Source organism: Lepidothrix coronata, unplaced genomic scaffold (assembly GCF_001604755.1).
Source record: "Lepidothrix coronata isolate B3197 unplaced genomic scaffold, Lepidothrix_coronata-1.0 Scaffold11, whole genome shotgun sequence".
NCBI classification, from domain to species: domain Eukaryota; kingdom Metazoa; phylum Chordata; class Aves; order Passeriformes; family Pipridae; genus Lepidothrix; species Lepidothrix coronata.
Window position 1 is genome coordinate 4,842,707 of NW_016690191.1, and position 212,648 is coordinate 5,055,354.

Below are 212,648 nucleotides of genomic sequence, written 5' to 3' on the forward strand. Positions count from 1 at the left end.
ATTTTTATTCAGGAATTACGTGAAAGGGCAACAGTTCTCCATGACAGTAGGGATGGATGAATAGGTAGGTTTGGATGAAGGCAGTTTGTTCAAGTGAACTTCAAAGACATCAGCACACAAGTATACACACTCAGTGTGGTGGGAATAAAAGGTTATTTAAGTTCTTCCACTAAAAAATATCAATTTTTTTAGCATGTGTAAGGTGTTTAAGCCCATATTAATATCCTTTAAATCTCCCTTTCAAACACACTACAAAGCCTTTCAACGAAGGACTCATTTTAATGGACTTAGAGGTAATCTTGTTTTTTACCAAATAAAATAAAGGTTTCACTAATTAAAAATGTTACAACATTTAGACTGCTCTTTTCTTTCCACTTCTTTAATTAAAAGGCATCTTGGGGGAAGATTTCGAGAGCTGTATCCAAGTTTAATTTAATATTCCTAATACCGAGGCCAAAAAGGAACAAGTTGTTCTTGAAAGAATTTCATCCAGGAGATGGAGAGGGTGGGAAAGGCTTGGCTTAGCTATGAGCAACTAGTTCAGGTGGTTGGATCTGAGCAAACCCTTCACAAGAAGAACAAGGGGGTACGTGAAGCAGAGACGGCATTGCTTCGTCTCTGTTGCCATGGAGAGCAGGGTTAAAATAGACACACTTTTGAGTTCAAGGATGAGGAATACACTTCTTGGGTCCCTGAAGAGCAACCATAGTGACGGCAACTCTAGCCCCATGTTCTTGGTTACACATCCCACCAGCTATCCATCACCTCTGCAGAACATCATCTCACACAAGGGCTGCATCCCTCCCAGCTGGCCAACAGAAGGATGCGAGAGCTCGCTTTGTGCACTCATTTGACCACCCACACCACCCTGGCAGGCAGCTCAGGTACAAGCTGAGGAGCAGGGTTGAGATTTGGTGATTCCTGTGTATTTGCTGAGAAAAGGCAGGTTACCTGTTACTCAGTCTTGGTGGTAAGCAGGTATGGTTTCTTTGGTGGAAAACCAGACAGGAGAGGTTCTACTCCGTCCTCTTTCCTGTCCTCACTCAAACTCCTGTTGATGAGCACCTCCTCTGTGCTTAAAATCAGTGAAATTACCAAGGTTCATAAGAAAGCTTGTGTTTGTTCTCAAGGGCTGTTTTTAAACACAGATCCCTGACTCAGACACGAGTTGGCACAGTGGAGCAGGGTGGCCAGCTGCCTCACTGCAGAGAGGAACGAGTGGCTGGAAGCTTGAAGGATGTGAACTTCAACTGGCTTTGCCTCTAGGAAAGTTGCTGTAGTACCACACCCTGCACCTTCTTCTCCTCCTAACTGTGCTTGAACAAAGACCAAATCTCAGCCTGGTTTGCAGTGGACACCCTATTGCACAGTGCCACTCTCTGATTGACTCCAAATCCCACTACCTTGGCTTTGAGATGATGCAAGGCATTGGGTCAGAGCTAAAGGGTAGGGAGACAAAGAGGTCCTGGTATCCATATAGTGCACAAGCTTATGAGAAATGGCATCCTAAGGGCTCTAGCTGTTGTCCCTTTCAGGGAATGGGAAAGGGCCAGGAGCTTGCTTTTCCCCACGGAAGGAAGGAAGTTGGGCTAGAGGATCATCATACGTCCCTTCCAACTGAAATTATTCTATTCTATTCTATTCTATTCTATTCTATTCTATTCTATTCTATTCTATTCTATTCTATTCATCATCTAAGCCTGTTTCCTTTGGCCAGTGAAGAGAGAGATGAAGTTCTGGCTCCTGCCTTGTTCCAATGAGCCGGAATAGGTGAAGCCAGGTGATGAAGAGGAAGACTTCTCTGGCTTGATCTAAACAGACACCCACAGCACTGATCATGGGAGAGGGCCTGCTCTTCCACCTCTCAGCACAGAATGTCTCTTCCACTTCTGGGTGGAGGAGCCCTGAAAAACTCTTTTGGTCTTGTGATTGTTTTACAACCTTCATCTCACTCAGCACCTGAGTTGTGAAAACAAAGGATGAGATGGTGGGGGTTCGAACCTCAGATTCAGCAGGGCACCTTGTCACTAATTAGCATAGAAGGTCTCTAAGTTCACCTACTCATCCTTCCTGGACTATAAAAGCTATTTTCAAAGCCTGGCCTCGTGTCTTTATAGGTGTTGAGCAACGACACCCTTCCGGCTCAGTCGCTTGTGTCTTTCCCACACATCTGTTAAAGGACCAGCAACTACTGTTAAAGGGAGCATGAGACATCAGTCACTTCTGGAAAATGTTAGCATTTTCCTGCCTGATATGCTCAGCTAGCCTGGAATTATTTAAAAAAAAAAAAAAAAAAAAAAGGACTTTTCCACAAAGATTTCTGGGAGGGGTCTACAAAAAGGAACTTGTTGTCAGCCACAGCTCATGACTAATGTAATATAAAAAGCATCTGTTTGGCAGAATTTTAAGCAATGGACTGTTTCAGGAATGAGGGTATTATTTTATGTGCAAGGCTATATTTAGAATTTGTGGACTGCAGAGTCGCAAGAAAATAATTGCATCAAGGAAATCTGGTGGAATCACAAACCATGAGAATGCAAAGCCTGAATCATCTGAGCCCTCAGGAGCCTGGGATTTATTCCACCAGTGCTCACAGCAGCTCATCCATTTGTTGGTGTTTGAGGAATTTCCTTAGCTTTAAAGCAGTTTATGTTTCCCTGTTGATGTATTTACTAAGGCAATAATTGCAGCATGTGAGAATGACTGAAGCTGTAAAATGGTCTCTAGACCCTTAGAGAATAGACTTCAAACTCTCTTGTTTTGAACTATCCCTCCTCCTTCTGGCATGGGTGCATCTGAAAGCTCTGAAAATAGGAATCCTCAGATCCTGTTGTTCAGATGTGGCTTTTCACGTGGTGATTCACATCCTCCTCACTTGGGCACCCTGGCATCTCCTCCTCCCAAGAACTGGTCTAGAATAGAAGATGCCCCAAGATGAGATGACACTGCATTAGGCTGTGACACCCTCGTCCTCTGCACACCACGAGATCCTCTTGTACCAGCAAAAATCCCCCCAAAGGGCTGTGGGCTCCTAGATGATGCATTGCTTACATATATATGGTTGGAGGTGGGAGGGTTGCACAAAGTGACTCTTGTGTCCCCATATGGCAGGACAACAGATGTATGAGCTGATTGTTTTGAAATGGGGGGAGAGTTTTCAGCTCAGCTGTGACAGGAGCATGCAACAAACTCTCTGACCCTTACCTCCCCCTGTCAGTGCCAGACCCCTTCTCCCCACATCTCCCCCTACATGTGCACAGTGCTTCCCCTCCACCTTGTGGGGCAGATGGCCAAGGACTCCTCATTCCAATTCAGAAAGTCTCACCACGGCTTTTTTCAGCCAGGGTGGCATCCCTATCCCAGCTTAGCCCTCCCCAGAAACATTCAGCTTCACAGCTCTTGGCAGTAGGCTGTAGTGATCTTTTTGGACTCATATAAAATTCGACTATATCTGCAAAGCAGTGTCGATAGTAGAGGCCACAAGGAAAGCTGAGAGATATTTCCTTCCAAACTCTTGTGCTGGATCTCAAAAATGATCTGGTGGTTTCATGTGTAGTCTTCAAGTCACTTCAACAGTTTGCAGTTGGCTAAGCTGATGGCTGGTTTTGTTTTTAAATTAAATAGGTATTTTTATTGAGGTTTCACTTTGGTTGCACAGTGATGGGTCAGGTAGGATCCTGACAGTCACTGATCTTGCCTTTTCTGGCAATAAAAGCATGTGTTTATCCCAGGGAAGCAGGACACATGAAGGGTGCCAAGGGCTGGCTCAGGTAAATTTGCCTTGCAAAAAAAACCCATAATACCTCCTCTTCACTTCAGCAACTGAGACGAAGAGCATAATGGGTTTCAGTTACTTTTATTTGGGCAGGGAAGACAAGACTCTTGTCACAGCATCTCAAGGGACAGATGAACACAAACTGTCCATAGCTCCCAACCTCCCTCCGGCTGAAGGGCACGTATGGCACCTAAGAAAAGCCTCTTTCTTCACAAGTCAGTACACTGCCATAGTGTCCTCAGTGAGCAGGAAGGAGGGATGGGGCAAAAGAGGATTTCAGAGAAAGAGATGAGAGTGGTGGTGACATTTATTTCAAGAGCTTCATGATGAAAGGTTCCCCACGCTGTGAGGACTCATTCATGCCATTTCAGAGCTGGCATTCAACCAGGGCTTAATCCAGTGCAGAATGAAATCAGGCATTATGAAGAGATGGATGGTTGTAATTGAAATAATAACATAAATATAATTGAAATATAAATATATGTATACACACACATACACACACTGTATAAAACCCCTGTGGAAACAACAATAACCTTTTAGCTCTGCAAGCCAACAAACCTATTCCTGTAACCGCCTCTAATCTGTATGTTTGCACCTGGGATTCTTTAAGGAAATGCAGAGTTGTAATTAACTGGGGGTGTGGAGAAGCCAGATGAGTGGGATATTCACACTATGAGACCAGAGTGTGAATATGCACTGGTCACAAGGATAAAGAGCCGGCGTGGCAGCTTTGTCCCAAGAGAACGTTTTACGTGCTCTCCTTCATCAAATAGCCCCACATTGCAACTCACAAATTTCCTCCAGTGACCATAAAGATTTTCAAAAAACTTTATTTCTGAGTTAGTCATTTAAAAAGTGACTCTGTGACATTAAAAAAGGCCCTTAGATTTCATTAGGCTCCTGCACAGCTTTAGCAGCCCTGAAGCTGGTACCAAGCTGCCATGTGAAGTTACAGTGCCTACATTGTTGGTGGGAACCTTAGGGAAAGAGGTTTCTGGACATGCCCTAGCGTCCACTTTCAGGTGATAACTTCTTGGCTAATAAACACATTTAAAACACAAAATATGAATTTCCCTTATTGCTTATGACGGAGTGGCTGCCAAGCATTGGCAATTAGGATTATGTCTGGAGAGGGAAGGGGCTTAGCCAGTGCCTTTGGATGTTCAGTGCAGGAGACTTGGCTCACAGCTGAGACCGCTCCCACATCTGGCTAGAAGAGCTGGCTTGCTGTCACACTTAGGTGAAGCTTTAAACTGGGCCTAGGTCTGACTAGGTGAGGCACAGCTTGCCCCAAGTTCCCATGGCCCAATCCCTGGGCAAGCAGTTCCTTCTTTTTCCCTCTTGACATTACTGTTTCTTGCCTGGTTTTATCTTGGGACCGAAAATTGTCTGCAGGGTCTCCAGATGCAAACCAGCAGCGTCAAAAGTGTTCAGGAGGTTCTATAAGCAAAAAAAAAAAGGAGTTTATAAATCCAACTCTCCAATCAATCTAACAGCCCACAATGGGTTCTTGCCTGTTCCTGTCCTGGACACTGCAGCCCACAAAGAGACTTTTGGAAGGAGATGATATTTGTGTTGTTTGTGAGAAGGATGCTCTGTAAACAACTGAGACATACATAGCTATATCAAGTTAACACCATGGTGTGACTAGTGGGGCAAACAGAGAATCTGACAGAGCGAACACTGGAGCTGAGAGTAACATGGAGGCTTCATTTTGTCAAGGCAGATGTTGCCATTGGGTGGAGTGTCTGGTGTGTGTTCTTGTCAGTGACAAGTCTGAAAAATGCCAAAAAATTGTCATCGGTGATTAAACTCCCTCACGCAGGGAGGCTTTGGGAATAGTAGTCAATGGCTTTATAATTAGCAAAAATTACTGAGAAAAGTGTAATCTGAATGCTTCTTTTCTCTCGTCAAAGACTTTCTGTCTCTAAGTCCCCTTCTGAGCTGGTCTGTCTCCCAGCCCAGCTTTCCTGTGATGACAAGGGACAACAGACCGCCTCAGATCACACAAGGCAGGATGGATTCACGCTTGCCAATGTGTGAATCATATAATGACCAAAGAAACTCTGCTGGAGTCTTCGAATGCCAGTCAGCATTTGCATTGCACCTGATCCTGTCTGGGTGGTCAGTCCCAGGCACGGGGTTCCCTGCTGGGACTCACCTCTGCCAGCTAAAGCAGTGGATCATTCAATAGACTTGGAGCTGGCTAACAGAGTTATAAGCCTGTGCTCTTGAAACTCTCTGATCCCCCCAGCCTGCAACCCAAAGATCCAAACTTTAGAACTAGGACTACACCAGGACCTCCAGCTCTGAGCTGGTCCTGCTGTACTGAGCACAGCTTCTGCACCTGGCACCATTAAATCCTCTTTTCTAGCAGGATCACACATGTGTGGCCGGAGGAACAGGATCCTGGCAATGTTGAAGGAGGGTTGCTGACGTTTTAGGCACAAATTAGACTCAGGAAATGTATCTGGTGTGGTTTTGCTCCCCGTCATACGTGTATGAAGGCTTGGCCAGCACATCCTGGCTGATGTGCAGAGCGTGCAGAAGCCTGAACTTTTCCTGTTGATGAGCCCGAATGAGCCCCAGGGAACTGTGACAGATTCACACCCATGCTGGATGAGGCCCCAAGAGGATGCGTAACACCCCTTCTACAGGCAGATTGCATACATTAGTGTAGGAATTTCTCAGGAAACCCATTCTTAGAGAGAGCTGGCTTCTATTTAGCAAATGCCACATGAAACAAGCTGTCATGAGACTGCTGTTTTCCATAGTGTGACGAAACCCTTTTTTTTTGAAGGAGTCTTCTTGAATATACAGATTTTATCTTCTCCCCCTCCTCAAAAAGAAATCCACCATGCTTGTATCTGAGGCTATATTCACCTTCCCAGATGGATGGACATACCTGAGCCTGCTCCCACTCATATGAACCCAGGGAGTGTCACCAAAAACCAGTGTCATGAGGGTATGAGTGAACAGGTACAAGGGAGCTGGTGGTACTGTGATTGTGTGTTGGCCTCAGGCAATACAGTGACAGTCAACAGCGTGATGTGTCACTTCTCAAGTATATAAAGCATGTGCACAAACACCCACAGGTTGCTCCTGACCCCTTGGATGTGACTCCATTGATTGCAAGGGAAATGCAATGGATAGGGGAGCAAAGAAGCCTCGGGAGAGGGACACAACACCAAGTGGAAGTGGCAGGTATTGCTCCTGCTGCATTCAACAGCTGGCCCTGTAAAACATACCACCAAACCCAGCAAATATCTGGATAGCAGAAGCCCCTGCTCACTGCTCCAGGAGAGGTCCCCAGAGGCTTCAGTGGAGGCTGGGGTTCCCACCGGAGCCGGTGCTCAGCCTCCCCAAGTCCCGCAGCCTCCGGTGAGCCTTGAGCAGCATCCTGCCCACTGACTGGAGCTTCTTAAGCCTCAAAGACTGGAGGTGTTGTTCCAGGCATAAGGCAGCAGTGTTTTAAGCTGCTGTTCCCCAGGGCTTTCTCTCACAAGCTCTGTGATTACATCATGTCTCCAGTGAGGTCAGTGCTCAGATGGCTGTAGATGGAGTTTCAAACTGCTCCTGGCTTGCTGGCGTGCTCTTGCTGTGCAGGATGTGGCCAAGCCAACACCAGGAGGGTGCAATGGGATTGTCCCTCCTCAGTAGCCCTTTCTTTGGGGGCTGGCTTCCCACTGCACACCCATGCGAGTCCCGTGGTGGGAAGAAAGGGGCACTTGTTTCTTGCCTACTGTTAATAGAAAGGGTTGGAAGTGTAACCAGAAATGACAACTTGAGTGAAATGTGATGCCTCTGGAGGGGCCCAGAAGGCAGCAAAGTGGTGCCTTCCAGCCATGCCAAAGACCCTTTTCTCCCCCTCTCCAAAGAAGCAGTCAGCTTGGGAAATCTTGTTTTCACAAACGTATATTTTTCCCTGTAAAAACAATAAATGGTGTTATTGATGGGCAAAGCTGAGGTCCAATGTGGCCACACACTGTGAGGCTTGGCTGGCTTCCTCTGCTGTCGGTAGGCTCTTCGTTTCCCAAGGAGACTTTGGATACTTCCTTCTGCTGCAAGGGCCACACATAGAGACAGAACAATCCATTGAAGGATGCTGTATACCCCATCCAGTCCCATCCAGGACCTAGGAGGTGCAGAGGGGGCCGGGAGGATGAGACACTGTAATTGGTGCCTCTAACTCCTTCTGTCACTGCTGATCTGCAAGAGCAGAGCCTGCCTGAAGCCTAAAGGTCCAGTCCAAGCTGACCAGCCCATTTCTCAATAATGAATTTCAGAGGACAAGGCTGTAAATTCATATACACACAGAAATTACCATCCTCAGGTGGAGAAACAGCTGTGAGCAATGGCTGCTCTTTCAGTCCCACATACCCCATGGGCAGGCCTGACTTAGACTCATCATTATCTCTCAGGTACAAGTGATTTGGGAGTTTTGTTGAGCACAGATGCTCAGGCAAAGGTCCAACCTCATTTGGATAAGGTCTAAGCAAGGAAGAAAACATTGCTTAGTCTTTGGTTTGGACAACGTGTAATTCTCAAGAGCTGCCTTCATAATTTTCCCCCAACATAGTCTTTGACCAGTATTTGCCAAAAGAAAAAAAAAAAAGGTCAAGCCCTACACAGATGTTAGAAAAGAAAAGTTAGAGCAAATAAATAGTATCTGGCTTCATACCAGGAATCCAAACTATGAACAAAACCCAATGGCCAGTCACCATTAAAGCAAACATAGCAGAAGAAACCAGAAACTGGCCAAGATTTGATCTCTTCCCCACACATCTGCAATACCAAGCTGCTTCACTGCTTTACATCCCCTCCTGTCTCTCTGCGTTCCACGCATCACATCCCTTTCACAAGCTGACCCCCACGCGAGCACAGGCACACTCACACATGCCCACACACACACTCACCCTCACACACACCTTTTCCTCCTTTCCACCCAGCCCACTCCACTCATTCCGGTCGGTGCCCTGGCTGCCATGGCAGGGATGCTGCTGATTCACATGTCGTCACTGGCAGCTCCTCTCCCACATCCCTTGGATCTGCTGCGCCGCACGTCGCTGGCACATGGCGGGGCCGGGAGCATTCACCGCCGTGAAGTAGGGTACTGGGGCAAATGCCCACGGCATACCAATGAGGGGAGAGCTGCCCGTGAGCAGACACGGAGCAAAGGTTCCCTATTCTCTTTTCTTGGCTGCCGGCACATGTGGGGCAGCGGAGATGTGGGAGAGCAGGGAAGGAGCAGTGTGAGCCAGAGACAGCAGTAGGAGCTCTGTCGCACTTTGGGATGAATGCTAAGCAGACCCCACCGGGCGGGAGCGCCCAGATGAATGGGATCCTTTCACATCAGCCTGACAGAGGAGGGATTTCATAGTTCTCCGAGCAGCACAGAGCTGCCTTAATCCAGGAGATACAATGCCCTGCTCATACGGCTCAGGAAACAAAATAAATATGTTCTTGCAAAGACATCACAATGAAGCTTTTAAGGACTCAACGTGAGAAGGCTCTACCTGGTTCTTGGGTCTCCTTGCATGTGCAGCAGCTAAGAGCCAAGCTTTTTATTTTCTCTGCTTTTCTCAATATTTGCCCCCATTGCTGAACCTGGCTCTGGGGTGGAGGAGGAAAAGAACATTTCCATGTCGGCTCTCCTCTAAAAATAAGCAGAAACAGGAACCCCCAGGTTCATTCTAAAGAAAACAATCACAGATAGTTCTGGAAAAAAACCCCAACAACCAAGTAGAAATACAATTTACTTTGCAGATCAAGTAAAAATAAGCAAAAAAGACAAGAAGAGCTGGGGGAACAGTGTCCTGGCAGGACAGAGATGATGTCTGTTCCCCATGTCTACCATCTTTGGCATCTCTACCAAACAGCCATGACAGTAGCAGCAGGATGCAGTAGCTGTGACCACAGAATAACCATGGAGTGAAGCTCAACATTGAGGACCAGTGACCACTCTTTCCAGCTTCCCATTAATCCCACATGCAGGGATTCAGCAAAACAGCCCCACAGGGTAGTGATACCAAAGGCAGTCTATGTCAAAAATCAGCTGTCGATCTGGAGATGAGCCCTTTGCACCATGGCTTAATCCTCCATCAGGTGCCCTGGCCTGCAGGACTGCATGCTGCCCCAGCTCAGCAGAATCTGGTACCCAGCAAGCTCCAGACGGCTTTGAGACTTTCTCCACCTTCATCCAGCCATGGATGGAGAGGAGTCTTTAGCACTAGTGACTAACCCAGCTGCTCTGCCCTGGCCACATGCGTCAGTTTTGGTATTTGCCTTTTGTTCTGTGATGCTGCTGCAGCAAAGAGCGTTTACTCCACTGTACAAGAATAATACAATATGGGGCATCTATGGCACAGTTGCTGTGCTCATGGGGTTGTTTATGCTGCTGCCGTTAGGTGTGCTTGGATTCATCCCTCCTTCCTAAGACGGCTCTTTCCCAGGTGGCATGCAGCCTTGAGAACGGGCTGGGTGACTTCAACCCACTTAAGGTATATGTGGTTCATTTCTTATTTCTTTGATGGTTTGGGTTCCCAGCTGAAGGTGACCCCTGTCGTGCTGGGAGGGGATGTATTGATACCTCTGCTAGGTGGTAATGGAGGCTCTTTCAAACACTGCAGCTGAAATGTCCCCTGTGAATGGCTCCCAGGAGAAGGGCTTGTAATACCCAGAGGTTACAACAGAATTACACCATGTATATGGGACATGTGACTGCCTTATTTTGCCTTATGTGCTGTCCCAGTTGTGGGGACTAAGTAAGTGGGGTTACTTGGGCAGCTTTTGGTTAGGGTTAGGGTTGGAACAAATTTCAGCCTGCAGGACTCTGCTGTCACACATCAGCTCAGGAAGCTGCCACACAGCAGTATAAAACTGTCAAATCCACCCCTGAGATAAAGAGCTTTTGTCAAGCTGATCAAAGCATGAAGACATGAGGAATGCGCAGAGACAAAGGTTTTATGACCAGAACTGGTGGCTTCTCCACCAGACCTTCCTTCCCTCACTCAGGCCATAAAACATCAGCTGACAGCAGAAGAAGTTGTCCCTCCTATCAATGAGCAGAGATGTACTTTTTGCAGACAAAGGTCTGCCTCCCACAACCCTAGCAGCCTGCTGTTCCACTACAAAACTTCCACATTTTGCTTTCCCCAAGTGTTAAGCTCTGTAAAGAACCCAGCGCCGGTGCCCATCATTGAAACGGAAAAGCGCCTTCCAAAAATTAGCCTAACTGTGGCCCTCGCTCTTGGATGGGTGTTCGCTCCCAAGCTCTGCAGCTTGTCTGGATGCAGAATAAAATGCCCACTTTTCTGCCAGCTTCCCCTGCCACTCCATGTGTGAGGACTGACATTCCCGTGCCAGAGCTGCCGAGGTGAGGCGGTGGGTTGGCTGGGAGAGCGGCAGCTCTGCAATTCCCCGGGCCCATGAGCTACCAGAACTGCCAGACTGTGTCAAGCAATGTGTGAGTCACCACTCAGCTTCTGCTTAGCAGTGAAGCAAAAATCCACAATTCTGGCAAAATTTAGGCCCTTTTATTATTCTTTCTAGCAGCCGTACCAAGCAGGCTCTTTTAGCTTCCCAAACCGAAGTTGAATAGAGCTGCCAAGGGCTGTCATTCCAAGTTTCTGTTTCTAATTTCCTTGCAGTGGAGATGCTGAGATGGCTGAGAATATTTCATTTTACCACCTGGCCGCCAAAAAGCTAGGTCTGCATTTTGGGTGATGTCACATTTCCTGAGCTTTGGAGAATGATTGTCTCTCCTTTCTCTTTTGGTGCAAAATGAGCTCAATCATTTAAAAAAAGAAATCCCTCATGAGCTGCCAAGGAAATACCAATGAGAGAGACAGGAACAAAAGCACAACTGTAAAATCAGGGGAGACAAAAGGATTCAATAAATCTGATTTTTTTCCCCACACAGACTGTAGCATCCATGTCAGCTAATGACAAGAATTATTTGGTGACACTGGAAGAATTTGGAACAAATCTGTTCTTCTTTAACAGCCCTGTGTCTAAGCCACCCATCCCAGTGGGTTTGTGGTTAATCTGGCTAAGGTCTATGGCCTCTTTGACAAAAGCTGTAGCTCCCATACAGCCCTTCCTAGCAGGATTCATCTCAGAGATGTTGGGAAGATGAATATATGATGATGAATATGCTCTCAAGCTCAGTGGCTTAATTCATTTGTGTGGCCAAAAACCCCATTAATAGTCTGTACACACAATACATATAGTTACTTTTTAAATACAGAGGCATTGTCCAAAGGTATTTCCATTAGCCCTGTTTACTCCCAAACCACTTGAGCTTAGACATTCTTGACGTCCTGAACCTAAATGTGGATGAAGTGTGAGGCAGCTCTCCAAAGGGTGAGACAGAAGGGAAATCACTGTGCCAAGCAGCTTTAATGGAAAAAACATTTGAAATTGCCACAGTTCACTATTTCCCTTTTTTTTTTTTTTATCCTGGGTAACCCAAAAAGTGCAATGACTGGGTTAGAGCAGAGATAAGGATTAGGTGCTCATGAAGAAAGAAAAGATGTCAGTTGGGAGGGGAAGGCCAGATTTGGTTATAGGAGTATCTCACTACTGGAAAAGTTTGAAAACTGATTTTCTGGAAATTCCCACAGGAGCAGCAGTCTCCTCTTTGTCTGGTTATTTGCCTTTTCTCCAGTTTGCTAGTGAAGTGACCCCAGATTCTGTGAGAATGCTTACTACCCCAAAACACCTACAAAAGAACCCCTCTTCAGTGATTTTTGGGTTAAGAACTATCCGATGGCTCTTTCCAGTTTGCTCCTTATGCTCTGCCACACAAGAGGTGAATTGTACCAAGTTTCGACTTTGGTTTGGGTTTGGTTTTGTTCTTGACTGTGTTGACTTCAGTTTTTTCCCCTTTCCGAAGTTTAAAAGAGCAACAGCAAAAAATAGGACCTCTATGGCAAGGCCATGTGAGCAGATGACCAGTAAGGCTTAAAGGGTACAGGGATTTGCAAATATTTTCACCCAGGAACAATGTTCCACCACCTGTAAATAGCAGCAATTCAAACAGAGAGCTCAAGTTCAGAAATAAATACGTGAATCACTGTTTTTATTCCTTAGTCACATTAGTTATTAAATCCTCAGAAACACCAGTTCTTCCACTCTCCTAGTTGAGCTGGGAAAAGCAAAAGTGTAAGGCCAAATGCTGACTCAGAGCAGCAAAGTAAAGCATATATGTCACAGAAGGGATTTTGAGAGCCATTCTCCATTTTTTGTTCCTCCTAGAGCTCTTCTGAGGCTCTCATTGAGGACTCACAGCTTTAGAAATGTGTTTTGGTTTGATCAAAATCAAAATAAAACTTTCCAGCTGAAGGAGAGCCTGAGGGTCTATGGGTGTGGGGTGGTTCTGCTGACTGGTGTGGAATGCAGTGGGGATCTGATCCCAGCCACAGCTGGCCATGGGACTTGGCTCTTCTGTGTTGCCACCACTGTCTTAGACCTGCAGATCCTTGGAGCTATGCAGTGCAGGAGCTGGGAACAGTTCTTCTGCTGGCTGCAAAGGCAGCTAGTCTGGGTTCCAGTGCACCAAGCAAGCTTCTGGAGCATCTCCCAACATGCCAGGGATGGCAGCCACCACACAAGCTTTTATTCCCACATTTAGCCCCATAGAGAAACAGTGTTGGTGGGTTTTGGCAACAATGAAAACACATCACAAAAGAAAATGCTTGGGAGAGGAAATGGGGAGAAATGAAGAGACTGAGACTGCATCTCTGTCACCTAAGGAACAAAGAGAAATAGGCGCTGCTAATTAATGGTTGTTTTTCAACATTATGTAAAATGCTTAATGAAGTCTCATTTGAACAGGAGCTGCCCTGATGTGCCAAGGGATGTTTGAGCCCTTTCAGTCCTCAGCTGGCTCGCTCACACCTCGGCCCTGACGAGCCCGCCCGGCTGCTCCTGCAGAAGCAGGGCATTCATGTTCCCGGAGTGTTAATGATTTCACCCTCCATAAACCCGACCACTCAACCGCGCTCAGCGGACACACACTGAGATGAAATGCTCTCTTTGAAGGCCAGAAGGAGGTGACAGGACTGAAGTTTCTTCCTGGGACAGTTTCATCTGCATCACAGGCAAGGTCTCCATGGAAGGACTGTCTCATTCCCATCTCCTGTGGAAGAATCTAACCCCCTTAGCCTCACTGGTATTGATAAATTTTAGCATAATGAGCCATCCCTTGGGCTCATGGAAGTTGTTAGTGGCTGACCTACAGTATTTTCTTGGCTCCTGCTTTGACAAAGGGGCAGAGGACTCCATACATCCTGCAGCTGTGCCAGCTTTCAGGGGCAGAAGACCTTCTCATTGCTGAGCTCTCCAGCCCAGGCACACATAGTTAATTTCTTCCCCAAGCACTCAGTTGACAAATTTTACAGGAGGCTGGGAAAGTAATGAAAATAGTCTGCACTGCATGTTTATTTGAAAAATGCTATAAAACCCTCTGAATCATTTTCACACTGAGGTGATCTGACCAGCCCAACAGGGAATACTTAAGGTAACAGGCCTGGGCCTGCCTGCGTCACCCAGCTGGGCATGATGCTCTATATTGCTGTTAGGTGCTCCAGCACCTGGGGGTGAGTGGGAGTCTGCTGCTATCTCTGGGCTACTCACATTTGCATCCAGCTGTGGGATCCCCTGGAGCACAGGACACAGGGAATAAACCTGAACCAGGGATGCTCCTGCGCTGGAAGTTCTCAGGTGGTGACTTAGGGTAGCACAGCATCATCCCGATCCAAGGTAAGGGGAAAGGAGGCAGCAAGTTAAAAATAGGATTTTCCTTCTGTTTTCAAGGAAAGAAAATGATTCAACCATTCAGATGAGGTGAATTAAATGTGATCCTATCTCACAACCAAAGCACTATGGGGAGCCATCCCTTTAGATGAAACTTCATAGATTTGTCTCCCTGAAGTTTGGACCTTTGCAGCTCAAAGGAACTACAGATTCCAATGTGACACAGTCTCTCTCCTTCTGAAAGGTCTAAGGGAATTGTGGGTACTACTGGATTAAAATGTTTTCACTAGTAAGGCTCAACGCCAGTACAGATGTTTCTGTAGCTTTTATCCTTGCTCCATGCACTTGGCTCTAGGGCTCAGTATTTCCCCCTGTGACATATTAATACTTTTTGCATAGGTGTTCATGGCAGAAAGATCCAAACCTGCCAGCTCCACTGGGTGAAGCAGCTTTACATACTCTCACACGATGGTAACATCCACTGAGAAAAGCCAAAGGAGCCTCCTGCTCCCAGCTGTCACTGTCCTGATGTCTTGGGGGGAAAACCTCTGGTAACCAGCTCAAGGGATCACACAAGAGGGTGATGGGGCAGAAAAAGATGCAAATAAATGGGTTTACTCTGAGTAGAGCTGTCAAAGCTTGTTTTGACGAGATGTTGTCTGATTTCCGTGCTGGGCAAGTTCAGCCGTCCATCTCAGGAGCAGGTGGGGTGGTTCCCTACCAGCAGGTCCATCACGGATGTGCTGGGGCAGTGAGGGGTGGAACTGAGAACTGGTGGAGGGTAAGGGTTTTCTCAAAGTAGGGAATGGGGGCACAGAAAGTCTTCACTTTCTGGAAGACCTGTGGTCCAGAGCAGATGGAAAACCAGGAGAGGAGCAACAGATTCTCCATAAAACTACATGGTGCTTTTGGAGGGAGGAAGGCATTTCTTTCATGGGGTAGCTGAGCTCAGAATTTGGACCAGTGTGTGAGACAACAACTCAAGCTGTGCTTCAAGAGGACCCAACAATGCTTTTCCCAGCGACCAGAGCTCTTTCTCCCTCTTCTGCATCAAGAAATGCTCTGCCTTCCTGTGTCAGGACCTCTGTCCCCCAGAGAGGTGAGGAGCAGCTTCAGGAGGACAGGTGAAATTCCTTAGCTGCTGGCATCGTGAACAGGACATGTCACATCAGTGCAGGAAGATAGGAAGGGGACACACACTGCAGACTTCCTGAGCAAACAGGGAACTCCATCCTGTCCCTGACATAGCCCCTCCAGCCACCTTTGCATGAGCCACACGCTCCCCTCCACGAGACTGACCATCTGCCAGCCTTCCTGCCTGTCCCTCCCATCCCCTCCTTCCTGCCTGCCCAGATAGTCTTTCCTGCTAAGGGAAAGCAAACAGCTTCTGTTTATTCCCTTTCCTCCATCTGCTAGTGTGTAATAGGAGCCTGTTCCACCATTTCCCCCCTTCTTTTCTCCCTTTGCCTTGCTGAAGGAGCCGTTCTCCATCGAGGCAAGAGACAGCCACCTGCACTGCCCCACTGCAGATGTCCACCCTGAGACACAGTGCTTGGTCCAAAGGAGAAGACTGAGAAACAAACAAAATCTTCCATTTGCCTTGACATCTTTGAATATTTGTCACAGGAAGACAAACCCAAAACATGACTTTATGTGGAAAATGTCTCTTCTATTTTTGACCTCCCAAGGCTTTTTTTAAAATTGTAGTTGTCACCCCTAATGAATTAAGAACGGACCTTTCCACAGGGAGAAAGTTAAAAAAAACACATTCTAATATCACTCCTTCCTGTTCTACTCAAATGTGCAGGATAGCCCACAGACACTGAAAAGCTCTGTGGGATTTGGGGTCTGGGATGCAGTGGAAACATCACAGCTCACTTGCACAGCTCCTCCACCACACAACACCACTGTTATGGACTCATAACAGGACACTCATGGTGTTTGCCCTGTTCCTGCACACTTCCGTGTGACTTTCTGTGGAGCTTAAGCATGAAAAATCCTGCATAAATACATAAACAAGATTATTTTCTAACTAAGCACCGTGCTTGTAATTTTTCTAATAAGAAATGGCTACAGAATAGCCAGGGGGACAGGTAGGGGGGGTTGAAGGTTCATTCTTTTTTCTTTCTTTCTCTCTATCCACCCAAGTCATATTCTCTGCATGTGACATCACATTAAGCTGTCCCCTGGCAAGACTAGAGCAGGTCCCCGACAGGGACTTGCAGCAAAGCCACACTCAGCATGACAGCATTTCTGTGACAGCATGTCAGCTCCCTGGCTGGATGTTCTTCCTACCCTGTACGTGAGTCCCACATCATATATTTCATTAATACTCCCCGGCAGCCTCACCCATGGGAAGCTGGGACTGTGTTTGTCACATCAAGAGATGGCAAAACCCACCCCAGTGTCTGGAAGCAAAAGGAGCTGCTGGCAGCTTTTCTGAGTTGTACCTCTGCACTGCACAGGCAGTTCCCAACACCCAGCAAATACCCAAAACGTCCTAAAACTAATTTATTATTTTTTTTTAGTAGTGGGTGGAGATGGGAGGGGCTCTCCCACCCCCGCTGAGAGTTATCCAAGGTGAGTCTCAACTATGTTGGTCTGCTTCCAAATAAAAAACATCATTGCTTACACATAGTATTTATATGTTCCTCCACCCTGGTTTTGGCTCCTTCCCACTTTTCTTCACAAACTGCAGGCTGAAAAGGGCCATTCAAGGAGGCTCAGAAACACGAACACGGCTCCAGCCCCTCTGCCAGCTCCCTGCTCCAGAGTGAGAACAACAGATTTCAGCAGGAGAAAAAGATTTCTTGGCCCCTGTTAACATTTTCACTTCTCACACTCAGACTGTGTTCCCTTGGGCTTTTCTTTTTTCTCCTTTCCTCTTTTGATGCTAATTGTTGCAATAGAGACCTTAGCAGCAGAGCTGCAGACCGTGTAAACTCCAGCTGAATTTTATATTTCTACATAAGCCTGGGGAAGCAGCATATTCATCCCACAACCTCCCTTCTGAGATAACACTAAACCAATGTAGGTGGCCCTTGGTTTCCGCTCCTGAAATCTGATTCACTACCAATAAGTGCAAAATGGAAAATAAACACAGATATGCATTTCCCCATTGTGGATTTGGGCATACAATTTGTTTGTGGGGTTTTTTTCCCCTTGTTGGAAGCTGATTTTCTTGCTTTCTGTAGTTTATTAAGTGTGTCCTAGTAATCAGATCTTCAGTGAGGACAAACCAGTGTGACTCCACTTAGTCGCTGGAGCATGGCTGATTTGCATTTCACAACCTCTTCACATCTCAGTTCCAGCGACCTATAGGCATGTATGAACACACTTCCAGTGTCTCCATTAGTGCTATGAAGCCAATTTTGAGAGGAAATTCGAAATCTCTTCACCGTATATCAACTCACTGATGACATTCTTAAATTCTTGGACTGATAAACATGAATTAGATGCCCTCTACTTATCAGTGCAGGTGAAATCTGGGCAGAAGCGGGGCAGAAGCTTCTCATCAATGGGAAGTGTCTATGAAGCCCATCATTATTGTCCTGTTTTTGAAAACAAAACCAGAGGGCTGGGCTCTGGTAGACAACCACCAAATGCAGATGCCAAGTGAACAAAGGCTGTGGCACAGAGATGACCCATGGGCTGGCTGGAATAACTCAGAAGCTCCTTAAAAACATGTAGGAGAAAATTCTGGGGACCTGTTCCCATGCTAGGGTTTGTGGTGGGGGTGGCAGGATGCTGAGCAGCTACTCCCATCAACTCCATCCCAAATGGCATCTCCTCTTCAGGTAGACAGAGATAAAGAAACTGGGAGAAGCCAGAGGCTGAAGCTGGAGTTGTGCAAGACTTTGTGTGGGAGACATGGGAGTAATGGCAAGCTGAGGGGAGACTCTGCAATAAAGCAGGCTGCGGGAAGGACACAGAGCTCTTCACTCCCACAGCACCACCCAGAGCTACACCATCCCCTGAGGACTGCTCATAAATCCTACCTCAGCCCATCTTCACTCTCCAAAACACCCCTGGCACAAAGAGCGCTGCTACCTGCCCTGATGTAACCAGACCTTGTCCTGGTCAGCTTGGCAGAACAGCACCGCAGGAGCAAAACCAGGCCACAGTTCTCTCCCTGGTGTCCATCACAACACTCTGAGTGCTGCTCAACTTAGGAATCTTACAAGCCTTTCTTCTCCCCATGCGCTTGGGATGTGTGTTTGCTTTGGCAGCCGCGCCCCAACCTCCATTTCATTTATAATTTTTGTATCCAATCACTTTACACAGCAATGGTCTCCAGTCAGAGCAAACACAGGTCTCCACTTGTTCCAGGCCACATAGTGTTCTGAGTCGCGAGGAGGAGGAAAATGGAGACAGAGAAGAAGTGACTGACAGACCCAGGATATGGCGAGTGGAGGGGACTGGGTCATGGGGATGCTGCCCCAGGGGTTTGTGGAGCTGGGTGAGCTCCATTTCTTAAACAGCTTTCTGTTGTCCACGCGAAGCAACAGAGTGGGTTTTTTTAAAAAATGCCAGCAAATCACAACTGCCAGCTGAATACAAAACGCAGTGTTGTTCATGGTGGGTTTTTCATCCAGGACTGGTTTTGACCGTAATTTTCCTGTTGTTTGTTGCCACTTGTGGTGTGTGCGTATGCTGTTGTCAGCATGCTCTGGTGAAATGAGACATTGGTGGTTTGGTTTGTTTGCTCTTCTCCAGGAAATGTGACTCCCTTGTGGCAGCCTGGTCATGTTGCTCTCTCCTGCCTCCTCATACAGATGCAGAGGTTGTGATGGTGTCTTTCTAAAAGCCATTACAAAACTGGACCTAAGGGATGTACCCTAGAAAATACAGAGGACTGGGGTGAAGATGGGCACAGGATCCAGCTCTTTGCCTAAAGCACAGCCTCTGTTCTCACACAAGGACAAGACACTCATTGGCATCCAAGACAGTGAGGGAACCTCAAAGGGGTAAAGCCTTGAAGTGGTGGCCATCCATACACCAGGCTTTGCACCACACTCTACATCTGGGCTGGGACAAACCTCATAACTCAGTGGCAATTAACAGGTGCACTGAAGCTGCCTAAAGAATTACATAACATCCCTACCTCTTTCCTCCTTGAAGTGCTTATGGCTTGTGAAATGCCTACTGTATTACGCTGCCAACTTTTTCAAGTAGGATTTTATACTGCTCTTTATAAATATCAGTGCACGCATCTATAATGTCACCTTAGGACTTGGCTAAAAATCTCCAGGTCTCATGGTTAACATGGTTTCTTGGGATCCCTTTTCAATTTTCCTTTGACAGGTGACTTACAATTCACTTCTATTAATTTTGCAACACGCGAGGGTCCCATTATGAAATGAAAGACCTATGACCAAAGACACACGTCATTTCCAGATGCTGACCAAACGCAGACCAAAACCCACTCTGATCGCTCAGAAAGGCCCAGAAATGAGATACAGATCTTGTCCTTGCTCTTGGGGAACTTCCCAACCTTCTACTTTGCTTATCCTCTTTCTAAATCTTGCGTCACAAGCAAAACCTTGTGTCACAAACAGATGAAAGGGAACGCCTTTTGGGAGTGAGAAGACTGTCATCCCTGTGACTGTGGCAGCCTGGCACCGGAGAAGTTAAACCCCAGTAGCACCTCTGAGTGACTGGAATCCACAAAGGTGTGCAAATGGCAGCCAGCCCCTCAGAAGTGCTGAGTTTGCCCAGAGACTGCTAAATTCCTGCCTCTCCCCATGCAGTTGACATCTTCATCCCCACCAGCTTGCTGGCTGCCTTCCCTTCCCTGCGGAGCTGGGAGAGAGAAATGAAAACACAGATGACTATGAGGCTGGAGAAAATGCTCTGAAAAGGTGATTTCTGGCAAAGGAGGATTTGCCACGTCACGGGACACTTCTTGGCTTCAGCCCTACAAACAGCTCCCACCGAGGTAGCCAGCAGCCTGCACGGAGGAGGATGGAAAAGTACCAGTGAGTGCTCTCTCCCAGACCTCCTCCTCCCAGGAGGGGCTCTGCAGACACCATGCACACACACCCCTCTGCTGTGGTATTTAACATGGGGCTGTGGGGAGCATGATCCTTTCAGAGGGCACGGGCCTCAAAGGGTCACAGACACTGCAATGGGAGCAGGGAGAGTGCAGGGAATACCTGACCTGGTCCTTGCAAATCTGTATTAGAAAAGGGTCTCCAGCTGGCCCTGATCCCACAGCTGATCCAGTACCCAACAAGGACAATGGAGGAGTCACTTGGACAGTCCCAGGATTTTCAAGCCTCGCTCCAAGGAAAGGTGTTAAATCTTTAGGTAACTCTTACCAAGCTCCAAGCCCAAGAACCACAAGATGCCCCAGAGAGAACAGACAGGCTGATCTGAGAGCTGGCTGAATATTTTGCAGTCACTATTTAAAAACGGGACATGAGCAATTTATAATGAAGCAGTGTCACCAGCTGGCATCTGAAAAGCATTTCCTCTCTGTCAACGAGCAGGAGAGAAACTGGAGGGAATTGTGTGAAACCAAATTTCATTTGCCTTTATTTATAAAATGATTCCCCCACTCAGCAGCTGAGCAGCCTCAGAATGGTTTTTGGGATCCAGGTTCAGAGCATGTCCCCTGATCCAGCAGCAGCAAGCACCTTAAGCCCTGTTTGTGGTGTGGTATGGTTCAACACCCAAGTTAAAACTCATCCTGGTGTCAAAAAGCATGCCAAGACAGCACATGTGTATGAATATCAGCAGTGGAGGCATGGCCATATTTTCTTAAGCTGATGCTACGTAAGAGATAAGAAAATTCAAATCCCATGTTTGTGGGCTTCGTGCAGCCATGCAGAGAAAGAGAAACAGCTTTCCTCTACCTCTGAATCTGATTTGCCCATTATCTCCCAGCTCCTGCCCTCCAGCCCAGGGAATAATTGAGAATACAGACCTGTTTATAATTCTCCTCCATAAGCACATGAGTCAGAGCTGCTGCCTTCATTTGCAGGTAATCACACTAGTGAATGCAGCCACACTAGTTCCTTGCCTTTTAGCATCCTTAGAGGGGGTCTTTGAAGTTTTAATGCTTTGGATCTGGATTAGCTCTCTCGACTCATTATTTATGGCCATTTATCCCAACCTGAAACAGGTCCCACAAGCTCTCTGGTAAGTGGGATGAGAGATCATCTAATTCCAAAGGAGTTTCTGGCAGTGTCACTGTCCTCTACTTAAAACAGCAACATCAAGAACATTTAGCTTCATGATTTTTCTGTGATTTAATGCCATAATCACCCCTTCCTTGCCTCCGCAGCTACCAGGGAGTCCTGGGGCCTGTGCAAGTCACCCCACTCTCACACAGAAATGCACTGTGCAAAGCATGTCTCATCTGTCTGGGAAAGGTGGGGGGAAAGGTAACATGTTGCATTGCTGCACAAGTCATAAATCATTATGTTGGTTCCCTGTCTGGCTTTGCTGGGCAGCGGGCAGTCAGTGTTGCATTCATTCCTCACTTTTCATTACTCCTGTGGCTTCAAAGGCATTATCATCACATACCTGTGCTAGGACAGTGCTGCCACTTCCCCTTTGTAAATGGAAATCCAGTTACTGAGAGGACAAGACTTGCCAGAGGTCACAACATCCACTAAGAAGTAATGGAAGGAACTGAACAGCTCAACACTGACACAGAGCATCCCTCCTCCTACCAGGGTGTAGGAAACCCACAGAGGGACAGTTCTACAATTTGTATCTCCCACCAAGTACCACGCACTTAACATAACTTGCAATCTGACTCATACCAATCCTAAGTCATTTTATAGGTGATTTGTCATTTGCTGTCAGTCATGTTCCTGGTATTAGATATTAGGAAAACCTTTTTTCATGGAAAGGTTTATCAAGCATTGGAACAGGCTCCCCAGCAAAGTGGTGGTGTCTCGAACCCTGGGGGCGTTTAAAAGCTGTGTAGATGTGGCACTAAGGGACATGGTTCAGTGGTGGACTTGGCAGTGCTGGGTTAGCAGTTGGATTCAATCATCTTAGAGTTCCTTTCCAACCTTAATGATTCTGTGACTCTACAATGTCCCGATCCCATCAGTGAGCCTGCTCTGACCTCTGAAGATCTCACCTTAGTAACATGGGAGGGAAGGGAATTAGAGAGCAGCACTCCTCACACCTCCAGCCACCTCCCAGAGCCTTCAGCTTTGCTAATATAGGAGGAGCATTAGTGTCTCCATGAAATGCAGTCTGTGGCTGTAGCCTGATTCTCTGCACTGGCTGAGTGCAAAGGTGCACTCAGACCATACAAATAACCATTTAACCCCAGATAACAGTTTAACTCTCACTTAATTCAGTTAAAGGATTGAACAGCAGGTATCTGTTGAGTTCTGGGGAGAAAAATACAAAGGCAGCAGGCAAAGGAGCCTGTTGATTTAGGAAGGGTGACAGGGAGAAAACAGCTGTCCAACTGACCTAGGGAGCATGCAGCAAAGTGCAGGGCCCACTCTGAGCCTTGCTAGACAAGGGTGCTCTGTGCGTGGAGAGCTGCAGAACTTCCAGTTCTTCCAGAAGTCCAGGTCTTGAGTCGCTGTTCCCTGCCAGATGCCTGTGGTCACCAGCTCGAGGGCACTGGCAGCCAGGACAAGATGACCAGAGCTGCCTCTTCTTTCCTCAGATCGCAGAGTTATGCAAATTGCTCCTGGCTTAACAAACTGATTTCGATTAAACACAGGTCTCTTTTTACCTGAAGGTTGCAACACCAGCAGAGTTCTAGTTAAGAGCATCAGAAGCTTTGGCCATTTTCCTTCAAGAGTACCCCACTGCTTTAATTTCTGCTCCCAACTGTTCTGAAAATGGGGGGGTTACCTCCTCTCCAGCCAGAACAGCTTATGATACCTATTATATCAGACCACTGATGTTTTTAGGAAGATTTACCAGCAGTTGTTTGGAACAAATACCTAGCAGCTGGAGCAGGGCCTGGAGAAAAGACATCTTCCATAAAATCTCTCTCTATACCTGATTAGAACTCAGCAGGCTTTTCTGCTGAGACACTGATGCAATTTTTGGTCTCAAAGAGGGACTTTTCAATAGTCTGAAGTGGCTTGGTTAGTGAATTAAGAACTGGACTGGGAACAAGATTCCTGCTTTTCAGCCACGTGGCTGTGTGCAGCTTTAGTCCCATCCTTTAAATCCGTTGAGTCAGTTTTTCATGAATTTCTATAAAGGGGCTGCTCTTGGGCAAGTCTGGACTGCCAGCAGCACAACCAAGAACGATTAACCCAGGTAGCTTTAAATGAGTTAGCAGAAGTGCTGGAAGGAATCCAGCCCCAGGTGTTGCTGTGCTGTGGATTCAGCCCTCTCCCCTGCAGTGATGGGAGTGAGCTGGGAGGCTCCCAGTGCACCATTGTGTCACTGGTAGAGACACCCCACCACATCACCCAGCCCACTGTTCACATCACTACAGTCTGATAAGGGCCATCTTAATTTAATGTGTGAGTGCAGTAATACAGACACGCCCAAATTCTGCTGCCTGCTCCACCTCCAGCCTCTCATCCCAGACATTCACCTGGCCAGGTGGCTTCTGGGTTGGCTTCTCTACCCAAATGTATCTTTGATCAATTCTTAAAATCACTTTTTCTCTCACTCCTGCTTTCTCTCTGCTGGTATTTTTTGGTCCCACTGGATGCTGGAGCTTATGCAGAGGTGTCTGACGTGAGAAGTGAAATAGGGAGGCAGCCACAGACCCTGCAGTCACGATCTGTGAGTCTCCAACGGCAGCAGGTTGGCAGCTTCTCAGAAGACAGCACTCACCCCAGGACAGAAAATTAAGTCTGAGTGTGTTTGAGGTCAGTCTGCTCTCAGCTCTTTAAAGCATCCCATTGAGGTCTCAGCTCTTATTAACCAGTTCCTTCAGTCTCCTGCAGCTCATGGTCATGCCTAGAAGGGAAACCTCCTCCTACACATTGAAGTTCCCTCAGCAGGAGCTCACTGCAGTGCAGACCAGGGCCCCATGGGGAGGTTGAATTCAGGTGAGGGAGGCAAATGTATTGCTGTCCTGTGAGCAAGAAGCTGTTACACCAGACCAGTCCTTTCTTCATCTAGCCTCATAAATCTCCCGTGTAATTTCTTTTGCTGTACTGAAAAGTGACCATTTATTTCCAATCCAAACTCTCTCACTGGTTTCTGATCCTGGTTCTCTGACACTGATCTTGGGGCAGAAATTTCCCATCAGCTCTCTCCAGGCTGGTTGCTTCAAGGGACCTTAAAATAATTGATTTGTTTCACATTGTATGCTTATATTCACTAGCTAAATGTTTTTCAAATGAGCTTCCTGCTCAAAGTTGGATTTCCAAAGAGGTTCTTGAGTAACTCCTTGTCATGTAGCAAGGGGTTAGTTTTCCTCCTGTGCTCAAGCTGCCTTTCTGGTTTAAGTCATGCAGGCAAGTTAAAATTAAGGTGTCTTTGTTTTGAAACTGTCAGAGGACAAGAGTGAGAGAGCTTGGCAGGGCCAGCAGCAGGGAGGCAATGCTTTCAGCATCCACTGGAATAAACAGCAGAGAGTGTGCTGGACTCTTACTCTGAGTGTGCTTGTGGGTGGGGACTACCAGCCTTGTACAGGGGCAGTGATCATGTACCTGGCACAGGTGTTCATGGAGGCAGCGATGCCACCTGAGACCAGTGCTGTGGTTTGTGGGGTCTGTGGGGAGGGCCCCCGGGTGCAGATCAGCACTGAGCCCAGGTAGCTGGGAGGGAGGATGCTTTGGATCACTTTGTTTCCAGCTCTCCCTTTCCCACCACTTGTGCCACCGTGTTTTGCCCTGGTGCCCTCTCTCTCCTGAGTGTGCCACACATTGCATGGCTGCAGCAAAGGCACTGGACCACTGGCTTTCCTAAACCAGAGACATGCCAGTAGCTTATTTGCCCACGTCAGCAGAGAAAAAATGAATGTCACAAACCAACCTCAGCACTAACGGACATGGAAAATTGGCAGGGAAGAGAGTATCATAATTGCAGTGGCTGCTGGAGCACAGAACAGTGCTGCCCAGAGACACACATCAAAGGAAAATCCCTGCCGACCCGGCTGGCTCTGCCATCAGCTCTGCTTCCCTCCTCCATCTTTTGTCTCCTGCCCTGAGGGTACAGTAAGCCAGAGTGCCTGCCAGCCCTCTCCCTCTGGATCCAGAGTGGGAGGTAAACACAGTGTGGCTTTAAATAAGGAAGAGTGGCAGTGAAAGGATTGATGCCACCTGAGTATCTCAGGGGATGCTGGGGATGGGTGCTGTCCTTCCTCACACCCCGGTCTCCTCCCCACAGCCTGAGCGGTGCTAAATAGAGAAGCCTCTTTGGGGACAAGTGGTACCAGGGCTTTTCCAGGGCTGGCATGAATCAGGGGACAAAGATGAGAGCCACACACAGGGCAAATGGAAAAATCCAACCAGCTCACCTTGCTGGTGGCTAACAGAGGGTTATTCTTGGCCACCCTCCCCCTGTACCAAGGAGGAGTGCTGTAAACACAGTCCCAGGGCCTGTCCTGCCTCCTGCTACAACTTCCCAATTAATCAGCATCCTGAGTTGCAGGCAACCGCTTAGTAATGGGCATAAACACTCATCTACTTAATCATATTCCCAATGCCCAGGTTGTCCTTGGCCAGCAGAGGCTTGATGAATGCCATGTTCCTCAGGTCTCTTCTCAGCCCCAGCAGCTCTAGTGCAGCACCTTCACCTGTGACAGGCAGGTTCCCCAGGCAGATCCTGCCCACCTAAGCACCTTTCCTGACCCTCCCTGATGTCTAATAGCAGCCACCACATGCTTCACTCACCTCCTAAGCACAGCAGGAAAACACAGTATATTTGTGCCTTCTGTTGTAAAGCTGCCACATGGAAAAGCAGAGGGAGCATGGGCTGGGAATTGGAGATGTCCACAGAGAAATGACCTTCTGGATTGGAGATAGGTCAGAAGCTTCAGGAGAGCCCAAGGGATATTCCAGCAGGGGATATCAGGCAGGTAAAGGTACAAAGTCAAAAAGAAGAGGAAAGGAGATGAGCTCCCAAGAAAGGGGGTTGGGCACAAACTGAACGGAGTACAGTGACTTCTTGCTTTGCTTCACCTCCACAGTTCTCCCTGCTCAACATCATTAAGTTTGTGTCCTCTGCCAATACCACCATACATCCAGAGCAACACACTGCAGCAGCTGAGGCGACACACAAACAGTTGGGCTGCTATTGAATTGCTGAATTATCCAGGTGCTGCTAGCTGCTGATATTTAATCAGTATATTAAGTATACTGATGTTCCCATCAAGAATGAGAAGACCAGGTCATGTCACTTTGCCCTCAAAGTCAGTGGCATTGCTATGAATATAACCCAGGAGCCTCTGCCTGTCCCTCTGCCAACCACTAGGCACTGCTCCTCCCTGATGTCTAATAGCAACCACCACAAATATGCCTCACTCATCTCCTAAGCACAGCAGGAAATAAATGGCCACAGTATATTCGTGCTTTCTGTAGAGCTGCTGTTCAGCTCTGGCGCTGCCCTCAGGTAACCTGGGAAAGAGTGGCTCTTGTGTGACACCCAAGACACTGCTGGCCACAAAATGATGTAAGCTTTAAAAATGAAACAAGCAGAAACAATAAGGAAGACAAACCAGAAAGCAGCAAGCATTTCATTTTCATAGGAAATGATTTGCAGGATTTGCAAGAAGGAGAGTCCGAATGCCTCTTCCCCTGCCTGGGAACAAGTGTACCAGAGCACTGTAGGCTGACTTGTGGGCAGCTAAGTACACGTGAAACAGGGATTTTTTTAACATGGCCCTGGGCAGGGCTTTGCAATTCACATCTCTGCTTTTAAATAATGGTACTTCTGTGTGTCTGAAGCTAAAGTGACACCTCAGCCTGGGTAGGGAGATCAGACAGTTCGACAATAGGTGCCGTGTGTCTCCACGGGTACATCAGTCCACTACTCCTGTATCAGTGTCCCTCAAAATAGATTAAAACATAAACTCAAGATCTTTATTTTCAGGGTTCTGACTGAGCCCAAGGGATCAAAAAATCCCACCTGAAAAGATCATATATCACTCACACAATTCTCTTTTTGAATGGAAATACACAGGATACAGAAAATGCATCAGAAAACTGAGAACTCCAGGGAATGCAAAGCTCGCTGTGACAGGTTTCATGGAAACACCTGGGGAGAAAGAGGCCCATGGTGGGCTTTTCACTAGAGTATGGACAAGGCTGAGCAACTTGAGTCTGCCTTGGTAATTTTTGCATTAAAAGAACTCCTCTGCGGAGTGGGTTCAGCAGATGGAAGAAGCAGGTAAGAGCTCCTAAAGTATGTTAGAGAGGTCTTCAAAATAGAAGGACTGATTGGTTTTACACACTGGCACAGAGTTAAAACTGAAACTGGGTGGATTTAACTGAAGGAGACACCAAGGTTTTTGATATTGAGAAGTAATTTGGGCCCTTGGACCTTGCTCTCCTCCCTGCATGGGAGTGGTGTCTCACCCACACCTGACCACCCAGGCCGGTGGAGTCTGAGGGAGGGAATCAGGGAACATCACGGCCCTCAGTAGCTTAGTTTGATTCCAGCCCCTGATGCACATGCTCCCCTCCTGAACAGTTTCTTTCTTACAGCTTGAACACTCCACATTGTCCTTCCCCACCATTTTGCAGGCAAGGTCCTTCTCCTGGCTGCTAGTGTTAACACAGGTTTCCCTTGTTCTGTCCCTTGAAATTTCCAGTAAAGCGCCTTTAATACAATCTCTCTGTGGCTGTGCTAATTATGTGTGAAATATTTTTTCCCCCCATAAACCAAAGAAAACAAATCAACACAGTAAGATCCTTTCTCTCAGGCTGTTTGGCAGGTCTCACAGTCTTCAAAAAAGTTACCTGAGGTCCACACAGTCTCTGCTGTCTTTTCACAACAGCTACTTTTGGGTTCCTGTAAAAAAACCCAACAAAAGAAAGGGTAAAACAAATCATAAAGCCCTGAAAGGCTATTTTCCCACCTGAATAGCCCCAAGCCAAAGGACAGGCTGTCTGCTGAACTGCGTGCTCTGTGTGGGGCCTGTTTCTGAAGGAAGGAGGGATATGGGGTAGAGTAGCACACGCCTACCACCCTTGCTCCCTAGTGTGGGGGTTTCCTTGGTCTGCTAATTCTGATCTGGTTTATCACTTCCCTCAGCTGCTGCTCAGTTCTACTTTCCCTTCCTTGTCACCCTGGCCATGCATCCAACCTATTCTAATAGTGCTTGGGAAAAGAGAGGTCAGAAAGCGAATGACCCACAATATGAGCGTGGCTGTCATTTCTTCCATGCAGGGAAGTATTATTTCATCTTTTTTTCCAAAACCAATACCAAGCACATACCACTTAAGGCAACATTATCCCCATATTTAGGATTTATTTGAAACACCACAAAGAAGAATGAAAGGCAGGAAAGAGGTCAAGTATATGTGCTCTGGGAACAGCTGGTCTTGGGGTTGTGACTACGCCAGGTTTGTTACTCGCTCCCCTGAAGGGTCTTGGCATTACATCAGGTTTGGGCTCCCAGCCCATTCTTTCTGAGGTGGCTGGGCCCCTCCTGGGGACAGTGACGTTATTCCTGCAGCCTGACATCAGCATCATTACATCAAATCTCACCTTCTTGCCCGCTCTCAGCTGCCTCAGGGCTGTGAGATTCAAGTCACCATTAACTCACCCTTCAGAGGAAGCAGTTTTGACACAGTGACCATGCTGGAGCAGCATCATTGTATAAATCCCACTCAAACCTTAAAGGGGCCAACTGGGGCTGTGAGTTGAACCATCCCACCTCTGCTTACTCCAACCCCTCAGGGTAGGACCGGCTGGGGAATCCTGCAGCAACCCCAGCCCGAGGCATCCCAGGCTGAGCCCTGAGCAGCTGCCCCAGCCCTGTGCACAGGGCTTGTTTCTGGAAATGCTGCATCTGGCAGGGTCCTTCCTACTTCACAAATATTGACACGGAGATCTCAGCAACTCAGCCAAGGAATAACATTTCCAGGGATCCCTTAATCTGCAAAGCTGCTCCGATGAAGATGGCGAGATTTGGATTTTAGTCCTTTGCTTTCCTCTGCACTGTAGCAACTCCTCAGATGGACCTGTCCAAACCTGACCCAGATTCAGGCACCAGAAACCTCTGGAGAGGCACAGAAATGCCTTCTGGAGCTGCAGCCACCACTTTGCAGACCAATGGGGGATGTTTCCCAAAAACATACAGATGCCAGGAGGCAGCAGTTGTCAAAGAGAGACCTGTTAAGAGGCTCGAGCACAGTCCCAGCTGGGTTTTTAAGAAAGCAACAGCAGTCAATAAAGTAGAAGTGTACAGGCTGCTGGGAAGGTGTCCTGAGGACTTCTCCGCTACAGTCTTACTTGGTCTGGCATTTGGCAGTGAGTTTGGAGCTAATCCCAGCATGGGTGCAAAAACCTAGGGCAGTTTGAAACGTTCTTTCCTAACACAAGCACAAGCCAAGGCAAGTTTTTCACACCAGCCACACCACAAGTGGCTCAACCCAGGCTCAAAAATCTATTGCTCGTCTCATCCACCTAGAAACTCAGCAGAGGGCAGAAAGAGACAACAGTGTGTGGGAAGGGCCCAGCAGCACCAAGACAGGGAAAGGAGGAGGTTGTTTGGAGGTGTGTTTGATGATGGAGGGCCATATGAACATCTCCCTAACTCTGGATGCTCCTCTGAGAACCACTCCAGTGCTGGGGAAAGGATGGGAGGGTCACAACCTCCTCTCCAACCATGGTCTTTTTAATAGAAGGTTTGATCTGCCCCCCTGAGTACTCTGAGCTAAAAGGTGAGGCGGGTTATATATTCCACTGGCAGAAAAAGGTGAGATGTGCTATTAGGAGTAACCCTGAGGATATTTCTGGGCCTTCTGACCTGAAACTCCAGCTCCACCTAGCCACTCTACAATCTAGACAGAGAAATGTCCTCTCTTCTGCAGCAAACAAAAAGACACATTTGCTGAAGAGTGGAAAACAAGGAGTAAAATGCTGAAACCAGAGGAAGAGGTTTCATAGTTAAACAAACCAAGGAAGAGAAAGACTAATGATAAATAAATGTAAGAGAAGTAGAAGGAACAAGCTACCAAATCACTGCTGACCATGAGGATGGATAATTTATCAAGGTTTCCATGTGTCATACCTGAAGAAGCCCCCTACGTTCTTCCCCATTCATACAGGTCTGCAACTGATCTCTGACTGCTCCAGAGGTTGCAGACAGCAACATCCAAGAGGGATCTTGCATCCACATCCATTACATGTGGGTCTGTGTAATCATTACTGTCGAATTGTGGAGCTTTTAGTTGGATTTTGGTTTTGAGATTGACTTTTTTACAACATCTTCTTGTTTACCAGCATGAAACCTCTTTCACTTGCAAATTAGGAAGCGAGATATAAATGGGAAGGGGAAAATGAATGTTCTGGGCAGGATTGAGAGGGTTAAGAGGCTCAAGGGATTGTGTTAATGGGATGACAGAAGAGGCTGAGTGCCCAAGAGATGAGAGTGCACCTCTTACTGAGGACTGAAAACCTGTTAACTACCATAAGAAAATCCCACTGCCTGCTGTGAATGTTCTTGGACTTTGTGCTTAAAAAATGACCTCTGGGCTGTTGCATGCAAGCAGAGCCAAGTCTCCCTGCAATCTCCTTATTCATCAGCTGAAACTGCTCAGCCTGAAGGATTCCTAGAAAGCTCTTTGCAACCCAGTGCTTTGGCCTAGTCTTATGCAGGGGCTTTAAAGCTACTGGCACAATGGCCATGACCTTCAGAGTGCGAGGTACAGAAGATGTTCCTTCTAGCTCCTAAGAGGAAGCCTTTCTCCCTCCAGAAATAAGTGACTCTGGGTGGGGAGCACCTCATTCACCCCTCAGCACTGAAATGCACAGGTTCATTCCTCCTGTTTCTCAGCAAAGACTGGCCAGAGGAAAAACCATACCCAGAGCTGCAGAGCAGCTCCTTCCATGATGGCAGGTTGCTGCTGGTGTTTCTGTTGAGCTTTCTTTTTGCCAACAACGAAATCAGCTCAATATTTCCTTGTGGAGGGGCATTGGCATGCTCAAAGCCTCACCAGAGACCTCTCCCACCTCCAAAGCACCTGGCATATCCCACTGAGGTCAGAGAAGCTTTCTGAAGAAGCCAGATGAAGTTACATCTGCTACTGCAGCCTATTTGTTTCCTGCTTTTTGCACTCCTGCATCTCCTCCCTGCCTCTGCCTCACTGACCTCAGAAAAGCAAACACTTTTCACTGGAACAAAACAAATGCCACAAAAGAACTTGTTCAACAAAAAGAGCAAACAAAACAAAAGGAGAAACTCTCTGCAGAATTTCCCCTGAGCAGTGAATTTCACTGGGGGTCAGGGAGACCTCCAGGCTTCCCCTCTGCCACAGGCAGGGGTGGCCAACCCCTCCTGGGAGCCCTGCACGCTGCTGGGAGCGTGCAAAGTACGTCACCTCTGCTGCCAGAGCAAAAGGGTGCAAGATTGTAAATACCCAGCCCAGCAAACCTGCCGGGCTTGACGTAACCTCCCCATCAGCTTCCAAGGTCAACAGCGACCTGTTTATACTGTGCAGGGTGAGAAGAGGCATTCTGGGAGAAAAGCAAACAGAGGAGATGTCCTGTGCCCATACAAAAGGTGCTGTATTCCCGTGTTGCTCCATCCCCAGTTGGGAGGAAAATAAAATTAGCACTGTTTTCATTCATTCATTGTACAAACATTCCACGTGGTACTCACCCCCACGGTTTCCTTGCTGAGCCCGAAAGTCTCCATCAGGGAGGCTGGGAGGGGGGCGAAGGGTAGGTTCAGTCCAAGCAGCTGATTAACAAGGTGAGGTGAGGGCATGAATGTGGCAGAAGGGGAAAAAAGGAGAAAGGGAGAGCCGAGGGTTGTGCGTGAGGGGAGTGTGCGTGGGCAGTGAGCTGCACACAGCATCACCCTGGGTAAGGGAGCAGTCCACACTATACCTCCTGGAAAAAAGCTGTCTCACCATCACCCAGGGGTGGCCAGGAAGGGTGGACACATATCACACACCGTGACCATGGAGCTGCGCAGTGGGAGACAGGGCAGGTCCCTTGTACAACAGGGGCACTGTGGATGGAGCTTGATGGACTGTGCGGTCATGTCTTGACAGATTAACAGACCCATGCCACCCAGGGCTGCCCAATCCCACTGTTTAGGAGAGGTCAGCCCTCCCCATCACCCCAAAACACAAGAGCAAGTATCCCTGGGGTGCCCTGCAGGAATGCAGAGGGACGAGCACCCCCAGGGACACCGGCCATCCCCTCTGTGTGCCAAGCACCAGTCCAAATGGTGGTGTGAGCCTTAGCACCACACATGTTTAAGCTAGTGGTGCCCATTGCCACCAGACCCTCCCTTTGGCCATCCAAGGATTGAGATAAGATGCTGGGCAGCCTGAACAAGCACAAGATGCCTCATCTAGGTGAGCCAGCATTACCCAGCGCCAAATCTTTGACCGAAGGTGTCCATCCCCACTCCCTTCATACAACCCTGTTGAGCAATTGGAAAGACACCAAGCAGACGAGAGAAGCTAAAAAGAAGAAAATACTTTTTAAAAAAATCCACTTCCAAACAAACCCTGGTCTGTGCGCACCATTCCATCCTCTGGCCTGGGATTCTATTTTTGTCAGGGGATGAACAAGCCACAATATCGGGGTGGGGGCGAGCGAGCCCCGCTGTTTACGTCTGCCGGCGCAGGACGGGCTGTGAGCAGAAGGCAGCTCATTCAGCAGGAACCAGAGCGCCCAGGCCACTGCAGGTTGAATAGGTACATTGTCCAGCACGGAGGTTCAGGAAGGGCACCGTTTCCAATCCGGGATGCAAACAGGGCTGGGAGAAGTTGTGTGTGTGTGTATGGGGTTGGCTTTTTAAATATGGGGTGAGTTTTCCACCTGCAACAACAAGGATGATATTCACTCTGGAATAAAGGGGTGCAGGTGCCATGTTTGGGGGGGAGTCTCCTCTGTGTCCTTTTTACCCCCAGATGTTGACTCATTTCTTTTCAGTCCCCTCCCATACTCGCAGGATAACATCTTAGTAGGCAAAGCCTGTGATGGGAGGTTTTAGACCCCTCATAATTTTTAGCTAGAGGGATTTTATCACTATCTCTTTCCATCCCTCCAGTGGGACTCCAAAGTAAGGCCATACAACCACCCTGCTCAGAGACCCAGTGACATGAGCTGTGACACAGACATTTCTACATTACACCATGCGTTCCCCATCAGGGGATCTTGGCTTGGAGAAGTGCAGGACTCAAATGTGAGGGTCAATGCTGACATTCTGGGGTGGCAGCCTCACCCTTGCAGAGCATCACTACCCATCACTGCTCCAGCAAAACAGCTTAGCAATGCAGCCATCACCCTTGAACTGCTGCAGCCTTTGCTGGCTTTAAAAGAGGGAATAGGGCTGAGAATGGAGATGTTCTGGCTATGACATTGGCTTCGTCCATAGCCTTGAGCACGTTGCCCTGCCTTTGTGAGCCTCAGTTCCAGCGCCAGGGCTTCAGCAGCACCGCAGGGCAGCGGGAACTCAAATACTGATCACTAAAGGAACCTGTGATGGCTGATCAGGAAGCATCTGTTGTAACATCAGATAACTGCCTGGAAAGGCAGGAGCGATACTTTTTGGGCACAAGCTTAAAACCCCTGGGTTGCCCCTAGATCTCCAGCACATTTTCCTGAGCATGGTTCATGGACTGAATTTGTCCATCACCCCACTCAATCACCTGTGCACAGAGCAGCTGGGATCCCATACCCTCTTCTCATGTCCCCACTGTTTTCTTTTAAATGCCTAATTAGCTTTTAATAGGACACAGTAATCCCAGAAATTGTGTGATTTAGGGACACAAAATGCTCCTTTTCACCCTGAGAGTAAGGCAAGGATTTGAGCTGAGGGCTGTAAGATGACTGCACTGGTAGTTGCAGGGAAGGAGCAGTAGCTCACACCAGTAAGTTGTTTGATTAGAACAATTTTTAAAAGCAGTTTGAAAGGTTTATTCTTTGTTGTACTATTTGTTCTATTTCTTTCCCTCTCTCTCCTGGCTGGAAAGCCACCCAAGCCCACCTTTCATTGCTTTTGGAAAACTGCAACTCTCACCTTAATTGACACAACCTTCTTCTGTCTGGTGTTTTTTTCCTTTTCTGCCCATTTTCATTCAGTGACTTCTTCCACCATACATATTCTGGATATTCAATAGTTTTCACAGCAGAGCTATTATCCACTTTTCCTTGGCCACAGGGTTTGTTCTCTGTTCAAATATTTGCGCTCCCTGAAGGCTGAACTTCACTGGGAATAGACATAAGCCTCCCTTGACCTTTATAATGACATGTAAAAATCTTACCTAACTGAAAGCACTTTTGCAATGTGTTACCTGTATTTCAAAGAGACATGAACTGTTGCTTTCCCACTTTAAACAAAAAACAAAAGCCATCTATGTGACTGTTTTTGACCTGGCCTCTCCTCAGCTTAAAGAACAAACAAACACAAGAGCAGTTTATGAATCACAATTTCTCTGAACATATTTAGCTGTTTTTCCAATCGTTCCTGATGCAGACAAAAAACTGGGACAGCCAGCAGGTACTGAGCAGTTTCTGCCCCTTTCCTGAAGCTGCTAAGAAACCACTTCGTGTGGATCATCACATTTTCCTAGCTGGTCAGCTCCAAAGTGGAATTTTCTCTGTTCCTTGGCTTAAGTTCACCAAAGGTTTGGATAGGTTTTCTTTGCCAAACCACAGCAGCAGTAGAGGGTACACAGGACTCACAGTTATTCCACAGCAAAACAACTAAACATGTACATTTCCCAAAAGATCTTTATGTTACAGCGAGAAAGGGCTGTGGTCAGGCTTGAGATGTTTCAGTGTCTCACGTATGTGAGTCTGAACAAAATCAGCCAGGTCACATTTTATAGCTCCCGTCTATGTGCTTTTTATAACCAGCTGGAAATACCGAGTCCTGCCTAAAGCATGAGCTGTCATGCCCCATCTGAAGTGTGTTTTGCCTGTCTCCTCTCATTGCTATAGCTACACTGTGCTGCCCAGTGCAGAGACACCCCAAGCTAGTGAGGAGGGGAGGCAAGTGATGCTGCAGTGCTGCCTTTGTCTCAGCCCAGTCAGCATCTGGAGGTAGTGGCAGCCCTAGGGTGGATCCAATGTCCTTTGAGGAGGTGGGAAGGCCCCCACTTTATCTCAGCAGACAGTTAGATTTGATATGGACAGACAGCGCTCTTACAGACTGAAAGGCATGTGAGGTGGGGGAAGCAAGCACAAGTACGGGCTGGGCAGAGGACAGACTGGGAGCTCTGCTCTCCCTGAAGAGCAGGACTTGGGGGTGTTGGTGGATGAGAAGCTCAGTATGACCCGGAGATGTGCACTTGCAGCCCAGAAAGCCAATTATGTCCTGGGCTGCATCAAAAGTAGCTTGACCAGCACCTCTTCTCCACTCTGGGGAGACTCCACCCGCACTGTTGTATCCAACTCCGTGGCCCCTGGCATAAAGAAGGACATGGATCTGTTGGAGCAAGTCCAGAGGGGGCCAGGAAGATGAAAGAGGGCTGGAGCACCTTTGCTGTGGAGACAGGCTGAGAGAGTTAGGGTTGCTCAGCCTGGAGAAGAGAAGGCTCCAGGGAGACCTTAGAGCCCCTTCTAGTACCTGAAAGGGCTCCAAGAGAGCTGAGGAGAGACTTTGGACAAGAGCTTGAAGTGATAGGACAAGGGGGGGGTGGCTTTAAACTGAAGGAGGCTAGATTTAGATTAGATATAAGAAAGAAACTCTTCACTCCAAGGGTGGTGAGGCACTGACAAAGGTTCCCCAGAGCAGCTGTGGATGCTCCATCCCTAGAAGTGTTCAACGCCAGGTTGGATGGGACTTTGAGCAACCTGGTCTAGTGGAAGGTGTCCCTGCCCATGGCAGTGCGGTTGGAACTATATGACCTTTAAGGTCCCTTCCAACCCAAATCATTCTATGATGAAATAAAGTCCCAGAGTTTCAAGTGGTGCTGCAAAGGCACTGTTCTTTCCAATGGGTGTGAAGCTTTCCCACTGCCCTTTTGACTTTTAGCATATGAGCACCTGGCAAGTTTTGAAGTTAATATCTATTCCTGCTTTGCTATTTAAAAAAAAAAAAAAAAAGGAAGGGGGATATAATCCAAGGGGCAGACTCACAACTAAAATTTGGTATTGAATCTCTAAGATGGAATAAGGTACTCGTGGAAAGAAGGGAGTCTCCATGCTCTGTGGTCTGGGAGCATTACCTGTCAGGGTGATGGATGCATGGCTGGGGGTTATGAACCTCGAGTCAAAAAGTGAGACAGTCAAGGAAGCAAGCTTTGAAGTGAGGCATGGGATCAAATAACTTATGGAGAGAGGAGAAACTATTATATCATAAACCAGAAAGCAAAGAAGGGTGTTAGGAAAAGAGAGGGAAGCACAGATATTAAAGATCACATTAAAAGAGAAATGGAAGGAGAGATGCTGAGGGCAGCCATGTGGCTTGGGTTCAAGAAAGGCACAGGAGAACGTCCATGTGCTCAGTTTCAGACTTTACCTTTGCTTTAGGCTGGTAGTGATCTCTTCCACGTTAGAAGAGAACAGTACCAGCATGTTTCTTCATGCAAGCCTGAGGAACTTCAAACCCTGTAGCTCTATCCATGCTCAGGTTTCACTGCTGAGGTACAACAGGTTTTTCAAACAAAGGAATTTTTCTCAATTGTGAACATCTCAGCAGTTTCCCATCTGCTCCCAGCTGTCATCTGGCCCCTTCACAAGCCAAGCTGTAGATCTGCAGCAACAGACCCATTCCCTCCTCCCTGAGCAGAGCTTTTTGTCCCTCTCAAAGGTATCAGCATCCCCAACAGAAAAAAAAAATAAAAAAACCACATTACAGTCCCTTCAGCACTTTCTCACAGCACCAGAACTGCCAAGGATTCAGTTATGGAATCCTTCTCAGAGTTTTGAGGTGGTTGCTTCAGGGTGCACCATTACCAGGTGTGTACAGACTTCATTTCTCCCCAGTTCACCACAAGCAGCCTTCAGGCAAATTCACTCTCAAATGCCTCCTTTCTCTGCCTTTATATCACTTATCAGTTACTGATGTTCCAGGTGCTTCCCTTTGCATAATGTTGAACATCCCTTCCCTCCCTCCATCACCTGCCTCCCTCCCTCAGCAGCCAGTGGGCCATGCAGGAGTTCCCTAAACTGTTCTGTTTGCTGCTGGTTTGGGGCTTCCCAGTACATCTGCTCATTTTTGCTCAGACTGCAGTGATATTAACTGCATTGCAGACACAAATACTTTGCTCAGGTTCCTTAATTAGCTTCATCTTATTTTAGTTTGAAAAAAAACCACGTTCTCTTTTTATTACACAAACTATTTCTTCTCTCTCAACCACTTGTGGTGCCCCAGCCAGTTTGCTTCCAAACCAGAAGGCTAAATTTAATCCCCCACTCCCCATTCAGCTTTCTCCATTTACAGTATTTTTTTGGTAATGCTTTTTTTTCCCCTTTCTTTTCTTTTCTGGGTTGGGTGTATGGTTTTTTTTTTCCCTTCTTTCCAAGAGGCTGGGCTTCCTTTTCTGTCCATAAGCCCTCCTATTTCCCCCTGCCCCCTGGATGCCTGCCTACCTTTACTCTAAAATCCAGAGGAGGATCCAATACACTTAGTTTGCCAGCTCTTCAAGAGGTATCTAAGGAGGCTGACAGGAGTTTGATGGTCTCTTTTGCAGCCAGTGGCAGCTAATGTGGTCTGAAACCCTCTCTCTCTTTTTTGCCATTCACACACAGTACTTACTCTTCAAGCCTGCTGCTGCTGCCACTGCCTGAAAGGACCTGAAATACCACACAGGGAATTTTGATTTCTTCTGGGGAACCGGGGAAGAAAAAAAAAAAAGGCAGGAAAACTCATCTGGAGATTGTGAAGAAGACATACAGGAACAGCAAGAAGTGGCAAGCTCTTTCCTTCTTGAACACCAAAAAAGACCTCATTTCTCTGCCAGGTGTATGGGACTTAGATTTTGGAAACACTGCACTGAACTGTTAAAGGTAACGTATCGTACTTTCCTCCCTGCTCTCTTTGGTGTCTTTTCCTTAACTTTCCTAAGTGCTCTAGAGAAGCAGAGTCTCAGTCAGGGGACTGGTCATTTCCCTGGTGAGCAACTAGCAGAGAAATGTGAGAAAAGTTGGAAAATAATTGAGCCTGAGCTTCTTCACAGTTTCCCTCTTGCAAGCAGCGCTGCTGTGAGAGGGGAGCCTGTGCCTGGAGTGTGCCCCGGCATGATGGTCCTCACCAGCATCCCACCCCTTACAGGGAACAAACTACAGCCAGAGGCAACAGCTGTGTGTCAAGTTTGCTGGTTGGCTTGGGGAAGGGAGGGAAAGCAAAGATGGCTTAAGTGGTCCCATAGCCAAAACCACGAGGCAGGAGAGCAGAGACAGGTTATCCCTGTTCTCCCTCCCAAACAGACCCTCCAACCCATCGGTGTTTCTTTGTGATGGATTTCAGCTGCCGCTGGGGCTCGGGGGATGTGTCTGATCCTACTCCTGAGCTCTGGGGATGGAAGCTGCCGGCACACTGATTTGTTGAGAGCATCCTGACCAGTGCTGGGGTTTCTTATGGTCACGGCTTTGATCGGTGTCATTGCTCTGCCACGGAGCAGGCAAAGGGCGACCCCTGAGCTGGAGGGGTGTGAAGCTCTGTAGGGGCTGACAAGTTCGGGAAGAGAATGAAAAGAGCCAGGATGCTGGAGGGTTTTACAATGCTCCCCTTGCATGAAGATGTCAGGGATCAGCGGCTGGCAGAGTCCCCTGAGTTATTTCCAGTGAGTTGCTCCAGGCATTCCTCGGTACCTGCCCGCTTCCCGAATCCATTTGCAGATGAAGCATATTTTTAGCAGTAGTTTTCAGGGAGCTGAGCTCTTCTCCAGAAACGGACAGAGCAAAAACAGCTTTATTTTTCAGAATCTCTGTCAGAAATTTCTTTCTTCTGATTAATTTACTTCTTTTCAAGACTTTTCATTTAAACCTTGCATTCAGTAGCCCTCTGCACACAGCAGAAAGTGTATGTTTTAACCTTTCCCTTTTGAGTGGTTTAGCCAAAAAATGTCAGTTTAAAAAGCTTTCCTTGCTGTCTAAAATAGCTTTGCCAGATGTGGAAAGGGGGAAACATCCCACAACGAAATAGTTGGGAGAGAGGAATTTCTCAGCATTCCTCACTGCTTTGGCTTTCAGCTATAAGCTCCTGGTAAAGGATGTTGGCTGGGCAGAGGGGCCAGTGGTTTGGGGACCAGGTTTGGTGGGTTTTCAGATTCTGCAAAGGCACTTTTGGAAGTTGAACTCTTTCTTTCTTTGCTTTGGTTGTTTGACGTTATATTTTCCTGCTGGCTTCAAGAGACTGTATCTGCCTGACAGGACAAAGGAGAGATGTTGCCCCATTCTGAGATGTTTTGAGTTGCTGTCAGAGTGCAGGAAGGGGAGGCATCACCTCCCACCATCACTGGATGGGGCAGAGGCTGAGCTCTTTCTGCAGCCTGAGCAGTCTTTGGGGGAAGCTCCATCTGTTCCACTTGAACTGCTGTTTAATGTTTCCTGTAATCACCTCTGTGTACAGTAGCAGGGTTTAACAGCAGCACGAGGGCTTGAGGATGGATGGGCAAAGACAGACGACAAGATAGGAAATTGAGGGTGTGAAAGAGATGCAGGGAAAAACTTACTAAGGAAAACTAGATATTAAACAAAATTCAGCAAACAGCAGCTCATCAACATAAAATACTCCCCAGTTAGTGAAGAACATTAAGGGGTTTTTAGAGGAGAAGAGAATAGATGGTATCACTTAAAAGATAAAAACAAATGAATGATTCTGTAAACGAAAAAAAACCCAGATTGCTGTTCAGTGCTCTGCTATCATTCAGAGATGCACATAATGATTAGGAACCCTGGAACTCCAAAATCCACTCCATTATTGGTCTTTTCTCTCCTCTTCCCTCTCTGGGGCATATCCTCTGCAAGCGTAAGTTGCAAGACTGAGTGACTTCATTGCCTTCCCATGCTGACTTACATCCAGAGGGAACGTGGGCTGGTGGAGGGCCAACTGGTCTCATTTTAAAAATCAACGGGACCTTTCTTAGCTGCCTGAGGCATCTTTTCCACCACCACCCGCCTCCGTCTCCTTGCTTCCCCCTTTCCCTTGCCAGTGGTGGGACGGCTGCACTACCACAAGACAACCTAACCCAAGCTGTCCTCCTCCTCCTCCTCCTCCTCCTCTTTCCCCCCTTGCCCAAACCCGCTGCAGCCTCCACGTGTGGAACAAGCCGGGCTGTGTGTGCCGCTCTCAGGCAGCTTCCCAGCAGCAGCAACAAAAGCCGTGTTCATAGCGGGTCTGGACCACATAGGGAGCCAGCGCGCGACGGCTGCCGAGCAGCCCAGAGCAGCCGGGGCTGTTTAGAGAGTGAAGGAGAGAGAGAGAGGGACAGCAAAGAGAGGGAGCTGTTATATTTAAAAAAAAAAAAAAAATAAAAAAAAAATAAAAATACTTGAGCCGAGTGCAACAACGGAAACCTTACAGTTTACTTTTAAAAACTCAGAGCTTCCTTGTGAGCGGGCAGAACAGCCCAGCCTGTGTGCGCGGGGCAGGACTGCGGGCTCTGCTGTGTGCACAAGGGCGGTGTGTGAGCGCTGCCTCCCTCCCCTCCCTCTCAATGGGCTCACAGTATAAATCTAAAGAAGCTTTTTGTTGGCCTGATGAATAGGCAGGGGGTTTTGTCGCGCTACCCGCGCTGCCTTTTTTGAGATGCTTCACACCGAGATTTTTTTCCTCCATGTGCTTTTCATCGGACTTTCCTTTTTTAGAAAAATTTCCATGTCTCCCTTGTATGATATTCCCCCTCCCCGGTGATTGCTCTGTACAGACCAGAGAGCAGAAGGGTGGGGGAAGGATGAGAAATACCGGAATCATTCGACTTGGGTACCCCAAGACTCTCTATGCGTTTTAGCTTTTGAGGTGTTAAGTAGCAGCCCCACAGACTGCCTTGGTCTAATTTCCTTCCCCTGCTTTACAAGCCCAACCACTGTGCAATCGGCTTCAGTGATCTCATGCTCCCGATGGCTTCAGCCCCTTGACAGAGGCAGCTGGAGCCGTGTCACTACTGCTGTGAGCAAGTGAGGATGAGGGAGGTGATGTGACTCGAGCATGTTGGTCAGAAAGCAAGGTCCAGAAGCCACCAGGACCCCATTCCTGCTGTACAAGCTTCATGGAAATAGCCTAGGAGCCATTTTCCATGGCTCTGGCTGTCCATGAGGCTGGCTGAGGGGGAAACCTTGTTGAAACCCAGGGGAAACCCGGGGAGCTGGAGGGGAGGACAGAGTGGAGGCCACAGAAAGAGCTCTGCTGAGAGAAGGGACCAAAAGATGAAATCAGGGGAATGGGAGACCTCTGACAAGTATAATCTTCTGGGGTTTCACCTTTGTAGTTGCTCTTTATGTCAACCAAGGTGTGGCAATGCATGGCTCTTCTATTTACCCCACTGCAAGCCAGAGGGCACCTGGGTCAGCTGAAGTAGGGAGAACTTTGGGCAACACCCATAATTAATTCACGGGAGTAGTCCTACCTCGTTGCTCAGTTCCTCCCAGGTTGTGTGTCTTGATTGTGTGTAGGCTTATGACGGAAAGGAGCAGTGACTTCTGTGAAAAACCTGGGTGATGGGATGTCCCAGGAGAGGCAGGTCTGGGTGGTTTGACCTGGTAGATGTGCTTGCTATGAGATTAGTGAGGCACCACATGAATCTCAAACACGAGGATAGTCCTGGTTGCCACCATGTTATCAGGGAACTGCCTGGGAGCCAGGGATCTTCTGACACACCTTAGTGTGGAGGAGCTGAACCCAGCCTTCCTCTGTGCTCAGTGGTGGGTAGGGCAGATCCTGGAGGAAAGGTACTGGCTTCGACAGAGGCCCCATCAGGCAACATGAGACAAAAGGGTTTCTGCTAGAGCAAACATGTCACATCACGGGGATGAAATGATCAGGAAAGGAAATTTCTTCGGGCAGGGTGGTGCTCATGTGTTAGGCCTGAGAAGAGTAAAATTGTCTATTAAGCCATGCCAAATAAACTTAGTGTGCATTAGCGGGAGAATATGGAATGTAAATACTCATGCTTCAAGGCAGAAGGTAACCACTAAATGCCTTGTGTTAAAAAGAAACTTCCTCCTCAGCCATTTGTTCCCTATTTTTCAATGATGAGAACTTTGCTCTGAAGCTGGTAATATAGGTCTTGTCCAAGACAGGATACTGGTCTAAACACACCATTAGTTTCATCTGGTCTGGCAATTTCCATGTGCCTTTGGCTTCTTCAATGCCCTCGGTTAACACTGGGCAGAGCACTTGGACACTCTATTATTCATTTAATTAATGATGTAGACAACCACTGAAAGACAAAAGAAATGATCTGTGATGGCTACAGGACATACAGATTTGACTTAAGAAATTTAAATAGGAATAATTTGACAGGGGAAAAAAAATCCATAGGGGAAACTAACGGGAAATAATGAAGAAACATCTTCTGCCTGAGGTTAGATCACAGACTGGATGAGAAAGGTGTGTGAAGAAAATGCAAAGGCCAGCAGATGATAAACAGATGAAAACATTGCTGATCCCTTCCAGCTGGAGCTCCCATCCATCATTCACACCTATGCTGGGAAAGCAGACTCCGTGCTGGTGATTGAATAACCTGTAATCCACGGCAAAACCTGCTGCTCCTGCTGGGGTCCTGTATGGGGTCAGGGATAAACACCCCTGGAAATCCCTGGGCACTGCAGGCTTTGCACAGGGCAGGAACAGATTCAGTAGTTTTACTGGCACAAATCTACTCACTTCAGAAGATTACTCTGGCTTAGCAGTCCTGTGGTAGAACAGCTATAGATCTCAGTGTAATTAACATTACATCATCTGTACCACAGTTCCGAGGTTGAAATAATCATGTAGGTTACATATTGGAAATTACAGGATGGATTTCATATGAATTATTAACTGTCACTATTACTTAGCCCCAGAAAAATAGTTTCTGTGGTGTTTGGTGTATAAATAATAACCCAGCACCTCTATAGCGCTCAGCTTCAAAGTAATGCTTCAGTGCTGTACCACAACAAATACACTCCCATTCTGTAATAACCAGTCTGCAAATGATGTCTTTTCCTCTGTTGTAAATTATACTGTGCAGTTACTGCCACTGCTGCTATTGCATTCGGACTGGTAAGTAAATAATACTCTTTCTCTACCATTGTATCTGGGGTTTAAATAATACCCTGTCCTCATACAATAGTTGGCATGTAAGTGTCACCCTCATCCTGCCCAGCACTTTGGAGTGCACAGAACATCCTGCTGCTGCAGATGAAATTGCAGCTTTCCTCTCCATAGTATTTGCCCTCTAAATATTACTCTGCTGTTTTATATAGCATTTATTGTATAAATAATACCCTACTGCCTTATAGTAATTGATATGTTGGTGATCCCCTCAGGCTGCAGGGTTCTTACTCTGCTAACACTGCCTTACTACACCAGCACTAGGTGACACAGCAGGGCTGTGCGAAGAGGGACACTGGGCTCCCAGCTCAGCCCTTCACCACTGTTACTTGGGCCTTCTCTCAAAACCAGGGTTGTCAATGGCCACAGAGCTAATGCTATCCTGCAACCATCACTGTGTGTTAGCAGGAAAATCCCTTTTCTTAACCAGCAACTGCACAGGATCATGACCCTTCCTGCTGTCCTTCAAGATCGTGAGCTACTTTTCCAGAAATAGGGTAAAATCCTCGACCCTCCATAATTCCCAGATTCTCTGCAGTTTGCCTCCTAAAAGAAACAACCCCTTGATCTAACTTACAGCAGAGATCACCTACTAGTCCTACTGTGTGGTTTCCTACCTGTTATAGGAGACATGAAATTATTCAGCACCACCAATAATGTTGTGTTTAGTAGAGGACAGGAGGGTCTTCATTGCTCTTGTTGTTAAGCTCTGAATCTGTCCAGCATTTTGAAATGCTTCAGACCAGCCCCAGCACACCCCTGAGCCTTTGTGCAATGCTGTACCCTTTTCATCTGCAAAATCATTCCAGTATTAGCACAGCAATAGGAATATGCACCTTCCTTTGTACCTTTCAGTATTTGGGGCCATTCTGGCCATTCTTTTGCTGCATCCAGATAGGCATGTGGGTTACAGGCATGAAGAATCTCAGAGTCAACCAAGATCTTCATTTCAGTTTATCTTCAATGCTGTGCATCCAGCTCTCACTAGTACACACAACATATCTCTGAATTGGATCACCCAGGCACCGTCACCCCTCTGAGCAATACAGCACCGAGTTCACTGTGGGCTACAAAGCCTTCCTGAGAAATTAGATAAATTCTCAGGTGAGCTGGTCTCTGCTGGATATCATACTGCCCCTTTTCCAGCTTTTAAATCCACACAGGACACACCACTTCTGCTCCTGTTTTGGTCATTTTTAGACAATCCCACTGGCCTCCTACTTGAATATGCATATCAAACCCACATAAACCCATGTACTTTATTAATATTATCCTTAGCCTTTTCTTTCCTAGGTGCTAAGGTCCTCTGCTCCCCCTGTATCCTCCATGGCAGCTCACCTGTTCATATATTGATGGAGAAAGGGTGTTTTGATAGCTTCAGAAACATAGTCTAGCTCCAAAGACAAGAAGCTTGGGGTTTTTTTGTGCTTGAAATGGAAAGCACTTTCTCACACTGCAGTCTCAGAGTAATGCTGAAGTTTTCCTCATGCCTCCATTATGTGTATTGGTGAAAGTGACCATAAATACACTGGTTGGCACATTCTCTTCAACCCTGGCACAGTTCATTTCCAATTTCTTCTATTCTACAACTGGATTGCTCTCTGTTCTGCAACCATAAATGCAGCTGACTGCTTTTCTGTGGCTCTGTATGTGGTATCTCAACTATCAGAGATGTATTTCTCTTCTGTGCTGTTGGGTATAATTAAACAATAATGTTTCTAAACTCATGGGGTATGAGGGTCATTAGGCACTCAGCTGATTGGATTAATCTCCCTTATAAATTAGTCCTTTTCCAGAGGCTGCTTTAGGGACTGAAAGCTTGTTTTGCAGCAGAGTCTCCAAAGACAGAGAGAAGAAGTTCTGCAAATTCCATTAGGTGTCTTGCTCATCCATTTGCATCTTTAAATTTTGAAATGCTGTGCAAAATTTGGCAGGCCATTGGAGTTTTACTAAAATATTTTGACATTCCCAGAAATCTCACAGCATCTCACAAGAGAGCACAAGAGAGTATCCTTTGCTACTGTGTCAAAACCTGTACTCAAAATCTTTGAAAGCTCAGTTTAGAAGCCATCTGCTAACTCTGTTAATGATTAGTGGGGCTGATTTCTCTTGCTCTCCAAAATACTTGTGACATCCTTATGGTAGGAAGCAGATTGCACTGAGTTGTGCACAGAACAAGCACAGAGCTCACAGCCTAAGGGGAGAGGATGTCCAACATGGCTTTTGAACATCCCCAATGCCCACAGGGGACTCAAGAGGCCCCAGATATTGGCTGGACAAGCCTGGGGTCTGCATGGACCAAGCTTTGAGGGCCAGAACAAATATCACCATAGACCCTTACATTCCCAATATACTTCCATTAAAAATAATTGATTTAAAGTATGACTCATTCAACCATGTTTGCAGGAATGCTCATCCTAAATGTTATGTTTTGAACATACAGCTGTTTTCCTGAACATACTAGTTTTCCTGAACTTCACTCCTGTCGTGTGGTTTATTTAAATTGTGGATCAACGTCCGGTAATGCTGTGATGGCTCTCCAGTTGCATGTATGGAAACTCCACAATCTGGAGACTGCTCCCTGACAGTACCCAAATGTTATGCATGATTAGATGCAGTTCTCACACTGTGTATAAAAGCCTTACAGTGTTTTCTTTGCTCTATTGTCTTAAGGAATTAGTTCTTCTCCTGTCTGAAGGCAGAGTTCTCTGTACAAGCTTGTGGTGGTCTAAACATCCTCTTGAGGGCTCTCTCTGATGTCTTTTTGGGACTTGCAAACAGTTACCAGTCTAGAATAGGTTTTAATATCAGATCTTGGGCTTAATATTCCCAACCTCAGAGGTAAATGGCATCTTTACTGCTGATTCCAGTGGTAACTGGATCTGGCCACCAGATAATTTACCTGCCCATCTTATTGGAAGAATGACAAGACAGGTTGATTAAAATAGATCATAATTATTATTTGCCTTTGAATTGGTCTTTTATGCCAATAGTATAAAACAAATTTTCCTTTTTTACAGTTTCCCTTGCTATCACTGCATGTTTGAATTAAAATACCAACATACCATGCTCCGGGATCCATTTTAAAGCCTACGCCTTGTCCACTAATGCTGGACCATATTTGCAGGTTTTAAGCACTTTGCAGGGCAGTTATTTTGCCTAAAAGGGGATCTGTGTTGGTGCCTTTCTGTTCCTCAAAATGTGGGCACTGTTGGTTTTAAGCTGTTCCACATATCTCTGGAAAAACAACATTTTCTGTTGCCCTTACAGAACACTTCACCAAACACTGGACAACATTTTGGCACTTTTTCTTAACCACATCTCATACACAGGAATTTATTTGCCTCTCAGAAAAGTTGGTATTCCCATCTAATTGCTGTTTTGGTTTCCTCCATACCTCACTTTCTCTTTTTGAAGGTATGACATATGGACTTTGCCTAGCAAACTGTAGATTCAGGCTTAGCAGAAGTAGCTCTCCAAATGTCTGTGGCTTATGTTAAGGTTAAGTTTCATTCCCTTTACAGTCTACAGCTCACGGAACAATTTTATATTTCATATAAGAGCCTTGCTTTTATTCAGGATTCCCGTGGTCTCCCCAAATTCATATTTGTGCTCTCTAGGCTTGGCCAGCAGCACACTTTCTAGACTGCAAGATCTTTAAGGCAAAGACTGTTGTCTGCCTGTGCTGGGTTAATTCACTGGAGCCCTGAGATCTGAGCTGTAATGAAAGGATTATTGATATTCATTCATTGACCCCAGATTGAAACTCATCTTGAAGAGGGTAATTGTCTTCGTCTTGCTCTCTCTTTCAATGTCACATCCACACTGTTGCTCCTAAGTAATGCTGTACCTAAGCCCACTCATAGAATCATGTATGTGTAGAGAGAAGGTTCTATATATACATAATATTCCTTCAGGTCAACAAGTTTGGCTGTTTCAAGTGCAGTGTCTCCACTCTTTAAGGTACTTTCACCACGTGTTTGAAGGGAACAGACCTTTCAGTGTGGGCAGAGTTTTGAGAAGACACTGAGACCTCCTTTGGAAAAAAAGGAAAAGGCTGTGATTGAGTTTTGGACCCAATGATGGGTCTTATGTGATTAAAAATGTATCCTTTTACATGTGTTACCTTTTTCAGAAAGTGTTTGTATGAGGGGGAATCTTTGGACTAAGCCAAAATTGAAATCTCAAGACAGGGAAGTGAAACTCTTCTGACAATTATTCTCTCTCCTGGGCTGAGGGGACTCATTATCTGTCCTTCTGGGTGGATGAATACATCACAAAGAGAACGACATGCACCTTCATGAAGGGCCAGGGGCTGGAAAAGAACAATTTCTGAGGCATCTTTTCCATCATCTTGTTTCTTCCCTTTCAGCTTCCTGCCAGTCTCATAAAGTAGGACTTTAGGCTTTCGAGGTCTCTGATGGATTATCCTTCTCAGTGGCAGACCCAAAACAAGCTTGTTTGGCTGTTATCTTCTTTCTTGTCGTGTTTTGTTTTCTGCTGTACAATTTGGCCTGGTTCTAAAGCACCACTATAGTAGAAAAAAAACAAGAGAAAGATTTATTTTCTGCTTGGAGTCACCATTGGTTTCTTCCCAAGAAGAAAAGAACAGGCTGAACCAAAGGGAGGAATTACTGTTTCAACAAAGTGACTTGACAAGTGAATAGGAGCAGTGGATGTGTGTCTGTGCACAGTGGAACTGTCCCTAACAAGGAGAGCTGAGCATCCCCCAGTCTTCCCTACGTGGTGAAATCCCTTTGGAAAGACTGGTGCAGGACAGGGCGGTTGACTGCGCTTTGAGGTACCTCTATTCCCCAAAAGGAATGGAGCAATGTTAAAGTAAACAGAGCACTTACAGACTGAGCCAGTTAAATTAAGTTAAACACACTCTGTGCATCTTAGTCAAGAGGGAAGAGAGCACTGCACCTCAGAATGGTCTCCTGGTACACGAACAGTTTGAGCACACAAAAAAAGGAAGGAACTGTGCAGGGATACAGAAGACGCTCAGAGGGCTGGAGCTCCTCTGCTATGGGGACTGCCTGAGAGTTGGGATGTTCAGCCTGGAGAAGAGAAGGCTCCAGAGAGACCTTAGAGCACCTTCCAGTACCTGAAGGGGCTACAAGAGAGCTGGACAGGGACTTTGGACAAGGGCCTGGAGTGGTGGGACAAGGGGTAATTGTCTTGGCCTGAAAGAGAGCAAGTTTAAATTAGATGTTAGGGAGAAACTCTTTCCTGTAAAGGTGTTGAGACACCAGTACATGTTGTCCAGAGAAGCTGTGGATACTCCAGTGCTGGAAGTGTTCAAGGCCAGGGTGGATGGGCCTTGAGTGACCTGGTCTAGTGGAAGGTGTCCCTGTCCACAGCAGTGGGGTTGTCACTAAATGATTTTTAATGTCTCTTCCAACTCAAACCATTTTATGATTCTATGACTACCAGGTGCCATGAGATGGCAATGGCTGGGGGAGTGACTGAGGATGAATATAATGAGAAAACATGAAAGAAGAGATTATCTGGTGATATTTTAATGGACCTTAGACCATCCAAACACTTACAGGAAAGCCCCTGGTTTGTACAGCCAGACAGCAGCCATGGACACTGCCCCTGCTCAGCACCCACTGACTGCTTGGCTCAGTCTCTGAAGGGAATGCATTGTCCACATAATCTTTCACCACTGCTAAAACTGTCAAGAGTGGGACAAAGTGGTCTGGGAGAGCTGGTCAAGGAGGAAATGAGAGGAGACAGTGAACCATTCTCCTGCTGTCATGCATGAGGCAGTTTCACAGGGTGCAATGCCCAGCCATTGATTAAGTTTTCCTAGAACCAGAGATGGGAGTGAAAAGCTGCTTCTCTTCCTTAATCCTTCCTGTACCATTCAGGCTCCTAGAGAAGTACAAGCTGGCATGGCTGTTTTGTGCTCAATTTAGTTGTCAGAGGTTTGCTGGCAGAGAAAATGGAGAAGTAGGAGAGTCTTGCTCAACACAGCCAAGGCAGCAAAACCCTCATTTATAGTCTGAATGTGAAGCTTGTGGTCTCTTTATACTGTGTGCCCTCTCCATAAAGTGGAAGGCAAAGTGAGCCCAGTGCCCACAGAACTGAAGTTCATCATATCAGTACCAGACAGCAGACAATTTTGATTAAAACCCACTCCAATGTTTTGGTTAAGACTCTTCTTCTGGCACCAGAGTCCATGAGATCCTTCAGCAGCAGTGGCAAAACCCACTTGCATTGTGGCTGGGGGTTCACATTGCTGCCAGAAAAAATATCTAGAGTCCTAGTGAGTAGAGGCTGAGAGGAAAAGCTCTTTTTCTTCTAGGAGACTCCCTCTGCTTGCCTTACACAAAGAGTGTATGTGAACGTTTGATAGGCATGTGCCTTTCTAAAGAGCCACAAATACTTTGAGTATCTGGAATCAGGAGAAAATAGTAATCCCTTGCTTCTACACTGAAAATGCCAGTGATCTGCACAGTAGGAAAAGATACTTCTCCATCTTCTGGAGGAAGTAAAAAGTATGTCAAGAAATTGGTAGACTCCAAATCTTGCAGATCGTTTATGACAACTGGCAACAGTCACTTGGACCACTGGCACTACTGCCTGAACAGCATGTGGCAGGATGGCTCCCCTCTTTCCAGCCAGTAACCAGAAAAACCCAGGCCCTCTCTCATGCCATTTGCCCTTTTGTCTTCCAGGTCATCCCAAAGGGAGGATCAATTTGAGATTCCACCTTCCTAGCAAAACTAAACTGTTCATGTCTTGAATTTATGAGGCAGGAAATCTACTTGGGAGGAAAGCTGGGGCTGAAACAGCCCCATTTAAGTAAATCTAAGCACAGTGTTTACACAATGTCTGGAATTAATGCAGAGAAAACTTTCAGGTGCCAACTTCGGAAAGAGAAAATGGGGAGCAAAAAGAGGCAGATACTGAGACTGTGATGAAGCTGGAAGCTCTTCCTCTAGGTTGGATGAAAGGTTGCTTTTAGTGCTGTCAAGCACCAGCAGTATTCTGTGCTCACTAAGGCAAAGACCAAATGGGATGTGATTGTTCACTTATCTCTTTTGTGTCAAGCTGTGACAGTATGGGGAGGTTTAGTATTACCAGCTGGGTGTATTCCCAGCATGAACAGCCTCACCAAAGATGGTGATGGAGCTTGATACATATAGCACATCAGCAGAAGGTGTCCTTAACAAGAGGTTGCTGCAGCTTTTGTACCTTATAAGAGGTGCTGATTAATGTGAAGACACTAATGCAAGCAGAGGCCGTGCACAGTTTTACACAACTGATACCAGCCAGAAATGTGGCCACCCTACATGTCATTAGCCTAATCCAATGTGTGGCCATTGCAGGGGCCCTGGAGCCATACTTGTGTTCTTGTGGCTCTCACCTTGAATCTCCTGAGTTTGTTGTCATTCCAAGGCAGCATGATGTTTTCCTGGAGCACAGCAAGAGAAAAAATCATTGCCATTGTGAAACTGGCAGGGGCCAGCTCCATTATGTCTCCGCCAGTCTCTCCCAATGCTCTGTTAGGTGAACTTCCACATCCCATTTCTTAGGAGCACATAGGAGCATCCAAGGTGATTTCGAGTAGCTGAGTTATTGATTACTGACAGTAACTAGCAAAGTCAGTGAAGACTTAGGTCTCTGTGCCTATGGATTCTGTACTAAAATGTGGTTTCAAAGACTTTCTTGATTTCTAGAAAACCAACCTTCTGAAGGGCAGAGGTAGGTCAGAGCAGAAGGGTTGTCCATGAATTCTTTAAGGTGTCTTCCAACCCAAACTGTTCTATGTTTCTGTGGAATCTTCTCCCAGCATAGAGACACTGCAGAGATTTGCTTTTCTGCAGTCACATTCACACCTTTCTCTGTAGCTGCATCTTCACACCTCACATCCAGGGAGGGTCTGGTTTCTCTTCTTTTGTGTTTTTGTATTTTTCCCCTTAGTGAAGGGGAGCTTCACTAAAGACTGACAGCAGCTCCAGAAAAAAAGTGTAAAGGGTATAAGGAGACTTTATGAAGTGCATAATCACCCATCAATCTCTAAAAGTTAGATGTCTAACAGTGCTCCAGGCTCCTTTGCCTACAGAAATGGCTGAACCCCTCTTTAAAGGTCCTCAGCTGAGACATCTATTTCATAAGGAGATGAATTGCTCTTTAGAAATTTCTATTTCTCTTCTTGGACTAGAGAGGATTTTGAGTGTGAGCTTCAGCCAGTCTCAAAGGCTCATTGTTCCCCTGAATTCAGAGGCTTCAGGGGCCGTTTGAGCGTGGCTCTGACTTTCCATATCGAGCAGACACTCGGAGCCATGGCAGCCCAGGGCTTGGTGCTGATCCCACACCTTGCATGAAAGGCACCAGCTGTCATCTGCCATAATGGGCATTTTGAAACTTCTCTGTCCATGAAGGATAGAAAAATTACTGGGGTGTGTGTTGCCAGTAGCAGATGGTTCTGATTTCCCTGGAAGAGAGTTTGGGGAGGGCTGGTTTTATGGGCTTCTGCTTTTCTGGAGCCTGTGTGTTTAGCTTGCTGATGAAGTCAAGGAAGATGTAATGTAAAACCAATGTAAATCAGGGGAAGATGAGAGCTGTTCTGTGGTAGATATCAAAAAAAGAGATAAATGCTTGTAAAAGTTTTTGTGTTCAGTAGGATGTTTGTTTCTGACCATATGTCTGAGCTCAGCTGACTAACTGAACCTGAACAGGATTGTTTAGGTTTTACTAAGATTTCCTCTGGCTTCTTGCTTATTGAAAGCGTGACCATACATCCTTGAGTACTTTGGCTTTTCCTGTAGTGTGTGTGCATGACATAATTAGATAACCAGTTGAACTATAGCAGAAAGAAAAGTCATAAAGACACCAAAAAGGGTGTAGCACCACCTTGAGTCTCTGTGCCAGAGGACAGAGGAGCTCTGGAGCTCATGTCATGGCTGAGGGCACACTGGTACCATCACCAGAGTGCACCAGCAGAGCTGTGTCTGACCATATTCATACCTGCAGTAGCAAGAGGTGCTTGAGGACAGGAGCCAGCTGAGACTTGAGCTGAAACTTCACATTATTCCCAGTCTTCAACAGATGTTCATTTTTTTGTGCCTTATGCACTAGGAGTGCCTCAGTGCCATCACTTTGCCATCTCCTGTAGCAATCCAGGCAGCCAATGCTGCAGACCTGTTAGTGTGTGGAGGACCACATCCCTCAGTGACAAAATATCTGAGCAATTTCTGCCATGTGTCTTTCTGACTGGGGAAAAAAAGGACTTTATTGGTGCAGGGATGGTTTCAGAAACAGAGCAGGCGGGAGCAGCATCCAAACTGCTCTGTACGTAAAGACCTTACTCTCAGAATGGTTTGGAAGCCAGACAGAATGGAATATTTCTCCTATTTTCTTTGCAGCTGAAAAAACATGAAAAATCACAGGAGTGCATTTATTGCCGTATTTCTGTTCCAAAGTTTGCATTATTCAAAAAAAAAAAAAAAAAAAAGAAGAAATAAAACTGGTTTTGCCCATCCCACTCACTTACCCCCACCACCACCACCATGCCCCCTTCCTTCCCTCCCATTTCCTGGATCAGCTAAGGCTTTTAGCAGAAAAACCCTCAGTCCTGCACAAAGGTTGGGAATACACAGAGAGATAATAAAGTGGTTTTTTGTACAGATCACAGATGAACAATCTGTAGTTTTACATGGGAGAGGGGAAAATACTGTTTGACTGAAGCCTACAAGGGTATGGGATATGCTGCCTAAACATTCATGAGAACTCTCTTGGTGTCCCTGCTGGGTAATGGTGTCTCCTCAGACCTCATCAAACCCTTGGTCTCAAGTGCTGGTGCTTGAAAATAACAGTGTTGAGAGAAGTCTGGATGGAGGTGACTGCATGTCCTAGAGAAACTAAGGTCCATTCCCTTATGGGGAATCAGCTGGGATGGAAAACCAGTTCAAGAAAGAGAATCCAAGGCTAAATGAGTAGAGCTGGGCTTAACTCTTGTTCAGAAGCCTCTTTACATCCATAATTTTAATGGAAATATTGTTTTTGGAAATTCTTTTATGCCCAGGCATATCTTCCAGGTAATAAGTGATATTTTATTAGCTGCCAGAAACAAATGTAAGTGTATTAAAGGTTTTCCAAAACTGAGAAAGAAGGAAGCTCAAAAAAACCCATGTGACTCCATAGGAAAAAAAAATAGGACAACTGCGGGACTAAGGATGATGGAAATAAATTTAATTGCAACAAAGGTGATTAACATAGTCTGGAGCAAGCAAAGACCACAGGAGAAACTTCAGATGGGACTCAATTAAAATAGACTGAGACAAAAATTGTTTTACAGCCAGCAAACAATTTAGGGTGTGCTCCAAACAGGCTATCTGGTTATTTTCCACTGTATGGTCTGACTGTGTAGGTACTTTGTTGAACTTTGACTGTACTGACCTTTTCTTTTCTTGCTCCCTCCACATTCTTCATCCCTTAAAAACCTGAGGATGCGGTTGGAAGAGCAGGGGATTAAACCAGTCTGCACACAGGTACACACTTCCTTCCACACACACTTAGATTCTGAAACAAATATATTTTAGGACAAATTTAGGAAATTTGGGACACTGCACACAACCCAATACAGAAGCACAGCCTTAGGTTTAAAATAAAGAGGTAATAAACTTGGTGAAAGAGACAGTTGTTCTCTGGGGTAGGGAGCTCGTGAGCCTACCACCAGTTCCCAACCCTGTCTTTTTTGGAAAGGCAGGAGCTTTTCCTGAACCCTTCCTGGCCCAGGCTGAATTGGAGAGGGTCTTGTTTTTGTCTTGGGCACTGGTTAGAGGAGGTAGGATGGCTGGAATTTTTGTGGCAGTTTAGTTGGATTCTTTTTCCTCTGGACTGCTCAATATCCCACACAGGGACAGCCATCCTGATGCAGAGGCACAGCCATGACCTGGTGTAACTTCTCCTGCCTCCTCCTCTCTTCTCACCACAAAAGCTGCCTGCTCCAGTTGCTCTCCCTGAAAGTGCAAATGGAGTTTTGCAGGAAAGCAATCTGCAGGGATGGAAGGTGTTTCTGTAACATGGACCTTGCAGAAAGTGTGATCATTGCTGCTTGTGTGTAGGGCTCTGTGCTGCAAGAATTAGTCCCTCACAGTGCTCCCTGCTAGAGCTTGGACAAACCTTTCTTAGTGATCATCCTAGGAAGAGCTCCACTGAAGTGTGTCTAGAACAACTTCTCTTCAAGGTGACTTTTTCTGCAAGAAGATAAGGAGCCTGCAACTGAATTGGAGTTTGCCAGCAATGACCTGGTAGCTCCTGTGAGTTCTGGAGCTCACCTTTTTCTAGTAGCCAGAATACCTCAATATTTTACAAAAAAGTAGTCAAATGGGGTTATCTCCAGAGGCCTGTGTTATTTATGGCACATGTGGTAGGGGTACTGGCTGTATCCTCAGTGTGTTTCTCAGGTCCACCTCTCTCCTTAGCCATTCAGTTACAGCTGGGGCCCAGTCAGTAAGATGCTGAGCAGGGGACATTCCTGACAATACTTAGCCTGCTCCAGGCTTTACTCTGCCTTTACTCATGCAGCTCAGGTATTTACTTGTTATTGAGAACATTTCCTCCATGCTAGGTCCCATCTCAGAGAGCACACAATGATACTCCCAAGTGCTGAACTGTACCTTCCTGCTCCTTGGACACAGCTGCCTTAGTCTGAGCCCACACCTCTGTCAAGACAGCATCCATACTTGAGCTAGTCACCCTCCTCTGCTCTGACAGTCAGCAGAGAGGAATCATCAGTTTTAAGGCATATAATCTCTGCTGTATAATCTGTTTAGATGCTGCTTTAAAATGAGAGGAACAACTTCCCCAGTTCCCTTGTCTAGACAGACCAGGTCTCCATCATCTGGGCTATCCACATCTGCTCCCTCTTTACTTACTTGCTTCCAGAACTGCTCCTTCAAGCAGCTGTTTGCTCATTAACATGTGCTTGGACATCCCACTAGAGACAACACAGAGTAGAAGTATTGCAGCATAGAACCACTGCTGCAACAACAGGACATTAATCAAAGGCATTCCCAGCATAGCGAATCCCGACCAGAGCTGCATGCAGACTCAAGAGCTGGATCTCTTTGGCATGCTTAAGGAGAATGAAAAATGAAGATCAACATTGCAAACAGCACCCTGAGGAGTAGGTTGGGTTTCTAACTGGCAGGGACTCAACACTTTCGCAGAATACACCCAAAACATTGTTATTGTGATTTGTTTAACCACTGCTCACAAGGAAAATCCATTTTCTCTGGGCTTCTGTGGGATAAGAGGAGGTTAGTTTTTTTCTCCATAGCTCAACCAAACTGCAAAGATACTGCTGGTCCCAGCTGTTACTATATGAGGCTGTTTTTCCCTGTGAACAAAGCTTGAATTAGACTAGGAGTACATGAGCTTGTCTTAGCCTTTGGGACAAAGTGAATTTCTTCTCTTTAGAGCATTTTGTTCTGTGATGTCTAACTGATGGACAGATGAAGCTGCTCTCCTCCTACCCACTGCCAATGCACAGAGAAATAACAAATGTGTGGGACTCAGAACAGTACCAATTTGCTGTAGGCACGGACCCTAAAAGTTTTTTCAGCCAGTTAGCTCCCTTTATATTTAAACACCTCTGTTTCCCTGCTCTAGGATGTTTCTATTCAGGTCTAAAGCTGCCTGCCTCTCTTGGCTGAGCTTATCTCATGACATTCAGGGCTATTCAGCTTACTTGGATTCTGGCAAAATGCAAGTTGGATGAAAGGTACCTGATCTAAGGAGCCTGGAGAAGTAAGAGCTTTTATTTAATGCTCAAGCATGTATCACGACTAAAGAATTAGTTACTAATGGCTAGAAGAGTGTCCTCTATCTGAATCCCTTCTGCTTCCAGGGCTCACATAATCTTTACTTTCGTATTTCTCCTTTTATCCAGAAGATGTGAGTGCAGGATATACACTGAAATGGCAGCTATGGCATGGTGCAAGTAGATATAATCTGAGCCCAGCCTACAACCTTATTCCAGGGAAACAGTCCCTAGCCAGTGTTAGGCTGGTCCTTAGTGAAAGCAGGGACCTATTCTAGGAGGGATCTGGATGCACAGTTGTTTGTTCTGCGGGAAACATTCCTTGAACTAAACAAGGATATGCTTCTGAGAGTGGACTTCAGTTTCCCCACGAATCTTAAAGATTTGCCAAATCTTAGAAGCTTTATCTATTTCAGGTTTTCTGCTTTGCCTCAAGTATTATGCCTCAGTCTGTGAGCTGGACCTGTTCCCCAAAATACAGGTTGAGCCAATTTCCTTCTCCTCAGGTCCTTGCTAGTGGATATTTCTGCACCATCTTTTTCTGATATCCTCATGTCAGCCCAGAGGTGTGCACTAATGCACAGAGAGGAATTCCTGTTTGGTTTAATGTTGGATAATGGCAGTAGCTCTCCTGAGTGACTGCTTTCTAGGACACAACATCCCATTGCAGGCATGCTCTGCATCTCCTGTATAATTTTATGTTTGATTCTATTAAAGCACAGTCTACTCAGTAACCCATTGGATCTGATACCGACCCCTGTAGATGCCCATTAGAAATATTTCCTTCAACGTCCGTGTCCCTCAGATGGATCCTGTTACAGACTCACCACCCTGGCTTCTGCTAAGACATTTTAGTGGATGTACAACTGACATTACACATCTTTATCATGGAACCCTGTGAAAGTCAAGCCTTATCAAAATCTAATTACATTGTGTTGTAACCATGCAGGCAGCTTTATCAGACAAGCTTAGAATCATGCCAAATAATAAAATCAAGTTTGGAAGCACCTGTTTTATATACAAGTATCTAAACTAAGATTAATATTACGCCTATTCTTTCAGTGCTTAACAAATTGAAGTCTGTATCACATTTTCCATTATTTTGCCTGGAATTTTATGTCAATCAAACCAGCATGTGTCTATGAGGCTCATCGTTGTGTATCTTGGCTGACTACTGGCACAGTGCTTCAGTACTCGGGACCTGTCCCAGTGCTCCAGTGCAGATTATAAATGAGCATCAGTGGGCCAGCAACTTACTCAGCCAGCTCCTCAAGGACTCTTGGGTATGGCTGTTTAACCAAGCTGATTTCAGACTGTTTATCCATAACAGATGGTGTTTCCAGTTCTCCTCGATTACTGAGGAGCAGAAGGCACCTCATTGCCCCCCACAGCCCATCCTATGGGCGTATCCCTCTGCCACTGTCCCAGTACTGACTGTCAAGCACTCTGACCTCCTCTGCAGCAGGGCAGTTGGTTTGGTAGTGGCCATCATTAGCCACCATTAGAGGGAAATGGTGGAGTCAACTGTCGTGCTGCACGAGGGGTTCATAATACATTGTCTAGGCAGCTATCATTCCTAACCAAAGAGACACTCAAACATATGTGCAATTGCACAAGGTCCCCCTGAGGTTAGCACTTACCTGAAATTTTATTCCCATGCCCAGCAGAAACTGGGATATGTCCATTTGGTCTTGTTTAGCCCTACAGCTGCAAACTGAAGTCTGCACACTTCTCTGCCAATGTGTTCCATCCCTGTTCTCTCCTATTTTCTGCCAGTATAGCTGTCTCTGTTCACTGAAGATAAAGTTTTGTGCTATGTCAGGTTGAAATGAATGAGTGCATGGAGATCAATTTTTTTCATAAGAGAAACATTAATGCTGGACTGTACAGGATGGGGTTTATTTTTGGCCTTTTCTTGTGCCAGTGAGTATATTTAACGATCTACAAGGTCAATAGGTATATACTCAGAATGTTCCCTGTCAGCTGAAGTCAGATGGAATCTTTCTAGATCACAGGAGTTAAACAGCCAATATTTGGACAGGTGACCTCAAAGGAAACACCAGTGATTCAGTAGGCGTGGTCCTTCCTTCTGAGTCAGGGCTGAAATGTGATGCCAAACAATGCTGTGTTGCCAGAGGACATGATTTTTATTTGAAATATTGAAACCAACTTCAGTCTTGATGGTGATTTAATATGCCATGATATTATACTGGATGATAATCCAGTTAGGATTAATTTAGTTGGCCTCCCTATATTGCTTCTGTCACTCAGTGTCAGCAGGATGCTTCTTTCTTTTCCTAAAGCTTTCAGAAGTAGAAGGTTGCTCTGACTAATTGAAGATCCCAATAGGATATTTTTAGGGTAGATTTAAGATGTGGATTTCTTCTGCCAGTTCAGGATCCATTTGCAGTTAAGGCTTCGTATGCTCTCAGAGCATGAGGTTGGACCAAAGAGTTATAACTTTTGGCTTTTCCACCATGTAGAGGGCAAATGCCCCTTCAGAGCATTTTAAGGAATATGAAATTCTTCCAACCATCTGGCCTGAGAGCCAGTGCTGGCTTGGGTGGGGATGCCCAATGAGGGGCAGCTCCTGTTCTGAGACAAAGGCTTAGTGGATGTGATGGTCCTTCCTGAGTAAAAATGTAATAAGTGTGAAGACCTGTTGCAAAATTGTCTTTCTACTCCACAGATAAGATTGAATAACAAGCAAGAGAGTGGGAGACCAATATAATAAGTGATGCCTAGTGACACTTCTATCTGTTGTACATAGCAGAGCATCTTATTTATTTGTCTCACAGACTTATTTCTGAAGCAAGAGGAACTTTGAAACAGCATCCTTCCCCAGGGACCAGCTTTCACTGCCAGTGTGAGGAGTGTAGGAGGCTTAGGGGGCAGCTGAAAGCATTGCACTGCCCTGCAGCACTCAGCTCCCTGTGAACATACCACAAATCCTTTCTCCCTGTTATTTCTTGCAGGTAAACTATGACCACTTTACTATTAGTGTTTGTGTGTTTGCAAGTCATCACTGCAGCCAACTCTGTGGAGCTCTCAGGTACGTGTCCAGGGTATGGGAGGCTCCTCTGTTCGGGTGGCTGCTGTGCCACAGCCTCTCACTGCTCATGCACTGGGGGAGCCAGGGAGATAGCTGCAGACAAAGGCAGATTTATGGGGAAACTTAGAAATTTCAGCATTCCCCTTTTTAAACATTATCATGTGTGATCTCATAGCATGGACAGCAGCTACGCTGCAGTGGAGCCCTTCATTCCCTTCATTCTCCCATCCAGCATTGATCCAAATGCCGAAAGCAACCCATGGTGCAGTGGTCATTGTCATAACTTCCCTTTACAGACTAGACCAAAAAGGTTGTGTCTGAATATGTGGGTACAGGTTTGCACAGCAGATATAGGCACTGGATCATATGAAAGCACTGGATGTTTTGTATTAAATGTGTTATTAATGTAACCATTGCTTTGTTTGGGAACTGACAGACAGTAGTGATGGCCTGGAAGTCAAGATACCTGAGCAGTCTCCCCTGCGTGTTATCCTGGGAAGCTCCCTGAACATCCCCTGTTACTTCAACATCCCGGAGGAACAGGACACCAGTGTTATGCTGAACCCACGGATCAAATGGAGCAAGCTCTCAAACGGGACCGAAGTTGTCTTGCTAGTGGCCACTGGTGGGAGAATCCGGCTCAACTCTGAGTACAGGGAGGCAATTTCCTTGCCCAACTACCCCGCCATCCCCACCGATGCCACTCTGGAGATCAAGGCGCTGAGATCCAACCACACTGGGATTTATCGCTGTGAAGTGATGTATGGGATTGAGGACAGACAAGACACAATAGAGGTCCTAGTGAAAGGTGAGATCCTGCCCTTGCTCTTTCCTCTCAGGATCTTGCTGGGCAGAAGGGAGGAAGAAGTACACGGGTATTGAAGGCACAGCTCTTTCCACAGTCACAAGCCCTTTCCGTCAGGTCACAGATAAGGTGATGGGTGGGTAAGCAGAAGTCATGGGCCAGGCATTTATTTTATCAGGCTAGGACCAGACTAAACAAACCAGTAAAATGACTCATGGCAGAGTATATGGCAAAAAAAAGTTATTCTTCTGGCAGAAGGTGAATTACAGAGACAGCAAAACAACATCCTTGACAAGAGGTGGAACTGGATACACTGGGTTGTTGCTCAGGCGTGTGAAGCTGGAACAGACCTTTAATTTTTTCCAGGCATTTTAGGAGATGGGATGCCCTCAGCTGGAGAATTGGGCTGTTCTGGAAAAACTTTCATTGCCATCTTGCAAAGCCTATCCCAGTAATAGGTGGATAAAGCAACAAAAGTTTCATACAATTCTTATATTTTCTGTAATTTTTGCTTTCTGTACAAGACAGGGAGATAGCTTTCACTGCAGGACTGTACAAGATGAGGTTTATTTTTTACTTTTTCTTATGCCTTCTTTGGAAAGAAAGAGGTTGGTGATGTGAGTGATGGCCATTGTCTTTTCCAGGCATCGTATTCCACTACAGAGCAATCTCCACAAGGTACACCTTGAACTTTGAGAAGGCAAAGCAGGCCTGCATCCAGAACAGTGCTGTTATTGCCACTCCTGAGCAGCTGCAGGCTGCCTATGAGGATGGGTACGAGCAGTGTGATGCTGGCTGGCTGGCTGATCAGACTGTCAGGTAAGGAACCGTGGAGGGGAAAGAAAAGCCACAGCAGGGTCACTAGGGAAGGGCTTCTGCAATGAAGCCACCAACTGAAAATGGTTGTTAAATAGTAGCTGTTGTAACTGCTGGTGTGCAGAGGGAGGTGGTGGATTGCTAGCCACTCTCTGACAGGGGGGATCTAAAGTAGGAAAGCAGAGTGACCACTGTCCTCCTCAGCTGGTGTTGACAACTGAATGGACAGTGGCTCAATCCTGATCCTTCATCTTCTTCATCAGCAGAACCGATGCTGTGCCAAGATGCACAAGTGTGGCTCAGCCATACCGAGCTGTGCATCCCCCACTGGGGAGGTACCTTGTCCTGATGTCTTTGGTCAGGGCTCCAAGGGCCATCAGAGTAAGGGCAAGACAGCAGATCATCCTTCCCTTCCCCCACAACCCAGAAAAAGTAAAAAATCACCACACTGCACAGTGCCCTGCAGCATCCTCACAGCCTCCTGTGCCTGCCAGGGTCCTGCTCCCTACTCCTTATGCACCATCTCTCCTTCAGGTACCCCATCCACTGGCCCCGGGAGCGCTGCTATGGCGACAAGGATGAATTTCCAGGAGTGAGGACCTACGGTGTCCGTGAGCCAGATGAAACCTATGATGTTTACTGCTATGCAGAGCAAATGCAAGGTGATTTGAGGCTTTCATTGTTACTAGACAAAGAAACAGCCAAAGCCCTCATCATGCTTAGGCTGGACAACAGTAAATACAGGGGCAAAGGACTTAGAGAAAGGACAGGTTAAAGATGGAAAAGCATATACCCCAGCCAGGCCAGTCTCTTAGTTAGACCTTGGACAATTTTAATGTCAAATGACTAATGCAGTAGAGAGGGTGGAGTCCACCTAACCTCCACTACAGTCCACACCATCCTGCCTGGTCATCCATTTGAGGGTGTGACATTCAGAGATGTCAACCACTCATGCTTATGACAGGGATCCATTGAAATATTCAGTACAACAGGACTGTGATTGTCCTTTATCTCCCTCTTGCCTCAGGGCTCCAACTGATTTGGTAAGTTCTGCTCCAGTCTGTATTCAGTCTGTAAGACTCACCTTCTTCTGGTATTTATAAACAGTCATCAACACAGGGTTGCGATTCATCTCCAATACACAGGGCTCTCCATCTTATCCAAACTCTCAGGAGTGGGAAAGGGATAGAAAGGGAATTGGAATTAAATTCTACAGGTAATTCCTGTGCTAATGGATGGTGTGATTGCAGGTAAAGTCTTCTATGCCACTGCCCCGGAGAAGTTCACCTTCCAAGAAGCCTTTGACAAATGCCGCAGTTTGGGGGCGCGTTTGGCCACCACGGGAGAGCTGTACTTGGCCTGGAAGGACGGCATGGACATGTGCAGTGCGGGCTGGCTGGCCGACCGCAGCGTCCGCTACCCCATCTCCAGAGCACGGCCCAACTGCGGGGGGAACCTGGTGGGCGTGAGGACCGTGTACCTGTACATCAACCAGACGGGGTACCCGCACCCCGACTCCCGCTACGACGCCATCTGCTACAGCGGTGAGTGTGCGGGGCCACGGGACTAAGCAGCGTGTCTCCACACACCAGCAAGGAGTTCCCTTGCCAGAGATAACCTCTTGTTTCTTTAGTGTTTGGGGTTTTTTTAAAAGAGGGAGACAAAGCAGGTTTGGCAAAGGACTGGGTCCCTGTTCGGGTAGGAAGCAGATCCAGAAAGTACATGGCTGCTTGACCTGTACAAGAGGCTCTGCGGAGGTGGGTGTAACACAGCTCACTTCTCTCCAGTCCTCCCACACCTTCCTGCTTTCATAGCTCTCCTGGAGACATGGAGCAGAGCTCAGGTGCTTTGTGTACAGGACTTCGAATGCTGGAGATGGAAGAGAAGGAGAAAGAGAACGGGTCTGACCCTGAAGATGTGCATAGTGACATGATGTGGTACAGACACGTGACTGAGTTTCCGTGCTGGGATAAATCTGAGACTGATGCAGTCTCTGGCAATCATGGAGCAAAATTGCACTTAGGAAGTGGAGAGCATCCCAGCTGCTCCCCCTTTCTTCTAACTGCACACTCCTCCCTGCAGCAAGAAGTGGGCAAACCACAGTGTTAAATGGTCTATTCAGGGCAATCAGAGACTAATATTCAAATGGGATTGCTATAGTTAAAAAAATAACAATATTTTCAAATATGTGTTTAAACCCTTCTGATCAGACCTATTGCATCAGTCCAGATGCATTTCCCAGACCCTTGAAGGTAACCTGTGGCCAAGCTAAAGACTGGTTCACCAAACCACAGCCTTCTTATTATCTCAGGGTTTGCATCTGAAATTGCTGTGTACAGTCAGTCCTTGTCTGAGCATATCTATCAAATTCTCTCTGAATCCCTTGATGTCTGAGAGGCTAAAATGAACTAGAGGGAAAATGGAACTGGAAATAAATAGAGCTGGGAAAGCAGTATTAGAGGAAATCCCTGACAGTTTCTCATTCTCTCTCCCTCCCCAGCCAACACCTGCTTTGCTACATATCCAAGATGTCCCATCCCTCTCTTACCTGTCCTCACAGTTCTGCTTTATGCTGCTCTGTTAACCTTGCCATAGGCTGACCTGCTCAACGGCATGCTAAGCACGTTCTCCTAGACCCAAGGGATGTGATTTGAACAGGAAAGTGATTTGGGAGGGAACAGGTGGGAGCTGTTTGAATATATTTGGTACAGCAAGTGGCCTTGGCTGTCCTGGCAATGGGGTTCAGATGTTTGTACGAGATGAGCTCTTAAGTTGTAGCCTTGGCGAAGCTAAATGAGATCACAATCCTGGTGAAGGCTTCATGTGCGAGGATCCAGTTGTTTTTCTCCCACGGCTCAGACAGACCTGCCGTGGAGGTTATCCAAGCTCCTCTACTTCCCTCTGGCCACCTTAAATTCCTTGCAGCAGGCACTAGAGGTCAGTATAGACCTGAATATGGGCAAGGTGTTCCCGGGAAGGAGAACAGGGAGCACAGCAGGGAATGTCCCCGCCGATTCACCAGCTGTGGAGCATGCAGTGGCTCGTTGCCTCGTGACCGTGCCCTCCGTGCTGAGGCGTTGCAGAGAGCCACAGAGGAGGAAGGAAAACCATTTATTTTACAAAACCACCATGACTTCCTTAATCCTCTCAGAGCCAGCAAACACCCAGATTCTTTTTGGAGGCGGCAGCAGTGCAGTCCACCTCCTCAGTTTGACCTTGTCCTCTCTGATTGCTGCTTTGTATCCTGATGCAGGGGACGACGTTGAGACCCTGATCCCAGGGCAGTTTATCGATGAGATAGGGAGCGAGCTGGGCAGTGCTTTCACTGTCCAGACCGTCACCCAGACTGAGGTGGAGCTGCCCCTGTCACACAATGCCACGGAGGAGGAGGCCCGTGGCAGCATCGCCACCCTGGAGCCCATTGAGATCACACCCACCGCCACCGAGCTGTACGAGGGCTTCACTGTCCTGCCTGATCTCTTCAGCACCAGTGTCACAGTAGAGACAGCTGCCACAGAGGAGGAAAATGTGACCAGGGGGGATGTATCAGCAGTGTGGACTGTGCCTGAAGAGGTCACCACCATAGACTTAGGCACTGCCATCACCACCACAGCCTTAGGCACTGCTGTCACCACTGAAACAGCAGAGGTGAGCTCGGTGGAAGAGGTCGTGGGGGTGACTGCCACACCAGGACTAGAGTCTGCCTCGGTGTTCACAGTGGAAGATCAACTGGTGCAAGTGACAGCAGCCCCTGGTGCCGGTCACCTCCCTGAGCAGCCCATCTCCCCCACGGGTAAGTCACCAGCACTCCGAGAAGCCTGAAAATCAGTTTCTCCTCAAGGTTAACCATTCAGCTGAAAGGAGCCCAAGTTTCTGCCATCACAGAGGGCATCCAGGTCCCTGGAGGTGTGCAGGCCTGTCTGGGGCCAGGGACAGGCTAAGTGCTTCCACTACAGTAGGGTAGGAGGCGAGAGGAGGAGGCTGTGGGCCACCCCATTACATGCTGACAAGGGCTTAGCCGGCTGATGCTCGGGCTGCAGTGGTCACAGTCTGCTCTCCCATATGCATCTGACTCCAGGGGAGGGGAAAGTCAAGGCAAAAAGATCCCAGAGGAGGGCAAAAGAGATCCCCAGAAGTGGCAGCAGAGCTCAATGAATGAGGCATCTCCATCAAAGTGGGTTTGAGAGGGACTGGTCCTTGCACCGTTGTTGGGAAGACCCTTTCTGGTCGCGCATCTCAGGGCAGGAGGGTCCTGTACCTGCTGTCTCACCACGGCTTCTCTCCTCCAGGTGTGGTGTTTCACTACCGCTCTGCCACCAGCAGATATGCCTTCTCCTTCGTCCAAGCCCAGCAGGCCTGTCTGGAGAACAGTGCAGTGATTGCCACTCCACAGCAGCTCCAGGCTGCCTACGAGGCTGGCTTTGACCAGTGTGACGCCGGCTGGCTGCGGGACCAGACAGTCAGGTAACACTACTGACTTGGGGACAACACCTCTCAGAATGACTATTCAGCCATGAAATCAGGGCTTTGGTCTGTCCTGCTTCTCTCTTCATCAGCATCTAAACCTTTGCTGGCCCAAGATTGTCTCCAGGCCATGATATCTAGTGGCCAATAGACCTGTTCTCCTCTACTTGTTTTCCTCATCTCCTAACCTGTGTATACACCTTGCACCAGTGAGCTCTCTTGGTATGTAGAAAAAGCAGAGGAAAATTTGTATTTTTTGCCCCAAGCTGTAAGTGGATTTGTCTCCAAGTCACACTGAGGGCTCTGAGCACCTGTAACTGTGAAGAGTTCATGTCCTGCTCCCAAGTACACTGAGGTTCTTCAGTCCTGGGTACATAAGGCTGACCTTGGGTTACCTCTCCCTTCTTCTTTTGGTAGGTATCCCATTGTAAATCCCCGAAATAACTGTGTGGGAGACAAAGAGAACTCCCCAGGTGTGCGGTCGTACGGCATGCGCCCGGCCTCAGAGACCTACGATGTGTACTGCTACATCGACAGGCTCAACGGTACGTTCTCCCCCTTCCCCTGCACACCGCTGTGAAGCAAAAATGTCCTTCACACCTCCACATCCGTGTGTGCATGGGTGGGACGCAGGGATTCACACCCGTTTCCTCTCCCATCCCTCAGGCGAGGTGTTCTTTGCAACCCAGCCGGAGCAGTTCACCTTCCCAGAGGCCCAGCAGTACTGTGAGAGCCAAAACGCCACGCTGGCCTCTGTTGGCCAGCTCCATGCTGCCTGGAAGCAGGGCCTGGACAGGTGCTATGCGGGCTGGTTGGCCGACGGCAGCCTCCGCTACCCCATCGTGAGCCCCCGCCCCACCTGCGGCGGGGACGCGCCGGGCGTGAGAACTGTCTACCAGCACCACAACCAGACCGGCTTCCCCGACCCGCTGACCCGGCACCACGCCTTCTGCTTCAGAGGTACCCTCCCAACCCTGGCAGGACATGCAGACCTGTCTCCTCAGGGAAAGGGATTTCACGAGGGAGGTTGGGCGTGTTGGGGTGCCGGTTTAGGTGAGGTACTTCACCGGAGTCTTGGATTGTGAATTTTTGGAAAATCCTTCCAATGCCTTTTTATTCCAGCTCTGCCTTCTGGGGAGGAGGAAGGGGTCACCCCATTCTTTGAAGATGTTCTGGCAACACAAGTGATCCCTGGAGTGGAGGGGGTACCCTCTGGGGAGGAGGTGACCGTGGAGACAGAGTTTGCCACTCAACCTGAGAATCAGACAGCCTGGGGGACAGAGGTCTTTCCAACCGATGTGTCACTGCTCTCAGGTGGGTTCAGAGCTTCTCTGTAGCCTGTGTCATGCTTGGCTGGTGGTGTAGGGTGGGACACTCCCAAAGTATAAATAATTTTCCCAACTCCTTCTCTTTGTTTGCTCTTCCTTTTCCAGTGAGTCCATCTGCTTTTCCTCCAGCTACCATAATACCAGAGGAAACAAGTACCAGTGCTTCCATCAGTGAAGTGTCAGGGCAGGTGACTGAAGCTGGAGAACATCAAGTCAGTGGTGAATCTTCAGCATCCGGGTGGGTATCTGGAGTTCTGGACACGAGTGGAGAACCAACTTCTGGAGTTTTTGAACTTAGTGGAGAACACTCAGGGATTGGAGAGAGTGGATTACCATCAGTAGACCTGCATACCAGTGGCTTCCTACCTGGAGAAAGTGGGTTGCCCTCAGGAGACCTGAGTGGTGTGGCTTCTGGCGTTGTTGATATCAGTGGCCTGCCCTCTGCAGAGGAAGAGGTATCAGTGTCTACTTCAAGGATACCAGAAATTAGGGGGATGCCATCTGGAGCGGAAAGCGGTGGGCTGCCTTTTGGAGCTAGTGGAGAAATCTCTGGCACTGAGCTAGTCAGCGGCATCCCATCTGGAGAGGAAAGTGGACTCGCCTCTGGTTTTCCTACCATCTCCCTTGTGGATACCACATTGGTGGAAGTCGTGACAACAGTGCCGGAACGGCGAGAGGAGGGAAAAGGGTCCATCGGAGTCAGCGGTGAAGGAGATCTGTCAGGGATTCCATCATCTGAGTGGGACAGCAGTGGTGGAATCCAAGGCTTGCCCTCAGGAGCTGAGCCCAGTGGGGAGCCCTCTGGAGGGCTGGAGCTCAGTGGGGAGCCCTCTGGGGTACCCAATCTCAGTGGGCTGCCCTCTGGAGGGTCTGAGCTTAGTGGATTGCCCTCAGGACTGGATGTCAGTGGAGAAACACCTGGAACACATGAGGTCAGTGGCCTGGTGGACCTAAGTGGCCTTACCTCTGGTATGGATGGAAGTGGCGAGGCCTCCAGCATTACCTTTGTAGATGTCACTTTGGAGGAAGTGACAACAACCCCCTCAATTACAGAAGCAGAAGCAAAAGAGTCTTTGGAAATCAGTGGATTGCCTTCAGGAGGTGAAGATGCATCAGGCACGGTATCTGGGAGTTTAGACATCAGTGGTGAGCCCTCTGGGCATGTAGACTTTGGTGGGAGTGTGTCTGGAGTGCTGGAGATGAGTGGATATCCGAGTGGAGTGATTGACAGCAGTGGAGATGTCTCTGGAGTTGATGTCACCAGTGGTCTGCTGTCTGGAGAAGAAAGTGGAATCACTTCTGGCTTTCCCACAGTGTCTCTTGTGGATACCACTTTGGTGGAAGTTGTAACACAGACATCAGTTGCACAAGAGGTGGGAGAAGGGCCCTCTGGGATGATAGAAATCAGTGGATTTCCTTCTGGAGACAGAGGACTATCTGGAGAAGGCTCTGGAGCTGTTGAGACTAGTGGATTACCTTCAGGGACAGGAGACTTCAGTGGAGAGCCATCTGGGATCCCGTATATCAGTGGAGAATTTTCTGGAGCCACAGATCCAAGTGGACAGTCTTCAGCAGTGACTGATATTAGTGGGGAGCTCTCAGGGCTTCCAGAAGTCACTTTAGTCACTTCTGATTTAGTAGAAGTTGTGACAAGACCAACAGTATCACAGGAACTGGGTGGGGAAACAGCTGTCACATTTCCCTACAGTTTGGGGCCGAGTGGTGAAGCCTCTGCATCTGGTGAACTAAGTGGGGAAACATCTGCATTACCAGAAAGTGGCCTAGAAATATCCACAGCTTATGAAATCAGTGGTGAAACATCTGCATTTCCTGAAACTAGTATAGAAACATCCACGACTCATGAAATCAGCGGGGAGACATCTGCATTTCCCGAATTTAATGTAGAAACATCAACCATTCAAGAAATCAGTGGGGAAACCTCTGCATTTCCTGGAATTTTCACAGAAACATCCACAAGTCAGGAAGCCAGAGGTGAAACATCTGGCTATCCTGAAATTATCATAGAAGCATCCACAGTTCAAGAAGTAAGTGGGGAAACCTCCGCACTTCCTGAAAGTAGCACAGAAACATCCACAATACAAGAAATCAGTGGGGAAACATCTGCATTTCCTGAAATTAGAATAGAAACATCCACAAGTCAAGACATCAGTGGGGAAGCATCTGCATTTCCTGAAATTAGAATAGAAACATTCACAAGTCAAGAGGCCAGGGGTGAAATATCTGGCTATCCTGAAATTAGCATAGAAACTTCGACGGTCCACGAAACCGGCAGAGAAACATCTGCCTTTCCTGAAATCATCATAGAAACTTCCACAGTCCATGAAATTAGTGGAGAAAGTTCTGCATTTCCTGAAATTAGAATAGAAACATACACAAATCAAGAAGCCAGAGGTGAAACATCTGCCTACCCAGAAATTAGCATAGAAACATCCACAGTCCATGAAACCAGTGGGGAAACTTCTGCATTTCCTGAAATCAGCATAGAAACTTCCACGGTCCACGAAATCAGTGGTGAAACATCTGCATTTCCTGAAATTAGAATAGAAACATCCACAAGTCAAGAAGCCCGAGGTGAAGCATCTGCCTTTCCTGAGATTAGCATAGAAACTTCTACAGTCCATGATATCAGTGGGGAGACATCTGCATTCCCTGAGAGTAGCATAGAAACACCAACAAGTCAAGAAGCCAGGGGTGAGACATCTGCCTATCCTGAAATTTACATAGAAACATCCACAGTTCAAGAAGTAAGTGAGGAAACTTCTGCATTTCCTGAAATTAGAATAGAAACACCCACAAGTCAAGAAGCCCGGGGTGAAACATTTCCTGAGACTAGCACAGAAACATCCACAATCCATCAAACCAGTGGGGAAGCATCTGCATTGCCTGCTGCTAACATCAAAACAGCTGCCACATCTTTGGCCAGTGGGGAGCCCTTCAGTACCCCCGAGGAGGAGATTACTGATGCAACATCTGGAGCTGTGACACACTCCATAGCAGGCATTTCAGGGGAAACCTCTGTCCCAGACTTTGTAATTAGTACCAGGACTCCAGATGTTGAAACAGCACAGGGACCCAGGAACCCTGAAGAGGCTCAGCTTGAAATAGAGCTTTCCCCTCCTGCAGTGTCAGGACAAGAGACGGAGACAGCTGCTGCTCTAGACAATCTTCATCTGTTGGCCACCACTACTGCTGCCCTGCCTCAAGTCTCACAAGAAGCAATTGACGCATTAGGACCCACTACAGAAGGTAATATGTCTCATATGGAAGGGAAAACTTTATGGGAGGGAAGGGAGGGAGTGTGTATAGTTGTCACTTTTTTGCTTTTTATACAACAGAGAACATTACCACAGAAGCAGCCTTGAACAGAATATTCTTTTAATGGAAAGCCATAAATATATGGGGGTTTTCACAGGTCATGATTATAGAATCATAGGATTGTTTAGGTTGAAGAAGACCTCTATGACCATTGAGTCCAACAGTTAACCCAGCACTGTCAAGTTCACCACTACAGTGCCATATCTACATGTCTTTTAAATTCCTCCGGGGATAGTGACTCTGCCTTTTCCCTAGGCAGCCAGTTCCAATGCTTGGTAAGCTGGCTTCACTTGACAGAGATTCCACGTCAGATGCAGTTGAGAACTTGGAGAAAATGGGCTGCAAGTCTCTGTCTTGTTCTGTTTCTCTTTTCATGATGTGCTGACTTGCTGCCTATACCCACAAGTGTTGCTGTGGAGTGGGAAACTCTCCCTCAGCAGCTTTGCAGTGTCAAGGGGTAAGAGGCAAAGCAAGCCAGCTAGAAACAGAAACCTCTGCTTTGAGCATCATCTGCACTGAGTGCAATGTTTGTGTCGGGCAGACTGCTCTGATCCCTTTGGCATAGCATGTGGCCACCCTCTGGTCTGTGTCTTATGCTGCTCTCTGCAGCTAGAACGGGATAAATGTGTGAGGCAATGCTCAGAGCATCACTAGTTTGTGTCAGCTCTGCTGATAAATGCCCTTCTCTCCAGCCTGCCTCTTTTCGGTGTTTCACTGTTCTGCCTTTGGTAAGATCCCTTGCTGCCAAGTATAAACAGACACAATATTTGAATATGAATGACCATTTATGGTGAAAACACTCTGCTAGAGTTCTGAAGACTATTCCCTGAGCAGTGTTCACGTGCTCTGAAAGAATTAGCATACTGCAGTGAGAAGAAAACGAGATGCGAGATTGTTGTACTTGCCGGTGGCTGCTTCTTGGCCAGGGAAGGAGCCCAGTCTCAGGAACACAGGATGTCCTGCAGCATCCCTGGACACAGCTTGGTTTCCCTGTGCTGCCATCAGGAGCTGGCACCTGGGAACAAGCCGCATTGATTGGTTTGAAAACTACCAATGCTTGTCTTGTTTTATGGAGCATGTGTTCAGTTCTCAAAGGACCACACGTTCATGTAGGACATGTTGCTTAAGTATGGTACAAAATGTATGTGCAGAGAGATTTGCTCTGTTCCTTTAGCTAAAGTATTATTAATTCCACCCCCTTCCACATTACCTCCTGAATGGCTTCTTTTGGTCAATTTACACGATTCAGCATAGGTATCTCTGAACTCGATAAGAGTCTGTAAGTGCAGGGCTTTGTGAGGCTCAGCCTGGTTTCTAACGTCATTTCCATCCCCAAAGTGTTTTGAGTGAGTCACTGCATTTCCCTCTGCGTCACTTCTCTCCCTCTGAGAGCACAGGTAATCACAAACCTTTGTTCAGTCCTGCTCACAACACACCTGCGGTCCCCTCTGCCTCTGCTGAGCAGCTGCACAGAGGATGCTGCACAAGAGGCTGAGGACAAGTCCGCAGGGTCGTTCCCACAGCGCTGGTCCAGCCTGGCATGGCATCCAGGGCTTGGCAGAGTGATGCAAGAGTTATGGACCCAAAAGCCCTTCTTGCACAACTCATGGGCTCTGCTTTTGGGCCATGCCCACTGCCACGTCCAAGCCCGGAGACAAAAATAAACCAGCAAAATCAGCATTGAGGGAGAGGAAGGAAGCCAGTGAGGCTCAGTAAAAACAAAAAAAAGAAAAAATAAAAAAGAATTATTGGACCCAAAATATGGTTTTATCCCACTGCTTTTTCTTTTTATAAATTACCCACAAGGCAATTGCCAGATTTTTCAGACCATTTGTTAGCCAACATTCTTGTGAAGTATTGTGAAAGAAAACCATGTGTTCAGCAGCTCATGTGTGAAGAAAGTTGAAAATGTTCTGAAATTAGAACGTGTATTTGCAAGTCACAGAGATGATGTAACAGCTGGGGTTTCTTAGCAGGTGACAGCAAGAGGTAAGCAATGACTGCATGAAGCTTAATTGCAGACTTTTTGTAAACTAGAGATGGACTTGAGTACATGTTTTATGGCTGGTGCTCCTACCAGGGAAAATATTCCAGGGTAAAGCTTTTCTTTTTATTGATAGGCTTCTTTACTACAGTGTCTCTACAGGATTAAATGCAGTCCCGGCTGGGGTCTGAAGGAATATCATCTGGGTGCAAGGAAGTGTACTGACCATGAACTTGCAACACCCCTGCAACAAGATAGACTTATTCTAGAGAATTAGAGCAAAGAGATGACAAAATAAATTAATAAATAAATAGATCGATAAATATATAAATTAATAAAAGGATAGAAAAATAATCGTAGGTTTCCCTTTTTTGGTCGTTACTCTTTACAATGCTCTGGGAATTGTGAATATTGAAAGTCCACGAGGAAAAACTGTAGGCTGGAACCCAGAATGCTGTTTGCAATGTTGTGGCTGCCTTTTCACTTGAAGCTTCCCAGTCTTGAAATTTACTCTTGCAAAAAAATCAGGTCTCATACCTGTGCCTTGTGCTGTGCTCAGGATTTGTGGATGCAGTGGATGCCCATTCAGTGCAATGAATTTTGACTAACAAGAAAGAATGGGTGAAGCTGGTTCAGCTTAAAGAAGGAGCTTAGAGTGAGGAGCTGTTGTCCTCTGGTCCTGTTGTTGGAGGGTTGCAGTTAGACACAGCAGCCTATTTAGCTGAATGATTTTAGAAGAATGGTATTTTTCTGCTCTGCTGTAGCCTCTGCTTCTCTCAAAAGCCAAGGCCAGAAGCATAAGAAGACTGAAGATTAACGCCTGGAGCGCCAGTATTTTTTAGTATTTAACCAAATTGAAGGCTATGCATGTACATGTCTTTAGTCAGCAGTTTGATTCCTTTGTGAAGACAGGAACCCCACAAGCTTAAAGAATTGTCCATAGGCTTGGCTTCTTCATCCAGGGTTTTGCCAACTCAGCGGATCTTTTTGCTTCTGGTAACATTTGAAGACAAATAATTATTAGCTGAAAAAAGCGTGCTGGCACTTCAGTGACAGACTGCGGTTTGGAGCACTCTGACCAGTCAATGACTTAAAAACTGCGCTCACATTGCAGGGGGAAAGGAGAAATGTGCTGAAATGGCATCTGTTTATGTGAAGTTTTGCTTGTCTCTGGTGAAACAAGTCCATGAATTCTGCTGCCTGTGGCCCCGGCACAGCAGAAGGTTAGAATGCAAATGAGGAAAGGTCTTGGTGGGCTTTCCTCATACTTCGCAAGCTGGAATTCCAAGGGATAGAGTTCTGTTGGTCCAGAGAAAATCACACAGAAAAAAAAAGTCAAGAAAATGTTTATCTGCTTCATAATGTTTCACCTAATGTGGAATGAAAACTATGCTCTCAAGAAGGACATGGAGGTACCAGTCCTGTCTGAGAGAAAAACAAAGGCACAGACCATTTGTGGCTGACCAGATTATTTGATTTCTCCTGGATACACTGTCTGCTTTGCATCAGAATTTAGTTAGCTTGAATAAAACCTGCCTCAGCAGAGGTATTGTACAGTCCTTTACATGTCTGTTTACTTCTACATATAATATTTTGGAGACAGAGATGTCCAAATTTCCTGAGCTCTTCTTCCATGAGAGTGTTGAACAAATTGAAGGTTCCAGCAGATCAACAGGTCCTCCTCGAAACTTGATGATCTCTAGTAGAATAAAGGGTTTTTTAAGGATTCAGCAAAATCTGTCCCTTCTGCTACAGGGAGGTTTTGGTTCAATTATTGTAGTTAATTATTTTAATGACTTAATTGCTCATCACAAGTTGGCTATGTGATGTTCAATATTAGCATTTACCTTAAAATGTGAGAGAACTGGTTCCCCTAACTCCTCCTATTCTTTTCTTCTAGGAGTGACCCTTCAATTGCTCCAATGTTTTTCTTCTCTGTTTGAGCTATCAGATCAGTAGTTCAAACTTCCCAGCAGTCTCTGAAAAGCAAATTAATTGGTACCTGGATTATTTTTTTCCTCCATCTCTAGAAGATAATTATCTGGTTGGTGTCTGATTCCCTATGTGGATAATTGCACTTACAAGGAGGCCTATAAAGGAAGAGTGAGGGGCACAGGAGGCACTATTGGACATCTCTCCTACCTTTTCCCCTCTGCAGAACAAAACCAGAAGGGTACAGAAATACCCTAGTGTATATTACTAAACCAGTTACTCACACCTTTGGGAAAACTATCGTTTGTTCAAGGTTTGGGTGGTACCGACCTCTCTATTCACCAGCTGCTTCTCTTTAGTGGATGTTTTAAGAACAAAGCTGACCTTCTTAAATGGATATTCTTGCTCATCTTCCATACAGGCTGCCATGGAGAGAAATGCACAAACTGTACTGTTTTAAAAAGTGATAGCACTGTTCCTAGCATTCTCTTCTTAGCTCGGGATGAAGGATTTTAAAAGCATTTCTTTCTCACCACTGAAACTGAGTGTTCACTTTTACATGTCATTTGCTTTCTGAACAAAACTAGAGTCAATCTATTTCTCTTTCATTTCTAAAAGATTTCTCTATCCAATTTCCATGACCTAGTACAGCAAATTGGGAGAATCATAGAATCATAGAATGGTTAGGGCTGGAAGGGACCTCAAAGATCATCTAGCTCCAACCCCCCCCACCATGAACAGGGATGACAAGAATACTTCTGTTGTATTTAGTTGCACCAAAAGAAAATTGTTCTGACTAAATATAGTATATATCTGGCAATGTAGAAGAAATCTTAGGAAGAAAATGGTGAAACAAATTCAAAGTTTGCATTGCAGCTATGTAACTCCTCTTGCTCTCTCCAGCCAACAGTTTACATCTTCTAGATGCAAGACCTTGTTTACATTGGCTATTTTCTTTTAATTGTTTTATTAAAAAAAAATACATCTAGAAGTTAGAGCTTGGGTCCTGTTAGTAGCAAAAAATAGAAAGTGTTGTGACAGTAGAATTGAATAACTTTTTGCAACTTCTGGGCAATTTTAACTGCAGCATGAATCTTCTTCTAAAGAGTCACTAATTCTGTGTTATCCTCAAGAAGTGAGTTAATAACATGTTCCAACTGGGTTTCCTATTCTTGGCACCACGAGGCATTTTCTTCCTTCAAGAGCTGCAGCTCTTGAAAGGAAGGGCTGCCTCCATTCTGCATTCCACGGCACATCACTGTCCTTCCTTAGCGAGGAGTAATAATAGCAGTAGTCTTGTCTTGCTGTCAGCTGATAAGCACGTGAGCTGCATCTCAAAGCAGAGCTGACTTTTTGGATGACTGCTCAGCCAAGCAAATAAATAGCTCACGTCTGTGTATGATTCCTGAGTGTCAAGGTATTGTCAAGGCACCTGGCAGGTGGTTCTGTGGAAGTGGGAGCTCACTCCATGCTGAGCAGAGCTGGCACACCTTGTGTGTTGCAGGCTTTTCAGCTGGCTGAAGAGGTCTACAGTGATTTACTGACCTCATCTAGCTCTAAACAATGTGGAAGTGGACACATTTATAGTATATAAAAGGTATGAAGAAAATAGCCAAGTGTTGTGTGAAAGATGCTATTTTTTTTTAATGGAGTTCTCCTCTCCCATAAATCACGTGGCTTTGATGCAATATCCTAGAAAGCAACAACCACAAACCAACTTGCCGGGATTTCCAGAGGCAACATCATTGCCAATTTTACCATTTAGACCTTTCTAAAAAGACCTCCAAGATCCAGATTTTTTGGGAGGACCAGAATCAGCAATGCTTCCTCCAACCCGACAGATATGTTTGAGTTTTCCAGTATCAGTTTGGTGAGGTGATTCTACCTCCAGATGAAGACAGGGTCAGTGCCTCAACATTGCAACAGGCTGAAGGGGGAGTTTGATATTTATGGTCATCAAGTGTTTAAAATCTTCTCTCCAGCCATTCGCAGCACACCTCTGGGAAGAAAACCTGTGTGTATTTGTTGTTTGTTTTTCCAACACCACCTACAAGTACACACCCTTTCTCTGTGTGTCATATATAAAAATGTATGTGTATATATTTGGAGAGATATGCAACATATATATTATATGCAGAGATTTGTTTTTACAGCATATATAATATGTGCAACCATATTATATACAATATCTGTAAAAGGAAACTCTGTCCCAATGTTATTTCCAGCTGGAAATTTGTGGCAATGACTTTGCAAAGTGTGCCTGCTCCCCCCTCCTCCAAGACCAGGAATGGCTACTCACAGCAGGTCTCCTGCATATCAGAAGAGATCTTGGACATGCCAAGTTTTATTCCACATGGTTGAAGACAGCTGAAGACTCATTATCCTCTGCTAAACAGTCAGCTTCAGCTCTCCTGTGTGTTTTGTTCCCACTTCTGCAGCGTTCTTTCCACTTCATGGAGCCTAACAAATGAAGAAAAGCCTTTCTTACTTGCTGGAGCCCACCAGAATCAACATGAACTTCTGCTGTCATCACCATTGGGAAGCCCAAGAGGCCTCTAGAGTTGCAATCATCCTTCAGGATACCTAATTTTTCTTTATGCTCCCTATCATCTAGGAACTCCACGTGTGACTAATAAGCAATACTCAGCCCTCTATTCTACTAGATTTGGGACTCCTATTTTGTTCTAGAAAGTCTCAAAGTGCTTATTAGTACCATGGAAACAGAATTTTCTTCACATTGCAGTGAACAAAGAAATCCAGAAAGCATTCATAAGATGTAGAAGGACAATCTGGAAGGAAAAATTCCTTCTGTCAGAGAAGAACTGCAAAACTGGAGCAAGAGGTTCACCAGCCATTTGAGGAATGATTTCACTGCTCAGAGTGATACACCTTAGAATAAAGATGACAATCTTCTTGCTCCAAAGCGCACACAGATTTACCATCCAAGGTCAGAAAGGATTTTCCCCATCCCTTAGGCACATTACAGAACATGTCAGCTTCTAGTTGACATATCAGACTTTGGCCACTCAGTCATTAGACACCCACATGGGGTGTAACACTCATCTGCTCTCTTGTGTCTGGGGACACTGAGCAGCTGAGCCACGGTTCTGCAAGGGGATGATATCTGACCAACTGTACCCCAGTAAGAAGATGAACACAGAGGTTGGGAAGTCGCTGCTCTGCTCTGGTATTTCCACAGCCAGCATGTTTATCATCTTTGGATATTTCCTCACTAACCCTTCTCATCCACAAGAAGAGCATGGAGTGCTAGTCATCACTGTTAAAGCCTTGTGTTTCTTCTGAGTGTGAAAGAAATGCTGCCTCGCATGAGGATCTAACCAGTCATCATTTATCCTAACCTGTGTGGGTGTGCTCCCACTCTCTTCCTTAGTCTTCCTCCTTGTTTCTGAGTTGAATATATCTGAAATCTTTCCATTCTGAATGACTCATTCTTCTAATTCCAAAGCTCTCTCCACCAAGATGGAGTTCACAGCTGGAAAAGATCTACCAGCTTCTTCCAGCCCCATCACAAGCAAAAGAATGAATAGTGAGACAGGTCTGGAGAAAATGGCACTGCACTCCAGTGTTCTTCACCAACAAAGAGGCACCCCTAGCTAGACCTAAGATCCTCAATGAGAAAAAGTTGAGAGTCTCTCTCTTTGAGCCCAGCTCTTTTCCTCTCTGCACTTTCTTCATCTCCTCTGAGAAGAGATTTCTTGACACAGAACTTCATCTAAATTATGGTTAGGAAGAAACTTTTGGTGAGCACTGACAACCATGAACACTGGTTAAGAGATAGAAGTCTGTTTCAGGATGTTTCCGTCACTTATGAGAATTCCACATTCTTCCTCATAGACCCTTTAGCTGATGGAGACACAGACATAAAATTTTCATTTTTGATGCATCAGGCAGAGGCAGCGGACAAGGAAGAGTTGTCACAGATGTCCAAGACACCAAGTGCTGTGTGTTGGCTACAATGTGCTCTGCTTGTTCTGATATCTTCAAAGTGGTGTTCAACCATCAGAGATCCCATGTCTTCCTTGTAGGGTGGGTTGGGTCTCTGGCCTTCATTCTTCCAGCAGCAGCAGTGGCAGTATGTTATAAAATACAACCCTCCCAAGTTCCCCCCAAAACAACTGATATTCCCTCCCAAACAAGCAAGGAAACAAGTTCTCCTGTTGGTGGAGTTGCCTGCCCAGAGCCCTAATGGAAGCCCTTGATTTCTTGCAGACACTGATGAGTGCCACTCAAGCCCCTGTCTGAACGGAGCCACCTGCGCTGATGGCATCGACTCTTTCAAATGCTTATGCCTTCCCAGCTACGGAGGGGACCTGTGTGAGATCGGTACGGCCTTACCTGGCTTCAGCTAATCTTACTAACTGCTGCAACAACTTGTTCCCAACCTACCCCCCCAAAAAAAGCTGATCCCTTGTGCTCCCATCAGTCCTGCCCTCATCTCAGTGATCTAACCTCTAACACCAGTTTAAAAAGCACTTGGGAAACACTTTGAGGCTTTTGAATATATATATTTTGGTTAGTTTGTTCATCACAGTACCATGCCCTCCAAGATTTCTAAGCAGGAGCTTCTGGTGCCTTCTTCAGCTTTCTCCTTTTTAAGTTTCTCTAGTGGAGCTCCACACAGTCCATAACAATGTTGGTCACAGAAGTCACTGTCTCTTTGGGTCAAGGATCTTCCTGTTCATCTGTAACAGTAGGGAAACTTCTGAGTGCATCTTCACCCCAGGCAAACTTCCTCTGCTAGACTGGAATTTCATGGAAGGATGCTTCAACTGAGCCATGAAAAATGATTGTGTTTCTCTCAGGGAAAGTGCAGCTGAGAGAAGCCTCATTCACTCCAGGAATCTCCACCAATCTGACACAGCATGACATTTTTGTCATCTCTTCAACGTGGCTTCCTGTGGCAAAATCAGCAGGGAATGTATCTTTGAGAAAATGTGAAGCAACCTATTTTTCCATCAAAATTAGGTACTCTGACCTGCACTAATACTTCTTTTTGTTTCTATAAGGAAAGAGAAGGAGTTGTGGGTTTTTTCTTAAAGCTGATTAAAGTTCAAACTTTTATCAGCTTAGCTTAGGGGAAGCTCTCCTGCCTTGCTCAAACAAAAGAGAAATAATTTTGCAGTGTCTTCTTCACCTTGACATGAGTAATGATAATATATATTGGATTTTCTTCTTCCCTTTCTCTGCATCCCTCTTTCTGCTTCCAATATGAACATATGGAAAAGGATATAAGAAGAAGTCTTGGGATAACTGGACCTTCAGGGCAGGAATTGTGCTATCTTAACATCACTTTCCTAATGCAACCGAATCAGCCCTGGATCATCCATGATACCTGTTGCTGAAGATCCTTGTAATCCAACAACAGACCTTCTACCCTGCAGCTGCTTACAATCTTTTTTGGTCCAAACGAGACTTAATTTTCTCTTTTCTCTGATTTATGGACTCTGATGCTTGGGGGTTCTAGCCTGGGAGATGCAAGAGGAAGCCAGTGCCCCTAATTCTGTGGGGAATGTAGATCTCCATATTTCCATGAGGCAGACCATCCTTTCTGTCAGTCTCCAAGAACAGCAGGATGTTGTAGGTGAGCTCTGCCACCTGTGCACACCACAGGTGGTGTCACCACAACAGTGGTGACCCTTGTCACCACAACAGTGTCCCTACCAGGAAACAAGATTTTTATCATTCTTTTCCTAGAACATTGCTGTCATATTTACCCATAAGTAACAATTATGTAGGAAAGAGTGGCCTTTCTCCTAGGAAATGTCCTGCTGAGGTTCTGTATCATGTGTGGTCCCATCCCGAGGCTGTGATGACAAGGGATGGCATTCAAGATGCTGGAAAAGAATCTTAAATCTCAAAAGACAGAGTGGGTTCTCTGCTGACTTTGTGCAAGTGAGCTGCCTGCAAAACCCAAGAATTCTTAGAGCTTCAGCTACTTCTACATAACCCATTTCATCTGTTGAAGAAGGTAGAAAATGTGTTTAATGTCTCAGCTAACTACCAGCCATTCCAACATCTATGAAACATCTGCAGTCTCCAGCTGGAATAACACCAGAAAGGTGGATTAGGAGGCATTAGTGTGATTGAAGGTTACAAGTAATTTCACCTACCAAGTTTAACAAAGAAGAAAGAAAATGAGTACAGAAAAACCTACTGAAAAGGGAGAGAGGCGTGAGAACTCATGGAAGACCACCACTCCCAGGGCAGCAAGGGCCTAAGAAAGGATGGTAGATCAGGCATCTGAAAGGCTGATATTAAATATATTTTATTTTCTGTTTTCTTCAGTCATATGTAGCAGATAGATATGTGGTGTTGCATTGCATGGGAACTGCTGAAGGTCTTTTCTAGTGGTTTCACCATTTGTCTCTGCTCTCCCCCCTCTGTGGTTTTATTCTTTTCAGTAAGTGCATTCAGTTCTTCAATGTTTCTCAGCTGGTGAAAGATGTTCTGAAAAGCTGAGAAATGTTTCTGCTTCCTTAGCAGCGTCCAAGCTTTTTCACTGAGATTTCATTCTCTCCCTAAACCATGGTAAGTTCCTGTCTCCACCTCTGTTCACCCATCTTGGTAGGTTTGCTTCTCTTCCAAAGCTCCAGAATCACACCAAGCAATGGAGACACCCAAACCTGGCAGTCCCCTCTTTCATTTTTGACACATATGCATTGATTCTGGACATCTAGATTTGGATTTTGGAGATTGTTCCAAAGCAAGAAAACTCTGCAGGCCAGAAGAAGTGGGAAGAGAAGGGTTCTTGTTTGGTCAGTCCCTCAAAAACAAAGTTCAGGAACATGACACAGGGATTCAATTGCTCACGAATAAGTCAGTGTCATCCAGGTTTTCTAGTAGCAGTGGCAATTTTCCTACAGACACAGAATCTTCAATACAGGCTCCCCTCTCTGTGTGTCTTTGATGCCTTCTGACAGTTTTCCCTGGGATATCCTACAGGTAACAGTGTCAGGGTTTGCTTTTTAGTGAAAGTGACTGTGTGTTGTCCCATGCCATGCGAGCATAAGCTGCTAAGAGGTGAGTTGGAAGGCTTCCAGACCCACTCAGCAACTCATTTTCATCCCTCCTCTGTGTGTTTCAGACTTGGAAAACTGTGAGGAGGGCTGGACCAAGTTCCAGGGCCACTGCTACAGGCACTTTGAAGAGAGGGAGACTTGGATGGATGCAGAGACCAGATGTCGACAACATCAAGCCCACCTGAGCAGTATCATCACCCCAGAGGAACAAGAATTTGTGAACAGTGAGTGCTAAGGGCAGCCTGAGGCTGGGCAGGGGTCCAGCCATCAGACTCTGACTATATGGGCAGGTTTATCCAAAATGCTGTAAAAAACACAATTTTCCCCACTGGTGCTCATATATATTCTAAGAAAGCTTCATCATTCCATGGGTCCTTCCATGTTCATGGCACATTGAGTGAGGAGGGAGATGGACAAGTAGGATATGGGGAAAATAAGGCTCCAGGGCAGAGACAGCTGAGATGGCAAAGAAATGCTTTCAACAAGGTGTAGGGCAATCACGACCCACTCTTCTCTCCCCTTCTGCTCTTCCAGGTCATGCACAGGACTACCAGTGGATCGGCCTCAGTGACAGAGCTGTGGAGAACGACTTCCGCTGGTCCGACGGGCACTCTCTGGTGAGCCTACAGCCCACAGCATGAGCAGGCACCAGCTTTCCACAGGGAGAAGAGGTTCCCCTTGGGAGGGAAGAGCCCCATGAGTTACATGATGAGTGCTTGGGTTGGGCACTGAGTGGGGGCAGCCCTAAACTTTGCAGGGCTCATGGTTTTTCCAAGTCAGTAGTAAAGCTGGTTGGCTCCTGACACCATCACGGCAGAAATAACCACTACAGGAGCAGTGCAAGCATTCCGTGGTCGCTGCTGAAGAGGGACATGGGTGAAGCAGCAAGGATGAAGGAGGGAGTGGGAGAGGGAAGGGCTCAGCCTTAGGTGAAGAGCTTTCCTCTCTTGGCAGCAATATGAGAACTGGAGGCCCAACCAACCCGACAACTTCTTTTCGGCGGGGGAGGACTGTGTTGTGATGATCTGGCATGAGAAAGGAGAATGGAATGATGTTCCCTGCAACTATCACCTCCCTTTCACCTGCAAGAAAGGAACAGGTCAGCACCCTGCAGCAGCTGCAAGACTGGAGCAGAGTCCCCAGCGCACATGGAAATGGGTTTGGTCAAAGGGTGGTCAAAGGGGTGGAAGGAATTAGAAACAGAAGTTGGCCAAGGCTCTAGGAGAAAGTTTCACAAGGATTTGAAAATAAATGAGATGAGCTATCAAGGAATTCAACATCTCTAGGTAGAGTCATACCCTAGCTGCATCATCACTCCCACAACACCAGTTCCATGTCCTCCCACAGATACAGATATCTTTGTGAAGCTCAGCTCTCGCTACCTTTCCAGGAGGCAGGAATGGAGCACTGAGGCAGAACCTTACTTAATTTCAAGGCCCATCACATAATTCCCATATCCCCCTGCCCATAATTTTTGTGGACAATCTCAAAGGGAGTTAAGGTTTTATCCGTGGGAGGAGTGACAAAGCTGTGTGTGCCCAGCCTGCAGCGGGCAGGCAGGAGCTGCTCAGGTCCTGCTCAGCCAGGCAGGACTCTTCTCATTCCCCATGTGTCTGCCCATCTCCTGCAGTGGCCTGTGGGGACCCCCCTGCCGTGGAGAACGCCAGGACCTTCGGTCGGAAGAAGGAACGCTATGAAATAAACTCCATGGTGCGGTACCAGTGCAACCAAGGCTACATCCAGCGCCACCTGCCCACCATCCGGTGCCAGCCCAACGGGCAGTGGGAGGAGCCACGGATATCCTGCCTAAACCGTACGTCTCAGTCCCTTTGCCTTCAGATTAGGGAGGGACCCCTGTAGCTGGGAGAAGGAGCTGGGAATGAGAGGGGCATCGCCTTAGAGTGCAGGGTAGCTCCAAGCCAGGCAGAAGGGAGTATCACAGTTCCCTTGACTTCTTGAAAGCTTCCCCATGATGGGGTTATGGAAGCTGACATCTTCTGGGCAGATGTGAGCCACATCAGCTGGCTGGAGGGACAGTCTGGGCAATTCCTGCCCTAGAAACTCCTCCACCAAGGCAGAGTAGGGGTAGCTCCAGAGCCAGGAAAGGGCAACAAGTTGATTAACAATGGCCCAGGCTACTTAAAGAAAGAAAAATAAATGGCTTCTGAAAGGGCAAGTTTTGGCACCACCTGCATCAACAGAGAGAATAGGAGGGGAGGGCTGTTGTCTCCCAAGCCCTTCCCCTGTATCCCCCTGCCCTGGGACCAGACAGAAGTCCTGACGCAGAGATAAGCCAAGGGACAGGGCTGGGCTCCTAACTCTCCTCCTGTCAGGCCTCCAACTAATGGCAGCCAGCCTTTTCCCTCTGGTGTTCCAGCCCAGTCCCACGCCTGCCTACACCCCTGTCCCATCCCTGCTTGCCTGCAGCTTCCCAATAATTTTATTGGCCTCAGACAAATCACATCTGTCCAGTGGCCTCCTTGCCAGCTTCTGGGCCAGCTGGGCAATTCCAGATAAGGCAGATTAAGCAATGGTCCCACAGTCAGGGAAAGTCGACACAGGCTTAAGGGACAAATCTCTGCCCCAGGGAGAAGATGAAAGGAGGAGGGATGGTGGACCTATCCAAGGGCGGCTGCCTGGTGCAGTCCAAGAGGCTGGTTCCCTTGGCTCTGCCGTGCATCTGGAGAGCTGCAGGCTGCTCCCTGCATGGACTGCCAGCGATCAAGAGACCTTTTCTGTTCCCAACTAGCTTTTGCTGCTTCCACTAAAACCCTCCTGCAATTATCACACCAGAGTGGTGCCAGCTTCCAGGGAGACTGGCAGCAGAGATCAGGCAGAAACCTTGTCCCTCCCTGCCAGCCAGATGGGGCTGTTTCCCCTCCTGTGCCCTGAGCACATCCCACTGCTAATGGATACTGGGACTGTGGACTGGGGAGAGACTGATAGGGCAAGGGGAGAGGCAGGGAATTGGTACCCACGCCCACTCCACCAGCAGAGCTGCCCTCCCGGCCGGGCGCAGGGAAGGGATGGCACAGGCATCCGCGGAGATGATGCTCCTGCCCAGGCTCCCGCCCGGCACCAGGCACCTTCTCCCCTGGGAGAAGCAAAGCCCAGGTGCAGGGCGAGAGAAGGGCCGATTGTCCGTGTGTGGGCAGGCTGGCGCCGGGGCACACACAGCGACCCGCCGGGCAGCGCTGCCTGCGGCTGCCCGTGTTTTTCCAGGGAGCCAGGGGCCGGGGAGGCCAGCGCGGGACAAGCAGCGTCTCTGTCCCGGCTTCTGCCAACAAGGTGCCTTTTCTTCTATCCCACAGCCTCCAGCTACCAGCGCAGGCTATACAAGAGGAGCCCCAGGAGCCGGTCGAGATCCAGCGGCAGCGCCGTCCACAGACCCACCCATTAGAGCGGGGCGAGAGACAGAGGGGAAACGCGAGAGATTTTTAACGGAACAGTTATATTAACAGAGTCAATTTCTTCTTCTTCTTGTTGCTTTTTTGTCATATAAGGAAAAAAAAATTATATTAAAGACAAACCCACCTTTGTGTATATATATATAAAAAAAATTAATGTTTTTCCAAGCACCAAAGCAAAACAAATTAGATCTCAGCATTTTTACTAACCGTCCGGTTCCAATTATCTTCGTGCCTTTGGGGACAGGGAGGGGGGTGGGTCTGCAGAGGGCAGGGGGTTAAGTTAAATAATAAAGATGATTATTTTTTCCTGATTTTATCCACGAACAATGTAATTATTTCTGTTATTTAATCTCCAGGGTGAACAGCACCTTTTGGGGTTTTATTTTATTTTTTTTTCCAGAATCCTTTTACTGCTGCAGCACGTCAGGGTGGGTGGGGAGGGCCGGGGGGCTGTGGTGGAAGGAGCTGTGGGAGGAGGGAGGCGAGGGGATGCTGAGACCCGAGACCCGGGTGCTGGGGGCTGTGGTCCCTCTCTGCTTCCCCAGCGCTCCCTCTGCAGCGCAGCGCCCGTCCAGGACAACGTGCTCTTTCCAGGGGACCGTGCGGGGCACCAGCGTTCCCTGCACCTATTTATATTTTTGAACATATACTATTTTGAAAGAATGATAAATAATAAAGAGAGTGAAATCGGAATGGGCGCTTTGTCAGTGTTGTTTTTTTAAGGAAGGGGCGTGTCTCTCTGGGCTTGAAGGAGGGAGGGTCTCCCACGGCAAGGCAGCAAGGAAGGAAGGGGACCCCAAACCGGGTGCTCCAGGCTACATGGGAATGGCTCAGCCCCAGCCAGCACCCAAGGGTGCATCCCTGGGGACGACAGAGGTGGGAGGGGTGTCCCAAGCCCCAGCTGAAGAGGGACCTTACAGTAGGACATCATCCTCCCTGTTCATCTCCCACCTCGGGAGAGAGTTAACTTACATGCCTAAAACCCATCTAAAACCCATGGCCAGCAGGAACTGCTTCACCTTCCAGCTTTCAGTTCTGACACTCAGGGGGTTAATTAACACTCACTAATGAGGGAACACAAAGCCTTTGCCTGAGCTTGGGTGGGCACAGGGCGGAGCCAGCAGCAGTAAGACAATGCTCAGCCAAGGATGAGACAGTCCTAGGCAACTAGCCAGGGATTCCCAAATCCTCTCTCCATGTCAGACTCCTCTCTTGTACTGGGAGAGAGATGGACAGCCACGTCACTCCAGGGCTTTCTCCAATTTATTAGAAGACGTCCAGGAAAATACATCTTTTCATAAACAACTGATCAAAGAAGAAGGCACCAGAATTCAAGTGCAGTCCAGGCAACAGGCACATGGAGATAAGGCACTGGTGCTCCTGCAGGGACAGGTACAATGACATCCTTCAGCAGGTCAGGGATGGGGCTGGAAGAGGGGCCAGGTGCAACAGAGACGCCTGCTCTCTACTCTGGCCAAATCCAGCTTTGCCTCACTCCCATCTCATGAACTTGGGGGTAGGACCAGCCTGGAAGGGCAGGCAAGTGTCGGTGACAACCTGCCACTGCAGGAAGGGGCCACCACCCATGGAGTGGCAGGGCCAAGTAGGGTGGCAGCTGTAGCCCACGGGGATCGTCCTTGCACACATCCCATGACAGGCACTGTCCCACGCTGCCCAGCTGGCAGCTGCCCCAAGCAGCTGCATGTGCCAGCTGCTGAGCAAGATGTGGAAAATATAAAGGAACGAAACAAAACAAAACAAAAAGAAGCCTCCCCCCATCCCACCTCCCCCCAGTCACCCCTAAAACAGCCCTGGGAAATGCCCAACACCAGGCGCTGTCAGGCTGGAAACATCCTTCATCCAAGAAGGATCTCTCCTGGCTCCTTATCTCTCCTTGTAGCAGAAGACCCCAAACCTGCCCTTGCTGGGGAAGCCGAAGCTGCGGACACCGGGCTCTGAGGGGCCGCAGTTGGGCCGGGGCTTGACAATGGGGTAGCGGACGCTGCCATCTGCCAGCCAGCCGGCACTGCAGCGGTCCAGCCCCAGGAACTTCCAGGCAGAGTAGAGATGCCCCACCCGGGCAATCTCGGCCCCTGCATCCTGGCAGCTCTGCTTGGCCTCCTCCAGCGTCATCCCAGCGAGGCGGTCCAGGTAGAAAACCTCTCCTAGGAGGGAGAGGGCAGCATGAGAGGGGAGCATCAGTGCTGAGAGTCATCTGGAACATCCCCATCTGGAGCATCCCTGCCTGGTGCATCCCCATCCAGGCCGATCCCTGTGCCCTGAGGGGGAGAGATGCACACCACTTTCCCCAGGATCCCAGCCCCCACCAGTGGCTCAGCACCCACCTCTGAGCGCGGAGGAGAAGCAGAAGGCATCGAAGCGGTGGAGGTGCCGGTGGCGAGGGCCGTAGCTGCGGATGCCCGGGGCGAGGTGCACGCCCCCGCAGGGCTTGCGGGGCAGGCGGATGGGGTACTGCACGGTGCCATCGGCCAGCCAGCCCGCGTTGCACCAGTCTAGCCCCTCACTCCAGGCCTGGAAGAGCTGGTTGAAGTTGGCAAGGATGGCACCTTGGTCCTGGCACACTTGCTCGGCTTCGTGGAAGTTGAGCCTGTACTGCCCGCGGGGAGGCTGGTAGGGGAACACGATGCCTGGAGGCAGATGGGATGCTCAGCTGGCTCTGTGGGCAGCCCACCCGCTCCGAGTTTAGCCCCAGCAGGAGACACAGGGGTCCCCGACCCATCCCAAATTCAGAGACAGGGACCACCCCAGTGTGGCAGAGCCCAAGGCTCAGGAATGCGGGGATGGGGCTGCTCCGGGCGTGCAGGCGCTAGCGGTGAGTTGCCAGCGACATCTGGTGGCACAGGAATACAGGGGCTTGGTCCTGGGGACACACGGACCCCCTCATGGGGACGGCACCTGCACATACAGGGATGCACAGACTATGATAATGGAGTTGCAGGGACCACCACCACTGGGTCGTATAGACCATGGCCCTGGACACACACAGACATTGGTCCCAGGGAGCCATGGACCACCTCTGTGGGGATGGAGAGATCATTGTCGTGAGGATGCACAGGCTACAGGAACAGGGATACAAGGACCAGCATCATGGGGACATATGGGCCACGATCCCAGGGACACATGGACCCCCAACATGGGGATAGATGGACCACTGTCACGAGGATGGATGGACCACAGAACCATGTGCACCACTATCATGGACACAGTCACAGGGACCTGTGGGGACAAGACACTGGGAGACAGGGCCAAAGGAATGGGCAGGGGCAAGCAAGAGGGACATTTTCACAGCTCTGAGCTTGGAAGCAGAGTCAAGGCTGAGTCAGGTCCCTCATGGCAAGTGAGCAAGAGGGGCTGGACCAGTCACCAACATTCATTGCAAGAGGCATTGAGATATACAGAGCTGGGAGGGGAGGGGACAGCTGGACATGATGCAGCACAGCAGGAAGATGGGTGGGTAAAGGCAGGAAATGCTGCAGCCATGGGGTCACTCCCAACTCTAATTCCATAGCAGCACCCTCAGAGTCCCAGCTGCGCAGACTGCTTTGGGCTCACTCACTGCTGAGACCCCGCAGTCAGACAGCCCCGAGCCACCACCTCATCCCACCAAGCACCCCAGCTGCTTTCTGCCCACAATTGGCCTCCCTGTCCACAAAGGAGGAGGTGTCACAGAAGGTCAGGCTCACTGGCTTGGCACAGAGGGTCACAAGGTCCCCAGCATGGCCCCACCTTGCAGCCGGAGGTCCACCACGTCGCTCTCATCCTCCAGCCCGTCAATGACTTCACAGCGGTATTTGCCATCGTCCTTCAGGTGCACATCACTGATGACCAGCGAGGCCTCGTGCTGGCTGGCCCGGTGGATGTGAGCACGGCCCTTGAAGTCCCCAAAGGCCACATTCGTCTTGCCAATGGCAACCACCACGTCCTGCTCCTTGGTGTAGTCATCCCGTATCTTGGACCACTTGATGCGGATTTTGCGCTTATCTCCCAGGTCAGGCTCGTAGCGGTAGTGGCAGGGCAAGGTAACGTTGGCACCACTGTAGCTGTAGACAGGGTCTCTGGAGGTTTCCACCACCAGTCTGGCTCCATTGAAGTAATCTGGGGACAGGTAAGGAAGGCTTGATGGGCAGGTCAGGATCCAGGGCTGGGCAGTGTCCCCAAATCTTCCCTCCAGCCACCACCTCTTCTACCATGAGCTTGCCCTGAGCACCCGTGGAGCATTCTTGACTGCTCCTCTGGACCCCACACCCCCCCAAGAAGTGGATCTCAGCCCCACCCAGAGGCAAGGGGGGACTTCAGTCCCTGAGACAACCTGCCTGCTCCCCCTATCCCCAGTATACCTTTGTCCTGCCCGTTGCCCATGTCGTTCATGATGTGATTGTAGTAGAAGCCATTGTAGAAGGGGTGGTAGGAGCTGCTGGCCAGCTGCAGCAGGGTGGCCTCCAGGAGTAGCAGGAGCAGCAGCATGGCTGGGAAGCAAGGCCAAACCCTGAGCCTGGGCTGAGAAGGGGGAAAGGACTACTGTAACACCCCCCAAAATAGCCAGGAGCCTATGCTAGCACTGCCTGGCAGTGGTGCTGAGCAGACCCCATACCAGGGATGCAAGGAGAGGGGTGGAAAGAGCCAGCAGAGTGGCTCACCTGCCCGCAGGGGAGAGTGCAGGCAGCAGGAGCTGTGCCCCCAGACCTGCCCCACAACTGGGGCTGCCAATCCCCTCCCTCCTCATCTTCCCGCCTGGGTCACACCACACACACATTTGCTGCTGCTGCCGTTTGGGGCCTGTGGAGCGTCCAGCCTGGAGGGGAGCGCTGAGACCAAACTGGGGATGGGGCAGCTACAGAAACGGGATCCCAGGGAGTCCTTTGAACAGGGAGCACTGGGAAAACATCACGTAGGGGTGAAGGGGGAAAGAAGTGGTGGAGCCCCACTGTAAGCAGCAAGCTCGGTTTACAGAGGCAGCCGAGCATGCAACCCAGCCGAGGAGGTGGGGAGAGGGCTCAGGCTGCCTCTGCTGCCCCAGCTCCAGACAAAGCCCAGCAGCACTCACCATCCTGGCCAAGGACCCGTGACTCCGACCCAGAGCTCTGCACCACAGGCATGGCAGGCGCTGACCCCATGCAACACAATTCACTCCCAAACCACCTCCCACGGGTGGGGGCAGCCCGGCTGCCCCACAGCACCAGAGACTTTTGCTGACCCGAGCTCTGGGTGCCTGGGCACCCACGGGTGCCCTGCATGGGGCTCACCCAAGGTGCTCCCAGGACTGGCTACTTGTGAGGATTCCCAGAGCCGGCAGAGGGGGCCCGGCACTCGGCAAGCCTCCGGCAGACCCCCTCCAACACCGGGAGGGGTCTGACATCTGTGCCCTGCTTAGACGAGGCTTACGAGTGCCTGCGAATGTGCCCCGGGCCAGGGGGCTATGTGAGAGCGGGTGCTCACCCCCTGCAGGGTCCGATATGGGGTAGGGTGGTGGTCTCCGGGGACCAGGGTGTGCAACCGACTGCTCTCACCACAGGTTGCTCACTGCCGGACTCTCCTCAGCGGTCAGAGCCACTGCTCACCGTGGGGTGCAGCCCATGCTTGCCACCCACTGGGATCTGCGGAACCAGCGCCCGAGGGCACGGGGTGCACCCGCCCGAGCACCAGCGCAGCCCCAGAGCCGGCACAGAGGTGAGCAGTGCTGCAGGCACCGGAGCCACAGGCACAACGCCACGTGCTGCCCACACGCCCCAGGGTGGGCTCGAGGCACTGCAGCTCCACACCTCGGTGTGCAGGGCACCAGCCCTGCTCCCCCTGTACCCCAGCGCCTGGTGACACCCCCCCCCCCACCCAGAGCCCAGCGTTGCAATGACGTGCTGGGGGCCCGGCATTCTCAGCTGTAATGCCAGTGAGCATCGTGCTGCAGCACCCACCACAGCGATGTCTGGCACCTTCTGTGGTGATGCCCAGCTCCCTCCATGGTGATGCCATCCCTCCCTGTCCTCCATGGCAAGCAGAGTGCCCACCGCCCCGGAGTGCCAGCCCTCCCCAGTTCCGGCGCTGGGGCAAAGCCCTACTCACGCTGGTTGCGGGCAGGCTGCAGGCAGGCGTGCAGGCAGGCTGCAGGCAGATGCACTGTGTTTAGGGCTCTTGCAGGGCTGAGAGGAAGCAGCTCCAGGGCCTGCCTCTTAAAGGGAAACACACGTTTCCCAACCCCCTGCTTGCAGCCCGGAGCTGGGGTGGGTGCCCCCGGCCCCCTGCCTGCCTGCCCGCCCGCCCTGCCTGGCTGATGGCCTGGCCGTGCACCCACACGCTGCCCACACGCTGCCCGCATGCTGCCCACACACTGTTAACACATCTCATCTGTGATGTGCCAGCTGCCCACGTTGCCCCCAGCTTAGAGAGGACAGAAGTGGGGAGCAAGGTGCCCCCATGGGGCTGATGTGATCTTATGATGCCCCGTGCAAAGCCCTGGTGAAGTCACAGTGCCAGGAAAAAAACGCCATCCCTTGTCCCACATAAAACCGAGAAGATTGGTCACAGTTCCCAAGCAAAGGTGGTGTCCAGCACACGTGTCAGGAGCACTGCAGGCACAAGCAGCTTGGGACAGGTGGGCTGTGTCAGAGGGTCGTTTGTGCCCAGAAAGTGCAAGGCAGCACCTGCCTGCTCTAGGATTTAGGATAGGCTGCTGAGCTGTGGGGTTCAGCCTCTTCAAGGTCTGCTTGGGGCTGTGAGGGCAAAGCAGAGGCACAGAACCCAGGGTGAAAACTCTGGGGTGCTCAGTTGCACCCACGTGAGGGGGCATCATCCCTAAACTTGGATGATGCCCTCCATGCCAGCTTCCACTGGCACACAGGTATGCAGACCCGGCTCCAAGAGTCCCCGATCGAGTCCTCAGGAAGGGCAGCACGGCGGTAGCACAGCCGGGGGATGCCGGTCAAGGAGTGGACAGTGGGGCCGAACACATGAAGGAACCACAAAGCCGCGTGTGCCCTGACCCATCGACCCGCTGTCCCAGCCCGGTGCGCTGCATCACCCCCCACTTTGTTGTTTTATGGCAAGGAAATGAGGCGTGGGGGCCCTGGTTCGGCTCTTGCCGCCGCGCAGGATGGCTTCAAGCCGGAAAGAAAACAACTCGTGTAAAAACAAACCGCCCCGAGGCTGGCTGGGGGGTGAAGGGGGCCAGGACCCCTTTCTGACAGCCCCTCAGCGTGGAGTGCTCGGGGTGCGATCTTGTCTGCCCGACGCCGCCGCACTGATAGGGAGCAGCCGGCAAGGAAACGGCGTTATCTGCCGCCAGCGCCGGCACGGCAGCCCGCGTTCCCCGAGGGAAGCCCCGACCGGGGATGGCCGTGGGACCCGCGGTCTGGAGGCACTGCTCTTCCTTGTTCTCCTTTTCCCTGCGCACCCACCGGGCCTGCCAGCCCTCCCCGAGGAGGGACGCGGTGGAGCCGGGCTGCCCAGGGACATGGGAGTGTGACGGCCGGGCACGCCGCCTGCTCGCCTGCCCGGAGCAGCCTGTCCCGCAGCCTACAATGGAGGGGCAATTACATCTCCCGGCATGCGGCCTCTGTGCTGCCCTGCATCCTGGCCGAGGGTCTGTGTCCCCCCCAGCCCCGCCCCTTGGCCAGAGAAGATGGTGGGATGACATCCCAGCTGCATCCCGGTGACCAGTGCCCCCCTGCAGTTGCTTGCCCAAGTTGCCTGTGTACCGGTAATCCAGCGACTGGGATGGTTCTCTCCACCCCCTACCTGTGCAGACAGACGGACAGCCCTGTCAGGGCACAGTGCTCCCTGGCATGGCTGTCCCATTGTTCCAGAGTCGAGGAACCAGCACTACAGTGTCCGGTGCTGCCCGAGCTGCTTGCGCTACAGCGCCTGCAGCAGCCATCCTCTGCCCTGCCTGAGGAGGGGAGCGGCAGCAGGGAAGGGGACAGGAATGCTTTTGTGCATCTCTTTTCAACAACAGCTCCTGGCTCACCTTTGGCCACGACTCTTGTTTGGATGCAGCCAATGGTGCCTCTCCTTTCTCCTGGTCAACAGGCAGCATGGGGAAGGATCTGGCCACTGGCAGACCCAGAGGAAGAAGGAATCCCCTTCACTCCTTACCACCTCTCACTCTATTTGTGGCACTTCTGGAATGATCCCATATTTTTTTTCTGCTCCCTGAGGGAGAACCTGGGTGGGACCACAGGTTTCAGAGTAAGCAAAGCTGTGCAGGGTCAGCATAGTTCTGACCCAGGAGCACATGTTTAGGGCTGGCTGAAATTTTGACTGAATGGGAGCCATAAAAATGTCATCCCTGTCCTCCTTGTCTCAAAGCCAGCAGCTGACAGGTCCACCGTGGCCCCACCAGAGAGATTTGTCCATGAAATGCCACTGGCACTGGATGATTCCAGCAGGAACCTGTTGCCAAGGCCAGAACTGGGGAGGAACACTCACGTTCCTGGTAGGATGGAGGAGGTTATGATCTGTGCTGGGCTTTCCGGGTGGCGGTGAGAGGTGAGAGGATGCTCTCCCCGGTGGCTGCTTCCTGAGGAACCAGCTCACAGCAGCTGACAGCACAGGCAGCCGAGTCAGCAGGCAGCAGGGTGCCACAGCGTGCCGGCCATCCCAGCCTTCCTGCTGCTACAGCAACCCAGCTGCATCCAGGAAGAGCATCCAAGGGATAGGGGCAAACCATGAGAGGCTGTGCATGGCAGGGAAGGCACCCTGGCTCTCACCAATGCCCCCATCCTGGGGCTCCAGAGGAGGAAGGAAATGCCACAAGGTTGAGAAAGGGCTCAGCATCCACCAGAGGGGCTCACTTGGGGGGTAGCAGTGGGCAGGGGAAGCAGCAGCCAGGGGCTGAGGATGAATCCCCTGCTCTGAGACACGGCATCTGCTCCTGTCACCCTCCTCATGGAGCCTCTGCCGTGTCTCTGGCTCAGGGTTGTCTTGGCTGGACTCGACACGAACCGCTCTTATCTCTGCACCAGCTTCCCGGTGATAAGGGTGGCGTGTCTGGAGGTGAACCGGGCAGACTGTCCCCCCTGTCCCTGGCTGTAGCTGTGGCTGCTATTTGTCACCAAGCAGCCACAGCCACAGTGAATTCAGCCCAAGCTCTGCAAGCAGCCCCTCAACCCTCTGGTGCCTGGAGCTGGCACCCATGGAGTTAGGCAAGAGCCCACCTCCCACGGGCAAGGCCCAAGGAGAGGAGATGAGCAGGGCACTGCTGGCAGCAGGAATGTGCATGAACGTTGGACAGAGAGCTGTGGTGGGAAGCAGGTGGTCCTTGGTCATTTGTACCAACCTCAGGGGTCCCTGCCCAGTGCAGCAGAAGACTCTGGGGAGGAGCAAATCTCCTCTGCTCTGTTCAGTCCAGTGCTCCTTCCCTACAAGGGACCCCACCCTCAATGCAGGGGGATCCTGCCCCACCTCTGCCCAGGGGGCTCTGCTGGGAACATCCCTGTGGGCAGCCCTGGCAAAACTCACAGCTCCCTCCAGCCCTGGGATCACGCTGGGGTGTAAGAGCCAATCTAGCTCCAAGCTGGGGTATTTGCTAGAGGATCAAAGCCAAACGAGGAGACAAAGGGCGTGGGGTGCTGATAGAGGCTTCCCCTCCCCAGGTCCCTTCCCACTGTGCCTGGCCAGCTGCAAGCACAGGCTCCAGCAGCTGCAGACAGGGCGGAGGCACCAGGGAAGATGTGCATAAAGCCCTGATACAGTTTTTCAGACTGGGAAGGGAGCTAGGAGGGTCTGTGAAAGCAGGAGAGGTGTGTGGTCAGCACAGCAGCTGGCAGCCCCCCAGGATGGAGGAGCCAGGTGGCTCAGAGGGGATCCTGGCGGATCACCGGACCTGCCAGGCTTTGGGAGATGGCTCTCAGGGAGGCACAGAGCAGACAAGCCAACAGCCCTAAAGTTTCAGCTGGTTTTAATACTGTCAGAGACACCCCGGAGCAGGGCTGCCGCCACCATCCCACCCAGGCTCCCTTGGCCCCACGGCCACTTCACATCCCAGCAGGCAGGGGAAGCATCGCTGCCAGCCCGGTACCGCCCACCCGCGCTTCCCACCTGCTGGTGCCGGGTCTCACTCATCTCCTACTGCTAATCCTGAGAGCATTGCAAGAGGCTCCTCTCCACCCCACAAAAAGGGGAAAAAAAATCAGGTTACGAAAAGGGTCATAGCACAGCTCTCTACCTGCTGCATTTGGGTGGTTTAACTACCACCTTTCCCATTTTTTTCCATATCCTTGTGGATACAAAACCATCCCTCCCCACTACCAGATCGCAGTCCCCCTGGTCACCACTCAGCTCTGGGGACAATGGACCTCTAGACACCCCAAACTGCAGTGAGTTGGGGATGGCAGCAATGCTGAGACTTGGGAGGACACTGGAGCTGGCACCCCAGGAAGGGGAATGGGGAATGCCTGCCAAAATGCCAGCCATGGTGCCTGCTGGAGCATCCAGCGGGTAGAGCCACCAGTAATGGGGACCCAGTGCCTCTTGACAGGAGCCATCTCATCACTCTCCTCGCACTATGCGGTGCTGACACCACAGGCAAGGATATCCAGGGCCTGGCAAAATGGGCTGGGTACAACAGCTGAGTTTTTTCAGAGGATTTTCAAGAGCCCCTGCTTGCAGATGTGCAGGGAGCAGGAGGGACAACGGAGGCTGCAAGCCCAGGGTGCCTGCCCTAAGCCCCTGAAAACTGCTGAGCCCCAAGAAGGTACAGGCAAGGGACTGCCACTGGCTGCAGACTCTCTGCTGGAAGCAGAAGCAAGAAGGGGGAGAAAATTTGTCCCCAGCTTTAGCTGGGAGTATACAGCCAAGCCCTGATTGCAGGACAGGGTCCCCCAGCAAAGCCCCATTTGCAGGATGGGGTCCCCCAAGGAAGCCCCAGTTGCAGGAGAGGATCCCCCAGCCAAGTCCCAGTTGCAGGGGGGGGTCTCAGCCCTGGCTGGCGCGGCAAAAGGGCAGGAGCCGTCCCCACATCCCACCTGCAAGGGCCCCGTAAAGTGCAGTGCTGCAGCCCCAGCACCAACGTGGGGCAGGGGAGCCCTCTCGGCTGCCTCCCGAGTGTGGGGACATGATGGAGAGGGGGTGTGAGGTCGGAGCAGGAGCGGGCAGGGGCGGGCAGGGCGCAGGCTGGGCGGCGGGGAAGAGCAGCCCCGTCCTTCCTCCCCACACGCCTACTCATCGCAGCCCAGCAGCTCCACGCGCAGGGTGATGCGGTTGTGCCAGGCCACGGGCAGGATGCGGACGAAGCGGGCGTAGAAGGGCACGTCGAACACGTTCTTCTTATGTGAGTAGTTGTCACTGTTGCCGTGGAAGATCTAGGAGGGGACAGGTGGGTTTCAGTGCTGCTGGGACCTCCCCACCGCCACCCACCCCTCCCCACCACAGCATCCCTGAGCCCCAGAAGGTCACTGCCCACACCCACCTTGGTGCTGTTTGTCTGGCCATCCCGGTATAGGGTCCAGGACGTGCCATTGTCACTGTAGGCCACCTTGTAGGCTGCCACATACTGGATGTGCCCAAAGTCACGGGCTCCTTGTGTGATGATTCCTGTCACCTTCTTCTGGTCCCGGAGGTCGATCTGGCACAGGGACAAGGCTTGTCACAACTCCTTTGTAGGGGCAGTGCTCCCACCCTACAGCACCCTTCATGTTCCAGAGGCATTCAGGATGAGCTGGCCCTCAGGGGTCAAGAATGGAGAAAACACCACTTGACCCCCACCTCAGTGCCAGGCAACACATAAAACACTACTGTGAAATATTTGATCCTTCAACACTCACAGCATTTCTCAAGGCAATCTCAAGTGGGCACAAACCCACCGCCTCAGTGCCCTTGCCCACTCCCGCCATCTCCACATTTTTTGCTGAAAATGTCAATGTGGGAATGACGGCAAAAAATCTCCATTCAAAAAAAATTAAGGATTCCCGGAGGAAATGCATTTCCACTGGAAAGCAGTTCTTGCTGAGAAAATATGCCGTTCAGCACAGGCTGACATTTGGGTTCTAAGTGAGATGGTTTCTATTCTCTTTACTCTGCCACGCTGCGCTACTGCTGCTGGCACAGGGTAAACCAGGAAAGGAGCTGAAGGTCTCCTTAATTTAGTTCTTTTTCCATGCTCATCAAGGGTAGTTCCAGCTATACAATATAATACAATATTATACAATATAAATCCCGAGTTTATATGTAAATCTATACACACATACACAAACAGGCAGTCTGTGGTGCAACAGCCCAACTCAGCGTGTCATCCTGACCCCAACAGCCAACGTCTTGATAAGCTGCTTTATTTAGGGCTGTGAAACAGCTGCTTTTAATCATTTCCCAAATAAAAAGCGGGACAAATATCTAAACTGCTTTGTCCTATTATGTCATGTGAATCATGTGAAAAGTATAAAAACAGGGTAGGAAAGGAAACCGAGAAGGAAATTTCAAAACTATTTGTTTCCATTCCAGACTGAGAAGAGAAAAGCAAACCTGATTTTTTTTCTGCAAAACAGAAACATGGTGTTCTGGGCAGCCAGAGGGTCTTGGGACAGTCATCTCAGGCTGGGATGGCATTTCCTCAAGGGGTGATGCAGAGTTGGGGTGTTGTATGCTTGATGTACCCACGAGGTACAGAGACAGCACCACCTTGTCCCTATGGGCATTGACCCAGAGCTCCAGGACTGCTGTTAAAACCAGTGGCTGTGGTCCCATCCTGACCTGCCCCTGTGTCCCCAGCTCGGGGAGTGCGCTGCCGGGCTGTGTGCCCCACAGCAAGGTGCTCTGCCCACCCCATCAGGGGTGCCTATCCTCCTTCCAGCCACCTCAGCACAGGAGGTGACCCCAGGCACATGAGGTGGCCCCAGACACAGCTGGAGAAGCTGGGGAGGAGACACGAGGTTACAGAGGGAGGGCTCAGAGGGCTCAGAGACCCACCTGCAGCCACTCAGACTGGCCGTTGTTTAGCGCGGTCCAGGCGTTGGTTTTGCCCGTCATGTCCAGGCGAGCGTAATGGGGGTGCCAGGTAAAGGCATCGATGCCCCAGGTCTTGTAGACGCTGGAGGCTGTGATCTGCTGGTCGGAGATCAGGCGGGATTTCATGCCCAGAGGCTCCGAGCAACCTGCCGTGTTGAAATACACTGTAACACAACAGTTTACACAGGCAGTGAAAGGGAAAGAGTCCACAGCACCGACGCGAGTCAAAACCCTGCAGCCCTGCCAAGAAGCCATCCCCACATTCCCATGTTTCCATTGCCTGGAGCAGCAACAGGGCCAGGCAGGGAAATGCTCAGCAGAGGTATAGGGCTGCCTTTTCCCAGGATTTTTAGCTCCCAGCTATTCCCTGTCTCACAGTGCCTCCTGCTGCAGAGACAAGCAGATGTCCCCACAGCACAGCACAGCCCTGGAATACAGAAAGCTTTGGCAGGAGGCAGAGGGGGATGTTTTCATGAGTGAAGAGAGCAATGCAAAGACATCCCCAGCCAACATCATGGATGGCGCCACACCCGCATAGCAGCAGGATAGGACCCAAGCCCCCACAGCATCCCACTCCCACACAGACACATGAGTCCCACTTGGCTGCTGGAGATGTGCCACAGAGCAGGAATGTGGGCGGCACAGGGAAAGGGCTCACCCCTCACATTTCCCAGAGTACTTTGATCCTCTGGTGCTTTTCAAGCTCCCCGGCAGGAAAAGCAGCCAGTTCACAGCTGGAGCTGACAGGGAGGGGGCACAATAAAAAGTCCTGGCTTGGAAGGTGTTAGAGGTGTTAGCAGCACAAGAATGCAGCTCAAGCTGGCTGAATCAGTGGGATTAACAGCTTGTGCTCCCCAAACGCACCCCAGGGTATTTCCAAGCACCAGCCTCAGGAAAAACAAGCACTGACAAATCTCTTGTGCTAGGTGATCAGAAACAGGACAAGGGGTGATGCCCTGCTCCGTGTCACCCCCTGCCCTGCGGCCCCTGGGGAGGGGAGAGCCACCAACATTTACCGTTCATCTCACAGCCGATGAGCTCAAAGCGCAGCGTGCAGGCCCGGCGGCACATCACGGGGTAGATGCGGATGAACTGGGCCGTGATGGGGGGGTTGAACATGTTGGTCTTCATGGTGCCGTAGTCCATGTTCCCCTCAAAAACCTGCAACAGTGAGCAGGGCTGAGTGGCCCAGCCCTCCCACGGCCTCCTGCATCAAATCCCTTGCACAGCAGACGGACAGACCTTAGCATTGCCAATGGCAATAGGGCTGCCTTTTCCCAGGATTTTTAGCTCCCAGCTATTCCCTGTCTCACAGTGCCTCCTGCTGCAGAGACAAGCAGATGTCCCCACAGCACAGCACAGCCCTGGAATACAGAAAGCTTTGGCAGGAGGCAAGAGGAGGATGTTTTCATGAGTAAAAGAGGGGAAAGCTGGGCTCTGCTCTCCTGCCCTGGAGCAGTGCGTGACTTTGCAGCAGCTTCAGCACTCTCAACAGAGCTTTGCAATACTTTCTAATTCATCCTCACCCCCACAGAGCCACACATGCAGCAACATCCACTCCCTCCCACTATCACAATGCTCCACAAATTATGAAAAAAAGCATAGAGGTAACTCGCTTCTTTCTTTTTAACACAACAAATAGAGTCAGGTCATGTTTTCATGCATTTTTTTCCACTGCTGCAGAAACAAGAGGAATTTTTCATTTTTGTTAAGCAAAGCAGATACTCACAACCATTTCCTGGACGCTCAAAAATCCACCAGGAGACATTTGCCATAAAGAACTGAGAGTGGAGAGCACTGCAATCTATGAGTATTTCTGCTCTGAGACACACTTTCAACTAGTGCTTAGTGCGGACACATAAGCCACCCAAGCTGTTCAGTAGCACTGTCAGACCATGCCCAGTTCCCAGTGTGTCAGTGATAAAGATATTATCTGAATGACCTAAATATGTCAGTGCCGCTTCCTTGATTATGCTTATTATGGTCAATTAAACAGAGGCAGAGAGCACTTCTCGGCACTGGAACTGCCTGTGCCATCTCACTACTAGGATGGCTCTCAACACGGCTTTGGCCCAGGTCAAAAGCATTTTTCCACACACGGGGACACTTTGGGATGCAGCTCACAGCCACTCCAGCATGGGGTGGGGGGAGCTGGGACACCCCCTATGCAGAGCATTGCAGCCCACCTTGTCTACATCCAGCTTCTCATCCTTGAAGAAGGTGAACTCCCGCCCGTCCAGGCTGTAGGCGACTTTGTAGGCGCGGACGAACTCCTGCTGCCCCACGCGGCGCGCGCCCTGCGTGATGATCCCGCTCAGCCGCATCTTCCGCAGCAGGTTGGCCTGTGGAGGGGAGGAGGATGAACAAGGCACAGCACAGAGAGGGTGCACAGCCCCTACATCCACCAGCACCACCAAGCCTGGATGGGAGGGCGGGCTTACACTCAGCATTGGGACCAGGAGAGAGGATGCCCAGGGCACTATGACTTCCCCCAGGCAAAAGCCCTCCATCCCTCCAGCCCTGCATCCCATGGTGGGCAGACCAGGGATCACCACCCCAGGTTCCCAGCTTCTTCTAACAGACTTGCCTTCTCCAGGCACATCCCAAGATGCCCCTTGCTGCACAAATTTAGCCCCACATTTGCCACCAGGAGCAGGGAAATCACATGACAGCAGTGCTGCAAGATCAGCCACAGCTACTGGGGCTGCTCTCTATGCTGGTGCTCCCAGCCCTGCCACAGGTACCTGGATCCAGGGGCTCTTGTCATAGTTGCTGGAGGTCCAGGCATTGACAATGCCATGGTTGTTGAGGCGGGCAAGCTCTGGCCCCCAGCGCTGGAGGCCGAGGAAGCCGTAGTAAACAGAGGATGCCGAGAGCTGGGCATCAGAGATGGCTCCTCCTTCCATGCCCAGGAGAACAGCACAGCCTGGGGACAATGGGAATATCAGAGCCAAAGAAAGACAGTAACCAGGGAGCAGAACTAGAGGTCATTTGTTTCTTGTCTGGGGACAGAGAAGGAAATGGAGGCCAGTCCTAGGATCTGGTTGTCCCCAGGGTGTCCCCTGCTCGTCAGCCCTCATCCAAAACCACACCATCCATCTATCCCCCTCACAGTACAGAGGTCTGGGGTGAAAGGGCCATCCGGGGGCCATCCCAGAGAGGAGACAGCACCTTCCCAAGGATGTTCCCTCCATTAGGACCAGGCTGGCTGGCATCAAGGGCAGCCAGCACACCAGCACCCATAGCTGCCCTTCAGATCCCCTAACCCAGCTGGTGAGACCTCTCCTTGGCACACTGGCAATGACAGACAGAATAGAGGGGAACAGGGAAGGAAAGGGAATTCTGTACAGTTAGTGCCAGGGACTTACGGACGTGGCAGGTCTTCCCCAAGAATGGAGAAGGACACTTGCAGGTGTAGTCACCATCCAGGTCCAGGCAGGTGCCTCCATTTTTGCAAGGTTGGGAGGAGCACTCGTTCTTGTCTAGGAGACAGAGTGGGGGAGCTCAGGAGGTGATCCCAGAATCAATCCTGGAGAGAAGACCCCTCATTTGGTGCAGCAGGAAGAGGGGAGGCATCCCCTTTGCAAGGGCCATGGCAGAGTCCCTGATGATAGGGTGGCACAGGTTGAAGCTCTAACCCAAGGAGCCGTCTACACCACATCCCCACTGAGTGTAATCACAGGAGTGCACTGGGACACTCAAGGCTGGGAGCCCACACAGAGCAGGTTGAGCCTTGAGGCATCCCTTGTCTCGTTACTCGAGGCACTGTGTCCCTCCAGAGATGCAGAACAAGGCTCAGACACAGCCTGCCCCTGTGCCATGGTCCTTCCCTCCACCCTGCAAGTTGCATGATCCCTGACAGAAGCTGGTGCCCCACACAGTCACAGCTGCAAACACCCTCCAGTTGTTAGCCCAGAATTGTCCAGAGGGACTCCAAGCCTTAGTGGAGAAGCAACTTCCCCTGGCCCCCTCACAGCACCATACTCACTGATCTGGCAGTGCACCCCATCGTACCCCGTGGGGCACTTGCAGATGTAGTCAGTGAAGACGTCCCCTCGGTTTGGGACCAGCTGGCACTCGCCATTGTTGTGGCAAGGATTGGGGTGGCAGGGGCCTGGGGAGGGGAAAAAACAGCTGTAATATAGGCACAGGTGGAAAATAAGAGCATCCAGTGGGCTGCCACTCCCCAAAGACATTGCATTCCCCCCAGGTGTATCCCGTCACCATATCCATGCTTGGATCTCCACTCTATGTGTCCATCCGCCATCAGCAAGGCCGGACCCCAGGGGCAGTGGTGCAGGACCACAGCAAGGGCATACTAACTTCCTGCAAGGCTCCTGGCCTTCATGGAGCACCCAGGAGAGGGTCAGCTCCTCACCTTTCTCCGTCTCATTGCAGTCAATCCCAACGTAGCCCTCAGGGCAGATGCAGAAGAAGGGGGCCTCATTAATCCCAGTCAGGCAGGTGCCCCCATTCTGACAGTGGTTCACATCGCAGAAGTCACCTGGGAGTAAAGCCATGTGTCACTGCAAAACATCCCCGAGGCAGGCATCCACCAGAACCCCATGGATGCACACGAAGGCATCCCAACCCAAAAGCATGAACTAATCTGCTGCAGATTCCACGCGGAGGGGAGCACCAGGTAGGGACCAACTGCTGGATCCAACTGAAGGGACCAGGTAGGGACCAACTGAATGTCAGCACAGGGCTGCTGACATTCAAGAGTGATGGTTAAGACCAGGAGCATGAGAGAGCAGCAAGGACCTGCTCTGCTCTGGCACATTAAAAAAGGGATTTAACAGAGCCTGCACATCAAAGGGAGGACAGGGGAAACTCAGGGCTTTGGTGCATCAAATGTCTCTGACATTTGGCTGGGAAGCAGGGATGGCCAGGCTGGGGTGCACTTGGGCACGACAGGACAGGATCATTCAAGGGAAAGGGGCTGGTGCCACTGCTGGGTTTTGCTCATGAAAGTTTGTACTTGTAAGAACACAAACAAAAAAAATTGTAGGGGGAGCCTGCATGCCTCGGTTCCCAGATGCTGGAGACATGAAGGGAGAGAGTACAGAGTCCATCCCTGCAGAACATCTGCCAGACTTTCATCAGTCTCCAAGCAGCTCCCACAAGGCAGCCCCAGCTCACAGACAGGTTCCCCCAGGGAAATGGTAGGTCTGCACCATCTTCTCTGCCTGTTCATCCACTTCCAGCATCTCCCATGGTATAGGGTTTACGTAGCAAGGCGGTGGTGGTGGCAAGAGGCTGGAAGGGTGGCTCCTCCAAGAAGACACCAGGAGGTGCTCCCATGTTGGAGACAGCCAGTCCCAGACAATGCCAAAACAGACCCTCTGCTGCCCAAAGCCATGCCCATCACCAGCAGTCGGGTTGCTTCTGTGATAATAAACCCAAGACAAAGTAAAAAGCACTGTACAGCAGCTGTGGGCAAGGACTGAGAAAAATGTGAAACAGTCTTGCAGACACCCCTTATTCACTTGCAGAGAATAAGGGATTCCACTGCAGCCCATGAAAAAGATCTGTCTCCCTGCAGCCTGTGGAGGACCACAAGGGAGCAGATATCCACACCGCAGCCCACAGAGGATGCCAGGCTGGAACAGTCTCTTCCTTATGGGCTGTATCTCATGGAAAGGACCCACAACAGAGCAGCTCACGAAGAACTGCAGCCCATGGGAAGGACCCACGCTGGATCTTTGCCTTCTTTTTCCCACCCTATCCTGTTGAGGAGGGGAGTGAGTGAAGTCAGCCCACCGCACCCATCAACCTTCTGCTCCCCATTGCAGGGCTGAATCAGATTGCAAGAGCTGGGCTGAAATTCCTCCCACCCTTAATTAATTCTGCCCTAAAAGCTGCAAGACAGCAACATTCTCCATAAACCTACATCAGATTTCCACAGAACTGGCTGAAAGCCTCAGTAACTCCTCACCAAGCGCTAGGACAGCACATCCCTTGATGGCAGGCTCTTCTCTGCCACACTGCAGGAGTCAGAGCAAGGGCTGAACCCAGGTGGAGACCCAGGAATAACCCTTCACTACCTGCATGACCTGGAGAAGGTGGAAGTTAACAAGCTGTGGGCTCGCTGCCCAGACCCACACCAAACAGCGCAGTTCTCATTAGCCTAAGCTACTACTCAGTGAGCTCCTACTCATTAGTCCTATAATAGCAGGACTCCTTTGAGTTAATCCTACTCTTCCTGACACTCCACATCTGTAGGGTACACAGTGGTGGCAGACAGGCCAACATCAGATGAAGGTTTCCAAAAAGATGCTGTAGCTCCCTTAGCTCAGCCTCAGGAGGCAGAAAAACTTGGGCAGCGGTTCAAGTTGCTGCCTGCACTGCCCAGCCTGTTCTGCATGACCTCATGCTCCATCAATGCGCTGCCATGAGCTACACCATGGGAAGAGAGGGCTCCTGCTGATACTGGGGATGCCTTTGCTCCACGCCCCTCCACAGGTCTCAGGCACATCCAGCCTCCCCATCCCAAGGATCTCTCCCGGCAGCCAGCCAAGACCTTGCAGACAGAACGATCTCTGTTCAGCAGCAGCTGCCTCCCCAGGCATGGAGCACCAAGGAACGTGTCCTCCCCAGCATCCTCACTGCCTCCAGTGCAGGAGTGTCTGGGGTGGGACACCGCAGCAAAGCAGCAAGGGCTCCTCCCAAGGTCAGGACAGGAGGGGTCCCAGTTTTATACTTCAGTTATTCCAAGTAACTGGACTCCCTTTATTCCCTCCCAGGAATAATCCCTTACGTGGTGGGTCTTGGTAGCCAGCCCCCTTCCTAGCATTGAGGCACACAGGTCACATTTTCCACTGTAGCAAGCAGTTTTGGATGCTCCTGGTTTCGGAGCAGTTCAGCATCTCCATCCTCCACACTCATTTTTCTCCGGTCGGGGACAGAGCTGTCACAGACTGAACACTCAGGAACCAAGGCAACAAAGATCAGCCACCGCTTTTGAAAATGTTTGCTTATATGAACCCACAGCCTGGCTGGAAGGCAAAAATAACATCCTCCAAATACTGCGACAGCTCATCCCAGCAGGGCTGGGGGAGGTCAAGTCTCAAGAGGGCAAAAAGGGCACCTCAGCCCAGGGAGAGTGAACACAAACAGGGCCTTCCTCACCTCTTCCTGCTGCCCTTTGTCCCTTGGCCTGGAGCCTCCACTTGGGCTTTGCTCCCCTTTTCTCTGGTCTCCTCCGTCCCTTTTTGGAATAAGTCACCCCAGACATGACCCACAGGGTGATGATGGTGCTGCTACTCCCCGGGGTTCCCCTGGCCAGGCCAGCCGGGCGCGCAGTACCAGGCGGTCCCAGGGAGGTTGTTTACATTGTGAGCACGGTTATCTCAGCCTGAGAGCACGGGATAACCCGGCTGAGCGACTCACGGCTTGGAAGCGAGGACGGGGCCATGGACACGAGTTCCTCTGCTCCTGCAGCGGCAGCCCTGGGGCTGCGCACCCTCTCACTCGCACCCCTGCACCCCACATCCGGCAGCTGGGACCCGCTCACCCTGCACCCCACATCCTCTCGCTCTGCATCTGGATCCCCAGCACCGCGGATCCTCAGCATCCCGGCTTCCCCTGCACACTGGACAACCCCTGCACCCTGGATGCCCTGCACTCCGGATCCCTCGCACTCCAGATCCCCACCATCCCGGGATCCTCGGTACTCTGGATCCCCTGCTCCTCACGCTCCCCAGCACCGCGGATTCCCTGCATACCGGTCAACACTGCACTCAAGATACCGGATCCCCAGCACCTCAGGCTCCTCGCCGCCCTGGCTCCCCGTACCACGGGACCCCCGGCACCTCTGAACTCCGGCACTCCAGCACCCCACGCTCCCTGGCAGCGAGGTTTTCCTGCACCCGGGCTCCTCGGCATCCCGGGCTCCCCGGCACTCACCGGCCACGAGCAGCAGCAGCGAGAGCCCCAGCGCCAGGGACAACAGCAGTCGCAACAACCTCGCCATCCTCATGTTGCGTCCCGAGCCGCGCCGAGCCGATCCGTGCGATCCCCACCGAGCCGCTCCGCTCCGCTCGCCGCGGGGCTCGGGGCGGGCAGTGACTCAGCCCGGCCCGGCGGCCCCACGTGCTCCGCCGCCCGCCCCCGGGGCGGGACCGGGACCGGGATCGGCCCCGCCGAGCCTGGCACAGCCCCACCAAGAGTCCGCGACCCGGGGGAGCCCCCTCGGGGGTGCAGGCAGCACTAGGGGTGCAGGCAGCAAAGGGAGCACCGCAGCCAGCCCGGGGCGTAGGGTTCAGGCAGGCAGCAGGAGGGAGAGAGGCAGGGTTGTGGACTGGCCTCAGAGCCAAAGGTGCCTCATTAGCAGCTTGGAAGTAAGAGCCGCCACGGGCAAACTGATGATGCTCCAGTGCGGGGAGTCCGCTGGTTCGCCCCACGCCGGACCTTGACCCTCGGCTGGCCGGTGGGGACTTCCTGAGCCTGGCAGTGCCCATGGCTCCCACCCCTGGCAGGCAGAGGGTGCAGAGCTGGGCTGGGATGTACTTGGGGGCTGACAACACTTGGCAGGCGGAAGAGCTGTTTTGCAGCACAAACCCCACTTTTCTTTCCCTGGATGGGATGAAAGCTGGCAAGGTTTCCCCTCTGCTGGACAGGGAACACTAGTGCCCTGTGCCGCCCTTGTCATCCAGCATGCCAGCGGCATGGGGTTTTCCCAAGTTCCTCCTAGCTAGCATCGAGGAAAATAGCTTTCATCCAGGTTGGGCATACACGGGAAAGGGACTGGGAGGGACATAACAGTTCTCTGCCCAAAGCACCACACCACAGCTACACTGGTTCAGCCACAAACTAGCTCCTCTTTGAGCTGTGCCCAGCCACCAAGGGCTGGAAAAGCCCAGCCATGCTATTGAGAGGAACTGGTGCCATGTGGGGAGCTCTGCCCTGGAAGGCAGAAACATATTTAACCCTGAAACACTAAAGCATATTCAGGCTAAATCCATATTCAGCAGCAAATTCTTTGGAAAAGAGCACTGCACAGCACAGGAATGCTGGATCATTCGACCCTGTAATGGAAAGCCCTCCTCCTCCTAAATATGAAGCTGATTTTTATCTCTTCTTGCAAAACCCTCCATTTCAGCATTAACTAACCCACCTCAGACACTTGGGCTGCTCATATTTATGTGTTGCCTCTGCCCAAGTGTTGCTACATTACTGCTTTTGGCAATGCAGCCACAGCAGCAGCCACAGGCCGGGCAGTCCAGCCAGGACATGCACTTTGACCAGTCTTCCCAGTCTGCTCCAGTGTCCAGCTAATGCTTTTCTCAGATGCAGTCAACCAGTGCCCATGAGAGCACCCAAACTGGGAGTGACACCCCAAGGACAGACCTGCCGGCAGGTCCTGGTGCACTGGTGATTTGTCAGAGTGCCAGGACATGAGGAACACATGGAACTGGACACGTATTCCCACCTACATCCATCACCCTTGCTGGTGGTGTTTCCTTTAGTTAATAAAAACCCAAAGGAAACTCCAGGTAGAGTTTAAACTCCAGTGCAGGGAGAAACAGCAGCTGGAACGGAAAGAGAAGACAAGACACAGTACTTGCTTTCGAATAACCCTTCAACCTCAGGGTAATTACTGCTGTGGTGTTCCGACGAAAACAAGGTCAGAAGGAGGAGAGTGCAGGGCAAGATTCCCAGGGCTGTGCATAAGCAACTAGGACAAGGGTGTTTGTTTGGCCTTTTGAGGGGCTACTGCCTGGATTAGTCTCAGAGAGAATGCAAGACCCAGAGAGAGCTGCAGAAAAAGCATCAGCCTCTCTAAAAACAGAAAGCAAAATGTTTTGCTTCTGTCCCCAGAGGCATGAATGCCGATGTCCTGAGGAACACGCATGGGAAAGGATATTAAAAAGCAAGTCGTGGAGGCCTGGTGGAGCAGTGCTCTCTCCATAGGGATGGTGCTTCCTGCAGGCATCAGTGAATGGAGACCTGCAATAGAGAGGCATCCCAATGAGAAACCAGGGTTGGGAAGAGTCTGTGCAGTCCCAGTTGGCAGTGGGAAGCTCTGCTTATGGGAAGCAGAGAAGAGAAGAGAAAGGAACAACCTCTCAAGGACAGAGAAGCAAGAAGGAATGGAGACAGCTCCCACAGGCGAACACCACGCCTGAGCTCATACAGCCGCCAAGTTTTCGCAAGGGATGGCTCTACTTGAAAGAGCTGGGTAGGTCGAAGGTCAGGCATAATTTCACTCCCTTCTGCAGGGACTACTTAGGCCTTGTTATAGCAGGATTTACCACTGGGTTTGGTTTCTTCTGCATGGAGATCTGCCAGGCTTTGCTGTGCTACAACCCTTTCCAAGCTGTGCTGATAGCAGATAGCCTGGTTCCCGTAGCTGGGGTGATAAAGAGGAAAATAGGTGATGGGGCCACTTGTTTCTCTGATGCAATCCTCTTTAATTTCCATCTTATACAAAGGTGTTTTCCTGTGAACAAGGGAGGTGAACAATACACAGCCTGCCCCTTGCTCAAGCTTAAAGCCCCCATCTGCCATAAAACTGGCCAGGGTGCATCCCATGGCCAATGAGTGTGCAGTGATGGCTCAGGTATCAGCACAGATCTGTGTTCCTTCCCTCCACTCCCTCTCAGACACTCACCTCTGAACCACAGGATCTCTCACTCCACATCATCAGGTAGCAAAGATGCCCTGCCCCCCCCACCTCAGCAAAGTCCTGCTGAGCCCTTGCACGGATCTTTTTTTCGTAGCAGCTCCTATTGTTTGAACTATCTGTTCTATAAAGGAGTTCACTGGCTTAGGTTTATCTCATAATAAAGTCAGCCGTTACACCCCAGAGGGATTCCCCACCCAAAATGCTCCCACAACCCTCCTTGCAACACGGTTTTCCTCCCTCACTCCAGCTTCAAGAGCCCAAAAAAAAACCCCTGCCAGAGGTAGCCAGCCTCATTCCTCACAGGCATGGCTCTGTCCTAGAGCCCAAAGTTGTGGTTCAGGTCACAGCACAAGTCCTGGGAAGGTTTCCTGCCCCGTGGGATCAAGCCTCCCATTCTGCCACACATGTCAGCCACTCCAAGCAGGAAGGAGAAACGATCGCAGCACCATAGCAGTGGATTAAGCCCCAGTCTGCTCCTAATCCCTCTAACAGGATAACCAAGGGCTTGTGCCAGCATCTCTAACCTCCTGCAGCCCCAGCCAGCGTCACTGCCTGCCAGCCTGCCAGCACGTAGTTTCAATAGCTGCAGAAGACATCCACTGGCCCAGACAATCCTTGTATGTAGCTGGACTTCTCTGTTTATAGAGTTTTAGAGTAAAAAATAGCTTTCCACACTCTCTGCCCTTTCCACCAAAAGGGTGACAGTTTCTTTAAAAAGGCTGTGCATTTAGGGATGCGAACATTTAGGAATCAGGAACTTCAGGGAAAAAACCTAGATACTGAATATCTTTAGGGCTAGCTGGGTACAGCTACTGAGTGCTCTTCAGGGTATCTAAAACTTTCTGATTTAAAAGGAAGAAGGCAAAGAGCAGCACCGTCCCCTAGTTTTGCTCAGCTGCCCACTGCTGATCCTGTTGGAGCTCAGATGAGATCCCAGCCAGTTTAACTTCAAGTCCTTTGCTCTAACCTAAATAAACAAGATTATACCCAGCTTAGAGCTGGTGTGTCTGTGTAAGGTACTTAATATAAGCACCTTTATATAACCCCCTTCTCTGAATCCTTTGCAGTCTTTAAGGATTTATCCATGCTTATCTCCAACAGAAAAGGTGTTGCCTTTATCTTCATTTGACAGATGGGAAACCAAGGGCTAGAGAAGCTGGAGGGAAGGACATGTCTCTATTTTGTCCACCCAAAAGCTAGGCACGTGGGCTTGGCCTCTTTCACACACTTTCTCATCAGTGGTAACAGCACCATTTCCAAAGGTCATTTGTACGTGCTACAGCAGGAATTACCCTGGGAAATTCCTGTCTCCTCACTGATGATGGATCAGCACTGATCTCTGGTCAGGACTAAACCCCTGTGTAGTGATTCCCTGTGGTGCCTGTCTCAGAGCACTGCCCGGGATAGGCAGAGCAGAGGCCACATCCCAGACTTGCCTTGCCACTCTCTAGCCTGTTCCTTGGAAGCACCCATCCAGTAATGGAGTTGGCACTCCATGGTACACCATGATGCACAATCGAAACCGCTTATGGATTAGCAGCTGGGAGCAGCATGACCATGCCTGAGCACCAAGCAGATGCCACAGGCAGATAAGCCATGGCTCTTTTGTTCTTTTTCAGGAAGCTCTTGGCAAGCTACTGCCTTGACAAAGCACTAACTTGTGTCCTTGATAACTTTATCATCCAGGTTCCTCTGATAACCCAGGTTTCTGTGTCAGGTTTCTGATCCTTGCCCTGTTATCACGGTATCAAGACCACTCCTTACTCAAGCCAACAATTTGGTGCATGTGCTTCTGGCATACACTTGATGGAAGGTCCTCCAAGACCTGCAAGGATCAAGGCAAGTTTGCAGCCTGATTAAACACAGGGCCTGATGGTGCTAATGCTATATGAATATGTAACAACACGAATGAACTCTAATGAGCTGGGCCACAGGGTTTGTTTGCAAGGAGCCCAGAACCTGTCTTACCGGCTGGTGAAGAAGAGGCAGTTTGCTCATTATGGCATGCTCCCCTCCCGCCCATCCATGCCGGGGAGAGGCTCTGCCCAGGTGGAGGCCTTATTAATTTGTAAAGTTGTCTTTTGATCTCTATCTTGGAGCATAATGAGAAGGTTTGAACTCTGCCCGTCCCACCCTCTCTGTGCCTCCCACTTGCTCTTATCCCCCAGAACCTGGCAGGCAAGGGGAAAACTGCTACAGCTCTGGAATTCATTTCTTCCTGGAGAGAGGAATATTTGGGGCCTTTTAAGGCATACTTCAGTAGACACATCTACAGCAATGTAGCAGGACAGCACCAATCCCTGCACACCCTCCTCTCTGTCACACAGACACCTGATCCTGGGGGAAAATAAGGGGAGATCAAACCTCAAAGGCAGCTCCTTATTCCCTTGGTTCCCCCAGCCCAAAGCAGCAATCAGACGCCACATGGAGCCAGTTGTGTCCCTGTGTGGAGCACCATGGATGCAGGATGTTGGCTCCTATAGGACCTCTGCTCTGGAAGAAAGTTCCTGGTGCCCTGTGCCTTCCCCTGGAGCTGCTACAGGAGCTCCTGTGTTGGCAAAGAGCCACACATCCCCCCATGTAATGACCCATCAGTCTTCCCCTTGTGATGTAATCTCTCTCCCACCCTGGATCAATCCTGCACTCCTAGCACACCGGTTGCAGCTCCTTCTCCACCGCTTCCTGCCCCTTGGGCTGCAGCCTCCAGAGCCACAGCAGAAACCACAGCAAGAGCTTGTTTGGCACTGTAGTCTGTGTCCAGGAGAGCCAGCTCAGCCACTCAGTTACTCCTCTCCCATGACTCCTCCTTCCCTCAAAAGGAAATGAAAACAAGCTCCAAGCCAGACATGTGTCCTCAACGAAACCCATCTGTCAGAGCCATCGCCACAGTCCGACCGGGCTCTTGCCTGGACAGGGCGTCCAGACCCGCCATGGAGAAGCGCACGTAGCCAGTCCCAGGGGCAGCACGCACCCAAGGGGACACGAGGCTGGAGCAGTGGACACCACGGGACTGCCAGGGCAGCTGTGTTGTCCCCAAGAGATCTGCCTGGGGCTGTGCTACCTCCCTTCTCAGCAGTGACAACAGTTCCCAGGCAAGAAGCCAGCTGATAGCTCTGCACATCCACAGATGTCTCCATACCGTTTCCATACACACCAGGCAGAGTGGTGACGACCTCCTTAGCAGGAACAAGAGTGTCCTGAGGGGCAGAGGTATCCACCCATCCCCTAGCTGCTTCACAAATTTCCTCTGAAGGAGGTTACCTAGATCTTAGTTTTGTATCAGACCCTTGTAAAGTCCCAAGTGATTCTCCTTCCCTGCCAGGAAGCTTATAGTAAAGTGTTTTTAATACATCCATTGTGTTAGTCATACCCCATATGTCCTCTGCAATCACCCCTCCTTCTCAGTGGGATCTCCCATCACACCAATTACTTTGTCCAGCCTCTGACAGAGCCTTTATTAGAGCATGAACCCATCTGCCTTCTGTCATCCACCCCCCTCCAGGCATTTTCACATTTCACTGTTCCCTCTCATGTCCTTTTCCTGTCCCACAGCCCAGTTGATACTAGATGCAAATCCCACCTATTCTGCATTCTCCCAGTGTCCTTAGAGAGTTAAGCAGCCCCAGCTCCAGTACTGAGTCCCTACATGCCCCCACCTGGCAATGGGCTGCTGCCCTGACAGCCCCAGCAGTAAAAACAGTGTCTCTTGCTGCAGACATCCAGAGTAGACACAAAGAGTGAAAACATGTGAGTTTCACAACCCCTCTTAGCTCTTCAACAGAGCTTTGCATCCTCCTGGGGCATTCCCTTTGGTCCATGTTCTGGGCCAAGTTTGTTTGTGCCTCCTGGAGATTGCCCCAGGGACCTATGGATGCAGCCCCAGCACTTCCTTTGGTGTGTGCAGTGGGACCAGGGCAATTATTAGGGGCTTGTGTGGTAACCCATGTCCAGTTTAGGATGCTCCCTTCCAGTCCTTGCTACCCCACCTCAAGCTCGAAGTGGAAAACAGGAGGGAGGTCACCTACATCAAGACCTGATGTGGCTCATTTCTGTGAGCGAGGCAACTGCATGGACACGGTGCTGCACGCACTGCGCACCCGAAAGAACACCAGAACCTCCCCGTGGCCCAGAGGGAGGTGCAATCCCTTTAGCTGTGAAATGGGGCTTCTTTTCAGTCTTCCTCCTCCCTTGTATGCCTGCACCTTCCCAGTTTTGGTAGGCTGTCTTCTCTAACACCTGGGAAGGTAAGCACACTTGCCTCACCTGCTGCAGGCGGGCAGAGAGAGCAGCTCTGCCAGCTGTGAGGACAGTGACCCCACAACCGCAGCCCCACGGTGGCAGGACTGTGTTTTGCAGAGCACGTGCAGCCCCACGCAGGAGGCACGTTCGCTCCTCCTGCCTGTGGTGAGCTGGCAGGCTTTCCAGGGAGCCGTGATCTGCTCACAGAGCTGCTTGTTCAGGAGCGTGCCGTGGTTTTGCCTGGTCTTGCAGCTGCCTGTCAGCTGCTGTACAAACACAGCCCTGTCTCCCGTGTCTATCCTGTCTCCCCTCAGCCCTGCTCTTTGTGGGGCTCAGGATCAGCCACACCTCAGCTGGGTAAACAGGAGCTGATCCTGCCCCAGCAGCTGAGGGCTTTGCAGCCTCAGCCACCGCAAGCAAGAAGTGCTCCTTTATTTTTCTCCCAAGCAAATCTCTCTTTCATCATTCAGCAGATCTGAAGCCCTTAATTGGACACAGTAACTGATGTGATCCTCTGCTTTGGTTTCATCTTCTATTTTCTTTCTTTATCCTCTGCTTTTGTTCCACTCAGCTTCCTTATTTTCTGATCTGTTCCTCATTTTCTCACTCTTTTCCCCCACTCCTGTCTCTGTCCCCTTTTTCCTTTTTCACCCACCAGAGAAAAGCCACCCTTTCTGTATGTCACCTTTTTGACTGCTAAATAATGAACTAATGAACTATTATGGTCTGAAAAAGCCTTGGAGGTTGTTAGTAACTATAACCAGAACCTTGGTCTTCAACTCAGCTCAGAGGCACCGTTTCCCGCAAATTTTTACCTGGCTTTGAAGGGGTGCTGAGCAAGGAGGGAGAAGGACGCCCATTCCCTGCAGCACAGCACCCTCTAGCCTCCGCCGGGGCGGTAGCTCTTCCCTGAGCTGGAAGCAGGAACGACCTCCACCATCATCACTCAGCCACACATCCTGCATCCTCCCATGCTCCCTACATGGCCAGCCCTGTGTTACTCCGGCAAAATCCTCCTGCAGCACCACATCCAAGGATAGATTTCATGGGAACTCCAGGGATCAGGATCATAACTCTGGTCTGTTCTGAGCAGACGTGTGATAACTCAGACGTCATTTCCCAAAGGTTGAGACATCAGCTTTGCCAGGTGGAGCCTGCAGTGAGTTCAGGTGGTGTCAGCCTGGAGACGGGATCATTACACAGCGTCAGCAGCACTGGTTACTTCCTCTAACCCACGCAATACTTTAACTTGGTGGTGGTACAGGCAGGGTTTTCCAAGGGGAAGTGCTGCTCCTGCAAAGCCGGCTGAGGTCACTGAGTGGTATGGAATCAGTGACTGCAGTAGCTCTGCAGTTGCTGTGTTTTCTTGGGAGGCTGATCCACAGCCTGCCAGGTCCCTGTGCATGGAAAAGGGTGGTCACCCCCAGCACGCCTTTGGATGTGGCAGCAGGCCTTCCCCATTTGGCTGTGACTGCCAATGCATCTCCAGGAAAGCATCAAGCAGATGGAGATGCTCTAGATTAGCCTTTCATGCCAGCCACCACACTTTTCCTTGCTGCCTCCTGCCCACCCATCCACTCCCCAAAACATTCTCCTGTGGTTCCCACCAGCCTTACCCACAACCCACCTCCCTGCACCAGCATCAAGCCTGTTTCCTCTCATCCCCATTTTCCTTCTACACCTCCAGGAAATAGAGCTCTGGTTCTCTGCTCCCTAACACCATCACTCATTCTCCCAAATCACAACTGCAACCATTTCCTTTGTACTCACCCTCCTCCAAAGACAGTTGTCTGTTCCCTCCCTCCCAGACCTATCCAGATTCCCACTATTTTGGCACAAGGCAGTAGCTTCCGCCTCCGCTCATTTTATTTCCATAAATATTGCTCTCTAGGAAGAGGTTCTTCCCCATTCCTCAGGCAATACTAAAATTTGGATTTTTACAAGGGGTTGATAATCTTATTGTTCACTTCACTGAGCATTTCAGTTTGCAGGATTGCAACCCTTCATTCTCCTCAGCCACCACTACTTCCATGGAAAATTTTCCAGAGAAAATATTTCACAAGCAGCCACTGAAAAATAAATAACTATGGTTTTAGCAGTCTCCCTCACCAGCTTTCTGAGGCAGGATAATCATAGTCTTTCCAAACTCCAACCTCAGGAACACAGTATAATGGCAAATGTCAGACAGACCACTTGGGATTAAACAGAAGACCAATGGCTTCCTTTATTCAGCATGACATCTTGGAAACACTCCAGGAGAAACTCATACATCCTTCTGGTTCTACTACATCAATTTGTTCAAGTCCATCCTGCTTTCCACCAGAGATGCCTCCTCTCCCTGCTCTCCAGGCCTGCCAGACACCTGCTGCTCTGATGCCACCTCCCCTGCACGGAACCCCTCTGCTTGTGCCAGTGGCTTTAGGAACAGGTGCCGCACCAAAGCACCACTTGGCTCCTGCAGCTGTGTCTCGCTTCACCAAAATGTGTGATAAAGGGCCAGAAGTGGGTGAGAGCAAATAAGAGGTGGCATAAGAAGTGGCTGCGGGGACAGTCTGCTCAGCCTGGCAGCTTTTGGTGAAGAAGGTAGGAATTTCACCTAACCAGACCCTCTGGAAAATTCAGGGGTGTTGTGGCACAGATTCATCTGAGGGAGATACAGATGGATTCTTCTCCTAGAGCACCAAGACTGCTTGTGGAGCCAGGCAGGATTCAAGTGCCATGGAGCATCCAGAAGCAGGACCAGCAGCACTGCTGTTGCTGGGGAGTGATTTTCAAAACCTTTTCCTCCATCCAGCAGCTGTGGCTGGATGTGGGGGAAAAGCTGTGAGCTGGCTATTTGGAATTTGTGGACAGAGCAGCGAAGCACAGCCTGGTAAAGTGCTCAGCTAAGTGGCATTTCTCTTTCGGCCTAAAGAATTTGGGAATGCAATAGCCCATCTGCTCTGAGATGATTAGTGAAGCTCCCTGTGTTAGCAGTCAGAGCCCTCTTGGGTTTGGTAGAAAAACAAAAAAGGAGTCAAAAAGTCTCTAGCAATGGCTTTCAGCCGTTAGAGACCAGAGCCTGTGGTCTACAGGGGACAAAAAGGTGGACAGCAGTACCCAGCAGGGCTGACTGAGGTCAGTCACTTCAGTTCTATAATTAGGAAATAAATACCATGCTAAATAAACCCAGAGTAGAAGCTTTTGAGGAGCGTGACAGAGCTGGAAGTTGGAAAGGAGCAGCTGAATGAGAATGTGATGGAAAAATACTGAGCAGGTGGGCCACATGCCACCTCCCTGACTGGTTTGTATGATGCAGCCGTTCTCCCATCCCAGGCACTTGCCTCCGTGCGCTGCCAGCTCCTCAGGACAGAGGCTGGGCTATTTAGAGCTCTGCAAAGTGCCCATTACGCTTTTAGACACCATTTTCAGAAAACACGTAAGAGTGCAAAGAGCACTGTGCCTCCAGATCCAACAGGCTCCGGAACAGCACGGCTCTGCAGCCCACGAGCCAAAGCCTCGCTGGCACTGCAGGGAAGGCAGAGCAGGAGAAGAGGAAAAAAGCATTGCCTTTATTTCCATCTGCAAAGCTTTTTTTGTGCTCACATGTCACTGACAGGCACTTTGCTTATTTTCAGCTGGCAATCAAGCCCTGCCTAAGAGATGTTTTCCTTTTTTCTCTCTGCTACACCACTGGCAGAGATGAACACCCTGATGTTTCCTCCAGCAAAAAGGTTCCCTCGGGGGTGCAAAGTCCGCGGGAGTCCTTCAGCACACCGCATTTGCTGAGCAGAAGAAAAGCTGGGCCAGGGGAAACGAAGCAGAAAAAGAGTTTGAGTTCCTTGTGGCAGCAACAGCCAAAAAGAGAGAGGGATGTGAAGAACAAAAGGTGACTGTCACCACGGTGTTGCACGGGGGTGTCTTCAGGCTGGCTCAGCAGCACGTGGAGTTCTCTCTGCCTGGTACCTTTCCAATTGCTGCGTTTAAAAAGGTGGAATTATCATCAGTCTTTTTTTGGCCTCTCTACAGAGGTAATTGCCTGCCCAAAGCACAAGGCAAAGCTGCATTTTTCCCCGTGCCTGCAGTTCCCTGCACACACATTTGGCCCCTTTGACAGTATCCACACTACTCAGAGAAGGATCCTCCTGTCTCTAGAGCATTAGGGTGTTCATGGACACCCCCATCCCACTTCCCTGCACTAACATCAGGCAGAAACATCTGCTAAGCTGGTGCTGCCAAATCCTTCCCTACAAGACTGGGAATGAAGCTCGGCCCTTCCCAGCACCCTTCCTTTTGGGATGGTTCAGGCTCCCGCTCAGATGGCATTTCCTGAGCATGAGCTGTTTGCTGTGAGTGGCACAGCTTCTCTGCTGGCTCAGGGCTGGAGCGCTCCACCTATGGTAACGCTGCTGTTCCCAGCGCCAGCCCTATGGAGCGGGCCGGCCAGAGCAACTCCCTGCACGCTCTGAGAGAGGGCAGCTCCCTTCACAAGCCCTTTGTATTCCCAAAATGCTCTTGCTCCCTCCCAGACACCCCTGCTCCCACACCACAAGGTACAGCTGGAACCCCCCAAGGTCACTCAGAGTGAAATGCCAGTGACTCGCACCGATTCTTCTTCCCCTTCCTGGAGACACGGCACCTTTTCCATCACTTCCCTTCTTACTGCAATAAACAAAACTCAGGATTTTGGCTACTGCTGCCACAGCCACCTGGGAATTTGTGCTGACACCTCTCCAGTGTTAAGTCCCCTCCAGTTCTTGGCTCTCATTCCTCACTGATGCATCTGAGCAACCCTGGTGTAAAAGACCATCCTATGTTTCATTTCTCCTCAGCAAGAAGTGGGCAGCTGAGAGTTTGGTTTGCTCTGCTTTGTGGCAGGGTCCATAACAAAGCTGTCTTCTAACAGCTGAGCTTCTCTCAGGTCAGAGAAATCTCCAACAGCCTGAAGGATTTAAAATAAAAGCCTTACCCAGAGGCTCAGCTCCGGTCTGTGGCATGTTTTCCTGCCTGGATCTGTTTTTTCCTGCCTGGATCAGATGGTGAAGGAGCTAAGGTACACCCGGAGTCAATTGGACTGCAATTTTGTGTAATCAAACTCAAACACATTCCTGAAATACTTAGTTAAGCCTGATACCGGATGTTTATCTGCTGAGCCTATCTGGTAGCTTGATCACAAGCATAACTCAGCTGCCTTGAGACACACCAAACCTCAGCCCAGCTGAGTTGATGACAAATTTAGCAACCGTAAACCCTGGGCAATCCCACAAGGTTAATTAAATGATAAGGAATACTGCTGTTTGACTGAGTGGTGCAGCATCACAACTGGAGTAATCCAGGAGGAGAGGATGCCGCTGTTTGTTCTGCCACCGTCACTCCAGCAGTTCCCTCTCTCCCCTTCCTCAGAGCTCTCTGCTTCCCTGTGACTCAGGCTACAGCAGTTACTCATCTCTCCACATGCACAGCGCCCTGGAAAATGTGACTTGCTCCTTGAGAGCTTTCTCTACGTAGGAAGCTCCAACTCCCAGTAAACAGAGGAACCAAAATGTCTGAAATGAGAGGAAGGATTTTTCCACCCAGTTATATAAAGCAACCATGAGCACAGCTCGGAACAGTTGATCTTACCAGCAACGTAATGCATGGCTCTTTTGGGATAACACAAGAAAAGCAGGTTTATAAACATCACACTGTGGACAGTTTGTTATCTTATAATTTGTTTCCCTCCAGTGCCTCCCTGACATGGTGGGGTCCATCCACCTTCAAGTGGATTTCGCTGTCCTTGTCACACCCCACACTTGTGAGGAGGACGCTGGGGACTCCTGTGCCTCTGAGGGACCAGGGAAAGCCCTTCCCTGTTGCTGGCACAGCCCAAGGGTGGTCCCAGTGTTTGCCACACACAGGTGGCCTGTGGGCCCATGGCAACCAAACCCAGTGTGGTGAAGGCCCTGACACCATTTTTAACGCCCTAAAGTATTGTTCCTGGATGACTTTTAGTTGCAACACGTTATTACATGACCAGCATCCAGCACCAGCTCATAAGTAGCCTAGAGGGGGCTTTGGCCCTCAGGACTACAGAACTCCGCATCACTGAGGGGTGAACGTGTCCCTCATCTGGAGCCGCTCCCCACGCAGCCTCCCCTGCACCACGGGCGTTGTCTCCGGCGGCAGGGAGCGGCGAGGCTGACGATGGACCTGTGGCTCTCTCAGGCTCTGTCATGGCGCCGACGCTCCCGGCCCCCCTCCGGCACTGGCAGCCCCGCCCCCCGCGCCCTCTGCCGCCAATCACCGCTCTCTGCCTGACTGACAGGCGCCGAAGCCAATGGAACCACGACGCCCCGCCCCGCCGAGCCTTCTCCAGCCAATGGCGCCCGCGCGTCTCCGCTGGCGCGCGCTCTCCCGCCCTCAGCTCCCTTCTGACCAATCGCCGCGCGGTCCTAGGCGGAAGCGACACGGCGGGGGCCAATGGGAGGGCGAGGGCGGCTGCTAAAGGGCGGCGGGCGGCGGGCCCACGGCAGACGGGCGGGAGCGGCGGCTGGAGGAGCGGAGGGTGCTGTGAGCCCGGCAGGGCCTGCAGGTGAGGCGGGGAGCACCTTCCCGTGGGGCTCGGGAGGTGGCCGGATCTCCCTCCCGTTCTTCTCCCGGCGGTGCGTGGCCGCAGGGGGCTGCCCCGCGGCCGGGTCTCGCCTTGCCCAGCTGCCGCGCGTTGTCCTCGCGTGTCTATTGCCCGGGGCGGAGGTGGGGTGTCCCTCGGCGTTGGGTCCTCCCCGGGGGTGGAAGCTCTGGGACTGGCGGTACGGTGACAGCCGCCCCCTGCCCTCCCTGGGGATGTGAAGCTGGGCCGGGAGCTGCACATCCCTGTGCTCGCAGGGAGGGAAGGCCGGGGTGGGATGCTATCGGGAGCTCAGTGTGGAGCAGAGGGTGGCCCTCGTGTGGGTTAGAGCCAGGGTATCTGTGCCCACAGCTGCCAAGTCACACTGTTCTCCCAAACGGCTTCTTTTCTGGTACTCCAAGGTCCTGACCCCGCTAGGAGCATCTCGCATCAGCTTCAGACTCCCTTTTGTTAGATACTATGTACCTGCTTGTCAGCCTGTGTGATGGGATTGCTCCTTTCTGCACCTTCACGTGTAACTTGTGACTTCCTCCAGCTCATGGTGGGTAGGTGCATCTCTTACAGCTGATGAAATCCCTCACCTGACACTAACTTCTTTGGAGAGGTTTGTCAGCAGTAGCTTTATTCATGCAGTTATGGCTGGAGGGATTGCATTCTGCATTTTCATGCAGGTCTCCTCAGAGAATTCATAACAGCTTCCTCTTATTGTTGATGTACAATTGTCACTGGCCTGGCAAGCACTAAAGATTCCTGTCTGCCTCTTGCAGATTGCTGCTTGTCTTCCACAGCACTAGTGCCTCGTTCTGTGACAAATGTTAGTGGCTTGTTAGTCAGCTAACTGGTACAGTATATTCATCTTACAGGCCTTATTTATCACACTCAGCCGCATTTGTAATATTGCTCAGGTTGACATGTTCTAGTCCCTGCTGATATGGTGTTTGTAAGACACTCAGTTCAGCTGTTTGCATTTGTGATATCTCATCTTCAGACTTTCTTCGATAACATTTATTTCCTCTGCGGGGAGTTTTGTTATTGACAACTCGTCTCTGGTTGTTGTGTTATCTTTTCTTGGTTTGTTTGTGTCCTCTCTTAGGTGCTTGCTTAGCTCTCATTTCACAAGAGGAGTTTCAATGGATTTTCCTGTCTCTTGGATCAGTGGACACACAGCTGTTCTTATTTGAGGCATGGCTTATTTTGGTCTCAAAGTCAAGAGTAAGAACAGTAAGGTTATTAAAAGGGAAATCAGAGCTAATGTTTGGGTTCTTCTATTCTCTTGCCTTATTCTTAAAAACAGTTGATTTTGCACAGGAGGTCCTCTGTGTTACTGAGTGAATTAGCTGCACAGAAGATGGGGCTGATCTAAGATTGTGCCAAACTGTCTTTTTTAGGGGTGGAGAAGATGAGGAGTTTGGGGATAAGTCCTTCCATCATGCACAACTGTTTCTGAAGAAGTTAAACTTGAAAATTAATTTATTTGACTCTTGTAAAAGCTATATTTTTCTATTCAGGGAATGAATAGCAGCTTAAGCTCTTAGTGTTTCATAAAGCTGCTTTATTAAACTTGTCATGGGAAAACGCAGAGATTAACACGTTGAAATAGTTGTTCTGGGATGTGGCACTGGGAAAGAAGGATGGTTGAATAACATCCTCTGTCCTTGACACAGGTTGTCCGACTCTACTAAGTTCCAATTGCACTTCTAGGTGTGATTTGGTGCACAACAGGAAATGGTGGCTTTAGAGCAGGGATTCAAACCTTCTGTGGTTTAACCTCGTTCAATAATGGAAATGGCCTGGGTGCTGCTGGATTCACATTGTCCTGTTATTCCCCTTTTTTGCTCTGTATCTCTTGCCTCCTCGTCTCTACTTTCACACTGCCGACTCTGGCAGTACCAGAACTTGGAATAAGTTAACAAAGAACAGGATTTAGCAAAGTCTCTGGTAGGGGGTTAAGTGCTGGGATCTTATAATAAGCTGGGTGCTTATAATTCCTGTTGCAAGGTATAGCCTGAAACTGGTGGTTTGGACTTTCCAGCAAAAGCCTAAATAACCAGTTTTGCTAGTATATTGGAGTCTTCACCTTTGCTTTTGAGTTTCTCTGAAACAGTGTTTCATGAGGTGTTATAGCTCTGAATTGCTATTCTTACGGTGCTATAGAACAATTGATCTTCTGTGCAAATATTTGCCCTTCTTCAGCCTAAATATCTTGCAAAGTTTAAATTTATATACAGTTAAACAACTGATCAAACTCAGCTGACTGACTGCAGTACCAAACAGTTGATTTAATTTCAGTGTGCAAGGGCACATTGTCCTTCTTGTGGAGAAGCAAAGTCCCACTTGCCCAACATATGTGGGTGGCAGTGATGCTAACCCAGTCGGGCAGCTAACTCGGCCTCTTCTGGCTCTGGGAAGGCTTGTACGCCCAAGGGCTTGTCTTTTCTTCAGCTGTATCAGTTGACTTAATAATAACGATTGTCTCTGACTGCCAACCTTGCTTTGCTGATATCAGGCAGCAATAATTGAAAATGCTTTGCAAAGCAGTTCTGTACAAACCATATGCTTGAAGCACCTTTGTGCCTGTGCTCTGTTAGAGGTAACGGCAGTGGAAGGAGGTGTCACACTTGCCAGGGTACAGATTTTAATCTGTACCTCTGGATTGACCAAGAAGTGCGGTTGCCCCGCACTTACTCTGCTGTTGAGAAATGCTTGTTTCCTTTCATTGTGGGTTTGATCTGACTAAAATAAATGAGTGACAACTTCCTCTACTAATATGGACTGAGCCCTTGCAAAGACCATTCCAAAATGTCTTACGTATTAGTTTCAAGTAACTGAGATACAGCCCTATTCAGGACATTCCGTCCTCAAAAAGCATAGTACAGACTCCTCAAAAGGGGACAAAAGACTGCTGTTGAGAGGGTCACTCTTCAATAATTTGTCCTGCTTCTAAACTTAAATCTTCAAAGATGCTTTTGCATAGAGCTGCAGGTTCCAGAAAGGTTATGCTGAAGGTGTTCAAGCCTGGCTGTCCCTTAACTGGAACACCCAGTTCTGTTAAGGTTGGGCATATGTGACTATGAAAGGTTGCACTAAGTGAAATAAGCAGATGCACAGTCACTTACAGTGAAGGTCCTTGTAAGAGGTAAGGACAAAATGTCATAAGACGTATGCCTATAATATCTCTAGCCTCTCACTTGGAATTCAGCAGGAGAGGACAATGTAGCTTTTCAAACGTGGAGCTGCTGGTAACTGTTTTAGTTGGCATTCTGGTAGAACCCGGGTACTTGGCAGTGGTGGTAATTGTGTGTTGGTCAGGTCCTGTCTCTTTGTATGTAATTCTTCTGTCCTGAAATGTTGTTGCTTCGTTTTCAATGTCATTACATGAATTGGACTTCTCTAGTGTGAGCCTTCTATCAGTCATGGACAGACTCTGAGAGAATGACTCTGCAAATCTTCTGTTCCCTAGTGGAGAGGAGCTGCTCACTGGGGGAAAAAAAAAAAGGTGTTTGAAGGCCTCAGTCAAGTGGCACCTCAGCTTTGGATCATGTTAAGATATAGGTGTTTTCAGACTACTTGAACTGGACCAGTCTCGAATAAAGTTCTCTTACCTGTATTGTGCTTTGGGATAGGTGGTCTTTCCTTGCTCTGCAGCTGGTCTGGTGTGGAGCATGTTCCCTACTTGCTTGTCTGTGCACCCTGTGGCTGAGCAAACAGCTGTGATGTGCTTGGACTTTGAGCTGCTCCTCCAGTATGAACAGCTGAGCTCTGTGACTGGGGATGGAGGGGTTGGAGTTGGAGGGTAAATAAGGCTTTAACAATATGATGCTGTGCTTCAAAATATAGTGAGGGAATAGAGCAGACTCCTTGGGGATGTTGGTCTGTAATGTAGTTTTTATTAGCTCTCCCAGCTCTATGGCTTGATGCTGGGATTATTCCCTCAACTACTGAGCATGGATTGTCAGGTTTTCTACAGCCTGTTTACTCCACTTCTTCCCTTGAGCTTGATGCTGCTCGCTGGCACAGGGTTGTGTGATAAGCAGCTAATGCTGTAAGGCTGTGGAAAGGTGTTACCCAGTATTTCTCTCTGTATGTAGAAGTAAGCTTGACCTCTTGTACAAGAAGCTGAAGCTTTGCCCTGTAGTTCCATAAGGCAGTGGTCAGGGTGTGACGGTCCCAAGTATCCTGTATCTTATCATAAAGGAAAGGCTTATGTTATCTAAGCAAACATAGTTATTTGACTACTGCAATTAATTGATTTCTGTGAAGTCAGAGCCTTGTTCTGTCTTAGTTTAATCACGTTCATCAGGTGTGTGCAATAAAAGCTAATGCAGTGGTTTTCAATCCGTCTGAGACAGAGGAACCAGATAAGGCAACATAGACAGAGTCTACATAGCAACCTCTTTGGGTAATACACAAAAACTGCCTGTGGGGCAGTTGAACTATTTTTGATCAGCTAAAATGATATTGTAAATAAACAAAGGCAGTTCCTGTAGTTGGAAGGAAGTGAAATTCAAGGCTCATTTGACTGTAAATTGCCCTTTTTGGAGACCTGAAGGACCTAAAGAGCCTTTGGCCCTGTTTGCTGTAGAATTATTCTCAGGTGCTTCTTAGGCGAGTTGCCTTGGGGTATACACCCAGCCTTCTTGGGTGGTTGATTTCTGCTCTGAAGATGTAGGATTCCTCAAAGTCAAAAAGGAAAAAGCTCCAGTTAAAACGCACCTGTCTTTCTGCACTGATGGTGCCTTGTGCTGGGAACTTTATCCCTGTAACCTCACAGTACCTCTAAACTTAGTATGAGCCAAGTATTGTAATTCATGAAAAGGTCAAATTCCAGTGAAGGCACCAGCCAAGAAATTCTTTTTGGAACAGGGTGTAAACAATACTTGCTGGTGTCTGTACTTGCCAACCGGCCAAATCCTGGCCTGGGTGCAGGCTCTGGCACGAGGTGGAGGGATTTGCACCAAGGACTTCCATGTGCTGTCCAAGTAGTGTTTTTTTAACCATCCTTGTGAGGGGACATGTCAGTGTGCCCTCTGTGTTTGGAGATAAAATCTGTCAGATATAGGACAACAAAACCATGGGGGGCTTTGCTGGACTCCTGAGGACTTTGCTTTATCTCTCGTGGCCACATCTAACCCTAAGCTTAAGTTCTTGAAGTGCTCAGCTAATTCTTAATTATACCCTCTGTGCTCTGAGGTCTGAGACTTAGTTGGCTCTTTGAAATGGCCAGAAGTACCGAGTGATGCATCAAGATGATCTCAGCACTTGTTTCACATGTTTTTCTTTAAGCCACCACCAAAGGTTATGGGAGGTTTTGCTCTGGATAAGCTTGGGCTGGGTACATGCCAGTCTCAAGATAAGTGGTGTCGTGACTTGCTTTGTGTGCTTAAGCTGATGAGGTATAGTGCTGGCGTGGTCCTAAAATACTTGTATCTATTTAATTTTCTTGAAACAAAGTAGCAGTTTAGACTTGACACTTTTCCATCAAAAGGAAATCATTTTTTTATACAAGTGCTGGGTAAAAGGTAGGATATGGGACTGTGCAATAAAGCTTGAGGCTTTCTTCATGATTACTCTTGAACAGGTTCCTGTAGTTGTGTGGATTGTGTGCCTTCAGACTGCCCTCCAGTGCTTTACAAAAAGTCTGGCAGCCTTTCCCATCAGGACACATGCTTCAGAGCCTTTCCCAGGTGTATTCATCTTCATCTGGACGGTCTCAAAATATCTTCCTCTGCATTGAAACCCATGAATGCTCAGTAATGTGACATTTCTGTACACTTCCTGGAGTGAGACTTGAGTAATATGCATAAAACTTTCCTTTATTTAAAAAACTATGCACTGCTCTGGCTTTCAAACCTCTCTTAAATAAAGTTCCCTTCTCCATAACATGGTTCGAAATATCTTACCTGGCAGTGACAGGCCTGTAATTTCTGGTTTTGCAGTGTATCTTTCAGAAGAGGCATTAGGTTTGGTTGATATTAAAGACAATTAATTTCCTAGAAACATTCCCCAAAGAACTAATTTCAGTGAAACAGCCATCCTTCTTTGCCCTTCAAAGAGGTAGTAAAAAAAAACTTACTTCTGATCTGCCTAGGAACAACTCTTAAAGTAGGGTGGGTTTGTTTTTCTCTCAGACTTACTTTGAGTTTTATTCCCCAAGTGGACACTAAAAATATATTAAACCAGTCCAAGAAATGTGTGGTGCATTAGTTAACAAAGTCTGTCTGCTTAGTCTGTCAGAAGCAGCTTCTTTGACTCTTCTGAATCTTTGTGGGTAAGAGAGTATCACACTACTTGGTGGAAGCTGTAAAAGCATCAGAAAGGGGATTTTTAAAGACCTTCAGTGTTGGCCAGGCATGCTTCACTTTGGTGTCCAGCTGAGCTCTGAGAGCACCAGTGAGCCAGAGTGCTGACTGGTGGGAGGGCAGCTATGAGGCTTTTGTACTGAGCTGCCATTGCTGGAAATGGCATTCCTTCAAGATTCTTCAGTCAATGTAATGGAGCATAAAATGTCTTGCTAGTGGAGTCCCTTTCAAAGAGGCCTTTGCTCTTGTCTGTTCCATGTAGCTGCATCTTTGCTTTAGCCAGAAGCATTTCTAGTGAAATGAGGCTTTCAGTGGCTCATTAAAAGGCCTGAAGGAAGGACCCTGTGGGAATGGCTTCCTTTAATGTCTTTGCTTTTTTTAATGTTGGCTTTCCAGTATGCACAGTCAGACTCTGCTTCCATGGGTGGAGGAGCTGTAATGCTTGGTAGCTAACAAATCCTGATTGTGCTGCATTGAGTCACAGCATGGAGTGACTTCTGTCCCTGGAAGAGTTTCCTCTCCACAGGAAGCCTGTAACTGAAACGTGTACAAGTCCTGGATTTGTTGACAGTTGTGAATTCACTTACTATACCAGTAAATATTTTGATGGCTTTTCCAAAACCTAGTGTATTTGAAAGGATAGTAAGGAATTTGCTGTAGCTCTCCTGGCTTTTGTTGTACTTGTTTCTGTTCCTGTCTGGAAAGGGGAGACATGGGGTTTTTTTTCTCATTGTACTTGTACAGGTGAATTGCACTCTAGTAAATAGCACTGAAATGTTTCCTGCAACATGATTTTCAGCTTTTTGTGATGAAAGGGGAAATGAAAAGACCACAAATTCAGCACTTGCTTTCCAGTGATTGATTTTAAACTTAGCTCTCAGTCACAATTGGGACTTAAGAACATTGCTTAAAAGGGCTGTAGGTCTTGGGGGCTGTCATGCCTGTGATTCTTTAAAAAAAAAAAATAAATGTAATTAAGGTTCTTCAAAATAACATCCTTGGGGCCAAGAGTTTCAAATTCTTTGTGTTCCTCAGTGTGGGTCTCAAACCCTGTGATGGATGTACAGGCAGGCTTGATTGCTTCCAGTGGTACACTTACTGCCTCTTGCTAGTTTTGTCTAACCTGCCAGAAGTGAATCCAGTGTTCTGCATACGGAAAGGACCAAATGCTTGTCCATTTAAATTGGTGCTGACCCTGTTAGAGGATATTCTAGATTAAAATTTGTCTGGCTCAACACTGTGGTTATCTGTCCTTTTTCGTAAACAGACAAGTTTATTGGGTCAATGCAAAAAGGGTTTAACAAAACAGAAGCAAGGTGACCTTATCCCAGCTGGTAAAGAGGGAGGCATTTGTCCTATGTGATTAGAGGCAGAGCTCAAATTCATTTTATTAAGCTAAACCCTTGAAATTTTAGAGCAGAGTGCCTTGACTCAGCCCCTGCAAATCTGCCCTGGCTGAGATGGGTCTGTTTAGGACTTCAGAAATACCAGACTGTAGGGGAGGTACCTGAAGTGCCACAGCTGGATCCATAGGGCTTGGAGTTTACCAGTCTAATCTTCATGGACTTAGATCCATTGCTTAAATAATCACTGCAGATACCTGTGCAACTGCAGCAGCAGTGCCAGCTTTGTGTTACATCTACAGACTGATCTGAGCTTTTGGGTGAAGATCCTGACAAGTACATGATCCTTTAACACGTGTTTGAGGTGCGTAAGTTCAGTGAATGTGTGTTTAGACTGTGTTAAAATGGAAAAGTACTAGTTCACAAGTGTCAAAGCATAATCCTGCCTACCAACAGCTGATTTTTCTGTAAGTAATATCAAGCTGTTTTAAGGGAGTGACAGGCTAAAATGAGATCTAAAAGTATCAGAAAAGACGTGGTGTGTTTGTAATCTGAAGATTATATGGGAGAGAGCACTTTCAGGGAGATAGGGCTTAGCTGGATCAGTTACACTGAATCACTAGTACAAAATCCTAATGACTAATTGTGCCCAGGTTTATTTTTAACAAATTCACTAAGGTGAAAGCTGTAAATGACAAACTATCTTAAAATCCAGGTGGCAGGAAGGTCTGGGATAAGTCTTGTATTAGTGTCTCATAATTTTCTAAATAAAACAATGAAAGGAATATGTTAACAGAACTCCAGGGAGTTTCAGCTGTGGAAGACTTGCTCAAGCACCTGGTTGTCCTGGAGTTCAGGAACTTGGTCTGCTCTTCTGCCACTTGTGCCTTCTCTGGGGAAGCCATTTCTGTAGTTTGCCTGTTGTCTCCTACACAACTGATGGTAGGGTTGGTGAAAATATACTAAGTATGGACATGATACAGCTGAACACTTTACTTGAACTCTTCATTGAGATATGTGATGCCAATGTAATCTTCTGAGTAGATGTCTTTTTGTGGCCCACTCTGCTCCCTTCTACTGTGAAGCTCAGAATTGGAAAATAAAAGCTTCAGAGCTGTCCAAAATTAAATGTCTCTTCTTTCCTCACCTTCTGTTCTGTGATGCATATGGTTGTGGTGGCAGAAACTTGCAGCTTTTCAGCACACTGTTAATCAATAGCTGATGTCATTTGTGTTTTCTTCCAAGGGATTTTGGTGTAGCTGCACTGAGTACAGAGAGTACTTCTGATGCTCTTCATTCCTGCTAGGAAGAATAAAGCTTTGATATGATCTGTCCTGGTGGTGTGTTTTCCATTTGGAAGCAGCAGCTGTGGTAGGGAGCAGACAGTTCTGGAGCTTTTCCTGGAAGCTCTGATTCCCCATCGATTTGTTGTGCCTGTAGGAAGCCAACTCTAATTGTAAATATCACTTACGCTTTTATGGTCACAGACTGAAAGCTCTGTCCTTTATTGGCATCATCAAATTCTTGTAACAAGCCTTCTTGCATGTGCACTAGTATTAATTAGGTGGCTGTGTCTGAGCCTCCTGTGGCTCTCACGGTCTTGAAGTGTGATATGTTGTAACATCTCAAAAAGCAAGTGTGGGAACAAGCAGAGACTGTTTACAAGCTTCCATCTGTAGGAGTGAGCTGCCTTGCTAAGCCTGAATAAAAGTAGCAGGAAACTTCTTTCAGTCTGGCTTCACACTTCAGTAACAGTGTAGATATTGCAGGAAATTGAGTAAAACAGCATCCTGTTAATTCTGGTCTTTTAAATACAAAGGGATTAGGATAATTCTTCTAATTTGGTACAGTGCTGCACTGTCTTGCAGAGATGGGGTCTGTCTCTGCTCATGAAGGTGTATTTACATACTGCAGATGCATTAATATGCTGTAGGCAAGTGATCTAGTCTGGAATCTGTCCACGGGCAAGAGATTTCTGATGCAGATGGATCAGAGTTGAAGTGGTTATGACTGTCTACACAAATCACTAGCAATGTCTGTGGTGGGACCTTTGTATAAATTTGTGTTTATCTCCAGCTGAGAGATGCAGCTTTATCAGTAATAATCAATTTGCTTTTCTTCCCTTCACAGGGTAACTCCTGTAGCACGTGGATCCAGAAGGTGACAAGTCTACTGAGGACTGGCAGGTTTTTTTTTCTAGCTTGAGGAAAAATTGAAATTGGTAAGACTTGGCTTGTTAGTTGATACCTTACTTGGGTTACCCATATGACTGAGGAAAGACCCAAGGAAAAACCTACCCCTTCAACAACAACTGTAGCCAGCTGTTTGAACTGTGTGTTCAAAAAAAGCTGGATCAGTTTAAAAACTTGATTTCAAGCCAGAAGGATTTTTTTTTTTAATTCTTTTCCCTTCCTCTGTTCCTTTACTCTGAAGCCCTTGAAAGACCAGATATTAATCTAGTCCTTCGGCTGCAGAACTGCAGTGAACTAAAAGAAATGCTGAAATTGCCAGTACATAAAGTGACCACCTTAAACAGAGGCAGGATTTAGTACCAGTATTCTCATGGAATTGTAAAACTCAGGCTGAGGAACTAACACAGTAGTTCTTTCAGGTTCTAATTTTCAAGTCTGCCTTGTACATTTGTGAGGAAACACACATCCAAAGCTGCTAAGGTGTCTTTATAGACTGACTCTTCACCTGGCTTCTGTTTGAGCTGTGGGTAGTCTTGTGCAAGATCCTGAATGCGTTGACTGGCTGCAGACCAGGGCTTGACACCTGAGACACTGGTGCAATTGTAATGCAGCACTGATTAGGAATAAATCTCCTTCCCAGCTGATCACCCAGTTTCTATTTCTTCTGTTGGTCAGGGTGCTTAGAACAGTACCAAATAAATTTCCCTTCATCTTGAAAGTTGCTAGTCTGAGTTGATATGCTAGGATTTGTTAGCAGTGTTGACTAACAAATTTAGTTGGTTAGCACAGTTTTGTATTTTACATGACAGTTGATACATCCAACGGTATATTTCTAAAAGCTTTTATATTTTATTTTTTTCTAATCTCCAGGCTCAAAATGAGTGCAATATTGGAAACCTCTGAGCTGCCAGCAGTGTTTGATGGGGTGAAGCTGGCTGCAGTTGCTGCTGTGCTGTATGTTATTGTTCGCTGCTTGAATTTAAAAAGCCCAACTGCCCCTCCTGAACTCATTTACCAGGACTCTGCTTTGGCCCGCTTTCTACTCAAATCATGCCCACTTCTGACCAAAGAGTAAGTACATTTTTTCCATGTTGACCTGTATTATAGGAATAAGAGCTGCACTTATCTCTTCTTCTGCCTAGTGTATTTCTTAAACCTGGGTGCAAATAAATTGGTGCAGAGTGCAATCTTGATAAAATAAACCTGTTCCGAGTCAAGCATTTCATTACTGCTAGTGTCCCAGGTACCTGGAGTTAGGACCAACCCTTGTTGTGCAGGGCTCTCCACGGATGCAGTCAGCACTTGTTCGTGTTCTTGTACTCCTTTCTCTTAGGGAGGAAATCTGTTGGGGGTCACAGGGAGGAAATGGTTTTTATGCTGTGTCAGTGTGCTTATAATGAACACAGGGGTGGCTATTACTTTTAAAGTGCCTACTCCTATTTGAAGTGCCTTAAGTTGATTGAAAACTAATTAAATGTATTACTGGGCAGAGCACATCATAACTAGTTTAATAAAGTGATGACATACTGACCAGCTCTAAGGCTGTTGCATTCACTTCAAATTGACCTCATGTCAGCTGTGTATTTGAGCAGGCTGATCCTTGACCCTCCATTCTAGGACTTTCAGAATCAGTGCAGCAGCTTTTATCTTCACCAGTAACCTTCACCAATAATAGGAAGCATTTAGTACAATTTCATGAGCATTTGGAGGGACAAGGACTTTGATTACAGTATTTATCTTCTGCAATCACTTTGAAAACTTGCAAGTCCTATTTAGAAGCCCTAAATACATCAATTATCTAGTAAGTGCTCAGTGCAGCTGCATGAACTTTCCTTTTGGATCTCAAAAGTCAAACTGACTTAAGGATAGTCATTCTAGGGGAGATGAGAGGCTTTTAGCAGTGCTGTGTTGGGTGCCTTGATTACATAAGGTCTAAGATATGAGGCCATGGGGTCTGTAAACTTTTAGAGGAAACAAAGCATTATCTGTTTTTAAATTGGAACCCAAAGAGGGTTCTGTGATGCACTCCAGGTTCGGTAGTAATGTGTGTTTGGATTCTTGATTATGTCCACTGCCTCAACTGCAAAGCAATTACATACCTAAAAAATACATTAAGGAGGTTCAAGTTACTTGGTACCTTAAACACTTGCCATCTCAGTATAGCAGTCCAGACTGACATAGTCACTGAAGGAGAAAGCATGAAGCTGTGCTGATTACCAGTCTTGAAGGCATATTAGTATCAGCTAATCTTTGGAAATGGATTGGAAGCTAATTCAGAGTCCATATTACCCCTATTTCAGCTCTTCTCACAGCACAGGCTCTTAGCACTACTGTATTACAGCCATGTTTTTGACTTTCAGTTGGAGAACAAACCATACCCTAAAGAGTGAAAATGAAGAACATGTACTGCAATTTTTAGACATCTGTTGTGCATTAATTGCAGGTGTGAAGAGCTGCTTGCAGAACCCTGGTGTTGTGTTAATAGTGTGCAGTTGTGGGTTGTTTTCTCTGGATCAGCTGAGCTCAGGCTTGCCAACTTCTCTGAAAGCTGCAGCAGTGATCTCCAATACATGGTTCTTGGGTAGAATATTGTCTGAAAGGTTTCCATGACCCCAGGAAGCAAACTCAGCTGAAACAAGTTAGAACAACGTGTCAATAGGTAGTTGTTCAGTCCTCTTACCACTGTACCTCTGTTAAGGAAGACAGGAATATAATTGCTGTTGGGGATTGAAAGGATTTACAGGACAGACAGCTTTAAGATGATGTATATGTGGGTTTTTTTCTTACTATTGATGTTATCATGGACTTTTTTCAATAGAGAAATTAAAAAAAAATCAAAGAAATCCTGTCTTTAGGCATGAAAGTCACCTGGGGACTAAAGTGGAACAAATATATTTAAATTCCTGCAATTATGCATGAAATAGTTTGCAGGACTAATTAGCAAAAAGCTGTGTGAAAACAGCTTGTGCCATACTCCACTGAAAAATCTTGCAAGGCTTTGATTACTTGCTAATTATTCAGAGTGTTAGGAAAGCTGATTAAGCAGCTCTTTTCAAATTCTACCATGAAAGCAAAATAAGTAGCCCAGCAATCCCTTTTGTTATATCAGTACTGGGTTTGTTGTCAGATCTGTTATATGACCAATTCTTCTCTACAGAAGAATGTTCACAGCTGTGAACTGGCTTTCAGACCTGGTTTGTTCGGCTCCCTTACACTTCAGGGAGGAAGGGGTGAGGGTACTGCTGGGAAAAACAGGGTGTCAGGGAGAAAGCAGAAATAAGCAAAGTTATTCTATCTGTGCAGGTGTTCAAAAGTACTTGGAGAAAACACTTTTGGACTTTATTTTCCCTTTATGGCACCATCCTCACCTATGAACTTACCCGTTGTAACCATGGTGTTGTTCAGTAAGCCAAGTGGTGGTAGATGAATAATTTAGGAACTTTGAATTGTAAAACTGCCTGAGATGGCTGCATGCCAGGTACCTTGTACTCACTGATGTTAGTACTGCTTTTTACAGTTCTCTAAATTGCTAGAAGCTTTCTACTTATCTAGCAAACACTGGTAAGCAAAAGAATGTCTTCTTAGAGCTCATGTTTTCTTACCTCTGTCTCCCTTCCTCTGCTCTGTCCGGCTTTGTACTTTGGCTTGCCAAGTGGAGTAGTATAATCAGACCCTTTTCCATTCAAATTGCTGTTTCTTGCATGGAAGCTCTTGCAAATCAGCCCAACTATTGGTGCTCTCGAGCCCTTGGGCCTAATCCCTGGCTGCAGCTGTCTCCTTTTCCTGTCTTTCAAATGGCTGCAGAAAGTCCTTCATCTGCTCTTACTCCTGTAGAAATGCAGCGTTGGCTCTTTGATTCATGAAGATAAATTTGGCCAGCGCTTGCTGTAGTAGGCTAGACTTTTTTTGGCTGTTTACAATTTATTCTATCATCAAGTGTATGTATCTTTATTTCTGTAGAGATGTGGCACGTGTCATCCCTATCGAAAATAATTATCCTTGCTGTCTGCACACTTTTTATCATCAATAAAGGCAAGCTCCTCAAAGATTGAAGCAAATGACTGTCAAGCCTGTTAGTAAACACTGTCAAAGATCCAGCCTAGATCCTTCTTATCCTTTGTTTGCACACTAACCTATACTGGATAAGTAGGCTGCCTGGTACCAGAAGACTCCTTTGCACTGTCACTGCGTTTCTCCTGGATGCAAGGAGACAAGTAGTCAGAAAAGCTGTCTTCAAGCTTTTCAGTGTTCTTTTCTTCCTCCTAATAGCAAGCAGTGTTTGATTCCTGTCAACTCCTTAGTGTTTTACCCTGGGAGGAACACTTCCAGGAGAATAATAAACTAGAACAACAGTGTTACCCCTGAAGCTTTGGCAGGTGAACATGCTGAGAGGTAGAGGACAATGGCAGCTCCCTATTGGTAAGTCGAAGTGTTAACCTTGGGGAGAGAAGCAGCCTCGGGGGTTTTGAGTTCTTACTGGGTGCTGTGGCATTGGCAGCAGCCTTGTTCTCCAGTTCTTATCATCAAAAAGCCTTCACCCTCTGAAGGAAGACTGTAAGTGCTGTAATCCTCATGCCTTGTTTTGACTAAAATACTTCTTTGTAGTCAGTGAAGGTTGAGGGAGGGGTGTGTTGGGCATTTTACTAAATAAAAGCTGCCTAAATGGTGAAGGAGGTGGTTTAGCCAAGGAGGCCAGTCTGTTCTTTTAAATAGTTTTAACTTCATACAGTTTCTATGGGCAGCAAACACTTCTACTCCAGTTGTTAAGCTCAGGGGACATGGAAGCTCCTTAAGCTGCTTAAATTTTTTTTGTTACATATTTGCTCTGTTTTCATCATATTGAGAAGCCTAGATGAGCTGATGCAGAAAAAGCTGCTTTCTATATATTTGTGGGAGGGGGTTGAACCCTGCAGACTTCTAGATGAGTTTTCTTGATCAGAATTCAAATTGCATTCCCTCGCATCAAGTAAAGGACAAGGTTCAAACTAAGTTGAATTTTGTAAAGCATTCTTTAAATACTTCCAAACTGCTCAATAAAGGGGGAAAAAAATAATCTGTCACCTGCTGTAATGCTGGCAGCAGTTCTCAGGGTGTCCTGACATGGACAAATTGTAGACTCTATTTTCTTACCATCAATATCCAAGGTACTACAGGACATCAAAGGCCATTTAAGAGTTAATGTTTAAAGTGTTAATCTCCTCAGATGAAATGAAGTAATGCTCCAGAAATAAGCCTGTTGCTGAACTTCCACTTCAGATCTTTGAGGACCTGAATGCTGATGCTTGCTAATAAAAATAGCACAGTTTTTATGTGCTTTGTGTGAGCTGCTTATACAGCTGCTGCTTTCCTAAATTCCTGCATACTGAGCGATGTACATGCTCTAAAATTATAATCTACTGCCTGAGAGCCACTAAACTTAATCAACAATCACAAGTTGGAATTGTTTTAAATATTAAAATGCTAGGAGAAATATTTATGGAAAACCTAGGAATTTTCTTGCTGTTGGGCATTGTTGTGTGCAGCCACCTATCAAGATGGGGGCTGTGCTGCACAGTTGAAATGCAAATTTGGAGCTAAAACATTAGCATTTGTGAGCAGATTTATGTAACTGAACTCCGTACTCTCGTGCCATATAAGTCAGCTTCCATAATAAGTAACTTGCATCCCCAGCCCTGTTCTCGTGTCTGCCTTCTGTTGCAGAATCCTCTTACTGGAAGTTATAGGGCTGGTTACTGGAAGACATAACTGCTTCAAATATTTATCTTTACCCAGAGTCCCTGCTGTCTATTGCAACCAAATCAAAACAGGAAAATGAGTTAGTTAAAAGCCTTTGGGTCTGGAGCAAACTGGGAAACCATTTTTGTTTCACAGACATAAAAATATCCATTTCTAGCACAATGCAGCTTTTCCTTTGGATTTTATCAGTACATGCTTCTCTGTGTTACTGTGGTACATTATTCTTGTCCTTGTGTGGAGGTCTTGGCAGGTCTTCCTGAGTGCTGTTCACCACCCAGCTGTCTGCTCAGCTTCTGTTGCCATAAGCCACTATTGCAGAACAGTGAAAATGCTGCTTATAGGCACTGTTTGGGCCTGGGCTCTTGTACATCTGTGAGCAGCTTCACTGGAACAGGATACTGAGGAATACATAGTGAGTCATCTCCATACGGGGAAGTTTGCTGTGCTGGGGTAATAATCTCTACAATAGACTGCTTTTCAAAACCACTTTGGTTTATAGCAGACATAGAGGAGTTGAAGTCTTTGAAGGCTTTCTCTGTTTCTGCTGATTATCAATGCTGGAGGGAAGCCAACTGCTTTTGAGTGAAGGGCCCTTGTTTGAAAGACATGGTTAAATTTAGCTGTAGTGATAGTTTTAGCATAAATTCTGAAGGGCAATGCTCAAATGTGCCTTAGACTGAATACTACTTAGTTGCTCAGCCTGCATGGTTGTGTTGCATCCTGTTGAGCTTGTTTTGTTAAGGTAAGCTACAAGAAGGATACCCTGAGTACATGCTCTTCTTGTCTGCAGGATGTTGTTTTGGAGGAGCATCTTTTTCAGCTGTTTGCCATGAGGAACGTTGGCTTCACTACAGAACAGTCTGTGCTAGCTATTGCTATCAGCACTGGGCTTTTTCAGCTGGGTTGAATATGGAAATGTCTTTGGAACTGTTTCTCACATAATAGGCTTAAATAAATTTTATCTTTCAGAGGGGTGAAGGCTTTTGCACAGTTCCTGGTGAATCTTTTCCCTCACCAGTGTGGTATTGTGCACCTTCATGGCTGAAGAGTTCTTTCTGTGCTTTCCTCTTTGAATGATTTTAGTAAATGCAAGCTGAAAGTCCACACAAACCCTGTATAAAAAGATGTCCAATCCCTCAATCCTGTAGAGTCTTGCACTATCAGGCTCAGTACTTGGTCTTGGAAGTTCTTGTAGACTTCATCTCACTGAAAGGCATAGAAGTCACTTATAGGAAGATTTCAAAAATAGATTTATCCATTCCTAAAATGGAGGGTCAACAGAGAGTGTGATAGACAGATCATATGTCTGATTCTGTTATAGATTATAAGGATCTTGTCCTTAATTGAGGACAGACTTTACCTGAATTCAGTGATAGAGAGGAATCACTGTCAAGCATTTATTAGGTTTTGCAGTAGTTAGATTGGCAGCTTGTCTTGGTAAACAAAAGTAATATTTTTTTAATAGCTGCTTGTTTTTGCATCAATCTGGTAAGGTAAATTTTAATCAGTCTTAGTTTTTCACTGATAATCCAAGATCTGTATGATCTAGGCAACTTCTTTCCCCCTCCCTGTTCAATCTCCCTGGTGTTCAATCTCCTGGAGCCTGGATACTTAAGGGATGTGTTTTGCCTCACAGCAAGCCTGTCCCTTAAAGGTTGATGGACCTAAACAAAACTATTGGTGAGATAAGCCACTGCTCGAACTTTGGATGTATTTCAGAGCTTTAACTGCTTTAAAATAAAGTGCAAACTGTAGAAATACACTTAACAACTTAAGTATTACTAAATAGGAGTAACAAAACTGCATCAGAGTACTATGCACATTACTCATGCTGAGTCTTGACCTTTAAATATTTGAGAGTGCATTTTCATGCAGAATGACTAACACAAGGCATCTTTGCTGCAGGCAGTGTGATGCTTAAGCAGCTGACTGGAGTTAGCATCATAAAAGATAAGCTGAGCATTTTGAGCATTTTACTTGGTCCATAGGATGCTCAAACACTTTTTCACTCTGAAAGGAGCAACAGTGAGTGTTCCCTTGTCCATGGGGCTTCACAGAGTTTAAGCTTTGAGGAAGATGTGGAAACTGTAGATATCATTTGTCCATTATGGATACTCACAGGGATTCCTGCCTTAAATGAAGAATGTATCAATGAAACTGCATGTGCTGTTTGCCCGTAAAAGTAGCAGAAAGGTTTGAGTTGTTGCAGATGGGTTATTCAAAATCAGATTTGGGGGTCTCTTTCCCAAGAGGAACCATCTGTGGAGACAGACTGGTAAGTAGTATGCTTGAAGCCTTTTGTCTTAAACTCTGGCAGTAGTGGTGAGTCTTTGAAGACTCTTCTAATTTCCTCTCTAGGAACACCCTGTGGTATCTGCTGCTGCATCTCTTCCAATGGATGACTGTAACCTATAGCTGGAAACTGAACTGTAGATTAAACATGAGGAAAGGTTTTGTGCTGGCAGAGATCCTTGATTTTTGGCTTATATTTTTTTTTCTATCAAGATGGTAGCAGTAATCAGTGACAGCTGTATAGCTTAGCTGCTGTAGCTGAAGGTATTGCTTCCCTGTTAGCCTCATGGGGTAAGATTTTGGGATAAATGTTGATTTGAAAAGCACTGTATGGAAGCAGAATTGCCAAAACTTTCCAATGCATATGCTTAACCCAAAACTGGAAACCATAAAACAGTGTTGACATCTGAGTCTCTTCTAGAAGAGCTACAAATTCTTATTATAGGTTGTATTTGTCAGCTCCTCTCAAAAGCTGCCAGCAAACCCCATCTGTAAAGGGTGTCTGTGGGGAAAAAATACAACTGCAGTCAAGCACAGTGTAGTGTGGAATATGGCTGCTGACCTGAACTGGTGGTAAAGGGAATGACTGGGGTGAAGCCACTGTTTTTCTGTATGTTAGAAGAGCAGTGTCTCTGCCAGTGTATCTGGCATAATAGTTGTGTTCAAAGCCTCTTCACTGAGCTGTTTGTGACTCGAGCAGAACCATCTGTGGTTCTTGTGCAGTCTGGCTCAGTTTGATTGCATTATTCCAATGGATATCTACTCTGAATCGTGAGAATGGATCCACTGACTACTTTCTACCTCTACCAGCTATTTCAGAGGATGAGCTTGTACAGTCCCTATCATTAGGAATCTGCACAGCTGCACGTGGTACCTGGCAAGACCCAGTGCAGAGATGCTGGGCTGACAGAAGAGGGGTAGTGCTACTGGCCTTGTATGGATCCTTTGAAAAGCTTTATAGTTGAGTGATCAAATCCAAGATGCACTGAGGGCCAATTTACGAGGTTGCTGCAAAAGCTGCCAGCTGATGCTCACCTTTATTGAAGTGGCAGCTGCTTCTACAGGAATCTGTTTTGGGTTTCTTTGGGAAGTGCACTTGCAAAAATTTGAGTGAAACTACAGTAAACTGCTGTGTTGCTTTGACTGTAAGAAGTCTCCCTCATAGATGAGTGAAGAGAACTGGGAGAAGGAGCATACTGCTACTCTTATCTTGCTAAACAAGCCTAAATAGTTCTTATTTTGTAGGAAGTCTTTTTAAGGAGTGTGCGGGGGAAGAGGGAGTTGCGGATATGACACATAGGAGCTGGCATGGGGAAGGTCCAGCTGTGTGAGTAGGTAGTGTCAGAGCACAAAGGTAAGGTTTCAGTCACATTCCAGTGGATTATGGGCTTAAGTAGTAAATTTGAGTCCTGAGATGCTAGTTTTCTGTGGACAGGGAAGAACATGATCTCTGCTTCATGTGGTCTCAAGAATTCAAAGGGAATAACCAGAGGAAGCCCTAAACACAACAGGGAGGGAGTTGCTAATCTCTCAGGATCCAGGGTGGTGTCAGCAGCTCTAAAGCTTCTTCTGGATACCCTGTTCTGTGTAGCAGAGACCACAGTTTCTTGATTGGAAGTGTGTCCCCTAGGACTGCTGTTCTAACCAAGAAATCATTCATGCTTTCCTGTTCAGAGTTCAGAGCTGATAGAACTGTCTTTTTCAAGGCATCAGCTCAGTCTCCTTTTCTGAGTGGCCAGGTGACTTTCCCACATGGTGGTGGTGTAGGGCACAGTATGTTTCCTGTTACACCACTTGCAGCTCTGCTTGTACTAAAAAAACCTGATAACTAAGCCTTCAATGCTTTCCAGCTCATAGCTGTGTTTCTCACATATCTGTTTTGAGGGCCAGTATGCCAGGAAAAGACAATCTGCTCTGTCACCTAGCTTTAATATACCCTTGATGAACAAAAATAATTGGTAGACTCACCCCTCTAATTGAAGGGGATTTATTATTCAGCAAGGCTTGGCCAGTTCTGAATGGGTCTCTTAAAATTGTCCCAAATTTACCTAATCCTGAGAGGCAAAATCAACCTGTCCTGTGCTCTTTGCTTAACTTAGTAAAACAGATCTGTGTAAAATGGTCCCAACCAACAAGTCTTTCAGTTTTCTAACACTTGCTGTGAATCCTGTCATTTCTGCTACTAGCTTGTACGGGTAAGTGCTTACACAAGGTCATGTGGCTCAACCCAGCAGGCTTCAGTGTTTCAATTAAAACAGATTTACAACACTTTACAGTTCTAGAGGTCACTTTGGTTGGCTGGCAACATGGAGTCCCAGTCTCACCGAGGCACAAGGCCTCTGTGTATTGAGGAGCATTTGTGCCTCTAACATCTCAATATAGAGGAATGTCAGGGTTTTGGCTGCTGCTGCTGCTATCAGTGCTGTTTTTTTAGCTTTGAGAGCATTTTGGTCTCTCCTCTTGTGTAAGGCTGCAAAGATCACTGCTGCCAGTTCGGTCATAGCAAAAACAATTCCATATCTGTTACTATATTTGGTAACTGGTGAGAGATTTGTTATGGGAGTGCTTATCTGTTCTTAAAGGATCATTAACACAGCAAGGGTAAGCAATTAAATTACTACCTTTCAGGTACATTCCACCCCTGATCTGGGGAAAGAGTGGACACATCCAGACTGCCCTTTATGGGAAAATGGGGAGAGTGAGATCACCACATCCATATGGACTTCGCAAGTACCTCACGATGCCAGATGGAGCGACAGCCACATTTGATCTCTTTGAGCCACAGTCTGAGCACTGCATTGGAGGTCAGTCAAACAGCTGCTGGCTGCTAACCTTGATTCTGTGCTCGGGGAGACGGATGAAGATAGAGCCCATGACTCCCATTTGGCCTTCAGAAAAAGCAGATTTCTTTTTTTAATTGTCAGTGTTGAGATCCTCGTGGTACAATGCTGCACTAGAACAGTTACTGTTATCTTTGTAGCTGAAGAGAATGTGAACAATGCTTCTCTAATGAGGCAAAAATTCAGTGGCTAGAGCTGGTAATGTTGGAGCTTTGCACATGAGAGTGATAGCTAATTTGAAGAGCATATGCTAATCCTGAATGTAATTTACTGTGGTTACTTGAATTACAACAATTACTTTCTTCACTGATGAAATGATATCTTGTTAAAGTAGCGAGCAGTGTCAGCAGATCAAATATCATTAGATTAGCCACAAAGTAAATGATGGCTAATGTCAGCTGATCAGCATGTCTGTGCTTAGCAAAGCTTCATTTCAAAGATCTGTATTACACCCAGCTCTGGACAGGAAATGAGGGGAATATAGCATAACCAGTCTACTTGGTGCATGAATGAGCACTGGGCTCCACAGCTTCCACACACAGCGCAGTCACAGCAGGCTGTCAGAAGGCAGAACATGTGTAATGTCAAAAATGTCCATCAAAGGGAAGAATATACTCTTGGTCTCTAGGCAGTGTCTGTAGAACTGTTTGCACAGCTTTCCCTGAAGTTAAAAGCCGTTCATCTCCCATAACATGAATTACTTTTTCACATCTGCAGTGCTGGAGCTGCTGGTCTCCTGTCCTGCACAGGATTTTTGGCAGACTAGTAGGAATTTTAGCTTGCTTGTGGTAGATGGTTTCCCACGGATCTGGAATGGAAACCTCCTGAGCCTCTTCATTTGCATGAAGTGACATTTACTTAACTTCCTCCCCTCTCTCTGTGCACAGAGGATGTCACGATGGTGATCTGCCCGGGGATTGCCAACCACAGTGAGAAGCAGTATATCCGCACCTTTGTCGACTATGCCCAAAAAAATGGGTACAGATGTGCTGTCCTGAACCACCTGGGAGCCTTACCAAACATCGAGCTCACTTCTCCACGAATGTTCACATACGGTAGGTATTTCATGGCACCTGGGGGACTTATTTTCAAGCTTATGGAATTTCTAGGCATTGATCAGCCTCCTTCGGGATAACACAACTGCTGCACCCAAATGAGGGTAATAGTTTCTTACTGTTTCCTAGGAACTAAACTGAGCTTACATGGGAGGAGGAGGAGAAGAGGCTAATAATACTGAATTCACTTTTTCTTGGCTCTCCTGCCAGCTCTTACACATGTTTTAATCAAGGAGGCATGTTTTTGAAAACTTCTGGAAAAGAACTCGTAGGTCTACCACAAGCCTGCTCAAATGATTTTTAGAGATGCTGAAATTGCTGGTTTAGTGGAATGTCAAACAAATCTGTGTCTAAAGGATAAACGCTACTTCTGAGGCTTTGTAAAATGTGACCCGAGAGGAGTTTGTACCAGTTCATCCAGAAAATACATTTCTATCCTAGGAGGATTAGCCCTGCCTGTAACACAGTGCAAAGAAACAGCAACAGTTCTAGAGTATGACAGCAAAGCTACAGAAGTGGTAGTGCTTAACTGCCATGATTTTGGGCTCTCACCTTGAGTAAGATGTCTTCCTTGAGCTAGCAATGAGAAGAAGTAAAGGATTTGGAACAGTGTTAAGGGTGACTCCAGCTAGTCTCAACTGCCCTATTAATGAGTAATGGGATCTTTGTAGAATGTGACCTTTTTGCCTGTGACCTAATCTGCTTGTTCCTGAGCTCTCCTGAGCCTTTGTGTCCCTCTTTACTGTAAATATATATAGGAACACTGTCAGGAGTCAATTTTGGGTTTACCAAACTTGTGCTAGGTTTTAAGATGACTGCGACAGACACTGCTTAGAGTTTGGATTAACAGTTAGAATAGTTATCCTGAGTGGTTAAATTGTCAAAATAGAAATACTGTGCTTTGAGATTCTGAGTCTGGCAGGCAAATAGGCTGTAATGCTTTGTTGCTTGTTTTAGAGTTATTAAATCTACTCCTCTTTGGAAAACACTTCAGGAATACGAAGTACCTTCATTTGTACTGAGGCCCTAGGCTGTTAGTGGCCGCAAGCCTACCATGTCTTCAAAACTAAGCTTGTCCTCATTAAAGCATCTGCTTTTTTTGACAAAAGTTGAGAGCTTGCTTTAGGCCTTAGGGAGTTACTCTCTAGTGCATCTGTTGAGGCATACCTGTCTTTTATAACCTTGGAAAAGGCAAGGAATGCATAGCACTTCCTTTGAGTAACGGAGTAAATCACTTGGCAGAGTTGCTTGTTAAGTAAAGTGCCAGCAAGACCCATGAGCAGGCTTTACTCTGCCTCCCACCCAAATAACACAGTGTCCTTCTAGCTTTGCTGTATTCCAGACATATTTGTTGAGGAGCAAGTAGCCTAAATATGGGATTCGCTGAATCCTCCAGCCTAAATTTGGGATTCACTGAATCCCAGCCTGTAAATCAAACTTGACCTGTTGCTGTTCTAGCTTTGGATTTATGAGCTGCCCTGAAATTGTGAAGGTCAACCACTAAAGTATTTTGACTGCTGGCTTCTTCCAGAGGAAACCAGAGCAAGGCAACTTTCGTTGTGTTGAGGAAAATTGCTCATTAAGGCTGTTCACAAGGGAGTGCCCAAGCCCTGCTAGATTGCTCAGCCAGGAGCTTGCTGTTCCACTGAAACAAATACAGACCCTGGTGTTCAGAGTCTATTCTAGAGGTAGATAAAGCCAGAGTGATGTCTAGGATGCTACAGCTGGGTTGGTACAGGGTAGAATCCCAACTCTCAGAATTTATCCTGGACAAATTCCACAGGGTAGAGATGAATTTCTGACTCTAAACAGCAAGAAACATCTGCAGTTTGATTTCTGTTATTCATGTGATGCCTTCTGTGGTTTGCAGTCTTAATCCAATGAGGAAGTTAACAACGTGTATAGATAATTGATACCAGTGTACTAATGCCATCAGTTTAGCAACTTCTCTGTTTCCTTTTCCCATACTCAAAGGCAGGAGAAATAGCTGAAGGTACTCAAATGTTGCAGGTGTGGAGGCCTTCAAGTCTGTCAAACAATTGGAGGATGCCAGAAACTGGACCCCTTGGTCCCAGTAGCCTGTGGGATCCAAATGGGTGCTTGCTGAGAGCAGAATAGATCTATATAGAGACACCTAACTCTTCCCTTGATGTGAGGATACCCATGTGTCCTTTAGAAAGCTGCAGTATCTTTACTTCTTTGGTGGTAGCAAAGGGCTGTCTGTCTCTGCTGAAACCCTTCCCCCCGATTTCAGAGGGAATCCTGCTTAATCAGGCTCTGCAGGAGTCTGCTGAGAGCTCTTCCCGACAAACCACATCCCCTTCCCACATCAGTAGGGATTTGGGGACCTGTGACAGTCTTGTGAAAAGCAAAGGAGTGAACTGCTTTCCAGATAGCCGACTTCAGAAGTGGCAAACTGCCTCAGGAAGGTAATGAGGTATGGTACTCTTCCATTGTAATGTCAAGCCTGGAGTTGCTGGACTCTGCATTTTAGGCTGTTTTAGAAGAGTTTCGATTGTCACATCAGCTGTTTCCATGATTTTTAAGTGCATAAATTTCATCTTACTTTGGCACTCTCTCAGAACTGAGCATGAGCTAAGCTCCACAGGACTTTAACAGATGTATGAACACATGTGTGAATCAGAGCTCTTAAAACCTTAAGGCTATTGAAAAGTCAGAAAGGGTAAGAAGCTGAACTCAAAGCACGCAACTGAAGCTTCAAGCGGGAATTTAAGTATGTAAGAAGATGAATCTTTAACTTTGTCTTTTTTTTTTTTTTTAGGTTGCACCTGGGAATTTGGTGCCATGGTGAATTACATCAAGAAGACCTACCCTCAGACCCAGCTGGTTGTCGTGGGCTTCAGCCTGGGTGGAAACATAGTGTGCAAATATCTGGGAGAGAGCCAGGCCAACCAGGAGCGAGTCCTGTGCTGTGTCAGCGTGTGCCAGGGGTACAGTGCACTGAGGTGGGTCTGGAGGCTTCTCCATGCTGGTCTCTTCTGGGAGTGCAGGTGGGGGCAGATCCTTGGCAGGGTACATGTGGAAGGGCAAAGTGAAGACAGTTGTTTCTCTTGTATTGACCTGGTGTGACAGACTGCAGTGTGCAGGATGCCACCCTCCTGAAGGAGCAGCTAAAGCTTTGTTGATTGGAAAGACTTAAGCTTCTTGTCAGCAATGCAAACAGGTTTTCTGTACCTGGCCAGGTACGTGCTGACAGCTTCTGGGCTGTGCTTGTGATGCTGTCTCATTGCCACAGTGAGTGTCCCTAGAGGAGGCATCCCCCGTCCTGGTGTAATTAACCAGGCAGGCTGGGCAGTGTGACCAGCTGCTGAGCTGATGCCAGGTTTGCAAGCAATAGTTTACACTGTCTCATCACTCTGAAAAGTATCCCGTGGTTCCTAATAGCTTGTTTGGCTTCAGTGTTTAGTTCCATCTGGAGGCTCTTACCCAGGGAGACTGGAAAGAGACACTGCCAGTCCATGCTGCCCTCTTAGTGTGTGTCACTGAAACAGTGCTGTGGGCTGATGAGGTGGAGGGGCACTTGCAGCTGTTCTAGAAGTGGGAAGTTGGGGAGGAGAAGGCTTTTATAGCCCTGGAGTCTGCTGAAAATTTTAATGTGTCTCCCCCCACCATGGAAGCCAAGGCTGTGGCACTTCAGGAGCTGTGGTGGCTCCACTTGCCTGTACTGATGAGGGTCCAGGCACGGTGCTGCTTCTTGAAAACTGGTGCCTCAACTAATGTGCTTTTTTACTCCATGTATGCACAGTTAATGAAGCCAGTGTAACTGGCTAAGCAGCTGTTTTCAGTTTTTACTTTCTGTACACTTGGACAACTACTAAGATGTATCTGACTTTACAGTAATTTAACTGCAGCTTTTGAGCCACAAGATTATTTACAAGGCAAGAGGGGCTGTTGAGACTCAGGTATTTGGTTCATGATACTTTGGACTGATAAAAATGGTGAAAACTATGGCAGACCTGTGAGGAGCTTGCTATGGAATTTGGCCTCAGAGCCCAGTCAGGGTAGCTGGAACTCTCAATGCTGCTGATGCTCTGCCTGTATAGGGACCAGTTTGATATTCAGCAGTCTGAAGATGCCTTTCATGAATTAGGCTCTTAGAGGTAAAAATAAAAAGCTTTTCTGGAAACATTAAGATGAGAGTGTAAGTTTGATATACATGTAATATTCCAGCATACCTAGTCCCTTTTGAGGTCAGATGTGATACTGCTAAAATATGTATAATCTGCTGCTAGTTCACACCCTTAAAATCTGAACAGATGCTGCAGGAACAGCTGTTCTGCTTTGTTTCAAGTAAAATGTTCTTAGCTGTCCTGGGGTTCTGGCATAGAGTACACAACATCCTTTTGAAGCCAGCTCCTTAATTGCAGCCATCAGACAGGGTTTGCAGGAATAACATCTGGCTGAGGTCCACTTGGTTCATCTTGTTCAATTACGCAATACTGTATTTCTGGTCTCCAAAATGATGTTTAGAGTAATGCTGTTATGCTTACAGAGCAAGGACAACCTGATTAACAATACTCCACTTGGATATTTGTGTGGAAAGACAACTGTTTTTTTTTCTCTGAGTTTAATGCAAGTATTGGGTGGGTTGTGTGAATTACTGAGCTCTTGCCTCCACCTGCTGGGTAAACATTTCCTAGCAAACCTCCTGTCACAAAACATCTGCTCTCTATTACTGGTTAGCCAGCAGGAAGTCTTTTCAGGTCTTGTCTCCCTGCCTAATATCTGCTGCTGCTTTAAGTGCTAATTAGCTGAAGAATTAGGGGAAAGCAACATCTACTGAGTGAAAGACAGGAGAGGGAAGGCCTTGTGCCCTGGTTATAGAAGTGGGAGGGAAGGAGGTACAAAGCACCTCCATGTAAATGGTTAAAGCCTTAGCCTTCCTAGGCTTGGTCTGGTAGATTAAAATAGCTGGCTTCAGCCTTCTGGGCTACATGGAAGTGGAATACCCTGATAGATGTGACTAGTTAGTTTACAATTCCATTTTTTAATACTGATTTGTCCAACCTTTATCCCCCAAATAACTTTAGGAAGTGAAGGAAAAAAATGGTGGCGAGCAAGGGATCTCAAATAGGAAAGCATTTCCAGAGCAAGAGCAATACTAGGATTTGCCAGAAGAATGAGACTCTTAGTTTAATGAATTAACAGAATCTGGGGAATGTGTTCCCTGAGGCTAAACAGGGACAGGTCTCCTTATTCCTTAATCTCTGCCTGCACAGGCTTGATTCTGCTTCTTGATCTTGTGGAATGCATCATCTCCATAGCTACAGGCTGTGGGGAGGGACCTCAGCTTTAAAACCTGGGCAGTCCTCAAAATATGGGAAGCTGCCTGTGGTTTTTTTATTTTATTTTTTTTTCAATGCTTACAAGCTCTTCATATTGGGAGCACTGCTGTACACCACAGGAACTGGAGGGAAATGTAGTAGCTTTAACATCAAACATCTTGTAATAACTTAGTAGGTTTGGAAAATCTTTTGTGAGGAAAGAAATGTGCTTTGTCCTATCTTCCTTCATTCCCCTGCCCTGGCATAAATGTGGTAGGTATAGTCTGGCTAAACAAAAAGATTTTGGAAGGTTTGGTGGTTTGTTTGTTGTTTTTTGCTTTTTTGGGTTTATTTTAAAGAAATTCTGTGCTCAGGCATTGCGAACTACAAGAGAACAGCTTGCTCTTGCTCTGGTAGGGGATTTGCTGGTTATGGCTTGGGAGGTCATGCTAAATCTGCTGCAGTTCTTATAGTATGTTAATGTTTAAGTGGTAAAGTGCTTCAGTAGCTGAAACTGCTCCCAGCATTCTTCAGTCGCTGGGTAAATGATAGTGTGTTTCCTCAGTAACAGCAAACCCTGCAAAGACTAAAGCTCTAACCTGCCCATGACCCTGCATAGCAAAGGAGTGCTGGTATCTGGCAGAGCTCACAGAACTGTGGATGGCTTTAATTCTGTTTTAACAACAGATAAGCTGTGAAGTGCTATTCTGCTTTGAGAAAAGGTAAAGACAATTCAGATGATACTTGCAGCTGCAACTAGTATTTATTCTTACAGTTCCTGCCAATGAAGCTGTGTCTGTACATATTGGAAACATCTGCACAAATTATTTCCTCTGCAGAGCTATATGCACAATAGGCAACACTGTTCAGCAATGGGTTTTGGCCCTTTCCTTGGTAGTGCCATTATGTAAATTACATTCAACTTCTGCAAAGGGATACTTTGTCAGTGTTTTGGATCTTGATTGATGGCTCTTAAATGCTCTTATCAAAACTTCTAATTTTGTTGTGCAAGATGAGACTGCAGATCTGTTTTCTGATAGTAACAAACTTCATCAAAGTGGAAGTCATTTCCTGGAAAAGGTTAAGCTGTGTTGGGGAAGGCCTGGAGGTTTGTTTACATAGCCTCCAAGCTGCCATGAGATGTTAACAGTGTATTAATCTGATCTTTCAAGATCTCCATTAACAGCTTTGTTTGTTCTGCACTGTGTTTTTTTCTAGGGCACAGGAAACCTTCATGCAGTGGGATCATTGTAGAAGATTTTATAACTTCCTCATGGCAGACAACATGAAAAAGATCATCCTTTCTCACAGGTACTGCAGTGCATCATTTACACTGATGGTATTGATTGGGTCAATTGCTATACTGGATTTGTCTTCCTGGTCCTTTAAAATAGGACTCCTGAAAGTTCTTTGATTGGTCTTTAGATGAACCAACAGAGAAGGGGAGCCTGTGTCAACCTCATTAGTGTACTGTAAAATATACAAATAAGCTTTGGTCCTCTTGTTGAAAGAAAGGCTTTGTTGTCCTTCTGTCTTCTCTGAAAACTTGCTCAATGAATAAACAAGACATGCACAGGAAAACATTGCAATTAGACTTGAAAGTCGAGTATTCTGCATCTGTTTCACTTCTAGCCAAAGAATTCCCTATTCAAGGAGCCTCTTGTTCTGCCACCTACCTGAGGTAGGACTAATCTTCAAGATCTACTGTATGGAGCTGCTGCTTATCAAATAAGCTAATAGTCAAACCTGTAGCTCTGGCTTCTAGCTGTTCCTCTAGAAAGAGCCTGTAGCCAGCAAAATACTTAATGTTGCTGTTCCTGGAGTGCAAGTGCTGCTGTTGGATCTGTGTCTCTCACATAACAAAGGAATGTGTGTACTAAACAGATGACATACTCAATGTTGTTGTTTTCCCTCACTAGAAGTTCTCTGGATAGTACTTTCTAGGGCAAGAAAGTACATCATCCATGCCTGACTGGAGAGAAAAGGAGAGGAATATCTAAGATCCACTGAATTAAGAGCATGTGTCACTTCAAACTTTTGGTTCTTTGTTTACACTCTTGTGCAGTATGAAACACTTGTAGAAGTTAGGGCAGCTGATGTAGGATGATCCACATAATTCATTCCAGATTTACAAATATTTAGACAACTTGACCAAATTTAACATCTGAAGTTAGGTAAGCTCCCATTAAAAGGTACTTAAATTTGTAACCCAGAAAAAGCCAGTTCTGGCTTGAAGGCAAGTATGTTAAGTAAACTTTTTCCATAATCACTTGTGCTCTTAGGCAGCTCCCCCAAATCAAACCTAGCTCTGCCCTGCAGCTGCCTCTGAAAGGGAATAAAAATCCCTTTCCAACTTGTGTCTTTTTTTTTCTGTTTGTTCGGGGAGAAGTTTGTTCTGGTAAAGAAACATTCTCTCCTGGGGGCAATAATTAGTTATGACAAGTGTCCATAGTAAATAGCTTTCTGCTAAGGTAATGCCCCAAGTAATTTCTGTTGTGTGAGCTAGGCTGATGTCTATGCTGGGGGGCTTTAGGACCAGATGGTGGAGGAGATGCTGTGCCCAGGACTGCTCATGCTCTCACCCAAACCACACACAGGATTGGTCTGAAGCCAAAGAACCCTCCCTCTAATATGCAGCCTCTTCCAAATACCTTTAGTGCTCTCTGTTCTGGGAAGATTGTTTTTAGAGGCCCCATCACGCAGTTTTTCAGTATATCAGGACAACATTTTTCTCTGAGGAAGCTGCTAGGGTTTCTGTTATGTCATGCTGCAGGGGGAAGTGGACAAATATGCTGTTCTGGTTCCCAAGAAAGCCTCATGTATATGTAGCCCACTTCTAGTCTTGTCAGATTTGGCAGACTCACTTGTCCTTGAAACAGGTCCTGCTGCCCTTTTGCTGTCTGGATATAATTCTTGATGTTACTCTTTCAGGCAAGTTCTTTTTGGAGATAACATGAAGAAGCCACAAAGCCTGTCAGATGCTGATCTGAGCAAGCTCTATACAGCAACATCCCTGATGCAGATTGATGATAACGTGATGAGGTATGAGGGACAATTCTCTGCTCCTCTATAGAATTCTGAAAGTACCTACTCTTCCCACTGTTGCTCTTGCATGCCCCTTGCTGTGCCTGTAGGAATCTGCTGATATACAGTGAGCTCAACTTCAAATTCTTACTTACCTCCACACTGAAGAAAACTTAGCAGGATAAACCTTACTATTGACAGTCACAGCTTCTTTAACATAATCCAGGAGGTGTTTATCAGTAACACCTGAACCTGCAGCCTTTAATAATGTAGGAATAACCTGCTCTGCTGGTGAGTCTAGCAAAAAAAAAAACAAAACAACAGTGGAATGTGAAAAGCATTTCAGAACAGCTCATGGATTTCCTGAGCTCTGTTTGAATCTTGTGAAGAACCTTCTCCCCAAAAAACACTGCTGCCTTCTCAATACCTATGAGGGTTGGTTGAAATAATCCAACTTAGTTGTCATACTAACACCTAAATTAAGTTCTCTGCTTTATTAAGCAGTAGCCTGTTATTGCCTGTGTCCTTAACAACACCACAGCACCTTAAGTGGCAGTGTCCATACCACAGCATGTTCTGTGTCAGGCAATGACATCTTTCCAAAATGAAGCTGTAAACTTATATATAGCTGTCAGCTATAACACTTCTGGCAAATTTGGAGTATTGTTGGCTGCTTATTAAAAAAAAAAAAAGCTATTCCCTGAGAGGGAAATCTCCCTACTTGTTTGGCCCAACATACCAGCTATGTTGTCTCTTAGATAAAAACAAGGCACTTGAGTATAGGTTTACTGAATTCTGAGGGGCTTATCAAGTATGTTTGAGCTTCATAAGCTGTGGTGAGGTTGTATTTGAAAAGGCTTTCAGGAAAAGATGAACAAGATCATAACTTTTTCTTTCTTCTACATGTACAGTTAAGTGAAGTGGGATACTCTAAAAGAAATGCCCTGAAGCCTGCTAGTTTTCAACTTGTATTTTTAACTTGCCCATGCTCTCACAATGTTTGAGTAAGCACAGAAAGCATAAAGGCATGTAATGCCAAAGGTGGGTTTTGCAAAGACACTGGGTATTAAATTCTTTGAAAATTGAGGCATCATTCCTGTTTCTGCGTATATGTCCTCACTTGAAAGTAACAGTCACATGGGTACTAGAAGCAGATGATTGCAATGACAATCTGCTCTATTTCAGGAAGTTCCATGGCTACAGCTCACTGAAGGAATACTATGAAAAGGAAAGTTGCCTGCAGTACTTGCACGCGGTAAGCTCTTGCAATAGACTGCTCTTGTACATTCATTTTCCTACTGGAGAGAAAATACTCTGTGGCTCCTGTTGTTGATACCTGACACAGCTGTCTTAGCTAGGATTTTCAGAAATAATCAGGCACAGTATATTGGAGTTGGGATTTCAGTTCTTGCTACCTCTAATACTGGGGGTAAATGCTCTGAGCTCTAACCAGGTCATAATTCTGGCAGGTAGTAGCACCCAAGTGATCTGGATAAAGCCATGTGTTCAGCTGAGCTGCTCTGAGTGTATCATGACAAGGTGGGAAATGGGTGGTGGCATAGAGCCTGCAGTTTCCAGGAAGAAAGGTTTACTAGATGCTGTGGAAGAGACTTGGGACACTATCTGGCAGGCAGATGCTTAGTAGAGCAGAGTTTTGCAGAAGTGGAACTGGGATTAATTCTTCCTTTTTCTGCTGAACCAAAGGATGGAGATGTTCCAAGGGAGTTTCCTGGACTTCAACCAAGGTGTCCATAACAGAGCTGGCACTAGCTGCCTGATGTGCAAAGCAGAGGAAAAAAAGGGTGTAGCTATTTGGGTTCTGAGAATGGGAACTTGATCTGTGTTTGCTCTGATACACCCCGGCCTCTTTCTTACAATTGAGCTGGGGGGAAACAATAAATTAACTCTGCAATAAGTAGTCTTAATTGAATTAAATGAAGATACTTTTACAGTTGGTAGATCGACATTCAAATATGAACCCCTTACTTTTGTTTTTTTCCTTTTATGCCATGTTTCTGATGCAGATCTATGTTCCTCTTCTGTTGGTTAATGCTGCTGATGACCCTCTTGTCCATGAGAGTCTTCTATCAATTCCAAGAGCTCTTTCAGGTATGCTGAAGCAGTCTCCTCCAGCTGTGCATATTTGTGCACCTGCAGCTTGCCTATCACATCATGATTCACCATCTCAAAGCATCTGGACTTCCTCCTTATGTCTGTAATGCTGTGGGAGGTGTGCTAAGCCTCTTTAAATCACCAGTTGCTAGAACTAGCAAGGCTAACCTTGAGCAGGCAAGAACTTTAGTCCACTCTGCTGTTTTGGCTTGTGTTGATAGCCAGCAGGTGACATCCAGGTTATATTCTTGGATGGAAAAAATGATTCCTCATGTCTTCATTCCTCACTGGGATTTAATAGAAAGGTGGGTATTAGTGACAGTCTGGAAGAAGCACAGATAAACACCCCCCTTTGATGGAAGAGGGAGAGTGTGTGAATGGCTGTGTCACTTGGCACTGGACTGAGATCTCTCCCTTGAAAGGAGTTGAGCTATCTTCAGACAAGGAAAAAGGAAAATTATCTGTATTAGCTCAGAAGGGGGAGCTGCTGCTGCTTCATCACAAAAATAGTGGGTGGGCAGGGAAGGAAGCAGGCTCCATTCTTTTCCTGGTTGAAGGCTGTGAGCAGAGAATCTATCCACAGGAGCAAGCACAGGGTTTTGTTCAGTATCTATAAAACAAAATGGCTGATACACTGTCAGAGTTTAGTGCAGCTTGACATGGTGCCACAGTCCTAGTTCCAGTGGATGTGAGTTAAAGATGTTCATTTGTTAAAGACTGTGCATTCTTAGAGCAATACAGCTATTGCTGTAAGGGCCTGGCCAGCAGCATTTCTTGGGCAGCCTTGTGCTGTCAACTTAAGATGGTTTCATTCTCAGCTCAAAGATGTTAACCTTCTGGAACTTTGTCTCCTTTTGTTTTACAGAGAAAAAAGAAAATGTCATGCATGTGCTGCCCCTTCATGGAGGCCACCTGGGATTCTTTGAGGGGTCTGTACTGTTTCCAGAACCTCTTACCTGGATGGATAAGCTCGTGGTGCAGTATGCCAATGCCATCTGCCAGTGGGAGAAGACAAAGCCTCACTGCTCGGATGCAGAGCAGGCCATGTCTGCCCAGGAGTAATTGACCCAAAGACTCTGGATCACTTCAGTATATCTCCCCCTTTGGGAACATCTTGTTCCCTCACCTGCTGCTTCAGGTTTCCATTCTCCTTGATATCCTATGGCTGGGGTTTGATCACAATGTTTTCTTCCGAAGTGGAGTTAAAGCAGAGGTTAACATCTGGTCAGAGCACTTTTGGGTGTATAGTCACTTGGGTTTGTAACTTACTCCTCTGCTTGAAGAATTAAGTTGCTGACTGTGGCTTGTTACAGGGCTACTGAGCTAAAGATTGCTTGCTTTAATATAGCAGAAGTTTCAAATGTCAAAATCTCTTCACCTGCTGGTCAAAAAGTTGATCTGCAGCATTTGTCTAAGTATAAATGACCAGGTAACTGTGGCTCTGTCCCCTGTTCTGGTGCTGGAAAATACCTGTACCAAGCCACAAGCCAGTAAATGTTCAGTCTGTAAGCCACTAAAATGTGGCTTGGAAAAATAGATGCTTGACTGCAAGTGGAGTTTCAGCTTTGCACCATCTCAAGGGAAACCTTGTAGTTCCTAGGAATGCACTTGCACAAGTGAATCACTTTAAAAATATTCAATTTTCTATGCTTCAGCTGTCTGTGGTTTGGGGTGGCTTTATACTGGGACTCCAAGTAGAGAAGAGCTGCAGCCTGGTAATGCCAGTTAATGTTTCTATGTGTAGACATTTTCTCACTTCAGGACCTGATCAGTCACTTTGTCATTTTTGCCTCTCTTTAAATGCAGTCATCTTTTCAGTACTGGATTCTTTCTTTGACCCAGGGCTGGCTCTGGCCTCCAAATGGAAACCCATGATCAAAAATCTGCAGGATTTTTCTGTGAGATCGATCTGTTTGAAAGAATATTTCATGGAGAGCTATGGACTCTTAGGGATTAATTGGCAGGGGGGTGGGATGTATCTCTTTAGATTTATTCACCTTATGTCATGGCAAATAATATCAAAATTCTTCCCCTTTAGCTTTCAGAGCATCCAATGGTTTTCAGACATGACTTACCTTACAGTTGATGGGGACCAGGATGTGTCTAGCTCTGTGCAACTGAAATGACATCTTTGCATGGCTGACTACTTCCATAGCTGTATAATGCTGTAGGATTACTGGCTCCAGTAAGACACTGGGCTCTGTCTCACTTGAATTTCTTTTCCACACTCAGACATCCCCTTCTAGTTTTAATGTGCAAAGTGAGGTGTGAAAGCTGACTGCAGAAAAGATGCCTACTCACTTGTGCTTTTCCTTCAAGTGGTTGTTATGGTCTGTGCCAAGATGGTTATTAAAGACTCTAGTCTATCTCCTGGAAGGAAAGTTGTCCCAAGACAATCTGGAGACTGAAACTTTGTGGTAAAAAAAAAATCTTTTTTTCTGTTTGTTCTGTCAATATTGTAGTTTCATTAATCCATCTTCAGGATTTCTTTATCGCAGTGTCAGTGAAATTCTTTTCCTGTCACAATTCCCACATCAGCACTTTATTGCTTCAGCCTTGGTCTGTGTTCCAGGCACTTTAATTTATAACTTAAGGGTGAAACAAGTAGCAGGACTTCAGTCTGATAATACAGGGGAACAAGCCTTCTGGACTGCCCTGTCCCTGAACTTCAGTAGGGTGGAGTGGTGGGGTTTTGGTTTAATAAAGCAATAATTAACTATTGTAGCAAAGGTGCATTGTCATATCAGGAAATTTCTTTTATTTGCCTTAGGCCAGACACCTTGGCCTGTTACAATGAACTGTGGATATCTGGATATTCTCCTTGTTAGTAAATCCAGGTTTCCTTTTTCCTTCAAAGAAAAATGAAACCAAGTAAAGCTACAGCAAGACTTGGCCATGCTTGTGGCTGTTCCTTAAAAACTATTTTAGGTCATCAGTTAGCAAGGATATTCTTAGCTGATGGATATCTTGTCTCTGTGTTATCCTCTTATTCATACTGCATCACCAAAATATGTCATAAAAGACATTTCAGTTTTTTGCTTAAGTAGTGTTCATGCAATATTCATTGGTTATGACTTAAATATCTTCTCGCTTCAGCAAAGTGGAGTGTAAACAACACTTGTACCCATCAAACAGATACAGTATAAATTTAGGTGTCTCAGTCTCCTAAAATGAGGTGAGCAACTGGGCAGTTCTCAAAGCAGTAGGAGCTGTAACTTTGTCTAATGAAACAGATTTTTCTTTCAAGTTAGAGGGTCTTTCTGTGGAATACTTCTTCCTGTCCCACAATCCAGGCCCTCATAATTCAGAAGTGCCAGTGCTGTGCACTTCTTGAAACTCAAGAAGTAATATGGGTCTCTGTCTCGCTCCTTTGCCCTGTTTTTGCACTTGCATCTAAAACTGTTCAAATGGCTTGTGACTTGACTGATTCTGGACTCTTTGGGGAAGAAGAGCTTTTGTCATGGCTTGTTCATGCAAAGGTTTCTGGAGCCTGAAGTTCAGCTTATTAAGCCTGTGTGTGGAAGCAGTGGGGAAAAAACCTATTCTCTCTATCTCAGCCAACTTGATGCTTCTTTCAAAGCAAGATTTGTGGTCATACATGCAGAGTCAAATCTTGGGGAACTGGGAGAGGAGAAAATTAAGCTGCAGTGCATATTATCTGAAGATCTTAAAATTGTCTATTAAATCTTGCTACCAGCAATGACTGACAACTGATATCCGGTGCCAGTGCCCCTAGACACATGGGACTTTGGCCAGTCCTCCTCTGAAATACTCTTACTTCCCAAAATAAGGCAGTACTAGTCTTGTTATGTGGGCAGGTGGTCTTCATTTGCCCAGAGAACACAAACTTAAATGCAGTCTGAATTTTTCAGTCTTAAAGGTGAGGTTGTCTTTCATCTCTCATCAAGACACATGAAGCTGCTGTGGTGTGCACCTGTAGATCATTGCAGTATGGTCTGATAGAGCAGTTCAAGATCACAGCATGACAAATCTGACGTGTGCTCTGCTTAGTTTCAAACTGGGATTAGAAAAAGCATTAGGGGAGTTCCTCCACAGGTAGTCTCATGGTATACACACCTTTCCCATCACTGGATGTAAGTAGCACTTGAACATAAACCCCAAAGACCACCTCAATCAGTCAGCAGGTTGCAGAATTATTATTCTTTGATGGTTAGGCTGGTCCAGCCATCACCTTTGCCATTTTTCTGGAGAGATCTGAACATGATAGGTAAGAAGCTCAAGCTTGCTCTTACTGAACCACCTTTTTAGTGGTACCTTTGTTAGCTTCTAAACGGAGGTGTTTTCAGATGGGACTGGCAGTGTTGTAGTTGCACTGTAAAGGCAAACACTTGAACTTCCCTATGGTCTTTTTCCTGAGTGTTTTTCTGCAGTTCCTGTTTGTGAAGATACAGGTTACAAAGGGAGGGCATTTAGTAAAAATATTGGGAACTATTAACTCCAGTACTGAATTTAGCCAAGCTATTCTCTGTGTCATCTGTCCTGGGTCTGCCACAAGTTCCTAGACCTACAGCCCTTTGACACGTGGTGCCTTGCCCTTTTTCTCCTCCTCCCTTCACATCAGCATATCTAGAGACTTCAGTAACAGCTCTGTCAGAGCTTTTGGGGCTTTGCTTTTTGGTAAATGAATTTTTAGACACTAGGTATCAAGGCACATCCTTGTGTACGCTGTACAAGTGTGTGCTGACTTAAAGGACCTTTGTGGGCAGCCTACAATTAGCTACAGTCTATTTCAAGGCATAAAATAACAACGTATATAAGCAGTGGATCATTTGCAGCTCTCTGCTCCTCTAGCAGTTGGAACTGAGTCAAGGTTTGCTTTGCTTGGTATGTGATTTGTTGTCTTACAATCCCAAAGTTCTTGTGTCTATTAACACTCCAGCAGCATAGCTGGAGGTAGATTAAGTGACTACATCTGAAAAGAAAGAGCAGAGAGTAACTTCTTCAGGATTTAATTGCCAAACAGTTTAGTCACCTGGATTGCTTCCAACTTTTTCTGGAAATACTATGCTTGTCTGGAGCTTATTGAAACTCTTCATTTTTTTTTTTAATTTTTTTCTTTTTTTTTTTTTTTGTGAGACCAGAGAAGGCTTGAGCCTTCTGCTGCATGCAGAAGTCATTTGTTGTAAAGAGCATCTTGTTTCTGGCTTGAGCCATACTCCTTGTGTCCATATTCCTTAGGTGAGTCTGTTCATTGGGACAGTCCTGGAGCCACAGTGACTCAAAGCAGTGTCTCCTTCATGGCTTCTAGGTGAAAAGCAAAGAGCCCTTCTTGGTGTGAGGGCTTTGAGTTTTCTCCAAGCTTAGACTTCCTCAGAGCAGCACCAGCCCAAGATGGGGGAGCCCTGTAACTGTCCCCTCTTCTCACTGGGAGTAGGCTTTACACAGGCCTGGACTTTGTCTGCTTTCCATGCTGTGGTGTGGAAGGGTTCTTAGGGTTCTCCTGAACATCTGTACAAGGTGGCACAAAGCCTTTTGCTTTTGTCTGAATGACATTGCATTGTAGTCAAAGCTCTTTCATGACTAGAGATGAGACAGAACTTTCTTCTAGGATCTCCACTATAGTTCTCCTGGAATGTTAACCCTTCTCATGGCTCCTGCCAACTGGGAAGTCTTTAAAATAAACAAAAAGCCAAACAAAACCCATTTGTATTTGATACAACCAAACCCTACTGCTTAGCCCAAGTCAACAGCTTTCCAAAGAAGCGTATTTTCTCATGTTATGTGACAGCTTGACCATAATTCCTAGTGACAGATCACTAGATGTTCTTCTTGAGAAAGCATAACCTCTTTTCTCTGAAACTTCCAGGCCAAAGAGGTGTGTGAAGAGCTTGGGAAGAGGAGACCTGTGCTCTTGTTTTGCTTGTGCAGCTGTATTAGAACAGGCAGAGTGACTTCTAATGTTCTTGGTGAGCAGTTGACTACAAAAACATTTTCAATTTGGCAAAATTATATTCTGCAACCATCTCTAAATGCTGCCCTGAAGAAACTTGTATATTGAGACACCCTCCCTGCTGCCATGTTCTGAGTCAAATTCTCTGGAGCTGAGAGCTTCAGGGGAGATGATTTGCAACTAGCAATGCAATTTTTCTATATCTGCTGATGTTTACCTTTAAAATTATATATAAATATATATAAAACAATGTCTTTGATTTTTTTCATTAATTTTTGTTCTTGTGTGGTGTAAAATGGAAGTCACTGCAAAACAAAATGTAATTTTGTTATCTTTGATTTGGTGGGATTTCTTTATTTAAAAATAAAGGACTTATTGAAGTCAGTGCTACATCTAGTGACTGTGTGTGAAGTTATATATGTTGGCAGAGGCTCTCAGTCTTCCCTGAGGCCCAGTGTGGGGAGCTGGCTGGAGGGGTGACTTTATCTTCTCCCCCTTTCTCCCTTGCAGCACATAATGCAAGCACTAGTGCTGCTCGAGCCTTTCCCAGTTGCCTTTTGTCTTCTGGACAAGAGGGGGTCTTTGCCATTCTGGTGGAGAATGGGCATGGCATCAGCTTAAACTGCATGCCTGCCCTGAAAATAGTGAAGAAGGGTTATTTTTGCCAGTGGAGAACATCTGTTATTTTACCCTGCCTGACAGGGAGTGTATTTCCTAACCTTTCAGCTGCTGGCAGAAAAAACAACAGCAACTCCTGCTGGGACAGTGACACCTTTGAGCCCAGAGTATACAAAAGCACTACTCACCTGACACTTAAGAGCTCACTGATGTGTGGTTCATTATCTACAGACCAAGTGAGATAGAGGGTAACTTGGACTTGTGAGTCCTTGGGGCAGCAAGGTTGGGACAGGACTGTTGCTGCTCTTCCCCTGTAATGGGAATTACTTTGTGGGAATTGTTTTGGGCTTCACCTCTAGTTTACTGGCCATTGAGATTTAGCTGTTAGTTCTGCTTTAAACCTGCTTCCTGGCTTGGTCAGAGTCACTGCTCCCTGCTCTGTTTGCTGTGCTGTCCTGTTTCCCTGTCAAAGCAAGCTACTGGCTGACAATCTGTCCCAGCAGTGGTGAGCAGCCACAGGGACCTCACAAAATCTGTCACTAAGTCCCAGAGGCAGCAGTGTGGTGCTTCTGTCTGTATGGTTTTGTTGGGTTGTTTGTTTTTTGTTTCCTTTTCCTGTTTTCACAAGCTGCAATTGCTCTGACTCCCAGGCAAGCTGTGCTGTTGTGTTTGCACTGGCCTGATGGTTGCAGAGTTGTCACACGTGGTTTCCTTGGGATGGCTCCAGATGCAATAAGGAGCCAAATGAAGCCAAGAGGTGCCTTTTGCTCTCCCTCTGGCCCCTCGCACAAGGTTGGCACAGCCTCAGGCTGGGACTTGCCATGCATGGCCTCACCATGCTGCTGGGGCTGGAGCAAACAGATTTAACTCCAGTGGCCTCTGGCCAAACAGGCCCCATCTTCCCTGTGGCTTCAGAGCCCACGTCCTGTTTGGTTTGAGCCTGAGCCAGTGCCCTGATGAATGTGGCTCTTGTCAGTGCTTTCCACCTCGGCCAGCTTTGGGGGGAGGGCTGCTCTGGCTGATGAAAGATGAAGATGGGAGGGGGGACAGAGCACACTGCAGGATCAGGCTGAGGGATGAGGTAACCTAGGCAAAGACGAGTAACTTGCTCCTCTCCCAAGCCCTGCTGCTGACCAAGGGAGAAGGTGGTCTAGAAATGGGTACCTGATCGGCTCCTTGGAGGAGGTGCCTGGTTCATGGACCAGAACAGACTGCCTTGCCTGGACAGCTACTTCTGCCTCCCTCCTCCCCACCCAGGTTCTGCTGACTCCACATTAGCAAGGTCAAATTAGCATCAGGCACAGATTGTTTACTGGGCCGGGACCCTCCTCTGCCCTCCACTCTGGCTTTTGGTTGAGCTTCCCTGACTAAGCTCCTTCTCACAATGCAGTGCTAGGAGAAACAGCTTTTGAAGGATTTAGGAGGGTACATTCTGCTTGTCTTTCATTATTCTGTGCTTGAAATCCATCTCCTAGTCTCTGGCTGCTGCAGCCTCCGTTCCTCCTCCCTGCCTGCCTGGCTGAGTAGGAATTAGGCACAGCCAGCTCTGCCTGGGCCCCTGATTGGGTTTTTCTTTGCATCTTTTGGGCTGTTTTCTCCTTCCTGGTTAGAGCAGGTGACTAAGAATTGGGGATCCTTGCTCAGGCAGGGGTGGGACTTGATCTGGGATGCAGGGGGGATGGAGACAGACAGCTCCTTGGTCCTTGTGCCAAAGGGTAGTCAGTGATGAGGGACAGGGGTCTCCCACGAAACACTGACACTCCTGGCCTCCTTAAAACCACCAACACAGCCAGTGCCCAAAAAGCTGCATCCCAGTTCCTTACCACGAGGGACCCCAGAGCTCTGTTGTTAAACACTTTATTTCTCCCTCACTGTAGCCCTCCCTTCCCAGAGCAGACACTCTCCTGTCCTCCCCCCACAGCTCCAGGGAGTGCTGTGGGAGGGGGCTGGTGGCCTCCTTTCTCTGCTGGCTCCCAAGGGAAGGGTGCTCTGTCTAGGAGGGACAGAGCTGCCGGGCAGCCCCGCTGCCTGGAGTGGGGAGGGGAGGGACAGGCGTGGAGCGCGCCCAGAGTGCCTCATCACGAGCAGTCACTTGACCAATGCTACAGAAAGGAGGTGGCTGGGGTTAGGGGGCCACCTCTGATGCTACTGTACAGGGCAGGGGGAGAGGGCCCCTGCTTTAGAGAGCTGTGTCTTCAGACTCGATGCGGGGCCCAAAGAGCTTCTCTGCAGTTGCTTTGCCGTCGTACTTGGGCAGGTTGCCACCAAAGTCTGCTGGCAAGATGTCAGCATCGATCTCCTGGTAGAAGGACTCCAGCTCCTCCCCGTGCACAAAGACCTGGAGGGAGATGGGAGTGACTCTCAGCAGAAGACTGGAGCCATTCTTCCCAACTGCTCTGTTTCACCCAGGGATGTGCCTTTGCCTCCAGGTCCCTTTCCCACACTCACCCTCTCCAGCAATTTGCTCTTCAGGAATGGTTTGACCACGTTGTAGGTGGTAGTGAAGTACCAAGGCTGGTGGATGAAGTGGACGGCCTTGAACCGTGCTGGGAAGGAGTCCTAGGATCCCAAACCGAGACACAGATGGTTACAGATGGTGCCCGGATCTGGGCAGGCAGCAGTGGTCACCCCAGCATTGCCACAGCTCTCCTTGCCCAATCTCCCCTTCTCTGTTTGATGGCCCCTTTGTGTTCTGACCCAGAGGATCAGCCATCCCAGTCCCAGGAGCACCAGGAAGCTGAAGAGCCTCCTAGATAGCTCTTTGCTCCTACTCCCTGAGAAGGATCACATCTCTGCTGTCCTCCTTCCCTGGGGAGAGCTGAGTCTTTGGCCTCTGGTCCAAGGACAGAAATCCTGAAGTGCCTGTAAGTCTCCATCCAGCCTGGGTAGGGCTGGGCTGAGAGGTTGGTGAGGAAAGACCTCCAGGCTGTGCCACAGGATGTTGCAAGTGATGGTACTACTTCTGGTCAGACTTTTGAGAGGGCAGGGAGATAGGGTGGGAAAATTAGGATCCATTTTGCAAGGATTAAGCCAATTAGCTGGCAAGGCAAGGAGGGGGTGATGGGAAACAGCCTCTCTATGATGCCTTCTCATTGTGCCATTGTGGTGGCAATCCCAAACCCTCCTGCCTCCCTTCCCTAAGCTCTCTGCTCCACCAGGGCCTCTCTGCTGCTGCTGGGTGCAGACTTGGCCACCTCACCTGCAGCATGTCCACCATCTTCTTGAGCTCAGAGGGTTTGATCCCTGATGCCTGCTGCATGGTGAAGCCCTTGAAGTTCTCAACAATGCAGAACCCATTGATCTGGGTCTCTTCATTTTCCAGCAGCTTCTCCAAGATAATACAATAGGCACGAAGGATCTAATGGAGAGGAGAGACAGTGGGGTCTTGTATGAGGTCTCGTCTCTAATAGGAACCTGCTGTAGGAATCAGGAGGTTCCCAGGAAGAGTCCCATAGAGTGTTAGCCAGGGTCTGCTTGTCACAGCCAGCCCCAGGACTTCAGAGGAGGGAGGGCATTTCAGGGGATGCTCAGCCACCACCATATTCCCTTTCAAGTTAGGAGCATCTCAGATCTGGATCAATGATACGTTGCAACCAAATTCAGAGCTAAGCAGAAAACGGAGCTGAGAGAAGCTGTGAGTTATGTGCCTGGAGACCTCTTTGCCAAGAAGCCCTTTCTGTGCCTTCAGCTTCCTCCTCTGCCCTGTACATGCCTCCTTTCTGAAGGACCTTGTTTTAATGGTGTGGTGCCTTTCTTCACCCCATGTTACCTGGGCTGGGGGATGTACACCCCGAATTTGGTCCGCACCTTGCACTGCACTGGAGGGGAAGGAAGGGGAACACTTTCGGATGGGCCATGCTCTCCCAGGCTTCCTCAAAGGATAAATTCAGAGGGCTACAGATTGGCTTCAACCTGGATGTGTGTGTGTACATGTGTGTGTGTGTAAGGATGCTGTGCTCAGACCTGCCAGCGGGAACAGTCCTGGAGCGGGACCCCACCCTGCTCTGGGAGCCGTGTCTGAGGTGAACTGACCTCATCGAAGGTGATCTCCTCGTAATCCCAGTTCTCGATGTTGAAAAGCATCACCACCCGCCCATGCTTGTCCCTGCTGGCCAGGATGCCGGGATACCCGGCCTCGATGGTGCTGCGCACAGCCTCGGGGCTCAGGTTCTCAAAGAGCTCGGGGTACTGCTGGCGGAAGTTCACGTAGCCTGGGGAGAGGCAGAAGTTGAGAGGACAAGGGCTGCTTGCCCAGCCTCAGGCAGCTGGGGGAGCTGCCACAGATAGGGTGGACTGGCAACAGTGAGATGTCAGTCCTGACCCCCAGAGCTCTGCCTGGGGTCCACATGGGTCAGGACTCCTCTAGTAAAAGCGGGGGAAAGAAGCTCAGCAGCAGACCAGCCCCAGCAGTTATCCTCCCCTTGCTGGGAGCTTCCCATACCTGCCTTCTCTTCAACACCTCAACAAGCAGATAAACTAATTTTTCCCCCCATTTCCCTTCTCTCCTTCCTTTCTGTTTGGGTGACATCCCCCAGCTCCCCTCTCTTGGTACCCTGCAGGCACGAAATAAGGAATTTCGTCCTGGGAAAATGCAGGCAAACAAAACAGCTCGTTTGGGAGCCAGCACTGATAATTACAACTCATTATCTCCCAAGCTGACACAAAGAAGAGCAGAGCTGGAGCCAGGCAGGTCCCAGTCAGCAGCCAGCCTCCAGGCTGCCCTCCCGCTTCTCCTCCACCCCTATGGGTCACTCCATCCATCCCTATGGACGAGGGGGTGCCCCAAGCCCTCCAGCCTGCCCCCAGCCTTTGAGGTGTCCCAGGGATGCTAAACCACCCAAGGAATTGTGCATAGAAGCATCATGGGGTGTAGGACTGGCTCCTTACAGGGGTAGAGAGGGGTGAGTATAGGGCATGTATAGGGCATAGGGATCTCAAGGGGATGCAGCCCAAACCATCTGGGTTTTCTGCACAAATGAAACATCCTGACACCACCAAATGCATTTTTTTTCCATTTTGTTTGGTAAATTGGCAAGGAATGGCATTGCCCTGGTGTTGCAGGATACCTGGCATCACCCTCACTTATTTCTTTCCCCATCCCAGCTCTTTCTGAGCCCCCCAGCCCTGTCTTTTTCTATTTATCCTCTCTCTTCATCCCCTTTCCATGCCAGGGTCCTGCTCTGCCAGCCCAGCCCAGACTGGGGGCCTAGGAGGCACCAGCACAGAGCTGGGGGGCTGCTGGTGGACATACTCCACCCACACCCAACATCACAACCCTGGACCCCTCCCCACCTTTCAGCAGCTCATAGGCCCTGTGGACATCGAACTTGCGGGCGCGGATGAAGCGGAGCAGGAAGGAGTCGTCCTTCCCCTGCACCTTCTCGGCCACCGCCTTGCAAACGTCGTCGCCACTCGCCTGCTCCTGCACCAGGTCCCGCAGCGCCTTCACCGCCACCCCCCTCTGCTCCTCCGTCTCGTTCAGCTCATCCTTCGCCTGGGGGGAGCAGAGAGGGCACCCAGCTCAGTGATGCCCCACACAGGTTCTAAAACACCCTGGAGGTCATTTAGGCACCCAAAAAACCAAGGGAGGACAGTCAAGCTCCTTGCAGCATCTCAGCACAGGGAGGGCAGGCTCACCCAAGTCCCCTACTTGGAGTCACTTTGGGGTTAGTGCATCCCCAAATGTAAGAGCTGGTCAAGGGTCTCCTCTGGCCCCTGAGAAGGAGAAGGAGCCTTGGGCTGCAACTGCCTCCCCACTCCCTACAGCCCCCCTCACCTTCTGCAGGGTGTGTGGGGGGATCTTCTCGCACTTCCCGAAGACGGGGCCATGGTCCTTGGTGGTGAGGCGCTCCAGCTTGGTGCGCAGGGCCTGCTCCTCCTCCGAGACGATCCGGAACGTGCCCGTCTGGGGGTGAGGAGAGCATGTGGGGTCTCCCCAGCCAGCCCCCAGCTCCCTGCCCCACTGCAAGTGTCCTGGGGCAGGGAGAGCCTCCATGCATGACCCAAGAAGATGCAATGGGATGGGGATGGACTGTGTGCTGCCCAGGCTCCCCACTGCAGGCTGAGAGCAGCTGAGGGGGCAGGGGGTGCAGAGGGTGAACCCCATCCCAGCACTGCAAGGAGGGAATGCTAAGAGCCTAAAGGATGGGGCGGTGTGGGGGCAGTACTCACAACCGCAGACATGTTGTCCTCTGTCCTCTGTCAGCTGCAGGACACTGTGAGAGGGAAGGAGGAATCAGCAGTGCTGGTGATCCTAACGATCTCTGCAGCGCTCCTATGCCCCATCCCCTGCCCCTCTTGCTCAGACAGGGGTAGAGATGGGTGCCCCAACCCTCCTCAGCTCCATCACCTACTGTCTGTATCTCTGCCTGCCTGCAGAGACTGAGCAGCCTGGAGAAACACCACAGATGTTTGAAAAAGCAGCTTGAAAATATGTGCATTGATCATCTGATATCTTCATATGTTTTTCTCACTCTGCCTTTCCTCTGGAGGCTGGGGACATCTCATGGGAACCCCCAACAGCCTGAGCTCACACAGCAGTGTTCTGTTTCAGACCATCTTCACACAGGCAGAGGTGAGCACCCAGCTTTGTTCAGGCAGCCAACTCATCCTTTTATTGCCTTTTGTTTCTACTACCAAAATAAATAATATCCCCAAAATAAATAATTATCCCCAAAGAGTTTCCCACACCCTCGAGTCCAACCGCTCCAGCCCAGAGCCCACCACCAGCTGCAAGGCTGGACCATGAGCCTCTTGGCATCTTGCCAATGCAGTTTTGGTGAAACACCTTGTTCCCATCCCTCGGGAGGAGAAGGAGAACTGCCTTCATCCTATCTCCAGCATCTCCCCCAGCCTGTGCTGGGCTGTAGGACCAGCTCTAAGCTCAGGCTGTGCGAGGGATGCTTGGCTCCAGCATTTGGCTCAACCATCTCCCAAGGGCATTCTCTTTCCCTCCAGCTCCTGGGGAAGGGACAGGCATCCCCTTTTTCCAGGCCGTAAAACCAATCCAAGCGCTAGAGGTACCAGATTAAGTGAGGGCTGGATGACAGTCTTCAATGCAGTCCTTTCCGGTGGAAAGAGTTCTGGATACTCACCAGGGAGAGGAAAAGTTGAACTGTCCACAGAAGGTCAGTGCACAGGGCCGAGGTGGACGCAGGGATGGTGAGGCCAGAGTGGAGCAGTGAGAAAGCCGGGCGAAAGCTTTGTAGAGTCACCGGGTTGGGATTAGACCGTCACAAGGCATCAACTCACTGCAGCTTTGTAATTAAGTCAGCACAACCCAGGCAAAAAAACCCATTAAAACATTACAAAAGGCAGCTGAGGAGAAGGAAGGAGGGAGCTGGGGCTCGGCCGGCCAGCGGGAGCGTGCGTGGAGAGGCGGGCTGGGATGCCGGACCCGATTAACAAAGTATAAAAGCTCCTTGTTGTGTAACTCGCTCATTAGTGCGGGGCAGGGGCAGAGGCAGGTGGTGGGCAGCCTGCCATCCCAGCCTGCTCCCCGGGGAAAGCAGGACAGGTCTCTTCCCCAACTTCTGCCCCAAAAGCTCTGGAAAGGTCCTGCTGTGGATTTGGCTGTGTAGGCAGAGTCTGACTGCAGGGACAGGACTGTGGCAGAGGATGCTCCTGGGACTGGTCTGTCCTGGGGCTCTCCAACTCCTCCCCAGTGAGGTCACCCAAACCAGCATCCATATGGGGCCCCTTTCAGCTTTTACAATAAAAAAAACATGGCCAGAATTTTTACAACATCCTCAAGTGCTTGGAGCTTCGGGAACTGGAACCCATATAATTTCCAGGGTGATGCCACAGACCTGTGAGGGAGGGGAGCCCTGGGAAGTGGTAGGGACCACAGTGAGTCCACATGTGGGTGCAGCGGGATGGCAAAATGAGTTTTTCTGGGACGCCCCAGTACGCTGAAGCTGCATAGAGCAGGAGAGCCCTTGTAGCCTTAACTCTTTGGGTCCAGGATTGTGGGAGTTGGGTGAGGATGTGGTGAGGATAGAGCTGTGCTCAAGCCCAGGAGAGGAGCTCAGCTGCGCTCTTACAGCGATGTGGATTTTGGGGAGGTGGCAGGGCAGGGCTAAGCACCAGAACAGGGCTGAAGTGGCTTACACAAGGCATGTTTTGTAATGCCTCTGGGATTTACGGATTTGGGTTCCACACAGGGATGTCCTGCAAACAGAGTTGAGACCCCAGTGTGAGGGAGGGAGGAGGAGGAAGGCACGAGACTCCAGATGAAAGGCGAGGGTGCTGCTGATGGAAAACTGGGACTTGTGCCAAACCCCTGAGCAATGTTGCCATGGCCAGAGGCACAACAGGGGACCTACCCTGGAGTGTTGTGATGGAGCCCTAAGGGGATCTCTCTCTCAGGTCTGGTTATCCCACTCCCCACGGGCCCTGGCCCAGGACAAACCTTCCCCTTACTCGGCAGCATCAGCTCCCACTCCACGTGAGCACGGGGCTTGTGAAAGCTCCCACGATGTGCTGGCACCGGATCTTTTGGCTAAATCCCACTGCTTAAAGGCGGGCTAAACCTCCTGGTACGCCCAAGGCCACCCCTCACACCCCCCGGAATTAAGGGGCTTTTACTCAAATGTATCCTCACGCCACGTGGGTGGCACTCGTGGGGCCGGGTGCCACTGATCCAGGGTGGCCCTGAATGGGCACTTTGTGCCAAGCACCTCAGTGCCCCCTCCCAAACTGCCTATCTCATGTGCCTGCACCCCATGTCACCCAGCATCCCACTCTGCACCCCACGTGCCTGCACCCAACTCCATACTTCTTCAGCTCCATGAACTTTGCTGTGCGAGTGACCGTGCACTGGGAACAGATTGCCCAGAGAGGTTGTGGAGTCTCCCTCGCTGGAGATGTTCCAGAACCGTCTAGACACAATCCTGTGCCATGTGCCCTGGGACCATCCAGCCTGAGTAGGGGGGTTGGACCAGGTGACCCCACTGTGGTGCCTTCGCACCTGACCCATCCTGCGACACCGCGCCCCGCGGGACTCGAACCCGCGGCCCCGAGGGCGGCCCGGTCGGGAAGGGAAGCGCGCGCCGGGGGCGGGAGCTGTTTCCCGGGTGACGCGCGGGCGCTTCCGGGCGGGAATTTCGGGGTGACGGAGGCGCGGCCCGGGGGGTCCCGGGCGGCCCCTTGTCCCCATGGCCCAGCGCATCCTGTCGCTGGCGGCCGAGGAGAGCCCCGAGCGGCTGCAGGAGGCCCTGCAGAGCCTGGGCGAGGCCGAGGTGCGCGGGGAGCGGGGGATACGCCGCCCGGGCAGCGCCGCGGGCGGGGGGCGGCTCACAGCGTCCCCTTCTCTTGCAGCTGGGAGAGATGGTGACCAGGCAGGCGCTGAAGGGCAGGGAGACGGCGGCTCTGCTGAGAGGGATCTTCAAAGGTGGGTGATGTCTGAGCTGCTCTCAGGGGGCTGCGGCTCCAGCGCTGCTCACAACACAGGTGGGTGCAGCCAGTGCTGAACAGCACATGGAAGTGTCACTTTTGTTGTAAAAACCCACTCGTCAGGGCTGTCACAGGGAAACAAGACACCCGAAAAAGCATAGCAGATAGCAGACTGGACTAATAGAGTTGTAATGAGCTTGTGATAAGTGGGATTTATTTTGGGAGCACTTAGACACCTTGGAGTAAAACTGAGCTGGCCAGCTGAAAACCAAATTACCAGGCTGGTCCTTCTTGACATTTTGACGGTTCCTGATATCTGGCCTTAGGTTGAGTGAGCCACAGAGTGTGATAACAATGTTGAGTGCTTTGACTACTTTATCCAAGAGATTCTCATTTTCTGTGCTCAGGTTTTTTTTTATTATTATTTGATTTTTTTATTTTTATTTATTTATTTTTTATTTGTTTTGTCAGATAGATAAAATAGGGAGTTGCAGTCAGGTGACAGTTTATCCCTGCTGATTTCCTGTAGTTTAGCAACATGTTGTTACTTGCATAACTTTTTTTTCCTATTCTTTCCTCTCTGTTATTTGCTTGCTATAAGGCTCCCCCTGCTCTCAGCGAAGTGGTGTTCTCAGGAGACTCCAGGTTTACAAGCACTGCGTCCCACTAGTGGAGTCAGGAGACCTACATTTGGGCAAAGTGTCTGAAATCATAGGACTGCTGATGCTGGAGGTAAAGCTCCTTTAGGCTGGCTTTCCTGGGCTCTGCTGGGTGTCATTTCATATGTGGATTGAGATACTTCACTAAGCCACTGAGGAAAATGAGTTGTGTCCTTTCCACAAATCTTCCGTGGACTAAATTAGCTGGGATTGGAATTTGCTTTGTGTGTGAATTTCACTGTTAGAAATGTTATCTTCATCTGGTTTTTGGTGACAGTTTGGATGTATGTGTGGAATTCTGTGCACAGGCTCAGGCTCTTTCCTGTTGCATGTCCTCCCAGGCCCGCCAGCTGCCAGGCCACGCATTGGCTGAGCTTGCCAACCTGTTTGTTGATGTTATTAAAGGCGGCAGCCTCTCTAACGGGAAATCCTTGGAGCTGTTTTCCACTGTTCTCACTGTACTGGCTAGTTTGAAGGAGAGCCTGGCTTATGGGAAAGGTAACCCCCATCAGCTACTTCTCCTGCACCTTGTCCCCCCTTCCTCTGGAGCCAGCTCCTAAGACTTTTGGTTTTTCAGGTGAACTGAATGGGGAAGAGTTTAAGAAGCAGCTGATAAATACCCTCTGCTCCAGCAAGTAAGTACATCTGCCAGCTCTTAGTCACGTGGCAAAACATTGTGTTTCATTGTTTTGAAAAAGGCATCCACTATGAGCTGTGTGTCCTGTTCTGTCATCTTTGAATCTGTGCCCTCTGTGACAGTGTCTTCTCTGAGTGGGAAGGCAAGGGAGCACCCTGTTCCCAGATCTGGTGAGACCATTGCATGAACTGGTCTCAGGAAGGGCTTGTTTTTATTCCTTTCTTGGTATTTGTTATTGTAAGGGCTGGGGCAGTTCAGAACCATTGTAAATGTGGGTGGTTAGGGTGGTGCTGATGAGTTCTGGTGGAAATCTGGCTTCTAATCTTAGTATCAGAATGTAACAGGGAAATGGTGACACTGAATAATTGTGTAGGAGGGAAGAGATAAATGATAATCCTGCTTGCTCTCAGTCTTCTGACATATCTTTGTTTCACCAGGTGGGATCCTCAGTGTGTAATACATCTTGCCAACATGTTCAGGTAATTATTTTTCCCTTCAACATCAATACTGCCTTATGCTGTGATCATGTCCATGTCCTATTTAACATGTAGTTTGGGGCAAGTAGGAATAGGAGGTCTGACCATAGCAGGTACAGCCCCATGGGTGGTTGGTCGATGAACATCCACACCAGATCCGTGTGGATACAAAACACAGCTGTACAGGCATGTCCCAAGGGCTGGGCATGGCATTGTGGTTTTGTTTCCATGTGTGAGTGAGCCTTGGAAATTAACAATATAGTAATGAATAAGAATCTTTGATTCAACAGGGATATTCCACTCTCAGGAGAGGAGCTGCAGTTTGTGGTTGAAAAGGTCCTTAGGATGTTCTCCAAATTAGACCTGCAGGAAATTCCCCCTCTGGTCTATCAGCTGCTGCTGCTTTCTGCAAAGGTAAAAGTTCATGGGAGCTGGATTTCCTCTAAGCTTATACCATCAGAAAAAAAATGTCCAGACTAATCTATAGGCTGGATTTGGACAGGGATTCTGATTGTTCCCAAACCATGCTGTAGGGACACAATGGGACATCAGTAGGTTTTCTCTAACTGCCTCTAGCCTGAAGAAGCTGACTGCTCAGAGAAAGAAAGGACCTTGATCTTCCTTGTGGGAAAAGAAGGAAACCTTTGGGAAATAAGGGATGAGCAGAGACCTAGCAGACAGCAGAGAGGATTGGTTTTTTTATTGTTCTCAAGTGTGGTTTTGCTCACTCTCTGTGATCTGCACACTATAATAATAGCTCATGCAGTGTGACTGTCTTCTAGGCTGTAGTCTGACTTGTACAGGGAATGTGTCATCTACTGTGCTCTTCCTCCAGAGCAGAGCACATCTCTGCCCTTTGACAGGGTGATCTGCCTCTTTTGCTTACTTCATTTGTGATCCAGTCAAAGACAAATTATATGTGTGTTATAGGAGGTCATTTGGGTCCCCTAGCCAAAATGTATTGTTAGATTTAAAGTTAGGAGTTTGAAAGCCTTCTCAATTGATTAAAACATAAAGGATCCTTTCTAATTAGTAACAACTTCAAAAAAAAAAAAAAGGCAATCAGAGCATCTGAAAGCTTGAGTTTCTTCCAGCTCTTCAATAAGTGCAGTCAAAAGAAATATGCAAACTGGAAATCTGAAAATGAGCCACACAGGAGTCCTCCCCTGCCTCAGCAATTTATGGAGGGAAATGAAGGATACCATGATATTTGTGATAGGTGTGGGAATAGAGTGTAATTCTCTGGGATACTGCAGGCCCTGCAATGGCTTAATATAATGTTCTGTCTTGCAGGGCAGTAAGAAGACTGTTTTGGAAGGAATCATCAGTTTTTTCAATCAGCTGGATAAGGGACAGAAGGAAGAACAGAGGGTACCACAGTAAGTTCCTGCACTGTTATCCCCTTTCTTTACTACCCGGATATTTGTAGTCACCCTGGTCCTGTCCAAGGTTCCTTGAATCTGAATTGTTAAACCTTGTACAAATACGTCCTCCTGGATCCATAAGAAATGATTTATGGCTTTGGATGGCTTGTTTTTTTTTCTGATAAAACTTACAGGTCAGCAGACCTTGAGGTAGCCACAATGCCCCTGGACCAGCTCCGCCACGTGGAAGGCACCGTTATTCTCCATATTGTTTCTGTCATCAACCTGGACCAGGACCTGGGCGAGGAACTCATCAGACATCTGAAGGTATGGCAGGATGGAGCCATTTTCTATTGGTACTATTCTTGAAGATGTTGAAGCAAGGTTTTTAAAACTTAGTTGGTTACCTGGAGAAGGGATTTAATAATTTTTATGATCACAGTCATGTTCTCTTTAACAAGTGTTGTGATATGTTTGAAGAGAGATGTACCTGATGGCTTCCTGAACTTGCAGGACACTTCAGTTGAAGATAACAAGCTTTCTGACTGTTCCTTGCTGTTTTCTAGACTGAGCAGCAGAAGGACCCTGGTAGAGCCCTGTGTCCCTTCAGCGTGGCTCTTCTGCTGTCGGTTGCTGTAAAACACAGACTGCAAGAGCAGGTATGTGGGTCATAAACTTGCAGAGAACTTCCATGGGGAAGTGCAGGAGTTCTCTGCACTCCTTGTAAAGGAAAGGAAGCCTGGTTAGGTAGAAGCCTGGTTAGGTCCCATCAGAATTAAGGAAGCCTGGTTAGGTCCCATCAGAATTAGGCTTAAAATGGTTTCAGGATGCTCGTGGGGAGGCAGTTATTAGGTCCCATCAGAATTAGGCTTAAAATGGTTTCAGGATGCTCGTGGGGAGGCAGTTAGATCATCGGTATGCTGTACTGTACTGAACACTAGAAAAGACCCCAGAGCAATATCACAGTTTTCCGGAGTTGTGATTCCTGAGGGTTGGTATTGTAGGATGAGAAGAAAAGCAGTCTTCTTTTTCTAATGTTTTGGCTCTGTGTTGGCCACATGAAAAGCATCTGGCAGCAGGTTACCCTCCTTGAAGCACTTAATGAGGCTAGTGTATTTGTCCTGAAAAAGAAGTGAGTTGAGATTTTTGGCAGGCAGTACTGGAACTTGTGCCCTGGCCAGTGCTCTTACTGGAACGTACCCAAGACTATACAGGTCCCATTTCAAAGATCATTTCCTCACACTTAATGATTTTATGTTCCAGATATTTGATTTCTTGAAAACATCAATCACAAGAAGCTGCAAGGACCTGCAGTTCCTTCAGGCCTCCAAGTTTCTGCAGGATTTGTTTCCTCAACAATATGATGTAAGCGCTGTAATTCTGGAAGTGGTGAAAAATAGGTGAGTTGTTGCCACGTGCTGCGGAACATTCAATGGGCTTTGGGAGGGGGGAGAGTTTCAGCCTTGCTAAAATACTCTGGGATGCTAAATACCAAATACCATGTGCTGGCAGGGATCAGTGTCAAAATCCAAAGTTTTTATCCCAGTTTTATGTTGCCGAATTAAAAAAAAAAAAAGCAACAAAATATAGCTGTACAAATCTGCTCCTTTTACCTCAAATCTCAGAATCTGGTGGTACAAAGGACTAAACTAATCAGGACCTGATCTGTTTTTCTTACTGAAACACTTAGAGTGTGAGTCATGCTGCTGGCTGTAGTTTGTGTTCCAATCAAGGCATGAGGGATATGTTCTCTGTTTCATCCCCCACATGGTTAGTCCTTTAAACATGCTGTGGGATAGCTCTGGTCTGTCACCAGTTGTCCTTTAGTTTGATGGGAGGCATTCCTCTTCTGTCTTTCTCTCCAACTTGAAGATCTTGTGATCAGTAGGATACTTGTGCACCCTGACTGTGACATACTGTTATATTCAGATCAGACCTGAGTGCACATCATTCCCCATAGCAAGGAAGCCTTTGAACTGGAAACGAAGTCTGATGGAGAACTAGGACTGCAGAAGGTGTTGTGCTAAGCACCTGTCCCTCAGCCTAAAGACAGTCACAGAGTTGTGAGGGATGTCATCCTCCCTGCTGTCATCACGTGTCTCTCACTGCTGCTTTGCAACCTGGATGGACTGCAGAAGATTTTTACCTCAGACTGCTCTAATCTAAACTTTCCTGTGACTAAGTTGTTTCTTCCCTGGTCCATTTAATGTTTTCTTCAGTGCATTTGGCTGGGACCACGTTACTCAGGGCCTGGTGGATCTCGGCTTCAGCCTAATGGAATCCTATGAACCAAAAAAGCCCTTTGGAGGAAAAGCTGCTGATACCAGTTATGGCCTTTCAAAAATGCCAGCCCAGCAGGCTTGCAAACTGGGAGCAAGTATCCTGCTGGAAACATTTAAGGTAGTGTATGTTTTGGAGAGGTTTTGAGCAGGGAGGGAGCTCTATTCTTATTCTTTCTTGGTAAATGGTGTCAAAACCTTGCCTGCTGTATCCATCATGAGTGTTTTGCAAACATTAGTCTCCTATTTGTCCCTCTTCAGCTGGAAGAGGCCATCCTCATAAAGACCTAATCCTACTCTGTTCCAGCTACTATGGTACTTGTGTAATCCCTATTACAGTTTCCAAGAAACTAGGGAGAAAGTAGAGAAAATCAGAGGTGCAAATAAAATCTGACAAGGTGGGATTGAAACCCATTCTTCTTCACTGAGTTGATAAATTTGCGTCCCACAGACAATTTGCCCCATTATGTTTTGACTGTGCCTCTCTGGCGTGCTGGTTCTGATTGTCCTGGGGTGAAATCTGAGTTGATCTGTGTGGATTTATCTGAAAGGGACTTCTGGTGACCATCCCATCTTACCTGTCTCATGAGGTATGGGAATATCTTTATGTAGTTTTGACTTTTATTTATCGTTCTTTCTCATTTCAGGTTCATGAGCCCATCAGAAGTGAAATTCTTGAGCAGGTCCTGAACAGAGTGCTCACAAAAGCAGCATCTCCTGTCACCCACTTCATAGGTAACAGGAAAGGGAGAAAAATGTGCCGTGCTCCGTGGGCAGTCACAACATAGCTCCTCAGAACATGTTAGGGAATCACAGAATGGTTTGGGTTACAAGCCCCATTTGAGTACCGAAAGGCTGCAACAAGGTCTCCACAGAGCCTTCTCTTCTCTAGGCTGAACAACCCCAACTCTCTCAGCCTGTCTCCATAGCAGAGGTGCTCCAGCCCTCTAAGCACTTTTGTGCCCCTGCTCTGGACCCACTCATCTCTGTCCTTCTTGTGTTGAGGACCCTAGAGCTGGACACAGTACTTCCAGGAGGGCCTTGCCAGAGTGGAGTGAAGGGGCAGAATCACCTCCCTCACTCTGCTGGCTGCGGTGCTTTTGGTGCAGCCCAGGATGTGGTTGGGCTTCTGAAGCTCCTGCTGAAATGACCTGAAGCCAAGAAAATCTGTTGTTCCTTCTCCTCTTTCTGAAGTATCAGCTGCATCAGATTACCTTGCATTCATCACAGGTGAAAAACACGTTTGCAGGCAGTTGCCATGGAACAGCTGATGCACAGAAATTGTACCATCAGTCAGTAACCTGTTCCACATTCCTAGCCGTGCCTTCCTCCTTGTCCTTGGGCAAGTGCTTGGGAGCCGCTGGGGCTGCTGAGATATCTGTGCTGCAACCTTTTCTCTTACACCTCAGTGCCCTCTGGTGGGGTGAGGCCCTTCAGCCAGGCTGGGAGAGTTTTACACTTGGTGCCTGCAGCAGAGCTCAGGTTTTCGAAGCTCATCCTGTCACGACCTCTCTGTGTAATGGAAGGTCTTCAATTAGTCTGTAATTCTTAGCTCTACAGACATCTTTTGCTCAGACTTTTCTGGCCCCTTGGCATCAGCTGCTCCTTTTGTCCTTTTATTTTTCAGAGTTGCTGTCCAATATTGTTGTGTCAGCTCCTCTTGTGCTTCAGACTTCATCCTCCAAAGTCACAGAGACCTTTGACAACTTGTCCTTTCTGCCCATCGACACAGTGCAAGGGCTCCTCCGGGCAGTGCAGGTAAAGCTTTGCGTTCCTCCGTGAATATCCTTGCTAGTTTAGTTTCAGCGACAGCTCTGGGCCACAATTATATGCATGATCTGATAACCCTCCTTATAAAATAAGCCTTCATCCTGTGCTGTGGTGTAGCACAGAGCTGTTCTTCAAGCATGGATTTGCATGTGCCCTCTGGCAAAAAGCATATGGTGTGGTCTGGCGTGGGACTGAAACCGCTCCATTCTGACCTTCATCTGGAAGATGTCCAGATGCTGCACGCTGTAGAAAACTAAGTATACAGTGTTTAGCTGAACAGCTGTAGCTGTCATGTTGATTTTTCTTCTTCCAAGCTCCATGTCAGTATTTCTCTTTGACTGGGCAGAGATATTGCCCTGGTGTTAAACTTTTACCTGCTTTGTCCAACCTGGGGATAACATTTCTTTTCCTAAACCTTGCACTGTGTCCTCACTCACCTGCTAAGATGTCTCACTGCTACAGCTCTATGGGTTTCCTTTTCTATTTTAAAACATTTTGGGTCTCCTACTGTACTGACGACAGTGTTGGAAATGCAGGACCAGATGGGCCTGAGGAAGATGAGCTCATATGCCCCAAGGGCTTGGCATGCCTTAGTGCTTTTCTCTCCAAAGGTTATTTTCCTTTCCAGCCTCTGCTCAAAGTCAGCATGTCAGTGAGGGACTCCCTGATACTTGTCCTCCAAAAAGCTATTTTTTCCAGGTAAGCTGGGAAGGGGATGCTTTGAAAAAATTTCTACAACTCATTTATGGCTATGGAGCAGAAATATTTTTTTTGTTTTGGCTAAGTGTCTTCTTACTGTGTTCTTCCATAACTAGATGGTGACGTCTCCTATCCCTTCATCCTAGGACTGTAATACAGTCACAGCTCTACTGAACCAAGCCCCAGCTGCATGGGCTTTGCAAATTCAGAAAGCTGTTGGAAGCTCCAAATAAGCAGGCAAAATTAAAACCAATTCCAACATGTGTCTACACAGCTGAGTACATCCAGGTGCTAGGGAGAGTCAGGAAGGAACCACTGATCAGAATGCTGAGCTGCCACCTTCCCTCTGATCCCTTACACGGTGGTAGAGAAGCAGCCTTGTTATCTTGGAAATGCTTTGAGCAAACCATCCTGCTGTGATCGTGGATTTTCTTGGACAGTGGCTGCCTGCTTATGAATACAGAATTCAGAATTTAGGATTATAATTCAAGGCAAGGGACTTGGTCTTGGGAAAGACCTGGGATTTCTGTGAGCAAAGCAAAACACCAAGTTTTTGTTAGGAGTTTTTCTACTCTGAGGTCTGTAAGACTTCCCCATTCCAGCTTTCAGGGGACATTTAATACTTGGGTCTTGGCCTGGGGCTCTCCCTCAGTGTGAGCATTGCGAGGACAGAAAGGGAATTGAATATTGTAGGAGTGTAAAGCAAGGGAGTTCCCAACAAATTGCCAAGCTCTTGGCTGTTTGGGACTGTGCTGCCCTTTGGGGAAATACAGTTCTACTGGGCCCAGTCACTCCATATTTGTGGTCTTTTTTTCATTGCTGAGTTGATCTTGTATTTACTTCTGAGCTTCTTGCCTCCGTGTTTCCTTATGTTTCTCTTTCGTGCCCCAATTCCCAGGCAGCTCGATGCTCGTAAAGCTGCAGTCGCTGGATTTTTGCTTCTGTTAAGGAATTTTAAGGTTCTGGGCAGTTTGTCCTCTTCCCAGTGCAGCCAGGCCATCGGTGCCACTCAGGTAAGTGCTGTTCTGCAGTTCTTGCTTTGAACATATGAGACAGTCTCGTGTCTGACATGCACTGTTTGAAAAAACTCAAGAGGGGAGTGCTTCCCCAAAATGGAAATAAAACTTCAGTAAGGATTAGTCCTGGAAGGAAAGCTTTGGGAAGTGCAATGTGCAAAGAGAAGCTAGTCTAGGGATGTTGCTGTTCAGAGTCATTCTCTTACAGCATGAAATATTCTGGGGAGCATCCCCACTGCTCTGTGAGGATGATAAGGAGCCTGGAAGCACACTAAGGACTATTTCAGTGATTGTTCAGGGGCCAGACCTTTTTATCACCTTGCTTCTGTGTTGTGATATCTGAGACTATACCCAGTATAATGTGACTAATATTCCCTCTCAGATCCAGGCAGATGTTCATGCCTGCTATAATTCTGCAGCTAATGAGGCCTTTTGCCTTGAAATCCTGGGCAGCCTGAGGCGATGTTTGAGCCAGCAAGCGGATGTTCGACTCATGTTATATGAGGTAAACGTGTTTTTTTCAGTCTCCTTTTAAACAGCTTTTCTAGAGTCAGGTTCTGCTGCAGCCACAGGTAAATAATGATCACATTATTGTGGAAAACAGCCTATCAGCTCAGTTATGTTCTTCTTGGGACACGTGTACCAAAGACTGGGTTTTTTTCTCAATCCTTCTGCTTCTTTTTATTTTGGACTATTATAAGCCCAAGGACACGTTGATGTATCTTCCTCAGCTCATGCATTGCTTAAGAGCAAAAATGCGTCAAAGTCTGTCTTCCTGTGTGGTGTGGCCTGGGAGAAGGGGGGTATGTTTGATGCCCAGTGAGGAGGAGTGGTATAAAGCCATTGGATAGATGTGGAGCTGTTGAGAGTTAATTATGGGCTCCAAAGAAAACCCTGACTGTAGAGTATGGAGAAACTTTCTCACAAACTGTCTTTTCTCCTCTTCCTTTCCAAGTGTCTAGAAAAGCTTGAGTGTCCCTTAGATCTTCTGTGACAAGTGGCCTGTTATAAGGGGCCATTCTTGAGTGTGTATAACTGTGATATATGATATAACTGTGGGGTACTACCTTGAGGAAAAAAACCAGTCCAGGTCAGAGATATTTTGTTTCCTTCTTGACTTGGTTGGATTGACCTTTGGTGAGCTGCAAGTTTTAGATGTGTTTGTCACTGTTGCTAGAAAACTTGAGTGCTTGCTTTATCCATCCACTGAGTTTTCTCAGTCTGCAGGATTTGTTGCCTCCTACAGTTTCCCCACTGGCTTGTTTTGCCTTTGAAGCAGGATTTCACAGTTTGAAGTTGGATCTAGTGCTAGTGTTAAATAGCAGTGAAAGTCACTCTGGGCTTGATGCCACCGCTGCTAGGGAGATACAGCTTGTGAGAGGGCCCCTGTGAGGAAATTCATACTCTTTCTGATTCATACCTTCTTTCTGCGGTGCCTTTGCTTTGCCAGGTATGGAGTTGTACGCTGAGCACATTGTTACTTCCTCATGGTTCCTTGCGGTGCCAAAGTGTCATTGCTGTCTCATGACGCCAACTTATTGTGCCTGTGGTTCATTTTCTGTGTTGTGTCAGCTCACTTGTCCTTCCTTCCTGTCTACAGGGTTTTTATGATGTCCTTCGCAGGAACTCCCAGCTGGCCAGCTCCATAATGGAAACACTCTTGTCCCAGGTAAAGTACTGCTCCGTGGTGGGGCTGTAAGGAACTCTAAGAATTCTGCACTGCAACCAGCACAGCAAACAATTCGGGTTAAATATTGGGGAAAGTAGTTCTCCCATACACTGGAAACATGTCTAAGTGCTGCAACACTGCCCTAAGGAGGTGTTCAAATCCCTGCTATGTTGCAAGAGCAGACTAGGTAAACGTCTGGAGACTGGTTCATAACCTGTCACAGGGTGGAAGAGGAAGGATCTCTTGGAGCCCTTTCCAACCCTTCAGTTCTTAGGTCATGTGGGAAGTGTGAGCCTGGAGAAGTGCTTTGTGCTCTCCCTGTTCCTTAGCAGTGCACAGCAGTTACCCTCCCATACTTCCCTAAGGATGTGTGCTGACACAGTAATTATTACTGCTGTCCTCCCATGGGGAGAATACCCAAGTCCATGTAGGATCTGGGAGGATTAACTCATCCCCCAGCAGTGTTGCTCATGGCAACAAGACAATCACATTTCCCCAGTCCATTGGACAGGCTGTGCTTTCTTTGAGACAAGTAATTTTCTTCCCTTTAATCATCCATAGAGTTCATGCTGACTAATTCCAGCTTTCCCATGACAGTACAGGGTCTGGGAAAGGAACATGAACGGAGCTAAGACAGCTTTTGGGTAGCAGAGGGCACTTAACAGGAAGCTGGTGTAAATGTATAAATTTTATGGCATCATTATACATCTATAACTTTCCCTATTCGGTTCTGTATCAGTACTCAGAGCATATCTCTTTCCTGTGGTGCCAAACAGCCAGGAATTGGTGCAAGCGTGGTCTCATGGGTTTGTTTTCATGCCAAGTGCAGCCTCCACAGCTGTCTGCACCTTTAGGCCAGGAAGGTGAGTGCCAGGACAGGGCACTCAGGTGCTCAGGGCAGCAGCAGCAGCTATTGATCCTCACTGTTAAAAGGATGGGTAGCACTGCAGGTGGAGTGCAAGTGGTGTTACATGTTGGGGCAACACACCAGCAAGTGGTCAGATTATTTTAGGGCAGTGACATGTCCTGGCTGAGAGGTACATGAGGAACTCAAGAAGGGATTTTAATCACCAGTAGAGCAGATGACGTGGCTCACATATTTGTACTGTCCCATTATTGCAGTGCCAGCTTTTGCTCTTTCAAGTGGGGTACAAAGACTATTGTATTCTATTTTCAAACATCCTAAGAGGCTCAGTTACCAAGTAACTAGTTATTTTTATTTCTGGTTTTCTGTGACAGATAAAGCAATATTACTTGCCCCAGCCAGACCTCCTGCCTCCACTGAAACTGGAAGGATGTATTATGGCTCAAGGAGATCAAATCTTTCTGCAAGAACCACTGGTAAGAGCTATATTGCCAGGCCACAGCTGCAAGCTCATCTGTTACATAGCATTTTAGTTGTCCTGCTACATGAGCTGAATACCTGGTGCTTCTTCAGCTTCTTCTAGCCTGGAGCGATTCTTTAAATGACAACAGAGCTGGGCATCTCACCCCTGCCTCAGGCTATTTATTAGAGCTCCACTAGCACAGTGGTTATGGGGACCTGTGTGAAAAATGCTGTAGGAATAGTGTAGTTCTGTTATCCACTGTTGAATTCACCCTGCGGGGGTTTTTTCCCTCCTTCAACTTAATTCCACATAAAATGGTTGTGCAGTGTGTGTGTAGCAGGGGGAAGAATCTGCCCTTTGGTTTTGCTCCTTTGAAATTGTTGGAGATGAGACCTCAACAACTCGTTGGACTTGCAAGAGAACAAATTCAAGTTAATCACTTTGTTTTCCCCTAAGGAAGCTTGTGTGCTGTGCTGCAGTAGCACATGCAGGAATGGAGCAGAGTCTTCAGCTAGAGTGAGAGTCCCTTTGGCATCTCCTTCAGCAGCTGAGGTAGCTGGGTGGAGGGAGCAGTGGGAGTTCAGTTTATACATCTCATCTAGGCAAGAACATTGAAGCTAGAGCTGGGTAGTTCTGTGTAGGATTACTGACCATCTCAATCTAGGAATGAGGCATATTCTTGAGACCCAAGGCAGCTCTGAAGGCAGCTACAGCTCTTTGCATCCAACTATAATAGTCTGGCCCATGTCCACCTCTACCAGTGACCTCCAGCTTGCAGGCTGAGTGCAACTGTGGCTGTTTCCTTCAGGCTCATCTGCTCTGCTGTATCCAGCACTGTCTCGCCTGGTATAAGAGCACTGTGAATCTGTGCCAAGGATCTGAGGATGACGATGAGGAGGAGGAGGATGTGGGATTTGAGCAAAACTTTGAAGAGATGCTCGAATCTGTCACACGACGAATGATCAAGAGCGAGTTGGAAGACTTTGAACTGGTAAATCAAATTTTCAGTTTGACTCAGTGGAAGAAGATGCTGAGCTCTTGTCAGGTTTTGAAAAGATTTTTCACTTGTTTCCTTTGCCTCTTAGGATAAATCGGCAGATTTTTCTCTGTCTTCTGGTGTTGGTGTGAAAAACAACATCTATGCTATTCAGGTGATGGGAATTTGTGAGGTTCTGATTGAGTACAATTTCAACATTGGGAATTTCAGGTAAAACATCAAATCTTACCCTCCAGCACTAGCTGTGCTACTGTTTGCCCATCTCTTTGGAGTACAGCCTCATTGCAGGCACAGGGTGGTAGTGCAAAGACAGAATCAGTGATGTTTTCTGAGTGTGAGTGCCTTGTGGCACAGCCACTCACAGAGCCTTGGGGAGTGTTTTCCTTTTGAATGTCATGTGATGTGGGAGATGGGATCTGACATTTTGTAGAAGAACAGGTCGAGGAGGAGTGGATGAGGTATACACTGTTAGGGAGGTGGGAAGATGTCATATGTCATTGTTTCATCATTTAGGGAGTGTCATTGTTTAATTTGGCAACTGAAGCTTCAAACGGGAAACTCCAAGACTGCATTTTCTCTATTAATGCTTTCTACTACTTCATTGCAGTAAAAACAAGTTTGAGGATGTCCTAGGCCTGTTTACATGTTACAACAAACTCTCTGAAATCCTGAAGGAGAAAGCTGGAAAGAACAAATCTGCCTTGGGCAACAAAACGGCACGGAGCTTCCTGTCCATGGGTTTTGTATCCACTCTGCTCACAGCTCTATTCAGGTGAGAAAGTGTCCAGCCCTCTGCGGAGCAGAGCCAGACATCAATTCAAACCATGTCTGTTAGTGTATTTGGAAAGGCTGGTGGAACTGTGCCCTCCAAGTGTTCACTACAAGCTACCAAAGCACACCTTCCACCCTGAGTTCAGCCAATGATTTTATTTGTAAATATTTGTAAATCCAAATATTTGGATTTTGAATCTCATAGGCCATTCCCGAGCTTTTATTGTGCATCTTCAGTTCTCTGACAGTGCTCTTGGTTCCTCAGGGACAATGCCCAAAGCCATGAGGAGAGCCTGGCAGTTCTGCGCTCCAGCACAGAGTTCCTGCGCTATGCTGTCAGTGTAGCTCTGCAGAAGGTGCAGCAGCTGGAGGAGACGGGACAAACTGATGGACCAGACGGACAAAATCTGGAGAAGATGTTTCAGAACCTCTGCAAAATCACACAGTGAGTCACTGTGGCAGGTGGAGACATCAACAGTGCATTTTGGGGATTTTTGATTCTCAGGGTTTTGAAAGAAGAATGCAGTCCATAACTGTTTCAAACAGTTATTGTTCCCGAGTTGAGGTCACTGCCTTTCTTTGCTCCTGAGAAATCAAGTGGGGGCACTACGGTTTCTGTGCCAGAGTGAGTGATACAGCTCTAGTAATGGTACTTGGCCTGGAAAAAACAAACACCATCAAACTCTCATTTTCAGCCCCTCTCTGACTTTTGGCTCATCACTCATTGTCACAGAGAAGGTAGGATGATTACAGGCTGGATTCTTGAGGCCTCTGGAATGCAGTGAAGTTTAAATTCACTTCGAGCTACAGTACAAAACAGATGTATGAGGGACACAAGCTTTAGAAAACATTTTTTTGTAGGACTTCTGCAAGATGCTGGAAGACATTCATGCATCTAATCCTTTGGAAATCCAAGAATGTGAACCATGTAAATGTCTTTTGGAATCTAGGTCATATCTGCATGGGGTCTTTTCAGAGCCCAGTCAGCAGAGAGCACGAAATGCAAATTACCCCTGCCATGCATAATGCCGGTTTTGTGTCTCACCCCAAATAATAGAGGCTATTTTTGTTGCAGTCATTAGGACTACATGTGAGCTACATGTTTTGCGTGATTGGACATTGAAATAGAATAAGATCATCTGTGCAGGCGACGGAACTAATGAGAAGAAAGGAGAGGGAACAAAAAAGGGAAGAAGTGGTCTTAGGGGAGCAGGAAAAAGATGTTTGCCTACAAATAGAAAAGTCTCCTTTGGGCCAAACAATTTTGCTTTCCTCACAGCTTTTTATTTTGCCTGCCTTTACATTTCTGATTTTATTTATAGACAGCCCTGTAGTGAATTCTGACATTTCATAGATCCAAACTGCCAAAAGAAAAGCTCTTTTTGTCACTGGCAGATTTGACACCAGTGGTCAGGGTTTGGGTAGCCTGAGAAAGAAAGAAAGCTGGGTGGAAGAAATGAGTGTATAAAGATGGACTCGAAATGGGATTGGAAGGTCCCTTGGCACCTGGAAAGAATTAAATTATTTAACTGTGCAGAAAGAATGCAGTAGCTGTTTTGCTGACATTGAAATAAAATTTTAAAACCAGATCTCTTCTCCCACCACTTTCCTATAGAAAAAAGACCTTCCAATTTAGTTATATTAAAAATACAATCCTAAGAGTAGAATCTAGTTCTTGCCCTGTGCATCCAGCTTTACTGGACTAAATCTCATCTCTCATCCCACAGGGTTCTGCTTTGGAGGTACACTTCAATTCCCACTGTTGTTGAAGAATCAGGGAAGAAGAAGGGAAAAAGCATTTCACTCCTGTGCTTGGAAGGTTTGCTGCGGATCTTCAACACAGTGCAGATCCTGTACACTGCCAGGATTCCCCAGTTTCTGCAAGCCCTGGGTAGGCACATAGTACAGTTCTGCTCTGGTTTCTGACCTCCATGTTCCAGCCCATGTGTGGGCAGGTAGGGACTTAGCAGCCTTTATCCATAACAAGGGAGAGAGGGGTCTGGTCCTTGTGTGTCAGTAATAAGGTGGGCTTCATAGCATTTGTGTCACGCCAGACACAAATTCCAGAGATATCTTTACCTGCTTTTATAGAGCTCTAAGTCTGTCAGCAGAGGATAGTTGGGGTCTGATATAACATTCATCTATTTGAAGTTTGCCTTTAACACATTTCCCCGCTCACCACGGTTCTGCAGTCTGTATTCCTCCTCTAGCTGTGAGAAGTTGCAGTCTTTCCCACTTTTGGAAATAAATCCTGTATTCTGCTCTTGGCATTTAGCTTTTTTTCTGCACCTCTCTGTCTCTGCCAGATATTACTGATGGTGACGCAGAAGAAACGGATATTAATGTCACGGAGAAAGCTGCCTTCCAGATCCGACAGTTTCAGGTAAGTACCACTGTGTGCTGCAAGTGTTCCAAAGCACTTGGAATCCTGGCAGAAAGCACTGCTAGCTCTCTTTTGCTTGACCACAGGGTTGAGTATGTGATAGCAACTGTAGCACTGATTCATTACCAGTACAGAAAAGTTTCTGATCCCTAAGAAAAGCTTTTTCAGGGTGCTGTGCAGAGCTGGATGGAAGTGCTTGTGTATTTACAGAACTATAGGTTCTTCAGTACAGCATAAACTTATCTGAGTATTGTAAAAGTCATACTGAGTCATAAGCAGCCTCTGTGTAAGCACTCCTAACAAAAAGCAGTACCTGCTCTTTAGAAGAATCCTCTTTTTATACTCTTTGTTATTCTCCTTGCTGCTGATCCCTTTATCTGCTGCAGCTTCTGGTTATTTGCTTCTCCAACACATATGCACACTCAGGGACTGTTTTCCTTCCAATGACCAGAGGTCCCTGGTGAACCAGCTCAGCAGTGCTGAGGATGACTTCAATGCCAAGGAAACACAGTCACTCATCACAGTTCTCTCCACATTGTCCAAACTCCTGGATCCAGCCTCGCAGCAGGTACTTCACAGCCTTCATGTGGTGGCAGGGATGGATGTTGTAGCTGCAGGTGTGGGAAGGAGATTATCAGGTTGGGTTGGGATCTACAGGCACATGTGTCGAAAGAACAGTTTTGTTACGTTCTCAAGGGTTCTACTGTCACACTCCTGCAAGGACAGTTAAGAGCAAGTTTTCTTCTCATCCCACTGCTGCATCTTCTGATCATGGCTTTGGGCACCTGAGTGATTTGTTTGCCTGAGCAGGGACTCCTAACAGAGCCTAGTTGCAGTATTGTCTCCACATGGGAATAGAGGCAAAAAAGGCCAGCAGACTTGTGTCCAGTCCAAACTGGCTGAGTGCCTAATTCCTTCCATGCAAGGAGTCATTTTCTAAAGTGCCCGAATTTTACAAGCTAGGAACTGCACTAAGTGTGCCAGAAGTCTGGAGTCATCATTTACCTTAAATTAAATGGAGCTGTTACTTTGTCCAAGGGAATGTATCGCCATTCCCATCCTGGATCTCAGCTTTTCACTTGTTAGTAGTTTAAGTGTCTGTTGTGGAACTTCATAGAGCACAGCTGGGTGCCTTCTGCCAGGAGGGGGGACTTCACTCATTTTCTTTTGCTGTGATTCATTGTCTTGAATTTTTAGTAGTAGTAGGAGGAGGAGGAGTATTGTGCTTTGAATTCTGTTTCGAAGTCATGATATCTTTTCTCTTTTTCTGTAGTTCCTTCAATTCCTGACTTGGACGGTCAAAGTTTGCAAAGAAAATGCTCTTGGTAAGTAAGCTTTGGGGAGCATGTTTAGATGAGATGTGTCAGGTCTGATATTAGACCCTTAGATGCTCTGCTGTTGTCTGTCCTGGTTTTACCTCTTTAAGATACATTCATGTCCCATTCTGTGGCAGATTGCCATGACATTGTGGTTATTAGCACAAATCTTAGAGAAAGAACTAAAACTATTAGTGTTGCTGAAGAAAAGGAAGCCACTCACTTACCTGAATTTTCTCCCTTGTTATTTAGGCTCAAATCGGGATTTATACTCTGGAAAGATAGTATTCTTGTCAGAGTTTGTATTGCACTTCCTCAGTGCTTTTGGTCACAATTTTTCTGTGAGCTGAGGGCTCCAGTGAGCCACACTTCCCCTTGCACTATTACATGTGATGCCTGATGTTTTGAACTCTGCTGCTGTAACTGCAGTATTTTGATAGGATTTTAACCTACTGTGGATCATTTTGGTTAAATCCGCACTGAATCTGAGACTTCCCCTCGCTGGATGTCTGGTGTTCCTAAGTAGCTGGGGGAGCTCTGCACCTGATAATGTGTTGTTTTCTCTTCCCCACAGAGGATATCTCTTGCTGCAAGGGTTTGCTGTCTCTGCTCTTCAGTGTCCACGTTCTCTACAAGAGCCCGGTCAGTCTCCTGCGGGAACTTGCACAAGACATCCACGCTTGCCTGGGAGACATAGATCAGGTGTGATGCAGAAGCAGCCTACCCCTTCATCACATAGTGCTGTCAGGGCAGAATTGAGTGCATCTCTGGTATAAACTGTGTGACAGCAGCTGGAGTTTTATTCACCAGAATTTGTTTTCTCTCCTCTGGCCAGGACATAGAAGTGGAGAGTCGGTGCCATTTTGCCATAGTGAATGCCAAGACTGCAGCCCCCACTGTCTGTGTGAGTCAAAACACTGTGTGTGGAACAATATGTAGAGTCCAGGGATAAGGTGTGACAAACAGCTTGCAGGTTCCCGTTGTGCCAAACTCCTCCAAAAACCTGTTTTGTTTTTGGTGTTTCTGTCTTAGCTGCTGGTTCTGGGTCAGGTGGATAAGGTCCTTGAAGAGGTGGATTGGCTTATCAAGAAACTCACCAGTCTGGGGTCCAACACATCAGGTAATAAAAGTCCAATTATTAATGTTACATGTTTTGTCAAAACCAGATGAAGACAGAGAGGAAAAAAGGTAACTTGGGATTTTAAGACAGCATCATCTGAGGGCAGGTTAAACTCTCCTTCAAGCTGGTTCTACATGAACAATGTAAGATAAGGGGTGTTGTCACAAAATCCCTCCAGTGATCCCTGTGCCACATGGGTGCTTTGTGCATTGGACACAAAGAGGGCCTTTTGTGCCTCCCACCTGCACAAAAGGATTCATTAGACACACATTCACCAAGTATTCATCTCTTTCTTCTAGAAGACCCTTCTCAGCCATCAAACCAAACCCAGGCTCTGGAGAAAGGTGTAATTCTGCAGCTGGGAACTCTGCTGACAGTCTATCATGAGCTGGTGCAGACTGCACTCCCAGCAGGGAGTTGTGTGGACACACTGCTGAGAAGCCTCAGCAAGACATACACAATTCTCACCTCCCTCATCAAACATGTGAGTGTGCTCCTCTGACAGTGAGCTGGCTATGAGCTAAAAGCTTTCTTCCCATCTGCTGCAGCAAGCTCACAGTGACCTCAGCAGCTACACTCAGAACTGGGCTGTTGATCTCTTGCAGGAGCTGAGCCCTTATTCTGTTGGCTTTCATGCCCTCAATTTTGTGACCTTTCTGAGCAGTGATAGTTGTACCAGTGGAGATAAGGGGAAGCTTCTCTCCAGCTCAACTTGGCTTTCCATGGCTTGGAGTGGCTTTTTCCAGTATATTTTGTGGGTTCCTTTGTGCAGGTCTGTGCCAGAATGAACAGCACTAACAGTGTTCTCATGGTACTCGTCAATCCTGCCCTTGCCACTCATTCCCATTAAAGGCCTGAGGCAGGACCTGAGGGAACAGGGCCATGAAAGCAGGCCAGTGGAGCTCCTTTGAGACAAGGTGGTGAATGCCCCAGAGCTCTTCTCTCACAGCTCTGGAATGCAGACATGTGATATAGCAATCCACTGTGGGGGATAGTTGTTGCAAATCCTGCCCTCCCCACTGCGCTGTTGGATGAGCTGCTTTGAGCTCTGCCTGGATACAGGATGAGAACAGCATACCTAGAAGAAACTCATGTTTTTCTTGCAGTATATCCAAGCTTGCCGCAGCACCTCGAATACGATTCCAGGAAGGCTGGAAAAGCTGGTGAGTGTGAGCAAATTGCTGGAGGAAATGGCTCCTTGCCTCGAGTTAGGAGTAACACCAACCTCTCTGCTCCTTTGCAGGTGAAGCTCTCAGGTTCCCATTTGACCCCACAGTGTTACTCATTCATTACTTATGTACAGGTAAGGCCTAAATTAACTGGCAAAATCACAGTCAGTCTATCTCATGCTGAGTGGTGTATCAGCTGCAGTACATGGGCACCTTTGGGGATTATTAATCTTCCTGCCATGAGTTGAGTTTCTTATAGTTCAAGCTTTACTATGTCAAATAATAGTATAAGACATTTCAGCACCAGTGGGACTGAGCATGCTGATTTCTGCTTGAGCAGGGAAGGAGCTGGTTTTCAGTTGTTTTTTTTTTTCCCCCTGTGTTCATGTGGGGTTTTTTGGATGAGATTAATACTGCTGTTAACCACAATGGCAAATAAAGGTCAACAACACTGCAGTCATCACAGTGTGAAGTAATGTGGGTGCCAAAGACTGCAGTGCTGAAGCTGGGATTTATCTGCCTGGAGAGGAGCTGGGTACTCGTGTGAGGACCACAGGAATTGAACAACATATTGGGGAAGGTGTCGTGGTGTGCAGAGCTGTCACTGCTGAGGACTTCTCACACATGCATATTTCAGAATGTATAAATTACGAAATTAGTTTTTCTTTCCTTATTTTTTTTTTGGTGTTTAACCTGAATTCCATTCTTGTATGGCTACCTTTCTGTCATGTAGCTGGTAATGCTGTTAGCTGGCCAGAGCAAGGACTTCTCTGGCTTTACTGAGCTGGCCTTTCTTCCCTGCTAACCCTGTAATGACACATCTTTTGGCATCCTCCTTCAGAACATCCACAGTGAGAGCTTAAGCTTTATGGAAGAGAAGAAAAAGAAGAAGAAAGAGGATGAAGCTGCTGCAGTCTCCACAGTCATGGTAAGACTGACTCGCTCTGTCAGAACATGGGCTGTAGTTGAACTTGGAATCATACCTCGAGGCTTGTGTTACCTGGTGGCTTCTTACAGATCACCAGGGACAAACTGTCATTTGGGCCTTTAAGTAAAAATCAAATTTAATCTAATGTAACTTCAGAGAAGTCTCAAAAAGCAAAAACAAAATACAACCAAAAAACCACAATGAAAAAGCCACCTTCACTAAATGCAGCCTAAAAGCTCACAGACATGAAGGAAAGGTCAATCTGGATAGTCTTGTGTTCTGTGATATTTTTAACATTTGGGGTAAGCTATGAAATTATAGATATGGGCTAATTTATTTTAACCACTATTGCATTCTCTTTAAGTGTTCCTTAATTTTATCAGTACATTTAAAGATGAAGGAATGGATTCCACTAAAGTAAAGCAGTTGAAAATGACTGGATTATTTGGTTGGGAGCAAGCGAGCAGGCTGGCAGGTTCCTGGTCCTTGATGTCCTTTGTTTGTGCTCCCAGACAGCATCTCCTCCATCTCATCAGCTATCCCAGACATTCCTATGATGTTAAGGGTTTAAAAGCCACAAGCATGATCTTCCCAGCTCCTCCCTGAGTGTATGGAAACGGGCTGAAATGCTGCGTATCCTTTACCACTCTGTCACCATGGGGAACAAATACCAGTAGTGGTAAATAAACAGGACAACAATGTGGTGAAACGTCAGTGTGCTCCTTGCCTGGACAGCCTGTGCTTGTGATGCCTTGGGAGAGCTGGAGCAGAGGAACTGCTGCTCCCATTGCTGTCAGGGATATCAAGGGCTCTGGACTGCAGGCAGAGTACAAAGCAACACATGGGAGAGCCTCACTGCAGAACCATCCTGGGAGTCAATTTAAAACTAGTAGCAAAGCTGGCAAGGCTTGCTGGGGCAGGACTGATAAGGAGTAAGGCTACTGAAGACACTTGTCTAAACTGGGAACGTCATGGTCTTCATGTCATGCTACAACACCATTGTTCCCTTCTAAATCTGACCCATCACACTCCTCTCTCCATTTCAGGCCAAAGTGCTTCGAGAGACCAAACCGATCCCAAACCTGATTTTTGCAATAGAGCAGTATGAGAAGTTCCTTATCCATCTCTCCAAGAAGTCAAAGGTAATGTAAAGCAGAGCTCTTCTGTGACCTGAACTCGGTGGAACAGTGGGATCGAGGGCATGGGTGGAGAGCTATAGCTGGTCCACCTTTAATAATGCTCAAATTAGAAAGGTGTAAGGACTTTTCAGCCCTTGCCCACACTCCTGGCCCAGCACTACTGAATTGCTGCCATACTGATACCAGCCCATGTCAATGTCAGTCCTGCCTGTGACCTTACAGTGTGTGGTTCTGGTGGAGGAGAAGCATGCACACCTCAGGCCAGCTTTCCTCACCCCTCTCCCCCAGTCTGTGTCATGAAATGTACCACAGTGGGGTACTACATGACCGTGAGAGTAACTGGCAATCACTTGGCTTTTAGGAACACGTAAATGGGCCACTGGATCGCATGGGAGTGGGTGCTTTTTCACCTGCCTTTGGCTTCAGTCCTGCATTATTACTGCGATGGACTCAGTCCCAGTGCTGTGCAAGAGACTAGGCAAGGTAGAGAACTAAACTAAGATGCTAATGGCTTGATGTCTTCTCCTGGTTTCACCTTGGTTGCTGCAGGTGAACCTGATGCAGTACATGAAGTTAAGCACCTCCCGGGACTTCCGCATCAACGCATCCATGCTGGACAGTGCCCTGCAGGAGCACAACACTGAGGATGCTGAGAATGAGCCACACAATGACCAGGTCAGCATTCATTTAGCTGCTTTTACTGATAGGTTTCCCTCTCTTTAGAGGCCAACTGTATTTGTGAGTTGTGCAGAGTTGTGCAGGCATGTGTGAAATTAGGACAGCCTGTCTTCCCTGGGTTAGCTCTCATTTTAATACTCAGCTAATAGGAAGGAGTGAACAGTTACTCTGGTCAACCCCTATACCCCAGCCCTCTGCCTTGAGTGGCCTTTATTTCCATGTACTAGCTTTCTGTGTTCCTGGTCTTAGGGAAGTGAAACTGCTCTTAAGGCCTTGTTCTTTGCCTCAGCAAGCAGAGAGGTCTATCAGTGTTACCCCTGAGGACCTACTGCCTGGCCAGGATCAGGCCTTTGCAGCATGATGCAAAGTGGTTTTGCATCCAGGTTAACTTTTGTAGATAAAGACCTGGCAGGGCAAACTCTGCAAGGCATCATTCTCCTCAGACCCATCTCTACTAGACAGTGCTGGTGAAGGCAGCATAACCTGTGCTGGATAAGAAAAATAAGCTGTTTGCTGATTGTCCAGGTTTTTATTGGTGTGTCTGTCCATATTTTCCTGAGTGTTTCAATAAGCCAAAACCCAGGACACAGTCCCTGTCCTGTGCCACTGGTAGCCTGTGATCTAAGTTCCAGCATGAATTCGAGAGGGGGGTTGGCCCACAGGGAAAGTCTCAGTGGGTGACAGAAGTCCCATATTCATGTCATTTAGTTAGGGAGAAAAAAAAAAGAGCTAAATCCTTTTCAGCACATCTGGTTTCTTGCTTTAGATAAACATTCCCTAGACTAATCACACAAAAACAATCACAGTCTGTACTGCTACTCTCTCCCTCCCCTCTCCAGAGCAGCGCAGCAGAGCACACAGATGAGAACCAGGAACCCAAAAAGAAGAGACGGCGAAAAAAATAAACCGGGGCTGCTGCTGCTACTGCCTCCTCCCACAGTGCCTGTTCCGTGGTGGATTCACCTTGGTCTTGGAGAGCTGCATGTATGGAGATGATGGTTTATTGTTTCTCTTGTCAAATACTTATGCCTTCTTCCTTTGTGCCCACGGGAGTGCAAGCAGCGACTCTGGCCCCTGTCTCAGGTTTTACAGGTGGCCACTGCCCTCAGAAGCGCCTCTGCTATTCAAATATGCTGCTACCAAAATCTTCTTCCCCAGGAACATCCCTTCTTACAGCAAAAGGGAAATGGAGTGACTGGGATCAGTCCCTGCCAAAAGACCTCCTTAAAGGACAGCGAGGCTCTGGCACACAGTCTGGACAACTGTCCTTCTGGCACTCTAGCGTCGTCACTTCTTCTCCAGCGAACCTTTGGTTATTTCAATTATCTGATATATATCCAGTGCTTCCCCTGGAAGACAAGGGGACAGTCAGTTCCCTGCAGTACGCTCAGACTCTGCAGCATAAGACAGTGATAGCCGTGGTTTGCTTTAGTTCAGAGCGTGTAGCACAGAAAGCCTTAAATTTATTCAAACTTCTGTTTTGGGTGGTGGTGAGAACACAAGAACCAACACCAGTAGGAAGCTGGGAACACAAGCTGTTCCACCTTGGAGTTGAAGCTGCCACGTGCAGCTCCTGAGCAGTGAGAGGCCACAGCTTCCTCTGCCCAGGCTGGTTTTGCCATTATGTTTTTGCTGTTTTGTTTTTGCTGACCCTGATTGCGATGCACTTGTTTAATTTGCCTTGTTCTTGGTGAGAACACAAGTGCCCTTTTTGCCCACAGAGCACAAATCCTGTTTCTAAAAGCACCTTTTGCCTGTAAGACTCCTAATAAAGGTTACCCAAGGGTGGAGTGGCTGATGTGTGCAATGACTGAGAGAACAAATCTGAGGGCAGGTTTGTCCTTTATCTTGGAAACAGCTGCTGCACAGCAAGGAGGAGATGCATTCCCAGACGAGAGTTACTTGTTTGCTTGAGCAGTTAGAGGGGTACACTGAGTGCAGGTAGGGATTACTCTAGGCCTTAGGACTGTTGAGGAAGCACCCAGCAATGCCAAAGCAGTTCTTTTAACAGAGCTGCGTTGGGCTAAGGGAGAGTGAGGAAGAAGAGAAAGAGATGAAGGCTGGAAAAATTTGGGTCTGCAGGGCAAAACAGACATGGTTGTTGAAGCACCTCCCTTCAGAGAAGGAGCAATTAAACCTCAGGTTGTGTTAAAAGTGCACAGGAGGGCTGCTCCAAGGGGCACAAAGCAAATGTGCAGAGAGAATTGGACACATCCCTGGGAGAGCCAGGCCTGGCTCATCACTGTGAGAAATATTTGGAAGGAGTAGCACAAACTGCTTGGGGACTGAGAAAGGAAAGAGGGGCAGGCTCCAGCATGGTGGTTGCCCTGCAGGTCAGATGATGGGTCAGGAAGCAAGGGGCTCATGAGGTGCCTCTGCCGAACAGAGGAGCCCTCAGGGAGTGACTACTTAGGCCAAGTGCTCTGCCTAAGCTGGGGATGCCCATGCAGAGGGGATTACAGGGCGTAGCTTGCACAGACATGCTCACCTTGAGGGATGCCATACTTCTCCATCCCCATTGGATTTGAGGGCGTCACACAGTTCATGGTCACCTCTTTCCTTAGGCACTGGTCAATATCCACCGCACTGAAGAAAGCCACTGACTGTGGCAGATCCTGGAGGCCCAGTTTGTAGGCAAACATGCACCTGGGAGAACAAGACAGCAGGTGGGACGCTGCTGGACATCACTCTTGGCCTTGTCACACCCAGTTCCAATCAGCCACAGCTTCACCAAAGTTGCCAGCCACCCCTCACAGGTCACTCTGCACCCGTATCACTCAGCAGGTGGGGGACAAGGTGCTTTTTAAGTCCTGGGTAGCAGGAGGGTCAAATATTGCTAAAGTGGGTGTGGGAAGAAGAGAGTAACAGTCCCTCCTCAGAAGTAGCGGAGCCTCCTCAGGAGAAAGGAAGAAACCAGCCCTTCACTGCTGGCTAATCCTTCCAGGCAGGCAGAGCAGATGCTGGATTTTCCCAGCAGGAAGCCCTGTGCTTGCAGGAGCTGGCACAAAGGCAGGAACGTCAGGGTGCCTGTCCTGCTGTGTCTGCTGCACTGGCACAGAAAGGCTGTTTGTGGTGTCCCTGCCTCCGCACGGGAGAAAACAGCTCAGCCTTGGATGGCTCCTGTGTCACCAAATAACCCCACAGTGCTGGGAAGGGGATTTGGCAAAGCCGGCTGTGCCACAAGCCGGATCAACAGGAACCCTTTGAGGTCAGGAGCTTTCTAGGCTGAGCTTAGTTTTGCATGGGGCAGGGAAGCAGTGGGACTGCAGAGACAAGCCGCACCCCCTGCTCTCCCCTGAAGGCAGCAGGGAATGAGGGATGGGACAGTTTCAGGCTCCCAGTTGCTCAGCCAAGCCTGAGGGCTGCTGCCACAGGATGGCTGCAGACCAGAAGGGAGCAGGAGGCGATGTGTTCCCATCCCAACAGAGCACAGTGACTGGCCCCATCTCTGCAGGAGCCAAAAGCTGATGATATCCCCCTCTTGCCAGCATATTATCCCTGGAAATCAAAGCCGTGGTCTATTTACAGCCACCTTAAGTCATGCATGAAGGAACTGCAGCCTCCAGTGCTGCTAACTTGCCCTGAGCAGAAGAAAACTGCTCTGCACCAGTTTGCTGTAGGCACAGCCAACCCCAGCCCCTTTAACTTGCCTGTCTCACCCCAGAGGCACTTCTGCTCCTCCCCAGGAGACACCACAGCTGTCAGGTCTCACCTTGTGAGGAGGTTGGTGATCTGCAGGGCCAGGGCTGCCCGGTAGCGGTCTTGCTGCTGGACCAGGTAACGCACCTCGTCGTGGATGCTGATGCAGAAGCGCCCCTTGATGTCGAACTCCTCGAAAAGCCACTTCATGGCGACCAACATGAGGTGCAGGTAGTCAACAGCTGAGCTCTGCACCACCCAGTTCACTCTGCTGGTCAGAAACTGGTGAAAAGAAACAGAAATGGATAGTAAGAGAGCACTGGGTCCAGGGCATGGTCCCCCCTACAGGACAGCTCCTGTGAGAAATCTGTTAAATTCAGGGTTGATGGGTTTTCTTGATCCCACAGAGATAAAGGGACAATGGGTTTCCTGAATGGCTACAAGAGCCTACTGGGTCTCCAGCACCTAAGAAGGGCTGAGCATGGAATTGCCATCTTGGAGAAGATGAGGAAAGCCCAACGCTCGGCAGCCCAGAGCTGCATCCTTACCTCCCCCTTGACCACGGCGGGCTCCAGGGCCCTGCTGATGTGACAGCCCAGCACTGGGGTCTGTGGGGTGGGGGATAAGGCGATGCTCTCCAGCTTGTTGAACATCTCTGACTCGGTGCCTCCAGCCCACACTCGGTGCCCCACCACATTCCACTTACCCCTCTTCCGGGACCTGTGCGGCAGAGAGAAGGTTTGATGGAAGTGTGGGAGGAGGCTGCAGGTCCCTGTTTGAGAACCTCAAACACTCCCTCCTGGCTTGAGGCAGCTGGATGAGACCCTGCTAATTGTTCACTGGGAGAGTGGGTGAAATTGAGAGCCCCCCCCAGATCAAACCTCCCTGGCCCTGGAGGAGCAGAGAGCACCAAGACTATCCAGCAGCCCCATTTCCCTTCTCTGCCCCCTGCCCGTCAGGCTGCAGCTCCCTCTGCCTCACATCCCAATGGATGCCACAGAGCCACACAGGCTCAGACCATCTCACCTTTTCATGGCTTCTCTCTGGAGTCGCTGGACATCCTGGGCTGACACCGATCCGTCCTCTGCCCTGTCCACTGCCAGGTCCAGCTGCCTCACCAGCCACTCCCCCTCCTCGGACAGATGAAACCTGGAGGGAAGAGCGAGTAACCCAGCTCCTGTGGGACACTGCCACCATCCCTGTCCCTGCTCAGCCCGGGAGCACCCACCTGCGGATGCCCTTGGTGACCGCGTACATCTGCTGGGCCTTCTCACGCGCCTGCTGCTGCGTCAGTCGGTGGTTGAACTGCATCAGCAGCCGCTCGGCGAAGGGCTGCCCGGCCCCGTAGATGCGCCCGTAGTTGAAGACCTTGGCGTGCTCCCGGCTGATCCCCACCGTGGCAGCCGTCTTGCTGTGCAGGTCCGTCGCATTGCTCTTCTTGCCCTGCAGGGTCATCCAGCCGAAGGCTGTGCAGCCTGTGGGAGGGAAGCAGAGGTTGGACATCAAACAGGATCAGGACTGGGAGGTCACCCCACTACCCAGCAAACACGCTCCCCTGTGGCGCAGCCCCGGCTCACCGTGCATGCCGGCGAAGTGCGCCTCGCCAAGGACGGCGGCTATCCAGAGCTCCTGGGAATCCACGTCTGCGCCCACCAGGGAGTAGCCGGGTGGCACCTGGACCATGGCTTTCAGCTCGCTGCCCACCCGGTCAGCCTGCAGGACACAGTATGCAGCTCAGCACAGCCCTCTCCTCCTCCCTGGCACAACCTTCCTCCCGCAGCTGCAATGTGCTGGCACAGCACTCTTCATGCCCCTCAGTTTTGCTCTCAGTCAAAACCAGGTTTAACACACATATGGGGCATCACCCACTTGGTCAGTCCCTCCAGCACAAAAGAAGGGGAGCTTGAGGAAGGACAGAAGCAGGCACTTTGGTGTTTTCTTCTCCTTCCACCGAATCCTGAAGCCCCAGACCCTCTACTCACTCCTTCCCCTCTCCCCAGCTCACAGCACATCAGCAAGAGAAGGGCCCCAGCACTGGTTCTGCCACCTCAAATCCCAGCATCCATTCCCAATTCCTATTTCCAACACAGGCAGCTCCCACCAGTCCAAAACACACAGAGGGTACCTCAAAACACCCCATAAGGATCCAAGCAGGGCCATACCCGGGCATTGCTGGCTGTCAGCCAGGTGGGCTCCACCGCCCGGCGGGTGATGGTGCCTGCGGTCACCACCTGCGGCAGGATGGCTCCGTAATTGTCCTCCTCGTTATAGTCAGGATGCCTGGGAGAGAGGTGAGGGTGAGCACCACCCTGTGAGAGCCCTCCTGGCGCGGGGTAGAGGGAACAGTCCAGATTTGGGGCGTTCCTCCCCGTACCTGGTCACCACGCGAGGCAGCTCTCCCTTCTTCAGCCACACAACTATCTGGGAGCTGGGGAGACACAAGGCAGGTGAGATGCTGAGCCCCCCATGCACCCATACGAACTCCCCTGGTCACAAAGCAGCCTCCACCCACAGGGATGTCAAGGTGAAAGCAGCTGCTCACCTGATCCGCTTGTGAGCATTCCTCCAAAATGAGATCATTTTGTTAATCTCAAGGGCTCTGGTCCCGTGGGTGCGGCCCACAGCAGCCCGCAGGGTGCCATCCTCCATCTGGGGCAGGAAATCCTTGGCAAAAGGGCTTCCCACATTGTTTTCATTCCCGTCCTTTAGCAGGAAAAGAGGTGTCAGGGCTCAGTCACCACCAATCCACAGCAATAAAGCTCTGTGCATCCTCCTGTGCCAGCTACAGACACGCATTTCCACCACCCAATCCCATGGGATGAGATCACGGTGGGTCCCAGGAGCGCTGCAGCACTGGAGTGACAGGAGCCCCAACTTGCCTTGTGAGGCAGCTTGAAGAACCAGCACCCAGGGATGTTGACATCGTTGTAGGGACCATTGCCATGGTGGTACAAGGGCTGGCTCATCTCCAGCCTGTCGCACAACTCATCCACCTCCTCCTGTGACCAGCAATGTGAGGTGATGCCTGAGGAATACCTTCAGGCATGGCTGGAGGGGGAAATCAAGGAAAGAGGGACCAATCCACCACCCCATCCCACAGGAACCCGTACCTGCACCAGGCTCTGGTCCACCCTGCCCATTTTCTCCTCTGCATCCACTTCCACACGGCTCAGCTCCTCCACCTGAGGCATAGAAGGGACCATAGGGGAGGCCAGGTCAAACACCAGTTATCCAGTAACCCTTATTATAGGGAATTTTTTACTTGTAGAGCCTGGAGCTGCACACAGGGCTGGTTTTCACACGCACAGAGGAAGAAGCACAGCCCCACACCTCACTCCCGAAGGACCCTCCATCCCCTCCTTCACCTTCTGCCACATTGTGCTGCCATCCATCACCAGCAGCTCGTCCTCCATGGCAGCCTCCAGCCCCGGGGGCTGCTCCTTGCCTTTCTCCAGGCAGTACTGCTTGTACAGGTTCTCAATCACCCTGGCAGAGGAGAGAACAGGGTTCACACAACCACAGTGGGGCCTGAGGCTCTGGAGCACCACCTGGGCAGAGCCCCAGAGAGCTCCCAAATACCCCCACGGAACATCCCCCAGCTCAGTAGGCTACTACATGCTTCTCACCTGTATGGGCAGGAAGGCTCATCGATCTCCAAGGGGGTTGCTGGCAAGTTGTCCTGCCGTCCTGGCACCAGGTATCCCCAGCCATGCTTGTCTGAGTAATGGAGAGGGAAACCGTCCCAGGCCAGGCGCATCAGCTTCGGGGTCACCCTCATCTGCAGGCTGATGAGGCTGGGTCCGGGCACCCACCCCGCCTCCTCCAGGCGTGGGCACAGCTTGCGGTACCAGCTGGGGAGCAGCAGGGATGGGTCAGAAAGCACAGGGCAAGCCCTGGGGACACCCAGGGTCCCCAACTCACCCCGGGTGGCCTGGCAGGTGCTGGAGTCTCTTGGGTTGCAGTGTGACTGTCTCCTTCAGGCGCTCCAGACAGAGCTGGCTGGCAGGGACTTTCAGCTCCTCATCCTCGCCAGGGGGACCAGGGTCTGGTGGGACAAGGAGGACTGGCTGTCAAAGAGCCTCCATGACACTCCTCTGGGAACAGGGACCTCAAACCAGCCCCCTACCACATGCCCCAGCATGGGGACACAGGCCAGCAATGTTTCACCTTGAAGCACCAACAAACCTTGTCCCTTTTTCTGGGCACCCCTGGGAAGGCATCCCTGGAACACCCCTTGTCCCCAGGGATCACCTGTGCTCACCCTCCTGCCACTCCTGCGCTGAGCCTTCTGCACCTGTTGCTGCCAGGGAGACTTGGCTGTTCCCATCCTCATCTTTCTTCTTCTTCTTTTTTGGGTTCTTCTTTTGTTTAAACTCCTGTGTGTCCCACTCGAGATCCCAGAGCCAGGGGTCATCCTTGTACCTGATGACATGCTGCTGTCACACCACAGCTTTGCTCCTGTCCCTCGCATCCACCCACAGTCCCCCAAGGACCATCTGGCATCTGGGCTCCTTCCTGGGAGCAGCAGGACCTGCAGTCCCAGCCCGTGGTACCTGTGCTCGTGCAGCAGCTGGCAGGCATCGTTGGCCAGGTTCATCAGGGACTTCTTCATCTCCTTCTGCAGCTCCTCGTAGACACCCTGAGCATCGTCCAGGTACCTCTTCCAGTTCCCATTGACCGGCAGGTAGGACACCCCCATCTCCAGCATCCCTGCAAATGTCACAGGGTGGGGACACCTAGAGCCCAAAGCAGTGAGGAATTAGACATCTGATGGAGCAGGTTGTCCCTGGAAGCACCAGACTATGACAGACCATGAACGTGTCTTCACCCAGAGTTTCCCAGCCTCACACAAGAGCCTCGGTGCTCCTCCCCTAAACCCACAAGGATCCCTGTATCTTCTGCCTGCCCTGTGCATCAATTGCTGCCATAAAAACAACCCTATGTAACAACCCCAAAGCTGTACCGCTCTGAGCTGCCTCAGGAGACCTACTCACCTCCTCCAGCCATGCTGCGCTGCTGTTTATTCCTGCTCACCTACACAGGGGAGGTCTGACATCCCTCCTGAAAAGAGCTTCAGGACACCCTAAGGACAAGAGGAGCCACATCCCATCCCCAGAGGGATTGTGACCCTTCCTGCTGCCCACTAAGCCCACAGCCCCTTGGCCAACATCAGTCAGAGCTTGGCAACTCTCACCTCTCCATGAAGAGTGGCAGCTGCTCCTGAAACACCTCGTGGGTGGCCTGGACATCACGGGCACAGTACGACATCAGGTCCTGGGGACAGTGGCAGGTTGGAGCAGGCAAAGAAGCCACCCCCCTGCCATCACAGCACAAGGCACTGGGGCTGTCATAGCAACTACCCCAGCAGCTGGTACCACCCTGCTCCCATCTCCAGCTCCCACTGTCAGGATGTGATGGGATGGCCTCCCACACCTGGAAGTTACTCCTGATGTCAGCCATGGTCCCCTTCACAAAGATCTCCCGTGCCTCCTTCTCCAGCGGCTCCCCCCCGACGTAAAGCGCATGCACATCCACCAGGTTGTTGATGCTGCTGACGTGCACCCAGTCCCACGAAGTCATCTGTGGACAATGGGGGGTCAGCCAGTGTGGGACAAGGACTGGCCATGGATGAAATCAGGAGGGATAAAGGATGCTGCTGCTCCAGTTTAAACCAACGCCACCTCATCTGGAAGGTGCTGGGAGAGCTTCACTCAGCAAAGCTGTTCCAGCAGATCCCATTCTGCCAGTAGAGGAGCAAATGGTCCCATTACAGCAGCACACAGCCCCCTCCTGCCCAGGCCACTGCCAGTGGCTCAGCTCCCTCACTCACCGCTGGACCCTCTGTTTTGCTGCGTGTTTTCTTCATGTGCTCCTTGACCTGCTGCATCCCCTTCCTCTTGCCATGCTTGGCAGCCATCCAGAGGCTGCGCTGGAAGCCTGTCAGCCCCGAGATGGCCATGTGCATGCTCATAGTGTCCAGGAAACGCATCTTAGAGCCCTGGGACACAACAGGGGGAAGAAAAGAGAGGGTTTGGGAAATGCTGAAGAAGCTGCAAGTCCTCTGCTCAAGCTGCTTTTGTCAAGACAAGGCTTTGTCTCCCACATCCATCTTTTGAGAGCCAAGAGCACCCCCAGCACAGGCTGTCAGCTGCTCAAAGGCTCCTGCCACACCCCTAGCTGCCAACCTGCAGCCTCCAGCAGCCTTTAGCAGTCTTATAGGGTTCAAGAGTATCTCTCTCTAAAGAGATATAACCTCAAAGTACTCTGCAGGACAAAGTGAACACAACCCTGGGGTACCTGTGCAGAACAGCATCTGCAAAATAACACCCAGCAGCCATTGCAAACAGTTATCTCTGTCAGAAAATGCAGCTGCTGGGCATAAAGCAATGGCTCGGCAGTTCACCTGGATAAGGTACTGCTCCTTGATGAATGCCCGGTCGAAGGCCACGTTGTGCCCCACCACCACTCTCTCCCTCCAGTCCTCCTTGCCGGCACAGCTGGCACCTGCTGGGCTCTCCATGGGGATGAGGTCGGCCAGAGTGAGGTGGCTGGACCAGGAGTATCGCTGCTCCAGCAGCCGCCTGCTGCACCACGAGTACCTGCAGGGGACACGCAGCTGTAACAAATAAAGCAGGAGCTCCTGGGACAACAAGCACCTGCTGTGCTGTGGGGTGCTGAGCAGGATCCCACCCGTGGGAGAGAGGTGACACACCCTGGGGAGTGCTACACTTGCTAATCAGGACACACATGCCACATCCCAGAACCGTGCTATGGGGCTTTGTTGCGTTTTCCCTACAAGCCAGTGGAACTGCAAGAAAAGGCTCCACTCAGGAGCATCCCCATCCTCCCAAAGCTGTGTCTCCCCCGCTGCTGTGACTCCCTTATCACTGCTGGCACCATATCTCACCAGGCATTTGGCGAGACCACCACAGCCAGCGTCGGGCAGTGGCCATCAGCCACGCACACCTCCACGTCCAGCACCATCGCGCGCTCCTCGGGGAAGTCCACAGGCTCTGCTCGCCCGTCAGGGCTGTAGCGGGTCCAGCCCAGCTGCCATGCCCACTGGGCAGGTAGGGGGGGCAGCTCACACCGCAGCAGCTCGTTGGCCGCCTCCAAGTAGGGCAAGCTCTGTTTCTGCGCCAGGAGGCGAAAGTGCTCGTCGATGTTGTCCCCGTACATGCGGGGCAGCCGCAGGTCCACGTCGGGCAGCGTGGAGGTCTCCTTGCCCCACAGGTCGTGGCGCTGCAGGTGCTCCACGCTCCGCTGCACATCCGCCGCCGAGTAGCACACCTGGGCACCGCGGAAGATCTGCTCGTGGAGGGTCCTGGAGAGCATCTGGATGTTGAGGGGGTTCATGCGCCGCTGGCCCGTATTCTGGCTCAGCTCCTGTGGCAGCGGGCGGCTGGCCGAGGAGCTGGAGGGGCATCGCTGGGGCTGGGGGCTGCAGCCCCTCACCGACCGCCTCCAGGGCAGGCGCCTCATCGCCCCCTGCTCCGGGTGTGCCCCGGCTGGAGCTGCAGGGAGAGAAACGGCGCAGGGTGAGCTCGGCACTGACCACCACTGCAGGCCCCCCAGCAATGCACTGTGCAGCCATCCACCCCTCTGTACAGCGGGCACGGCTGTACAGCCACACCCCCTGTACAGCCGTGCCCCTATACAGCCATACCCCCTGTACAGCCACACCCCCTGTACAACCGTACCCTCTGTACAGCTGTACCCCTATACAGCCATACCCCCTGTACAGCCACATCCCCTGTACAACCGCACCTCCTATACAGCCACACCCCCTGTACAGCCGTGCCCCTATACAGCCATACCCCCTGTACAGCCACATCCCCTGTACAACCGTACCCTCTGTACAGCTGTACCCCTATACAGCCATACCCCCTGTACAGCCACATCCCCTGTACAACCGCACCTCCTATACAGCCATACCCCCTGTACAGCCGTGCTCCCCATACAGATGCTTCCCTCTCAACTCAGTCCAGGCTCCCACCTGGTCCCCTCCGCGCCTCTCGGGCCTGGCTCGGCGGGCAGATCCAAACCGGGGCGCTCCCGGCAGCTTCCGGCCGCGCTGACGTCCCGTCCCGTCCCGCCCCCTCCCGCTCCCGGCCCGGCCCGCCCGGGATTCGTTGAGTAGGGCACGCGGGAAGGCGGGAGTGGAGGCGGCCGCGTGGCCTAATGGATAAGGCGTCTGACTTCGGATCAGAAGATTGCAGGTTCGAGTCCTGCCGCGGTCGTGAGGCTGCGGCGCACTGGCGCCGTGTCTTTTTGCTCTCCCACTCTATGCAGTGGCCCCGCGGCTGCTGCGCCGCCGGTACCGGGGTCACTGCACCCGCCGGTCGGCGTTTTGCTCCTGTGTTCAACCGGAGCGCAGAAAAAGCGGGGGGCGGCTGCTGGGACCACGAGTCGGCAGGGCGGCCCCAGGTATCAGCCCTCGGTAGGGATGGGAGTGGAGCACTCTGTCATCTCAGATCTGCGGACACACGAGCTCCATCCATTTCCTCCCCTCTGCGCCCAGGGTGATGGGATCAGCACCCACCGCCCTGGTCCCTGTCATCCTGAGAGCCCCGAGCCTCACGGGGGGATTGGGAACAGCGTGGGGATCGGAGTCTGTGGAGCCAGAAGTGAGAGCTGGGCATGAGGTGTACGTGGGAACATCTCAGCCACTGGGGATGGAGCAGTCGCTGGAGAGGCAAGGATGAGCACTGGCTGTGGGGTAATGGGCTGTAAGGTGCAGGGAATGGATTTATGGCACAGGGAAGGGGATGTAGCGTGCAGGGAATGGGATGTAGGGTGCAAAGAGTAGAGTGTGAGGAATAGGATGCAGGGGATGGGTTGCACAATTCAGGGGAGAGGCCACAGGTGCAGGTAATGGGATTAGGATGCAGGGTATGGGTTGCACAGTTCAGGGGAAAGGCCACAGGTGCAGGTAATGGGATTAGGGTGCAGGGAATGGGATGCCGGAATCATGGAAAAGGCCACAGGCTGCAAGGAATGGGATGTAAGATGTAGGGAATGGATGCAGGGTACAGAGGATGGGATGCAGGGATTGGGAAAAAGGTCACAGGTGCAGGGGAGGGATTGCAGGGTGCAAGAAATGGGATGTGGGATGCAAGGAATGGGATGTAGGGTTCACAGAAAAGGCCACAAGTGCAGGGAATGGGATGCAGAGTGCAGAACAGGGGAATGAGTGCAAGGAATGAGATATAGGGTGCAAGGAATGGGATGTAAGATGTAGGGAATGGATGCAGGGTACAGGGGATGGGATGCAGGTATTGGGGAAAAGGCCACAAGTGCAGGGAATGGGATGCAGCGTGCAGGGCAGGCATTTCAGGGTGCAAGGAAAGGGGTGCAGATTGCGAGGGAAGGGAAATAGGAGGTGCCGAGGTCAGAGCAGGTGAGTGCAGGCTCCCTGGGCCCCGCAGGAGCTGTTCTGGCCGGGAAGGTGGGTTCTGGCAGAACGCAGCTCGGCCTTGGCATTGCCGGGCGCTGTGCCGGGCCGGGCCAGACCGAGCCGAGCCGGGCCGTGCCGGGCCGTGCCGAGCCGCCAGGTGGCGCTGCGGCCCCGCCGGTGCCGCCCGGGCCGGGCCGGGCCGGTCCCCGCGGGGCCGTCGGGGCGCGGACACCGCTCGGGTCCCGTCCCGCTCCGCGCTCCCCACGGGGCACCGGGCAGGGGCACCGGGTACTGTGACCTCCCCTTCGCCCCTCCCGGCCCCTGCGGAACTCCGAACCCGGAGTGCGGCTCCTCCCCAGTGCTCCAGCTTCACACCACCCTCTCCTTGTGGGTGCAGGATTGGGGGAGATGGAGGGTGAGGAACTGCAGCACCCCGTTCTCTGCAAAGGCAGAGCGAGCATGGGCGCGGTGTGGAATGTGAGAAACGCATACACACATGCACAGCGAGATCCTGTGTTCTGCGGCTTTTAATGCGTTTCACGGCCCCCCGGCGCACCCCAAAGTACCTGCTGGCCCCCAGCCTGAGATTCGATGGGGGGTTGTGCTTCACCCTATTTCACCTGGCAGCGGAAGGTACCCACTGCCTGAGCCTGGCAGGAGCCGGCCCCACAGGGGATGCCTGTCCTCGGCCACCTCCGCACCGGGAACTTAAGGCTTCCCGGTCCTTCGGCAGGAGTTTGGGGGCGCATGGGGTGCAGAGCCGGCAAGAGGGATGCTCCAATGCTGCGGGTGCTCTGGTCAGGAGGGAAAAGCCATGAGCTGCCCTGGGACGAAGCGAGGAAGTGTTTGGGAACCCCCGGCTACAGGGTGGCTCTGGGGAAGGACCTCGGTGCACTTGTTCTCCCTTCGGTTGCATTATATTAACACTGATTCCTCTTATTTGGGGTCTTTTATCTACTTATTTTTATCGGGGTAGCGAAAAATTAAATTAAAAAAAAATCCAACCCCTCTGCATCACAAAAATTCCCCCTCTCTCCAAAGCGGAAATAAAAAAAATTTAATTCTCCTCGAAATGCTTCTCGCGGCAGTGCCCTGGGGAGGGTTGATGACAACGAGCTCCGCTGCATTGTCCACAGGCAGGACCGGGCCAGTGCTGCCTATGGTTCACTCGGGTACAAGCAGAGAGGGAGGTTCGGAAATGCATAGCACCCCTGTATTAAAAAAAAACACCGCCGTAAACAACCCGAAATAACCTCAAAAATCCACCGTTTCAGCAGAGATGGCTGCAATGCATAAGTCGAAATGTGGTGTGTATAGTCTTTTTTTTTTTTCTTTCCTAGGCTTTTTGTTTTTCTGTCTGTCTGTCGGGGAAGCATCCCCGTCCCGGTGCGCCCCGTCGGGGTCGGGACGGGAGGTGGGAGATGCGACTTCTCCCCCACTTCTTGGAGACCCCACTCCCCGCCGGGAACTCGATGCTGTCGGTCGGATAATGGGGCGGTGGGACTTTGTTTAACCCCGTTGCCCCCGGGGCCAGGGGTCAAGGGTTTCCTCTTCCCCCGGGACATGGTAGAGAGGCCGTCGGTCACAACAGGAGGACCGCGGCGGGGAGGGGGATGTGACGGCCGCAATGTTCCCCCCGCCCCGCCGCGGCCCTGACGTGCGATCGGCGTTGGACCCCGTAAACCTCCACGTCTCCCCGGCGTCGAGAGGTTGAGGAAGGCTCCAGGTGGGTGTTTTGGGGGAACAAGAGGCGGTCAAACATCAGCACGGGACAGAGGGGCATGCGAAGAAGCGGCCCCTGCCCTACAGCAACCCCGGCTCTGCCTTCCCCTCCCAGGTGGAGCAGGACGTTTTTACCGGAGTGCCGGTTTTATCGGGGTTTCACCCCCTCCCTCCACAGGCAGAGATACCTCAGCTACCCCCCCGGAGCCAAGAAACGGGAGAGAAACGGGCAATTTTTATAGGTGACGTACGGGCTTACGTGAGAATCCGTGCCCAGCACTGCTCTTTCAGTTTTTTTCTCCTGAAATAACCCTTCCGTGCAGCTCGCACCTCCCTATTCCAGCTCGCACCCCCTTTTCCAGGCTGGGGGGAAATCGGGAGAGGGAGAAGCAAAAGGGAAAAGAAAAGCATCCCCCAATATCCCGGTTTTTTCCTGCTCGGGCAGCGAGCCCCGGAGCTCCCAAAGTGAGCGGCGAAGAGGGCGACGGGAGACGGGCAGGAGCCGGCTCCGAGGTGGAGGGGTCGGGGGTGGGATGAGGATAGGGGAGGACCGTCCTTTTCGGGATCAAGGGAGAACCAGCGAGGGAAGGAGGCTGGCGGCACCACAGGCATCCGAGGTAAGTCCCTCTCCCTCCCGCAGCGGTGGTACCTCAGCCCAGGCGCTGCTGCGGGGGATGCTTTGAGGGTTCAAAGGAGCCCGATCCCGGGGGATGCCCATCCCCGGGGCTGCTCCGTCCCAGCGAACGGGCCGAGCTCTGCGGGGCCCGGGCTGCTTTGGTGGCTGTGGTTTCTGTGGAGATTGGTGCCGGTTATCCCGGCCCGGGGGCTGCAGGCAACCCCTGCCCAGCGCCCTGCCCGCTCCCTCGGGGCTGGGCCGGGGTCCCCCCGGGCCGAGCAGCCCACGGAGCCCGCTCCCAGCCCCCGGGGCTCCTCCCGTGCGTGTCTCAATTCGCTCAGGCTTGACTTGGCAATAAGCTCTCTCAATAGGGTGACAATAGAGCCCCGGTGGGACCCGAACAAAGAATTTGAAAGTAGTTAAATTGCAGGACACGTCCATCGCCTGGGTGCTTGAATTAAAAAAAAAAAAAAAAAGAGAGAGAAAAAGAAAGAAAAAATCGGAGAAAAGAAAAAGGAGAGAGACTTTTCTTTGGGCTGGTGAGAAAATGCTCAGGGTAAAAGTTGGTTTGGCGTCTTCATTTCAGCGACAATGGAGCAGAGCTAATTCAATAGGAAACGCGGGGATTTTTTAATGAAAAGACCGCCGGGGTTACACCGAAGTTAAGCTCTTGTGAATTAATTATTAGGGCAAATAAACTGGGAGGGGGGGGAGAGCTCGGGAGGGAGTGTTGCAATTTCTTAATATTCTCCTTTTCGTGTTTAACGACAATGCCATTAGGTTTTCGACTCTGGGTGAGCAAAAGGATTTCTTACACTCTCTTGGAAGAGGAGAAGACGCGCTTTTTTCCCCCTCTCTTTTTCCTTTTTTTTTCTTTTTTCTTTTTTTTTTTTAATGGTGTTAATTGCTTTTAAAATAAAATACGACGGAATTTGGCAACGAGCTACAGTTTCTGCTGGCGGTGGCGTTTGGGGTTGTATTTCCTTTCGTGGCAACTCGCAGATGCAAAAAGGAAAATAACGGGGGAATTTAAATACATGAATATAAAGGCGAGGCGGCATGTTCGGCTGTTGCAGATCTCTCGGGCTCGATCGGTTTATTTTTTCCTACATAGAAAACCTGTCTGGGGATCCCTGTGTATTCATCGGGGCGGCGAGAGACTCCCCAGAGCCGCTCCGGGGCATCGGTGGAGTGAATCGGAGATAAAAAATAGGAGCCAGGTTTAACGCAGGAAGGAAGAGGAGGAGAGGTCGGAAGCGAAGTAAAGGTGTGCCAGGAGGGATTGGGGGGGGTGGTTGTGTTTTTGGGGGGAGGGCTTTTTTCGCCTTATAGCAGAGGCTGCAGGTGGTGCAGTGTGTGTGTGATTCTGTAAAGGCGGTGAGGACGATAGAAGCGGAGGGGAGCGGAGTGGGGACGCTCCGGCGGTACCTGCGTGCCCTCGTCCCGGTCCCAGCTCGCTGCGGCCGCTGCGCTGCGGCTGTCGGGGAGAACCGGGCTCCGGGGCTCGGCCTGTCCGTCGGGGAGAACATTGGCACGGCATAGCACGGGTGGGCCCGAAAAGACTCCAGGAAGGACCCCCTTTCCAGGGCCGGGGCCACGGCCCGGAGGCAGCCCGTGCCCTGGCTCTGCCCGACGGCCGCAGGCGGGCCGTGCCGTGCCGTGCCGTGCCGTGCCGTGCCGGACACTCGCGGGTCAGTTCAGCATTTGGACAGCGGTGTGGGGCCGGGGAGGTGGCCGCGGGGCGCTGGGAGGTGCCCGGGGCAGCGGAGGGCAGGGGCGGCCGCAGCCCTTTCCCTGTCCGCCGTGACTGGGGGCTGTTCCTCAAGGGAAGGGGGCACCGCCGACAGGGGGTCGAGCGGCGGGGGGGAGCCCAGCCCTGGCTCTCCCTCCGGAGAAGTGCACCCCAGAGCCGGGGCCAGAGTGGGGTGCCCGGTTGGGCGGCCAGGTAAGCCACAGCAGCCCCGCGGGAGTGGGTGGCAGAGGGGCTCACCGGGGGGAGGGAGGGGGTACACGGCCCCCCTCCCCCGGGCAGCCCCGTCCTCGGCGGGTAATTAAGGGGTGAGGCGGAGGGGCTGCGCTTTCTGCTCGGCGGAGCCTGCCAGCCACCAGCCCCCGCCGCCACCGCCGCCTTCCTCCCGTCCTCCTCCTCTCCCCCTCCCTCCCCCCGCCTCCTCCCCTCCCCCTCTCCCTCCTCCTCCTCCTCTCCGCCATGGTTGGAGTGAATAGGCGGCTGCCGGGCTGACGTCAGTGCGGGCAGAGCCTGCCGGCGGCGGCAGCTCCCGGCCAGCGACCAGAGCCGGCACCGGCAGCAGCCGGGAAGACACACGGAGCGCGGGCAGAGCCGCCTCCGCCACCCCCACCGACCCGCGCCCGGGGCTGGGGGCTGCGGGGGACACCGCTCGGCCGGGAGCAGCCTTGCCCGCCCCTCCGCCCGCCCCGGGGAGGGGAATGGCCCCGCCGCCCGCTTCGCCCGGGGACCACCGTCCTGCCCTCCGCACGGCAGCAGAGTGAGTGTCGCGGCCGGGCATCGCCGCTTCGGCGGGGCGGCCCCGGGGAGGCGGGAGGGCGCCAGGGGAGACGTTTGCTCCGGGGGGGATACACCAGCTGCCGGAGGGGGAGGAGGGAGGCAGGGAGAAAGGGAGGGGGGAGACGAAGTTGGATCGGTCCCCACCGGAAAGTTGGGCGCCTTCAGGTGCCGGCACCACGCAGGACCGGGACCGCCCCGCGCCGCGCCGTGGCCCCGGCTCACCCTTCGCGGGGGACGAGTGGGAGACACGGGGGAGCTTTTGCTGCCGGAGACGCGTTTGCTCCGGCAGCCTCTCCCCGTCTGCCTGGGACATTGGAGCGCGACAGCAGGGCCCGGGGCGGGCTGAGTCCCGACGGGGCGGAGGGGAGCCCGGGCCGAGCACTGCCGGGGTGCTGCCGAGTTGCCCCCAAATCTCTCCGTTCGCCGGCCGGAGAAGCTGCATCGTATAAAACGCTTTTATGAGGCCGAGCCTCCTTGGGCATTCAGGCTTTAGGCCGTGGGAGAAATCTCGGGTTCCCGGGGAAGTTCTTCCTCCCGATGCAGCGGGTACTGCTGCTGGGCCTGTTTTTCGGGGGGAGGAGGGGGGCACAGGGGCGTCTCGCTCCCCTGCTTGGATTTACCGCCGAGAAGCAGCAGCGTGGCTACCGCTACTCGTGTACAGCTTCTGATGCTGGAGGATTTATTTCATTTTTCATTTGCTGTATCCCTTTTCTTTGCTTTTTTTAAAAAATACATTTTATTTCATCCCTGATTATTATTTTTATTTTTCTTTTTTTTTTGTTTTCTTTTTTTTCTTTTTTAATTTTTTTTTCTCACATTAATTCTTCCCTTCTGCTCCCTGCCTTTCCGTGAATAATTATTTCCTTGGGGTTTGTTGTTTGCTTTTTGTGTTTTGTTTTGCGCTTTTTTTTTCCCGTATCACCCTGGAAGTGAAACGCATTTTAGGCCTCAGCCTTAAGGAAACCCGAATCATAGCAGTGCAGGTGGCCTGAGAGCCCGTACCTGGCCGGATCCCCTCGACGTGCCTCCACCCCCGGCCCCCGGCCGCGCAGCACCTCGCCCCGCCGAGTGAGGAGGGTCCGGGACAGTCCCCGCCTGGGCCTCGGCCCCGACGGTCGGAGAGAAAAGAGCAGCCGGGGGTGAGACGCCGCCGCTTTGCCTTTTCGGCGCCGGGGCTTGCTCAGAGGCGGCTTTTAATTGCTAAGCAAAGCGACGCGTTTCCCTCACGCCCGTCGGGAGCTGCCGCTTCTTTGCCAAGCCCCGATGGTGGGGAGAAAAGAAAAAAAAAAAAAAAAGAAGCACAACCCCAAAAAACAATTAGGAGAAGATGCAGCTCGAGGCGGCGAGGCGCGGGGGGTTACTCCAGGTTGGCTAAAAATAACTTCTCCTAATTAAAGAAAAGTGACGTCAGACGTGCAGGACGTAGAAGAGGGGAAGGCAGCGGACTCTTTACTGGGCGATCACGTTAAATAATTCAGGGGCGGCCCGGTGACCGGGCTCTTCCGAGGTGCGGCCGACGGGGCCTCTTGCCTTGCCCGGCGCGGGGTCACGGGAGGAGGGAGCGGGCGGCGGGACCGTCCTGCCCGCGGGTGGACGCGGAAGGCCCGCGGGGCCCCGGGGCCGGTGCAGCACCATGGCCAGAGCCACGCCGGCACCGCCGCCCCTCCCCGTCCCGTCGGGCCGCGAGGGTTGTTTCCTCTCATGAGTGCGTGCAGAGGAAGGACGGTCCTGCGGCCCAGGTGGGCGGCTCGGGTGAGGCAGCAGGCGGACTGGCTCCGGTCGATGCCCGCTGCAGCCACCGGAGCTCCGGAACACGGGCAGCCCTCGCTGCATCCTCCCCAAGATGCTCGCTAGTGCTTTGCCCTGTGCCAAGGAGCCATTTTGTAGGCATCCTGCTAAAACTGTACCAAAAAAGAGTCCCAACCTCTCCTTCCCCCTCCGCAAAAAAAACCCTAAACCCAACAAAATAGCAAAAAAAACCCGCAAAAAAACCCACAAAAAAACCCCAACAAAAACAAACAAACCCCCCCAAAGAAACAAAAAAACCCAAACCCAAAACCCAAAGCCTAAAACGAACCAAAATACTCCAAGTGCCAGGTATTTTCTCCTAGGTGCTGGGGCTCTGCCTGCACGGAGAGGGTCAAGGCGAGAGCTCCGAGCAGATCAAGGCATTGCCGGAAAGGATAAGGGAAAAAATATTATCCTATATATTTCTCCCAAGAAAATCACCTCCTTTGAGCGGCAGAGAGAGGGGATCCCGTCTCCAGCCCCGAGCAGCCCGGCGAGGTGCGGTGGTTCACCCGCAGCATCCTCGCCTGAGCGATACGGCGTCCCAGGGTTTCGGCGCGGCGGGCGGGAGATCTTGCACGGCGGCAGCCGGGCAGAGCTGCGGCTCAGCAGGGCTGGCTCTGCCCTCCCGGGCCCCCTCGCCGCTGCCGCAGGGGTGGCGGGGCTGGAGAGGGACCTCATCGCAGCCAGAACGGCCCCGGGAGCGGGAGAAGCTGCCGGCGGCGCCCCAAGCTGCTCCCCGCCACCGCGGTGAGTACGGGGACCTCCTCCATGGGGGGAAACCGAGGCCGGCCCCTGGGCCCCGTGCCCGCTTGTACCGTCCCTGCGCCCCCGGGCCGCCCTCGGAGGCGGTGGGGTGCATGAGCGCCTTCCCCCGCCCCAGCCGCGAGCACACCGACAGCGACCACCCTAACAGCGAAACCGATAAATTAAGAGAAAATCCAAGGCCCGAAAATTAAGGAGATCCGATTCGTGGCAATTTTTTCCCCCCTGTCTCCGGGGCAGATTAAAATAAACCGCGGCCAAACCCCCTCCCGAGCGCCTCCGGGCCGCGGGGAAGGCAGTGAAGGGTTGGGGACGGAGAAAATATTTCTCTCCACCTTCCCCAGCCCCGTGGGGGCGGCCGGAGCACCCCCGAGCCCGTTTCTCGTTAGGCAGGAGGCAGGAGGGAACCTGCAGTTCCCGGGAGCCGGGCAGGGGCGGCCGGGCTCGCCTGGGCGCGGGGAGCAACACCGGCTCGCGAAGGGCTGGCAGCCCTCGTCCTTTAGCTTTTAGCCTGATTGAGATCGTAGATTTTATTTATTTAATTTTTAATTTTTTTTTTTTTTAAGGGGATGGCGGGGAGGGGGAGGGCGAAGAGAGGCAGAAATAAATAACCCGAGCAGAGCTCACCGGGAGCCGGAGCCGGCGGGACCGGCAGGCAGCGCTCTGCCGCGGCTGCTCCCGCCGCGATCGCTTCGTTTCGCGGATCCCTCGTTTTGTAGCAGGTCACATTTTACTCTTGTCTGGGATTTAAAGGAAGGCGATGTTCAGAAGCAGCGATGGTTACAATTTTTTTTTTTTTTTTTTTATGAGGAGCAGGTCAGTTAAGCACCCCAGATAATCATATTTACCTCCTGGCATTTTAGTCTGATTATTGATGCTGTTATTATTTGTACGTGCCAAATTCGCCGCTACATGCGTATCGCGTTATGAATCTGTGCGGGAAATAGCAGACCGTGGAGGGGAAATAATTTAAACGGAGGGGAAACGAGGAGCAGAGAGGATCGGTGGGGGATCGCGGGTGCGTCCCCAGCCCCCGGGACACGTCTCGGGACGGGCGGGCCCCGCGTTTGGCTGGGCGAAAAGGGGCCCTTCGGGCTGCCCCCAGGTGCGGAGCCCGGACGGGGAGGGCATTGTTTGGGGAGGAGAAGGTGTGAGGGAGGTGCGCTGAACGTGGAGGCAGGGGAGGGGTGACCATGGCGAGGAGAGGGAAAAATGGGAAAAGGGAGAAGGGGTCGGGAATAGGAAAAGAAAATGGATGGAAAGAGAAAAGGTGGGGAGAAAGGAAAGGCCAGGGAAAGAGAGAGCGCAAATGGGAGAGGGGAAGGGGAGAAGAAAAAGAGAGAGAGGGGAAAGGGAGACGGAGACCTGAAAGGGAGAGAGAGGAAAGAGAGAGAGGGGAGTGCCTAGGACAGGGAGAGGGAAGTTAGTTGCGGGTGCAGGGCCATGCAGGGGTGGGTGCTGCCTGCCTCTCCCGCTCCGCTGCCGGCCCTGCGAAGCTGCTGCGGGGGCACGTAGGGGCGGGAGGAGGCGGGGGGGTGCAGAGCGACCCTCGGCGCAGCCCCCCGGCAGAGGCCGGGCGGGAGGAGAGCGGCCGGTCCCGCCCGGTGCCGTGTCGTGCCGAGCGGTGCCGAGCCCGCCCCGTCCCATCCCATCCCACCCCGAGCCGCTGGAAAGCCCATCCCGTCCTGGAAAGCGCGGGAAAGGGGGCGCTGATTTAAATGAGGGCCCGGGGATTGGCTGGGCGCGGCGTGACGTCACTTCCCAAAGGGGGCGATTACCATGCGAGGGGAGTAGAAGTTGGGCAGCGGGGCGGGAGCGCGAGTGGCGCTCGTCGGGCCGGGCCGGCGGGATGGGCACCGACGGGCTCGGATCGGCCCCCGCGACCCTGCCCTGCCCTGCCTTGCTTTGCCTTACCCTACCCTGCCTGGCTCGGCTTGGCTCGGCTCCGCTCAGCGCAGCCCGACCTGTCTCGGTACGGCGCGGTTCGGCTCTGAGCCCCCGTGGCTCTGCCCCGCTTCTCGTTCTCTCCGCTTCGTATTTATCTTTCTCTCTTTCTCTTTCTCTCTCTCTCTTTTTTTTTTTTTATTTTTTTTTTTAATTTTAATGTGTGTGTGGTTCCCGGTGGCAGCTCCCGGCCGCCCTGCCCCGGCCGTGCCCGCATCCTGGAGCGGACGGACGGACGGACGGACAGATGGCCGGCATCCCCGACGGAGGGATGTTTCTGTCTTTGGTTATCTAGCTGTATGAGTGTTGTGGAGCCATCATAAAGCTAGATAACCGAAAGTAGAAATGACTTCCAGACCTGCTCGCCCGGGGGAAGCGGCCGCACCAGGACCGGCGGTGCAGAGACGGCCCGACTCGCCGCCTTGGGGCTCCAGGTAAGGGCTGCGGCTCCGCGCCCTCCCCGTCGGGCCGCTCCGGGCAGACCGGGGCTCCGCGGCAGCAGGCGGGAGGGACGGGGACAGGGGGGCGAGCCCTGCGCCAATTCTTCCATTGCCAAAGAAACCTGGGGTTTAACT

At 49.0% G+C, this 212,648-nt stretch overlaps 7 protein-coding genes, 1 long non-coding RNA gene and 1 other non-coding gene across 16 annotated transcripts in view; 5 read left to right on the top strand and 4 right to left on the bottom strand.

Moving 5' to 3' along the window:
• The first annotated feature begins 59,586 nt into the window (after positions 1 to 59,586).
• ACAN (aggrecan) lies at positions 59,587 to 84,978 on the top strand. The gene is made up of 18 exons (XM_017804961.1): positions 59,587 to 59,656; positions 60,093 to 60,464; positions 61,106 to 61,280; positions 61,812 to 61,939; positions 62,528 to 62,821; positions 64,531 to 65,070; positions 65,567 to 65,741; positions 66,159 to 66,286; positions 66,408 to 66,701; positions 66,864 to 67,055; positions 67,175 to 69,046; positions 69,107 to 70,336; positions 78,552 to 78,665; positions 81,427 to 81,585; positions 81,896 to 81,978; positions 82,316 to 82,460; positions 82,992 to 83,174; positions 84,673 to 84,978. Exons 1-18 carry the CDS (start codon positions 59,587 to 59,589, stop codon positions 84,759 to 84,761), a joined length of 6,243 nt encoding a protein of 2,080 aa, XP_017660450.1. The 3' UTR covers positions 84,762 to 84,978.
• A 1,045-nt stretch (positions 84,979 to 86,023) lies between these two features.
• On the bottom strand, positions 86,024 to 90,918 carry HAPLN3 (hyaluronan and proteoglycan link protein 3). The gene is made up of 5 exons (XM_017804966.1): positions 90,850 to 90,918; positions 89,130 to 89,289; positions 88,519 to 88,887; positions 87,117 to 87,419; positions 86,024 to 86,936 (listed from the first exon to the last, which is right to left on the bottom strand). Exons 2-5 carry the CDS (start codon positions 89,254 to 89,256, stop codon positions 86,656 to 86,658), a joined length of 1,080 nt encoding a protein of 359 aa, XP_017660455.1. The 5' UTR covers positions 89,257 to 89,289; positions 90,850 to 90,918; the 3' UTR covers positions 86,024 to 86,655.
• Positions 90,919 to 94,664: 3,746 nt separating this feature from the next.
• On the bottom strand, positions 94,665 to 105,797 carry MFGE8 (milk fat globule-EGF factor 8 protein). Of its 2 annotated transcripts, none has more exons than XM_017805208.1 (10): positions 105,631 to 105,797; positions 102,101 to 102,226; positions 101,711 to 101,836; positions 101,091 to 101,204; positions 100,467 to 100,648; positions 99,909 to 100,064; positions 98,739 to 98,883; positions 97,684 to 97,886; positions 96,191 to 96,346; positions 94,665 to 96,083 (listed from the first exon to the last, which is right to left on the bottom strand). In XM_017805208.1, exons 1-10 carry the CDS (start codon positions 105,701 to 105,703, stop codon positions 95,940 to 95,942), a joined length of 1,425 nt encoding a protein of 474 aa, XP_017660697.1. In that variant the 5' UTR covers positions 105,704 to 105,797; the 3' UTR covers positions 94,665 to 95,939. The 2 variants fall into 2 exon arrangements, with proteins under 2 accessions (XP_017660697.1, XP_017660698.1); XM_017805209.1 differs by having other exon boundaries at positions 97,684 to 97,868; positions 105,631 to 105,796.
• A 13,284-nt stretch (positions 105,798 to 119,081) lies between these two features.
• On the top strand, positions 119,082 to 157,656 carry ABHD2 (abhydrolase domain containing 2). 3 transcript variants are annotated; one of them, XM_017805145.1, is made up of 11 exons: positions 119,082 to 119,141; positions 128,950 to 129,040; positions 129,882 to 130,082; positions 139,668 to 139,843; positions 140,767 to 140,934; positions 143,717 to 143,900; positions 147,438 to 147,530; positions 149,151 to 149,261; positions 150,429 to 150,498; positions 151,268 to 151,352; positions 152,221 to 157,656. In XM_017805145.1, exons 3-11 carry the CDS (start codon positions 129,889 to 129,891, stop codon positions 152,415 to 152,417), a joined length of 1,278 nt encoding a protein of 425 aa, XP_017660634.1. In that variant the 5' UTR covers positions 119,082 to 119,141; positions 128,950 to 129,040; positions 129,882 to 129,888; the 3' UTR covers positions 152,418 to 157,656. The 3 variants fall into 3 exon arrangements, with proteins under 3 accessions (XP_017660634.1, XP_017660635.1, XP_017660636.1); XM_017805146.1 differs by lacking the exon at positions 119,082 to 119,141 and adding an exon at positions 119,513 to 119,722; XM_017805147.1 differs by lacking the exon at positions 119,082 to 119,141 and adding an exon at positions 119,513 to 119,718.
• Positions 157,657 to 159,891: 2,235 nt separating this feature from the next.
• Positions 159,892 to 165,035, bottom strand: RLBP1 (retinaldehyde binding protein 1). Its single transcript, XM_017804969.1, has 8 exons — positions 164,979 to 165,035; positions 164,056 to 164,099; positions 163,661 to 163,789; positions 163,177 to 163,378; positions 161,917 to 162,095; positions 161,084 to 161,242; positions 160,333 to 160,443; positions 159,892 to 160,222 (listed from the first exon to the last, which is right to left on the bottom strand). Exons 2-8 carry the CDS (start codon positions 164,065 to 164,067, stop codon positions 160,064 to 160,066), a joined length of 951 nt encoding a protein of 316 aa, XP_017660458.1. The 5' UTR covers positions 164,068 to 164,099; positions 164,979 to 165,035; the 3' UTR covers positions 159,892 to 160,063.
• Positions 165,036 to 166,982: 1,947 nt separating this feature from the next.
• Positions 166,983 to 190,624, top strand: FANCI (Fanconi anemia complementation group I). 2 transcript variants are annotated; one of them, XM_017805192.1, is made up of 37 exons: positions 166,983 to 167,123; positions 167,203 to 167,275; positions 167,879 to 168,009; positions 168,278 to 168,434; positions 168,514 to 168,571; positions 169,011 to 169,052; positions 169,340 to 169,463; positions 170,343 to 170,428; positions 170,608 to 170,740; positions 170,980 to 171,072; positions 171,677 to 171,813; positions 172,633 to 172,813; positions 173,340 to 173,427; positions 174,320 to 174,450; positions 175,091 to 175,161; positions 176,060 to 176,174; positions 176,560 to 176,682; positions 177,778 to 177,846; positions 179,086 to 179,187; positions 179,983 to 180,165; positions 180,260 to 180,381; positions 180,779 to 180,943; positions 181,208 to 181,387; positions 182,670 to 182,833; positions 183,249 to 183,325; positions 183,777 to 183,893; positions 184,599 to 184,650; positions 185,216 to 185,343; positions 185,477 to 185,545; positions 185,674 to 185,761; positions 186,061 to 186,245; positions 186,868 to 186,924; positions 187,005 to 187,064; positions 187,772 to 187,858; positions 188,905 to 189,000; positions 189,547 to 189,672; positions 190,515 to 190,624. In XM_017805192.1, the coding sequence occupies exons 1-37, from the start codon at positions 167,040 to 167,042 to the stop codon at positions 190,578 to 190,580; spliced, it is 4,020 nt and encodes a 1,339-aa protein (XP_017660681.1). In that variant the 5' UTR covers positions 166,983 to 167,039; the 3' UTR covers positions 190,581 to 190,624. The 2 variants fall into 2 exon arrangements, with proteins under 2 accessions (XP_017660681.1, XP_017660682.1); XM_017805193.1 differs by having other exon boundaries at positions 186,064 to 186,245.
• POLG (DNA polymerase gamma, catalytic subunit) lies at positions 190,185 to 201,390 on the bottom strand. The gene is made up of 23 exons (XM_017805194.1): positions 201,311 to 201,390; positions 200,222 to 200,828; positions 199,718 to 199,913; positions 199,145 to 199,312; positions 198,748 to 198,894; positions 198,509 to 198,588; positions 197,868 to 198,050; positions 197,576 to 197,736; positions 197,236 to 197,359; positions 196,941 to 197,165; positions 196,680 to 196,800; positions 196,425 to 196,496; positions 196,194 to 196,313; positions 195,857 to 196,017; positions 195,689 to 195,742; positions 195,477 to 195,594; positions 194,892 to 195,027; positions 194,543 to 194,789; positions 194,341 to 194,463; positions 193,863 to 194,034; positions 193,388 to 193,596; positions 192,164 to 192,321; positions 190,185 to 191,024 (listed from the first exon to the last, which is right to left on the bottom strand). Exons 2-23 carry the CDS (start codon positions 200,794 to 200,796, stop codon positions 190,963 to 190,965), a joined length of 3,612 nt encoding a protein of 1,203 aa, XP_017660683.1. The 5' UTR covers positions 200,797 to 200,828; positions 201,311 to 201,390; the 3' UTR covers positions 190,185 to 190,962.
• Positions 201,391 to 201,481: 91 nt separating this feature from the next.
• TRNAR-UCG lies at positions 201,482 to 201,554 on the top strand. Its single transcript has one exon. It is a non-coding gene; the product is annotated as a tRNA-Arg (tRNA).
• A 2,647-nt stretch (positions 201,555 to 204,201) lies between these two features.
• Positions 204,202 to 212,648, top strand: part of LOC108492632 — a 43,607-nt gene continuing 35,160 nt past the window's right edge. For 2 of the 4 annotated variants that reach the window (XR_001873179.1, XR_001873176.1), the window contains exons 1-3: positions 204,202 to 205,050; positions 205,830 to 206,316; positions 212,258 to 212,507. This is a non-coding gene — a long non-coding RNA (uncharacterized LOC108492632). The remainder of the gene's footprint in view (positions 205,051 to 205,829; positions 206,317 to 212,257; positions 212,508 to 212,648) is intronic. The other 2 variants (XR_001873177.1, XR_001873178.1) reach the window with 2 other exon arrangements.

Bases quoted from the DNA above. Each gene is read 5' to 3' on its own strand.
- ABHD2 (XM_017805145.1), top strand. From the start codon at position 129,889: ATGAGTGCAATATTGGAAACCTCTGAGCTGCCAGCAGTGTTTGATGGG. The intron at 140,935-143,716 runs GTAGGTATTTCA...TTTTTTTTTTAG, and splicing joins TCCACGAATGTTCACATACG to GTTGCACCTGGGAATTTGGT. The intron at 150,499-151,267 runs GTAAGCTCTTGC...TTTCTGATGCAG, and splicing joins GCCTGCAGTACTTGCACGCG to ATCTATGTTCCTCTTCTGTT.
- POLG (XM_017805194.1), bottom strand. From the start codon at position 200,796: ATGAGGCGCCTGCCCTGGAGGCGGTCGGTGAGGGGCTGCAGCCCCCAG. The intron at 195,028-195,476 runs GTATGGCCCTGC...TGTGTCCTGCAG, and splicing joins TGACAGCCAGCAATGCCCGG to GCTGACCGGGTGGGCAGCGA. The intron at 193,597-193,862 runs GTAAGGATGCAG...TCTTTTCACCAG, and splicing joins CCGCCGTGGTCAAGGGGGAG to TTTCTGACCAGCAGAGTGAA.
- MFGE8 (XM_017805208.1), bottom strand. From the start codon at position 105,703: ATGAGGATGGCGAGGTTGTTGCGACTGCTGTTGTCCCTGGCGCTGGGG. The intron at 101,837-102,100 runs GTGAGGAGCTGA...TCCCCTCCCCAG, and splicing joins CTGCAATGAGACGGAGAAAG to GCCCCTGCCACCCCAATCCT. The intron at 100,649-101,090 runs GTAAGTCCCTGG...CATTGTCCCCAG, and splicing joins GGGGAAGACCTGCCACGTCC to GCTGTGCTGTTCTCCTGGGC.
- RLBP1 (XM_017804969.1), bottom strand. The intron at 163,379-163,660 runs GTGAGGGGGGCT...TGCTCCCCCCAG, and splicing joins CCCCACACACCCTGCAGAAG to GCGAAGGATGAGCTGAACGA. The intron at 161,243-161,916 runs GTCAGTTCACCT...CCTCTCCATTAG, and splicing joins AGGAGATCACCTTCGATGAG to ATCCTTCGTGCCTATTGTAT.
- ACAN (XM_017804961.1), top strand. From the start codon at position 59,587: ATGACCACTTTACTATTAGTGTTTGTGTGTTTGCAAGTCATCACTGCA. The intron at 65,071-65,566 runs GTAAGTCACCAG...TCTCTCCTCCAG, and splicing joins GCAGCCCATCTCCCCCACGG to GTGTGGTGTTTCACTACCGC. The intron at 83,175-84,672 runs GTACGTCTCAGT...TCTATCCCACAG, and splicing joins ACGGATATCCTGCCTAAACC to CCTCCAGCTACCAGCGCAGG.
- HAPLN3 (XM_017804966.1), bottom strand. From the start codon at position 89,256: ATGCTGCTGCTCCTGCTACTCCTGGAGGCCACCCTGCTGCAGCTGGCC. The intron at 87,420-88,518 runs GTGGGGCCATGC...ATCTGCCTCCAG, and splicing joins GGTGGACCTCCGGCTGCAAG to GCATCGTGTTCCCCTACCAG. The intron at 86,937-87,116 runs GTGGGTGCTGAG...TCTCCCTCCTAG, and splicing joins CTTCTCCTCCGCGCTCAGAG to GAGAGGTTTTCTACCTGGAC.
- FANCI (XM_017805192.1), top strand. From the start codon at position 167,040: ATGGCCCAGCGCATCCTGTCGCTGGCGGCCGAGGAGAGCCCCGAGCGG. The intron at 168,435-168,513 runs GTAACCCCCATC...TTGGTTTTTCAG, and splicing joins GAGCCTGGCTTATGGGAAAG to GTGAACTGAATGGGGAAGAG. The intron at 183,326-183,776 runs GTAAGTACCACT...TCCAATGACCAG, and splicing joins TCCAGATCCGACAGTTTCAG to AGGTCCCTGGTGAACCAGCT.